The sequence below is a fragment of the Erpetoichthys calabaricus genome, chromosome 6, assembly GCF_900747795.2.
Source record: "Erpetoichthys calabaricus chromosome 6, fErpCal1.3, whole genome shotgun sequence".
NCBI lineage: Eukaryota > Metazoa > Chordata > Cladistia > Polypteriformes > Polypteridae > Erpetoichthys > Erpetoichthys calabaricus.
In genome coordinates, this window is record NC_041399.2 from 85,839,879 (window position 1) to 86,095,931 (window position 256,053).

Consider the following 256,053-nt stretch of genomic DNA (forward strand, 5'->3'; position numbering starts at 1 on the left):
CTGATGAGCCCAGAATGAGGGTGAAACACGTGTCGTGTACTCTTTGCATTTATTTGACAGTAAACTATTTCAACCATATATATATATATATATATATATATATATATATATATATATATATGTATGTATGTATGTATGTATGTATACAGTGGTGTGAAAAAGTATTTGCCCCCCTTCCTGATTTCTTATTCTTTTGCATGTTTGTCACACAAAATGTTTCTGATCATCAAACACATTTAACCATTAGTCAAATATAACACAAGTAAACACAAAATGCAGTTTTTAAATGATGGTTTTTATTATTTAGGGAGAAAAAAAAATCCAAACCTACATGGCCCTGTGTGAAAAAGTAATTGCCCCCTGAACCTAATAACTGGTTGGGCCAACCTTAGCAGCAATAACTGCAATCAAGTGTTTGCGATAACTTGCAATGAGTCTTTTACAGCGCTCTGGAGGAATTTTGGCCCACTCATCTTGCAAAATTGTTGTAATTCAGCTTTATTTGAGGGTTTTCTAGCATGAACCGCCTTTTTAAGGTCATGCCATAGCATCTCAATTGGATTCAGGTCAGGACTTTGACTAGGCCACTCCAAAGTCTTCATTTTGTTTTTCTTCAGCCATTCAGAGGTGGATTTGCTGGTGTGTTTTTGGGTCATTGTCCTGTTGCAGCACCCAAGATCGCTTCAGCTTGAGTTGACGAACAGATGGCCGGACATTCTCCTTCAGGATTTTTTGGTAGACAGTAGAATTCATGGTTCCATCTATCACAGCAAGCCTTCCAGGTCCTGAAGCAGCAAAACAACCCCAGACCATCACACTACCACCACCATATTTTACTGTTGGTATGATGTTCTTTTTCTGAAATGCTGTGTTCCTTTTACGCCAGATGTAACGGGACATTTGCCTTCCAAAAAGTTCAACTTTTGACTCATCAGTCCACAAGGTACTTTCCCAAAAGTCTTGGCAATGATTGAGATGTTTCTTAGCAAAATTGAGACGAGCCCTAATGTTCTTTTTGCTTAACAGTGGTTTGCGTCTTGGAAATCTGCCATGCAGGCCGTTTTTGCCCAGTCTCTTTCTTATGGTGGAGTCGTGAACACTGACCTTAATTAAGGCAAGTGAGGCCTGCAGTTCTTTAGACGTTGTCCTGGGGTCTTTTGTGACCTCTCGGATGAGTCGTCTCTCCGCTCTTGGGGTAATTTTGGTCGGCCGGCCACTCCTGGGAAGGTTCACCACTGTTCCATGTTTTTGCCATTTGTGGATAATGGCTCTCACTGTGGTTCGCTGGAGTCCCAAAGCTTTGAAATGGCTTTATAACCTTTACCACACTGATAGATCTCAATTACTTATGTTCTGATTTGTTCCTGAATTCTTTGGATCTTGGCATGATGTCTATCTTTTGAGGTGCTTTTGGTCTACTTCTCTGTGTCAGGCAGCTCCTATTTAAGTGATTTCTTGATTGAAACAGGTGTGTCAGTAATCAGGCCTGGGGGTGGCTACGGAAATTGAACTCAGGTGTGATACACCACAGTTAGGTTATTTTTTAACAAGGGGGCAATTACTTTTTCACACAGGGCCATGTAGGTTTGGATTTTTTTTCTCCCTAAATAATAAACACCATCATTTAAAAACTGCATTTTGTGTTTACTTGTGTTATATTTGACTAATGGTTAAATGTGTTTGATGATCAGAAACATTTTGTGTGACAAACATGCAAAAGAATAAGAAATCAGGAAGGGGGCAAATAGTTTTTCACACCACTGTATATACTGTATATATCTATATACTGTATATAAATATATATACAGGGGTGGGAAAAACTACAGTTTATAAGGAAAAAGACATTCAGGTGATACTTGCAGGCACACTTTAATAATAAAAAGAAGAAGACGAATAATACAAAAAATAATAGAATAATTAATAAATAAATAGTAATGCAAGAATAAGCTCTGTGTTTTGCACACTCACAGCTGTAAACCTACTTTTGCCCACCCCTATATACTGTATATAGTATTAGTAGAAGCTGCAATCTCTAACAAACATATTCCCAGGGAGTGTACGCCCCCTGTAGGATTCAGAGGTGCAGGACTGAATGGCATGGAGAGGGAAGGCTGCTCCCATTCCCAGCACTGCCATTTGTCTCCAATTTCCTTTGGTCCTATCTAAATTTTAAATTGTAGACTGTGTTCACTCTACCTTAAGATTGCAATATGAGTTATACACATACATACTGTAACATAATAAGTAAAATAAATGGAATTAAAACAGTGTTTCTTTTCTCAGCACTGCTTTTATTAAACAGTCCAGAAAGATCATTTATAGGTCTGAAATTGCAGATTATAGCTTGTTCTCAGTTAACAGCATGTCCTGGTGTCCACACATCCAAAAATAAAAAATAGAGAAAAATCAAAAAAATGTCCTCTTGTTAATGAAAGGTTCTCTCTGTAAAGTAGTCTTTGATTATCAGAAAAATGTACACTCTTGAGAGCATAAACATGATTCATGAGTTCCTATTCAGCTGTCCATTTATCTTTCTGTTCTTTTTCAGACCCATTTAATCCATCTTATGTCTGTGGGGAGCTGGCGCCTATTCTGACAGCAGCAGGTGCAAAGTGGGAACCAATTCTTAATGGATGGTCAGACCATTGCAGGGCCCATTCATAAGTCTATAAGTCATATCTGAGGTAGGAGTTGACATGGCTCAAGACATTCAAGCGGGAACTCTTCAAGTTCCTGATATTGCAACACCTGTGAACCCTTAATAAGCTTTAAAGGGCATTGTCTTTCAAACAGTTTTTTTATTCTAACTAGTCCCACACCTTCAATTTAAAGATCCTGTTCTGTCACGTTACCCATGATAAATCTAAAAGGTTTGCAAACATCTACAGTTTTGTCAAGCTATTTCTCTTCTAGCCTCTTGAGGGGAATAGGAAGTTTGTACCCGGCCTGCCCCCCAGTTTTCTTTGAATTGGATTTCAGTGACTGCAACTCCCTGTTGCCTTTCCAGATTTTCTTACTAGGGATCTGTTGCCCATAGTAGTCGTTGTCTTGCTACAATGGTTTATACAGGACTTGTTGTTTTTGCAGTGTGATGCAGGACTGTACCAACCCTGGCTGTTCCCTTGCCCATGGAGACCTCATGATAGTTGTCCTGTTGTTGACCATAAGGTGTCCATGTCTTTCAAAAGAGGAAGGACATTCACACAAACACAAGCAGGGCCTGCAAGTGTCACACCAAAGAACCCCCCACACAAACTATACTGGAGCAGGAGCCAGGAGTCATTGCTAAAAATATAAGCAAGCAAACAATTTTGAACCATTTCTTTAAACGTATATTTAATGTACTAACAGAGCTTAAGATTTTCTTTTGTTCTTTCCCACCAAAATGACTATTGCTGCTAAAAGAAAGTCACCAAAATAATTTAAAAGGGTTTGGTTAAACACAGAAATATGAAGACAGTGAATGGCATTCACTAGCTCAGATATTAAACTCAGACTGAGGACAATTCTGAACAATCCAACAACAATGCCTGGAATGCCTAGTCCGAAATTCTGATTTGTTCTCTTCATAGCATAATTACCAATGAGGCTGCAACACTCGACGTTACTGAAGACCGAACAGTGTAGCCATTTGTGAAGCCTGTTAGGGAATATCCAAGCATATGCTGTGCAAGTGAGGGACAGGCATCAAGCACATATGACATCTCATAAATTACCAGGTGGAAAATTCTGAGTCTTTGTGATGAAGTGATTTTGGTGTCCTGAGAACAATCTGGAACTGAGCAAATCCAAATAGTGGAGATGTCAGTGGACTTCAGAAGAGGTCCCCCAGTATTACCTCCACACTCCATGCTTAACAATAAGGTGACAGTTGTGGAAACCTTCCCCTATCTGCACTCTATAATCACCCGACAGTTGACATGGCAGACCAACATTGACTTCAAAATAAAAAAGACACATCAACAGATGTACTTCCAGTGACAGCTGAGGGAGTTCAATCTACCACAGGAGCTGCTGATTCAGTTCTACACAGCAATCATTGAGTCTGTTCTAAGCTCATCCATTACAGTGTGGTTTGGATCAGCACCCAAAGAAGACAAGAAGAGGCAACAGAGAATAGTCAGGTCTTCGGAAAGGATCATTGGAAGCAGCCTTCCCAGCGTACAGAACCTGAACTATTCCTGGGTCATGAAGTGGGCAAGGAAAATCATCACCGACCCCTCAATTCAGGCCACAACATTTTTGAACTTCTCTCATCTGCCAGGCATTCTAGACTAAACTGCGCCAGCACAAGTAGAGGTAACACTTAAGTTAGGTACTTCAGAAATTCATCTATTACTCGTTTACTCTTATGTTACAAGACCTTCACAAAGGCTTCTTTTCGACTTCATAACACTTATAAAACATCAACAGACAGGGTATTAATGCCTGTGTAGTGTGGCATATTGACATGATGGTAAAATTACTTCTTAATATGAAGGATCACTCCAAAGGTAAGTTATGTTAGAAGGTCACATTGCAGAGATGAATAAACACTTTACTGATGATTTGATCTTTGTAAATTATGATGTAAAATCACAAGTGCTACTTTAAAATTAATTCTTTAATAAGAACACAGGGACACAGATGGAAACTAAGTAAATTTCATACAAATGTTACAAACTTTTCACTGGTACAGAGAACAAATACACATTAAGTTAACAAGTAGGGGGGTAGAGAGCAGGATTTAAGGGTCCTTCAAAATTCAACTCGGAGGCAGGTCACATAACAGAGCACATTTACGCTCTCTTATTCACTCATACAGGGCTAATTAGAAGTCTCCAGTTAACGGAAATTACACAGTTTTATGATTTAGGAGAAGAATCCACTTATGTATGGGAAAACATGGCAAATCTACAGAGACAGTGACTGGACTGAGATTCAGAACAAGCCACTTGCTATCCACTGTGCCATCCAATATGCAGATAATGACTGTGATAATAATTGACACCAGACATCATAAAGGTTTGGGGCAGCCACCTGTATAATATCCCTGGCTGCAAAAGGTTTAGATAAGAACAGAGTTGTTCACAAGACTGAGTCCATAACAGAACTGATTAATTAGAGGCAAGAAGGCGGCCTTAAAGGCCCATAGAGGAAGTGACATCATCAAAGGAAGTGATGTCATTGGAACTGGGAGTGACGTCATCCGGGGCGTCGGAACCAACAGTGGCGTCATCGGGACCAGAAGTGGCATAATCCAAGGTGCTGGAATCTGGCAGAATTTCCCGGAAAGGGTCTGCAAGGAACTGAGAAAGACAGTCAGTGCACCCCACCGGCCCCTGATCTGATGTGGCATTACAATTACTCAAGCCCTTTAGCCACCTCCTACTTGCATGTGTGTCACATGACACTGATATTTTCTAAAATGCCATACTAACTGCATTCCCAAAAGTACATCAGAACTCTCCAAGGGTATTGTTTAAGAGAATAGAGGGTATTGTTTAAGAAAATGCCACCCCCATTAATCACTTCAAAGCATTCAGCTTTTTGGTATCCATTAAATGAATTCCTTGTCCCAGGCACTTAGTAGATTCTGATTTCATCTTGGCAACAGTTGATAATCCAGTCATTACATCACATAACATTCTCAAACCCTTTAAATACAGTTCAGGGACATTGGAGACCACAACTTATCCTGGCATCACTTAGCACAAGGCAGGAAATTTATAGACTTGCATAAATATATGTGAGTTCTTCCATTAAGTTTTCTTTTATAAATTCCGACCTTTGCATGGTAAGTTGAGTGCGCACATTCTGGGCATCTTTTTGCGCATACACAATTTTCCCACAAACGCTGGAAATTATAAAAAAAAACTTAATGGGAGGACTTGCATATTTTTATGGCAACTCTGTCCCATCTTACAAAATATTTTGGAGAAAATGAGAAATGACGACACCCTTGATCAAATTGGGAAATGCAGCCAGACCAGCTAAATGATGACTCAAATGTAATAATTTAAGTCAAGTCAAGTCAGTTTTATTAATAGAGCACATTTAAAACAACAGAATTCAACTCAAGTGCTGTGCAGTTTCCATAAATACACCAATACATTTACTATATATATATATATTTATTTATTATATATATATATATATATATATATATATATATATATATATATATATATATATATATATATATATATATATATATATATTGTGGCAGACGGCTGGGGGTGGCACCCAGCCGGAACGCCCAGGAAGACAGGAGGAGGGCTCTTGCCTCCTCCAGACCACGAGGGGGCGACCACCCTGGTTCCTTTGGGGACCACAGGTGCAGGGCTTGGAAGCCCAATCCTGTAGGCGCCCGTGGTCTCTGCCAGGGGGCGCCCCCATACCTGAAGGACCCGGAACCCCAACACTTCCGCCACACCAGGAAGTGCTGGGGGGAAGAAGACTGGGAACACCCGGAGGGCTTCCGGGAATACAGCCGGCACTTCCGCCACACAGGGGAGTGTCTAGGGAGTGTCGGGGATCACCTGGAGAGCAGGCAGAGACTGAGAGAGGCCTGGACTTTGGGGGAGTTTGGTGCTTGAGGCACTGGGTTGTGCACTTTATTGGACTGTAAATTATGCACAATAAACGTGTGGTGGACTTTAATATGGTGTCCGTCTGTCTGTGTCCGGGCAACTTATCACAGTGGCGTAGCCGGCAGGATGGTCTGCCTGGTTCAAGGCAGGAACCTGGATTCAAAATCTATTCTGTGAGCAGCCCGGCGCAGCAGCGGAACCACCACACGCGCCGCGGGAGTGGCGCATGCACAACACCGCGGGAGCGATTCTCCCCTGGGACCGCCAGCGGTCCACAGAAAGGCTCTGATCCCTGGGTGCGGAGGAGCACCAACGGGCGTGGCTGGAGTGCAGCAAACCCCGAGTGACGCGCTATCGGAAGCGGCGGCCAGGACGGTATCACCGAAAGGAAGGCACGAGTGCAGCAGATATGGCTGGATGACGGGACCCGGGAGGTGAGTGCCCTGCATAACGGCGGTCGGCCCTGCGGGGTCAGACTTCCTTCTTTTGTTGGCGGCAGGGTATACCCGGATCCGCGTTCGTGGCGGAGGCATGCCGGTCCCCCGGCTGTCGGCAGCACGGAGGCGGCAGTTGGGAGAGCCAGAGAGAAAATGGAGCTGCAACTCCAAGAGCCAGAATGGCGCCGCACCAGGGGTAGAAGAGCCAAAATGGCGGCGGACCGGGAGTCCCTCCCCGGGGCAGGCACGGGATTGGATGGTGTGTCCTGTGTGCCCGCCAATGACGATAGAGAGGCGGGACCAGGGAATGTCCATCTCGTGGCCTCAAGAGACCCGATTGGGCCGGAGGAAAAGGGCCCCAAAGAACAGCCAGCGGCTGTAGCTGACAAGGTAAGCACACTGCTGGCTGTCTGTTTGTCCATGTCTGCGGCTCTACGGGCGCTGGCAGTTGATCAGCGTTCCGTGGAGTCGCATCCACAGGTGCTATGTGCCCTACTTATCACAATATATATTATATATATATATATATATATATATACAGTATATATATACATACTGCCATACCCCTAGGAAAGGGTATAGTGTTTTATGTTATAATAAAATGTGTGTATATATATACACAAAGCACAGAGCTTATTCTTGCATTATTATTTATTTATTATTTATTTATTTATTAATTATTCTATTATTTTTTGTATTATTCATCTTCTTCTTATTATTATTAAAGTATGCTTGTAAGTATCACCTGAATGTCTTTTTCCTTATGAACTGTAGTTTTTCCCACCCCTGTATATATATTTATATACAGTACAGTATATAGATATATACAGTATATATATACATACATTCATACATATATACATATATTATATATAAATTTACACCAGACCAAATTGTGGTTTCTTCGAAATTAAACTTGTCGTAGCTTTAATTGTTGCAGGACCACAGATTCTCATAGCGTATGGTCCATTATTGTCTAAATCTACATTTTGAACATTGAATGATGCAAACCCAAAAATATTATTGTAGACTCAGATATTTTGTCTGGATTTGCCGATCTACAAGTCTCTGACTTAAAGTTTAAAGCCAAACAATATCTACATACTTCTGTTATATCATCTATGTCCATATATTCAATCTCTTTTTGCTGTTCCGTTATTTCACTGAGTAATAATTTCCGTTTGTTTGTGCTAATGCGATCTTTACTTTCTTTTTTTTGATACTTTTGAATTTTACTACTTTCATATTCTTTAACTTGCTCTGCATGTGTATCGCGCCGTTTTTTTTTAACCTTTTGATTTCCACTGCTTTCATAATCTCTGACCTGCTTTACATATGTATCGTGCCAACATTTTTGAATGACTTTATGAAGTCTTTTATTTCTGACCCCAATTGGACCTACAAGGTTTTCAGTTCCACTTGGTCCAGTCTGATTATTACTTTCCTTATTTTCTTATATTATTATTGTTCTTTTGTGCATTGTTTTTTGCCTTCTTTTCTCTCCAACGCTTTTGTGTCTCTTTTCGACACGCTGCTCTTTCTTCTTCGCTTAGTCGTTGACGTGCCATCTAGAATATATAACATTTTTAAGGGCTGGGAGCACATGAAGTGTGTCTGCCAAAAGCATTCCAACAACTTAGAGGTTAGATGTCCTGATCTTGTTTTAAATTGTTTGTAAGTAGGGCATGACATGCAAAAGTGACTGTCTCATGGGTCTTGCTTCCAAAGGTTGTAAAGTCTAGTCTCGCGGAACGTCAAAGTGTCTTTACGAGAAGATCACGTCTCAACCCAAGATTTTTTTATTATAATAGAGAGAGATATATACAAACTGTAAATAAATACAAGTTTAAAAAGCTAAGGCAAAAAGATAGGCTTTCAGGTGGGATTTAAAAATGATGAAAATTGGTGCTGACCTAATATAAAAAGGCAGACAATTCCAGAGCTTAGGAGCAGCAACTGCAAAAGCATGTTCCTTCTAAGCTTAAGTCTATAAATTCTTCAGATCAGAGGACCTCAGTGATTGTGAAGGAAAGTAAGGGTGTAAAAGGTCAGTAAGATAAAAGAGGGCTAAACCATTTAGGGACTTAAACGCAAACAGTAAAAGTTTAAACTCAATCCTGTGAAGCCAATGAAGAGAAAATAAGTCTGGTGTGATGTGATTCTGTTTTCGTGTGCCTGTTAGAAGCCTCGCAGCAGCGTTCTGGATGAGCTGAAGATGTGTAAAGGATGACTGATTAACTCCAAAGTATAATGAGTTGAAATAGTCAAGCTAAAAAGAGACAATTAGCGTTTCAAAATCATGTACCGACAGAAAGGGCTTGACCTTAACCAATACCCTGAGCTGATAGAAACAGGCTTTAACAATGGAGGTAAATTGTTTGTCAAATTTAATGGCATTTTCAAAAATCACTCCAGATTTTTTTGTGAAGGTTTTACAGTAGATTGTCAAAAGGGCCAAAATTAATTGCAGGTGCACATGTAAGATCAGAAGGTCCAAAACACACAATGACTGTTTTTTTCATTTAAACTAAGAAAATTTAGTAACATCCATATTTAAATGTCTTTCAGACATTCCAATAAAGGTTTAAGAGAATTTGTATTGATCTGTTTCAGTGGAAGATATACCTGTGTAGCATCTGCATAACAATGGAAAGAATTATGGTGTTTTTTTTAAAAACAGATCCTAAGGGTAGCATGTACAGTGAAAAAAGTATACACCCCAGAATAGATCCTTGAGATACCCCACAGGTGATAGGAGCCGAGGATGAGGAGAGATTGCCCAGGCTGACTGAAAAGCTTCTGCCTGTGAAGTATGACCTGAACCATTCCAAAGCAGTTCTTTGTATACCCACACACTGCTAAAGACAGGTGATAAGGATGTCATGGTCAACTGTATCAAATGCTACAGTCAGATCCAACAACAACAAGACAGCAGTATCCCCAGAGTCACTTATCATTTCATATCACTGAACCATTATTGTAAAGTGCATTGACATGAAAACTTATCAAACCTTAAAAGTGATTATTATGATGTACAGACTCTATTTTAGTTCCCTTTTAAGAGGGTCAATGCTGCATATTTGCACTTAAGGACTTTTTTGGTTAATTGTTAGTTAATAACAGCTACTTCTTGTCACTTCTTAAGGAACTGGCCAACAGGCCAGGAATATCTCAGCCAAGCTTCATTCTACCATGTCTGTTGTACTGAAAGCCAAAAGTCAATTTGCAGAAGTGTCTGGTTCTCCTAACATAATCAGAACAATTTACTGCACTCATATTGTAATAAGGGCATCCAGAGAGAATGATGCTGCTTTTGTTAACAGTAAGCGGTTCCATTCCATTAGCTATGTATGACCTGCACATGACCTGGTGGCCTGGGTCAATCCGTGATTACATATATTTTGAGGCAAAGCAGCTTTGACAGACGTGATGGTACTATATGTGGTTGGTAAGGTCACTGGCTGAACCCTCAATTTTCTATATGGCCTATACCAGGGGTGGGCAATGTCGGTCCTGGAGAGCCACAGTGGGTGCAGGTTTTCATTCCAACCCAATTGCTTAATTATAAACCAATCTTTTCCAGTCTCAGACCTTATTTAATTTTATGGCTTGTTAGTCTGCAATGTAAGGTTTTTATATCATAGATTTTTTCCTTTCCAAACATATGATCAAAATGATTTGAAGCCTGTCACATTTTCTATTAAGTATTTTAACAAATCAATCAGTGCATGATGAACATACAGAGACGTAAATCGAATCATGCTAGATGGTGAACTGCTGACTGCTTTGTCATTTACATCTTATTACTAAATAAGGAGCCATTAAACACAATGAATTTGTTTAAGATTGAAAAAAGCAATTAAGGGTGGGGAACCTTAAAGGCAAGTGAGACCACTAAAATGAAGCATCAAAATGTCACTTAAGCAATAAGTGCTTCATCAGCAGTAATTGACTTCTCATTAAGAAACTGGGTTGGAACAAAAACCTGCAGCCACTGTGGCTCTCCAGGACCAACATTGCCCACCCCTGGCCTATACTATTCATCGTAACAGCAATCATGTCATTACATGTACCATGTATTAGTTGCTAAATGTTCAGATGCTGGTGCCTTACGCCTTTCCTCGACCCCCAGAACACAGGGGAAAGGCACTATAATGCCACGCATGATCTTGAACCATTAGTTGCAGCCACATACTCTTAAATGCAGGTGAAGGGGTGTTGATGCATCAGACGGGAGGCTGCTTTACCAGCCAATGAAGTTCTGCAGCATCATGATTGCATATGTATGACGTTGAATAGCATAGTCCATGTCGTTCAGGGGCAACTGGGTGACAGACAACTCGGCAAAAAGACAACTGGGCAACAGACAACTTGGCAAAAAGACAACTCAGCGAAAGACAATTCGGCAGCAGACAATTCAGCAAAAAGACAACTTGGCAAAAGACAATTCGGCAAAAAGACAACTCGGCGACATCCTTTACCAGTTAGGTAATAGTTAGGTTCAAAGAGATGTTTTAATGATACTGTATTTAAATGACAACGTAGGGCACTGGAAAATCCACAGAATCACCTGCTTTATGAGAGTCCCCATACATTGAGAGTAAAGATATTCCTTAAGCCATACTCGCAGGTCACCTTTTGTATTCTAAATGATATTATCATATGATTACAATCAATACAGTTTATATAAAGGATTACCAATTTTGGTTGCAGAAGATAATGTAAGATAGAGTTTGTTCCATCTGCAGAATAAAGTTCGTTCGCTAATTATAGAAATTTATTTTCAACATTTTAAATCACGCTGTCATTTAAATTATAATTAAAAAATACTCTTTGAACCTAACTATTACCTAACTGGTAAAGGATGTCGACGAGTTGTATTTCGCCAAGTTGTTTCTTCACCAAAATGTCTTTCGCTGACTTGTCTTTTCACCGGGTTGTCTTTCGTCGAGTTGTCTTTTGCCGAATTGTCTTTTCTTCGAGTTGACTGTCGCCCAGTTGCCACCAAACCAGTCCATGTATGGTTCTGTCAGGGCGACAAGCAACTGGATGTCAAGACGCATTCACATATGCATATTTACACAGTGATTGTGATTTATGAGTGGTAAATATTATAGAAATGTGCCAGATTTTTTGGGGGGTATATGTATTTTTGTGGTTTTTTTTGATGTTAGCATATTTTCACACTTGAATCCAAGTTTTATAAATGAGACCCCTGGATATGTTACCATCTAATCAGAGGGTCACTAATACAAACAATCCCACTGACTAAGCAGACGATGTGGACTTGCCAGTTAACCAAACATTCGGATCACTTGGGGTGTAGCATGAAAACTGAAGTAACCAAACGAAGCCCATCTGAACACAGGGAGAATGTGTATACTCCATGTGGATAATGGCCAGATGTGGGATTTCAACTCTGGATGCTGGAACCATGAGGCAGCAGCTCTACACATGGCACTGGCCATAAATTCATTCAAAACTGCATATTTCTTTCATAATTTCATATGTATTTTCATAATCCAAATCGATAAACTGCACAGTATACAGTATGTAAACTAATGCATGGTATGTACTGTCACAATAACGAGACATACTCAGATAAAGGTTTGGGGCAGCCACCCATATAATGTGGTATCCTGGCTGCAAAGTCGTTTTTTTTATCAAATAAACAGCACTGATGTGCATACAACTGAGTCCAAAACAAGACTGAGGAAATAGGGAAAAGGGGCAGGCTTTTAAAGGGGAGGACAGGAAGTGAGGTCATAAAGATCAGGCCCATGTTCTTTAGCCATTGGTTCGAGCCCGGACGTGACATCACAGGGGCCGGAGCCGGTAAGGTCTCCTTCCATTGGCTCGGTCCCGGAAGTGACGTCAAGAGAGCCAGATGGAATCTCCCGGGAATGGTCAACAGGAAAGAGAGAAAAAGAGTCAGTGCACTCTGCCACCTCCCAGCATGTCTCAGAACTGCCGTCACTCAAGCCCTTTAGCTGCCTCCCATGCGCACGTGTGTGACAGTACATGATAAGGAATGGCATGGTGGCACACTGACCAGAGTTGTGGGTCCAAACCCATTGTCTGCCTCTGTCTGTCCAGAGTTTGCACTTCTTCTTTGTGTCTGTGTTGTTTTTTTCCCCGTCCTCTCATTTCCTCAAATATGTGTATGTCAGTATGGTTCTAAACTGGCTCTGGAATTATTGAGTGAAGTTTGGTGCTCTTCAGTGGGCTAGTGTACCACTAACAGCAAAAAATTTATTGTGTGTTTTTTTGGTGGTGTGTACAAATATTAAGGAATATTCCAAAAGACTGGAAGCAAGCTAATGCTGGACCATTATGTAAAATTACCCAAATGTTGTCCAGTTCAGTGGGTTTGCTCTGATTCAATCGTGAGCAAATAACATTTAAAGAAATTGATGTGCCTTCCAGCAGTAGCTGACACTCTCAGTGAATAAAGCAGGCTGTTTCAGTTTTGTTCACAGTGGCCTCTCGTGTAATGCTGGGGATTCAGGAATTAGCTAAGTGGCTCTGTAAGCTGAGGTCTTATTAATAGGCTCACTCTTCAAGTGATAATGTCTAATTACCCATCCTGACAGCTTTAGTAAAGGGCATGGTGGTCAGTGGTTAGCGTGGCTAGATGTCAAATTTCAGCCTGCCAGTTGTCTGCATTTAGTGCTGGTTTTGTCAGGTATTTCAGTATTCCTCCCCTAGATATGGAGTCAAGGTTAATGACAATAAGCTAGCATTGCTTATGAAATCGTGGATATGTGCATGAATAGGCCGATGCCAGTCCATCACAAACAATTCAAATAAATTTAGCAAACAGAGTCCTGACCCTGGGGGTCATATGTGAATACCCCCTTCCTTTTCTCTGGCTCCCATTTATGCATCTCTGAAGGCAAACCTTCTACCCTGTCTGACTGAGCTATCTCACTGTGTTATCCCCAGGGAATGTCCTTCATTACACACTTCTGGTTCTTTCCTGCAAAGAGTGCACAGCAGGTTCTTAGGAATCAGAATATTTCTAATACCCTTTCGGCACTTTGATCTTTGTGCTCAGCTCATTTCATTGACAAGGAAACAGATTGTGACAATACAACACTGTACAAAAGTCATAGGCACCTAAAATTTCTTACATAAATTTTGCCATCAGTGTTTAAATTTTAACTTCTGCATTAGTGTCTCAGTAGAAAACAGCACATTTCAGATTTCCATTCATTTTCCAACAAAATTAAAAATTACAGGGAATCTTCATTAGATATATTACACTGTGACCAGACATTTTGCGTATTTCAAAGGTCTGTCTGCCAAGTGGTGACCAATCCTCTCCTAGTAGATTAAGGAATTTGGTGTTTCATAATGATCTCTTACGCCCTTAGGCATCCTTCCAGCACCTATGCCCTGCATTGGCCAGCTATTGTCAGAGTTCCTGCTAAGCCTGTCCACCTCATGTTATGCCCAAGGTGGTACTCTGGTCCATGGACCTTTGCCACTGATGGCCTAGCCCTAGCAGGCTGCCCCCTATTTAGCTGTTCACCTTTACAGGTAGGTTTTTAGGAAGAGTCTAGACAGAGGCAAGAAAGTCATTCAGATTGATAACGAGCAAAACCCTTATGATCAAAGCATGCTGTTCAACATGAAAGAAACAAAAGCATATAAGAACGTGGAAGTATAGCAATTAAAAGTCAAAATTCTGGTGCCTGAGGAAAGAAGATGAATGCACAAGAGAAGTCACAGAAGTTAACTGACTGCTAAAGATTCTGTGAGTGACCAGACTACACAGAATACGGAATGACGACATACAAAATATACTGAAGCAGGAAGAAACATTAAACAATCGGTTTCAGAAATGATGACTCCAGGGGTTTGGACATGTTACCAAAATGAATGGAAGAAGGTTGCAACAAAGGGTTATGCACTACCACATCACAGGGAAAAGAACAAATGGAAGACAACAGAAACGCTGGAGGGATAACATTAGGGAGGACCTCAAAACACGCAACCTTAGTAATTAGACAGACAGTGCATCAGGCCACAGATAGAATGGAATGGAGACATTTTGTGAACTCATCATCAGCAACAAACTGATGGAAAAGAAAGAAAAAGAAAGAAGAAGAAAACAGAGAATATTCTGAATTCTATTAAAGTAGTAATATTTTAAGGAACAGACCACTTTTCAGGTAAAAGCATACTTAATTTGTAGGTATTTAGCCCAGTGCATGATCAAACAAAGTGTGGTTCGAGTGACAGAATTGGAACGAGTCCCAAAATACATTGAGATGCCAGCCAGGCCAACCCATTGAATGCTGGCTACAAAAAAGTGTAAATTAATAAACAGGCACACAATGGCACTGCAACACAAAAACATGGTCAATTGTCTCAAAGTTTGCCATTCTATGGCGACTCAAAGTAAGGGGTTAAGATTTGGGAGAAATCTGATCTCTTGGCTGCACTGTTCCAAAATGTGTTGCCACCTTCCAGGGTTGTGTGCTTTTATATTGTCTGAATTAGAAGGGGCGGGGCTTTTCTGGGCTTCAGTTAACCTCATTGGGTATCTTCTTTTGGGATAAAGGAGACAAGACCGTTAGCAACAATGCCATCTCTGATCCCGGAGTGGTGCTGCATACCTCAGGTAAGCCCAGAAGGTGATCCTCTGGCATGCATGTGTGACAAAAGACAACAACCAGGCGACCCTGATCAGTGACATAATAAGTTGATTGAATCAAACTGACTGACTGAAACAGGAATGGATGTAGAAATCAAACTGGTTCAAGGACGACTAAACTGAAAGGTGAGGGCGTGACAGCGGTGACAGTGTTCATATTATCAATTCAAGAATTAGGAGTGACAAGAGAGAAGGTGATCATTCTGTATCAGCAAGGTCTCTTCCAAGCAGATGCTTTGCAGCAGGTGGGAGTTTGCAGATATGATGTTCAAGCTCTCTAAAGAATTACAAGGAAATGGGCACAGCTGAGGATCAGAAACACAGTGGTCAGTCAGGGAAACTAAGAGCAGCAGATGAAAGATCCATCAAAAGGGAGGTCTCTTTGAAATCAGAAGAAGTCCAGTGTTGCTACCAGCTCTGAACACTGCAATCGGATCTCACTCCTCCAGTCTTGTCAGAAGTAGTGTTCATGGAAGAGTTGCTGACAAAAAGCCATTCCTCCAGAGTGGAGACAAAGCCAAGAGACTTAGCTACGCATAAAAACACAAGGACTGTGGTGCTGAACACTGGTGGCAAATGTTCTGGAATGATCAGTCAAAGTTCGAAATGAAATGTTTGGGTCAAACAGGAGGCAGTCTGTCTCTGGAAGAGGTGGAGAGCACTTCTTGGGTGAGTGTCTGCAGCTAGCAGTGACGCACAGCAGAGTATTCCTGCAGGTTTAGGACTGCATTTCTACAAAATGAGCTGATGGTCTTGTTATAATTAAAGGAACCATCAGTGCTAAGAAGTACTGTACAAGCAGATTTGCATCCTTTAAGCAATGCCATCAGGAGGGTGTCTGCTGGTCCAAACTTCAGTAACTCTTAAAGCAGAGCCAAAGACCTACAACAACAGCAGATGGCATGGTCTCAGTGGAGCCCTGATCTCAACACTGGGGAGCAATTTAGGGATTACCTGGACAGACAAGAAACTAAGAGAGCCAAAGTCTGCCGAGGGACTGGGAGATGTTTGGAACAAACTGCCAGATGACTTACTTACACAACTACATTACAGTGAACCTAAGAGAACTGATGCAGTTTAAAAGGCAACAAGTGTTCACAGTAAATATTGATTTGATTTAGCACTTTCAGTTTACTGGACTTTATAGTCATTTTGTTGATATTAGGAAACCTTTCATTTTATTGCTTTTGAAAGCAGAAACTGAAGTGTGTTTAAAATAGAACTGGTCTCAGGTCCCCTCTGAGGCGATGATTCCACCCTTTCTCAAAAATCAACATGGGAGTCTCACTCAGATCAGCCGGGCTGGCTTGTGGAGCTCTGAGGATACGCCATCATTATTTTAAGCCAAGAAAAAAGCAGAGAGCAGATGAAAACAGTCACCTACCTCTGCCCTCAATCCCATGCATTAAAATTATTTCCTTTGATTATGAGAAACACACGCCTTAGATGTGGAGATCAGCTTGAATGAGGAAATTAGATATTTTTAATGTTCCTTATGAAGCAATGCAAAAATAATTTCTATTAAAAGTAGCTCACTCTGTACATCCACACTCTTTCTCATGTGAAAACTGATTTCATTGGCTGTACAATTTAAAGGAATCCTGTAGTGACTGGGACAAAATTGAATATCAGCTTCTTGAGGTAGCACCCACCATCAGACTGATCTTGTGCATTTAATTATCTTTTAATTGATAAATTCAATTAAGCTTGAACAAGTTCTTTATTAATGACTGCTGTTAGCATCAATATCAACCCCTGCCATGATGAAATTTACAGCAGACAGCCCCCTGTTCTGTTTGATGCAACAACTTCAGCGCATGTAGCACATTAGCATTCCTGCTCCATTAGAAACAGATTTTTTAGGTCTGCAGTCATCAAACACTTGCTGATCCTAAGAAGTACACAACTCCGCGGTACTCCCTCTAGGGACTTTGTGATCAGCACAGCGGAAAACTCTTATCTACATTAAGTGGAACTAACTTATTACACACTATAAGAATGAGGGAAATGAGAATCAAAAGAAATGCTGAAGGGATTTCTCATAACACTTGAGATTATTACGTTATTATTAGGCACTTAAACAGCTGTCACGCATTATATCATACAGTATATCGTTCGTTTTGTCTTGTTTTAATTATCAATTCATTTTGAAGAGCTGTGCCCTTGTGATTGTAGCTCATGCCTGATGGGACTCTAGTCACCACTGGCATCCTTAACTGCACATCCACAGAGGGCCACTTCAAAGTCACAAATTTACCTATCATGCACTTCACATAGACTTGAGGAACAATGTGTAATAATTAACCTTTGATATGTTTTATCAGAGGAGAAAAGTACTGGTATGGAGATGTTTGTGAATTCAATAAAGTTTTAATTGTATTGTAACGGGATTGACAAATTGCTTCAGCCTGGGGAGGAGTCACCAACAGTACTGGCTGGCATTCCATCAAGCAAACGAGCGACTTCAGAGCCATCTGCAGGGGAAATTATAAAAACGGAAAGCCTGCCAAAGTCGCAAAAGACTCCCAACTAATGCAGCAATAAAGGTAGTAAGCTACGCAAAAGAAATATAAGAACAATTCAAGGTGCAAAGAGTGCGTTGGCACTCAGCGCTGTGAAGTACACATCGGTGTCTAAAGTGGGACAAATAAAAGACCTGCAGCCCAACTTAGCAAACCACCAAGGGACACACAGCCCCAAAATGGACTTGCTGAGCTCTTCTTACGAGTGTCTCATTGGAGAGATTCAGGATTTGGAATATCATTTCCAGCAGAGAGACTGCTACCTCTGCAGCTCCACCACTGTCTCTTCATCCCTAAGTTCCATTGGCCTGGGCACATGGCACATGGTTGCTGTCAGGGCTTTGGGCTCATGAAGCTGGGGAAAAGTGTGGCAGATCGAGTTGCTAATCACCCCAGGTGAGCATTCCGGAAAAATTGCACAGGGACAGGGCTGAGCTGAGATCTGGACTTGGAAAGCCATTTACAGCATCAGTTTACTAGAGGAAGACAGCCAAGTGAGACTTTGAAGAAGGGCTATTAAATGGCGCTTCCAAGTTACATCAGCCTGGCGAGGAGTCACCACTACTATGAGCTGGCATTCCATCATGCAAATGAGTGGCTTCAGAGGAAGCTTCAGGGGAGCCAATAAAAAAAGGCAATCCTGTCAAAGTCACATAAGAATTCCAACTAGCATGGCAACAGCAAGCAGTGCTTTCAAGGACTATGAGCTACATAAGAGAGCAATGTAAAGTGGAAAGAATCCATTGGCACTCAGTGCTGGCAACAACGCAGATCTGCAGTATTTATACACGTATTAAAATGTAAAAACTTACAAAATGGACTTTAATGAGTAATGAACAGCACAAACTGTACAGACTTACATACTGCTAGATTTTAGAGCATAGGTGTAATAACAAAGCTAATGTATGGCTTTGGGAAGGCCTGAGTACAACATGCATGGAGTTTGAATCACCTCCATATGTTCAAGTGATTTGTTCTTTTATTTCAAACACTTGTGGAGTGGTGGCAGTCCATTGTCAAAGTGCATACTGTGGACGATTTGCTTGATTTTGCACATTATTGCATATTTTGCTCTTTGCCCTCCTGCACCATAATCTTTCGTCTATGGTAAAAGTTTTAGATTCGTCAAAAATTCCAATTTCCAGTATTGATGGCTCTTGACATTTTAGGGTCCCCTGATACAGAAAACATTGATATCTCGATGATGGGTGTGTGTCTGTGTGTCACAGTTTCTTGAGGACAGTCTAGAGCTAAAATGGCTGGATGGAAAAATACCAAACTTGAAACTTAAGCCTGTTATGAGATGATGATGTGCTGATTAGTTTTTGAGCTAAATCGTGAGAGAGAAAGAGGCACTCTAGAGGAACCATCAAATACCGTAGTTCTGCAATTAATTATGAATTCTTTGCGTCAATTGCTATTATAATGACCTATTTTATGATCAGTAAATAATTACTGAAATAATATAGAACCAGTAATGGCGCACTAATACACTTGACTTGAGCATTCATAGTTTTCATCCTCTTTCTCTGTACGTATAGCATTTGTTTGCTCAGAGGTTGATGTGCTTGCTGCTTCCTGAGCAGCTCTTCTTTTCTATCCTCTAACGGCCTGCTTCTTCTCTTCTTTCGTCGGCATCTTTTCGTGTTACAATTGATTGAGTCAGTGTTTGTGTTGCAAGTACTTAGTACGTTTCCTTAACTCTTCACTTAAGTCTTCAATCTGCCTCAAGAATGATTTAAGATATGAAGAGGTAGGGGAAGTGATGGCAAAGGGATGAGAATGGTGCCTGTATGCATGCGCCACATGGCCGCCTGGCTGGCCACTGCTGAGAGTTGATTCTATCCATCCATCCATTTTCCAACCCGCTGAATCCAAACACAGGGTCACGGGGGTCTGCTGGAGCCAATCCCAGCCAACACAGGGCACAAGGCAGGAACCAATCCCGGGCTGGGCGCCAACCCACCGCAGGTTGATTCTATGATAAAATAAAATAAAAATAAAAAGAGGAATTACCTTGGAGGTCAATCATCTCCCCGAAAGCAGATAGTAGACGTCACGTAGTATATGTGTACCAAATTTCAGGTCAACAGGTCAAACGGTTTGCGAGCTACAGGTGATTAAAAATCCTCGACAGACAAACGAACAGCCATGGTAGCATATGATATACAGTATAAAGATAGTTCAGGTAACTTGGTTCCTAGGCCGCAAAGCCTACTGATGTTCATGTCTGAATTTTTTCACAGAAAATTTGACCTGATTATTTTGTGCATTATAGTCATACATAAATAAGCGCAACAGAGGAAATAGAAGATCACCCCTTGGCTTTTTTTCCTTTTTTAAAGTACAAGATAATCATAAATGGAATCTTAAGGTGGGCGGCACGGTGGCGCAGTGGGTAGCGCTGCTGCCTCGCAGTTGGGAGATCTGGGGACCTGGGTTCGCTTCCCGGGTCCTCCCTGTGTGGAGTTTGCATGTTCTCCCCATATCTGCGTGGGTTTCCTCCGGGCGCTCCGGTTTCCTCCCACAGTCCAAAGACATGCAGGTTAGGTGAATTGGTGATTCTAAATTGGCCCTAGTGTGTGCTTGGTGTGTGGGTGTGTTTGTGTGTGTCCTGCGGTGGGTTGGCACCCTGCCCGGGATTGGTTCCTGCCTTGTGCCCTGTGTTAGCTGGGATTGGCTCCAGCAGACCCCCGTGACCCTGTGTTTGGATTCAGCGGGTTGGAAAATGGATGGATGGATGGATGGAATCTTAAGGTGTGAAAATGATTATTACTCCCCTAGTGAACTAAATGTAGCTGGTTGAATACTTTGGTAAGAATTCATGTCTGCCTAATGTGACAGACTCCGTCCTTTGAGTGAGACTGTCGGTGCAATGGTTTTAATTTCGATGTATGTTGTATTCATGTCACAAGTCTCTGTCTATGTCTTTTAATGTTTCTTTGACATGCAGGTATTACATTTTCCATAATGGAAAGATGGAAAGCCATTGGAGATGCAGTATCTATTCACCCTGGCATTTTGGTTTACTGCATCAACTATAGGATAATGGGGGAATGCAATCCCTGCAAGGAGAGGTTTGTTCTGTCTGTCATGGCAGAAAGGAGTGGGCATTGTTGCAGATTACTCAAAGCCAGCAGAGTGCATGAAGCTGTTCCACGCCTTTACTGGAATAGTCAACAGCGATGGCAAATTAAGGCAGGTTGTACTCCTTAACTTAAAACTCTACAGAACAATGTGTAGAAATGCAGGTCATTCATTTATACAATTGATCTAAAACTGTAAAGCTGGCACACTTCCATTCAATCCTTTGAAATCTGAACAATGAATTGCAATAAATACTGAGCTATTGTATGCAGTGCCTATAAAATGTATTCACTCTGTTGGACGTTTTCATGTTTTATTGTTATGCAACATTGAATCACAGTGGATTTAATTGAATTTGACACTTCTCAAAAGTAAAAGACTCTTTAATGTCAAAGTGAAAATATTGTAGATCTCTGCAAAGTGGTTGAAATTAACTTAATTATATACAGAAACCATAAAATAATTGATCACATAAGTTTTCCCCCATGGTGATGGACAGGTTGACAAACGAGATTAGACAGGAGTCCCCGTGGACTATGATGTTTATTGATGACATTGTGATCTGTAGTGAGAGTAGGGAGCTGGTCAAGGAGACCTTGGACTGTGTGCAGAGAGGAGAGGAATGAAGGTCAGTAGGAACAAGACAGAATACATGTGTGTGAATGTGAGGGAGGTCAGTGGAATGGTGAGGATACAGGGAGCAGAATTGGCAAAGGTGGAGGAGTTTAAAGACTTGGGATCAGCAGTACAGAATAATGGGGATTGTGGAAGAGAGGTGAAAAAGAGAGTGCAGGCAGGGTGGAATGGGTGGAGAAGAGTTTCAGGAGTAATTTGTGACAGACGTGTATCAACAAGAGTGAAAGGGAAGGTCTACAGGACGGTAGTGAGACCAGCTATGTTATATGGGTTGGAGACGGTGGCACTGACCAAAAAGCAGGAGACAGAGCTGGAGGTGGCAGAGTTAAAGATGCTAAGATTTGCATTGGGTGTGACGAGGATGGATAGGATTAGAAATGAGTACATTAGAGGGTCAGCTCAAGTTGGACTGTTGGGAGACAAAGTCAGAGAGGCGAGATTGCTTTGGTTTGGACATGTGCAAAGGAGAGATGCTGAGTATATTGGGAGAAGGGTGCTAAGGATAGAGCTGCCAGGCAAGAGAAAAAGAGCAAGGCATAAGAGAAGGTTTATGGATGTGGTGAGAAAGGAGATGCAGGTGATGGGTGTGACAGAGCAAGATGTAGAGGACAGAAACATATGGAAGAAGATGATCCACTGTGGTAACCACCAACAGAAGCAGCCGAATGAATTAGAAGAAGAAGAAGAAGAAGAAGTCTGTTTCAAGTTCAGCCACAAATTCTGGACATTAACATTTTTGTTTTTAGGCCATTTGTGTGTAGCTTTAGCTTTATGTTTGTAGCCACTGTATTACCAGAAAAGAAATCTTCTCCCAAGCTGTAGGTTTCTTGAACACTGTGTCAGGATATCCCAATATTTTGCTGCCCTCATTTCACCCAATTCCCTCACAAGGTTGCTGGAGCCAGCTGCAGAGAAGCATCCCCATGACATGATACTTCACAGTGGGGTGGTGTGTCATTGATAATGTGCTGTGTTTGGTTTATGGCATTTAGCCTGATGGCCAAAAAGCTCAATTTTGGTGTCATTAAACCACAGAAGCTTCTTCCAGTGGATCTTAATGTCTCCCATCTGCTTTCCAGAAAACTCTAGCTGAGATGTTGTGTATTTTTTCCTCTTTTCCATTCTCCCATAAAGCTGTGACTGGTGAAGCCTCTGGGCAACAGCTATTGTCTGCACAGTCTCAGTCACTGTAACTTGTAACACCTTCAGAGTTCTCATAGGTCTCTTGGTGGCCTTTCTCACAAGTCATCTTCTTGCACGATCATTCAGTTTTTGCAGCTGGCTTTCACCAAGCAGATTTACACCTGTGCCATACTCTTTACAATTCTTTACTTTAACTGGACTCCTTGGGATATTCAGTGATTCAGATGTTTTCTTGTATCCAGCCTTTGACTTTTTATGGAGCTGCTTGAAGTGTTCTTTTGTCTTCGTTGTGTAGGTTAGGCCATGATGCTGACTCAACATAAGCTGGACCTTCCAGGTAAGGTGCATCAATACTACAATCAACTGTAACCACTCAACCACAGACAGGTGATCTAAATTGAACAAATATTTTTAGACTGGCAGAGAGCTATGACACAGTGTCATCTCATGCTGGTTCCAAGAAATGGCAAAGATTATCTTAAAAGTGTACAACAAATATCTCCAAATTGCACATTTTTACCAACCTTATTTTCAAGAAAAGTATTATCCTGACCTGATGCAGTAACCTTTTGCAACCAATTATTATAGGTTCATAAGTATTTGGAGAATGATACAATTTTCATAATTTTGACTTTGTGTGCTGCCACAATGGATTTGAAGTGAATCAATCATTAAGTGACTGAAGTGTAGATGTGCAGTTTTAATTTAAGGCATTTAACAAAAACGTTGTATAAAAATGGGGGGACCATGAGACTTCTAAAACCAATCAGCTGCTCCAGTGAGGATTTAGCAAAGGTAATGAGGACTTATGCTATTACTTAGTTTGGGTTTTACATTTGAAATTAATTTAGTCAACTCTGCAGAGGTCACTTTGACATTAAAGAGCCTTTTTCTGTTGATCAGAATCAAAAAAGTCAAAATAGGTCCACTGTGATTCAATAAAATGTGAAAACTTCTAAGGTACTGCATACTTTTTGTAGGCACTGTATGTTGGTTACATGTTGGAAGGTGGGGGATATAAATATATTCATTTGATTGTTGCTCATATCATACAATGAATATAAAATGCAAAATCAAAAGAATGTAAATAATAAAATGAAAACATATTTTGAATATGAAAATCATGGAAAAGCCAAACAATAAAAGCAGGTTTTGAAATTAGACTGACACCTCCTGAGAGTAGGAGAGTAGGGGGGCAGTACTAATCACTGGCTAATGATTCAGTAAGCCCACCGTAGTACCGCACTGCTGCATTTCTTCACATTCAAAGGAATCACGCAGCCGATGCTCTAACCTCCACAGATGTCACTGAAGCGAAGCAAAGTCTCCGTGATAAATGGCCCGGATTCCTTCACAGTACTATGATTGACTGACCAATAATCACAGGAAAGATCTGATTGAAGTTATTGCTGTTAAATGTGCTGCGCTCGGTTATTAAATCCCAGGGAGCAATCGCCTTTTCACACAGGGCACTGGGGATTGCCTACATTTCTTTAGGAAATCAATAAGTTTCAAAAATTTGTGTTTCTTATCTAATATTTATCTTAGGCTGACAATCTCACGTATTTACCGTGAACAAAAAAAAAAAATGCAATGATCAATAAAATCAGACAGGAAGCGGGTGCTTTTTCTGCAGATGTGCCTCCTGTCTATGGCTGCTTTAGTCCTGAGGAGTCCCAGGTTTGGTGCTTGTTGAACTTCTTGTCAAATCTAGTAGATCCAATTGGGATAAAATATTTACCACATACAGTGCATCCGGAAAGTATTCACAGCGCATCACTTTTTCCACATTTTGTTATGTTACAGCCTTATTCCAAAATCAGAATTAGAATTCTACACACAACACCCCATAATGACAACGTGAAAAATGTTTACTTCAGGTTTTTGCAAATTTATTAAAAATAAAAAAATTGAGAAATCACATGTACATAAGTATTCACAGCCTTTGCTCAATACTTTGTCAATGCACCTTTGGCAGCAATTACAGCCTCAAGTCTTTTTGAATATGATGGCACAAGCTTGGCACACCTATCCTTGGCCAGTTTCGCCCATTCCTCTTTGCAGCACCTCTCAAGCTCCATCAGGTTGGATGGGAAGCGTCGGTGCACAGCCATTTTAAGATCTCTCCAGAGATGTTCAATCGGATTCAAGTCTGGGCTCTGGCTGGGCCACTCAAGGACATTCACAGAGTTGTCCTGAAGCCACTCCTTTGATATCTTGGCTGTGTGCTTAGGGTCGTTGTCCTGCTGAAAGATGAACCGTCGCCCCAGTCTGAGGTCAAGAGCACTCTGGAGCAGGTTTTCATCCAGGATGCCTCTGTACATTGCTGCAGTCATCTTTCCCTTTATCCTGACTAGTCTCTCAGTTCCTGCCACTGAAAAACATCCCCACAGCATGATGCTGCCACCACCATGCTTCACTGTAGGGATGGTATTGGCCTGGTGATGAGCGGTGCCTGGTTTCCTCCAAACGTGACGCCTGGCATTCACACCAAAGACTTCAATCTTTGTCTCATCAGACCAGAGAATTTTCTTTCTCATAGTCTGAGAGTCCTTCAGGTGCCTTTTGGCAAACTCCAGACGGGCTGCCATGTGCCTTTTACTAAGGAGTGGCTTCCGTCCGGCCACTCTACCATACAGGCCTGATTGGTGGATTGCTGCAGAGATGGTTGTCCTTCTGGAAGGTTCTCCTCTCTCCACAGAGGACCTATGGAGCTCTGACAGAGTGACCATCGGGTTCTTGGTCACCTCCCTGACTAAGGCCCTTCTCCCCCGATCGCTCAGTTTAGATGGCCGGCCAGCTCTAGGAAGAGTCCTGGTGGTTTCGAACTTCTTCCATTTACGGATGATGGAGGCCACTGTGCTCATTGGCACCTTCAAAGCAGCAGAAATTTTTCTGTAACCTTCCCCAGATTTGTGCCTCGAGACAATCCTGTCTCGGAGGTCTACAGACAATTCCTTTGACTTCATGCTTGGTTTGTGCTTTGACGTGAACTGTCAACTCTGGGACCTTATATAGACAGGTGTGTGCCTTTCCAAATCATGTCCAATCAACTGAATTTACCACAGGTGGACTCCAATTAAGCTGCAGAAACATCTCAAGGTTGATCAGGGGAAACAGGATGCACCTGAGCTCAATTTTGAGCTTCATGGCAAAGGCTGTGAATACTTATGTACATGTGCTTTCTCAATTTTTTTATTTTTAATAAATTTGCAAAAACCTCAAGTAAACTTTTTTCACGTTGTCGTTATGGGGTGTTGTGTGTAGAATTCTGAGAAAAAAAATGAATTTAATCCATTTTGGAATAAGGCTGTAACTTAACAAAATGTGGAAAAAGTGATGCGCTGTGAATACTTTCCGGATGCACTGTACCCATAGCTACTGAAGATGATCAAACATTCCTTTCATAATTGTGAATTTATGACACCATAGGAAGATTTTCTTTCCCACAAACTCAACACTGTAATGAAGCGAGTGCTCTTTACTCCATAGCACAGCAGATGATTTTGTTTCAAAGCAGCTTCACTTTAAACACCTTGGATTTCTCAGTGTAAATATAGCTGTTTGCAGAGTAAACGATACGCTCTTTGTCCATTTCTGTGTTTTTGTTAATGCTGCCATCAAGGCAGTGAAGATCGACATACTGTAAATGGAGTAGAATTGCCATCTTAACACCTTTCACAATCCCAACAATCCATTTTGTGTGATCTTCCAAGTCTGTAATTTCCTCCTGGAGAGTTTTGATTTTCTCAGTAACGACTTGATTAGAAGTGTCTAATGCAATAGTTTTTTTTTTTTTTATTTGTGCGTACTTATGGTTGCCTGTTCACAGGACATGATTCAATAGAGTAGTCTATTTCTGAACTCATCTAGTTTGCCTAATAGAAGCCCTTTTCAGCTTTTTGTTTGCCTGCTTACTTCACATTCCACCTCCATCTTACTCATTACACCCTCTACCTCATCTTTCCAAGCTGTAATTTCACATCTGCAAAAATGTAATTTTAACACCCTGTCAGAATGCTTAAGTTCTCTCTTTTTTCGGTACGTACTCATTTATTCTTGAAAAGTTTTCATTGATGCTATCATTTTGAAAATGTACTGAACACGTAATCGTCTTATGTGGGGCGCAGAGACTTGACACTCGGTCAAATTCCTGTGAGAGTCAGCAATACTCTAAGGCAGGGGGTTCTCAGTCTCGGTCCTGGGGACCCCCTGTGGCTGCAGGCTTTTGTTCCAACCAACTTCTGCTTCTACTTGGATTGCAAGCCTAATGCTGTGATCTCTTATTACCGAGATTCTGTGTTTTAGAGTCAGTGTAAAAATGACAAAACTAAGTTTGGTAAAATCTTAATAAAATGTACTAAGCAGTTATATGGGAGATGTATTTTTTATTTTTTAACAATATTTTCAATATTTGTACTTTTCCATGTTTTCTGGTTATTTAATCCATTATTTACTAATTACTGGGACTGATGCTAAAGTAATTGCAGCCTTTCATCTTTCAGTGTTCTTTCATCCAGTGTCTTCTGTGATTCTTTTTAATTGTCATTATAAGGATACAATGAAAGAAACAAACTACACAGAAACAGGACAAAATAATAGAAAAAAATATTGAAAAAATAGAAATTCTTTTAAATATTTTAAACGTGTTAAAATCACACTACAGTGTTGCCTTGGTTTGTGAGCGTGATTCGTTCTGGAAACGTGCTTGTAATCCAAAGCACTCGTATATCAACGCAAATTTCCCCATAAGAAATACTGGAAACTCAGATGATTCGTTTCCACAACCCAAAACTATTCATATAAAAATGATTAATACAAAATATAAAGTAAAAATACATAAAACAAATTAACCTGCACTTTACCTTTGAAAAGAATCATGGCTGGTGTGAGGGAGACGAGAGAGAGGAGGAGGAGGGTTATTGTGTAGGACGACTTTCACTCTAACTAATAGAATTCCTGCTATCTGTTGGCTCACTGGAATCTTCTTCTTTTTTTGCGACTTTAACAAGGAACCTCTCCAATGACAGTTGCTTTTGCCTGAAAAAAAATGCTTTATGCACTGTAAGGTTTCTAAACTCTTTTGGGATTCCACCCAACGGGACGACACGCGGAAGAGCGTCCTGAAGCAACTGCAGTCTCCCAGCGCTGTAGCAGTTCACTGCAAAAGCGAATCCGAAAAGATCGCAGACATGCTATAAGCACCTGCCATTAATGGGTGATACAAGGAACATTATAAATTCAGGGCACATTATTACTTGGCCACTAACCTGGCCACGACTCTGCCTGACTGCTGTGTCTGTGTATAGGAGAGTGGCAGATCCCACTACAATAAATAACAGCGCTGTTCCTGTTTCAAGTTGAATAAAGCTGGTGTCGCTAAAGTACTGAGACTCAGCTTCGTGTTTTGGGGTGCAAGATGGGGACTCCCATGTTACAAGACACACACGTGGTCACAATGCTATAGTAAAAAGTATACGCTCGTATGGATGTTGACTATACGAGTGAGGTACGCTGACTGAGACCAAGAATGGGAGATGATTACCCACAATCCCGCAGCGAGAGAAAGAGAGAGAAGAACCATCAGCTCAGTTGTGGTCACGTGATGCTCAGCAGACAAAGCGTATGCATACTTCTCGTATTGCAAGACCTCACTCGTTCATCAAGTCAAAATGTATTAAAATTTCTTGCTCATTTTGCAAAACACTCACAGACCAAGTTACTCGCAATCCAAGGTTCCACTGTATTGTGCTTTCCTGAATGTAGAATAAGAGAAGAGAGGAAAGACCAGCTAATTAAATGAAATCAATTATTATCACTGATTGTGAATCTGGTTGGAACAAAAGTCTACAGCCACAGATGGTCCCCAGGACTGAGTCTGAGAGCCCCTGCTCTAAGTAAAAGTCAGAAGAATCATCTCATAACATTCCAGAGCAGGAATCGCCAAAACACTATGGCTAATGAAAGGGCCCTTCTTATCTAGGAAGTCTGAATTTCTCAAACCATCCCAGAAGAAGAATTTTCCCCAGGAGCACAGGCTCATAACTTATCATAACTTACCTATTGCCTTACGTGAGAGTTTTACTGGGTGGCAAGTAGCCCGGCATCAATTTACATGTTAAATAAATTACATGTAAAAGCTTAATACTACTTGGTGTGCATTCAGTGGTGTCACTAGGGGGGTAATGGGGGTGACACCATCAGAGGCACTAACAGCCACATGACTCTCTATAAAATGTTTAGGTAGTGCTTTCTGCTTAAAAAAACTAAGGGGAAACCTCATTCGGGGAAATAATCAAGTATCCATGGGCTGTAATCACCAAGGCCGTAACCCCACCTCTCCCACCACGTAACAATGTCACGATCAAGTGCCCGTTGGTAGAAATCATTATGGCGACCCTCCCTAACAGGAGAGGAAGGCAAACTTTGATAAAATGAAGGTGACAGAGAGAAGAAACGTCAATAATCCAAGCCAAGGGAATTGTTAGTGATGGTTCATCCTCTCTTTTGTCAAATTGAAAACACTAGCCAAAAATTTCAAAACTAGAAAAAGAGGACATGAATACTAATAGCAAAAACTAACACCAAAAACCTAAAGAGAATATCTATAGGCTATAATGACCATAATAGGCACAGCACTGAGCTTTTGGTGTCAGCGCCTTGCACTGTTGAGTGATGTTGCATTGAAACATCACGGTAACCACTGCTCAAAATGGCGGCGAGTATAAAAATCAAGATGGTATCAAAAAATGACACAAAACACCTGTAAACATCTGAAAATAACACACTAACTAGACAACCATGTCAGAATTGAGTTCCGCGACCCTTAAAAAATAATAATTGTGTATAAAGAAGGCCAGAAGAGGTTCACATAAATGTGTAAAAAAATTATAATGAGTACCAATCATAAAAAAAAGACAGGACAGGCGACAACGAACATGTTCCGATCCATTTAAAATGACAAGGCCAGCAAAATCTGACTGGTGCCTGCTTTGAAATCTGAACCTGAAAAAGGACACTTGGCAGAAATAAGAGGGGACATTCTCAAAAATGGTGAGGGCCACAAACGTGTGCTTAGAGGACAACCTCAGGGCTTATCCGATGGTATCCATGGGGTGGTGCTGTATCTGACAACCTCTCCCCTCCCTCCCTCCACACATCTGAAGATTGACGGCTGAAAGACATCTGCTGTCACTTCAGGTTTGCAACCTCCTCAATCCGCTCGCTCAGCCTCAGAAGCGGCTCCACTGCCATCTGGAGGCAGTCAACAGAAGACTCTTTGTCTAAAAAAGATGTTCTGTTGTGGTGCCCCCAACTCTTTAAGATCTTTCTGTGTGCTTTATTCCACAAAGGCCTAAGACAAATCAAAAATTAGATAAAGGAAATGCAAAGCCAAAGCAGTTACTGATTTTGATTATAAGTGTGTTATAATCACTTGACTTGTCGATTAGAAGCTGAACATCTTCCCTGGTGCCTCTTAAAGCTAAAAAGAGCAAAGGTGCATTTGCAGAGTCACTCGAGTCTTCTCTCTTCCAAAAGATTTACGTCTAAAACATAAGAAATACTGAAGTATGCATTTCCTTTAATTAATTACTGCTTTGTAGTCTCTGGGTTCGTTCAATCAAATCTGAAGAGCTTCTTTAACTTCTTGTTAGTTTTGCTCCACCGCCTATGAAATCCTTGGAGCGGCACACTTGACCCACTTTATCCGATTAAACCAATAAAACTACTGGTATACGGTAAGTATTTAATTTGTGCTTTCAATGCAACATACCTAGCTCTGAGCTAAATCATTTTTAAATCAACCTAAGCTGTTCTCTGAAGCTTTAAGAAAATGGAATCATGAAAATGAAAGTGAAATGTTCTTTTTCCTCTAATTTGTAGAACAAAAAGTTAAAGGCGTCACGAAGGAGCAAAGAATGTGCTTTCTTAGAGTGGCTTCTATAAACTGGAAGTCAACTTTGGTTTTTGTGCAGTCACAGCCATGATAGTTTAGAGTTTCAAGAGTTTGTTGAGTAATGCAGGGAAGTCACAAGCATGCTTCACAATCAGCGCTGTAAGTTTAGCATATTATTCGGTAGATTTCTTGTTTTCTGATCCTTTACCCATACCCAACCTCAATAATCATGCTGTTCCACCACAGCCAAATTGACAATGGAAGGACATTCAGATCTTGCACTCAACCTGACCTTTAGTGTTGAGTTAACCAGTGTTGAAGGCCAAGGAAAACAACACAACCCATCACCAGTGTTACGCTGGAGCTCAGTCCCAGGGCACTTTGTCTGGTGTAACATTTGCATCCAGTCTCTCCTATTTGTGTTTCTTGCTAGGCCTCTCTAATTACACAGCAGTCTTGAGATCAGACACGAAAAGGAAAAGAAAACTAGTTTGAGCTCCCCTTGTGTGCCAGTGTTTTTGATTCTTAGCCTTTGTCCTTTTTTGGATTCTGCTTTTTGCCAAATAATCATTTTATATGATATACCTCTGTACGCATGTTCGGGCCATTTTTGGTTCATGGTCTCAGAATAAGTAATGTTTTTCTTGTAGTAGTATTTGCCAGGACTCTTTTGAAGTTGATTCCACCATGACCTCAATACACTCTGAATGTCCTGCCTTATCTTGTGTTATGCTTGCCAACAGAAAGGCCAAACGTTTCAATAATAAAAGTGGCCAGGAGAAGAAATGTCAACAATACAACCCAAAAAGCTTGTTACAGAGAAACTGTCCTATCTCTTGACAATCCTAACCGTTAAACTGAAAATCAAAGTCATAGCCAGAAAAAGGGTCCTTAGCACTAATACTTTTAAACATCACTGACTTCAGCCTAGCTCAACTAATACAGAGGCTGCATGTTTCCATTTGAACAACAAAACAGCAAATAAAGAACACCTGGTATGATTTGATAACAGGATTTTATCTCAAAATAAAAATCCAAAGTATTTGGGCGTGACCCTGGAAAGAACCCTGAGCTGTAAACAGCATGCTACAAAACTCCAAGCTAGGAATAACATTCTTCAAACACTTTTGTGGAACATCATGGGTCTGTTGAGTCTCTACGCTGCTCACTTCTGCCCAAGGATTGCTCTATTCTGCTGCAGAATACGGCTCCCCAACAGAACCGATATAATGAAGGTGGACATAGAATTAAATTGCACCATGAGAATAATATCAGGAATGATCAGATCTACTCCCTCTTACTGGCTGCTCATATTAAGTTATATTTAGAGGAACTGATCATTCCTCACGAACTTGGCACTAGTTGTCTCTTGGCTGGACTATTGCAAATCTCTCCAGGAGGGACTTCCTTCACTTTCAATCAGACCTCTTCAGCTCCTCCACAATGCGGCTGCTCAACTGGTGCTCTCGGTTTCACTTCTACCACTCCTATCCTTTAATCTCTCCAATGGATTCCTGTTGCTTCAAGGATCCATTTCAAAACTCTTGGTTATGCTCTTCTGTATCTCCAATCCTTGATCTCCATTCATCCTCTCAAGAAGTCTCCAATCTGCTGCTGCCTGTCTGCTGACCATCCCTCCTCTTGTCAGACATGCCAAGACTGGACAATGCCCCTCTATCCTTGCTCCAAAGCGGTGAAATGATCTCTCTTTATCTATTCATTTGGCATCTAACTTACTTGTATTTAGGCATCAATCAATTAATCAATTTAAATTGATTAATGAATTTTAACGTGAAGAGATGCCGACAAAAGAAGAGAAGAAGCGGGCCGCTAGGGTGGAGAAAAGAAGAGCTGCTCAGAAAGTTCAGGAGCAAACGAATGCTAAACATAAAGAGTATGAGAAAGAGTATGAAAACTGTGTGCAGTGCGCCGTTACTGGTAAATAATAATATTCGTCCGCCCCACTTATGCAGAGAAAGCACATTTGTCAAGGAACTTTAGAAAAATCCCAAAAGATTTGCAACTTTCTATTCACTCTTCTTCTGATGATGTGAGTATTAACAGACTTTGGTCCAAGCTTCCAGTACTCATAAAAAGTAATAATTTGGATGAAAACAATTTAAACCTTATAAAATCTTGGAGAATAGAATGGGAAGCAATTGCAGCAGGCCATGCTCACATTTTACCATGTATAGAGTATCTAAAAAACCATCTGGTCTTGACCGGCCCTGAAGAATATTGTCTCACATCAACAGAATTAGAACCAATCATGTGTGGACTTGCTCAACAAATGGGGACAAAACTCATCCCCACAATGCAACTAGGCAGACAATCCACACAACATTAGAGGAATGCCATCTGAGAGCCTATCCTGGTCAATCTTGTGTGACTCACAGTGCAACTGAGTATATTAAAATGAAGGTGTTTGTTTGTCATATGAGTAATGTCATTTCTAGAACTTGTATGTGATTTGTATGCCATACGCTACATAAATAAATAATAAATTCCACTTGCTAATTAACCTACGCTTCATAACAGGTCATCTACCTGAGGCTAAGCATGTGCAGACTCAGCTAAAATTTGAATGGGAAACCAACTAGAAAAAGCTTGGATGGCTGCTGGAGGAGGTGCTGGTGAGACCCTGTGGTCTGTGTGTTGATTCCAATCCCCCAGTGTAGTGACGAGGACACTGTAATAATAGCACTGTCCTTTGGATGAGATGTAAAACAAGGGCCCTGACTCTCTGTGGTCAATAAAGATACCTGGGCATCCATCAAAAAAAAATTGGGGTTTATCCCAATGTCCTGGGCCTCATCCATTCTGGCCCCCTAATCATCCCGTCTGTTATTGGCTAACTGTCTCTCATCCCCTTCACCACCTCATACCTGATGTGTGCTCTTTGTACTTCCACAATAATGGCTGCTGTCACAAGTCTGCAAGGTGAGCTGTCAAAATTCATTGATGCCATGTTTAAGAAGAATGTCACTCAAAGGAATATTTAATAAATACATGAATGGTGACCTGCCCCAGTTATTTGTCAACTGTGACCAGAACAGGCCATGCAGCCAAATAAGCTCCACAATTCTATTCACTTTGATTCTCCAAAATAACATTAAGTCACGATGAGGAAGTTCCTACAGTCTCTTAATGACACTGCTTGATGATTTATTCCATGTGTCTCTGGTTCTTTGTGTGACAAAAAACGTTCTACATTTGTATGAAATTTACCCTTAACAAGTTTCCAACTATGTCCCCACATCTTTGTGGAAGAATCTATTTTAAAGTAACAGTCGACCCACAATACTAATTCCCTTCATAATTTTAAACACATTGACCATCTCATCTCTAAATCTCTGCTTGTTTAGAGGAATATTACGCATAAAAATGAAATTTTTTAATATGTTATTCATCCCATGTATGCTTAGTTGGCCAAAAAATAAAAAATAATCTCACATTTTCTTGCAAATTGGAAAGAAACTTATGACATAATAGCAAGCAATAGTGTGTACAGTGACAAATGATGTGGAAAACTTCCATGGGAAAAAGAAAACAAAATCTCATAAAACTCATGGTGCATAATCTGTCATTTGTCCAGTTGTATGCTCAAAACGTGCAAAACACATGCTTTATTGATATTATATTGTATACTTCCAGAATTATTTATTTATGCAAGTCATAAAAACGAAACTAGACCCTCATGGGGTTGAGTTTTTAAATTGAAGACACATCTCTCCTCTGCCTTCACTGGTCAACAGTCCTGTCTTCACTTCTAAAGTGACTCCCATGATGCTTTAGTTTTGTGTTTATGATGTTTACAGATTAATCTGGAAGTTACTATTTAACAGCATTTTAGCAAAACACCTGCATTTTGAGCAAAGGACTGGATAACCATCATGTATATTATATTATATTATATTATATTATATTATATTATATTATATTATATTATATTATATTATATTATATTATATTATATTATATTATATTGACATGTGGACCCACTGCGTCGAATCCTCTAAGACAAAGCCTTAAAAAAAACAAATAAAGAACTACGTAAGAATATTATTGTTAGGTAGAATGCGCAGGAGAGGCTCGGTGGTCTTTTGGCCAGTAGTCCCTGCTGATTTTATTTTTTTTCTCCAGCTTAACTCTTTTTCTGTCCACCCTGGTCAACTGACTTATCATTCGACTGTCATTAAGAACTTAAAAGAAACAATTCTATATTTAAGGGCTATACTTCTCTTACTTGTATATTTCTCTTACGCACATGTTCATTATTTGGATACTGTTTATGCATTATTATTCTTATCTAATTTTCTTTCTCTTTGCATTTAATTGCTTTTTTCACCTCTTGTAAAAGCACTTTAAACAACATGGTTTGTAAGAAGAAGTGCTGTAGAAATAAATGTTGCTGTTGGATTATGCAACAAGAAATTTTCTTGCCTTTTTTCTCATAGATGTTTCTCACATTGCTTTCCATTCTACAGCACTGGTCCTTATTGGCTTTTCTTATGTCTTAAAAGGTGTTTCTCACCATTAGGCATGAAAATATAAGATTAATTTTTTTTTTCTTGGAAATCACTACAAACTATTTGGAGTAAATAACATATAAAAATATTATTTTTGGGAGGAGTATTCCTTTAAACTGAAACTAGCTGTGCTACCCATTTAAATCTAAATAATCAATAGGCCTCAACTTAGCATTAGCATTTGCTGTACACCATGCACTGCATACACTATGTCTCTGTTATATGCCATTTGGTATGGGATTTGTAAAAGCAGTGTTAATGCGTGTGATGTGCCATCTGTTGGAATTGCAAATGAAATGGATTTTATTACTGTAAATGTGTGTGATGTGCAGAATGATAGAGACGTAGCAACTGAATGGACACACAGACATTATATAAATGCAAAAAAATATTATTATTATTATTTATCCTTTCACTAAGGTGGATAGTTCAGCTCCTTCAATCTTTCCTCATATGAGGCTCATACCTTTCATCCCCAGAATGAGTCTAAATACTCTCCTCTGGCCTTTTTTTCCCTGGATTACAATTGACAGACATGAATGCAGCCACTGCTTTCCTAACTGTTCTACTGCCGGGCTGCACTACTCCTGCAGATGCGGCCACTTCACCTGCACATGCCGCTGTGATGCACACATCCTTCATTCATAACATGCCCTTGCTTCTAGGCAATTGAAAAAATAACAAAAAAGAACTCTTAAAAAAGGAAAAAAATTTGTAAAAAGTACTACCAGCCTCTTAGAGGCAACCAAAAATAATGTTTTAGGAGCAAATGCAGCAGCCAACTCTCAGTATAGTCCACCAGCAAGGATGGCATCAGCGCGCAACACACACTCTGTATGTCCGCACGTGTGACAGTGCAATGTTAGTCTAGTCTTATATACTGAAAATATCAAAAGACGCCATCTACTGTACACCTACTATAACAGCAAAATTCACTAATTGGTCACAAACACATTATGGCAGATGTCATTGACATTTGGCAAGAACGAGAATGATTGTACTTGAAACAATTAACTTGGAATTTTGTTCTCATTGTGTCATTCAGTTATATCAAGATCTGCCGAGCTGCCAGGATCATTTGATGAGGTGAAAGCTTAATAAGAATTACTAAAACATTTTGTGTGCAGTGAGAATGGCGGTGGCACAGCTCCTAAGTATTTAATGCTTTTCTAGTGCTAATGATAAATCTTCAGAGAATCAGCAGAAAACCCCGGCCTTTGATATTAGCCATATCTGTCCAGGATTTATGAAATTATGCTTGTAATTAACTCCATTCACCTATTATTATTAGGGGTCTAGTTAACCAAAGGTAATGGCTTTTGGTTTGTCGGTTAGAAAGGAGATCATAACATGAAGGTGAGAAAAAAAAGGCAAAATAAAACTGGAAGACGAGTGATTCGGTCATCCAACCTGATAGCGACAGAGAAGAAACAAAGAGAACTGAACAGAGCAGGTACAGAAAATGGATAGATTTAAGTTCAGATCATTTTGCAAGCTTAAAAAAGATTGAGTGCTGTTTGTAAAATGAAATGGTTGTCCAATGCTGGAACAGGATCTCAGGATTTATTTGCTATCCTGTGCTCAGACTGGTTGTGTTATCACAGGCAAGATTGATAGCGCTGAAAATCCCATACATTTTAAACTAGGAAGTTACTTTCCCATAAACAGAGCCACATCGAAAATAAAAAAGGTCAGAAACAGAAGGTTTCAAGTGGCGAACAATTTATTTTTATCATTTTAATGCAGTCTAATGGGCCATAAGTGTGGCAGATGCTAGCGGTGGGGTTGGAGGCGCACATCATCTGGATGGTAAACTTGAAAGATATTTGAATGGCAAATAATTTATAGAGAGAGAGCAGCAGCAGAAGGAATGCACTATTGTATTTGATAACTAAAAATGTTAAAATGAAATCTGTTATATCTTGTTTTTCATCTATCAAATTTTAGAACTTCATGAGCAGTAGATTGATGTCTTAGATATGTGAAATTCTAAAATTAAGAGCCTGAATGTATGTTTTCACATCACCGTATATCATGAGGTCCACAGCAGAAGCAAAGCAAATGCTAACTAATCAGAAAAGTTGCATTGAAATAATGAACTTCATCTTTCCTAACATTAAAGGCCAATGGTTACAAATTCACTGCAATGATTTGCTCTTCAGGGCCATATAAAAACACTGATCTAGTAATCCAAGGATTAAACCTGATTCCACCCTGTTTAGTTCAAAAACATTATCCAACTCTGGGTGTAAGCGCCTCATTAAGATCACTGCCATCACCGATTTCACAGCCATGTTCTGTTTTACACAGGTTAACCAGCCCCCCCCCCCTCCAAATCTTTCTCCTCCACTCCCCATGTACCTAAGAATTCTTTGAGGTGAGACCTGTCCTTTACATATCAGCTTACACCATATCAGCCTCATCCCCTCCACATTTGCCTTGGTACACCTCACCCAGTTATCCTCCAGCTTTCATTCTACATAGCCTTAGCTTATTTCTCCTCAAAAATAATGCCATCATCTCCACACTATGTTTTTCTCACAACTGATCACTCATCTTCTCGTCTCTCCTTTACACCCCACACATCATTCTCATCTTAGTTCTTTCCAGTTCTGCTCCATGTTCTCCTTAGATCAGATGTGTCTCACTCTCCTAGAGCATACCGCTCCTCACACAGCTTTGGTAACTTCCAGAGAAAGTCCTTTAGAAGTCAGGATGGGGGAAATGTTCCTGAGTTTCTTCACATGACCTCTCACCCTGCTGCACCCACACCTCCATCTACACACAATGTACCACCTAAGTAGCAGAAATTCCCTTCTTTCTACAAAAGCTGATATGTAAATATATGCTTACAACATCAGCGTCCCATACCCCCTTCTCACACTACCCATAAACACTTGTCATCTGCTATGCCTCTTCATGCCACTACACCTTTAACGGCGATTGTGGCAAAATCACTTCAAGCCGCTTCCAACCTGAATGCAGCCGAGGTGGCATATGAATCCTGCCAATGCCGGTTGATGCGTATTCGATACGTACCAAGGATAGTATTGGAAGCACTGGTCACGCCATCTAGCAGTCATAGTGGAAATTACATCCACCTGATGGAAGCGAAGTGTTGGTGTGGCCGTGCACGTGGATTTTGGCTGCTAATTTTGAGAAATTGTTCAAATTTGAGGAAAGTTGTGCTAAGATAAAAATACGTACCAGCTTATTCTTTGCTTGTGTGCTCTGTTCAAATGAACAATCACCCCTTAATTTAGCATCTGCTTGACAGCAAAAACACAAATTTCATTTTTTATATAATTGTAAATAAATTTAGGCAACAAGGGGTTAATGGGTCCTCCTCCAACAACCCATTCATTGGACTGAATTTCTCCCATCACCTCTACTGTCCATGTCACATGGCTATGTAGCCACCACTTCCTCGCCTCCATGTTAGCAGCTATTACCTTGGTCTTTCCTACATTTACTTCGAGGCGTTTTCGCTTCCCATCTAGCTCTCCATTTCAGTAGTGTCTCCTTCAATTCCACTTCTTTTTTCGCCATCAATACAAGATCATTGTATATAAGAGCACCCATGGCTTCTCTGGTCACTTTCTCCATTACCATCATGAACAACAATGCAAATACATGCAAATGCAACAATGTCTCCTGTTCTAACCTTAGTTGATGCTCCTTCATGCATTGACATCATGGACACTAACCATTAGTCCTCATATAAATTTTCCTAATGCCCACCTCACCACCTCTTGTAGGACGCTGTCAGATAAATTCACCAGATCTTCAAATATATAATGTAGCTTCTTATCCTTTTCCCAATGCTCATCAGTAACAATGCCATTTATTTTATTACACAGTGTGAGAGACGCAAGGACACACTGCATAATAAAATACATAGAGTACATGTTAGCAAAGATAGGGTGAAAACAAATAATCAAGTCAGTGAAAATGAGAAAGAAATCATAAGCGGGATAAAATGATAGAGTGAAGACGCTATTAAAGTGAGAAATGGAATTTAGGGAACATAGTTAAAGGAGGAGTGAATTTCATAGGTGAGGAGCAGTGAGGACGACCAGTCATAGTCAATTAGAGCTCCCATGTCTTTCTATAATTAATTTCTTCACAATGACCTGAGAGCCATATTTAAGACGCCTGCTGCCAGAACTGACTTGCTGTGGCATTAGCTCACTTTAGCTGCTCTAGTGGTTTGGTTCCATTTTTGCTCCTCCCTTGGTGAGGTTTGTACCCTTTTCATTATTTAAGTTATTGTTTATTGCTGGGTTTGATCTACGCTTTGGTATTTTTGGATTTTGGGTTTCTTGCTTTGCTCTCTAGTGTTCAGTCACTTGCAAGGAGAAATGTGCTAGGTAAAGATTTCAGATTTCAAACCAGCAGAGAAAAACGTGGTCAAAAATGTAGCAAACTTCAAAAAGTGGGAGGTAAATCACACGGATGTTTGAGCCAAAGACTGAGACAAAAAAAAAAAAAAAGTCAGAAGTCTGAATACGGATTGTTGTTCAACAAATATACTAAACCAGTAACGGCACACTGCACGTTATACACTTAACTTGAGCATTCATAGTATTCATCCTGTTTCTCTGTACGTTTAGCATTCATTTGCTCAGAGGTTGATGCGCTTGCTGCTACCTGAACGGCTCTTCTTTTCTCCACCCTAGCGGCCCGCTGCTTCTCTTCTTTCGTCAGCATCTTTTCACGTTAAAACTGATTAAGTTAGTTTTTGTATTGCAATTACTTAGTATGTTTTCTTTAATTTTTCACTTAATCTGGCACTTAAGTCTTCAATCTGCCTCAAGAATGATTAGCGAAGGTGGTAGGGAATGAGAACGGCGCCCATACGCATGCACCGCACGGCCACCCTGCTGCGCGCTGTTGAGAGTTGAGTCTACAATAAAATAAAATAAAAATAAAAAGAGTAATAAAATCATCTCCCCGAAAGCGGCTAGTAGATGTCATTTAGTATATGTGTACCAAATTTCAAGTCAATAGGTGAAACAGTTTGCGAGCTACAGGGGATTTAAAATCCTGGACAGACAAACAAACAGCCACGGTATTATATTCTAGAAGAAGATAGCTTTGTAAGAGAATATTTAAAGTCTTTGACGTCAAACTGAATGCAACAATAGTACCAAAATATACTGATTTCTGAGCATAAGTTTTTGATATTATTGTTTAGATGTGCTAGGAAGCCATTCCCATTGTTTATCTTTAATTTAAATAAGAGCTGATAAAGTTAGTTTTCATTACCGTCTTGCTTTCTTCGCTCACATGACTATGACAGTCAGAGTCATTACGTTACCAGAACTGGGCTATGTGCCCATTTTTTCTTATCCCTCGGTGGAAAATAATGTTTTGTTACGCTCCCTGCATCCTCATTTGAGGACATAACGAATCTGAGTCACTGTGCCATGTAGGCTTTTCTTTCTCTAAAACTAAAAGCAATGTACTTAAAAAAGGAGACTCTTCTGCCATCTAGTGGTACGGTTAATTCAATCGGCTGTAATCTAACCAAGCAGAATGGCAACAATTTCAGCAACCGCCTTTTACGGATGGAGTGTAAACAAAAGTAGGCATGGTAAGAAACTGGATCAAGGTCCAATGTTGACATCTGTTTGCTTACAATCAGCAGCATTTGGAGTCTGGTATTTCTTTTAAGGATAGTCTCATGGCAGCACACCATCAGTATTTGTAAGAGGACAGTGGGATCACATTCAAATGAAATTCGTGCATTGAGGTGAAAATGTGGGTTTATTTTGAAGATTGCCTCACAATGTCAAGAGTGCATTTATCTTTATATTCTGCTATATTATCATTATTTACATTCTACTTTAATTCGATGTGCCAGCATATGTGATAAAATTAGTTTATATTGATTTCATTGTGTTTCCATGCGATTGTGGATGATAACTTGAATGTGTGTGTTGGCCCCATGATGGACTGGCACCATCCAGGGATTGTTCCTGCCTTGCACCCGATGCTTGCTGGGATTGACTCCAATTTCCCTGTGAGTCTGCTCTGGACAAACAGGTTAGGAGGATGGATGGATGGATGGATGGTGATGTTGAGGCCAGATATTATAATTCAACAGATGACTAGTCTCCACCAGGTTTACCAGATGAGCCAGGACTCCAAAGGGATGTCTAGAGGCATGATGAGTATTGAGTGTCCAGCGTCTTTATTCCACACTGGGTTCAGTTCCAAGGTAGAGATGCATTTTTGAATGATGTCATCAGTTTTCTTTGCATTGTACATGTATAACTCTCCATATTTTGATTATACTTTTGCATGAATAAAAACGTTTTTGTTCTGCTGGAAGGTTATGTGCACATATTGATTGTGGTTTTAAGTGAGGTCAGTATGTCTTTGCACTGCAAAGTTCCTACACTGAAAATGCTAGTGTTACGCACACTGGTTACCTTTTTGTGATTTGATTTGATGTAAATCTGAAGTGATTCCCTCTGTTCAGACATGGTGATAGGGTCTTGTACTGTGTTAGCCATTATGGATGCACTGAGAAGTCAAGCAAAATGACACCTTTTATTGGCTAACTGAACAGATTATAATATGGAAGCTTTGGAGGCAGCTAAGGTTCATTTGAATTACAAACTTGCCTGAAGAAGGGGACTGAGTTGCTTCCGAAGCTTGCCTATTGCAGTCTGTTCAGTTAGCCAATAGAAGGTGTCGTTTTGCTTGACTTCTCAATCTGTCCAGGCATGAAAACAATCCCAGAGTCTCCATTTGAGGACATTTGTTTCAACGACTGTTTCTTGTTTCAAGATAATGCTTAGTTTCCATAGTATTCATCCATCCATCCATTTTCCAACCCGCTGAATCCGAACACAGGGTCATGGGGGTCTGCTGGAGCCAATCCCAGCCAACACAGGGCACAAGGCAGGGTGCCAACCCACCGCAGGACACACACAAACACACCAAGCACACACTAAGGCAAATTTAGAATCGCCAATCCACCTAACCTGCATGTCTTTGGACTGTGGGAGGAAACCGGAGTACCTGGAGGAAACCCACGCAGACACAGGGAGAACATGCAAACTCCATGCTGGTAGAGACCCAGGAAGCGAACCCGGGTCTCCTAACTGCGAGGCAGCAGCGCTACCACTGTGCCACCGTGCCGCCCTCCATAGTATTCAGGTGCCATTATTTACAAAAAGCCAGGAGAAAGTAAAACTGCTCACTAAAACAAAGTTGGGGTCTCATGAGGTTAATAGTTAGGACTGCAATTTATTTTTATTTTAGACTCCCATATTTTGTGCTCAGCCCTTTGATTCCTGGTCTCCTCATTATGTTTTGCCTTCTCAATTTCTGACATTTGCTTGTGAAGCCCAGCGTTTATCATCTCCCAGTCATTTCACTCTCATAATAATCCTTGGATACCTCAGGGTGTCCATAACAGTTGGGTGGGAACATCCCTCACCACAGACATTATTACAGCAACGGAAGCACGTGGGGAAAAAAATGATGTTGTGAAAAATGCAGAATATTATGTTAAACAAAATTAATTTTCTGTCTAAATGAGAATAAGGAAATACTAATGTTTGTGGAGCCTCTCTGTTTAAAAACCCACATTCAGCACCTCATAAATTGGCAACATAGCAGATTTTTAAATTCTAGCTTATGAATTCTTTAATATTTTTGGTTGCATTTTCTAATGTAGTATTTATCAGTTGTCTTTTTGTCTTGATGTTATTATCTCTTGACTACTATCATTTTGAATTTTTGTAATGTTAAGCTTTTCTATTTCTATGTCTTGAATTATTCGTGTCTATTCCCTTCCTAATCAGTTCATCACACGTGTAGCTTGTGCGCCTGCTTCGGCACTCCAGTCGGCTGCAGGGTCGTCAGCTGGAAGCCACCATCCACTGATGTTCCACTTCCTTGCCCAGTACATCTCTCTTCTGGGGGAGTTGGGGGGTCAGTGGCACAATAGGGACGTCTCCCTACCACTCCCTGCAGCTACTCTTGAATGGGTGTTGACTCCCAAACTGCCCTTCCTTCATAACCACCAACCATTAGCTTGCTTCTTTCCTCTGCTAGCTCTCTAGCAGCCTTTTGTAATTTTGACCCAGTCATGCCAGCATTGCAAAGAAGTTGGGCACCTGCTGTGCTGACAAAACCCTTACATCTAGTTTAAGAATTAGTAAAGCAATTAATTAATTAATTGAAATAATGAACTAATGTTTTACAAAACGATGTTTTCATGTTTTTGCCTTTCTTGTTTAGAGTGACTGTATAACAGTTGAAGGTGGGCTGATGGGACAGTTGGGACGCCAGAAGAAATGGACTGGACTCAAGTGAACAAGGTGGTGTATAATTCTGAGCAGGAGTTCCTGTATTATGTGGGGGAAGATTGCAAACAGAAGCATCTTATAATCAATTCGGTATTTGAAGGATAACTTTGGTATTTTTTCAAGTCAAAGCAATTTTTTTTCATAACAATAATAAACATCAATTGGAAAAATTATGCTCTTTAGTGAAGCTTTAAATTAATTTAAAAAAATACTGTTCTTGTGGTTTAAAATAGGATCCACTGGGCATCACTCCTTAATGTCCAGAGGAGTTAAGAAGAAGTGTTAAACACCTTGCCACTCACCTTATATTTAAAACATATTATGATATTTATTAGTGCTCCAGGATTCTTCCAAGACTAATGTACCTTTACTTAATTAGACTTAGTGTCTCCTGTGCCATGCGACACATTGGGCAATGAGTGTTTTTCATCAGGTCTGGTCCTTAGCCAGGTGCTGAGAGATCTTTTTGAAAAGTTGCCCGCCAGGTCTTCAATGGGCACCCTTGCTTACGTTTACCATTCCTCGATTCCCAGTTGATCGCCGTCTTCGGGATTTGGTGAATGGGCAGATGTAACACATGGCCTGCTAGGCACATGAGGCAAACAGTGACAATGTCTTCCAGTTTCTGTAAACTGTTTTGCTGCAGCACTTCCTTGTTCGTGGTTCAGTTGTGGTAGGTGATACCTAAGATCCATCGTATGCACCGCTGATGGAAGGCATTGAGCTTCTGGTCTACACCCCCTGTCATTCTCCAAGTCTCGCTGGCGGTGTCTAGGACAACGATGCTGCTCTAAAAGCACAGTTTCACGGCCTTGTTGATTAATGTTGTTGCCCACATTTTGGGCATTCGTTGGAAGACTGTTGCCACCTTTCCAATTCTGCCCCTGACATTTCTGTCTGTGCCATCGACCCTCGCAATGATGATGTCCAAATAAGTGAATTCATTCACTTCACCGGTGGGTTCTTGCATGACACTTATGTGTAGCTACATACTCTGGTTGATCCCCACTAATGTACCAAGGATTCATTAAAAAAATCAAATTTCCAACCTGAAAAAATAAATGCACTGAACAACGGAATATGGAGTAACAGAGTAAAGCTATCAGGGTGAAGGCAGGGTGTCTGTGGTTCAGCTACTGAGATTTCTTTGTTGACCAAGTTCTTTGCAGTGTTATTTCTATAGAAATGACATGGTATTTTTTTTCCCAAGGACAATTTCAGTTTTTGAACAAATTGTGTTTCCTGTAAGAGTACAGCTTGAAAAGCATTAACAAAGCAACATGAACTGAGAAACACACAGTGGCTTTGAAAGTTTAATTTCCAGACACCTTTCACTTTGCCATTTGACTGCTAACACACAGGGACAGATGGGAATGCGGAGATTGTCCTTCTGTACTGAGGGTGGCTCTGCAGAGGACGCCACATACACAAGTGTAACATTACTGCTGGATATTTTGATTAATTTAGGAGTCACTGCAGCCAAGGCTATTCTACGCATAAGACCAGTTGTGATGGAAAATGAAAATATTTTTTGTAAATTATTATTTAATTTCAGTTAGTCTTTCAGCCACATTAATAGTTTCATTTACTTATAGTTTTTCATTTCAGTTTGGTTAAATATTTTATTTCAACTCATGAAAATATTTTTTATCAATAGTTCTTGACTTAGTTTTAGTTTTCATTAACAATTATAACCTTACACATTTACCTCAAAGGACTAAGAAGAACATTTATATAAAGCGTCACTGTGTGAGGGGCCTGGATTTTTGTTTGTTTTTGTCATTTCTGTTCTGTTTTGCAGTGGCCATGATTGGATTGGAATCATGGCTTGTATATTGTTGTGGCACAAGCCAAGATGCCCATACAATTTATGACAATATTTTAAAGAATTTAGCCCTTAAAAACACTAGGGAATGTCGGGAGAGGGACTTTTCAGTTAGTATCTCACAAAAGGAGTGGAACTCAGACATAAACAGAATACATTCAAGATCTAACATTCCATAACTCAAATAAACATCTTTCATCAATCAATATATCTAATTTAAATTTGTCTAAAAGATATGCAGGGCAAGATCAATGTTCTTTTTTATTGGTAAACAACAAGGAATGCCCCAATACTGTACCCTAGCTTATAAACCTTGTTTTACATGTTCAGTCTACTTCGCTCACCCCTGGGAACCTCAGCAATGGTAGGCTGCATGGTCCTGGGCCCACTGCTCACAGTCTGCACGCAGTGTTTCACCACTGAGAGGAATAACAAGGACATCTCCAATGTTTTTCCTGCAGGATCTGGGCTAGGCAGGAATAGTGCCTAACCCCTCAGGGATTACTAGAGTCAGTAAACTACAAGGTAGCTTCAGTGGGATTAAAACAAATTTTATTTCATCTAAAACTATGGTTATATGCAGAGTAGTCTTGCTAAAGCTGAGCGTATAATACACGGGTGTCGAACTTTGGCCCTGGAGGGCCACAGTGGCTGCAGGTTTTCATTATAACCATCTTCTTCAGTTTTTGCTGCTACAGTGGTACCTCTGGTCACAACCATAATTTGTTCCAAAACTCTAGTCGTGACCCGAATGTAATTTCTCCATAAGACTGTACGTATGTAAATACAATTAATCCATTCCAGACCATACAAACTGTATGTAAATATATATATATTTTTATGTACAAAAATAGTTAATTATACCATAGAATGCACAGTGTAATAGTAAACTAATGTAAAAACATTGAATAACACTGAGAAAACCTTGAACAACAGAGAAAACTAACATTGTAAGAGTTTGTGCTAGACCCTTACGAACCGCTCCCTGTAAACACTTTATGAGTTTTAAGCACAGGGAAAAAAAATTAAATGTCACTTCTCTTGCAAAACTTTTCAAACCATCCTCTAGGCTTTAAATTCCTCACCTTCGCCACTTGAAGGAGGATATTTTTTCAGCAAAAACTCCATGAATCTTCCCAGCTTTCTCGCATATGATCGGCTCGCTTACGCTATCCCCTGCAAGTTCAACCACACTAGCAACAGTTTTTCTATCTCTTCCAGCACTTGAGGCCTCTGCTTGGTTAACATTATAACTCCTTTTTGCAACATGAACTGCTTTGTTAGGCCCTGTATACGCAAACAAAAGAAAATGGGAAACGGAGAATGGCAAAAGATTGGCGCGTACGAACACGTGTAGGGAAACTGGATGCCGGTGTTTTTGTTCGCCACTAGAGTGTGTGGTCATGAGCAGATGCAAAATTTTGGCAAGCTTTTTGATTTGTACGTGTTCAGAAATGTTCGTGACCAGAGGTTCTATTGTAATTAACTTCTTTTGCCTTAGTTTAAATTAACTTGACTCAGGCCCCTCTGTTGTCTCTTTTTTTCTTAATTAGCAGCCAAACAATAATGAGACACAAAACAAGCTGCCACATGACCAGCTCACCAGTGCCCCTCACACAATATCTGAAAACAAGGAAATGTGAAGGTCTCAGTAAGGTTGATCTCTCAGGTCACCAAAACATTTTTGATGGTGGTCTTATAACAACAGAAAAATCAACAGTTGTGGAAATATCTGTTGTGGCAGAATGAGAGAAGCAACAACCCATGGAGTTAAATAACAGCAAAAATCAGCTTCTCATTAAGAGACTGGGTGGAGTGAAATTTTTGGTCGTTTCACATCTCATTTCTGTTTGGTTGTCATTGAATGAAGAAAGGAATACATTCAGAGCACTGAAACCTTAAAAACAAGGCTATTAAAATAAAGGGAAAAGAATTAAATTAGCAGTGAAAACTGGTCACTGATTAGGAAAGGGGGTTAGAATGAAAACCTACAGCCACTGCGGCCCTCCAGGCCCGGAGTTCAACACCCCTGGTATAGTATGTACTGTACTGTATATCTGGAGACAACCATGAGCGCATTTTGCTTAAAACGGCTCACAGAGTGTCGCATTTCTAATCCAATCAAACACCTCATGAAGGTGGCATTCAAAGTGGGGTCAGTGATTTTGAACTCCAAAGATCTGAGGTGCCTTCGCCAGCTTGATCCGGCAGAGAGCAAACTTCTGTTTTTGATGATCTGTCTACAGTCATAAAGTCTCCAAAAAAACCCTATTAGACATATAAATGTGTCTCATGTGTGCAGAGAGCACACTACACGATTTAAAAAATAAACATAATCTGATGCAAGGGAGAAATGATTCTGTAGCATCAGATTATAAATTGGAATTCGACAGCATCAATGGACGAATGGCAAATGTGAACGATATGCTGTCGCAGGTGCTGTGTGTGTTCTTTGTTCTTCAGTGTTACGACAGTAGTGTAGGAATATTGTAAGCCTGAAAGAATTTGTAGCTAAATTCATGAAAATATGAACTGCAAAATATGCATTTGAAGTAAACGATGTGTTACACCCCATCAAAAGGACTGCTGTTAAGAGAGCTGATGAGCCACACGAGATGCAGATTTCAGTACTCAAAACACCCAAATCAACAAATCTGTCTAACAGCACCAGAAAATACACAGATGAGGCTGCACAACATCCACCTTCTGACTGCACATCTTAACGAATAACTACAAAAATTAAACATTACTGTCTAATTGGAAATACAAACATGCCATGACAGAATAGCCACAGCATTTTAACACATTGTATTGCCATAGACCAAAATTCTTTTCTAAACTCTGCTTGCTGTGGTTGTGTCATGTAGTGATGGAATAATCAAAATGACAGAAAGACATCGTAGCAGATACAGGCATTTTTCAAATGTGTGGTGCCCAGTAGCTGCAATGGTCTACATGCACATGTCTGTCTGTCTCCACTGTCGCAGTGCTTATTATGAGGTGCAAATGAATTATTAAGCTTCAGCTACTTTGTGCTACTGAGCTCCTGAATGGATAAAAGCATTTTTAGCTTTTTATGTTCTCTCAACGACAGTATCTTTTGCTCTCTCGCTACATGGACTGTTTTAGGAAGAAGCCCTGTGAGACTGGCTTTCACAACACAGAGGATTTTGCCACTATTCACTACACACCTTTTAACAGGTTGTTCCCAGATGTGTATTCTCATTTGAGAATCACATCCGGCCCTGCAAGACTATTTGCAGTAAAACCAGGCATATCGAATACTAGGAGTTAAATTGAATGGAAACATACAACTTGAAAGATTCAGATCAATTTCACACAGCAAGTTTCATATCTGGTGGTCCACCTTGAGCAGTCACAGAGTTTTCAGTACTTTGTTAAAACCAGAAAAGATGTCCTTGGACATGGAGAGACCCTTTGTTCTTAATCCACCTACGGCGCTCCTTTAAAATGAAAGCCTTTGTGCAGTCTGTCTCTCTTGATACTTGTATCTGCTGGGGTGCATTTTCATTTTGTAGGTGGAAAGCTTATCAAATACCATTCCTTTCATACCCTAAAAGCATAATGCTTCCTTTTGTCTTCAACACTGTCTTTCTCATGACTCCAAAACATAGTATTCCTCTCAAATCTCCTACGCACTTTCTCTCTCACTCGTATCAAACATTGTGTCACTAAGAGCTCTCAGATCCTTTACTTTACATAGAGCCCCAAATTAGGTAATTCCACATGGAAAAGTATTGGCAAACAGCCTAAAAGTGGCATCAGCTGAAGTTGGATAACTGATAACGTGCCACTTGTCAGTGAGACCACTTTGATTATTACCACGTATCTAAACACATTAGCCTGTTAACTAAAAGGTCCCAAGCACTTATTTTTTAGATCTTCTTGTAAGAAAACACACACAAATAATCACACTGGTTATTTTATTTGAGCTTAAAGCTTATATGGTCTAATAGTCATGGCACTATATTAGTATTTGCTTTTAAATTCCCATATCTCCCATCGGCCTTCTTGACTGTTTATTAATATTCAAATATGCTCACTGTATGAACCTTGTGTCTGAAAAGGCACTTGTCTAACTGTTATACTCCTCTTCAAATACACACAACCAAAAACAATGCTGGCCTTCCCTTGTGAGCTCCACAGTCCTGTTTACGCAGTGTATTCACTTAAAGCTTCGTCTTATCTAAACAACCCAGTACTCATATATTGACAAATAACTCCGATTAAATATTTTAAATTTTATTACCAAATAATCTATAAAGCATTACTTTAATCCTGAAAAAGTAGGATCGACTTTCTTTGGCCATTGCAATCTGTAACTTTCAAATCTTAAGGAGCTTGTCATGATTTTTCCAATTCTCAAGGACAAGAGGAGGAGATAAAGGAGAATCCAGCAAGGACGATAAACACTTGGAGGCACATCTGAATATGATGGAGGAAGGCCAATTCCAGGCAGTAAGAACTAAAGCAAAGGTGATGGCAAACAAGCTAGTGCTGCCAAGTCACAAGTATTTGAGAAGTCATGGCACGCAAGAGAAAGAAGCTTAGTGTAACAATAAACAAGGAGTCATTCATTTGTCTGAGTATCAGCCTAGGTATGTGTGGAAGAAAAATTAGACTTAGGAATCACATAGTCATTTAGGGGTAATATTATGCTTTCCATGTTAAAATAAATCATCTCTCTTAGAGTTAATATATGCCAACAACCTGTTCAGGCATATCAGGAAACAAGATAAAGGTCAAGTGAACAACAAAGACAAGAATGTACCAGCAGAAGGTTGATGTAATACACCAAATGTATGATTAAGAGACCAGCAGATGTATTGTAAACAACTAGACTTGAAAGCTGGTACATACACAGGGATTTCAAGGGTGATGGCTAAACCTAAGAGGTATGAAAAGAACAAGAATATAATAAATAAGACTTTTATTTCAATAAGTCATTTGGGTGCAAGCCAATGAACCAATCAGAGTAAATGTACAGGTGGTGTGTATGCATTAATTCAGCACTGTTGTGTTGTCTATAAGCATGAGCTTCTGCTTTTATTCTGTAATCATTCTGTAACAGACTACTGTGATGAATGCTCCCTTTTCAGCATGGTGCTGCAAGGGTAAATAAATGACGCAGATGGACAAGCTTCCTCCTGCCTGATTACTGACTTAAAAGGGTTTTATCATACTTGTCCTGGTAGAGGGTAAGTTGATTTCTTTAATTAGGATGTTTGATTTGTACCACACCTGACAACTACTTCAGAAAGATTTACTTAATCTAGCAACCTGCCTAACCAGCCCAACTAGGGGTTGGTCCCAATCCCAGATAAATAGAGAGGGTTAGGGTCAGAAAGGACATCTGGTTGTGAAACTTAGCAAAACCTTAGTGATGGAATCAAGCCAATCAGTTTTGGAAAATGCTTGGACGTGCCCCATAGGCGATGAGCAGAGGCCTCGTCTAACTTCATTGAGAGGAGGTGAGTGAGGGCTGTCAGACCAAGAGCGGCCCCCAGCTAAAGAACTTAGTCCAGAAGAAGCAGAAGAAGAAGAAGTTAGGGGAGGGGAAGAAATAGAGTAAGTTAAAGGTAAGAGTTGGGGACATTGAATGTTCGAATAATGACAGGCAAAGGAAGAGACTTGGCAAATTTGATGGACAGGAGGAAAGTGGGAGTGCTGTGTGTGCAGTAAAGTAGATGCAATTGGAAACGAGGAGGTTTTAAGGTATGGTACAATGGAGCAAATGAGCAAGGGAGAAATGGTGTTAGTATAGTAGTGTCCATAAAACTAAAACATAGTCTTGTCAGTGTGAACAGGAGGAGTGATAGGGGGATGAACGTCAAGCTGAACCTTGGTGGGACTGTAGTTAATGTCATCTGTGCATATGCTCCTCAAGCGGGCTGTGAGGAAGAGGAGAAGAACGTTTTCTGAACACGAATAGATGAAGAGCATAGGGCAAGAGGGATTGTTTGTGGTGATCTATAGGGGCATGTGGGAAAGAGTAGAGAGATGATAGAGGGGGTATATGGAGGGTGGGGGTAGGGGAGAGGATAGTAGAGTTTGCCATGACATCTAATCTGGTATAGTTAACACATATTTTTGAAAAGAAAGTTAATCAACTTGTGACTTGCAGTACTGTAGAGGAGGAAGGAAAAGCCAAATACATTTTCTGATGTTTCGAAGACCACATTTAAAAGAGACTAGCCAACCCGCATAATCACGCCGCTTTTTTAATGATTTTTAAGCACAGGGAAAAAAATGAACATCTGAAAAATCCATAATTTAATAAACCACCAAGAAAAGTAACATTGCAACAATGCAGGCTACGAACCAACATACAATCGTCGTTCAGTATGCACTGTCTGCTCATGTGCCCGCCCCCAACGATTTTGTCTCTGCTACAGTCCACATGCACCTCTGAGCCACGTTGTCTTTTCATTGTTCTTTGCGGTTCCGGCCGGTTTTCTATATATAATCCACCAAGTCACCTGACCATGGTAGTAGCGAGGTGGGGGTGTGTACAAAGGGCAGGGACGTAATCAGTGCGAGCGTATGACCCGCACTTACTGGGAATTCCTCGTTCATGGTGAACAATTGCAAGCCCCGGTCTCCATCACGAATGGGGTTCAACGGATTAGCCACGCCTGTCGGCGCCGGTTAGACACACGTTGATCCATTCAGTGTAGCGCGCGTGCAGTACCGGACATCCAAGGGCATCACAGACCTGTTAATGCTCAATCTCACATGGCTGAAAGCCACTTGTCCCTCTAAGAAGTTGGACGCCAACCGCTTGGCGATCACATAACTATTTAGCAGTAGGGAATCTCATTCGTTTTCGGAATTAACCAGACAAATCGCTCCACCAACTAAGAACAGCTATGCACCACCACCCAGGGAATCGAGAAAGAGCTATCAATTTGTCAATCCTCTCCGTGTCCGGGCCGGGTGAGGTTTCCCGTGTTGAGTCAAATTAAGCAAAATTTGTGTGTGGTGAGTTGTTGCGTCCGGGCACTTGAGCAGGCACTGTGAATGCCTTGAGAGCGTGGGTGGATGCGTGCCGGGGAATAATTAGTATCTATATCTTCTTAGATATAGAAAGTGTATGATGCGGTGTTTGGTGAATTGTTGCAGTTTGTGAGTTAGCAGTTGTGATGGTTTTACACTCCAGTACATTGCGATGAACGCTGGTAACAGTAAGGCGGGCGGGTGGGCAGGCGTTCTCGTCCCATGCTCTTAGAGTTGGTGGGCGTGTCTCTATATCGGCTCGAGTTGTTGGGCGGTGCTCTGTCGTTTGTATCCTATGGTCGGACAACTTGGTGGATTATATATAGAAATGCTGCCGAAACCGAAAAGAATAATGAAAAGTCAACGTGGCTCAGTGGTGCATGTGTACTGTAGCAGAGACGAAAGCGAGTTGGTGAGTTGTTGCGTCCGGGCACATGAGCAGGCACTGTGAATGCCTTGAGAGCGTGGGTGGACGCGTGCTCAAGTTGGTGGGCTGGGCTTTGTGAGTTGACTGACATGACTATTTTTTGCTTATCCCATGGTTGTCTTCTGGCAGTGTGAATGCCTCGAGAGACAGGGTGTCCTTGTTTGGTGAGTTGTTGCAGTTTGTGAGTTAAAAGCTGTGATGGTTTTACACGTTTGGTGAGTTGTTGCAGTTTGTGAGTTAAAAGCTGCAATGGTTTTACACGCTGGTAATAGTCAGGCGGGCAGGCAGGCGTTCTTGTCCTATGGTCTTAGAGTTGGTGGGCGTGGCTCTGTGTTGTCGGCGGGCGTGGCTCTGTGAGTTGTTGGCGTATCCCATCGTCTTAGCGTTGGTGGACGGGTCTCTGTGAGTTGGCGGGCGTGGCTATATCGTGCGTATCCCATGGTTGTCTTGCCTGTTCTGTCGGCTTAGTGAATTATATATACAGATAGAGAATTGTAAGGTCATAAATGGGAAAAAGTGTGACAGTGCAGCATAAAGTGGTGGTGATGGACTGGGAGATCAGAATCAGCAGGGGAATAAAACCCAAGCAAGTGGCTCCAAAAATAAAGTGGTGGAGATTAAAAGAGGAAAGACTCAGGAACAGGTTTAGGGAGAAAGTTTTAAATGAAGTGCAGTCATTTGAGAGTGCGGAGGAATGGTGGGAGGAGAATAGCAAAGTTGTATTAAGAGTCAGTGCAGAAGTATTGGGTAAGTTGAGAGGAAGGAGACCACTTGGGGACAAACAGACATGGTGGTGAAACAGAGGTGCAGGATGTAATAAAGGCCAGGAAAGAGGCAAAGAAGACATGGTACCAATCAGGAAAGGAGGAAGATTGAGAAATGAACAGGAATGGAAACAAGGAGGCAAAGAGGGCAGTGGCAAGAGCCGAGGCCCACGCTTTGGAGAAGGTGTATGAAAATATGAAAAATAGCGTTTGGATTTTTTCAAACAATGTTTGGAAATAGTGTTTGCATTATTCTTAAATACTCATAATTTTAATTTCTCGTTTTTAATAACCTAACATTGCCTACCTGCTTCCAGCTCCATAGCAACACCATGGGAGTTCATGGGAGTGCACCTCTCCTTGTGGAGCTGGATGGCCTTTTTCTTTGTTCATGAAGTGTTTCTATACTTACTATACTTTCTATACTTAGTAAGTGTTACTATACTATCTCAAACAAGTCTGGTTACTGCTTTAAAATCCTCACCCACACCTTGTCTGCTGCTACTGTAAAATGAGATCAAGACAAGTTTGGTCTTACCTGGAGGTGCCTTTCTCTGCTTCTTACACTGGATCTCAACTATTCATCCATTTAATTCTGATTACACAGTTATTGGAGCAATGTCGATCCTAGCTGCATCAGCCACTAGACCCTCACCTGCAAGTCCACACTCCATCAAAGCTCCAGAGGCAATTTAAGGATATTGAGCACAAGAGGGAAAACTGGAAAAGGCAGAGAAACATCACCCAACATGATTAGAAGTTCTCAAACCTCGGTCTGGTCCTCACATCTCGCATCTAAGGCCTAAGGATCCATATGCAATGGGAACCAGCAATCCCTGCTAAATAACACACATTTAAATTCAAGACATGCCAAATGGGACATGACTATGTCTCTGCTTTTATAGAGCAGCCTTCATAAGCAACTGGCTTGTTCCATAAACCTCCCAACACAAAATGCAGCAACCAAAACAGAAATCCAATCAAAGCCACCCCTTCATTTTCACACTCATCTAATCCCATTGTAAAGTCCTGGGATGACAGTTCAGTAGTATCGGATGAAAACCAGGGATTAACCCAGGGTGGGATATTCTGAATCAGTAGTAACTGAATATGCAGGGGCGGCAACTACCAATGTACCCACACTGCAAGAATCTGCAGACTATGGTGGAAGTGTCTGGCTGGGATTTGAGTCCAGGATGCTGGCAAAGTGAGTCAGAAGCACTACGCACTGTTCCATCATGCCACCTCTCAGTCTAGACTACAGAAGATAAAACTAGGTGAATACCAAACATAACATGACAACAAAGAAAATCCACAAAGCAACATCTGGCTGGTCAGCTTCTTCCTAGGCAGTCTAATGGCACACTGACTCAAGTGTCCAGAAAAGTGGTCAAGACCATCTCAGGGCAGGTCTAGTGATACCTTCTTGTCTCATCTGCTATGAGGCCTTATAGGCCATAAGTCTAAGAAGCCACATAGCCAGCACTGGAAATGACAGCCAGGGGACTCATAGACTGGTCAACCATTAAAAATAAGGTCCTCAACTCACAAATGTGTTACCACTACTTAAAAAAAAAACTTAATTAAGGAGACAAGTAACATGATGGTACAGTGGTTAGCACTGCTGTCTCACACCTCTAGAGTTGTGGTTTCAAATTTTGGCCTTGGTATTTTCTTTTTGCAAGTTCCCCTCATGTCTGTGTGGGCTTTTCTCCAGATCTCCTGTTCCCTCCGTTACCCCAGTTGGGTGGGTGTACCCTGATATCAAATGGAGCCACATCCAAAGTTGCTTCCTACCTTATATCTAGTGCTGACAACATATACTCCTACTTCCCATGAACAGAGCAGTGGGGTTTAAAAATAAAACAAGACAAACTTGGTGGAGACATTTAAGAGATGCCAAAGAAACTGCAGTAAATATAACTTCTGCACACCTCGTATACATTTCAGGCTTTCTAGCTGTGTGGCTTACAGTCTGACATTCTCCAGTTCTTGAAGTCACATTCATGCATCAGACAGCAGTCTCCTAGCCAAGCTCGGTTCACGCTTCGTCCTGCTGCCTTCTGCCCTTTGCCTCCAAATCCAATCACTGTCACAGCAGGCCTTCACAGCATGTGCCCAGCTCCTTCCTCTGGCATAATCCTTAGTGTTACTGGTGCAGTCATGACCCTCACTAGCAGCCTTCTGGGGTATTGCATAGTGAAATGAACAGCTATGAAAACAAGGCGACAGGCCAGTTAAGTCACATTAGCAGTGGACAAGCCATCCCAGGGAATAAAGTCATAAGGTGATGTGTGTCCTGCACATTAATGTGCTCTTAATGCAATAAACATGTAAAAATGGCACAGTGGCACAAGGGTTAGCCCTCACAGCTCTAAGTGACTTGATACAAATTGTGTCCGAGTCGCTGTCTATCTCGAGTTGGCACCTATTTCCTGTGTCTTCATTCATTTTACTGCAGTACACCAGATTTCCTGCCATTTCCCAAACACATACATGTTATTGGCAATGCCACTTGGGTGTTCAAGTGGACTGGGGTGCTGTCTGGGGTTGGTTCCTGCCTTGCAACTGATGACAACTATAAGTGTACTCAGTAATGAATGAGGGGAACTTAAACACATACACTCGGGATCACTGATCAAATATCTGACTTCCTGCAGTCCTTTGAAGGGTAATGACCCAACAACAGACTAAAACATAATAAACATGTTTTAGACTAAAACGTTGCAAGCAAGTCCAAAGCAGCCATACAGGTCTTATCAGACATACGCTGCTCAAAATAATTAAGGGAACACATCACAGTCAAACACCAAGTCAGTTAAGATTCAGGGATATCAAACTGTCCTATCAGGAAGCATAAGGATTAATAAAATAACAGTGGGAGGTCGAGCTTTTAGTTACAGGGCCCCTAAACTGTGGAATGGTCTGCCTGCTACTATAAGAGATGCCCCTTCGGTCTCAGCTTTTAAATCCTGGCTGAAGACTCACTACTTCAGTTTAGCGTATCCTGACTAGAGCTGCTGATTAACTGTACAGACTGCATCTCTGTTGTTAGTCATTAGCACTAAAACATAAGTAACATGATAGTTATAATTTGTTACTAACCCTCACCTATTCTGTTTCTCTTCTCGGTACTCAAATGTGGCACTTGGTGCCATAGCCCACCTGCCAAGTTGTTTTGCCTGCCTAAGGTAAAGTCATCCCTGATGGAGGATCGCAGGAATTGTGGGAAAGAGAGGTCCTTTCATCGGATTGGCTGGCCCAACACTGTTTCAGCCGTGGAATGGCCAAATGGGGGAGGCAGCTTGATGGATGAGGTCTCCAGGACTCTAAACATATCCAAATCTTATCATGTGATATCATCTACTGTTAAATTCTGCTCCGTACTTCTAAAATTTTTATTATTATACTGTATTGAGGATTTGTTCTGTTCTGTGTATTGTATTGTATTGTATTGACCCCCTTCGTTTGACACCCACTGCACGCCCAGCCTCCCTGGAAAGGGATCTCTCTTTGAACTGCCTTTCCCAAGGTTTCTTCCATTTTTTCCCCACAAGGGTTTTTTTGGGAGTTTTTCCTTGTCTTCTTAAGAGAGTCAAGGCTGGGGGGCTGTCAAGAGGCAGGGCCTGTTAAAGCCCATTGCGGCACTTCTTGTGTGATTTTGGGCTATACAAAAATAAATTGTATTGTATTTGTATAAGTGATTGTGAATCAACTTCACCTGCTTTGACAACAGGTACAACTGGACAGGCAACAGAAAGACAACCTCCAAAATGGGTATGGTCTTATAGGCGGTGGCCACAGACAATTGCTCTTTCCTGATCCTTCCTGACTGGTTCTTCTCTAATTTTGTGTTTTGCTACTGTAGAAGTCGGATTTGGATAACATTCATGTAATAAAGTTGTGTTGACAAGACAAGAAACAACAGCTGCATTGCTTACTAGGTTTATGCTGAGTTTTTACTCTTCTGAGCTTACGCTTAAAAGCTGAGGTATAATGTGGTGTTTACTATAACAAGGAAGTTTGAATTTAGTGAGGAAAGGGCAGTTAAGTGTGTTTTATTATTTAGTATTGCAGTAACAGCAAGGCTTTAACAAATCAAAAAAAAATAAAGTTAAAAATGCTTCTCTTCTAGGGCGTGCTTGTTTTAACACCTAATGCTGCTTGGCTTGTCTGTGGCTGACAAGTCATGGTAAGAATGAGACAGGGAAATTGTAGTTGACTGAACTGTGCAGGATAAGCTCGAGACTGTGTGGGCGTACAGAAGTTTAAGAGGCCAGTGTACTTTAACACCTTAAAGATTCATGAACTTTTAAGGATAACGAAACTGACAAGTGTCCATCCGGCCAAGTGGACCAGGTTGACAGAGACCTTTTAAGGTATCTCTGTTCTGCCATGTCCTGTTAGCAACTAGGTGTAACCAACGGTATTAGAGCTTATGTTATGAGTAAGGACTAAAGATCTGATTTTGAAGTGTATAAAAGGATGTAGCACGAATACCTCTTGGTAACACTTTCATTTTACTTCTTTGCTGATTTGAGTGTTACCCTTGCAAGACTGATTGATGCTTCCTCCTGCCTGTACTTATTTTCCTCAATGTAAGGGGAGAACAGGACACCCAGCAGGGATGGCCTGTATAGTTTTCTTCCACACTAAGGTCCTTGTCACTACTAGTAGCATGAGGTGGTACCTACAGCCGATTCAGGTGGTCCATCTCCTCAGGATGGCACATCCATAACGTGTTGTCACAAGAAGGTTTGCTGTGTCTCCCAGAACAGTCTCAAGAGCACGGAGGAGATAGCAGGAGACAGGTCGATACACAAGGAGAGCTGGACAAGGCCGCAGAAGGGCATAAACAGGGATTGTTGTTTGGCTGGAACATTTTAGGGACGCGCACCTTTGGGAATATGGAGAAATATTTCAGAAAAAATTAAATATGCAAAAAATTTAAAGTACTGTGAATTTTTACAATAAATAAAGAAAAGGAGCATGAAATGCGAACGTAAATAAATGGGTTTTTTTTGCTTATTTACAGAAATAATTTTTAGTCCATAGTATTCCTCCAAATCCAACATGAAATACAGCTTGAATTTAAAGCTGTCACTTTCACTTGTCAAAGCTGAGAGGATGAGCTAATTATATTTTATTCAAAATTAGTGTATGGCATGCTGGGCTTTTCAGTGGAAAAATAAAGTGAATTGAAAGAAAACTGAACTAACAGAGTTGGTTACACCCTTACAGGATGGTTTCAAGGATGGCGCAAATAACACCACTGGGAAAGTGAAATACAGTCATGTGAAAAAGTAAGCACCCCCCTCCCTTCTTCAATTGTATGGTTTTATAGATCAAGACCACCTAATCTTTGTCAAGACCTAAAATTACATTAATGTGTTTATAGGTGACAAGAAATGTAATAGACCTTACTTTGTAATTATCTAGTTAAAAATACACTAATATGTAGAAGCCATATGTGAAAATGTAAACGTAGGCTAATCTGCAGTATCTTCTCCTCCTTTAGCAGCACTAACTTGGAAGTTATCAACTCATCTCTCTGTTATAAAAAAAATCCTGTAGAGAAACAGTATGGCTACGATACGTGATGTTCACGTTAAGATCACGGAAGACAAATAAAAGACCCGCGAGACTAAAGAGAATGGCCACAGAGCGTCTTGCTGGGACATACAACATGAGATTCTTGCAAGACACGCCCTACTTACAAGCAAGAAACAGCACGGCCAGCAAAAACATCAGTAGTGTAAAGGCACGCAGTGCACACAGATACAGGGGTCTCAGTGCATATAAAGGACAATAAGTTATAAATGTAACATCGACGACTAAAAGAGCGCATTAGCGCAAACAAAAGGAAATTAATCATCAGGACCAGGTGTACTTGAAAAAATAGCAGGACAAAGTGAGGTCAGAAATAAAAGGCAAAGAGCAGAAAAGAAAGTCTTTTCGCATTAGCATCATTCAATGCACAACACGTAGATTTACACAATAATGGACCACACGCTATGAGAATCTGTGGTCCCGCAACAGTTAAAGTAATGACAAGTTTAATTTCAAAGAAAACACAATTCGGTCAAGTGTATATTTATGATCACAGAGAAGAAATCATAACGCAAGCAGCAGAGACACAAAGTGGCAAAAAGGACAGCGGCTGTACAGGCTTTAAAATGATCGATGGGCAGTGCGACAGCAGCTGCCCCCCCCTTCACAACGCAAGCAGTGTTATATGCTCTGCAAGAAAGAGATTTAACCACACCCAGGGCCGGAAATAAAGGACAATTATTGTTTTTACAACGTCACGCGAGACAAGGCAGTGAGCCATCATTTAAAACAATTCCACAGACACCTAACCTAACAGTTGCTGGATTGTTTTTGGCAGACAAGCAACATGTGCTCCCAGCTCTTAAAACAACGACATGTGACAAGCAGAACAGGCAGCTCGCCAGCAGCATATCCTTAGCGTGCGTTCAGCCGTCCTCCCCTTCACAACGCGAGCAACGTTATACGTCTTGCGAAAAAGAGATGTAACCACGCACGGGGCCGAAAATAAAGGACAAGTATTGTTTTTACAAAAGCTTTTTAAAGTAAAAGTGAAAATAATGCATATGTAACAATTCCCATGAAAATAACAATCTCTTTAAGTTGTATATCTGGTAAACCAAACACGGGGATGGGCGAGCGAAGCAAGCAGGGGCCGGAGCCGGAGCCCCCTAGTATTATAAAAGTTTATGAGTCTCTTCCTTCATACTGGATCAGTTTAGCCCACTCCTCCTCTATATGGCACTGTGTCTGCTCACTGATGTTTGAGGGTACATCTCTTTCATAATGTCCCACCACTGCATCTCTTTGTTTTGGCTATTCGCAAATACTTTGGACCATTCACTTGTGGATGTGTTGTTGTGCCTAGGAATAATTCAGCTTGGCCAAGTTTCTCCTCTCTGACAGGCAACTTCATATTTTCTTATAGAATACCCTGGGTACAGATAATTTTATTAGTGTCAAAGTTCTATGGCAGCGAAATGACTCTCTTCACCATCACTCTACCACTACATTAGCCACTACAGACCACAGCTTAAAAAGCCGGACCCACATACGCTTAATAATTAGAGACCCATTTCAAATTTACCATTTCTATGTAAAATACTTGAAAACTTTGTTGGTACGTAACTTCTATCTCACCTTACACATCACAATTTATTTGAGAAATTGCAGTCTGGGTTTTGCACTGGTCATAGTACAGAAACGACATTAACGTGTGTTGTAAATGGCATTCTGATATCCTCTGATAAAAGAAATTACACAGTAATTATGGTGTTATATGTAAGTGCAGTGTTAAACATCCATCCATCCATCCATGTTCCAACCCGTTGAATCCGAACACAGGGTCACGGGGGTCTGCTGGAGCCAATCCCAGCCAACACAGGGCACAAGGCAGGGAACCAATCCTGGGCAGGGTGCCAACCCACCGCAGGACCAGTGTTAAACACCATTGGCCATTCTATTTTACTACACAAGCAGGAAAATTATGTTGGATTCACAAACACTGTGCTTGCTGGTTTAGTTCTTATTTATCAAATCAATTTCATGACATACAGAAATGTGCTCACAGTACTCCATCATTACACTCATAAGTTAAATATGGTGTCCCGCAGGCCTCAGTTCTGGGACATTTACTGTTTTCACTTTACATGCTTCCATTAGGAACTATCATTAGAAAGCATAACATTAATTTTCATCCGTATGCAGATGACAAATATATCTTTCTTTTAGACCAAATGTCAGTTCTCCAATGTTGTCCTTAATAAGAGTTAAAAGAGCAGATGGATGAAAACTATTTGTCTTTGAATACAGAAAAAACAGAACTGTTAACTATTGGAGGAATTCATTAGTTTTACTGAATCAGCGCATAATCTAGGTAGTATCTTTGACACTACCCATAGTTTAAAGCACATATTACAAAACTATTCAAAACAGGCATTTTCCATTGTAAAAATTTTGAAAAAATAAGATATTTTGTGAATTGGTAGGATACTGAGAAATTAATTCATACATTTGTTTAAATTAGGATTGAAAATTACAATGTGTTATTCAATGGCTGTTCAAATTGTTCTTTATGGAGCTTTCAGTTAATTGAACATGCTTCTGCAAGAACTATTACAAGAACCAGAAAATATGAACATACCAGTAACGGTGCAGTGAATACACTTGACTTGATCATTCATAATTTTCATACTGTTTCTCGGTACGTTTAGCATTCGTTTGCTCAGAGGTTGATGTGCCTGCTGCTTCCTGAGCTGCTCTTCTTTTCTCCACCCGTTCGGCCCGCTTCTTCTCTTCTATCGTTGGCATCTTTTTGCGTTAAAACTGATTAAGTCAGTGTTTGTGTTGCAATTACTTAGTACATTTTCCTTAATTTTTCACTTAAGTCTTCAATCTGCCTTAAGAATGATTTAAGATATGAAGAGGTACGGGAAGTGATGGTGAAGGTGGTAGGGATGAGAATGGTGCCCGTATGTATGCGCTGCTGAGAGTTGATTCTACAATAAAATAAAATAAAAATAAAAAGAGGAATTACCTTGGAGGTCAATCATCTCCCCGAAAGCGGATAGTAGACATCACATAGTATATGTTTACCAAATTTCAGGTCAATAGGCCAAACGGTTTGCGAGCTACAGGGGATTTAAAATCCTGGACAGACAAACGAACAGCCACGGTAGCGTATGATATACAAAGAAGATAACTCCTGTTATCAAATCCCTACAATGGCTCCCAGTTAAGCTTAGGGCTGATTTCGAAATTCTTTTAAATAGCCAAGGCCCTGCTTACTTATCTCAACTTAACATTAATTACAAACCAGAGTGCAAATTAAGATCTAAAGATGCCGACCTGTTTTTGATAATGAGGATTGATAAAATAACAGTGGGAGGTCGAGCTTTTAGTTACAGGGTCACAAACCTGTGCAATGGTCTGCCTGCTACTATAAGAGAAGCTCTTTCAGTCTCAGCTTTTAAATCCAGGCTGAAGACTCACTGCTTTAGTCTAGCATACCCTGACTAGAGCTGCTGTTTAGCTGGGAATACTACATTTCTGTTTGTTAGTCACTGGCACAGAAATAGAAGTAATGCATTATTTATAAACTGCTACCAATCCTTCCCCATTTTATTTCTCCTCATGGTATCCTGAAATGGCACTTGGTGCCACTGTTCTATGGCCATGTTGTTTTCCTGCTAATGAAAAAAGATAAAGGAGTATTGGAATCATCAAACTGAAGGGTTCTTTTGCCAGACTGGACAGCCCAGCACTGGCCCAGCTGTAGAAAGCCCAGGAGAGGGTAGGTGTCTAGTTGGCTGAGATCGCTAGGACTCTGACCATGTCTGACTTTGTCTTTCACTTTCTCTTTTACAATTTTAATCTCCTCTCTTGTCTACTGGCCACAGTTCTACTATTAATTAATCAAGTGACATTGCTGTTTTCCATTTATGTTAATCAGTTTCTGCTTTGCTTTTGGTGTGTTTTAACAAATCTGTCTTTGTTATGTGCTAGTTCTGTTTTTAGTGATTGGTATAATATTGCATTTTGCCTTGGGAGCTATCGTGGCACTCTACGTCTGCTCTTAGTTAGGAGCGCAGTGCAAGAACAAAGTATGTGGCACTGTCATGTTGTACTTCCTAGGTGGCAAGGACAGATTGGCCATCGAGCTCTGTGAAAGAGATCACTTGTATTCTGTTCCATGTGCTGTATTTACTCTATTTTTGACACCCACTGCACACCCAGCTTACCTGGAAGGGGGTCTCACTCTGTGAATTGCCTTTCCCAAGATTTCCTGCAAGGTTATTGGGATAGTTTTTGTTTTTTTTTTTTTTACTTGTCTTCTCATGGAGTCAAGGATGAGGGGGCTGTCAATTAAACAGGGCCTGTTAAAGCTTATTGAGGCATCATTTGTGTGATTTGAATCCATGCAAGAAATAAATTGTCATTGTTGCTATTGTAAAGTTAAGTAAAAATATTTAAACAAAAGCAGCTTGGCCCTAGGATTCATTTGGATGTCATTTAAGTGTTGCACCATAATTTATTTTTTGAATGTCCCCAGATAGTCATAGCATCTTAAACAATACTAGCAACAGAAAGATTTCCCGGTGGCCCAAGCAGCAGATGATGTTTAGACAGAAAGCCACACACCATCTGTGCAGACTGTGCCAGCGTCTCAAGTGTGAACCATGAAATGATGTCAGATCACGCAGTCCGTCACGATCGGTGCATTATGAGTAAAGCAAAGGATTTAAATGCTATCCTTTTGATGTCAGATCGTTCTGTTCCAGTAGTTTTGTGTACATATATTAATGAGTTTTTGGTCAGGCTTTAAGAAGTACAGACTGATGAGAAATTAAAATATCTTGCAATTATGTAGCTTTAGGTTAATTAATCCAAATCTCATTACTAGAAGACAATTAATTACTGATATTTGTCATGATAATATTGCTATTTTCCCAACAATTATTACTTCTTTCTATATAATGTGCTATTTTACAACTATTTATTATCATGAGCTAAAGTTAATTTTTAATTAAATATGAAAATGATCATACAGTATGTGCTTTACTGAATACCTTTATCATTTCTATAGCAGTTCCAGCTAAATTAACATGCAGGGGCACAGTTAACAAATATTTAAGATCGGTTGCCTGGCTAGCATATTGTTGCCCAGGTCTAAGTAGCTCAATTGGGGGGGGTCTGATTGTTTGGGGGTTAGGAAAACTTGACCAGAAACTACAAGGGAGAGTCATCTAGTACTCTTGAAATAAATAGTAGAAGGCATGGTATAAAGAGCAAGGGAACGTGTTGCCAGATTTGGGCCAAATGAATTTGACATTCCCTTAGGACACGTGTACAGTTGGTGCTTTTTTCATGTGCTTCATCATCAGGAGTTTAGATGTCCCCACATGCAGGTCTCATTTGTGCAGACAGCACATTGGAGGCAGATATATACACTATGTAATTTTAGTGGTTTACAAAAGTTTGGATGTCATTAAATCATCTCATATGAGAGACTGCTTGGCAAGACTATTGTGTGAAATTCACAGTAGGCAAGCATTTTGAAACTGAAGAATGATGCGATACTGGCCTGTATTTCTGTTTTTATAGTACACTAAATGTACTGCAGCAAAGCACGTGACAAGAATTTGACCAGTCTGTATCTTACGCTAGCAGACTACATTGCTTCTGCTATTCTGTTAAAAGTACAAACTTGGATATCTACCTCGAATTTGCTGCTGCTGGGTAATGTTCTTCAATGTTTTTTAAAAGACATGATCATAATGAACTGTGGAAATACATACTGTACTATGGATAGTCCTCTTTCTCATGCATTGACATTTCATTTCGCAGCCATGCTTGACAAGAAAAAGTGTGAACAGGGATCTGCTTCTTGATTGGTCAATGGGAACTGAAATGCCAAATCAACTTGCAAGACCTTTCACCTTGATGCTGCTGTTTGGAGTGAGTATGAAAGTATCTTGTGCCTTGTGAGTACAGATTATGATGATCTTTCTCACAGTTTTCTGGCAGATTGAAAAACCACTTTTGTGAAGACAGCATAGTGTACACTAACCCTTAAAAATCACAGACTCTTGCTCCAGTTATGATGCACTGAGAAAGCCAGAGGACATGCAGACATACAATTAGGTCCATAAATATTTCGACAGAGACAACTTTTTGCTAGTTTTGGTTCTGTACATTACCACAATGAATTTTAAATGAAACAACTCAGATGCAGTTGAAGTGAATCAGCTTTAATTCAGTGGGGTGAACAAAACGATTGCATAAAAATGTTAGGCAACTAAAGCATTTTTTTTAACACAATCCCTTCATTTCAGGGGCTCAAAAGTAATTGGACAATTGACTCAAAGGCTATTTCATGGGCAGGTGTGGGCAAGTCCGTCGTTATGTCATTATCAATTAAGCAGATAAAAGGCCTGGAGTTGATTTGAGGTGTGGTGCTCGCATGTGGAAGATTTTGCTGTGAACAGACAACATGCGGTCAAAGGAGCTCTCCATGCAGGTGAAAGAAGCCATCCTTAAGCTGCGAAAACAGAAAAAACCCATCCGAGAAATTGCTACAATATTACAAGTGGCAAAATCTACAGTTTGGTACATCCTGAGAAAGAAAGCAAGCACTAGTGAACTCAGCAACACAAAAAGACCTGGACGTCCACGGAAGACAACAGTGGTGGATGATCACAGAATCATTTCCATGGTGAAGAGAAACAGCCAACCAAGTGAACAACACTCTCCAGGGGGTAGGCGTATCGATATCCAAGTCTACCATAAAGAGATGACTGCATGAAAGTAAATACAGAGGGTGCACTGCAAGGTGCAAGCCACTTATGAGCCTCAAGAATAGAAAGGCTAGATTGGACTTTGCTAAAGAACATCTAAAAAAGCCAGCAGAGTTCTGGAAAAACATTCTTTGGACAGATGAAACCAAGATCAACCTCTACCAGAATGATGGCAAGAAAAAAGTATGGAGAAGGCGTGGAACAGCTCATTATCCAAAGCATACCACATCATCTGTAAAACACGGTGGAGGCAGTGTGATGGCTTGGGCATGCATGGCTGCCAGTGGCACTGGGACACTAGTGTGTATTGATGATGTGACATAGGACAGAAGCAGCCGAATGAATTCTGAGGTGTTCAGAGACATACTGTCTGCTCAAATCCAGCTAAATGCAGTCAAATTGATTGGGCGGTGTTTCATGATACAGATGGACAATGACCCAAAACATACAGCCAAAGCAACCCAGGAGTTTATTAAAGCAAAGAAGTGGAAAATTCTTGAATGGCCAAGTCAGTCACCTGGGGCCTCATGTATAAACGGTGCATTCGCACAGAAATGTTGCGTACGAACGTTTCCACACTCAAATCGCAATGTATAAAACCTAAACTTGGCGTAAAGCCACGCACACTTCCACGGTACCTCATACCTTGGAGTACGCAATTTCTCCGCTCGGGTTTGCAGACTGGCGGCCCCCAGCGTCAAAGCAGTGCTACTGTTCCTGTGTGGTCACCCTTTCTTTCTTAGATCCACATTCCTGACGCGGCTTTATAAATACACTGAAACTAACTGCATATTGTTTATTAGTGTAATGCATCTGATTGTAATTAACCTGCAGCAATATAATGGTCCAGGGAATAGCCATAGTATTCCAAATACCATAACTGCTTTAGCGTTGTAACTCTCACTGCATCTTCTTCTTCTTTCAGCTGCTCCCATTAGGTGTTGTCACAGCAGATCATCTTTTTCCATATTACTCTCACTGCACCACTCGGAGTATTTATATCACTGTATCTGAGTGGGGAATCACAGCAGCAGCTGATCGGAAAGAGAATTATCGGTATACAGCATGAAGCAGACGCTGACTCAGCCACGGCAAAACGCTTTAGAGACTTCCCAGTACGGACTTTGCAGTTTAGAAAAAGTTTCATCCCAAGAACTATAAACGCACTCAATCAGTCCATCAAGTGCTCCTTGTAGAACTGTTTACTTATAAGTACAATTACCCCACTGTAAACTTGCACTACAGTTATAATATTGCACAACCTGCGCCACTTTATAAAGCGTGTATTTACATATGATGACGGTATTCATTTTTAAGATGAAATGCAGCAAAATATGTTGATTATATTATACAGATAAAACTTTAACTTCATTTAAATAATCTGTATTGTTAATAATTAAACATGTGAGGACACGGTGCCGCAGCGCTAGCTAGTTCAGGGATTGTTCCTGCATTGCGTTGTATTCTTGCTGTTGCTGATGCGACACTGAAAGGATAGACGGATATAATAATTAAACATGTACTACGAAGATATTTCAATGTTCCTTAAAAGTTTTGAAGAATCGGCGTTCTAAGCTTACAAATGGCTTCACGTCTATTACATAGCTGATTGTGTGGCGATTGGGTATTTGGAGAAAGAAAAGTAAGGACAGGAATTGGAGGTTAGTACGTTTGAAAGAGACAGTACTTCTGTAATAAATTATTTCATCAAAGGTCTCACATGGCGCAGCAAGCCTCTTGCGTGAGACACGACCAATCACTGCGCCACCGTGTTCCCATGTTTAATAACATGCTTTCATTCCTATCATCATGAAAAAGATATCACATATACATCTCAGTATTTTAATTATTCAGAGAGCTGTAATATCACGAATGTAATGGATTATGTGTCCTGTCGGAAAAAGAAAGCCCGTTTAAGAAGCAGGTAGTGATTCACACACAGAGCACAAAGAAGATCAAATACAGAACAAAGCATTTAACGTCCTACTTCAGTTACAATGGGATTTGAGAAACTAGTAAAGTAAACGATTTTAAGATGAAGTTTATGATGTTCTACTTTAATGGCAAAATAAACTACGTGATTAAAGTGGAATTTTCGAGATTAAAGTTGACATTTCATGCTATTTTCCCCACTGTGTGCCTATTTTTTTTGTCTGTACCCTAATAAGCTTTCATATGACACTCAGACGGTGGGCTATGACTTGCCTTTTCACGGCGACTTTGATATGTGATTTCTTTTTTATTTCGGGCACTGTGCAACTTTGTGAACTTGACCTTTCAAGTTTTTCGATACTCTGTCACTCGATCAACTTTCTTTTGTTGATTATACCACTGTTTAAACCAACAAATAGTACATTTTTCCTTTGCCTCCACTTGGTATTTGCTGAAATTATTATATTTTCCCCCGTGCGTTTCCCATTGTCTTTTCTCAGAAAGCTATTTATATCGATTTGCATATTCAAAGAGGCATAATTCTGGGAGGAGTTGGAGCGGGACAGAAGGCGCGTGCACATGCGTTACTTTTCACACTGATCGGGATTTATGTAGTGGAAGAACGTGAAAGTTTGCGTACGTACAGATTCCTGCATCTGGATTTTTCTGTGTGTACGCACATTCCAGCTTTTGTGCTTACGCCATGTTATAGTGTGAGTTCTACGCATGGCGTTATACATGAGGCCCCTGATCTTAACCCAATTGAGCATGCATTTCACTTGTTGATGACTAAACTTCAGACAGAAAGGCCCACAAACAGCAACTGAAAGCCGCTGCAGTAAAAGCCTGGCAGAGCATTAAAAAGGAGGAAACCCAGAATCTGGTGATGTCCATGAGTTCAAGACTTCAGGCTGTCATTGCCAGCAAAGGGTTTTCAACCAAGTATTAGAAATGAACATTTTATTTCCAGTTATTTAATTTGTCCAATTACTTTTGAGCCCCTGAAATGAAGGGATTGTGTTATGCTTTAGTTGCCTCACATTTTTATGCAATCATTTTGTTCACCCCACTGAATTAAAGCTGAAAGTCTGCACTTCAACTGCATCTGAGTTGTTTCATTTAAATTCCTTGTGGTAATGCACAGAACCAAAATTAGAAAAAAGTTGTCTCTGTCCAAATATTTATGGAACTAACTGTAGCTAGGAAAACCACTGACAGAAAGTCATTGGCCACAAAAGCAATAAACAAAGAGGCAGGCAGAATCAAGAAATAATTATCATAAAAAAACAGATCAATTTCTAACTCAGCTTAAGACGTCATCAAAAAAGGTGAAAAACATCAAGCTAGTGGATGTAAAAGCAAGAGATCAACTCATAAATACAAAATGATAAACAGCCAGGGCTCTGTATAAATAATAAAACATAAATTGGGTTGAAAGTCCTTGTGTGTGACTGTGCTTCAAGCAACAAGCAGGTCAAACGCAAGGTATGATCAAGAGGTCTGGTTCAGTACCAGAAAGGAGCAGGTTAAGGCCATCAAACCTTAATCAGCTTCCTGCTTTTCTTTCTTTCTTCTGAAATTTTCTTACCAATTGTCATGACATGCAAGAAAAGTTGTAAATGTCCCCATGAATATTCACTTTCTATCATTCTTTACATGGATATAATGAGTTGATATGACATTCTATAAATGGCACACTTAACAAGCAGTGGACTTGAAATCTAAGGCCTTTCTAAGTATCCTCCTCTCGTCACTTAAACAAAGGCAAAACAAGAGTAAGAGAGGAGCCCAGAAGTCAGCGGCCCTAACAGGTCTTCTTGGTGCTTTTTCTGTAAATTCCAGATGGTGGAAACATGGAAGTTCTTTGAGGATAAGGTTAAACAGCTACTGTCCTTAAAATCCCTGAATTGGATGTTTTTATTCAAGAAAATACAATGCGATTTGTGATGTAAAGACATGAAATTGATTGAATCCTGGTCCAATGTGCACCTAGCATGTGTCTGAATCTTACAGTGGGTATGGAAAGTATTCAGACCCCCTTCAATTTTTCACTCTTTGTTATATTGCAGCCATTTGCTAAAATCATTTAAATTAATTTTTTCCTCATTAATGTACACACAGCACCCCATATTGACAGACCAAAAAAAAAGAATTTTTGAAATTGTTGCAGATTTATTAAAAAAGAAAAACTGAAATATCACATGGTCCTAAGTATTCAGACCCTTTGCTGTGACACTCATATATTTAACTCAGGTGCTTTCCATTTCTTCTGATCATCCTTGAGATCACCTTCATTTGAGTCCAGCTGTGTTTGATTATACTGATTGGACTTGATTAGGAAAGCCACACACCTGTCTATATAAGACCTTACAGCTCACAATGCATGTCAGAGCAAATGAGAATCATGAGGTCAAAGGAACTGCCTGAAGAGCTCAGAGACAGAATTGTGGCAAGGCACAGATCTGGCCAAGGTTACAAAAAAAATTTCTGCTGCACTTAAGGTTCCCAAGAGCATAGTGGCCTCCATAATCCTTAAATGGAAGACGTTTGGGACGACCAGAACCCTTCCTAGAGCTGGCCGTCCAGCCAAGCTGAGCTACCGGGGGAGAAGAGCCTTGGTGAGAGAGGTAAAGAAGAACCCAAAGATCACTTTGGCTGAGCTCCAGAGATGCAGTCAGGAGATGGGAGAAAGCTGTAGAAAGTCAACCATCACTGCAGCCCTCCACCAGTCAGGGCTTTATGGCAGAGTGGCCTGTCGGAAGCCTCTCCTCAGTGCAAGACACATGACAGCCCGCATGGAGTTTGCTAAAAGACACCTGAAGGACACTGAGATGGTGAGAAATAAGATTCTCTGGTCTGATGAGACCAAGGTAGAACTTTTTGGCCTTAATTCTAAGCGGTATGTTTGGAGACAACCAGGCACTGCTCATCACTTGTCCAATACAGTCCCCACAGTGAAGCATGGCGGTGGTAGCATCATGCTGTGGGGGTGTTTTTCAGCTGCAGGGACAGGACGACTGGTTGCAATCGAGGGAAAGATGAATGCGGCCAAGTACAGGGATATCCTGGACAAAAACCTTCTCCAGAGTGCTAAGGACCTCAGACTGGGCCGAAGGTTTACCTTCCAACAAGACAATGACCCTAAGCACACAGCTAAAATAACGAAGGAGTGGCTTCACAACAACTCTGTGACTGTTCTTGAATGGCCCAGCCAGAGCCCTGACTTAAACCCAATTGAGCATCTCTGGAAAGACCTAAAAATGGCTGTCCACCAACGTTTACCATCCAACCTGACAGAACTGGAGAGGATCTGCAAGGAGGAATGGCAGAGGATCCCCAAATCCAGGTGTGAAAAACTTGTTGCATCTTTCCCAAGAAGACTCATGGCTGTATTAGCTCTAAAGGGTGCTTCTACTAAATACTGAGCAAAGGGTCTGAATACTTAGGACCATGTGATATTTCAGTTTTTCTTTTTTAATAAATCTGCAACAATTTCAAAAATTCTTTTTTTTGTCTGTCAATATGGGGTGCTGTGTGTACATTAATGAGGAAAAAAATTAATTTAAATGATTTTAGCAAATGGCTGCAATATGACAAAGAGTGAAAAATTGAAGGGGGTCTGAATACTTTCCGTACCCACTGTATATCCTTCCGAGTTTATGCTTAAAAGCTGATGCTGTTATTTTATTATTCACTAGGATAAATGCATTTCTTGTTATTTTATATAACCCTTAAGAGAAAATGTTACAGAAAAATGATTATGCCATAAAATACAATATATTTTCGCTTAGTACTGTTTCCTGTTTTTGTACCCAGCTGATTTTAAAAAAAATTAGGCCATTGTTCTTTCTTTGGAAAATCAGATAACCCTGCAGAAAATCATGTTTCCTAAAATAAGAAAAAAAGAAAATAATACATTTAAAAAGTCACATACACCCTAAGCTAACAGGACTATCAGTCAAATTGTAATCATTTAAGGTATCAATGTTTGTCAAGTCCCGTTAGCAACCAATCATGTTAAAAGTTTTCTGATTATGTAATGAATTCCTTTTTGAGTAGTGACCTAATCAATGGATTGTATAAATATAGCGCATTTGACACTTTTTTTCTTAGCAAAAACACTGATATCATGGTGTTTGCCTCTTCGGAGATTTAGATAAAGATTAACGATTGGTGCTTTCTCCTCCTTGTGCTTTTATTGCTTAAATCAGGGCATTCTAGTGAAGGGGGGGGGGGGGTGTCTGTATTTAAAATTTTCTTCCACAGTGAAAGAATACAACACTTGATGAGCTGAGCTTACATTTTGTACTTAAACTCAGGCTGCATTTCTAATGATATTGCTGTCGTGAACTGACAAGTTAAAATTTTACAAAATTTGGGATAGGATCAATGTTTGTGTTTTGTCTCTGACAATTACTTTTTAAGGGCAACAAAGGTCTACCACTAGAACATGAGAAGATAAATAAATGTACTTATTTCCTAAACTTATTTACTAATGGAAAGACCATTCCATGTCACTTAAAACAACCCCACCAGAATCTTTACTGACCCTCCAGTGTTTTAGAGTTTACGGTACGAGACTTTGATTAGGTCAAAACACAATCATTTTTAAATAAGGTGACTCAAAGGATGAACACCCCACAGTTAACTAAACCTGATCTGGATTTTATTCTTTCCACATCCACTTTGCAGCCCTCACTCTTACTGTCCATCAGTCCACTTGTTTCATCTCGTACAATAACTGGCACCAACTGATTCTACAATAGTTTGAAAAACATTGTTATTATCAGCTTCAAAGCAAAATTATTATTTTAAGCCAACGATCTTCTGTTATTTTACACTATTCTCTATAGGCCTACTTAAAGGAATAATTTATATAAAAATGCTTTGTTAAACATTTATTTTATATGTTACTTAGCTCACGTAGTTTGATTTTTTTTTTCTCGGCTATTACTACAATCTCATGTTTAATGTATAATGGACAAAGTTTCTGAGAGAACAGGAGCCAATGCTGGGTAAAACCAAACAATATAAAAGGAACCCACATTTCAAGTCATGCAGTTGTATGCTTACAAAATGCAACACTCATGTAATTTTTGTGCAAAATATTGACATTTTTCAATACTGAAATAAAAAGTAAAATATTAAAAAAAAATTAAAAAAAAAAAAAAAAATCGCTGGCTATAAAAGTAGCCCTCAAACATTGAAGACCTACCCCTCCATCTAATTTCATAGGTCAAGGTCCCGTCTTTTTTCCCTCAGCCATTACAATAAACTACATGGGGTAAGTAAAATGTTAAAAAAATCATTTTTAGGTGGAACATTCCTTTAATGTAGCTTTGTTTTTTCAGGGGAGAGGTTCTTAAGTCAAAACATTGTGTGTACAAATTAAAAAAAAAATCAAATTTAATTTTACAAATTCATACAGTGTCATGATTAAATACAGGATACAGAAACTACTAACATATATCAAGACAGCCTAGCTCGGAGTCCAGACTAACCTATCCAGGATGTTTAGCACAAGACTTAGCCAAGATCTTGACTGAAGGTGGGGTCCAGTGTTCAAATGTAGCAGTCCAGTATGAAACAGGCATTTTAAAACCAGAAAGAGACACAAGAGAGTCAGAGTTGTTGTGCATTAAAATTGTATTTTGAAGAATAACAATATTTGTTCTAATCAACCAAGAATGAATAAATATACATATGAATTAATGTTATGAATTATTTGCCAAAAAGAGCAGCACTTTCAGAAGGAGTGTTTTCCTTTTTAAATTTATAATGGTCCAATACTGACACCTGCTGGAACCCATGTGCTAAGATCATCAACTGCCAGAACATTTTAAATCTGACATTTGTTGACATCTTTTTTCCCCCTCAAAGGATTTTTTAATGTATATATATTTATATACATAAGGGATCAAAGCCTTTATCTGATAACACTAAGAACTCTGCCTAAAGCAGAACTAATTATTATGTCCTTAGTAAGCAACACAGTGTAAAATAACGTATATTTAAATACTTCCATTGGATGACAAAATCGGATTTAAAAAACTATTCTTGGTGATAACAAATCCAAGGTTTGCATCAATGGAGGACAGCTTTATATACTGTACTAACAAGTGAAAATGCCAAAAGGTACTGCGTTTTAGACAAATATTTATAAATTACAACACCAGAACAATTGTTTCAATCATTTATGTTGAAAAGATCATTCAAAACCCATATAACAAGCTGTTGAGGACTAACATGAACTGCATCTCCAAACAATCTCATCAACTCCGAGACAGAAATCCCTTTTAGAACCTGACTTGTGGTCTGAAGTGCATCTGCTTGGTGGCATTGTTGCTCATGCCAGTTCTCAACATCCACTTTGATTTCATTCTTTGAACGTATTGCATATCTCTTTGTCTATAGTGTGATGCATCCTTACCTGAAGGGGGAAAAAGAAAAAAGTTTTGAGCACACAAATATATGTTACACAATTTTAAATAATCTGTTTCACTCATACCAGGCTGAACCTTCAAGTTCTTTGTACCATAACAGGACTGTGAACTGAGGAGGTCACAAAGGATGAGATCTTGTACAGCAAGTGATGCAATCGTATACTGTACACCAATGGAATTTACAAGCAACAAGGGTTATTCACACACCCGAATTCTGCATGTGCCAGGACACAGACTGAAAAACAAGAAGCCTTTTAACAAGTTGGTAACACTCGAGTTTAGGTACTGCAAAAATGCAACTGTTACTCAAATACTGCCATGTAACAAAGGCTTATTATGGTCTAAAAATTACAAAGTATTAGTAATGTGGTTATATGTTTCATTTAAGCCTCCTCTGATCATTTCAAAGTGAAGACAGTTTGGTGGGCTACCTGACAGAGATGACTAGCCATTTTCTTGAGGATTTATATATGACATTAAGACCAAAGGAAGCCTTTGCAGAGGTCGTGTAACATAACAGTATATGTGTAATGCATACATTTTTGCAGTGCTTAAACTAAAGTGTTAACGTGAAGTTTAAAGGAATACTACACCCAAAACAAATATATATATTTTTTTATATATATTACTTACTCCATGTAGATGGCAGAGAAAACATTTTCAATATCATGTTTTTGTGGAGAAAGGACATATTGTTTATGACCAAACAGGACCCTAAAGGGAGCAATCCTGGACAATGTCAAATGATGTAAAATTAAAAGCTTCATGGGAGTCACTTTTTTTGAACTGAAGATCTATGTCTTTCCCTTATTTGTTGATCAAGAGTCCCTTCTTCAGTACAAACAGCTAATCCTGTGAAGCTTTTAGTTTCCATTTTATGATTTGGTCTTTTTATTCCGGACGTAACTATTTAAAAATATTTTAGCAAAGAAAAAGGCATTTTGCAAGGTTTGAGCACAGGGCAAGATAAATGACAAAATGTGGATTACGTAACACAAGTAACATGGGGTTTGTTTTTCTTTTTTCCCCCCATGGACATGTTTCACATCATATGGAGTTGTTCAGTATTGGTCTTCGTGCTGGTGCCAGTTAACCAAAAAGGAAACAAAAATATCTCACTTTGACCAAATCACAGATTGGGAGGACTCAATTATTACTCATAAATTTTCAAATTTGCAGGGGGTCCTCCACCCCTACCCCTCGCGAATGTGAAAGAGGTGTCTTGAACAGTAAAATATTCAAGAATTTCCCAAGGGAAACAGGTATATGTTGGCCGAAGCAGAGAAGAAAGGAAAGGACTATGCCCAAAGAAATGACGAAGTTCCAGATCACATGACCATCGCACATCAGCATTTTCAAAAAGCATCGTTTTTCAAACACCCATTTCTGAGAGATCTAGAATTTTCAAATTTATACTTTTTTGCTGAAAACTCCATTTAAGTGTAGGCGGGAGGCCAATATGAATTAAAAAAAAAAGTAATAAAACAAAGCACAACAGGAGTTTAATTCATATTAGTGTGGACTAAGTTCAGGTACCACCAAACGCCTTTTTAGTTCCATCACTGCTCTGCATACGCTGCTCTAACCTACCTAACCCCTCTTTGAGATCTACAGAATGAAAAACCTTTCTAGAAGATAATGAGGCCATTCCCGCCATCTAGAGGCCATATTTTTAAGACCTGTTCAACAAGCACCAATGCAAAATTGGACCTGCTTTCTCCAGTTCTGTGTTGCAGGGGGCTGGAGCCTCTCTCAGGGGCATCAGACACAAAATAGGAACCAATTCCTGAACAGGTACATACTCATGCACACAAACGAAAAACTTGTACCGTGGCAATTACATTGTTACACATGTGTCCAGGATGTGGGAGAAACACTGAATTATCAGAAAACAATACACAGGGACACAGAACATTACATACATCATGTAAGACGACAAAAAATCTGGGTGTCGTGATCATCATGAAGGGTTAGCAACTACTGTAAAGTAGATTGTATGTGGCCAAGTAAAAGAAGAACATCGATGTTATAGAACACAGAAAGCAGTTTTTAAAAAGTGTTGTGTGCTACTTTTAAAGTGGCACACCACCTCTATCAAATGGAAACAAATACCTTAAAAATGGAATCACTAGTAGGAGAATATGTGACAGGTCAGCATACCATGACAGCCAAATAACAACAAATCTAAAGACGACTTTCACATAAAGGTTGTACCCGTCCCCGTCCACTTAATCATTTTGACTAATCAAGTCGGCACCCAAACAAGAGCCAAGATATACCAAATACTGTAAAAGGAATAATATATGAAGTATAAAATGATGAAGTCAGGAAAACTTTGCAAATATTCTGATTGAGAATGCTGCACCTTCAAATTAAGATGACAGGAATTTGAACAGGAAAAAAAAACACCATAAGCAAACAGATGAGAACAAATTGATTGATTTTCCACTCTTGAAATAGTTGGTTACTCACTTATTATGAGATAAAGAGCTTGTGCATACTTTATCACTGCTGTCCAATGATGGAATTTGTTGGTTTGTACCCTTAAACAGACAAAGCATTTTGGGAAGCAGAAGCCATTTAGTTTGATTTCTCATCCCACATGAAATGGAGTGCATTACTTACGGCACCAGCCACATGAATCACTTTTGTCATTATGTTAACATAAGTATCCATCTTTCATTTTACTAATATTGGAGTGTAAGTGAAGATACAGCACATACAGAGCTGTCTTCTTAATTAATTTATTAACACAGAAAAGTAAGTAAAGCAGATGGAGGTTATGAACTGCTGCACTGCTCTTGTCAACAAACATATGCATGTAGGCGAAATGAATGGCTTACTGAACACCAAGTCAGGTATTAATTGGCTTTAATCAAGTTTTGTTTAACCATTAAGCATTTTTCATTTGCTCACAGTACAGAACTGGACCATCTGTCAAGGCCACATGCTGTCTGGTTTGTATTCCTTTACAAGCTGATGTTACAATAGAAATTAAATGCATTTTGCGCACTAAAATGCGGGCAGCATGCTAGTGTGGTGGTTTTCCCCGACTACATCAAGGACCCAACATCCTAACTTTAAATTGCATTGCCAATCACTGTCCAAGCTGAGTTTGCGTGTTCTCATCATGTCTGCATGGGGTGTCCTCCCACATACCTCAAGATGTGTTGATTCGTGGTGACAAAACTGGCACTGTGCAAGTCTCATTATGGGTAAGATTCAGGTGCTTGACAGTAGAGTTTGAGGAAAACTTTCATTTGAAGTTCAAATTCTAGTCAGTGAGGGTTCACAACTTTAACAACTTTTTAAAAAAGTTCATTTCACAAATCTAAAGACCAATTAAATCAATCAATGACATTACATAAAAATCTTGATTGGTATACCTTTAAACAAAAAAGACACATATACAGCACATAAAGTAAGATCTAGCATACACAGAGGGGAAAAAGAGGAAAGAGGACTATTATTAAACTTTTAGTTTTATATTGCTTGATTAAAAATACAATTTTCCTTCATTTTCCAATTTGATGAATAAACTTACCATTGAGGATGCAAGCTAATTTTAAAGAAAGTCAATTTTCTCACAAATCCTCTGACAACTGTTTAAATCACTGTGACCAGTAATTTAACTTTGTCTGATTTAAAACTAACTATGAACGGTATGGAGGAGGAAAAAGAAAGAACAGTATCTTGTAAGCGATGCTAAGGAGATTTTTCAGGATTTACTGCTTATTCTAATCTCAAAAAGCCTCCCATCAATGCTACCCTTTTCATGTGTATTACTCAACAGGAGATGGACAGCACTGTCAGAATCAAGAGTTGTGTGCCTTGTAGCTCTCCATCAACCTTCACACGTCCTTCCTCACAGCTGCTATATAAAATGGGTCTGCAGCTTGAAAGAAATGTAAGACGAATTTTAACAGCGAACTTCTGTTATCATCCAAATCTGATTACACGGGTCAAAAACACACTACAGAGAATGGGGGAAAAAAAGGTTAAATATACATTACATACATCGATCAGCCACAACCTTAAAACTACTGACAGGCGATGAGAATAACATCGATTATCTTGTTATAAAGGCACCTGTCAAGGGGTGGGATATTATTAGGCAAGCTTAAGGATCTGTGCGACTTTGACAAGGGCTAAATTGTGATGGCTAGACAACTGGGTCAGTATGGTGTTCCCAGTATGCACTGGTAAGTACCTATCAAAAGTAGTCCAAGGAAGACAACCAGTGACAGGGTCATGGGTACCCAAGACTCACTGATGCATGTCTGAAATAAAGGCTAGCCTATCTGTTCCAATCCCACAGAAGAGCTACTGTAGCAAAAATTTGATGAAGAACTTAATGCTGGCCATAATAGAAAGTGCACTGAAGCTTGCAGCATATGGGCCTGCATAGTCACAGACTGGTCAAAGTGCCCATGCTGATCCATGTCCACTGCTGAAAGAGTCAATGGACACGTGTCAGAATTGGACCATGGAGCCATGGAAGAAGGTATCCTGGTCTGATGAAACACATTTTCTTTTAGATCATATAGAAAGCCAAGTGTGTGTACGTCATTTACCTGGGGAAGAGATGGCAGCAGGGTGCACTATGGGAATAAGGGAAGCTGGTAGAAGTAGTGTGATGATCTGGGCAATGTTCTGCTAGGAGCCCTTGGGGTGCTGTCATTCAGGTAGATGTTACTTTAACACATACTACGTACCTAAAGACTGGTGCTGACATGTATGTAACTTCATAGCAACAGTATTATCTGATGGCAGAGGCCTATGTCAGCATGGTAATGCGCCCTGCCACCTGCAAAAATTATTCAGGAATGGTTTAGGGAATATGACAAAGAGTTCAAGATTTTACCTTGGAATCTGAATTCAATTCAATCAAGCCTCTGTAGAATGTGTTGGAAAAAACAAGTTCAGCTCATGTAGGCCTCACCTTGCAACTTACAGGACTTGAAGGATATGTTGCTAACATCTTGATGCCAGATATCACAGGACACCTTCAGAGTTCTTGTGGAGTTCACACTTCGATGGGTCAGAGCTTTTTTGGTGGAATGAGGGGGGGACATATAAAATATTAGGCAGGTGGTTTAAATGTTGTGTCTGATCGCTGTGCACTGCACATATACAAAATGCCGGAAATGCTCAATTGCATTGCCCACCCCATTAATTCACCAAAATCACAAGGTACCGAACCCTGCCCTCACATTGGACATTAGGCACTAGTGTGCTGGTGGTTAGTGGTAAAAGAGAGGTGGCACAGGGCAGTGCCCATTTGAAAAAGAAAATGACAGCTCAAGTCACTGAAGCAAAAACATAAAACAGGCTTTTCCCGAATATGAAACATGAGTGTGAGATGGTAACCTCACATGATAATGCAGAGAAGCATAAAGAAAATTATAAACACTCTAACTGGGGTAAGGGAAAGCAAGCCACAATCATCCCACATAGTTTTTGTATTTTACACTTTTTTTAATCAAATTTATAAACTTAAATTATATACAATAAGTTAAATTATTTCCAAAAACCCCTACTCCACATAGCAAGTCATAAGCCATTTTTTATACATAAGCTTTTAGAAGGTTGTGCCCAGCTGACAAGATAGCCAGGCCCTGTACACAGCTGTCGGGGGAAAAAGAAGCCCACAACGTCCTGTACATGCCACTGTGGGAATGCAGAGGCTGGTATGGCTGTTATGTTCTAGATGGTTCAAAATAGTCTTGGATTATCTGTTTTTTATTTCTGAACCTGAACTATAATTAGATAAAGTAAGCAATAATATTAACCTTATATTTCATTTTTTTTTCTTAAAACAGCAGTGTAATTTTCTCACTTTATTAAGTTAAACTAAGCTACACTTCATCCTCACAATTCTGTGCTGAAATTCAAGCCCTGCCTGGTTTCCATGGAGTAAAATGAATTCCAGATATCCAGAAGTAACCCTGGGATATTCTTTAAAGCTGCTTCATAGCTGAGAGAAAGTTGAGAGCAGAGTTGGAAGGAGAGTGAGGAAAATCTCTACACTAACAGGAGGAAAAAAGGCCAGTCTCTAGGCAGCATAACGGAGAGGCAGAAAAGCAAAAGTATAATTATAATTAAATATAACATCAGGTCATGTCAACTTGTAGAAATTCTCAGATGACTCTGCACTTACGGGGTGTAATGATGGTGGGGGTGGTGGGTGATGGGTGGGGTTGAGAGAACTTTGTTTCTTAGTGGAATGAATTGTCTTCAACTTATCATTAGCAAAACCAAGGAACTGCTTATTGACTTTCACCACAACAAGGACCCTCTATGTCCAGTTATTAATCAGGGAGTAGAGTAGAGGTGATGCATTCCTACAAGTACTTGGGGGTCCACAACAATAACAGGCTGGACTGGTCTTGTAACACAGAGGAACTATACAAGAAAGGGCAGAGCAGGCTCTTTTTCTTAGGAGACTGCGTTTCTTCAATGTTGGAAGAGACATCCTGTACATGTAATACAGCTCTGTGATGGGCACTGCCACTTCAAGAGAGGTCCACTGAATCAGCAAGCTAATTAAAAGGGCAAACTCCGTTACAGGACACATTCTGGACCCCCTGGAGATAATAAAGGAGTCAGATAAAACAAAACCGAGTGCCATTTTGAACAATGATGAGCATCCTCTCTCTGACACACCATGGATTTTCAGACAATGAATTATTCAGCAGACGTGGGTGAAGAAACGCTGCGGGAGCTTCTTTATACCAGCAGCAATATGTCTGCCTAATGCCTCACTGTGACTATCAACTCAGATACTTTATTTTTTAATTTTTTCCTTTTCAGTCATTCTGGGGTGTGTTCAGACTATAGTGTATATGTACATTACCTATCTATTTATTTAAAAAGCTTTTGTAAAAAGCCGGATTTCCATCTGGGAACAACCGAACTTCTGTCTAACCAAGTGTTTATCTTATCACTGACTGATAATAATGCTTAAAGGCAAGTGCAAAAAGTGTTTGCAGGTGTGTGACATTGTGTAGTTCAGAGGGATGAGGGGTAAGAAGATGGAATAAAGTAGGTCTGAACATGTGATGGTAGCTGGTGCAAGTACATCAGAAACAACATCAGCCTTGCTGGGGTTTTCAGGCACAACACTATTATGTGAACATCAATAACAGGTTACTACCAAAACAGAAGCCAGCAGAGTTTATATGGTCAAAAACATTTATTTTGAAGAAAGAGTTCAGAAACACCTAAAACTATTTGTAAATATTAATAGAGGGCTCCCAGTCAGTCAACCTACACTCAAGCGGTAGTTATGCTGGGGGGGGGGGGGGGGGGGGGGGGGGGGGGGGGGAAATTATATATATCTCACAATGCACAATTTGTCACACCATGACAAAGGTAAAAAGAATAGAGGCTGATAATCCAAATGTGTTCCAATTTTTTAGCAAAAACAAGGAGGCACATTTGCAGTGGCTCCTGATGATCTAAAAAAATTTGAAGAAAAAAGACCAGGGGGTCAAAGTAAGGGTATGAAGTATGCATTCTTAAGTAGAAAAACATTTAAATACCAGATATCTGAACATTGCCTTCAGTCAGGTACCATATTTCAAGGCATGGAAATGGGCATTTCAGCCGAATTATGTTATTTGGCACAGCATTAGAAAAATCCTGGAATTATTCCAAATGATTGACAATGAATCCAGTTTAACGCAATAACATCCTCAGGTCAACTGAATCACTATTAGATACATAACAAAACAGACTCTTCCCAGAACCCCTGCTCAAGAAAAGTAATCTTGATTCCCCTGTACTTGACAACTTTAGACCTATTTCTAACCTGCCTTCCTTAAGTAAATTTCTAGAAAAAGCAGTTCCAGTTCTTAGATGACTTTGAATGACTATTTAAAAAATTATTCTTGATAGGTTTTAGAAAAGGAAAAAAAAAAAAAATAAAAAATAAAAAAATAATCAGGAGTGGGCTCCCCTAGACTTTCTCGTACACTCAGATATGGGGATGGATATTTGGGAAGTAAACCGCAAGACAATGATTATATTTTTATATAATGTACATTAAAGAATCATCAACAACAAATCAAATCAAATTCATAATATTTTGAACAATTATTATAAAAGTAAAGTTGAATAAATCGGATTCTGCAGCTGCATGAATAAAAGGTGTAGTACCACTTCTGGTTAGCAGAAATAGCCCAAAAGTTGATAGAAATCTATGTTTTGTACCCAATACTTGTATGCAAAATTTGGTTGACCGAAGTGAAAGCGTACTCAAGTCATCGTGTTTACAGACAGACACACACACACACACACACACACAGACATAATGTCAAAAATGGTATTTTCTGACTCTGGAAGGTCTAAAACGTCGAGATTCATCAAAATCTTGACATTAAATCTTTGGACTATTACAATTCTCTCTCTATACTTCATATACGAGAAAGCAAAAATCACAGTGCAGAACCTGCACTGGTTAAAGTAGTAAAAGACTTGTGGGTTAATGCAGATTGAGGCCACATATCTGTTCTTGTCCTGCTAGACCCTGCGCAGCATTTGACACCATAGACCACAGTATTCTTATAAATCATCTTAGTCAATGGGTAGGCCTCTTGACTTAAATTGGTTTCAATCTTATTTAATAGGTAGAAAATTCTTTGTTAATTGTGGTGATCCCCAATATTGTATATGGTGTACCGCAAGGATCTATGCAGAGCCTGCCATTATTTTTAATTTACATGCTCCCGTTAGGCTAGATTATATCAAAAACACAACGTGACCTACCACAGCTATGTAGACGACATGCAGCTCTACTTTTTCTATAGCACCTGATGACCCTGTTGCTCAGAGTTCTCTGATCCAAAGTTTGTTTTGTATTTCTTAATGGTATAGTAGTAATTTCCTCAAGCTAAATAAGGGAAAAACTAAAACCTAAGTCGCTGATAAAACTAGAAATAAATTTGATTGTTTAACATTACAAGTCAAGAATTTAGGTGTAATCATGGACTCTGACCTCAGCTTTAAATAGCATATTAACCATATTACCAGGACAACATTTTTCCATCTTAAGATCATTGTAAAAATTAGACCCTTATAACACTGCAAGATAATGAGAAATTAATTCACACTTTAGTGCTAAGTTGGCTAAATTACTGTAATGCACTCCCAACTAGACTGCCTAAGAAAACAGCTAATTCAGAATACAGCAGCAAGAATCCTAACTAGGAAATGAAAATCAGTGTTACTGTATCTATCTGTGTCCTTTAGAATTAATTTTAAAATACTACATACTGTAATCCTGTAATTATTGCTTTATTGAAGCTACTGTACATTTTAGTTCTACTCTTAAAAATATATGCACAAAATTATTGCACTCTTCAATGAATTTGCAATCATCATTTATCTTTACTTTTTTTTTCACGCTTCTTCTATGATGGTGTTTCGTGCCACCACCACCTGAAGAAAGCAGAGTAACTATCTGTTACATCCGAATGAAAACTGATCCCAACTTGATACAAACAAGACCCACTGTGTCGAACCCTCTAAAAAATACACAATAAGGAACTAGGTAGACTGTCCAGTGGGGGCCGAGTGGTCTTTCGGCCTTGGAACCTTCCCCTCTGTGGATTTTGTTTTTTTTTCTCTAGCCCAACTGGAGTTATTTTTTTCTGTCCTTATCATTGGACTCATCTTTAGAGACTTAAAAACTAATTTCTATATGCAAGAATTTTACATCTTTTTAATGATATATGTAAGTGTGCATTATTTATTTTGTGTTTTTTAATCATTTTTTAATCTAATATTAATTTTACTTTCTTTGCTTGTAACTTTTTCTTTAACATCTTATAAAAGCACTTTGAGCTGCATCCTTCGTAAGAAAATATTCTATAGAAATATGTTGTTGTCTATGGAAGAAAAAAAAAATATAAAACATACCACTGTCACTCCAGCCCAATGCTCTGTACTGCTGCAAAACTTTTCTCACTGCATTGCGATTACTGGAAATGACCAAAGCCCTTGAAATGCCAAAACGCTGCTTGTAGTATCTCATTAGAGATCGATGCCCAATCTTTGCTCCTGTAAATTAAAAATCAACATTAAAAACACAAGTTACTTGCAAAAGTAAGTAATAGCAACACATTATCCATAAATTGTCAATGGTATTCCAAAAAAAAGAACATCACATTACAAAGTTAATGCAAGATTGTTCAAATCAAAAATCATCTCTTTTTTCATGTTAGATGCCTCACTAGCAGCATGGAGTTAAATGTTTTTTTTGTTTATTTTGGCCTGGTATGAGCAACTGTGCTATGTGACAGTAAACATGCATCCCACCCATACTGAGTTTAGTTCTACCCTTGTGGTTGATACGTCTTCTATGTCAATTCAACAGATGAATCTATGGACTTTGAACTGACCAAGGGTCATGCTGCTTGTAGCATTTGCAGACCAGACAGCACATTTGTCAATGCAAACATCCACTGATGTAGACCTTTAAGAGAGTACAGTTAAGATATAACTGAACAGAAATTTCAGTAAATACATCTAGTTCTGAACCTTCCAATCAGCAATCTTCTCAACATGATAATACCAGAATCTAATAAAACCAAAAACTTAACCCAGTTGTACAACATTAAATGTATTAAATGTGAAAGCTGAGGAGGAATACCTGAGGGAAGTATTAATTCCATAGTTTCTTCATCATATTCTACGGCATTTCTATCGGAAACTTCATCATCATGCATTTCCACATCAGCATCTCCTTCCTTGTAATCAGGATAACTACTCCTGGGTATCACAAAAAAGACACATCTCAGTAATTATTCCTATTTTAAAAGTAAATGTGTATTTAAATAATTATAATACAGTTTGCTTTATATTTCAAGTAATAAGAAGAATAAGACTTCTAAAAGAACTCTGGCAATGTCATTGCAATAAAATAAAATAAAATGAAGTTACAAGAAATGTCTGCCAAGTATGGAAAGAGCTGGGAAATGCATTGTAGTTCTGTCTCCATGGAAAGTACTGCAATACATATGAAAAATCTTTATGGAGGATATTTTATTATATTTATATTGTATTTACTCTTGGGTGTAGGAGTGAGTCACAGGTTTCCACTCTCGGAGGTCTATCCTGTTTCTTTATGGGGTTACACATTACTGAACAATCCCCTAGACATGAAAGCTGATCAGTCTGACCATTGAAAGACTTAATCTCAGTGTGAGCTTCATTAACACTTCAGCAGACATCAAAGTGATGCTCTGTCCTCTCCATGTCCTGTTAGTCATATTTGGTATGATGTTGTTGCAGATGGTTCCTGTCTTGGACACATAGCATTACCAATTGCTTTGCATACCCCACAAAAGTTCACAGTTAATCCGGCCTAAGCAGTAACCACCACGTTATATGCCATAAAAATCAGTCAGCAAGGTTAGAGTTTAGAGTTAAGCATACATAAATGTTCTCTCCATCACTGCAAATAATTACTAAGGAAAGAAGAAAACAGAAACAAAGAGAGTCTTTGAAGAAAACAGAATGGCAGCAAACTTACCTACTGAGAAAAAATGATCACAATTCAGGGAAAACACAAAAACACACACACTAGTCTAGCACAATAAAATTATTTTGATTGATTTCCAGCAAAAGGTTGAGTGACTCACTTGGAATCCCAAAGCAAGTCAGAGGAGGATGATAGAAATTAACCCCTTGGGATTTACAGTCAAAAAGAAGCAAACCATTCAAGAGCAGTGCCACTCCACACATTTCTAAGTGATGAAACACGTCCTGATGATCCACTATGTGAGGTCCAGCAGAAGCAGAACAGGATTAAGAATCATAACTTATTTAATTATTCAAACAGTCCCATTTATAATGCTTTATTAAGTTTTGTAGACTGAAATGAGATAAATTCATGGCTTTTTCACTTTATGGGGGGCTTTGGAAATGTACCTTTTTAATAAATGTTTAAACAGTAGCAATGGCTCAGTGCTTCAAGTCACATTCCTGCTGAAAAAGTTAATTATTGGACAGATCAAAGTTCTTTACTGTTTTCTGATCCCTTCATTTCTTTTTCAGCCTGACTAAAACCCCCAATACATGAGGAAACATCCCCACTAAAATAATACTTTCACCACAAAATCTAAAGAAGGAATGCTATTCTTAGAAGTATACTCTGTGCAGGCAGTCACCATTAAGGCCTATAAATTATAATTTGAACTTTTTTTGCTGAACGGTTGGACAAACTCCAGTGTGTTCTTTTGTATGTATCAAAAAAAACTGTTGGCACATTTACATGCTGACACATCTCACCCACCAAATCCAAGAGCTCTTTCAATATGGACACTGACAGGTGATGAGGCTCGTCATTGGCATTAAATGTACTGGAACAGCCAGATTTACACCAGTTATGGTCTTCAAAGTGTACAACATCTACTATTGCTACTTTACATCAAATTTTAGCCAATGTCCAAGATTACAGACTTTTGTTCTTTTTTTTTCCCTTTTTAAATATTCCTTAGTGGGTAAAGATTTGTACAACTTTAGCAGAAGTGTACATAACAGTTATAGACTGCAAGACATCAAACCCTTGGACACTTAAGAGCTACAGAAGGAGAAGGTGCACAAAATATATTATTCAGAATTCAGATTATCCAAATCATACAATGTCAGTAGACTTAATAAATTATTTTAAAAAGGCATCATTTACAAAGAACAGATTTGCCAGACATTGCAGAAAACATTTATGTAAATGAATTGCCCACTAAAACACATTTTTACTAACTCAATCCTGGAGTGCAAATGTAACTGCTGGATTTTGCACTTACTTTTTTATTACTCAGTGGTAATGGCCATTTGTCACACTACCAGCTCCTTCCGTAAATGTGTTTAACCTGAACTATCCAGAATTAGGTGCCTTACAACTAAAATGGACCTAAACTGTATTTTACAAAAAGTATGGAATTAGACAACCTTAAATTAAGATTTTGTACTCTAGCAATAAAGAGGTGTAGGATATTGTTTTATGACCTCATGGTGCTTGAATATTGGAGAAATTCACAGCGGTGACATTGTTTTAAGTACTAACTGAAAATTCTCATTGCATGGAATAACTCAGTGGAAACCAGCTACAACTTATAGTTTGAAGACAGGTTTTAGGGTAAATAAAGTAACATGTATAAGCTGGCTATGTGTGTTTTCCTGTGCATATCTGTGTGCCCAGCAAAGGAATATATGGAAAAAGCTGTATAAGAAAATTGAATGCAATGAAAGTAAAAATGCTTGTAGAAGAGGAGGAGAGAGAGCGCAATAAAACACATTCACAATACATATATAACATACAAAGTGCATCAACAAAAACTGAAGATACACTTAAGGTGCTGCAGCAGGGTGAGAATACATGACAATGAGAGAGGAGTTACAAGGCTTCTACAATGAACCAAACTATCATTTTACTTACTTTATGTTAAATAAGGAGTAAATACAGTGTAAGATTACCTGATTTGGACACTGCTTTTAAGAAATATGGTAACTCAAGATTTATTGATAGATTCTTTTAAAACAAAATACCCTCATTATCAAGCCCTGTTTCCCAGTCTCTTCGTGCAAGGAATTCCACGTTTATACACAAATCCTTTAAGCATTTTAGGAATCACCCTGTTGTAATGGCATATATTCCATAACAAGTTGTATTGTGTAAAGCTGTTCTCTCGAAGTGGTTCTGAAACTTGGGAGATGTAGGCCTGTCTAACTTCATCTGTATCTGGACAGTAGGTTTCACAATAGTGGTAGTAATAATAGAAGTAAGAAACCAGAAGTATTAAATGAAGCCAAGAATGACAGATGAGTAAAGAAAAAATACCATATAAATAAAGCTAATCAGTGGCATCAATTTATAATATAGTAACACAAAAGATAGAAAACAAGGGTCCCCCCATGGTTTCTGACACCTGAACAAAACTCATAGAATCCGACTCACCTTCAACATAACACAAATACACAAAATAAACCTGGTGTACTATAATCTCTGACACAAACTGTTTGTACCCTTACAGAATGTCCGGCATGACCACGATAACACAGTCCAGAAGTTTCAAAAGTAGTTTTTACCCTAAAGAAAAATGTGTTATGAACAGAAAATGCGCTCTGATCGTCTGATAGTCAATTAAATTAAGAAGACTGAAACTCTTCATTTTTGCTCTAAATTCCACGAGTTATTATATTTTTTTTACTTTGTGTCATTTGCTAAACTATAATTCAGTCAATTCTCGTTATCTGCAGAAGGTTACGTTTCTGAAATGGGTTAAGTTTAGGCAGGACACTGGCTTGTGGAAAGGACTGTCGAGGGGAGACAGGGTCAGATGGATACATCAGACGGACCACTGCACTTGCCCCTCAAGGCTTGTTAATGATCCTTCCACTGTTTCACTTACTATACCCCCATTACAAACTAAAGCAAAAAAACAACACATATAACTTGTCACAAAACACTTAACAACAAAAGGTTTTACCTGAAATCATAAAAATCTGCAAATTCAAGAGCAGCATCTCCATCTGTGAATAGCTTGCAATGGCTCTTGTCTATCATGTGTGACTGCACGGCCTCTGTTGAGTAGAAGGACTTTCCCTTTTCATTGCACCAAAGACAAACATTTCCCACACCAACCTTTTCTCCTAGAAAGAAAGTTAGAAATACATTATTTCAAAAGGAATAGATGTTGCAACTAAAACTGTACCTTAATTTATTTTCTTAATCCACGCTTAGATAAAATTCCAGGACAACTCAGTGTACTTTCAAGCACTAACAAAGTCACTAAAAACAAAGCAGATCTGCCATTTAAAATTACAGTGGAACCTCGGTTTGTGAGTAACTTGGTATATGAGTGTTTTGCAAGACGAGCTAAAATTTTTAATAAATTTTGACTTGATAAACGAGCAAGGTCTTGCAGTACGAGTAGTATTTATACACTTTGTCTGCTGAATGTCATGTGATCACAACTGAGCTGATGGTTCTTCTCTCTCTCTCTCGCTGCAGGATTGTGGGCAATCGTCTCCTATTCTCCGTCAGAGTCGGCGCGCCTCACTCATATAGTCAACATCCGTACGAGTGTATACTGTTTACTACAGCATTGTGACTGTGTGTGCGCGTGTGTGCTGTGACGTGTGAGTCCCCATCTTGCACCCCAAAACACGAAGCTGAGTCTCCGTACTTTAGCAACACCAGCTTTATTCAGCTTGAAACAGCAACAGCGCAGTTATTTATTGTAGCGGGATCTGCCACTCTCCTATACACAGACACAGCAGTCAGGCAGGGTCGTGGCCAAGTAGTACTGCGCCCTGCGCATTTATAATGTTCCTTGTATCACCCATCGACGGCAGGCGCTTACAGCATGTCCGCGATCTTTTCAGATTTGCTTTTACGGCGAACTGCTACAGCGCTGGGAAACTGTGATTGCTTTGGGACACTCTTCCGCGTGTTGTCCTGTTGGGTGGAATCCCATAAGAGTTTAGAAACTCACTCACACCAGCCAGGATTCTTTTCAAAGGTAAAGTGCAGGTTAATTTGTTTTATGTATTTTTACTTTATATTTTGTATTAATCATTTTTATATGAATAGTTTTGGGTTGTGGAACGAATCATCTGAGTTTCCATTATTTCTTATGGGGAAATTCACTTTGATATACGAGTGCTTTGGACTGTGAACATGTTTCCAGAATGAATTATGCTCGCAAACCGAGGTTCCACTGTACAGTACCAGTCAGAAGTTTGGGACACACCCAGAAATGTTCATATTTTTCATAGAAATTGGCACCTTTTTTATGAAGATACCACTAAATTGACTTCAAAACACAGCCAAGACATTACTAGATTTGGTAATGGCCATTACTGCTTGAAATTAATGATTTGTAATTTAGTACTCACATATGGCTACAAAGCCCCATTTTCAGAAGCCATTCCTTCAGGGTCCTAATGGTCAACGCCTTTTGTCTTAATTAGTCATATAGAAATACAAATTGGTTTTACAGAGACCTTTGTAAATGTATTTGCACTGCTGAAAACTGTTATTTTTCTCAATTGGATTGCAAGGTACTGACACACCTAAAGTTCAGTTCTGGGTTCAAAAATCAGCAAAACTAAACTGCTTTCTCAATAAAGTCTTTTGCTTTCTGGCAGACTTAAGGCCTGCTAAAACAGACTGTCAAGAAATTGAAGATTTCAAACACAGACTGTCTTGAGAAAAGAGTATGAGAGCAAACAGGATTTAACTAGGATGGAAAAAGATGGGGAAGGCCCAGATGCACAAGAGGATAAGTACATCAGAGTCATAAGATCAAGAAAGTAATGCCTCACAGGTCCTCAAAATGGCTTCTTCCTTAAATACACGACAAACCCCTGAGTCATCTACAACAGTGAGCTGTAGTTATTAGTTTAGCAAGAGAAACTGTGCTCTAAAGTGAAGCATTTTTTTTTTTAAATTAAAAAATATATGTACCTGTGTTTGCATTATAAAACAGTGACCAAAGAGGTTGAATCCAAATGTAAAGCAAGTTTTTTTTTAAGTCGGGAATATTCAAGTATTGATTAATGTATTGTCCATCCACCCACCCATCCATCCATCCATCCTCTTCTGCTTGTTCAAGGTCGGGTCGCAGGGGCAGCAGCTTGAGCAGAGATACCCAGACTTCCCTCTCCCCGGCCACTTCTTCTAGCTCTTCCGGGGGAATCCCAAGGCGTTCCCAGGCCAGCCGAGAGACATAGTTCCTCCAGTGTGTCCTGAGTCTTCCCCGGGGCCTCCTCCCGGTTAGACGTGCCTGGAACACCTCACCAGGGAGGCGTCCAGGAGGCATCCTGATCAGATGCCCGAGCCACCTCATCTGACTCCTCTCGAAGCGGAGGAGCAGGGGCTCTACTCTGAGCACGTTCCTAGGCCAGCCGAGAGACATAGTCCCTCCAGCGTGTCCTGGGTCTTCCCTTGGGCCTGCTCCCGGTTAGACGCGCCCAGAACACCTCATCAGGGAAGTGTCCATTTGGCATCCTGATCAGATGCCCGAGCCACCTCATCTGACTCCTCTCGATGCGGAGGAGCAGCGGCTCTACTCTGAGCCCCTCCCAGATGACTGAGCTTCTCACCCTATCTTTAAGGGAAAGCCCAGATACCCTGCGGAGGAAACTCGTTTCAGCCGCTTGTATTCGCGATCTCGTTCTTTCGGTCACTACCCATAGCTCATGACCATAGGCGAAGGGAAGGAACATAGATTGACTGGTAAATTGAGAGCTTTGCCTTGCGGCTCAGCTCCTTTTTCACCATGACAGCCCGATGCAGAGCCCGCATCACTGTGGATGACGCACCGATCCGCCTGTCGATCTCACACTCCATTCTTCCCTCACTCATGAACAAGATCAGAACAGAATCGGTGACAAAGGGCAGCCCCTGGCAGACTCTAACTCTCACTGGAAACAGGTTCAACTTACTGCCGGCAATGCAGACCAAGCCCTGACACCGATTGTACAGGGGACCGAACAGCCCTTATCACGGGGTCCAGTACCCCATACTCTCGGAGTACCCCCGACAGGATTCCCCGAGGGACACGGTCGAATGCCTTTTCCAAGTCCACAAAACACATGTAGACTGGTTGGGCAAACTCCCATGCACTCTCCAGGACACTGCTAAGGGTGTAGAGCTGGTCCACTGTTCCGTAACCAGGACGAAAACCACACTGTTCCTCCTGAATCCGAGGTTTGACTATCCGATGGACCCTCCTCTCCAGGACCCCTGATTTGACTTTTCCAGGGAGGCTGAGGAGTGTGATCCCTCTGTAGTTGGAACACGCCCTCCAGTCCCCTTTCTTAAAGAGGGGGACCACCACACCGCTCTGCCAATCCAGAGGCACTGTCCCTGATGTCCATGCGATGTTGCAGAGGCGTGTCAGCCAAGACAGTCCTACAACATCCAGAGCCTTGAGGAACTCCGGGCGTATCTCATCCACCCCTGGGGCCCTGCCACCAAGGAGTTTTTTGACCACCTCGGTGACCTCAGACCCAGAGATGGGGGAGCCCACCTCCGAGTCCCCAGGCTCTGCTTCCTCATTGGAAGGCATGTTAGTGGGATTGAGGAGTTCTTCGAAGTACTCCCCCCACCGACCCACAACATCCCAAGTCGAGGTCAGCAGTGCACCATCCCCACCATATACAGTGTTGACATTGCACTGCTTCCCCCTCCTGAGATGCTGGATGGTGGACCAGAATCTCCTCGAAGTCGTCAGAAAGTCGTTCTCCATGGCCTCCCCAAACTCCTCCCACACCCGAGTTTTTGCCTCAGCAACCACCAAAGCCACATTCTGCTTGGCCTGCCGGTACCTAACAGCTGCCTCCAGAGTCCCACAGGAAAAAAGCATCCCGTAGGACTCCTTCTTCAGCTTGACGGCATCCCTCACCGCTGGTGTCCACCAACGGGTTCAGGGATTGCCGCCACAACAGGCACCGACCGCCTTACGGCCACAGCTCCGGTCAGCCGCCTCAACAATAGAGGCACGGAACATGGCCCATTCGGACTCAATGTCCCCCATCTCCCTCAGGATGTGGTCGAAGTTCTGCTGGAGGTGGGAGTTGAAGCTACTCCTAACAGGGGACTCTGCCACAATGTATTGTGGTTGCAAAAATTCTATAGAATTGCACATTTGTGTAATTTTTGGAGAAAACAAACACATTTGTGAGATTCTGCCATTTTAAAAGGAGTCCGGCAGTGCTCTTCACATCACTGCAAGTTTCTCTCTACAGCAACCTTTTTATTCCTAGGGCTGTGGTTTCATGCAGCTTGTGACTGCTGCAATTGTTTCAATTGTTTTATGTGTTTATGGTAAAGCTTTTCTTTTAACCCTAATGTCATGTATGCTCAGTACAATGAAGTTCCAAGTTGCAGGTCTCGTCAGAGTGTCAGTGACATGATACCAACAAAACATGCACACATAAAAACAAATTTCATACAACATAAAGATACACACCTGCTTATATATAATATGAACATGCAGCATTTATTATGACTGACTGTTAGATAACCTCATAACATGTGCACAGAGGCGGTCTCTGAAATTACTGGTGTAAGTCTGAATGGTCCTTGGTGGAGTGAGAAATGCGACTGTATGGAATGGCTGAGGTCTTTTAGAATTCCATTTGCTTATTCTAAGTTAGTGGGTTATATATGTGTTCTGTGTGGTTATGTTCCACCACCAGCAACCTCCAGGGCTATATGATCTTGAGCTAAGCAAGTGCCCTATACCAGAATGGGACTTCACTGCACACTAGATACTTGGTGATTTCTTAAAGGTTCACATCGGCATTTCAAAGCATCACCAATGTATAAAACCATTGCCTCTTTTGGGGGTGGAAAGATAAAGAGATGCTTATGGATTATTAATAATTATCTACTCTACCCATTAACAACAGAAAGCTTTTACACTCTTTAATGGTGCATGGGCATTTTAGCTCGGGAAACAGAAGTTAATTTTGTTGTCTTCTGGATTGCTACAACTCTGGTAGTCTTATTAAGACAATTCGAAGGTGGTCCACTCCAAGTTAATTTAAAATGGCTATAAATCATGATGCTTTATTGGCATGAAACTTTTAACATTAGATCCGCTTAATCATAAAATGGATCTTAATAAATGTCTAACAAAAGGAAACTAGAAGTTACTAATTACTTTTACTCACACAAACACAGAACCCTCAGTTGCTCTCTTTCTACAATTTTCTGAACAAGAAAAGAAACTCTGCATGCATTTTAGTAAAAAAAAAAAAAAAAAAAAAAAACTGTACTTCGTTGCGTTTCATCATGGTTTGGCTATAATGCATACTTTGCGTTTTCTTAATGAGTGTGAAAATGACATACAGCAAAAAAGCACATAACACTGAATATTGATTGGTACTGCAAGCTTTCAATGTACGATGTGCATGAAAGAGCACAATGGCACTGGCTTAAAACAATGTACAGCTCTGTTTTGATATCCAGTGTAAATTTATTATCTTGTGTAAACACTACAATTATATTCATATAACTGTTGACTGCAAACAGTTCTTGAAGTGGAACCATGTTACTTGAAGCACACTGTTTAGTCAGCATCTTATTCCTCTTCCCAATTTGTCATTATTTTTACATGACTGGGTGGGGACTCCTTCCTGGAGATCAGAGCACAAGTATATTAGTATAAGATATCAGAGGGTTGGGGATCCTCTTGAATCTCTTGAGTGGTGCAGATACCATCCCATGTCAAGCACTGTCCGTAAGACTAAACAAGTACCACCACTTTCCTTGACCGGCTCACTAAATAGGTTATGTAAAACATAACATCACAAAGAAAGGCTCCAGAAGCCCCACCACCCTGCCCAGGATAACAGACTGAAGAAAACGGACTGTAAATGAAAAATATTGTAGCTTCACTGACATGTTTCATTAGCCTGGGGAGCAGTCACACACATTATGAGCTCACATTCCATCACGCAAAGTATCGGCTTAAAGAGGCCCTTTATAAGAGTCAAACCTGCCAAAGTCACAACAGAATTCAAACACATGCGGCTACAGTGAATGATCTTTATAAGGATAGTGAGCTACATAAAAGAGTGATTTAAAGAGCGAGAAATCAGACTCGGAGTCTACAAGTACCACAGTGTCGCAATGCTACAAATATACTAGGGCTCTTCCCTATTTTAACAATGTGTTTACATAGATTGTTGTAGACATGAAACACACATGAAATGCATGTGTTCCAAATAATCTATTATTTCCCCTCTAAAACTCCAGCACTTCACTCCAAGATAATCAAGGCTTGAGCTGGGAGAGCTTTTTGCCCTTTCTACAGCAGTGGGGGTGATGGTATAGCAGGCTGCTTGCCGTTTGTGTTGATTGACACGTTTACAACACAAAAGACGCTGACGGAGAGGTGCGAAGGGATTTAAGGTGGGCCGGAATTACGAGCTTTTTTGTAGACTTTCGTAATTCTACTGTTAAATAATCAGACACAGCAAACATAATCTCATACTCACCAAGATATTTTAAGAGGCCTTGAAGGTCGACTAGATACTCCACATCAGGAATAAAGAAACTGTGGTCCTTAGTCATGTGGGCTAAGTTCTTCATGAAGGAACGAGAATGGTGAGTACAAAAGAGGCAATCAGTGATTGGTATTGCACCGGGTGGGGATTCTTGTTGTGGATTACACAACTTCTGCTCCTCTTCAAGCTCCTCATCTACATCTTCATCCATATCTTCCCACTCATCGGAGTCTGAAAAGCAAAAGTAAGATGTCTTTCTTTTAATAGGAAAAAACCTTTGAAGGAAACACAAAAGTATAATTAATTCTTGCTGCATGCAGCCATGTAAAGCGAGTACTATAAAAACGTTCATTTTCAGCAGGCATCCTCAAATTCCAAATGGACAGCAGAACTAGCACTATGTATCCACCATGAAGATGAGGAATGTTTCTTTGTCTACCAACACAATAAATGGCTACAAAGTTTCATGAAAAAATAATCTGCAGCTACAGACCTTTCTATGTACAGAAGGTTGAAACGTGTCCAAACAGAAAGCAAACTTACCCTCTTCACCATCTTCTAGGTCTTTTTCCTCTTCATTTAGTTTCTTCGATTGTTCCTCAAACCACAAAAGTCTTGGGGGCTTTTCAGGGCGCTTTTTGTCTTGTGAAGACTGACTCTTCCTAGACAATTCCACAGGTCCTTTCTTTTTAGGAGAGCCAGCTTGCTGGGCCTTGATAGCTTCCTGGATGGCTACATTCATGGCATCATGGTCAAGTACATTCTCATCTAATCCCTTCTCTAGATTCTTTTCATTAAGTCTTTCCACTTCCTTCTGTGCAGTCATGGATGCTTTTTTCTCAGCATCCTGATGCTTTCGGGATTTTAAGTGGTTTTCAAAAGCATTGGTTGTGGAGAACTTCTTGCCACACGTAAAACAGTGCTCCTCTGTTCCTTGACTCTGCTTTTCAACTGCAGCTTTCTGTGCCAATACTCTCTCTTTGAAGTTCTCAGAAGTAACAGGAGGCATATCTGCAACCTTTCGTTTCAAATTATACCTGTGCCAGTCTGTTTTGTAGTGGGCACGCTGAATTTCGGCATCTGAAAATGCCACTCGACAACTAATGCATGTATAAGTCGACATACCTGTTAAGAAGATGAGAGCTATTAGACAGCAACAACTGACAATTCTGTTTATTAACTAATTGAAGATATTGACAAGTAAATGCCAGAATTCTTAGAAAACATCCACTTTAACATTAAAACAATGAGGCAAAAATAAAAATCTGACAAAATGCTTGTGGTTAAAATCTTGTCTCTTGAAAGTGAAGACGAGAATATCATTTCTACTGCTTCCCAAGATGAAGGTGCAGCATTTTAAGAGGCAGATGCTGCATGACTATTCTTTAATAATTAAAGCTAAAACATAAATACCAGGACTGAGCACTATCTACATTTATTTAATGTTGTTTTTATATTTTTATGTATTCTGTTTACAAAGGATTGCAATACTTATTCTTTTAACTTTTAATGACATTTATAACATTTCATTTATAGATTCAAAACTTCTTTACATACTGAACTTTACTCTTACCTTTCATAAAAAATTGCACTACTTGAAGAATTTGTATTTAATAACTAAAATGTCTTTGTTCTTATCAATATAAAATTTTATGCATACATAATTTCAGTTCATTTAAATAAATGGTACTGAATATTAATACTTCTCTTAGTATCATATTGAAGTTTCAAATTTTGGTATTGTGGCAATCCTGTGGGAGCAACAAAGGATTTTCTACCAGATACACTTTTTCCTGTAGCTCTCCTATGTGGTGATGCCTCTTCTAAAGTCTGGATGTTTGTTAACTCATTCAAACACTGACAGCTCAACTAAACTACATAATCATGTCATGCCGTAATAGCAAATATGACATTCACTGCTCCACCTCAACTGTCCACATGCATTAACACTACTTTACATCACATTAGCTGGTTGGGATTTATTAAATGGCAAGTTTGGTTAATGTTTTATTTTTTCAGGGGATGAACACTCTCTACTGTAAACACACTACTCTGATTTTGTAGAGCGGCCTAACGATGTGTGTGTGTGTGTATATATATATACACGCACGTGCGCGCACACACACACACAAGGGGGCTCCATCTCCTGCTCGCTTCACTCTCCCACCCCCGGGTTTGGTTTACCGGATATACAATTTAAAGAGATTGTTATTTTCATGGGAATTGTTACATATGCATTATTTTCACTTTTGCTTTAAAACTTTTGTAAAAACAATACTTGTCCTTCATTTCCGGCCCCAGGCATGGTTAAATCGTTCTCGCAGGACATATAACGCTGCTCGTGTTGTGAAGGGTGCGACTGAATGCACGCTAAGGAGATGCCATCAGATCATCTGCTGTCTTTCTGCTGCTGCTGGCAAGCTGCGTGTTCTTTTTGCCGCGCTGCACGTCAATCATTTAAAAGCCCGTACAGCAGCTGTCCTTTTGCCACTTCACGTCTCTGATGCACGTGTTGTGAAGGGGTGGGTGTGGGGGGCTGAACGCATGCTAAGGAGAAGCGGTCGGATCATCTGCTGGCTTCCTGCTGCTGCTGCTGGCAAGCTGCGTGTTCTTCTTGTCGTTTGCCGTTGTTTTAAGAGCTGGGAACACATGATGTCCGTCTGCCAAAAGCATTCCAACTACTGCTTGGTTTAAATGTTGTCTCACTGCCTTGTCTTGCGGGATATCAAATTGTCCTCCGAGAAGATCACATCTTGTCTCCCTCCCAGGATTATTTTTTATGATAGATAGACAGATAGAATGGATCACAGGGGCACGTACAGCCACCCTAACCCAACACAGACGGGCAAACAAGTTCCAGTCCAGCACACACATTTATTTACAGCTGAGGAGTGTTTTTCCCTGCTACTCACAGCACAATACACAAAGCACACCAATGCCCAGTCCTTTTCTTTTCACCACCTCCACTCCTCTCCCAGCAAGCTTCGTTCACCTCCACCCGACTCTGGCTCCCTGAATGGAGTGAGGCAGCTCCTTTTACGATTGACCTGGGAGTGTTCCAGATGCCTCATTAATCAGACCTGGAATCACTCCCAAGTGTGGTAAGAGCCCAGTGAAGGGCTCTGCAGCTCCTCCTGGCAAACCCCCCCCCCCCCCCCGTTGGAACCCAACAGGGCTGTGCCAATCTCCAACTCCCAGCACACCCTGCAGGAATTCTTGGTGCCACAGCCAGCCAGCCAGGAGAGCTGCCCCCTAGTGTCTCAGGGAAGGTATTGCCTTGCCAATGCTTTCTCCCCTGGTCCTACCATACAATTGGTGTCCCAGCCCAGGCTGTGGCCGCCTGTCACAATATATATATTGAAGGTAGAGATCCACAAAGGGACAAAATGAATCACGTATTTCAAAATAGTTTCTTATTCCTAAGCTTTCGACAACCTGCCAGGTGTCATCAGAAGAAAATGACTAGACATTCAGGAATCAAAGGCAGTACATAGCAGGTAAAGGGTGGGGTTTGGAAGGTGTTGAATATCCAAATAATAAAAAACAATTAATGCTCTTCTTTTTAAGTCTACATATTCTGGGTTCAAGTCCAAGTGTTTTGTTAAATACCTGGAATCAACAGTATAGACTAATGGGGATTGAGGAAGAGAGGTGAAGAAGACAGTGCAGGCAGGGTGGAATGGATGGAGAAGAGTGTTAGGAGTGATTTGTGACAGACGGGTATCAGCAACAGTGAGGAACGTCTACAAGATGGTAGTTGAGACCAGCTTTGTTATATGGGTTGGAGACGGTGGCACTGACCAGAAAGCAGGAGACACAGCTGAAAGTGGCAGAGTTAAAGATACCAAAATTTTCATTGGGTGTGACAAGGACGGATAGAATTAAAAACGAGTACATCAGAGATTCAGCTCAAGTTGGACAGTTGGGAGACAAAGTCAAAGAGGCGAGATTGCGTTGGTTTGGATATGTGCAGAGAAGAGATGCTGGGTATATTGGGAGAAGGTTGCTAAGAGTCCTAAGAGAAGGTTTATGGATGTGGTGAGAGAAGACATGCAGGTGATGGGTGTGACAGAGCAAGATGTAGAGGATAGCAAGATATGGAACAAGATGATTCGCTGTGGCGACCCCTAACAGGAGAAGCCGAAAGAAGAAGAAAAAGTAGGATACAACAGATTTTCAGTGCTGAGGAAAGGCTTCTTTTCAAGTGCTGTTGGTGCTTTCATATGGAGTTACTCCTTTGGACCCTTATCAATATTTGAAGCTGTTACAGTACATTATCTTTTCCAAAATATGCATTGTAATCTGAATCGATAGTCTAAAATAGTTGTTTTCACAAGACCAGAAATACAATAAGCTGTCACACTTTGAGGAGCGAGTGTTCTCCACTGTCAACACTGATGCTGATTTTTATGAAACATTTACAGCATGTTTATAACATTAAGGTTAAGTAGTTATTTAGCAGTGATTTTAACACTTTAATCACACTGTAATATTCAACATCTTCTGTTGACTTTACAATCTGTGGAGCTTCCGCAAAATTAAGTTGTTCAGGTACAAGTGTTTATCAGTCTATGATTCTCAAACTTGCTGTACCCATAGAAAAACACATTTTGGATGGCTTTTGGGACAAAGTAAAACCACCAGTGTTAAATGAATGCTTAAAGCAGTAATAGCTATAATAGTCATATTATTAATCGTATATATGAAAACAATATTTCCATATAACACTTTTAAAGGCTACTAACACTGTCAACTCTACTGTGGCACAGTTTAGTCCTGCAAATGGTCACAAGGAGATAAAGCAGATCCTGACAGCATAGGGTACAGAGCAGGAATTGAACTTAGACAGGAGGCCAGTCCAAATCTTGGCATGCTCATGCAAACCCTCAGGTCCAGGCTGGAGTTGCCTGTCAATACAAGATGCACACTTTTGGAATGTGAGCACAAAGTGTCTCCTGTACAATGTATGCCACAATAACTTACTTCACAAAGGAAGTAAAAATGTCCTACCCTTTAAATGGACAAAATGTCTAGAAATAATAAAGCTAGAGTATTAGACCAATGTAATTAAGGATTATTTAGAGCCTGGTGCCTATACTTAACTAGTACCTGACTTTGGTGTTCTGTAATGTAAAAAGCTGAAATATGTCTGACAATCAGTTTAAAAAAAATGAAGAAAACCAGGTATTGTTTTCCCACTGTCGTGATTAGGACAGGTGGGTAGAGAATGGATGATTCAATGCACCATTGTCATGGATTTCAACATGCAAGACTAGGTTTGTACACAATTCACTAGAACACATTACTTTACCACCAGCGTAAAATTTTGTTACACTATGTCAATGGTTTATTCCCTTTCTTTTAGTTTGCTTCTAATACATTAATTACAAAAAAAAAGTCCTAACAACTTTTTAAAGTTATAGCTAATTTACTTGTTCATACCTATCATTAATCGACTGCTTACAAAGCAAAGAGATCCACGGAGGATGCTGTGGCCACAGCCCTTCATGCTGCCCTGACCCACCTGGAGCAGCAGGGGAGTTACGCCAGACTGCTCTTTGTAGACTTCAGCTCGGCGTTTAACACCATCCTCCCACAACGACTGGTGTCCAAACTGGCAGATCTGGGACTTCCATCACTCACCTGCAGTTGGATACTGGACTTCCTGTCGGGTCGCTCCCAGAGGGTCAGGCTGGGTCTCCACACATCCACTGCTCTCAGCCTCAACACCGGGACGCCGCAGGGTTGTGTGCTCAGCCCGCTCCTCTACACCCTCTACACATATGACTGTGTCCCCCACTCACCATAGCAACAAGATTATAAAGTTTGCGGATGACACGACGGTGGTCGGACTCATCTCGGGCAAGGAGGGTGAGCTAGCATACAGGGACGAGGTGGAGCGACTGTCAGAGTGGTGCACAGTCAATAACTTGCTCCTCAACAACAAAAAAACAAAGGAGCTTGTTATTGACTTTAGGAAAAACAAAACTGACATCCAGCCACTCACCATTGGCGGGGCATGTGTGGAGAGGGTCCCGGTGTTCAGGTTTCTGGGTATGGAGCTGGAGGATGACCTGACCTGGAGTGCCAACACCAAGGAGCTGCTAAAGAAGGCACAGCAGAGACTGTATTTTCTGAGAATTCTCAGAAAGAACCACCTCCCAAAAAATCTGCTCCTTGCTTTTTATCATTGTTCCATTGAGAGTGTGCTCACGTACGGACTGTGTGTGTGGTACGGCAGTTGCACTTCCTCAGAAAAGAAAGCGCTACACAGGGTCGTCAGGATAGCGGAGAGAACAATTGGTTGTACCCTCCCCACTCTGGAACAAATCTACACCTCCCGAAGCCGCAAAAAGCAATAGACATTTCGCAGGACTCATCACATCCCGGTCATTGCCTCTTCCAGCTTTTGCCATCGGGCAAGAGATACAGAGCTATGAAAACTAGGACAAACCGCCTTAAAAACAGCTTTTATCCGAAAGCAATCATGGCCCTGAACTCAAAATAAAACTGCTCTATATTATTCTTCCAATGTGCAATATATACCTTAGGTCAACAAGTGCAATTTGTATATTTATTACTATTCGGTTTGTTATTGTATTCTGTCTTTTTGTCATTTTAACCCTTATTCCTCACACTAAGTTGATTGCACCTTCAATTTCGTTGTTCCTTTGTAAAAGTGACAATGACAATAAAGATCTATCTATCTATCTTTACATTTTGTAAAGATGTGAGAGTAAAACCTTAGGCTGAGCTCAGGAATACAATCCATCCATTTTTCCACTTAGTTGTTCAACTGATGCCAAGGGTTTCCAAATCAGGGTGAATCCCCCCATTTTTGGGGAGTAATCTGGGCTAACTGGATTATGGGAGAGAATTCTTAACAATCTTGAAGATTATTAGAAATAGGATTTCATACCTTCCATATTTTTCCCACCCTCAATGAATCGATGAAATCCAAGTCAGCAATTAACAAACCCACTGAGCCTCGCACCTGTCATTGCTCCGCTCACTCATCTTGAAGCTCATATATAATTGGTTAGGGGTCGGACTAGTATGGGATTCGTGGCCATCTGACAGTAGCAATCCCAACCCATCCCATCCCATCCCAGTCTGTTCTCCTCTTGTGAAGTTTTCTATCTTTACTATCAAGTTTTAGAGTTCCCGCTAGTCACAAAACCCAACTGATGGCAGGTATTAGCGTGGAGAAATCTGTGAAGTTGTCATTGCAGCCTTGCAAGATTAGAACTGACTCTTCAGGGTACATCTCAGTGCAACAGTTACCACTTGTAATGGCAACTGTCAAAACATCAAACTACAGGCAGAGGTCCAATTGTCAACGGAGTACAAAATCAGAGTTTATGGGTACTGTCTATTATTTGAAGGATTACTTTTTGGTCTTCCAATTCTTTTTTGTGGATTGCAGATGAAAGTGATGGCAAAAGTAGGTTTACGGTTGTGAGTATGCGAGGTCAGCAATTTGAGTACTTACAAGATTAAACCCAAGTGCATTAGGCCATTGTGACATTCTTTTGAGTTAATAAAGCTATCATGTCTTTTTCCATAAGAACAACTGTTAACCTACTTTTGCCCACCCCTGTACATTTTAGGAAAACCACTTATCATGCGTCATTTTTTTAATATGAAACTGCCTGTTCGTATCACAACACTGCATTTACATGCCACTTCAATCCTTCTATCCATTTTCTATCCAGAGCAGGCTGGCAAGGTAGCTGGAGCCTATCTCAACAAGCACTTGGCACAAGACAGGAAGAAAGATGGAAATAATTTTTCAAGGGATTCATTCAAAATATTTTAGTACAACTATAGCCTGAGCTTAAGCAAAATTCACTTGTACAGAAGTTCTTGTGTTGTCTTGTTTTTCCTATTTACTTCCAAACAGCCTTTATTAAGCGAGTAAACTACTAAACAACACTGTAAAGATTTCGTTTTTCAGAATCAACATGGATGGATTCTGATTAATGTATCCCTGCTGCTGTCAACTCTAGCATCACTTAGCTCAAAGCGGAGTCCGATCCGTCATTACAGGGACCCCCCACAACAAATGCGCTGACCAAACCGTTGCAAAACGCCGGCTTGAGAAGAAATGAATGTTCTTAAAACACATAAAACGTGATCGGTTAGGAGGAGCCGAGTTGAAAGATTTCAGCAGTCCGTCAAAACCAACACACAGTCTGAGACGACCTGTTGTGGCCTCGTACTGGAGTAAAGCACGAACTCCTTTAAAAACGACTGAAAAATGCCGAATATATTCCAGTAATGACGGTTTAAAGTTTATTAGCACGGGACAAAGAAAAATAGACTCCTTTTTAAGGAAAACGCGACCCTACTGCCCATGACACACAACTTTAAGTTTAGCAGCTACCACTCTGTATAAAAGTAAACGTTCAGAATGAAGGTTACTATCCAACCTGGGAAAATCAAATATGCCGCAGAGCACATCGGAGTCAAACATCGAACACAACTGACGGTCGACTGCTGCATTTGTTTTATTCGACCTCAGCCTGTCCCCCCTACTGTGCTTTTCGCTAATTTTGCGCCTACTGATCACAAATTATCAGACTGAAGACATTAATTATAAAAGCATAGCACAGCACAAGAAAACCGTGAGGACTTCAACACGTGTGTCTGCACTCTACGGAAACAGAAAGTAGTTGGAAGTTTATTTGATACTCAACAAATAATGTTCTTATACATTGTTATGTGTGTCTATCAAGACAGAAACTATATACAATTCACTGTAAACCTACCAAAAGCACACAAACCCAACACGTAATCAACACACTAGGCCGGTTGTCAAACGCTTCCAGAATTCTGTTTCCCTACGTCATTCATCGAAGTTCACGGTAAACACTCACCCGAACACAGCGGAAACTGCGGCCCCTTTGTTTCTTAATGGAGAATGAAAATATTGCTTTGATTTCCTAAATTTTTCAAATGAACATTATTATTTACCGAGGTATTTTTGGAATCACGTTTCTTGAACAAAAAAAAGCAAGTCTGGGTGACCTTTGAACTTTTTTTTAATGCCGAGGAAAAGCAAAGCGGAACTCTACCGTGTGAGTGGGTACTCTGCCCCCTGCCGTTGCGGAGGAATATTCTTCACGGTTTATGTTGTCGGTCGAATTAGAAAGTAGTCGGCAGGTTTTTAAAGTTATTTGTGGCTAAAGTTTATAACTACATTTTTACTGGTAATGTGATAGTACTAATAGTTAAACTGTAAACATTTTGTTTTGTAGAATCTACTCTCTGCTTATGAAAGATTAGCTAAATTGTGCAACGTTTTCATGCAATGCTCATTTTTCTTCAAACCTATACGTAATGTAGTATACATCTATGTATCATTTCTTTCGTTTTCATTAAGAGAATACGACAATGATACTCGCATGTCAATACAACCAATTATAACGTGAATACTTTTAAAAAATTGCAATATGTACATCTGCTCCGCTAAGAACAATGATCGAGTTCTGTGTTAACAGTGGACGAGACACGCAGGTGGTGCAATGGCAGCAGGAGTTGCCATGTGTGACATATTGTTAAAAGGGATTATTATTATTATTATTTCATTTAACAAAAAAATCTACTTTGCACCGATAGCCTGCAATCGGGTTGCTGTTGTTGGGCGGCCAAGGAGCACACCCCCCTACTATTATAATAATAGAGATGAGGTGTTGCCGGCTCATAAAGTTCTTAGTAACACAACCACCTCAACAGCAGATTTTCCACGTTTTTGAAATTAAACATATTTTTCAATTCCCGTAATGCAAACGCAGAGCTCTTCTAAACTTTGCAAAAATTTAAATTTAAATTTGGAGATTTTTCTCACGAAAGGTGTACATCATCAGCTTTTAGGCCACAATTACAGTCCAGTCCAGAGCTTTCTGGTGGATATTTTCAACATCATTTCTGATGAAAATTTTGCAACTGGCAACGTTTTTATTATTTGTAACTGAATTTCGCCATTCTGATGACGGCGGTGCAGTTTGTAGTATAGACGGACATGCAGAGCTTACATTATTAGAATTGCCTGACTTGATTAAGGTTTACCATTTTTATTTGATTAGGTTAAGCTTTTATGAGTTAATTGATTTTCTGGCAGACAAACGGTTCGATCCAATCACTGAGTGATGTATTTGTATATTAGTTGTTTAGTTAAATATTTTTAAAAGATTACCGAGACATGACACAGCACTCACATCATGGCCATGCCTAATAGATTGGGAATATAAAACCAAACCGTAACCTAAAGGGAGGCTGTTTTTCCTTTACATTTGAGAATGACATAAGCTGCTGTGTGCCTCCAGAGAGGCTCTAATTAAGAATTGTGCTACCAGGAGTGAAAGAGCACCTGAAAAGTATGGTTCATTAGTTGGTGTTAGTTATACTTATGTTACATTGAATAAAATATCTTATGTAAGAGAAGGCATTGAATTTGCCTTCACTGCTATTCTGCCTGTGGTTTTTCTAGGTGAAGGTGTTATATAATACTACTGTATACGTTATCTGTCAAAGAGAGGTAATATAATATATTAGAAAGTATTTGATAACTCTTGCTCTTCGTGTACCCTCACTTTTCCTCTGATGCCTTTTTGTTGATATCCTCAACCTGCCTTGTCCAGTGCTTGACTGTGCAACCACAGGGAACTGAACCATGAATATATACTGTACACATATAGCCTTGTGAGCTAAAGGAGTGTTCCTGTTGTCCAGGCAGTTTCAGTTGTTCGGTTCCAGGATTGAAAGTACCAACACTGCCATACCTCAAAGACTCACTTAAACTTTGTATTGCTTTTATCTTACGAATGAACATCCTTGTTAATGGATTATTCACATTCTTAAGGCATTTTAATCCAATTCAGTGCCACAGTGGGGCTGATGCCTCTCCTAGCAACACTGGGCAAAAGACCGGGATCAGCTTGGAGAGGACCAGTCCATCACAGAGCCCATTCTCGCACACACCCACATGGGGGCTCAGTTTAGACTTGCCAGTTAACTTAACGTGCACATCTTTGGGTATGTGGGAAGAAACCCACAGAGACACGTGGAGAATTTATACAATGTACACAGATAACAACCAGGCATGATTTTCTAACCCAGGATACACAAGGCATTAGTACTAAACATTGCACCACCATGTCAGTAAATTTCATTCCTAAAAAGAGGCACAAGGCATTTTAACTTAAGTGAAAAACAACTCCACATACTGTACTACATTTAACTGAGAAACCAAATTGAGAATGCTAAAGCATCCACTTATAGAAAGCTTTCTTCTCAAACCACAAAATAATACGTAGACCTATGCTATGACCAAAAACTATCAAAATCATAAACAGGTTGTGGAAGAAAAATGAGACTTAGGGGTCACATAGTCTTGTTTTGGTATTCTTTCCATATTAAAATATAGCATTTGTCTTAGAAGTAGTAGCCTAAAAAGGTTAATAAATCTCAGAAGCTTGTTCAAGCATATCGAGAGGCCAGATAAAGGTCAAGTGAACAACAAAAAACAAGAAGATTCTAGGTGATGATTCAAGGAGTTGGCTGACTGTCATGTACCCGGTAAGTCTTGATAGATGTCACACACACAGGAACTAAAGATGTATTGAGAAGTATTATAAGGACCAAGAATGTAGCAGAAAGGAGACTTTTAATTTGGGGTATATAAGCTGGTTACTGCTCTCTAATAAAACACCTCATGTATTCTACCCAGTCAGAATAAGCATCAATTCAGCACTGTTATGTAAGTTAATTTATCTATAAATATACTGTAGCTCTCTGTCTTTACTTCGTGACACTTCCATCAAAGGCTGCACCAATGAAGTGTGTAATAAACAAATTAAGAGGGACCTAGAAAGGTATACCTTTGCAGCTGCTAAAGAACAATGTAAAACAGTATTTGACTTTACCAAAATGATGTAATTTACAGTAATACATGGTGAGGACAATCTGACAATTTTTTATGCAAACTTTATAATGTTCTACTATATTGTACTTAAGGAAGAGGAAAGTCTATTTTTTTAATTAATACTGTATATGCTATTTCTTTTTTGTTTACACTGTGTCTCCTCACTGTGTTTGTATTGGATGGAAATATTGTCAGGAAAACTGTGAAGCCTCAAATCCCTCTTCATGATGAGAAATAAACGACGCCATGGACAAGCTTCCTCCTGCCTAGTTCTTCGGGTTGAATATTAATAGATAAATACAGGGATGGTCAAAAGTTGGTTTACAGTTGTGATGACACAAAACACTTAAGAGTTTATTCTTGTATTATTATTTATTTATTAATTATTGTATTATTCATTTTTTATTATTTGTCATCTTATTTGTCTCCTTATTGTTATTAGCAAGTACACATTTACAAAAATGTGTAAAAAATGAAGGCCAGCAATTTGAGCATTTACGAGATTGTACCTAAGTGCACTGTGTCATTGTGACATTCTTTTAAGTTAATAAAGTTAATAAAGCTATTGAAATTATCATAACCAGCATGTCTTTTTCCATATGATCAATGGTAAACCTACTTTTGCCCACCCCTGTATAGTTAAGGTAATGATTTCTACCATAAGGTCTATAGAAGAGGTGCAGCTGAAGTACAATGCCACAAGACAATGCTTGAGGGATGCCTTTAAGTGTGACCCCAAGCGGGATTAAACAGTTCGGAGAAGGTTATGTTATGTTGGAGTTTCATTAATTCTAATTTATGGCCTTATTAGTATTAATAAACTGAATTTGGTTATTGTCAAAGTGACCAGTATTGTAGCCGGTTAAGGTCTGGGCATTTATTAATTAAAAAGGCAACTGAAGTGATATGTTTTGGGATTAGTGACATCTTTATGCCTTACAGGGTTCTTATCCTGTGTTTTTCTATTTACAAAGAAGCATTTAAGGCTAAAAGAAGTCTTGAAAGTTAAAATAATTGGCTACTACCTGTGCTTGCTCTGAAAAGAAGACTAACATTTACATTTTTACAACCCTTTTCAGTCAAAGAAACCAACTGAAATCCATTCAACTGCAGTATCATCTTTTTTCCCCTGGGACATTTGTCACATAATACAGTATGTGATTACATTTAACCAAAGTTCATTGTTTTTGGCAACGTAGATTAAAAATTAAGTTATTCTGAAGAGTTTTATTTTAAAGGCACTAATTATGAAGAACAAGGCATTGCAGAAAGGAACAGAGGTGGAACATGAAATCAGGCCTGTACTGAGTTACAAGCACTGGACTGAATGAATTGCAGGTTGACCACCAGGATTGATTGTGAATTCTTATGACAATGATTGGTGGGAGTCACAGTAAAAGCACTCGTGAAATTTGAGGGGGATAGAACTGATTGCCAGCTGACTCAATAATTCAGTAAATGCTATCTGATTTTAGTGATTCAGGGGTTATTGGCCATAAGATGAAATTTACAACTGGAGCTAAGAGTCACTTCACTTGAAGATGATGCCTAACAGGTTCTCCACTGTGCTAAAGTCAAAAAAGCTCTAGAGCTGGCTATATAGGTGGATGTCTGCTTTAGCCTTACACAGAACAACTCGGTCCCATATACTGTAAAATACAATACAATTTATTTTTATATAGCCCAAAAATCACACGAAGTGCCACAATGGGCTTTAACAGGCCATGCCTTTTGACAGCCTCCTAGCCTTGACTCTCTAAGAAGACAAGGAAAAAACTCCGAAAATAAAAACCCTTGTCTGGAAATAAATGGAAGAAACCTTGGGAAAGATAGGTCAAAGAGAGACCCCTTTCCAGGTATGTTGGGCATGCAGTGGGTGTCAAAAAATATCCCCGTATATCCTGTGTTTCAGATGTCTCTGGATTTAAAAGAGGTGGCCACACTCTGGAAACAGGTCAGGATTACTCCAGTAGTCAAAATATCCTGAATGACTTCCCAAGGCCCTGAGGCTTCGGGTTTTTATTCTGCAGAAGGTTCAAAACATATTAATTCTTCACAAGGGGCAAAATAAGGGTCTGTGTGTTTAAGAATATTTTAAAAAGTAATTCATTTCAAAACAAACAAACCATACTGCAAGATAAACCTTTGTTTAGAGGGCAATCACACTTAAGGGCTCTTTACCTGTCGACTCCAATGTGTGATCTGACAACTTAATATTTGAATTCGGGTTATATATGCTACCCTGAAAAAAAAAATGTTATTGATTCAGCTTTGTCCTTACTTTAGTTTTTTATGAACTTCATATAATACATATTGTCAGGCTTTGCAAACTATGCTGCAATTACAAGTTGCAAAGAAATGCTTTTAAGTTAAGTGTAGTATTTTCGAATATTTTAATCCTGTTTAACTGTCTTAATCTTCAAATTTTCTTCTTTCTAACAAATGTGATCAAAGACTTATGGCAAAAATAAACTCTGATTGTTCCTGCCTTGCACTGTATTCTTGCTGGGATGGCCTCCAGCTTCCCCCCAGCCCTGCTCAGATTAAAGCAGGTTTGCAAACTCTGAGCAGAGGCGGCCTTATGATGTGTGGGGCCTAGGGCTGACCAACTCCACATGGGGCCGGTTATGTCAAACGCTGTTACCAGTATGTGTGGACTGTATAAACTTGCCTGCAAATTTAATAACAATAATATTAACATACACCGGATTTTCTCATTACAGTATTCAGCTAAATTTTTGCAAGATTACACACGGACTTTATCAAACTATAACGACATAATCTATTAAAAAAGTGCAATTCATAATTCATGACAATACCACAACAGTGCGAAATGCAATGCGGTGTCATGTGGAAATTAGCAGGGCCTCTTCTAGAAAAGTACCCAAATTGCAAGTATACTCTGAGTCTCAATATGCAGGATGTCATAGTCATAGCTCACGTTGATGTCTTGTCAGCCGGTAATCATTAGCGATACATGTTTTTGTGCATTAATATTCAGACATGTTTATGGCCTACAAATAAAATGTGAGTTTCAGTGTTTCGACAGGAAGTGCGAAATTAACATAGAGGTAAATCTCTTACCGGTTTCCAGGTTCAGAGATGAAAATCCACTGTTCTTGCCTTTCGATTGGAAAAGTCGTCGATGACATCTTCTTAGTCTAATCTGCAATGTCTTTTTCTATAGATAGGAGAAGCCAACCCAGCAACCAATGGGCCTTACCTATTTTAGGAAGGGATTATACTGGCGACCCTTTTCGGGCAATGAAGGTGGACTATGGCATACATGTACGGAATTTGACCTTGAAGAGGGATTTTAAAAGGGTTCCTCTTAGAAGCATCTCAAATATATACAGTATATACTGGAGAATATAACTTGACAAATCCGAATGGGACATGTGGACCTTAAAAGCGGGGCCCCCTTAGGCTTGGGGCCTGGGGCGGTCACCCCACTTGCCACCCTCAAACGCCACTCTTGACCCTGAGTATGAAACCATGCTACTCTAAGGAAAAATACCCTCTTGCAATCCCAGCCAATTTCACACTCGTGTTCACTTGTAACTGATCTCATTGATTAGTGAGCTGTCTTTTTTATTCTCTTACCGTATGAAATTCTGAAATATCTGTCAAAACTTGAAATCCTTAGTTTCCTTTGCTATTTTATTTTTAATTTACCCTTTCCTCCAGAGTTTGCTCCCTTAATTGTATGAAAGGGGAGCAATTGCTTCAGTGCTGCAGTCCCATGTTTAATCAGTTATAGGAAATATTTTTTAATAAGCAGACAGGTAAAGTGATTTCTTCACTTTAGAATTTAATATTGTTTGAATCTGGGCCTGCACTGCTCATTGCTAATAATCAGTATTTGGATAGAATTATGGGAGCAAACTCCATAGAAAAGTGAGTTATAAAGAGCATCCACATTTAAATCTTTGATTATTAGCAGGGGTGCCAATGACTCTTTGAATTAAAAAAATAATGTGTTGAGTACCCACCTCGACAGCAAAGTGAAGCAATCAGAAATTGTCTTTTTTTATCTTCATTAACAAAACAAGTTTATGATCAACTTCTAATATACAGTACTGTGCAAAAGTTTTAGGCAGGTGTGAAAAAATGCTGTAAACAAAGAATGTTTTCAAAAATGGAAGTGTTAATCATTTATTTTCATCAATCAACAAAATGCAGTGAATGAACAAAAGACAAATCTAAATCAAATCAATATTTGGTGTGACCACCCTTTGCCTTCAAAACAGCATCAATTCTTCTAGGTACACTTGCACACAGTTTTTGAAGGAACTCGGCTGGTAGGTTGTTCCAAACATCTTGGAGAACTAACCACAGATCTTCTGTGGATGTAGGCTTCCTCACATGCTTCTGTCTCTTCATGTAATCCCAGACACACTCGATGATGTTGAGATCAGGGCTCTGTGGGGGCCATACCATCACTTCCAGGACTTCTTGTTCTTCTTTACGCTGAAGATAGTTCTTAATGACTTTGGCTGTATGTTTGGGGTTGTTGTCCTGCTGCAGAATAAATTTGGGGCCAATCATACGCCTCCCTGATGGTATTGCATGATGGATAAGTACCTGCCTGTATTTCTCAGCATTGACAACACCATTAATCCTGACCAAATCTCCAACTCCATTTGCAGAAATGCAGCCCCAAACGTTCAAGGAACCTCCACCATGCTTCACTGTTGCCTGCAGACACTCATTATTGTACCACTCTCCAGCCCTTCGACGAACAAACTGCCTTCTGCTACAGCCAAATATTTCAAATTTTGACTCATCAGTCCAGAGCACCTGCTGCCATTTTTCTGCACCCCAGTTCCTATGTTTATGTGCATACTTGAGTCGCTTGGCCTTGTTTCCACATTGGAGGTATGGCTTTTTGGCTGCAACTCTTCCATGAAGACCACTTCTGGCCAGACTTCTCCGGACAGTAGATGGGTGTACCTGGGTCCCACTGGTTTCTGCCAGTTCTGAGCTGATGGCACTGCTGGACATCTTCCGATTTCGAAGGGTAATAAGCTTGATGTGTCTTTCATCTGCTGCACTAAGTTTCCTTGGCCGACCACTGCGTCTACGATCCTCAACGTTGCCCATTTCTTTGTGCTTCTTCAAAAGAGCTTGAACAGCACATCTTGAAACCCCAGTCTGCTTTGAAATCTTTGTCTGGGAGAGACCTTGCTGATGCAGTAGAACTACCTTGTGTCTTGTTGCTGTGCTCAATCTTGCCATGACATGAAACTGTCTTCCACAACCTCACCTTGGTAGCAGAGTTTGGCTGTTCCTCACCCAGTTTTAAGCCTCCTACACAGCTGTTTCTGTTTCAGTTAATGGCTGTGTTTCAACCTACGTGTGACATTGATGATCATTAGCACCTGTTTGGTATAATTGGTTGATCAGACACCTGACTATAATCCTACAAAATCCCTGACCTTGTGCAAGTGTACCTATAAGAATTGATGCTGGTTTGAAGACAAAAGGTAGTAACACCAAATATTGATTTGATTTAGATTTTTCTTTTGTTTGCTCACTTTGCATTTTGTAAATTGATAACAATAAACAATCATTATATTTCTGAAAGCATTTTTTCACACCTGCCTAAGACTTTTGCACAGTACTGTAGGTTTATTCATATTTTGCATTATGATCCTCAAATAATCTAGTCTAGGTATGCAGAGTTCAGAAACCAGAGGCAGAATAATAAGGAAAGCCGGTAGACATTTGCAAACACCATTTTGTCCAATATTATACTGTAAGATGGTGCCTAGAGTGCGTGAGGCAATTTGTCTTTGCCAACTGAATAATTCCATTTTTGCATTTGAAAATACAAACACTGTATGTATAAAAAGGGTTCAATGATGTCTTGCTCTGAGCACCTTATGTTCTTCACATGATTCTGCCTATTCATTGTTGCTGACACGGAGAAGTAATTTCATCTCACAGAAATGACAGTGAAAGGATGAGGCACTCAGATTGTAAAATGTAATTGTCTGTCACCCCATCTAACCCTGTGTCTCAGTGAAGTGCTCATTTCAATGTCTCTCTCTCCATAGTGTATTGTCTAATGCTTTTTTTGCTTGATCCTTGCTCAAAATAAAAAGCAAGCATTTTTAAAAGAGAAGCCATAAAATACTTTTATTACCATTTGTCTTTTATAATGGGTTCTACACTGGCTTCTGGGTTTGCCTCCACAGATTACACTGGCAGATAATTATTATTAATTTATTCAGGTTACAGTTAGAGGGGTTAATGGGGTAGCTATCCTAGGATTTCCTTAATTTGGATTGAGTGGGTTTAAAGACATCAGACAGAGAGTTCAGACTCTAACATTAACAGATTAAAAAGGCTGTGTTGACTGTAATAGTAACTTCGCCATTTTGAAATTCTTTTCTTTTCTGGTCCCAGCACATCACTACATATGAAGTCATGAGCAGCTGGCTTCACGTCTGGCACAGCGCTCTTCATACATTGACAGAATGTTGAATCGTCTACGGTATGTATGGCTGAAACTGGATTAAGTAAGGTTTAAAAATGCTCTCTTACAACAGTGACCTTGACATGGTGGAGGAGTTTATGCGTCTTAATAATCCTTAAAGCTGTGTTGTCTGATAGACAGTCCCATGACAAACTGGTCTACAGGGAAGGGCCAGACAAGCAAAACTAAAAATAACAGCTTTCAAGGCACAAGTGAATAAAGCCTCACACAGAATAGGAACACTGAGACCTACCCATGGAGCCAGGCCTGGGAGTGGTCTTCATTGGCCAGTGCCGAGTGGTTCGGCCTGAATAATTGCAAGGCGAAGGATGAGGTGCAATACCAGTCGGGTAAACAGGCAAGAGTAGTGCAGCATTTACCAGCATTATATTCTATGTATCCATTTCCCCGCTCCTGTTCTGTCCATCATGTGTTTGAATTGAGTCAACAATACGGTATTAAAGGTCCCAGTCTCTCACTCCAGTTCTTCATCAGCTCTATGAGGTTAGTTCAGAACTATAAATAAGTGGAATACTTGACCAAACCATGTAGTAAAGGTAGCACTTTGGGGACCTTAAAATGTCAACCTGCTTTTATAATCTTTAGGTGAAGATGGAATGATGAGCTATGCTAGCCTGTATAACCCACACTCCTCAAAACATTTTTTTATATTTTACGACTGCTGGGGCGGAGTGGTGGCTCCGAGGCTAGGAATCTGCACTGGCAATCGGAAGGTTGCCGATTCGAATCCCGTAAATGTCAAAGTGACTCTACTTCATTGGGCCCTTGAGCAAGACCCTTAACCTGAAATTGCTCCATCCTGAGCATGACATTAATCTGCATCCAGCCCAGCATGTAGGCCCTTCAACCTGTAGGGAAAAATCTGGGGGTTGGTGGCAGAATTGGAACTCCAGCCACCATAAAAAACCTCACACTGGTTCCATTCCATCTGAACTAGTGTGGTGCTGAGGTTTCACGCGTTGCATGGCTGCACTCGGGGTCCTAATCTGGGATCCTGAGTTAGTTTGTCATGTGGTGAGTGCATGCTGCTAACCTCCATCTCTCTCTTACGATGCATCCCTCTTTCAAATTTCCCATTAATAAAGTAATTCATATGTTGTGATAAATGATTTTGTACATCTAAGGATAACTTTAAGTAGACAAAGCTAAATAAATCCCGGGGCTCGGGTGTCCTTCAGTGGTTTTCTTCCATTTAAGACCATTAAACTTTATCAGTCACACAAAAGCACTTGGTGTATGGTCCTGTCATTAAATGGCTGGTTCACTTTCCGTCACATCCCCCAGTTAATCCCACCTTGCTTAACTCAGGCATTTTCATTTAGTGTGTCTGCTACATACTCCAGCTTTCAACTTGAACAAAAAAATGGATGATTTGTAAGGTTAGATGTTTTAGGTAGGACTTAAGCTCTGTTAAATTATCTCGCTGGTAAGATTCAGGCTTTATTTCTCAGTAAATCCCGAGTTGTCACCACTAACAAACAGCTTATGACCCAAGCATATATTATATTATTAAGGTGTTTGTCAGGCTAAAAGAACATGATTAATATAATTGGCCTTTGAGTACATTATCTCAGCCATCTAAGCTAAAGTTTTATTATGAACATGGCAATCCTGCCAACACAACTGACTGCAGTAAACAGACGCACAGAGTAATGGTGCAAGAGAATCTAGGAAACTGAGTTGTGCCATAGCAACAGAGTCTTCGAGTTCTGCCCTTTGCTAGGATTTCCCTTAGTTGGTCTTCTGGTTTCATCTCCATTTCAATAGTAAACTGTTGCCTTGCAGATTTAAAGCCCTGTCCATCCAGTTTGGAAAAAGAGCTCCTGCTGTTTTTTAGCTCTTTCTGCGTCTCCCCTAGAAGATGCCCCTGTTTATAATCTGTTTAGAATCATGGGCTTGTTCTTGCTGCTGCAGGATGATTTTTGTTAGCTGTCACATCAACTCTCACAGTTGTTCCTGCTGTTTCTGGTCTTCTTGAATGCTTATCTCTATTTCCTGGAGCATAACGTTGACCTTTTCTCAATCCTCTTCCCTCCACTTGTAGTCCTCTCTGTGGTGTCTGTTCTGCTCCTTTTCCTTCTTTCGCTGGAATCAAACTTCCAGTCTTTCTAGCTTGCCTTTGCTTTTGATCCTCTGCTCACTGCCATCTGTTTGCTTCCTTGTCTAAGTCTCTGTTTATGGTCCTCCATCCAGTAGTACAATAGCATCACAAGTGATTTCTGATCATATTGTTTTTCTTCGCCTGAAGGTGAAAATAATTAGAGTAGGATGTCAGATCCATCACCGGTGGGCTCCTTTTTGTTACCCCCTTTGTTATTGCTTTTTTTCTCTGTGGTGCTCTTTATTTGCTCCATTTTGGTACCACAGCCCTAAACATAGAGTTTGCTTTCCTTTTCGAGAGTGGCAACAAAATAACATTTAAACGCAAACTTTATGATTTACAAAAATAGCAGTGTGTTCAGTAGGACCACTTTCTACCTGATTAAATGTGCATATTTACCTGGACCCTACAGAGGTTGCACAGGTAATCCAACTTCTTCAGGACGGCACATCGATATGTGCCATTGCCAGAAGGTTTGCTGTGTCTCCCAGCACAGTCTCATGGGCATGGAGGAGATTCCAGGAGACAGGCAGACAGGCAATTACTCTAGGAGAGCTGGACAGGGCCATAGAAGGTCTTTAACCCATCCGCAGGACCGGTATCTTTGGGCAAGGAGGAACAGGATGAGCACTGCCAGACCCATACAAAATAACCTCCAGCAGGCCACTGGTGTGAATGTCTCTCTGACCAAACAATCAGAAAAAGAGGGTGACCTGTGGGCCCGACGTCCTCTAGTGGGCCCTGTGCTCACTGCCTGGCACCGTGGAGCTCAATTGGCAATTGCCATAGAATACCAGAATTGGCAGGTCCACCACTGGCGCCCTGTGCTTTTCACAAATGAGAGCAGGTTGACCCCGAGTACATGTCACAGACGTGAAAGGGTCTGGAGAAGTCATGGAGAATGTTATGCTGCCTGTAACATTGTTCAACATGACTGGTTTGCTGGTGGGTCAGTGATGGTCTGGGGAGGCATATCCATGGAGGGACGCAAAGACCTCTACAGGCTAGACAATGGCACCTTGACTGCCATTAGGTATCGGGATGAAATCCTTGGACCCATTGTCAGAACCTATGCTGGTGCAGTGGGTCCTGGGTTCCTCCTGGTGCACGACAATGCCCGGCCTCATGTGGCAAGTGTACGCAGGCATTGATACCATTGATTGGCCCCCACGCTCGCCTGACCTAAATCAAATAGAACTATTCTAGGACATGATGTTTTGGTCCATCCGAAGCCGCCAGGGTGCACCTCAGTCTGTCCAGGAGCTCAGTGATGCCCTGGTCCAGATCTGGGAGATCCCCCAGGACACCATCCATCATCTTATTAGGAGCATGCCCCAACATTGTCAGACATGCATACAATCACATGGGGGCCATACAAACTACTGAGTATGATTTTGAGTTGCTGCAATGAAATTTCGGCAAACTGGACTAGCCTGCTGCATCATTGTTTCACTTTGATTTTTGGGGTGTCTTTGAATTCAGCCCTCTGTAGGTTGATAATTTTCATTTCCATCAAACAATGTGGCATCCTTTCGCTCCTAACACATTACCCAATCCATATCAGTATAGATATCCAGCAGGATTTTTTTTTTCCCATTGAGATCTGATGTGTTTTCAAAGTTCAACATTTCAAATGTTTATTTCCATACATACCTTAACATCAATACTGCTATTCAAGAAGTTCACATTCTGTCACCTCTTTTGTTGACAATTGACTTTACATTTAAAAAAGCAGAAGCAAATATAATTATGGCATCAGATGGAATGATGATTTATGACTCATGGACCTACATTTTGCAGATGATATCACCTTGCCAGCTGAATAACCAGAAATGACCAACAAAATAGAAGAACTGGTCAAGAAGTTTGAGTTAAAGGTAAATAGTAATAAAAGTAGAACAATGCTAACTGGAAACTTAGAATATAGGTATTAGCCATCTTTAACTAAAGACTGAGACTTTTAGAGCTCTCTATATTGATAAGGTATTTGCAATTAATAATCCATCCATCCATTATCCAACCCGCTACATCCTAAGACAGGGTCACGGGGGTCTGCTGGAACCAAACCCAGCCAACACAGGGCACAAGGCAGGAAACAAACCCTGGGCAGGGCACCAGCCCACCGCAGGGCGTTCACACACACACAAACTAGGGACAATTTAGAATCGCCAATGCACCTAAACTGCATGTCTTTGGATTGTGGTAGGAAACCAGAGTACCTGGAGGAAACCCACGCAGACACAGGGACAACATGCAAACTCCACGCCGGGAGGACCCGGGAAGTGAACACAGGTCTCCTAACTGTGAGGCAGCAGCGCTACCCACTGCGCCACCATATTTTGCCAGTGACATGCTTTCTCTTCCATGTAGAAATTACAAACTTTTTTAAAAGTAACCAACCCAACTTCCCTCTTCTTTCATGTATGTCTATCCCTGAGGTGATATTGACCAGTGTGGATGAAAGCAACTGCAAGTACATCTCAACATTTCAAGGGAACTTACTCCCTAGTAATCTTAGGGAACAATGAAAAGACATCCCATCCATCCATCCATCCATCCATTGTCCAACAGGCTGAATCCGAACACAGGGTCACGCCTGTTTAAATTTATAAAATACATTCATGTTCAATATGCACCAAGCCAATCACGATTCAAGAAAAAAATGTTCATCGTTCACATATATCTTGTCTACAATGATCTAAAATATCCCCAGTCCAAGATCATTGCTGCTTCATACTGATTTGCTCCTTTTCATTTTCCCATCCTTAATGGGAAAATTGGCAACTGGCATAATTGCAGGACAAATCAAGTGCATGGGGAGCAGTTTACAACAGTAGGGTGAACAGGACTGGGAAAGCACCTATTAGGATACTAGCTACTCTCCAAACTTGCGTGAATTGGGCCTCTCATTTTTGCTCTACTGCATATAGTCGCAAAGCCCACGAGTGTGTGAGGTTTTCAGTGGGAAAGTAAAAATGTGCTTACAAGTAAAATCTTGCAAATGCTTGAAGTCTAAGAAGTTAAAAGTGTGAATGTTGAGGATTGACCGAACTTGAAAAGTGAAGTTCAATACCAAATTCTAACCATTCATCCAACCCTTATTGAACCCACTTCAAGATGCAAAAACACTTGCATACAAAATTTAGTTAAAATGGCACGTATAAATAATAAACAGCAGGGGTACTCTGGTATAAGAACCCCACTTTGAAAATAACTTTGTGTTTATTGTATCCTGACACAGTAAACAAAGACACTGAATATGGGATTAGGTTTAAATAAGTGTTGGTTTCTTTCTTGCACCCCGTACTACTAGAAAACCCTGTTATTCCAAAAAACAGGTTCAGAAAATAATTTGGATGGCTGATCAATATAATAGGAGACCATAGTGAGGAAGCCATAAAGTTTAAACCTGATTTTGAATATTGTGTCCAGTTCTCATTATTGTACTATCAAGAAGATAGCACCTAACCAGGGCATTTGTGTGGCATAATTATTACAGCCAGGTTTCTGTTATTGCTATAATATCATAATTATGCTGTGCTATATACATACAACTTCAACTCACTTGTTTCTACCATTAAGATAAGCTTTTTTGATGTGTTATTTTACTTTTGCATTTATTTGGGTGGAAATCACATTACAATGCATTTTTGTTTTTAATACCACTGTTCGCCTCTTTATGTTCAGCTCTAAATTTGGCCAGTCCTAAACCCCCTGCCCACCCATTCCCAAATTTAAACAATCCTTGACTAACCCATTCACATATCTCCCCAACACATTGGTGTCCCCCTGGTTCAAATGTAACCCGTTGCGGTGGTACAGGTCCCATGTTACAAGCAATGGGGTTATGGCAATGCCCATTCCACCAACTCACAAAGTGGTAATGCCCACAGAAAAATAGCAACAAAATGGTGGTGTGCTGACACAGTAAATATAAATTACAGTTAAAATTACACACTAACAAGTCTAAAAATGCATAAAATAAATAAGGTCAATTGCAGGAAAGGTAAAAATTAATTAAGATGTTGTAACATTAAATAAAGGAGATGTAATTAATTTCCCAATAGATGTAATCAGAATAACTAATACTGGATGAAACATTAAAAAATCAAAGAGGATAAGACTTCAGATGTCAGATACATACAGTTTGGTGGACTGAAAAAGTGAGAAATCTTGAAAAGAATTTGAGGGGACATGTGTATATAGAATTAAGTATAAAGTACTTGTGCTATATCATAATTTACTGTCGGCAGAGTACAAAAGGAGTTCAGTTGAATAATGTGATAAGAAAACATACAAGAAGATCTACTAGCTCACAGAAATAGCTTGAAGTGATAGTTCTAGTTGACGTTTCTGGTCAGGTGTACACTTTACAATGAGATTCTTACTTGGATGTCTCCCAAACACTTGTGACAGCATTGTAAGACAATGAATACAACAATGTATATTAAATACAACATTAGATGATACAGTATCTAAGAAATAGACATCAGATATGCTGGATAGTGTTATGATCTGAAGATAAAAACTATCCATGAATTTACTGGTGCTAGGGCTGCTGGTCCTGTACTGTTTGCCAGAATGGAGGGGGGAGACAAGTGACTGTGCAGATTTGCCAAGGTCTTTTAATACTACTGTTAGCCATTCTAAAATACATGACCTAAACATATGTGCCAGACATTTTATATAGGTTTATATGGCCACTAGCTCCACTTACCTGTCAAAAACAGGTAGTAGAATACATTTAAAAACATTGAATGTTTGAATTCTCTTTCTCTAAGTGTACCTTCAGCATTCTTTGTACACATTTCCTTGGTATCCGCATGTATCTGAACTTCTCCTTCCTGGTGCTTCTTGTCTCAATCATGGTACCGTTTAGTGTGCTTCCAAGACTCTGTCGTTTCGAGGCACCTTGCTCGCCACCAGTACGTTTTTTAACCACCACCAATGGTAGACGGCGCCCACATTACCCGCTGTGAATACGTCATTTATATTCTTGAGAATACTTCCCGTCTTTTTGTGCTCTTTTTGTGCCTTGCTAGTATTTAGCAACCAAAAATCACTTGGTGTGTTATTCAGTTTGTTGTCAGTTAAGTGCTGCATTGTAACTCCTTCTATGTAAAAATAAAAAACAACTTGTCATAATGAGGAATTGAAGTATCATGTCATCATCAATACCAGTGAGCTACCACAGCCAAACTGACCAATTGGACCATAGCAGTACTGTGCTATGCATAGCTATGCATGTTCACAGTTTGTTAAGGGCAATTTGATGGCACAATTACACGACAAGGACTTTATGCCACCTACTGTATGGAAATTAATGGCAGCTCTGATGGATGGCATTTTTCAGCACAACAATGCACAGCTACTGAAGGCTGTCACATCCTGGCAAGTCTACATTAGATTAATGCTTTCCCTGTCCCTAACAGAATATGTCTGGACAGCATGCTTTACATCTTCCACTGCTTACTGTAACTGGTGGGGCAGTTGCTCAGTTCTCTGTTGGAAGTGCCACAGGACACAATTTGCATCTGCAAGACTTCATGTCATAAAGCATAGCTGCTTAGCACTGCCAACCCGGGGAACTTTTCATGACCCATACATGCACAATTTCTTTGCTCTGGTTTTGAAATCATTTCTTATTTATGCATCTAATTTTTTGTGCCCATTTTTATCTAAGCTGAATTTAATTTAATTTAATTTATTTATTTATAAAGCACTTTTAAAACAACCTCAAGGCTGACCAAAGTGCTGTACAAAGAAAAACAACACATAAACACATAAGAACTGAAGAGATTCTTAATAGAAAGTATAAAAAGTATAAAAATAGCCAACTTATTATACAGGGTTAAAAGCCAGAGAGTAAAAATGTGTTTTTAAATAGGATTTAACGGCAGCTAGCGAAGGAGCCTGCCTAACGTGCAAAGGCAAATCGTTCCAGAGTTTTGGGGCTGCAACTGAAAAAGCTCGATCACCTCGGAGTTTGCATCATGCCTTGGGAACGCATAAAAGCATCTGGTCTGCTGACCTAAGAGACCGAGACGGTACATAAGGGTGCAGCAGTTCCGACAAATAATGAGGGGCACAGCCATTAAAAGATTTAAAAACAAATACAAGGATCTTAAAATGGATTCGAAAACGAACTGGAAGCCAGTGGAGGGAAGCCAAAATCAGGGTAATATGCTCATGCTTTCTTGTGCCAGTTAAAAATCGAACAGCAGCGTTTTGCACCAGCTGTAGGCGAGCCATGGAGGCCTGGCTAATTCCAAAAAGAAGCGCATTGCAGTAATCTAGACGAGATGTTATAAAAGCATGTATACTGTTTCAAGGTTGCACTTAGACAAAACAGGCTTGATTTTTGACAGCCGACCTCAACTGGAAAAAGCAAGATTTTACCACTGTGTTCACATGGCTATCAAGTTTTAAAGTGGAATCCATTTTTACACCTAAATTTGTGATCATGGATTTCTCAAATTGAGCCACAGTGGAAAGGTCGATGCAGGGGGTCCCGCTGGTGCTATTGGGCCTAAATTGCATGACTTCTGTTTTGTTCTCATTCCTGAATTTGGTTCAGGAAACACATCATTTTGTGTATTTGTATATTTATGCGGCACATGAAGTCTGTGTAATCGGATGTGTGATGAATAAAAATGACCTGAACATAATTTTATGTAGTGCTGCTTAGATGGAAAGTTTCACATAGATTTTAAAGGAGTAGTCACAAAGTGAAGCCCAAACAGAACATTAAAATGAAAAGTAAAAGTGGATTTTAAGAATTGGAATTACCTTTATCAGATGCAACCACTTCAGGCTTATTTTTTGATGCAACATAATGAAAAACAGTTTAAAAATTCCATTCATCTATTCTCCAACACACACTAATAGACACCAGGGCCAACTCTGCTAGCAAGCTGAACAGAAGGCAGGATTCACTTAAGTTCATGTACATATTCACATTAAATGCAGAAGCTCCTCCATCACTTCATTTGCCGTTTCTGCTTTATTTAAGCTGGGGTCACAGGAGAGCAATTCCTGTACCTACGGCATGGAGAAGACAGCTGGAGCGTCCTATACACAGACTCCGCTACATCACCTCTACCTGCAAATGGCATTTAGTGTCTTGTATCAACCTCTCAATTAGACAAAAAGCAAAAATCATATGAAGGGAGAACATCAAAACTGCACGTTTTGACATCATACTTTGTTAGTAAATGGTACCCCTTTTTCAAACTATCAAAAATTACAATCAACATTCTTTGAGATTTATTATATGTTTTAATTAAATAACAGTATGTATATACAGGACATAAATAACAAAGAAATCAGTACCACAAACTCAAAAAAAACAAAGAAAATTATAATCTCTGAAAACTGTAGAAATTAATTTTACATAAAGTGCTAAAGAGACAATCATAATCCTGTACTGAGAAACAAAAAACACATCAAAAATTAAAACCCTCCTTCATGTTACATCTTCGCCACCTCTGTACACATTGTAATGGATTTAATTATTTGACTCCAGTTATTGATGTGGTTATTAATTATTTACATTAGGTACATTGAAATAAAGTCAATTGTAGCAACAATTTTTTAGTTGCCATCTCATTATCAACCCAATTAAATTTTCCAAAGTCTGATAAACTCGACTGGGGTTTTTGAGATGTTTGTTTCAATCTTGCACCAAACGTAAACACAACTGAACTGTTTTAGTTATAAAAAGAGTCTTGTTAATTTCTTCTTTTCAAATATAACATTTTCAGGATTTTAACACACAAAGATTTTTTTTGTAATGCACTTAACACAGTTCTTCTAAATTTAGTGTTAAGGACATGTTCATCAGAATTTGAATTTTGACTCGTTTCTTTAAATCGTTTTTTAAATAAACACAGAAACGGAAAGGAGTGTGGCACTGTGAAAGATGATCAAACTGGTTCGTCGGATTATTCGAACACACCTTAAATCAAAAAGACTGTCGATTTTATCCCAGTTTTAAATCGAGGGATACTTATTAGACGTAAATGTGTAACATGCACAACATGTACAAAATGTAAAGTGAAGTCTTTGGAAGCTTTAGTTTTAATAAACGTGCTTCAATCCTTATGTTTTTGAAAGATGATGAATTTATTCCCTAATGACAAACCATAAAGCAACAAATAGATTTAAACAAACTAATATATACTGTACAAAATAAAGGAAGAAATGTAATTTTGCCTTTGGGACATCTTCTGATTGACTTATAATTGTAAAATGTTATTCTATTTTTTCTCTTTCCAATTATTTTGAAAGTTGAATTTACATAATGATGTAATTTTAGTGACACAGCATGTATTCACCTGTGTTTATATCTTTTATTAGATTTTCTGGACCCACTCCTTTTTTGATTATTATACACTTATTCTAAACCCCAGCGACTTCTACTATCTTAAAGTTATATGACAAACAAGTTTAAAATAAAATTAAAGTGCTTGTTTCTGTACAATCACAATCCTGTCTTCTGCAGGGCTGACCCTGTTATTTCCTAATTTTAAAATGAACAGATGTTTTATGTTTATGTGGTTCATTTAAAACGTCTAAGCCTGCCATAAACTTAGACAATTAACCACATCTGACATAAGAAAATGCGATTGCCTTGTGGAAGCAGTCAACCCTGGCCCTTTGAAACCACGATAAAGCAGACAACAGATACGATAGAGTGATAGATGAATAAAACCCATGATGGTCACCTATTTATTTTTTATCAGACATTATTGATGAGTCTTACAATTTAGAAGAAACAAACATTGCTAATATGAGCTAAAATGTCCTATGAATTAAAGTTGTTTCAACACATTTTGGAGTGCTCATTTTTTTCCTATTTTTATATTCTAGATACTCTACCTATGAAAAAAACAGAGCTATAAATCAAAAAGAGCTGTATACAATACTGGTTTGATGCACATACTTAAGAGGACCCACATACCTCTAGTAGCAGTACAGCTAATGAGCTAGATCTGAATTTGGTTCCTTTACCTATGGAACTTCCAGCAGGTGTCCATTTTTTGCTTTGTTCTTCCTGACTTTTTGTTAGTCAAACCTGTAATGTTCAAATTGGTCGAAAGTGACATTTGTACAGATCTTATTCTCATAGCTTCAGCAACTGTTAGTGTTATCCCATTTCTGATATTCATCATCGGTTACAGTCCTAAATAAAATAAGCAATGTAAAAGTTTTAGAATGCTGCATATGATGAAGCTACAAAGGCAGAGCTTGATAACAGATGGTGCTTCAGAGTTTGCTCACCAGTGCACCCATGTCAATATATACTCTGGGGTCCATACAGTTATTATGTTAGACATGTTTTAAAATGTTTTACTGCTTTAAGAGGTATAACTTTTACAGTTTTCTTTATTCCAGTCAACAGTGAAGTACTTTATGAAGTAAACAGTGCAGCTATACAGCAAACCAGAGACGCTTACCACTTTTGTATGCCTGTTAAATACAGTTTGTGTTTCAGATTAAAGAAAAAAAATGAAATAGATTATAGGAACCAGTTAACTTAATTAAGACAAAAATGATCAATTAGACTGAAATGAAAACCTGAAACTCCTGCAGTCCTTAACGTGCGACCTTATATCTCTATCGATGGCATGATAACAGCAATCAAACTTTCTATCTCCGTAGCTGCTGATGTTGAGTTAGCAAATTTGTACAGTATATCAAAAATGAACCAAGAGACGTAATGTGAACTAGATGCGATTTATACCATAATGTTATTAATTAATTCTTTTTGAAAAATGAACATATTTGATTGTCAAAATACCACCCAAACCAGGGCAACTGAAATCCATCAGGTTTTAGATTAAATTTCTTATAACAAGGTTAAAGAATTATGATGGCTTTTAATTAAGTGCTTGCTAGATTAATAGTGTATGAATTCTTACTCCCTGAATTTTATTTTTTTCTGTTTTAGTTTTCATTACTCCTTTAAACGCAAGGCTGATGTTTTATTTTTAATCCTCACACAATTACATGTGCTGCTTTTGTGAAGTGTTCAAATTGAAGAATATGCACAGGCCCTTTACCAGAATCCTTAGCATTTCTACATTCAAATAAGCATCATGACGAATAAACAAACAAAAAACATATCACTTTTAATTAATAGTACTTTTTGTTTATATGTATCTACTTTTTAATATTATTTGCAGTCTCCATTTGATACCACCCTTCTCCTTTTGTCCCACACATGCTATTTACGGTAAGTTAGTGACCTCCAAGTAAACTGGAGAGAAAACCAGAGGATTTGGCCTTTTTGTTGTCCTCCTCATTCTTATTTTGTCCCTGAGTTAGTCCCATATCACTCTCAGCCTGCTCAAGCTCAGACTGGTCGAGCAATTCAAAGTCATCTGCATCTTCTGAATCAGAATCATCCCCAAACAAGTCACCTGGGTGAGGAAGACGGGAAGGCTGCTCAGACTGAAGACCCTGGAGCTGTTCATTTATAGCAGCAGTTACTGCAGTGACAATGACTTTCTCTGCCATGGTGCTCACTAGGTCAGCGGTGTGCCCGCCAGTAAGAGATAATGAAAACTGCTCTTTTATTGTACTTGACAACTGCTGCCTAGAATTCACTGGCTGGACAGGTGAAGCTGGAAGGCCTATGCTCAGTTCATCATCATCCCCATTTGTTCCTGCACCATTTTCCAGAGATGGGAATTCAGAAAGTCCACAAGTAAAAACTTCATCAGTATCACTTGGACGGTCAAGATCTGCATACCAAAAACAAATAAAAAAAGATATCGAGGATGCCGAATAAATTGTAAATTCTAACGAAACAAGAAAACAGTTTTATCCCAAAAACTCACCATCTGAGTTTTCGGTTTGTGGCGTATGTCCCTCTGAGAGGTTAAATGTTCCATTATCTGTCCAAGAAGGCTCTGATACTTCTGTGTCAGATACAGAGAGCTCCTTACCAGAATTCAGCGGGTTTAGCTACAAAAGAAAACCAAAGAAAAGAATGTGATAAATTATGATATACTGTAATTGCAATATCTATATATGTAGCCACCGAAGCGTAAGGCAAGATCAAGCACGGGTAAAACGTGTGTCGAAAGAAATTTCTCAGTCCAAAAGTTTGTTTTAAAATTATTTAGTGAAAGTTAAAGGCAAATAATCCACACAAGAATAAAAGAAAAAATAGTTACACACGTAGAATAAAAGGCAAAAAAAAGGAAAAATGTATCTTCTCTAAACTTAGCTTTTCTTGAGAAACTTAAGTTATTTCTGTACTTAAAAAAGTTCTTTACTTCTTCTTTCTATACTTGAAGGTTCTTAATTTCTTCTTCTGTACGCCTTAAGCGTACGGTACAGTATTAAAATAAGCACTGTTTTCTTAGAGTTATTTCACACACTCAAAAGGCCCATGGCCCTCAGGCACGGTCACGGTTTAAAACCGTATGCCTCTACACCTTACACATGGCAAGGCTGTCACTAACTGAAGAATAATGTTTACTCAAAACTGTTAGAAATGGCAAGAATATACCAATACAATTCTACTTATGGAGGTTTTAGGAACCTCCCATAGATTATGCATTATCATCTAGTGAAATATTTATGAGTCTTATATAACTAGGAAAATGGCTCTTACAATATATATAAAAGCCAAACACCACTGACTCACTCATCACGAAATCTCCCGAACCATGAAGACTTGGGACTTGAAATTTGGAATGTAGGTTACCCTTGGCCCATAGGTGCTCGCTAAGAAACGGTTTTAAAAATGTCGTGGTCCAAGTTTGAAATTTCTTATAATTTTTTAGACCTGTTTCTATGTCTGTCTGCTTTTCACGAGAGAACTACTTAACGGATTTAGATCGGGTTTTTTCCTATAATTTGCTTGAACATCCCATTGATTTTGTGACTTTCTCATCGCACTAAGTATCATAGTTCGCTTGCGGTACCAATTTATTAGTGCGAATTCGAGAGAGACTCATCGGGCTGTGGGGAGGGGGGGTGGGGTCCTCCTCACTCATGGGTCTGCTTCAGGGCGCAATCTTAACTCCGCTTAGTTAGCGAACAAGAGAACTACTTAATGGATTTAGATTTTTTTTTTTCTATAATTTGCTTGAACATTCCTGTTGATTTTGCGACTTCTCTCATTGCACTAAGAATCATAGTACGCTTGCAGGAGCACTATATTCGCGCTAATCCAAGACAAAGGCTGCGGGCCAAGGGGAGGGAGAAGAGTGACATCAGAAGTAGAGGACTGGACAGGGCCCTCCTCACTATCTTGTTTCACTAATACGCAGGCGAAGCCACAGGGCATGGCTAGTATTAAATAAAATAAACCTTTCCATGGGGGAGAGTTATTTTTAGAACTATTTTGGATTGCTCCATCTGGTAAAATTTTCAAATTTTTAGTCTTTCATACATATACTGTGGGTATGCATGCATAAGGAAAATCTTGTGATAAAGTCTCAATATCAAGTTTTAGTTTTCAATAGACATTTTAGGTTTTCCTCAACATGATTTGACAGCTTTTGGAGTGATGTCTATTTCTATGTGTATATCTGTGTCAATGATATAAAGCAGCAAATTGTTTTTAATTACATTACTGTACTTGAGTAGATTATGTAGGGAAGTGTATTTGTCATTTTAAAATGCAAATACCTTTATTCTTTAAACAGTACAGTATATTATTTAGTAATGATCCTACTTTGTTACATTTTAAGGAGTGTCATTACAAAGTACAATTGATTGGTTATGTTCAAATTCTGGAGTTCAAAGTGGCCATTAAAAATAAAACTGCATGCAATATATTTTAGGGGTGTACATAGAGACTACATTTTAATAAATGACATAATGGCCATGCACTTCCATGTGACTCCTTATGCGGATGCATCTTAGTATATCACAGCATAATGGCACATTGTATTGGCCAAGAACTGAGTATGTGCTGCAGAAGGTCCTGCCTTAAATTTAGCATGCAGTGACTTTACATTTCTGCTGCATGTAGAGACACCCGTGTGATAGAAGATTCAGAAAGAAATTTTCAATGTAGTGGTAGCAGCAGCACTCTTTATAAAAAAGGAGATGGTACTATATAGCCCTGGTCACATTTGAAGGAAAGTTGAGTTTCAAGGACCAAAGAAAAAACAGCTTTGTTATAAACAGTTATAAACTGTATCCCAAAATCTGTGGAGTTACCTGCAAAAATCTGATAACCAGTTACTGTTGTAACTGTAGCAGTGCTCAGCTATCCAAATGGATAAGTTAGGAAATGAGACTCCCATCATTTTGAAAAAGATGCTCCTCTTCAGCGTGTAACACATACGTAAGGTGCATTTCGCTTACAGTATGTTTCCTAAATGTACGTAGTGTATATTGGTAAGTTTGTAATATTGTGTAATTTTCTGTATAAGAATATGGGTGCATGCAAAGCTTTTGGCTTCACCATTTGAGCAAGACTACAGTAAAAAGCTCCATACTGAGAATTGCGAGAGTTCATAGCTCATGTCTTTTGTGCTCATGTGACTCCTAAGAATTGCATACGTAAACGGCTACATCCTGTTAGCAAAAAACAAAGCAAATAAACTCCTGTGGCGTTATATTGACAATGCAAATAACCATCAGATGACGCAGTGCTTTATTTGTCTAACCACATACCTCCTGGTAACACCTGAACTACCTGCTTATGCGTGATTTGTTTTTCTTTTGAAAACACCAAATATTTGGAGGAGGATGGGAAAATCACAAGAATTTTACTATAGCTTGTTCACCAGTGTTATGTTTTGTTATTTACAGATATTTAAATTTGTTTCTCTATGTTGCTGTGCAGAATGTACTTACCTATTGTAGGCATGAATAAAAAACCTTTTGTCATGTGGATGTCAGTACTATTTTTACTTCTTATGTCTGCCACTGCATTTTATTTGCAAAGGTTTTATTTTTTCTCTCCACCGACATCTTTGGTTTCTCAAATTACACTTAATAATGATATCTATATTTACTGTTTGTTTGCCATGCATTTGTTGTCTTCTTTTCATGTTTTTAATATTTTAAATGTTTGGGTTGCTTCAGTAATGTTCACTATTAGTGTAATAGGCTGAGGTGAGTATTACCAACACTAATCTAAATAATATAGCTGATTTATTATTTTTTTCAGATTTTAAATGTTATAGTGCATGTATAGTAATAAAATCTTGACTTGTTATCATACATTTAAGTCTAACGTCAGGGAGTGAGACTATGAGGCACTTTGCAGTTGGTGAAGCGCCCATTTTGCTAGACGTACACAATAAGTATTACAGTTTGAATCCAATGAGCCTGTTGTCCTTTTTAGAATTTGGTTTGAAAATAAAAGATGTCCTTATGTTGAAATGCATTAGAAAGCTGCAAACAAAGAGATGAGACTGGACTCTTCTGTTGTATTTGTTCTGAGAAGTACTCCAGTAAGGGGGACCATCACTTTTAATCACCAACTCAGTTTATAGAAATGCAGCATCAGACCTACAGAAAACCTCCAAAATGCTTCACGGTTGCCTAAAAACATTTATTCATGTATTGTCCTCTAACCCTACGGTGGACAAACTGTCTATTGTTACAGCCGAAAAGTTTAAATTTGGACTCATCAGTGTAAAACACCTGCTGTCATTTTTCTGCACACTAGCCCTTTGTGTTTTTGTGCATAGGTGGTAAGACTTCTCTGGACTGTAGACAGGTGTACCAGGACCCCAGTTGTTTGTGCCAGTTCTAAGCTCAGATAGCAGTGCAAGACATCTTCCAATTTCAAAGAAAGGTTAGCTTGATGCATTTCTGTTTGGTTTCCGTGGCCAACCACTGCATTTCTGGTCCTCAACCTTGGCCATTTATTTGTGTATCTGGAGAAGAGCTTGGACAGCACATCTTGAAACACCTGTCTGCTGTGAAATGTCTGGGAAATTTGGGAAAGACTTTAATGATGCAGGTTAACCGCCTTGTGTCTTGTCGCTAATGTTCATTTTTGCCAAGGCGTAAAATCTACAAGTTAAACTGCCGCATCTACTGCAACCTTAGCCTTTTAGTATGGTTGTTCCTTGCCCAGTTGATTCCCTTTACACAGCTGTTTCAGTTGATCGCTTTGGTTCAGCCTACACAATATGTCATTGATCATTGGCACCTGTTGGTTAGATTTGCTTAGACAAGCTCTGGGCTATACTGTATATGCCAACAAAGATGTCACTTTTTAACAGGAAAGTAATCTATTACTGTGTTAGTTTCTTTCTTTAAGGACAATCAAATATGTTATTGTATTGCTTCACTTTTTCAATGTTTGGAACTGCAAAATATGTCTCTTTGTATTAACACACTAATCCAGAAGACATAAAATAACTATTAAACAATAACTAATATAACTATTTTTGTGAACTATATATATATACATATAGATACACAGTATATACTGTACATAAATATATATGTTTATCCACACAGTGCCTAAAAAAATGTATTGTTAAAGAGCATTTAATCACAGTGGATTTAATTTTTTTTCTAAACTGATCAACAGGATAGGACTTTTTAATGTTAGAGTGGAAACAGATCTCTGCTGGTCTGGTCTACAATAACTCATGCACTGCTAGTCCGGCATTTAAATCTGTTCTTTGGTATATCTGGCCATGAATTCTCATCAACACCAGCTGTTTATGTAATGCCATCACAGCACAGTGCCGAAGACTGCATTGATAAGGATTCTGAGCTGAAGTTACTGATTACTAAACTCAGGATGGATATAAAAGGAATACTGTACACAGTAGAACAGATAAACTGAATCGGGATATGAAGGGCATAGTCCAGAATATGAACGATCAGGAGGTACATTTAAGCGATAATTGTAATGTTTGGTTTGGCTGAACCTGAACATATCATTCTTTTAACTTTATAACTACTATGTTTTTGAAGTCCTTATTTTTTGCAGGATTCATTGATTATGTCACAGTCCACACATTCCCCTCCACCTGCAGTACTGAAGAGAAAAACTCTTAGTCTCATACTCTGTTGTCAGTCATGTTTTCAGACTGGGAGCATTGTTTGCCGTTTTTGAAACATCTGGGTGTTTCCAAAACTGTACAGTTTTTTCATCATTATTTTTGGTATCCGGGTATAGCTAAGGATGATCAGGTGCAAGGTCGAGTTTGTTGCACCCCATTGAACCGTCATCTAGTGCGTCAGTTGATTTTGAAACTGATCTTCCTCCTTCTAAGGGTCACATAGTCATAGTAGTTAATCTGGATCAATTTTCCAAGTCTGCCCATTTCACCCCTTTGAAGACCTTGGCAATGGCTAAAGCATCGGTTGAGATTCATATTCAATATTATTTTCACCTCCACGGTCTTCCCAGGTCCATTCTGTCTGATCGAGAAACCCAGTTGATTTCTAGGTTTTCTGGCGGTTTTTGTAAAAAAGGTTTGAGACAGAGATAAAAATAACCTCTAGCAACCACCTGGAATGTAGTGGTCTAAGTGGAAGAGTGAATCAGGATTTAGAAACTGTTAATATATTATAATCAGATTGGGACAATATTTTGCTGCTGAGTGAATTCTCATGTCATGCACTGCTTAATTCTTCCCTAAAGATGTCACTGTTAGAATGCCAATTTGGTTTGAAGCTGCTGATTTTGAGTTGTTGCAAAACACCTTTGTCACTCCCTGTCCTGTCTGACTAAGAATGCAATTGCCACAGGCAAATACCATTTCTAAGTCCTATGAAGATAAGTGGCAATGTGCCCATCCAATATTTTGGGTGGGACAGAACGTATGGCTTGAAAGTAATAACATCCGGCTTAATCTTCCATCACGCAAGGGGGCCCTAAATTTATTGGACCATATACCAATTTGTGGAGGGTAACTCCTGTCACATAAAAGTTGGCCTTCCATTTACGGACACATTCTTCCTTCCATGTATCCCATCTTAAGCCTTGTCACATTTGTAGATTCTCTCCTCATCTATTTTTCCTCCCCCAGTTGTTGTCAAAGGTCATCAGGAGTCTGAGGTTCATAAAATTTTAGACTCTAGAAGATGTGGACTTAGATTTGAATATCTAGTGCACTGGTGTGGTTATGGGCCTAAAGAACATTCATGGGTGTCTGCTCCCAATAGTCAGACCTCTCGATTCCCTACTAAATTCCATCGCCGACTTCCTTTGAGGTCTGATGGCCGTACCCAGTGTGACTGCCTCAGGGAGGGGATTGTGTCATAGTATGCATTATTTTTGGAGGTACTTGTTATTTAAAACTAACTGTTGAAGCTTTTCTTATTATTTGTGACTTAGTTGAAGATGCTTTAAAGTTATTTTATTTAATCAAATTCTTTTTTATTGCAACGCGACAGACAGGTCACGTCGTGTTGTGATGTCACCCCACTTCCAATATAAATATGGCCGCAGCTCCATTCAAACTATCTTTCAGTGGATAAAACAAACAGATCTGTAGCATCAGTTAGTTTCTGTTTCCAGGTAGGTCAAGTGCTAGGTTTGTTTCGGTTTTGATCTCTTTATTGACCCTGAATTTGATTTTTGATTTATCCCAGTGCTTTGTTCACTCGCTATATTTTTGATCTCTGGTTTTGACCTTCTTTTTTTATTCTGGCACTGACTGTGACTCTGGCTTATGCTATCATATCTTGATCTTTTTCCATCTCACAATAATTCCCAGAGGAACTGTCTCATCATACCTTAAGGTCAATGCCACAGTTGCTTGTCTTATAAACATTTTACTGCTAGTTTGTCTTTGCAATTTTTTTTCTTCTTATTTACCCATTGGTGAGTTCTCCTTAAGTTCTTACTGCTTCTGATTTTTGAGGATGAACCTGCATTGCATGTAAAAAAATGCTTTTTATGCCAACTCGACCGCCTCCACACAAAAGTTTGTCCCACTTACATAATCTAACACTACAGTGATTAAGCTACATCAGGGAAAGCAAACTGTTCTGAACTGCACTGTGATGTGAATTTGATATAAATTATTATTTCAATACTGCATGATAGGTAACTTTTTGAATGTAATCTCTTTCATTGAAATTATTTGCCTAGTTAGATTAATAGTAGGCCTTGACTCTCACCTGACTTTGTCCAGACATACTGGATAAGTAAAGTAAATGGGCAGAATAACATGATATGGCTAGATACAGCCTTCCTTTCAAGTGAATTGGAAAATGAATTTCCAGCAACGACAGAAAAAACAGAAACTGTGCATGGTTTTATGTGTCTTTTAACATCAGTTTACTTTGATGACAGTCAGATCATTCTTTTTGTGTCTGGACTCTTGCCTGCTGTCAGCACAACTCCATGCCACCCGACAGAACTTTTCTCAAGACAAAAATATGAAAGGTCAAAAAGATGGGTGTCTCACCATGTACTGAAGCAGAGATCCTATTTCTTTATGAATATAACTGAGGACATTTACTTGTACATTGCAATAAATTAGTAGTACTTGAAAACAATTAAATGTGTATAAAGGTTAAGACAAATATTATCATCTTGGCAAACTGCTCATGTCCCAAATTATCAAGTTTTTAATATGTATCATTAAAAAGAAAAGAAACCTGCATGGAAGTGGTCAAAAAAATGCACAGCTACAAGCAGCAACAGACTAGCTTGGTCAAAGACGCTGTCTATCAGTAGTTCAGCCTGTCAAAAGGATTTTTACCCAAAGACCACACCTGGAAATGGACTGTGTTTCTGTTTTTTATGCTGCTACTTTGCAGTTTATTATTGTATGTAGAGACATTGTTGAAGAAAGCATTATTCTATAAACAGAGTATTAATTCTTGTACTTAAAAAAGCTGTCTTTATTTCCAACTAAATATAAGTTTAGCGGGTTTTCCTCACAATCTTTTAAAACACTAAGACATCAACCAAATTAACTGCTTAAAGTACACATAGAGCATTCTGAAAATCAACACATGTCAGTCTTGTTCCTGTGCACCCCAATGCACATCTTGATGTTTGCATTCTGTTTCTACCTGGCAGCCTGTTCTTGCCATTAATGACTTAATCACATGGCTTGATCATTTTCCCACTCTGTCACATTAAAAACTGCTATCAGTGCATATTGTACTTTTCTTGATGAAATTCTGAAAATGTTTTATGAACCAAAATTGATCAACACAGTAAGAACATGTTAATCTCCACAGAGAAGACATTCTTAACCCTTTAACCGCCAACTCCCTAAATATTCCCCATGCCAGGCGAAATCTGAACTATTTTCGGTTTTTTACTTTACATTTATTCAAGCAGTATTTACCTGCTGAAATACCTGCTGAAATGTTTCAAATAAATGGTCAATCAAAGGACGTAGCTTGAACAAGCGTTCACGGTTTGGATCTTTCTTATCTGGCTCAGATAACGGGCAGCAGTCCAGTTGACATGTTGGGGATACACCCACTCATCGCCATCATCCAGTGCATCGTCATTCACAGTATCATGCAGCGCACGTTGCTGATCATCATTGTCGATAAAATCTTCTTCAGAACTGCTACAATCATGATCAGAATTGTCCAAAATCGCCTGCAAAACCTCACTTGAAGTCAGTTTACGTTTCGCCATATTCACAGCATTCACTTCCAAATCACATCACGTGACCGGCCAATACAACCACAGAGTTGTCGAAATACAATGTAGTAATAATACCCACGCCAAACTGTCAGTTATACTACGCGCCAGGCATTCACATAACCATAGGCAAATGTGCCGGATAATTCCGGCAGTAAGGCATCAGCAATAACGCTACGATGCCGGATATATCCGGCAGAGGGCGGTTAAGAGGATGGAAAATGAAGCAGAGTCCAAGTGCTATAAAACAGTAATGTTACCTGCTGTCCTTGGGCCAAACCATCTAACTGGGATGCAAGTGAAATTAGCAGTAGTGACCGATCTCAAATTACAATATGGTCTGGAAAGAAAATAAACAGCCCCCTGGAGTTTTCAAAATGAAGCTTGAGAAATGCCAAGGCATAAAATTCACAAATAATCAGCAATATAAATAATACACCTGAGCTGGAAAAAAATAATAAAAAAATATTTTCAAAATTAAGAATTAAGATGAAAACAAACCATTGGACAATATGCAGATATATCTGCTTCACTGTTGTCATCGATGAAACCCGGATGTTGCTTTTCTGAAAGACAAGTAACAAAGAACACATTACATGTTTTATAAAAAAAAATCACAAATTAAATAATTCCTCAAGGAGACAAAGTCTAAATCCACTCAGCTTTTTTAATATTACAGATGAATTACCAAATACTCAGTCAACACACCTGGAAGTACTGTAGTAGTATAAAAACATGCCAACGCATAACATTACAACATTATAGTAAATAGAAGAGAAAATTAGTTCTGGTTACTTAAAACACTTTAAAATTCCCATTTATCTCTGAAATTACAGACTACTGTACTCTTTTCTGCCATTTTCTGGGAACATTTCAAGTTCATGAGCAATTAATTTACATCACAGTGCCCATTTCAAATAACATTTTTCTAAACAATATATACAATAATAAAAAACTGTATATAGTGTTGAAATAACACTTAAAGTGTCAATATAAGTTTATAGGGTCATTACTATCACATATAGAAAGCTGCCTGAAATTATTACTTGCATCTGCTAATCAACATGTTACCATTTCCTGGCACTATGCTAGAAATCTTCTCCTATAAATACACTTTTAATGGGCACCTTAATGCTATACAGTTAATTTAATATTGTGGTTGTTCCTGTAATTTTTTACCCTTCTTAATAAGTAATCTAATGCTATATGGAATGGAAAATATTTGCCTTTACCTAACACTGGTGCAAATTCATATTGTTTCTGAGATCTGTTTGCCTGTAGCTGATTAATTATTTTCAAAAGGCTCAACCGACAAAGGTTTAGGTGTGAATAACAAGGACTTTTCACATCAATGTTTCCTAGTCACAAAATTCACTGTTTCATAGGGATGTTTATAGATGGGGTCTGTCTCAAGCAGGGCCGACTGAAAGCACAGAAGCCGCCACAGCAATATGAAAAACTGACTTCTTAGCACTGAAAATAAAAAGTTATATCTGCTGTGAACTGTACATTCTCAAACCCACCTAATCAAATTCATAAGGGAGCTTATGTCCAAACTGGAGTTTATGTCAGCTTATGTCCAAACTGGAGTTTATGTCAGCTGTATTGCATGCAAGGCCAGAGATTTTGATAAACAAAACATTACACATTCCCAAAAATATCTATCAACTACCTATGTAGAGTAAGTGGAACAGAAACAAAGGTGGGAGGTCCACGCTTTTGCTAAGGCTTTGTTGTAAAAGTTTGAATTGTCACTACCATTACACATTACATAATGTCATAACATATTATTTTAACATGGCTTTCTTATAGCTTCATTTTAGTTTAATTCTGATACTCTGTATATGCATTTAATTATAAATATCATTCATGGTGGCTCCGAAATCCGTACTAACCCCTACTTTCTCTGCTGTTCTTTCTCCGGTTTTTATGTGGTGGCAATCTGTGCCACCACCACCTGATCAAAGCACTGTGATGTCCCTACATTGATGGACTAAAGGCCAGAAGTCCACATGACCGTCATCATCAAGTTCTTCCATGTGAACCATGAATACCATAATAATAATAAATAATAATTCTTTGCATTTATATAGCGCTTTTCTCACTACTCAAAGCGCTCAGCAATTTCAGGTTAAGGGCCTTGCTCAAGGGCCCAAGAGAGCAGAGTCCCTATTGGCATTTACGGGATTCAAACCAGCAACCTTCCAATTGCCAGTGCAGATCCCTAGCCTCATAGCCACCATGAGGACTGATTGAGGTCATTGATGTTAGGTAGAATGCCTAGAGGGGGCTGAGTGGTCTTGTGGCCTTTGAACCCCTGCAGATTTTTTTTTGTTTGTTTTTTCTGTCCTCCCTGGCCATCGGACCTTACTTTTATTCTATGTCAATTAGTATTGCCTAATTTTATTTTTAAAATTTTGTCTTTTTGCTCTTCATCCTGTAAAGCAATTTGAGCTACATCATTTGTAGGAAAATGTACTATATAAATAAATATTGCTATTGTTGTTAACATTAATGGGCTATTATTTAAAACATCAACAACAAGAGTTCCAAAAATCAGCGAGGATTTTTTCTTTAACCTCCTGAGGTAGTTCATCGTGTGGTGAGTGTGGCAACATGCTGTATCAGTACATACTCCCTCTCCTTGGTGTTAACCCTGACCGTGACTCTGGCTCAGAACTCTATGTTATTATGGTTAACGCCATAATAGATTTATAATAAGTTCTGCTTTACAATGTTAAGCACGAGCAACCCTCAGGATAGTATTCTGCTGCCATCTAGTGGACGAAAGATCATCAAGCTGCAAAAATGAATATTTCTAAATGTTCTGCCATTTTATGGTAATTCATCAATATTCATAAGCAGGACTAAATCTTCAGTTAAAAAAACAAAGGCAAACAAAAAGCTGTAAAGCCTGTTTTAGAACAAACTGAAACTGAACCATTGCTCAAATTAAGTGATGTTGATGACAATGTGAACTGATCATCAGACATCGACGTGGATAGTGAAACTGATGCATAGAGCATCGTACAAACAAACCTCCATGATATGCATGGTGACGCTTCACTGTAGTGCCAAAGTAGCAGCATGGCAAAACACTTGCAATCCAGTACAAGGACAAGCAAGATGGAAGCCCCCTATGTAACTGTCAATGTTTATGTCCGGAGAAATGTGGAAGTCACTAAACCTTGCAATGGTTGCCTACAATAACACAAGTGGCTTGTTGATCGTGTGGTTCAGGAACTTGACCCATTTTGGCTTGTTCTTCCAGGAGTAAATATAATAGTAAGGAGGCTAAAAACAAAAATCACACTAAACAAAAGATTCAGCTAATCAAAAGCTTCTGATTGACTGAAAACACAATCTGCTGCCAGTCCTCAAGTCCTCTGACTTAGGAGATGTAGTAGCTGTGGTATTAATAGTAGACATAATCACTGCTTGCCATTAAAAAAGACAGACATAAGATAGCAAATTGATATTAATATGGACATAGACGTATGACACATGATATTCATAATTCGAAATACAGCTGTGTCACGCATGTAGAACGCACAATAATCAGTATCTGGTGTGTATACCACACATGGAAATAACCATTTATAGAACTTTTAGCATGGACAGAAAGAGATGTTGATTGTGTGTTTGAATTGCAGCCTCTGTACAGTGGATATAAAAAGTCTACTCATGCCTGTGTGATAAAAAAAAATAAAACTAAGAGAAATCCTGTCAGAAATTATTCCACCTTTATTGCAAAATTGCTATCTGTAAAAAAACATGGTGAAAACAAATAGGAAACTGTTTAGTGAAAAAGAAAAAAAAATATCAAACACAAACCCGTTTGCACTAGTGTGCACACCTCCTAAACTAATACTTAGTTGAGGCACATTTTGATTTTATTACAGCACTCGATCTTTTTTGGTAAGAGTCTATCAGTTTGGCACATCTGGACTTGACAATTTTTGCCCACTCCTCCTTGCAAAAAAATTCCAGATCTGTCAAATTACAAGGGCATCTCCTGTGCACAGCCATCTTGAGGTCAACCCACAGATTTTCAAGTGGATTAAGGTCTGGGCGCCGGCTGGCGATTCTAGAACACTGATCCTCCTTTGATGAAGCCATTGCTTTGATGTATTGTATGCTTCAGGACACTGTTATGCTGAAAGCTGAAGTCCCTCTTCATCTTCAGCTTCCTAGCAGATACTTGAAGGGTTTCTGCTTAAATAGACTGATACATGGAGCTATTCATGATTCCTCTCACCTTGACTAAAGCCCCAGTTCCAGCTGAAGAAAAGGAGACCCAAAGCTTGATGCTGACTCCACCAATTTTCACGGTGGGTATGGTGTTCTTTTGATGATGTGTTGTGTTATTTTGTGCCAAACATACTTTTTGGAACTATGGTCAAACACTTCAGCGTTGGTACCATAGTACATTTTTCCACATGGTTGTGGGAGACTGGGTATACCTTTTTGCAAAGTCTGGGCTTAGATGTTTTCTGTTGTGAGAAAAGGCTTTCTTTTTGCTACCATACCCCACAACCCAAACATATGAAGAATATGACCGATTGTTGTCACATGCAAGGAACAACCAGTACCTGCCAAGAAATCCTGCAGCTCCTTTAATGTTGCTGTAGGGCTCTTGGTGGCCTCCCTGACCATTCTTCTCCTGGTCTTCTCATTAATCTTGGAGGGACATCCTGATCTTGGTAGAGTCACTGTTGAGCCATATTTACTCCATTTGTTGATGACTGTCTTCACCGTGGTCCATGGGATGTTTAATGCTTTGGATACTTTTTGTACCTCTGTCCTGATAGATACCTTTCAATGATGAGATCCCGTTAATGTTTTAAAAGCTTTTTACGGGCCATGGCTTTTGAAGTATGATGCATCCAAGAGGATATCAGAATAATCCAACAGGAACAGCCAAACTTTATCTGAGCTCAATCAGAACCACTTTAATTGATATCAAGTGTATACTAACTACTATTTGAGAGGAGACTTATTGTGCTTGGTTGATTCTGAATGCAGCCACATCCTTGATTATTAAACGGTATGCACACCAATGCAAACAGTTTTTTTCCTTTTTTCACTAAACAGTTTATGATTTGTTTTCACTTCAATTGTGTAGATTGCAATTTTGCAATAAACATGGAATAAATTCTGACAGGATTTGTCTTGGTTTCATTTTTATTACACAAAATCTGTGATTTTGGCAGGGGTGTGTAGACTTTTTATATCCACTATACATGCCCATAGTCCATCTGTGGTAAAGAAACTGGTTGGCTCTGAGTTGCCAGTCATCATCCAACAATATGCTCATTGGGGAACAAATCTTGTGACTGGATGGGTCAGGGAAGAAGTGACACATGGTGGTCATCCAGGAGCTGTACAACATTTCCTGTCACATGTGGTTGAGCATTGTCCTGTTGGAATATGGCACCAAGGAAACTCTGCAGACAGATTACCACCTCAGCCTCCATCACCTCTGTGATGTACTGTATAGCTGGCTGAACAAGGTACTGGCAATATGTCTGAGGCAGGAACTGCAGTGGAACCCAAGAGCACCCCATACCATAACACCTGGTGATGGGCCCATATGGCTCTGTAAAATACAGGACATCAGGAGCCTTTCACTGAAATGCCTGTATACACAGATCACTAAATTAAACTGGGGCTCACCTGAAAACACAATGTGATGAAAGTCATTCTGCCACTGTCGGTGTTTGTTCTTGGCACCAGTTGCAGTCATCCTTGGTAGAGAGGGTCAAGGGAATCTGAAGCAATGGACAGTGAGCAAGAAAGTCCTACTGCACCAACAGTGTTGAACAGTGTGTGCAGATGCCTGTTGGGCGCAAGATGTCTGTCTTCCTGTTCAGTTGCATGTTGGGAGCACCAGACCCCTCACTTGGGTGGGTCTGACCCCATTCCTTATACTGACACCACACTCTCATCCCTGTTCTCACATTACATCCAACAGAAGCACCAATATTTTTCTCACATTCTCAAAGTTCTCCCTCATTTTAAAATCCAATAATGAGGTGAATGGCCGTCTTCATCTTTGTTAAAGCATGTTTGGACCCTAAGAGTACCCTAACTGACAGCAGTTATGCAATGAGTTTTCCTTTGTAGGGGCCTTTTATACCAATTGTGGTAAAGTCCAGGGCATAACTCGCAAAAATCATTTAATTAGGTGCTGAATTTGTAATCATTTTCACAGTTTACCATGACCTATCAATCCTGCAAGTTTTGAAACATTATCAGACATTTTTTCCCATTGCTGCAATTTTAATGGCCAGAAGTGTACATTATTTGTCAAAACTCAAAGTTCATATCACATTCATAATAAATCTAACCCTACAGACTTTGCACATTTTCATTTACATACGTTTTGTGTGTATATGTATATTACATATTACAAACATATTAAGATCTGACAGAAAATAGAGAAACACATCTTTTCTCTGTATTAAAATAAAATTTTTGTGTGTCCCTTAGGAGTGCTGTGTTTGTGTAGTTAGCACTGTTACCTTTGAGCCACGAGACACTGGAATTTGCATATTCTCTGGGTATCTCTATGGGGTTTCATATAGATATTCCAATTTTCCTACTACAACTAAGAGATGTGTTTACTATGGTGATTGGTAAATCTAAACTGGCTCAGTGTGAGCCAACGTGTAAGTTTGTGTGCTATGGACTAACAGATCTTGAACCAATAAGGTGACTGTGAATACCACTATGCTACCATGCCATCCATTAGATAAACACAGTCAGTTTCCCTTTTAATAGCTAATACAAGTATTGCCATTGATGGTTTTAATCCTTGAGCAAATGTTCAGATGATGATTATGTATTGTTAATGTTGTACACATTTTCATGTGGCAAAAAAATCAGCTGTTAAGATACTATGTAAAAGATGCTTCATAAAGTAATTGTTCTAGAAATATGTTGTTCTAAAATAAATATAATTCTGACATGCTTTGGGTGCATTTGTGATGTAGAAGAAGAATGTTCTCCTCAGCACCATGTATTTTGTGTGTTTAGTAAATTAGAATTTTTATAATAACTATTTTTCTAACTTGCCAGTGAGAGACGCTTTGGCTTATGAACTAACAAAAATATGTTATTCCAGGGTTCAGGAGAAATAGTGTCCACATGAATAAAATCTAAGCTGTTTCTTGTTTTCCCTTTCTCAGAGTGAATGTTTCAGGGACAAGGTCACAAGGCTGCAGAAAGTACATGTAGTTTATGCAAAGGCGTCTCTCCTGTGCTTAGCTTTGAAAACACAGATAATGCTTAGCTCAACAGACATATTGTTTAACTTTACTGTTTTGATAAGGATGTTCTTTCTGTCTTATTAATCATGAGATGCTGAAGTATAAAAAAACCCCTCCTGGCTTTTGATCAGGGTTCAATTGAGCTTTGCGGCAATAAGTTATGCTCTTTTGAATCTCTACTTACTGTGACTCCGAATGAATAAAAAAGAGAATTGAGAAATATTATCTGCCTGCTTTTCAGTGTGCCTTTTTCGTCCACAGTGACAATAACAGGTGGTAAAGGCTGGTGGTGGTGTCGCCTAACATCTTCAGAGTACTGAGTGTGAATCTCGTGTATTGCTGTAGACTAACACTGCACAGCATCTAAGTCTGCAGATTAGCAATGTGGTGAACATTTGATGGTCAGCCACAAATCTGTCATGTCTGCTTCAGGAACAGTCTCCTTGCAGCAGGAGTTAAGAGGAGAACTCCTTGTGTTGGCTGCACAGAGATACACACCCCTGGTCAGTGTCAGTTCTGTTTTTTCTGAGAACTCCAGATTTTCTCCCACTTCCCAAAGACGTGTATGTTAAGTTGCCTGGTGCCTTTAAACGGAGCAACAGAAAAATACAAAAGAGTAAAACCAGAAGGCATTATTTTACAAACTGTATTTGTAGTTTGTTGAATAATTGTATTATGAATTTGCATATCATGTAATTAATGTGACTTTGATTACACAGAAAAATATTTAAGGTTTTTAAAATCTCACCTTGTGTTTTTGATGACTTCTGGAAAATACCAAAATCCAATTTCTGCATAATTGGTTCCATTTTACTATGTAAGGCTCGAGAAAATTCTTGAGAAGATATGATTGGCCATAAAAAGGCACAGAGCACTGTTAAAAAACACAAACACACACATAAAGGCAAAGAATAGGAAATGAATGATACTCTTTAACAGCCCATTATTGGTTTGGTTTTTAATGAAAATACATTTATCTGCTTGCCTGGGGCAGTAGTATTTATTATATTCAAAATATCTCTGGCTAAAGCTTCATTTTCATTACATCCTGACGTGTTGAGGGTGTTACCTCTTACTCTGTGTTCAGTGACGTCACTGACTTTTGCTCTAGAGTTCTGAAATTCTTTGTCCTATTTGTGCTGGGCTACCTTTTTCTCATAATCATAATAAGAATGACATGGCTTACTGTATGTAATGGTTACCCAATTTCTTGTGTGGTTACCAAACTGAGCTCAGTCATGAGAGATCCATTACCTGATCGCAAGACATCAATTTAAGAGATACCACTGATTAATTCAGCAGTCCTCCTGGTTTGAAGTTAATTTTCCTGTGAAATCTAAGAGAATTGTAATCTCTTTAACATGATTTAAGTGTTTCCCAGACAGTACAAAGGATATCTCAGAAGACACATTTGATTCCCCTAGGAAATACATTTGTGTAGGGATACATTTATTAAAACTTCATTTGGGTTTAGTCATCAAGTGCAGCTATTTGTTATGCCTGAAATTCCGAATTCTGAGATAAGTGGAATATGATCAGAAAAAGAAGATTTGCAAGATTTGACAGAGAAAAGCAAGTTGAACATGGGTGGAGATACTGCATCTCCAAGGGTCTTTCAATTTTGTGAACAAAAACACTACCAGAAATACTAAACATTTATCACTGTTTCAGCCTCAGCAAAAACTCGTTCACTTCCACGCAGCAATAAGTAGTGATAAAATACATTTACTTTAGTGTACAGTAGTGCACAGTAATACTTTAGTGTACTTTACACTTGTAGTGTACACTTACTATTGTACTTTAGTGTATCCATATCATAGTGTACAATACTGTATATGATCCAAAGAGGACAGTGAGCTACATTAAGCAATATTAGTTATACTAGTTATATGCTACTTCACATTCACATCAGGGACTTTTAAAAACACTGAAAAGATTGCTACTCACATGCAACATATGAAATGATGATGCCAGGAATGTAACGGCCAAGGACGGCACAAAATGTGCACAAGCTACAGACAAGTAGGCAAAACTGAAAGAGATGAATGAGAAAGCCAGTCAGAAAAAAGACAGCTACAAACATAAACATGCTACAACTAAGAACTTAACAACGACCGACGCCATTGAGAATGTAAACATGTTTTGAGCATAAATTGGAATGGTGCATTGTTTACAAGGCCCAGGTTCAAAGCCAGTGATGTCAATAAATTTAATCTTCTGCATTTTGCAATAGTTTTGAGGATAAAAATACTCATGGTTATAAAATAGTTTTAGGCAACCTGATATGTACAAAACACTCCAGAACACAAAAAACATACATAATTAGGCCAAAAATATACAGTAGTACATCCAAAAACTGTTAATGTTTACAAAGGTTTTGCACCACTTCATTCAATTGAGCCTAGAAGTCCCAACTTAGCATATCTTACCAAAAGTTACATATTTACAAAAAACTATGAACACCTACAATTTGATACAAATTAACTTAAATTAACGGCAGTCGTAAAAATGTATCATTTTTGGTCAAAATTATTTGTGATACACGGCCTGCCAACCATACATACATATTTGAGATAAGTGGCATTGGCTCCCTTTTCTGCACCAAGACCACTTCTGATTCACAGCATGAATAATTGCTATATTTTGTAACTATCTACTATCGGAACTCATTGGCTACAACAAATGAAAAATATATTTGTTGCAGTGTAGTGCTGTTAGAATGAAATAAGTCTATTAGGATTAGTTTAAACTTGGCAGACAAATGTGTAAAGAACTGTGTTGATAGCGATTTGTGATGTACAGAATTGATATTTGCATGAGATATTCTTAAAATGTTTTAATCTTAAGGAGGGATTTTCCAGTATTTGTTGTAGTGAGAAGGAGAAGCAGGAAATATCAGTATTGTATTTTTTTGCAGGGAAAGTTACACACAAACTCTATAAATCTAAACCATCGTAAACAAAAATATCTCCCGGAAGAAATGTTTGTGAATCAACAGCTTCTCTCAACCATGAACGGGAATACAACTTCAGCATTCCCCTTAGTGAACCTAGGAATGTTATTAAAAAGTTAACCAATGCAAAGATTTCTCATTTTGACTTGTCAACTCACATACTAATGACGCATTTTTGCGAGTGTGGACAGCACACTTTTATGATTCAGCAGCACAAGGATTTATATTCAGTAGTAGAATCTCTCAAAGACTCTCTAGAACTGCAAGGTGCCTATCGTCAAATAACATGGAACCTCCAAGATGAAATGGTCAAGTAGGTAAACATCCATCCATTATCCAACCCGCTATATCCTAACTACAGGGTCACGGGGGTCTGCTGGAGCCAATCCCAGCCAACACAGGGCGCAAGGCAGGAAACAAACCCCGGGCAGGGTGCCAGCCCACCACAGGGCACACACAAATACATACACTAGGGACAATTTCGGATCGCCAATGCACCTAACCTGCATGTCTTTGGACTGTCGGAGGAAACCCATGCAGAAACGGGGAGAACATGCAAACTCCACGCAGGGAGGACCCGGGAAGCGAACCCAGTCACCTTACTGCGAAGCAGCAGCGCTACCACTGCGCCACTGTGCCACCCGTAGGTAAACATTTACCACCAACTTCATTTTCTTATAAATGTGTAAACTGTTTTGATACAGATACTTTTGATGGGTTACAACTGTGTACTAAATTGATTATAAAAATAATCTTCACAATTTGGTATTTGTTCCTGTGAGAAGTCTGCATTTACTGTATATATGAATGCTGGGTACTGGGCAGGAGTCTGGCAAGATCATGCAGAATGACTATTCTCCTAAAAAAACAAATCAATGGTTCTGAAGGGTATATGGTACATTACTCAGTCTGTTTTGCAAAAAGTGGGGAAATGTTGCCCTCAGCTTTGAAGAGATGCAATGAACAGTTTGAATAAAGTTGTCCCAACCCCAGTAGACAGACACTCCTATCAAGAGGCAATGCCAGGAAGCTCTGGTGTGGTTAGGTCAATTTCTGTGGCTAAGGTGACTGCAATGGTTAGACAATTTCTGTCAGAAAACCGTAGTGGTGGGCCGAGCTCACTTAAAAAGCTGAAAGCACAGAAAACTATAAGTATTGTTATTGCTAATGTGCCCCTCTAGTACTGCACGAAAGGCGGAGACTAAGGGGATGGTCCCCGTTTTACAATAGTGTAATACTCGTGTCCCACACTTCTCAGACTTTCCTGTGTTGTTTTATTCTTTTATTTTGAAACTAGATGTAATTATTTCACTTCTTTTTTCTGGTTCGTGCCATACATCTTTGATCACAAAAGACAGCACAATTTTCCATTGTGTTTCAGTGGAATATAGTTTTGTAAGCTTTGCCTTAGCTAGCAAAGATGTCGTCTTGTCTTACAGGCTATTTAACATTTACGTCTACCAAACGAAGCGAGACCTAAAGACATGTGAGTGTAACCTTAGGGATCTTTGTAACTTTAAGGAACACACTGTCAGATTTTGGGCTGGATCACGTAGGATGTGTCATCAAATTGCTCCTTTTGCTTACCTTTTTTCTTAAAATGGAGTGAACATTGCTAACAAATTAGTTTTTAACATTTTTTACACCGAAAGCACACGATTTTTACTACTGTCAAAATCATTTTTTTTAGTTTGAGCATAATGTCACAAATCTTGAAGGTCTCTAACAAAATTCACTAAGTATCCTTTTCATTCATAAGAAAATGTACTACTCTACAGCAGATGTTTATTTGCACCCTAAACTTATTACCTTTTAAAATAAAAAGTCTAAATATGTTAACTGTAAAATTTTTAAAAGATTAATACCAGCAATTCCTTCTGTTCATTTACTTAATTTGTTGCATCACAGGGCACACTCATAAATATCCTTCTAATTTCCGATTTAGAATAAACCCTCTGCACCTTGTGTTTTGACTTTAGTACTCACCTGAGAACTCACATGAGCCCAGTGTACGGCTAATTGAACCATTCTGAAATATTTTCCCTCCAGAAAAACAACTAAATCTTATCAGTTATGTTATGTCCACACTGACAGTAGCAAAACATAATTTGCACTATAGCATATGACTCCATTAACAAGTTGTGCAAATATTTTTTTTAATCCCGAAAGGATAAAATCTCTTATTTGACATTAACAAAGTAAATCAAATAGTATTAATGAAGAAAGGACAAGCATGTATTTGTAAAAGACTTCTTACCTTGCCTGGATTTTGGTGTTTAAATGAAGACATTTCTTGGAAAAATAAACTGCAGCTTTTCCAGAACTCAGAAAGGATGTGCATTTCTCCTGGTCTGCTCTCTTGTTTGGTATCAATAACTTCCCAGCTAGAAGGAAGAAAGAGGTCTTAGTTATTGACATGCCATGTGTATCCATCCACTAGCCTAGTGTTTCTCAACGTTTCTGGTGTCACAACCCACTTTTTCTCATTTAAGTGTCTTCATGACACACCATTCCTCCTTGGTGCTTCAAGCATGATCTACTGGGGGTCTGGGGGGTGTATTGAGATAATCGAGCATGACCCACTAGCATCAGCCCATGACACAAAAGTGGGTCACAACCCAATGGTTGAGAAACACTTCTTTGGCCTGCTTTGGAATTCAAATTTAGCAAAAAGAAAGGAGATGGGCAAGTTAATGACCCCCAATGTGTATAGTACAGGTAGAATCGTGACGTTAAACAAGGTCTCCTTCTTCTGGAATCATTAGGCAATTTAAGATGCTGTAGATAACCAGATCAACATTATTCCTGAAATATAATCCTGTGTCTTGTCTTTTTTTATGCATACCACTTTTTGTTTATACTTTTTCACTCAACAGCATTGTAAATACTATGCAGGTGGAGTGGTGGCTCAGAGGCTAAGGATCTGTGGCAGTATACAGAAGGTTGCTGGTTCAAATCCCCATTACTGCCAGAAGAGATCCTACTCTGCTGGGCCCTTAACCTGCAATTGCACCAGGGGCGCTGTACAATGGCTGACCCTCTACTCTGACCCCAATGGATATGTGAAAACTAACAAATTCCTAATAAAAAAATTGTATAAGGTGCGATAAACAGAAACAAATAAATAAATAAATTAGATGTCTGCAATGTTAGAATTTCATGGCAGCTTGAAATGTAATTTTTAAAGAATGTTAACAAATATTCACTTTTGCTCATAAACCTTTGTACTTTTGGATCTGAATCTTTGCACCACGTGCAAATAACCAAGTGAGCTACAAAAAACAAAAAAATGCTCATTTAATGTCTGTTTTAACAAAATCTGTTCACACAAAAATAACCAAACACGCATTTTCTACATTGCCCTAATTTAGGTCAGGCTCAGAATTTAAACTTCCATCCATTCATCCACCTTAAAAGGATAAGTGTCTGTGTGGCCATCTGGTTGCTATGGCTCTGTCATTCCAACTGATGGCGCATTACAAGTATTTGTAGTATTAATATGCATTGCATTTGTCATCCCAATTGATGCTGCATCACAAACATTACCACTGCTTTTACAAATCTTATGCCAAATACCATATAATTGAGTATGTATTGTTTTAGGCATTCCAACAGATGGCTCACCACAAACATTTCTAGTAATAAGAAACATTACTACAAATGTTTGTGATGTGTCATCTGTTGAAATGACACATTTTATTGCTACATGTATTACAAAATATATTCCAATTGATTATGCACTGCAAACATTAACACTGAATACACTTAGGTCTATATTTATTACTAATGTTTCAATCCATCTTACATGGGTAGCTCAGCTAGTCCTTTTATATTGTGATGTGGTTAAATTCCACTGCTGACTTACATGTGTTTGAAAATAAGCACTGATAATTCAAGCATAAATGTATCTTATCTCATAACATACATTTCAAACTACTGTTCAATAAGAAGAACCATAGAAAGTTCATGGCAGCAGCACATGCTGTTTGTAAAAAGGAGCACACTTGGTAAACTCTCCATGTCCCCTATAGGATCATTTTAAGATGGGAGCTGTGAAGACTGTGCCTAGTTTTGCATAAAAAAAATAATAATTAAATTATATAAAAGTTCTCCAAGTACTGTATATCCTTTCTTTGTTATGTCTGTATTACCATAGGTAGCCAACGTAAACCCTTTCCTTCATTTGATTAATTTCATTTTTCATTGCCTGCCATCATGTTACCTTACAAACACCTTTGTTTTCGAAGTTCCACCAAATTTAGTTTTTTTATTTTATAAAGGATTTATAATGCATAATTCCATTGATTGGCTCAAGAAGCAGAATTAGATTCGTTAAAAAAAAGGATCAGCACAATATTGAAACAAAAACAAGGATCAGTACTTAAACATTATGTAGAGAGTGCAATGTCTTACACCAGAAATGAGTACTGAACACGGACAATAAACACACAGTACAGAAGTGAAAAGCGCTTACAGAATATGGACATGTACAGCAATAGATACTAAGTCTACTAAAGAAATAAAATATTTTTTCACAGCAAATACAAGTTTTGAGGACAACTGGTTTTCCATATAGAAATCCACTCCCTCCTACTGCGGTCATTCTGTAGAGAGAATACTGCTTAACACTAGGTGGCAGTGGCACGTGGCACTTTTGTAGGTCTGTGTTTTGGTTAAATGCAAGAAATCCATGATGTACTCTATGGTTTATTAACCTTATCACTGCTTTGCATTATGTGCACTTGATTAAGATATATTCTCAATCATCTATTCAACTGATATTTATAAATAAGACAGTTCTAGACATTGTTCAAAATATGAAGAATCGCATTTTTTATTGATATACAGTATGTATTTTTTATACAAAAGCTAGTTTTACATCAATATATACATATCTGTTACACATAATATTTTTCTCATACATCTTAAATATGTGCATCATGGGTTAATTATTGATTCCTTTTTCTTAGGAGACCGTGTTTCTTTAAAGTAGTGGCATCCTTTACAGTAACTCTGTGATAGGCAGTGCACTTTTCTGTGCTGTGGTGTGCTGGGCCTGTTACATCACCAGACAACAAACTGATTAACAAGGTAGGCTCAGTTATGGGATACAGTATATCCTCAACCCGCTGGAGGTAGTAGCAGAGGAGGGAATGAATAATACAGTAATAGTAATAATAATAATACATTTTATTTATATTTATCTCCTTTCCATGCTCAAAAAGAGAAAACCGAGTGCCATTATGAACAATGCTCCACATCCTATTTATGACACACTAATAATAATAATACATTTTATTTATATTTATCTCCTTTCCATGCTCAAAAAGAGAAAACCGAGTGCCATTATGAACAATGCTCCACATCCTATTTATGACACACTAACATTGAGTACTTTCAGCCAATGAATTATAACAACAGAAGTGGGTCAAAAAATGATTCTGGGGCTCCTGCATACCTATGGCAATATGCTTTTATAATGCCTCACTGTTGCTGCTCTCTTCTTATTAGCCAAGTCAGAAGTTTCTTATTTTTGTAATGATATTTCAATGATATTTTAATTTCCTCTTGGGACAAATAAAGCATATTCAGTACTTAGTTACTTGTCTGTTTTGACCTGTTTGCTTACTTTTACCTAATTTTGATTGCTTGGTTCCTTTCCTCCTTAATATATACATACATACATCCTTACTTATTTATACATGTATTTGTGTAAGTGCTTGTTATGTATCTGTCTGTCTATTCTAACTTTAGCTGCACTGGGTGTGTGTGAGTACAGAAAAAAAAACTTGCGAAAAGAAATAATATCATGAAAAACAATATATACAATGTCCCAGTGCTTGAAGTGGAACCAAATTCCTGGTGGTGCTCTGTTACTTTTATATGACATACTAGTCAACCTTTGGGGGGTTGTAGTCAGAGGTTAGGGGTCAGAGTTCCACAATACACTAGCATTCAATTAAGGGTTGGTCCCCATGAAACTCTGGCCGTACCAATAAAAAACGTTCAATCCATTACCAGGGGCTCCATGTGGAACATACTGGTAAACTAAGTAGAAATTGAAAGAGGTGCCAATGTCCGCTATGTTCTGTTCATGGGGAACTCTTTTATTGAGCAGAGTTCACTTGCAGAGAATATGCAAACTCCACCCAATCAATTCCTGCTCTAGTATTGAAATTAGCAATCTGCAGCTGTAAAGCATCACCACAGTATTAAAGCACAAACAGAAAAAAAATGCAATTTTTTTCTTGGCAACTAAATCAACAAAATAAAAAACTTATTAACTAAAATATACAAGAAGTGTGAAAGGAAAGCTAGGTCATGTCATTGGACTATATAAGTGTAAAGAAGCCCATCTGAGATATATTAGCAGACCATCCCGACAGCAGCTGTCATTGTAATGTCTAGTCTAAAATAGACCTGATTTTCACCTCTTTGATAGGTCAGCAGGCTCTGCCATTTCTTCCACATATTCAGGACTGCTGCAATTTGAATGTGCTGTGTTTGAAAGTCCCACTAGTTAACATGTTTTTAATGCATGTGGAAATCTTCCACATATTTTACATGCAAGAGACAATCGTTTTGAGGCACAGAAGGTAGAAGATATAATTCATTCTCTCAATAGCTTCTTAATGGCTGAAATAATCATACTAAAAATGAAAAGAATATTTATTCCAACCAAAACAAGTTGGAAAAAGATAAGAAAAATTCCATTTTCTGTCTCCTCAAATAATTACTAGACACAGACCTAAAATATACTTTGCAAGGTATCACAGAGTGAGCAGAGAACAGTGTAGTTTTTGAGACATTGAAAGTGTGAAATTATTATCTAAAACTCCATTTTCCCATGAAGGAATATCCCTGATTTATGCAGCTACGATCTAAATGTATGCACATATTATCTAAGTCTGCTATCTTACATTTAGTTAAAAATGTTTTGCATGTCACGGCAGAGGAACTAGGGTACACTATCTGTGTGAGAACAATAGCTTTTAGTCTTGTGATCAAGAAGTGGATGGGCAAGCTGCATCAGTCATTTGTGTCTTCAACTAGATCACTTTCTTTTAGAAATTCACTAAAAAGACCCAATTTTCACATCATAGTACTATTTATACCTTTACAACAACATACAGTATAGTGTAAATAAATATGATATGCTCTTTAACACATAGTGGAAAAGGTCTGCAAATGTGAATACTGACTTTGCCTCATGTACTATATAATAACACAATACGGTCTCTGTGTCCAGTCCCTCAGAGCTATCTGATTGGTCAGTTTAGCTTTGGTGATGTGATGAAAGAGGAAGTGAGTGATTGAAAGATTCACCTTCAAAAATGGAAAGTACAAAACCAGACAGGCGGCGAGAAAGGCACCTCAAAAATAATGCAGAGTCTCAGAAGTGCTTAAGAGAGGGACTGCTGGTGAAGAGACGTTCACACAAACACAAATACAGAGGAAAGGCAATGAAAGTAGTACATTTTTTAAAATTATTACGTTACTGTCTGTAACGTGTCTAGTAATATGTAATGAGTTTGAACAATGCATTTTAAAGTCTACTATATAATAAAATACTAACGTCTCTGTGTCTGTCCGGTCCCTCAGAGTAATCTGATTGGTCAGTTTGGCTTTGGTGATGTGATTAAAAGAGGAAGTGCAAGTGTAAGACCCATGAGGAAGAGTACAGACATGGGAGGCACACACAGAGTTGCTTGCAAAGACAGGAAGTGTAAAAGTGGGCAGAAGTCGAGCAAGGCGCCTCAAAATAACAGAGTCTGAGGATCAGGCTTTACGGGAACATGCTGGAGGGGGGGAGTGCTGGTCAAGAGAGATACAGATACACAAGGATACAGAGGAAAGGTATGCATAGGGCAAAAGATATGAAATATTTTGAAAAATGTATTATTATTCTTCAACAGATCATGTGGCTATTAATATATAATGATGCAATAATATTCAGTAACTGAATTAATATTTGCCTTAATAACCATAAATTATACATAATCATAGGTTGAATCCTGAAATTGCATCACCAGGAAGATATTATCCATTTCCACTGAATTTGGTACAAATGCTAACACTGATATGCAAAATAAACTATTAATTACCAAAGGCTCTGAGGACAAGATTTGAAAAGTTTACTGCTAAATCTGTCAGTAGTATGTCTACTGATAGATAACTAGATAAGGTAAAGAGCTAATCACAGCACACACATAATTCTGAATGCTCCAATACAGAATATAAACCTCATCTTGACTGAAAGGCAAAAAATAATTGGTACAGATGATTTTTCATGGCAAATCAAATTACAGACACAGATGCACAGAAATCTATGTTACTAAGTCTAACAGATTAGACAAGATTCTGGGTCAATTCACTATCTCTATCATTTACAGAATTAATCACCTTTTTGAAGAAACCCTTCAATCACATGTCAATTAAAGAGTTTAACTGCAGAGTGAGGACATTTGGGGATCCTACTATTTTGTACAATATTGAGAAGGTTAGCAAGCAAATAAAATAAGGATACATAAACCAAAGTAAAAGTTATGGGACTGACTAGTTTGTGGGAACCAAAATGTCTGTATTCAGTAGAGAGAAACCAACTACTACTGAAAAGTTAAGAGTGGACATGAAGCGCTATACTTTTATGTACAGAGATTAGAGGCTGAATATTGCACTTCAGAAAAGTTAACAAGATGGAGGGAAAGTAATCTTGACAACACATACAAATAAAAGGATAAGTGTCTGTGTATCTGTCTGGTTGCTATTTCTCTGTCATTCTAACAGAAGGTGCATCACAAACATCTGTATTAATAAAATGCTTCGCATTTGTCATTGCAGCAGATGGCGCACCATAAACATTAACATTTCTTTTTATGAATTCCATACCATATAGCATATAACAGACATATGCATTGCATTTATCATTCCAACAGATGGCACATCATAAACATTTGGAGTAATGTATTTTATTACTACAAATGTTTGTGATGCAACGTCTGTTAGAAAGGCAAATACAATGCATTTTATTACTACATGCATATTGAAGAAAAAATATATGCATAAGAAAGCAAGCATATAAGTAAAGTATGTGTTCCTCAGACATGACATCACATGGACATCAGGGACAGTGCCTCTGGATTGGCAGACCGGGGTGGTGGTCCCCCTCTTTAAGAAGGGGGACCGGAGGGTGTGTTCTAACTACAGACGGATCACACTCCTCAGCCTCCCTGGAAAAGTCTATTCGGGGGTTCTGGAGAGGAGGGTCCGTCGGATAGTCGAACCTCAGATTCAGGAGGAACAGTGTGGTTTTCGTCCTGGTCGCGGGACAGTGGACCAGCTCTACACCCTTAGCAGGGTCCTGGAGGGTGCATGGGAGTTCGCCCAACCAGTCTACATGTGTTTTGTAGACTTGGAAAAGGCGTTCGACCGTGTCCCTTGGGGAATCCTGTGGGCGGTGCTCCGAGAGAATGGGGTACCAGACCCCCTGAAAAGAGCTGTTCAGTCCCTGTACGATCAGTGTCAGAGCCTGGTCCGCATTGCTGGCAGTAAGTCGAACCTGTTTCCAGTGAGAGTTGGACTCCGCCAGGGCTGCCCTTTGTCACCGATTCTGTTCATAATTTTTATGGACAGAATTTCTAGGCACAGCCAGGGTGTTGAGGGGGTCCGGCTTGGTGGACTCAGGATTGGGTCACTGCTTCTTGCAGATGATGTTGTCCTGTTTGCTTCATCAGGCCGTTATCTTCAGCTCTCTCTGGATCGGTTCGCAGCTGAATGTGAAGTGGCTGGGATGGGAATCAGCACCTCCAAATCTGAGACCATGGTCCTCAGCCGGAAAAGGGTGGAGTGCCCTCTCAGGGTTGGGAGCGAGATCCTGCCCCAAGTGGAGGAGTTCAAGTATCTCGGGGTCTTGTTCACGAATGAGGGAAGAATGGAGCGTGAGATCGACAGGCGGATCGGTGCGGCGTCCGCAGTGATGAGGGCTTTGCGTCGGTCTGTCGTGGTGAAAATGGAGCTGAGCCGTAAGGCAAAGCTCTCAATTTAACAGTCGATCTATGTTCCTACCCTCACCTATGGTCATGAGCTATGGGTAGTGACCGAAAGAACGAGATCGCGAATACAAGTGGCTGAAATGAGTTTTCTCCGCAGGGTGTCTGGGCTCTCCCTTAAAGATAGGGTGAGAAGCTCAGTCATCCAGGAGGGGCTCAGAGTAGAGCCGCTGCTCCTCCGCATCGAGAGGAGTCAGATGAGGTGGCTTGGGCATCTGATCAGGATGCCTCCTGGACGCCTCCCTGGTGAGGTGTTCCGGACACGTCTAACCGGGAGGAGGCCCCGAGGAAGATCCAGGACACATTGGAGGGACTATGTCTCTCGGCTGGCCTGGGAACACCTCGGTATTCTCCCGGAAGAGCTAGAAGAAGTGGCCAGGGAGAGGGAAGTCTGGGCATCTCTGCTCAAGCTGCTGCCCCCGCGACCCGACCTTGGATAAGCGGAAGAGGATGGAGATGGATGGATGGAGACATGAGGAAGAAATTAAAAATGTCTCCTGTTTAAGTTTATATTGACATGGAAATAGGGTCCATATTTTTTCTTACACTATGCAAAATTTTTGAGTCACAAAAGTGTAGAATCAGTGAACAATGCAAAATGGACAGCTAGAGTTGTACAAGAAATAATGCCTGATAATTCAGTATGACTATGTAAAAAGTAATTCTAGTTTTTAACTTAGAACAGCACTTTGTTCCTGGGATACAGGATTTGTTTGCAAATTTGTAATTGGGCAAAAGTTCACAAAACAGGATATATAACGAGATTTCATTAAATAAGTAGTATGTGACTAAATAATCATATGGTTCTCTTTACTTACAATATCTTAACTTCTGGAATTTTTTTTCCAGCTGTTCAGTATTTGAAAGAACTGTTAAAGAACTTCACACAACATTTTCCTTACATAGCTGTTTTCCTTGAAGACATCCTTTAGGCAGAACAAAATGTTCAGTAGTATTTTTAGACACTAGCAGCAGTACTCTAGAGATCAGTGACCACTATCTAAGACAGGAATGCACATTCAGGATAAATTTCCTAGATGACAAAATCAACAACAGGATTGCATCAAATCAAAACAGAAGAAATGTGCCTCCACCATATGAACAAACTAAAAGAACACCCAGAACTTTTGAACAATTACAACTTTTTTTTGGCCTAAGCTTCTGTTTGAGCTCCAGTGCTACATGGGATTGGCACATAGTGGCAATGAGGGTAAGAACAGAAAAAACCCTTGGCACAGTCGAAACAAATCAGAAAGTTGGCAGATTTATTAAATTCTGCAAGGGATCTTAATTCATTTAGCTATGAACAATATAACATTATTTCCACAGACTGTGTGATGGAAGTGAAAGAACCCCATGTTTTATATCTTGTTCTTCAACTCCAGCATAAGGAAATTAGTGTTGACTGGCAAAGGTGAGACTACCAGGAACTGAGTGAGTGCAGAAATTCCACAAGTACCTTCTTGGAAGAAACTGTATAATGTTAATAGAACACAAATATTTATTTTCACTCTTTTAATACAACAAATAAAGTACTAGTAATATCTTCATGAATTTAGAGGTGTGTTGTGGTGATTGAAATGTACAAAATGAACACAAAGTCAGAAAATACACTGAAAAATATTGTGGGAATGCTCGTCACTTTAGTACTGAACTACTGTTGTAAAAATGCTTTAGGAATGCACTTCATTCTAGTATTGCACTCTTGTCATTAACACCAACTACTGTGAGGAAAGAGCTAAGCTACTTTGCTGGCAAACTCTTGTAACATACAAAATTTGCACAAATGTTCAAGTAAAAAATGGATAGTGGGTGCTATTCAGATGGCACACAGTGATAAGACAAATCTGATTTAAAGAGCCCACTGTAACTTTGTGTGCAGACTGCAGTCCAAGAGTAATTATGCGTAATTCAGGTCAGGCAAGATTTTTTTAAATAATGACTAGTACAGACACCCACATCAAGTAGGCCATTCCTTTCAATGACTCTTATCAAGGCTGTAGCCGCCGAAGTATAAGGCAAGATCAAGCACGAGTAAAACGCATGCCGAAAGAGATCTCTCAGTCCAAAAGTTCATTTTAAAAATATTTAGTGAAAATTAAAAGCAAATAATCCACACAAGAATAAAGAGAAAAGCTGTTACACACAAAGAATAAAAGACAAAAAAGGGAAAAATGTATCTTCTCTAAACTTAGCCTTTCTTGAGAAACATTAGTTATTTCTGTACTTAAAAGTTCTTCACTTCTGTATGCCTTAAGCATACGGCTCTGCACTTAGATAAGTGCGTTTTCTTACGAATTACTTCACATACTCAAAAGGCCCGTAGGCCGGGTTTAAAACCATGTGCCCTCTACACTTACACATGGCAAGGCTGGTCCTTAACTGAGAATAATGTTTAGTCAGAGCAGATAGAAATAGTTAGGATATACCAATTCTAATCAACTTATGGGGGTTATAGGAACCTCTCATAGATTATGCATTGTCATTCAGTAAAATACTTATGAATTTTATATAACTAGGAAATGGGTATTAGCATTATTCCCCATATGAGCTACCAACAGAAGTAGAGAGTCAAAAAATTGAAGTAATCCACATAATTATGACTGCACTTAATAATTGTAGCTGTATAATAATGTAACTACATTCATATGCATCAACAGGATATGCACCTTACTCAGAGATCTGACAAACACTTACATAACACATATAGTAGTAGTGCACATTTAGGCTGTGGTGAGACCCCAATAATTTGAAGGGCTTACTTGGTCAGTTAGCCATTTTAGTAGGTACGGGTTTGAATTTAGGATAGTAGAAAGTCACTATTACCAGAAGATTGGTGTTTTCTCGGTGTGTCCGTTTATAAAGCCACCATCACAGTGTGCTCTGAGCGCTTATATTTGCAGTAAAAGGCAAAGAAAAAAGAGTTATACAGAAGGATACTGTTTACACCATTTCTAAGGACTGTTAAGCAGACTGTGTAGAGCTGAAATGGGAGAAGGGAAAGCTGCCTCTTCTTACAGTAAGGAAAATTAGCACAGTGATGTGTTGATTAATCATAATGTGTTTTATTGTCATTTGTCCTCTTTACAGTTTACATTATTTTAGTGAAAGTTTAGTTTTTTTAAACATATGAAAATGGTCTTCTATTGTTACAGACAAATGAGTTAATTCATACACCATTACATATGTACACGTAATATTTTTGGTGGTATTCATGTTTCAGTTTCTGAACTGAACACCCACCCATGTGTGCTTTTCTCGAATAAGACCTCCAGTACTATGAAATGCCAACACCAGTTTTCATATGTAACATTACTAGAGCTTGTTCCTATCTCTAATTGTGAGATGTTGAACTCCTTTGTAATTTTTTCACCTATCTCCTAAATCACAGTCTGGCTCTAATCCTTCCTTGGTCATCCTTCACCAAGCTTCTGCTAACTACAACAAATTCAAAACGAAGTGCTCAGATGAAAGTCCGTGATCACATTTCAGCTTAGCTGGCTCAACTACACTGGCTTTCAGTCAAACACAGAATCATCCATAAAACTCTCCTATTAACTTACATGACTGTCAACACCCTAGCATACCTGTCTGCACTGCTTACCCTGTATAAACTTGTGAGACAACTAAAATCTTTCAATGTCTTCATGCTGCCTACAGTTTTCAACAAAACTCAACCTAAATGTTCTTTCAGTTATGTGATTCTATAGGACTTTCTACCAACTGTATGTGTGTCCATAAGGCTCCACCAACATATTCATTCATTTATATTTTGAACCCACTTGTTCCATTATAACCAGTCTCAGGGGGCTACAGCTTAATCCGGAAGCATCAGACACAAGGTAAGGACAATTCCTGGAAAGGGTACCAGTTAATTGGAAGACTCGGCCAAAGAGAGAACCGCACTCATTCATATTATGCCAGCTTTAGAGTGATCTGTTATTTCTCCATCCCACCAGCTGCTGTTTTAGCTTACTCTGCCATTATAGCTGCTTTACTCTTCTTGTTCTACAACAAAAGTGTGTTATTGTTGTCATGGCATATGCACCATCTAACCCATGCATCTTTTGGAAACCCCATGCAAAGATGAGTATAACATGAATTATTAATACAGGCCAGACCTAGGCCAAATCTTGAAACTAGTACTGTAGAGCCGTGAGGTAGCAGTGCTATCATGTCAATGTCAATTTATTTATAGAGCACATTTAAAACAACATCAATAGTGCTGTAGCCAAATTGCTTTATATTAAAACATACAATAAACATAAATAAAATAAAGAGAAATAAAATACAATAAAACACAATACAGCCAGCAGTAAACTGAAACAAATAAATGACAAAGAGGAGGGAACCATGAAGCATCACAGTAGGTCACGGAAAGCTCGAGAATAGGAATGCGTCTTCAATCTAGTTTGAAACTGTTCAGCTGAAGCTGACTCCTTAATGTAATTAGGTAAAGAATTCCACAGACGAGGTGCAGCAGCTGCAGAAGCCCTGTCCCCCTTTAGTTTTACACTTAGTACGAGGGACCACAAGAGACAACTGAATGGTAGATCTAAGCTGTCTGGATGGCTGGTGTAAAACACACAATTCCAATAAATGGACAGGAGTATAGTCATTTAAAAACCAGCAGCAAAATATTAAAATCAATTCTGAAACTAACAGGCAGTCAGTGTAAAGAAGCTAAAAGTGGAGATACAAAATCAAACTTTCTTGCCCCAACCAAAAAACGAGCAGCAGCATTCTAAACCAACTGCAACCTGCATATCAATGATTTGCTAATCCCATAATATGACGAATTACAGTACTCTAGCCGAGTAAAGATAAAAGCATGAGTAACTTTCCCAAGATCCCTAGGAGATAAAAAAGCTTAACCTTCTGAAAGATGAAGCTAGAAATAGCAACTCTTGACCACACAATTAATCTGTTTCCCAAAAGAGAGGTTAGTGTCAAAAATAACCCCAAGATTCCAACCTTGAGGTTTGCAAAAATCAATGAAAGAGCCAAGAAGTTAAAAACCAATTTGAGCTTTGGCTGTAGGACCAGCTATCAGCACTTCAGTTTTATTAAGATTAAAATGGAGAAAATTGTCAGAGACCTAGGATCTTAGTTCTACAAGACAATTGAGGAGGGGGATTCACTGCAGTGTTGCACTCAGGAATATAAACCTGTCTGTCATCAGCGTAACAGTGAAAAGAAATATTAAACTTCCAAAAAATAGCTCCTATAGGATGAACATATATAGAAAATAAAATAGGACTAAAAATGGATCTCTTTCGAACACCACATTTAACAGAAGCAGTAGACGTAAAAGAGGAATTGAAAGTCACTGAAAAGTGTCTACCAGTAAGATATGACCTGGACCAGTTAACAGCAGCCCCTTTAAGCCCCACCAGAAAGGTCTAGGAGAACAAGGACTGCTGCTCCACTTGAGTCAGTAATAAGAGAGATTTCATTAAATACTTTTAGGAGGGATCTCTCAACACCATGATAACAACTAAAGACAGACTGGTACATCTCAAATAAATTATTGGAGTTAAGATGGTCACCCAATTGATTATAGATAATTCTTTCTAATATTTTGGCCAAAAACAGCAACTGGGAAATCGGGCAAAAATTAGCCAACACTCCAGAATCTAACTCTTCCTTTTTAAGACAAGGTCACACTGCAGCTTGTTTAAAAAATGAGGGCCCAACCACCTCACTGATAGAACCATTTACAATAACCAACAATACTGGACCCATGACATGAAAAGCTTCCAGTAAGAGGCATGATGGAACAACATCAAGTGGAGTAGTAAGTCTAAGTTTGTCAATGGTACTTTTTAGTTGTGAAAGTGAAACAACATCAAATGAATTCAAAACAATGCTATGATTAACGATAGGCAATACATAACCAGTTGGAACATTGTCAGAGTGGATTGTATCGATTTTACTGAAAAAGAATGAAAGAAACTGCTCAGAAGAATGAACAGTACTATTTAATCCTGTCTTTGAATGGGATAAATACCTGCATTAATTGCGTTAAATAAGACCCTAGGGTTCTTAAAATAAGAGGATAACAAATCAGAGAAGTAATTATGTTTATATTTCTTAACTGCCTCTTGGGAATTATACAGAGAAATCGTAAAGATCTGCTTGGATATAGTTAGCCAGTCTGTCTTCCACAGCCGTTCAGCAATCCTACAGGTGTGGCGCAGCTGCCTTGTGGTGTCATTAAGGTCTTCGCTTTTTGCAACCTTTAGAGTTTACAAAATTGGTGTAATTCAAAAAACAAAAATCTGTTCAGCATCAATTCTGTGGGCAAAAACACTTGTTAATGAAACACCTTTGAGGAAAACTGACAGACTTGTTCAAGCTAACAGAAACTCCACAAATATACCTGTTAACAGCTCTTCATGGCAATGGTGTGCAGAAGGAAGCCAGAAGCAGATAGGAGACATGCTACAATGCTACAATGGGCATGTAATTACCAAAACTGGCTAAGTGAAAATTCAAAACATGCTACCTATTCAGGCAAAACTAAATTTCTGTTGTGTCATGGAGATGGTAGGATTAGCATTTAGCTTAAACAGCACAAATACATGGGTCCACCTTACCTTGTGTCAACAGCACAGCCTGTTTGTGGTAGCAGAATGGTGTGGGCAATGTGTGTTCACCAGCTTAATACCAGCTGAGCATCACTTGAATGCCACAGCATATCTAAGCATTCGTAATAAGCATGTGCATCTCTTCCAGGATGATGATGTGCTGTGCGACAAAGCATGCATGATATCAAGTTGGTTCAGTGTAGTGTCATAGATTTTATATTTTATTTTATTTTTTGCTCACACAAACAAAAATGAACTTAATCTCTAAGGACAGTTAACAAATTGTATCACTTTAAAACAAATATTTTGCTCAAATGGACAGGATAAATGTAACACTTAAGAAGGCAGGACATCAAAGCATCACGTTTTCCTGAATTGTACCAGTCTCAATTACAGTAACATCTCTTTAAACGGAGCCGAAAATCCAAGAGATGCCTCAAGCTGTATTAATTATTTTATCACGTGTGAAGAGATGGGCACCTAAGACTAACTTGATTTATAGCTTGGGAAAGGAAGACATGGCGATGCTTCAAGCTGTATCCGATTACTTTACAACGTGACAATGGATGGGCAACTGGGACTAAGAATTGCCAAATTGGTTTACAGCCTGGGAAAGTAAGACATGCCATGTGGAATTTTATGATAAATATGCCTCATCTGGAGAGTGACGTCAGAAGAGGGCGACAGCGACATCAAGAGTAGAAGACAGAGAGATGTCAGGAGAGGGAACTAGCAATGTGTGACCATTTTCATCTTATCGTCAGCTAAAGCATTCCATGAATATTGCTTGCTAAATCAACGCTTCCCTGGGACATTCATCTTCGACATCTTTAACATTTTGTAAGCTTTTTCTAAAGACTATAAATATATTCAAACTTTGATATCCACGTTTTCTACTCTACCGGTATTATTGCTCTTTAAAAAATACCACGCCTTTTAACTTTCTTACTTTGTCTTCATATCTAGAGTGATTGAAGTAATCAGGTAAATTTTTAGAGCACCTGGAGCATCAGGGAAGTGTCATATGATCTAAGCTGCCAGGTTTATCGGGCTGAGAATGAAGAACTCTGTCCAATAATGAGCAGTGCGCTAAAGTAAGGCATTCATTGGTTGATAAATGGTGTATAGCCAAGGATGTTGAGCATTTGTGTGTTCGAATATATTCTTGGAGACCAAAAGTAATATTTAGGTCTGGAATATATCTAAGACATCGTATGTTGTTCGTGCCTATGATAAGAAAGTTTCTTGGAGTACTAGGGAAAGCAGACTGTGTATGTGTTATTCATATGGTACTTGTGTGGTTTGAAGTTCTAGGGAATAATGTACATGTATATATGTCAATTATATGGTACTTTTGTCGGTAGGGTCTGTGCGTATGCGTATATCTATATATGTTTGTGTTAATCTTAAGGTGCGACAGTAGATCAACCTGGTAACAAACCAGATGAGTATACTTATCCATGTAAAAAATAGGTAAAGGTTGAGTAGAGGGAAATATCATAATACAGTTCAGCAAAACTGGCTGTGGCCTCAGTTCAATTGCCTGCAAGTTCTCAGATCTCAATCCATTAATGCAATTCTGAGAAAGAGTGTAACGACAGACTCATAGGCAACATGACCAAATAATCTGCAGAAATTGTGTCACACCACTGCATCATTATTTCATTCTGAACTAATGCCTCTAAGATTTAAGGTTGACATCAGGTAAAAGGTCATACATGGTTCTAGCTAGGTATACCTAATAAAGTGGCAGCAAAATGTATATTTCTTTATCTTTATGTTACTTGCACAGATGTAATGGCCTTGCCATTGTTCTTGTCAATGCTGATTTGTGTTAAGCGTCTGTCTCTCTATTATAATAAAAAAATCTTGGGACAAGATGTGACTTTTTGAGAGACATTTTGGAATTAAGTCCCGCAACACGGAGACTTTTAACATGAGATTCTTTCAAGTCACGCCATACTTACAACCTTTGGAAGCAAGTCCTGTGACACGGTGACTTTGGCCATTAGATTCTTTCAAGTCACGCTCTACTTACAACCATTTTCAAATAAGACTACAGTCATCTAACCTCTTAGTCATGTGAATGCTTTTGGCTGACACACTTCCTGCGCTCTCAGCTCTTATAAATTTTATCAAGACAATAACTGTATACGTTCTAGACACGTCAACGACTAAGCGAAGAAGAAAGAGCAGGGACAAACATTCGAAAAAATCTGGTAATTCATTAGAGATAATAATTCTTTGCATTTATATAGCGCTTTTCTCACTACTCAAAGCGCTCAGCAATTGCAGGTTAAGGGTCTTGCTGAAGGGCCCAACAGAGCAGAGTCCCTTTTGGCATTTACAGGATTCGAACCAGCAACCTTCCGATTGCTAGTGCAGATCCCCAGCCTCAGAGCCACCACTCCGTCATAGAGATATATAGAGATATAGAAACTAAATTCACTCATAGGCAGTTATACGTTGCATTGTCATGATGTAAGTCCAAACAATAAAAATTCAATGCGATCTTGAAGAACAGTTAATTCCAAATATTGTTTTTACTGAAGTTTTAAAGTAAAAGTGAAAATAATGCATATGTAACAATTCCCATGAAAATAACAATTTCTTTAAATTGTATATTCATTTAAGAAAACCCCGTGGTGGGCAAGTGAAGCGAGCAGGGGGCAGAGCCCCCTAGTAATTAAGATGTAATTGCATCTTGCCTGAAGAAGGGGCCTGAGTTGCCTCGAAAGCTGGCATATTGTAATCTTTTTAGTTAGCCAATAAAAGATGTCATTTTGCTTGACTTCTCACTGCATTTATAATGGACACAGAAAATGGATAAAGGTGCAGAGAGAGACAGTGACATTATAGTGTGTGAACGTTTTAAAGTCAGAAAGCTTTGCTATTAAGCCAAAAATTATTACAAAGAAAGTGATGTTTTGGTTCCTAATGTTACTGTGTGATACTGTCCAAATACAGAAGATAAATTCTTTTTGGTTCAGCCAAAGTTTAATTTTGCCTTCCCTGGATACTACATTATTAATAAGCCTCCTAAGCATGCTCAAACTAAGTATTTGGCTATACTCCATCAAACAAAAATACTTCTACCACTTGGATGCCCTTTGCTACAGAAAGTATGAACATAAAAAATACCCTGGTGAATCCCTCGTCAGCAAGAGATAACCTTCCCTGCCCATACATGAAGACTTGCTTCTCTTTTTATTTCACATACTGGCCATCTTTTGTTGTATCAAAATTACCGACACTGAAGACTCAACATTATAATCTGTATGGAACCCAGAATAGAGAATGTATATGAGCAGAAGAATGTGACTTTTGCAAAGAATAAGAAAGAAAATAATATTTAAGTTGGTAGTGAATATCTTAACAATGATTTTGTAAAGTACTCATTTTATTCACACTTGCGTCTCACTCCTTTAAAACAAAAATTTTACATAACAAAGTGTGTATGTTTATATATAGAGTTCTATGCAGAAGATTGGACACCTATGGACAAATTACATACTATAATAACATATTGATAACATTTCAAGTAAGGAACAGAAAAAAAATGGAAAAAAATTCTCAAATATTTTTAGTTATGTACAATTAAGATTTACTTGATGAATTAAAAAAATAAAAAAGAATAAATGGGGCATCTTTAAATGTTTGGGCACCCTACTAAGTTAGTACTTAGTAACACCCCCTTCCGTCAAAAATCATAGCTTACAAATGTTTTTTTGTAGTCAGCTATGAGTTTTTTTAAATCGTTCTGGAAATTTTTCTCCATTGTTATGGATGTGAGTAATTCTTGCTGTCTTGTATACACAGCATATTTAAGTTCTACACATAAGTTTTCAATGATGACTGAGAGAGCCATTTCAAAAAACTTTTGCTTTTTGTTTCTGGAGATACTTCACCAGGGCGGCACGGTGGCGCAGTGGGTAGCGCTGCTGCCTCGCAGTTGGGAGACCTGGGGACCCAGGTTCGCTTCCCGGGCCCTCCCTGCGTGGAGTTTGCATGTTCTCCCCGTGTCTGCGTGGGTTTCCTCCGGGCGCTCCGGTTTCCTCCCACAGTCCAAAGACATGCAGATTAGGTGGATTGGCGATTCTAAATTGGCCCTAGTGTGTGCTTGGTGTGTGGGTGTGTTTGTGTGTGTCCTGCGGTGGGTTGGCACCCTGCCCGGGATTGGTTCCTGCCTTGTGCCCTGTGTTGGCTGGGATTGGCTCCGGTAGACCCCCGTGACCCTGTGTTCGGATTCAGCGGGTTGGAAAATGGATGGATGGATGGAGATACTTCACCACAGATCTTGAAGTGTGCTTTGAATCGTCTTGTTGTAGAAGCCATCCTTTTCTTGTCTTCAGTTTAATGACTGACTGTCTGACATTCTCCTTGAAGATTTTTTAATCTTTAGATGAATCCATTCTTCCCAATAATCACACAATGTTTCCTGTGCCAGTAGCTGATACACAACCCCAAAGCATAATTGATCCACCCTTCTACTTAACAGATAGCAAGATGTTCTTTTCTTCAAATTCTGGCCCTTTTTTCTCCAAACAAACCTTTTGAGGCTGTGGCCAAACAGGTGAAATAAAATTTCCAAATTGTCTCTGGTCTTGTGCTGATGTAGTTTTGCATACTCAAGAATGTTGCTTTAGTTGAGATGAGCTCACAGGTAAGGTTTCCTTCTGATGGTTCTTCCAGGAAGGTGGTGTCCATGTAAGTAGCACTGCAGTGTACAGCTGTGCACCGTCAGTCCTTTCTCAGCTCAGATTGCCTGTAGGTTGCGTATAGTCATATGGGGATTTTGCTTTGCCTTCCTGCACAGTGCACTTCCAGATGTTGACTTGACCCCAATAGTTCCCCTTATCTCCCATTTCTTAATGGCATTTCGGAATGAAGACATTGCTAGCTGGAAATGCTCTGATATCTTTTTGTAGTCTTCACCTTCTTTATACGCATCAGTTAGTTTAACTTTTAGAACCAAAGTCAGTTGCTTAGAAGAGCAAATGGTTGTTGAGTGTTGAACAATGTTTGAAGACTCAAGAGAATCTATCTATATATATAATTCACTAAACCGCAGACAAGTAGCCACCCATGGAAAGCACGCCGGAAGGGACGTGGATTCACTAAACCGCCGACAAGTAAGACGCCAATGGCGCACTCAGGAAGGAGCCACGCCCACCAACTCTTAGCCCATTGGATACGACGAAAACTCGCAGAGCCATGCCCACCAACTCGGACGCGACTACTCGGAAAACATGCCGTCATTTCTGTTTGTCTTTGCCATGGTCCACTTGCAGCTCTGAGCCACATTGACTTTTCATTAGTCAACCTCAGTGGAACCTTGGTTCACACACTGGCAGTGTCACAGAGAGACAGAGGCACACACACAGGCAGCGCGAGAGAGAGACAGAGGCACACACAGGCAGCCCGAAAGAGAGAGCCACGCACACACACAGGCAGCGCCAGAGAGAGACAGAGGCACACACAGGCAGCCCGAGAGAGTGAGCCGCGCACACACACAGGCAGCGCCAGAGAGAGACAGAGGCATACACACAGGCAGCGCGAGAGAGAGAGCCGCGCACACACAAAGGCAGCGCCACAGAGAGACAGAGGCACACACACAGGCAGCATGAGAGACAGCCGCGCAATCCTTTAAAACTGAGGTTAAAACACAATGAATGAAGCAGTCTTTAAAAACCAATAAGCCCTGTGCCTCTTTTTCATTAGCGTCTCACCTGCTTCACCGATGCAGGCCCTGCAACAGTCGAGATACTCTCTCACCAGCTGACCTTCTCTGTGCCTGACTCCACTACTATCAGTCGCCTGATTAAAAATGGCCTTTTGAAGGGGAGCTATGGACCCGCTATACCACAGGAACACATTGCCTTCGAGCCTGCTTGCGCTCACTCTAACGTACCGGCTTTCTCTCTCTCCTCACTCGCTCGCACACCGCACAGGGGAGAAATGCCTGCAGCACGACTCCACCCGGAAACCGTTTCAGCCACAGTTCCACGCCCCTCGCTACGCTGTGAGTGTGATGATTATTTATTTACAAATGGCCTTTTGAAGGGGAGCTGTGGACCCGCTATACCACAGGATTACCTGTGACATTGCCTTCACATTGTTTTCCTTTTATTTATGATCCCGTCGAGCAGATCAGACACCCAGGCAAACAACACTGAATAATCAATAGCTGCAACCACTTTGCCCGCCCCAACTCCTCACCTGAGTCAGTTTCGTCTGTGTTCAGCAGTGTTTCCCAAACTCGGTCCTGGTGAACCCCTGTGGATGCAGGGTTTTGTACCAACCAGATTCCTAATCATTAATGCCGGTGAAACTCATCCGGGATAAGTCGGTTTTTCAAACGCAGCCGTGTAGCAGATTAGTCTAGCAGACTAGCTGGATGTAATAATCCGAAATGAATGCGCACCCTCGCGCTGAGTGAAAAGCCAATGTATATTGAGTCTAAAAAACATGATCAGCAAGTCTTTGATAGGCTGCAACAAAATGATGAAAGAACGGGCGCATTTTTTTCACACAAGCTGGGTGGGTGGGTGTTAGTTAGTTAATTAGTTACTCGAAGGATTTCAAGATTTAATATGCACAAGCGGTAACACTGTAAAAGCAGTCCAAACCAGAAAAGACAGCTGGCAAAAAGTGGCCGACAAATTAAATGCGTGTACATTGTACTTACTGAAAGCAGCGTTACGGATTTTGCAAATGTTCATTTTTTTCCCTCTGCTTAAAAAACATTAAAAAAGCGGCATGATTGTACACACACCCCAAGCCCCCCACCCCCGTCGGTACTACCATGGTCAGGTGACTTGGTGGATTATATATAGAAAAGCAGCCAAAACCGCAAACAACAATGAAAAGTCTACGTGACTCACACGTGCATGTGGACTGTGCAAAGAGGAAAACGACTCAGGTGACGAGTTGGGGGTGGGCACATGAAATGTTACTTTTCTTGGTGATTTATTACATTACCGATTTTTCAAATGTTAATTTTCTCCCTGTGCTTAAAAATCATTAAAAAAGCAGCCTGATTATGCGGCGTACCTGGCTAGTTTCTTAGGTTTTGAAACTGTCATCAGCTAACATTTCCTAACAATTCTTGACTAGACTACTTGTAAGTTGTTGCTCTCTCAAGATCTCTGCAATTTCCACTATGCTATTCACATTCTTTATTTAAGATATTTGTGCTCAAGACTCAATCAAAAATAACTGGTGGTGCTTTAGAAATGACATCGACAAGCAGCATTTTAAGAACACTGCAGCTGACCATGCTTTAAGAATGATTATACAAAGCCATGTGACTTCTACCATAAGATCGCCAACAGGATGACACATTTCTTTGACAGATTGGCCTATGGATGATATCTCTGAGAAATACAGTAATTGTAACTGTCCTGTAGACACATTCAGGTGACAGGCACCTTATCAGAGCAAGCAGTTTCAGCTATACAGTAATTGACTTTATACTTTTGATTAAACTTTAATAGAAAAAGGGAAGGAAACAAAAGAAGAGAAAGAGAGAAAACCTTAAACAGCTTTTAAACAATAAGAAACCCTGTGGAAAATGTCTAAATTGTCAATAGCTAAACACACAGAAAAAAATCCACAATAAAAGTCAAAGTAATAAGGAAAACAATTGTGTCTTAGTTCCTTAGTTATTCTTTGCCCTTTCACAAGGACAAAACACTTCAAGCTCACACTGTTAACCTCCTCTTGTTCAAACAGAAAAAAAAACCTTAAAGCATATAGTGGAATGTTTTTAATATAGTTAGAGGGGCAGGCATGTCTGATCAACTAGTAAATAAATAAAACAGAACCTCTAACTAAAGTACACGACTATTTCATATTTCACGAAGAATAATGCAGCATATACAGTACAAGCAAAGGTGTGCATAAATAACTCTCAACAGACTTACCCTCAATGAAAATTTATATTACTTTAAAAAACTGTAGAGTGAATACATAAAAGTAAACTGATCAGAGCCAAAATACCACATAAAAAGACAACATGAGTAAATGATTTATAGACTTCTCTGTGTTCTCACCAATAGCTAATTTAAAGTCAAAGGCCTCATTAAAGTATAAAGATCACTTATTATGCACCTTAGTAGGACGCTTCAAAATAGCATATTACATCTGTGGAAATACTGAAACACCAGCTGATAGCCCATGATAGCAAGCACGTGATTGAGGGGCAGCTAACATACTTGATCCAGATCTGTAAAACAAATTCTAAATGTCACAAAACAGCCACTGAATTAGATGTTTGAAAGACATGGAAAAACACTAAAGTGGAAAGGACAGAAAAAAAGTTGTCAGTCAGTAGTCAGTGCTTACAGTCAAACACATAAATTTCTAAACTTGGACAGCCTTACAGGAGCAGCAAGCCTGATTTGTGCATAAGCTGGCAACTAGTATCTCAGTCCTACATTAGTCACTCTGACTGTCTGGGTCCGCTCCATACTCCCAGAGCCTCTTCAACCCAAAACCGTCGATAGTCATGTACCAAGATTAGACGGGCAAATGAAAACACATAGATTGAGCAAGGGGATGATGCAAAAAGTGTCAGTGCCGTAATTAGAACCAAACTAAAAGTGAGTATAGTGCATCGCATACAACTCTGAAATAGATAATCCAATAAAACCAAAATGACCAGTGGAGGTTAAAATATCTAACTAATTAAACCATTAAAATGAGGTCAAAATCACAAGCAGGAAGGAATTCTAAAAAAGTAGACACAGGCAAATGATGCATCCTTTTTAAAACCGCCATCTCCTGTGCTAACCTCGATGAGATCCTGCAGGCACAACCAACCCTTTCACTGGCCTTGTGAGGGAGCCCTCCTGGAGCATTCAGTCAGTCAGCAGGAGTGACCCTCAGTCCTCTCTTGAGCAGCGGCCACATGGTTCTTTCCTGGCTGCCTATCTCCACTCTCTTGCACTGGCTGTACTCCCGATCCTGCCTTCTTTCTCCTGTCTCTGTTTTAACCTCCGTCTCTTTCTTTTTCATTTTCCTTCTGTCCACTCTGCCATGCAGGCTCCTGTTATAAGGTCTGATTGGTTTTCCTGCTCTAAGACTCTGATTCACTCACATTTGCACGTGTATGTTGATCAGCCAAGCATCTCAATCAACCCTGGAGTGAGGCACACTCACGTACACCTGCACCCAATTGGAGTCTGTACTTCCCAGGTCCCGATTATTTATTTAAAAACTGCACTGTGCTACAGACCTCTCATCGCAGACACTGTGATGCAGTGACTACACACACACTGTATGCAAGTAACACACAGTACATTGTCAAAAGGCATTTATCCCCACATAAAAGCCACTGCACTCTGCCAGTTATGCTCAGCAGTGAAAGATACCAGGCAGTTGAGCACGTCTGTTCTCATCACTAGCACTGCCAGTAAACTGCGTCAACACTCCACTGTGTGCTGTTATGACGGGGTAGCTAGTGGTGCCTTTGTGCCTGAGACATTTTCCCACTTGAAGGAGATGGTGAGCAGCTCAAATTCTTTGACGTCAGTCTGTTAATATCCCCAGCTATACTCTTCAATAAGAGGAACATAAATTTCCCCCATCCAATGAATGCAAGTCAATGTTTCTGGGAAAGAACATTGCCCTCTGACTTGCCAACAAAACTAATTCAAACTAAGTTGAGAAATGTTTCAGTGCACCCTGGAGATCACAATCACATGAGACTTAACAGGACAAAAATCCAATTCTCAGGTCTTTGCGCCATGACTAAACTTCAGTATCCTGTACGTGCAGTTGTGCACAATCATGAATAGAAGCAAACAAAGCAGACTCTTGCAGATTTCCCATAGGAAATTATTGGGTGCCTGAAAATAAGCTTTCTTGGGTTTCACAAAACACAACATGAAATATCCATACAAGAATAAGAGTTGGTCCACCGTTTCCATATCATGATTTTTGGAGTTGTTTTGCATTATTATTTATTTTTATTATTACTTTTCACTTAACATGACAACATTTTGCTTTCTCGTGATCACAACTATTTTGGTTACCTTTTGTTGTAAACTTTGTCTTATTAATATTCTAAGTGAACTCTGATATTTCTCATTTGTGCTGAAAACAGCCTGAGCCACATTCCACAAGTCACTGACTGGTTTCCCAAACACCTTTCAGACTACAATCGCTACGATTTCACCAAAGTCTTATTACACACGTGCCTTCGCTTCAGCCACTGGCATGGCAGGCTACCTTCTTAAACAGCTGGTACCACACAGTCAAATCCAGAGACTCTGGTGTTGTAAATGAATGGAAATAATCAAAAACCTAAGCTACAATACTATGATTAAGTGCACAATCCTGAACTTTTGACTTCATCTAATGCAAATAGCTGTTAGTGTAATGATGAACTGTAAAACATATGTTATCCATAGGCCGTGGTGAAGAAATGCATGCTGAAGTTGAACAGACAGAAAACTTTATATATGAACAGAATAGTACCGACAATTAAAACTGTTACACAACTAGAACATACCCAATACTAAATGTTAGCTTGAAATAAAGGAGAATATGCAGAAAATGTTTATGAACACACACAGACCAAACAAGACAAATGGAAATCTAAAGACAGCAGTACGAATCATAAAGGAAATTCACTAAAATCAGAAAAACTGAAGCATCAAGCAAAATAACTGTGTCAAATAAGATGCACTGGCTCCAAGAATGAATCAGGTTCAGTTCTGGAAACAGCACCATGGAAAGTTTACTCCATTTAGAGTACTGCCTGAAAAACTCCCAGCTTTGAGCAGATCTGTGTTTGTGACGCTCCAGTATGCCTGGGAGTCCAGAAAATATGGGATTCTCAGAATTTTAATCATAATTTGAAGATAATATTGTTTGTTACAATAATCCAGGGGTTGGCAATGTTTGTCATGGAGAGCCGCAGTGGCTGAAGGTTTTTGTTCCAACCCAGTTTCTTAATGAGAAGTCAATTACTGCTGATGAAGCACTTATTGCTTAAGTGACATTTTGATGCTTCATTTTAGCGGTCTCACTTTTTAAGGTTCCCCACCCTCAATTGCTTATTTCAATCTTAAACAGCTGCATTCACTGTTTTAATGGCTCCTTATTAGCAATAAAATGTAAATGACAAAGCAGTCATCAGTTCACCATCTAGCTTGCTTCGATTTACATCTCTGTGTGTTCATCATGCACTGATAGATTTTTTAAAACACTTAATAGAAAATGTGACAGGCTTCAAATCATTTTGATGATATCATTGGAAAGGAAAAAATCTACAATATAAGAGCCTTACATTGCAGACTAACAAGCCATAAAATTAAATAAGGTCTGAGATTGGAAAGGATTGGTTTATAATTAAGCAATTGGATTGGAACGAAAACCTGTAGCCACTGCGGCTCTCCAGGACCGACATTACTCACCCCTGCCAGTGATTTATAAGGTTATTCTTCCCTTTTGCAAGAAATCTCTACAAACAAAGAAAATTCTCAACATTTCTCTTGGCAAAACTCAAGAAATACTTTCTCAAAGACTGCTACAGCATAATAGTGAATACAAAAAAGCAAGATATGTGTAATAAATAAAAACGAAAAGCAAGTATTGTAACATAATATTATTAATATGAAAGAATCAGTGGTGTAAAGTAATGAAATACTGTATATTTACTTTCATTACTGCACTTGAGTAGATTATGGATGGAATTATACTTTTTAAATATAATTATTATATAACACTTTACTTTTTAAAAAATGTATTATATATTAACAATTTGTTACTTTTTCCACATGGATTGTGGAAAAATGAATGACCAAATAAAATAAGATAGCATGGAAATGTTTTTGGGGTTGCAGGTCATGATCTTGCAGTGCAAAAAGTTTTAGTATATACCACAAAGCCCATGCAATTCTGCCAGCTGTGTTAAGTGGGTGTATCTTAGTATACTGTGGTATAACATGCCAATGTACTGGTCAAGAACTTAGTGTGTGCTGTAAAAGCTCACCCTTTAGATCTACTGTGCAGTGATGATATATTTCTTGAGACACCTGCACAACGCAGGACACAGCGGAAAGCTCTCAGTACAGTGGCAGCAATATCGGCACTCTTTACAAAGTGGAGACTGCACATCCCTAAGCAAACTTAACAGCGCCTTTCAGTCTTGTGGCCATTAAACAAATAAGCGGTGGTGTAAGTGGTGTAAACTCTACTTCCCATACAAGAACACTTACTCAAACCTACTGCAAAAATACATGGAAGTTAATGGTACTTAAAGACACTACTGTAAAATTCTCACAGCCACAAATTGTGACCTAAGCAGTGGCCAGTTTTCCAAAAGGGTAAGCTATAATAATATTTTAACAGTAATATTTCTTTTCAGTAAATAATGTTTTAGTGAGGTGTATTTACCATGCAGTTCATTTCCTAAATGTGTATACATTTTATTAATGAACACTGGTACATGTATATAAGTTTACCATATATAACAGTAATTTTCTATATTAAGAATATAGGCACTTGCAACGTTTCTCACCTTAGCTTTTAAGCAATGCATTCATATCTCTGACAGCAGCAAAAAGCTTCCCACTGAGAATTGTGATGATGAGCGCACACTGCCTGCCTGCCTGCCCTTGGTGCTAATGTAGCTTTTAAAAACTGGTAACACATCAGACTGCTGGCAGCAGCTGCGCCCTCTTCCAGGAGTGAATTTATATTCACACATAACCAGCAGCTGACACAGTGCTGTATTTAACTACGCACAAATTTCAAGTGACAAAATTGAAAAACTATACAGTATCTGTATGACAAAATTGAAAAACTATACAGTATCTGTACACTATGAGTAGTTCAACAATGATCAACAAACCTTTTTGTATGAAACAAATTAATGCTCCAACTGTGTACATATATATAAACATATTTTTTATGAATATGAGTGCAAAGCTTATTAAATACTAGGACCACAGTGACATATTAAATATGAGTTGAACTTCACTGATGCCTACAACAGAACAAATTGATTCTCACTATCTTCAAGGTGAACTATTTATTAGTAGTGACACACTTCATTAACTATAGGTAGTGATACTACTGCCACAGCTGCCAAACATACATAACAGAGAAAGCATTAGAGATGCATCATGTTTATCTGAAGAGTAATCAGAGTTAAGATATTCAAGGTGACAGCATTAATATAACAGCTCTGACTCATGCATGGGCGGCACGGTGGCGCAGTGGGTAGCGCTGCTGCCTCGCAGTTGAGAGATCTGGGGACCTGGGTTCGATTCCAGGGTCCTACCTGCGTGGAGTTTGCATGTTCTCCCCGTGTCTGCGTGGGTTTCCTCCGGGCGCTCCGGTTTCCTCCCACATTCCAAAGACATGCCGGTTAGGTGGATTGGCGATTCTAAATTGGCCCTAGTGTGTGCTTGGTGTGTGGGTGTGTTTGTGTGTGTGTCCTGCGGTGGGTTGGCACCCTGCCCAGGATTGGTCCCTGCCTTGTGCCCTGTGTTGGCTGGGATTGGCTCCAGCAGACCCCCGTGACCCTGTGTTCGGATTCAGCGGGTTGGAAAATGGATGGATGGATGACTCATGCATGACAAACATGACAAATTCACATTTTGTTTCTTTGTAAGTAAATCTACTTCTAAACTACAGTGTTCACAAAATACGTATACTGTAGCAGTTATTCAAAGCATACTATTTTTTCATTGTCCATACTTGATGATGATGCCAATTCTAACTTCATCCTTCATTTGTAACCCACAGAGGTTAGAATGTGTTGCACAAATTGCCCAGAGCAAAATTACTGTAGTGTAGGACAGACAAGCAGAGAACTGCACTTACTTTTAACAGAAGTTAAATTGTGCATAGTAATCCTGGGGAAAAAAAGTAATGGCTAAAAGAAACCCACACATAACTAAAAAAAAGGGAAAAAAAGAGTTAGCCAGTGGCTCAGAATAAATTCTCTCTGAACAATAAGAGCTGGGAAAGAGCTTAGTGATACTGGCCTTTATGAGCCGGCAGGGCAATGCCTGTAATGTGTGGCACCATTGACAGACTGCCAATGGGCGTTATAAGCTTATAAGCATGCAGGGGCAGTTGAATCCAAGTGGGTCAATGGAGCAAATGGTAGAAACATCAAGTGAGTTCTCTATCTTGAGGGAGTTCGGTAGCATCTCAAGAAGAGGTACTGAAGAACAAGTTATACAATAGTACATACATTTCTCCAAAATCAATGTATCGCCTTGTACGACATACAGTAAGTGACTTAAAATCAATTTCTAAACAGTATAAATCTGGTTTCTTCCAGTACTGATTATTAAAACCAGGTATACATTTTAAAATAAGTAGCATATATCTTATCTAGACAGGGTAACTAAAGTAGTTAAAGGAAAGGTTGGGTTATAACTAGACACAATATCAGCACCAGGTTCACATAAGCAAGAACAGGGTGACCCAGTGGGGCAATAAAGATAAAGAGGCTGTATCCTCCTCGTATGACTTTTGTCTACTTTGTGGTATAATATTTATCATAAATAGTAATAGTAATAGTAATAATAATATATTCATTTTACTTCACCTTCCATATTATAAGAAGCAGATTCAGTCCACAACTTTTCTTATGACATTCTACTAATGGTATGGGAGTATGGAGTAGGGATAAAGAAACTCCACATGATGCACATTTTTGGTACAAACGCACGCAACAGCTGTTAGGGAACCAAAGAAAGAAACAACAAATGCGGTCTATTGGGTACACCTGCATGACTCACTGCTATGAATACGCTGTATTACACTTAGCACACACATATCAGAAAACTGAAGGCAGAATTCTTCTGCATTTCTAACTGCTCCCAGAAACTCTTTCAGGGCATATACCTGTGCAAATCACAGTAATCACTTCATATTTCTTACCACTAATTTTATAAAACTTACTAGAAAACAAAATTGAGTACCTTAATCCTGAACCAGTGTCATCCTCTTCTGACATTTTCACAAGATTTGGTCAAAGAACTCAGCTAAAAATAGAGTTGGATGCTTATCAGTGTTATCCTCCTTTGTTTTAAAGTCTTTGCTGGTGTTTGGCTTTCAGACCTGTTCTTTCACTCCAAGTTGATATGTTACAACAGAGACGTTCAGCTCTTCAGCTCTTCTTGAATGAAGTCTGGAGTCTGATATTTACGTTGGCTGCTTCTATAAATAAAATCAGTCACACAGAATTCCAACTGCTCAACTTGAGCTAGGAAAGAACACGTGCATTTGGAAAATATTCTTTGTGTGTATCTGACAGTGGAGATACTTTCTCCCCTTTAAATTTCTCAATCGACAATTCATATGTGAAAGTAACTTGCAGTATCTATGTTTGCATAGACAGGCTAATGTAGTACTGCCCTGATCCCTCCCATGTTGATTCAGCAGTATGAAATCGCAAAAGAAAACACAAGCTTCCGTGACAACATTTTTTTGAAAGGTCAGAACCAAAACTAACTATATTGTTAAAGGTTAACTATTCAGGTAAATGAATATTTGTTGTACATTCAGGAGAAAATAAATATTAGTGTTCCTTATGAGATGTTATGAGATGTCATGTCATGTAAATATGGCAGTTTTTAACTCCTAAAGAGCAATTTAAGATGCCATCCTTCTTCACTTGCTATTTTCAAGGAAGTTTATGACATCAACCCTTGAATTTTTAAAATTCTACAGATAAAATTCTTCTCAATATCTACTCAACAGTTTGAGTTAAAATATTTTATATGATTGCATCTTTGAAATGCACATTTCACTTAAAAGTTTAACAGTGGCCTGCCTTAATTATACACTTAATTATAATGCCAGATTGATGAAGAAGGTGCGATAAAGTGGCACAGGACAGGAGAACTAACCCTTTACTGGCAGTTAGCCTGGTCACTTTCATGACATTATGAGAAATCAATAGCAGTCAGAGACATGTAAACCTATGATCTTTAAAAAGAGGCCATGGAGAACTGATTAATGAATACATTACATCTGAGACGTCTGGGCACTGTCTGGTACTTTTAATCAATTTTCTATCTGGTGTGGCAAGCGGCTGGGGGTGGCATCCAGCCGGGGTGCCTGGAAGGACCAGAGGAAGGATTACGCCTCCTCCAGACCACGAGGGGGTGACTGTCCTGGTGGCTTTGGGGACCACAGGAACAGAGCTTAGAAGCTCAACCCTATAGGGGCCCGTGGTCACTGCCAGGGGGCGCCCCAATGCCTGAGGAGCCTTGGCCCTCAGCACTTCCGCCACACCCAGAAGTGCTGGGGGAAAGGAGACCAGGGACACCCGGAGTGCTTCTGGGTGCGCAGCCAGTACTTCCGCCACACTTGGGAGTGCCAGCAGAAGCTAATCGGGAGGCACCTGGAGCACATCCGGGTGTGTATAAAAGGGGCTGCCTCCCTCCATTCGATGGCTGGAGTCGGGATGAAGCGAGACAGAGCTCAGGAGGAGAGGACTGGAGATGGACCAGAGAAAGAGAGGCATTGTGAGGCCTGGACTTTGGGGAAGTTTTGGGGTTGTGTGTGCACCTTGTAAATAGTGATTGTGAATAAACGTGTGTTGGGTGATTTAAAACCATGTCTGCCTGTCTGTGTCCAGGACAGTTACCACACTGGGTTTAAGTCCACCAGGAAGCACATGCACACATAGCTTATAACAAAAAAGAAGAAGAATTTCCCTGAGCAAGTACTTATAGAAAATAAGCTTCTCACCATCTCATAAAGTCTCACTGTATCTTTACACAATAGAAAGTGCATAAATACATTTCCACGGCACAACATTGCTTTAAATAACAGGACAGCATCTTACAGCAAATCAAGAACAAGTGGTGAGATTCTGCTAGTCTCCATGCATTGTTACACATCTGCCAAACAAAGAGGTGTTCCACTTAACTTTTTAGTAAAGATGTGTCTTTTGTTGTTGTCGGCACTGGAAAGCCCTAATGTTCACAGTGTGTCATTTTAAAATAGAATGGCACAATTATCTTTTTTTCAAAATTTCTGTCTTACTTCAAAATGTTACTATTTACTTGAAATAATCTTAATAAAAGTAAGTTGTTAAGGCTTTGCACTTCAAACCCTGAGGTTTTGGGTTCAAATGCTGCCACTGACACAGTGTGACCCGATGCAAGTCACTTCACCTGCTTGTGCTCCAACTGGAAAAACCAAAAACTGTATCACCAATTGTATCATAAACGTTGTAAGACACCTTGGATAAAGGTGTCACCCAAATAAATAAATGTAATATTCTGTACATCATATATACAGTATCTCATAGCGTGTGGATTGTAAGTCTTAACCTATACCAGTTTTGGGCACAATTAATCTTTATTATGGCTGAGTAAAAAGAAGCATTGTTAATAAAAAGTAAAATTAATTTTAAGCCCCATAGCCAGGCTCCACTTAAAACCCTACTAGATATGACCCACAATTGAATGCAGCAAGTTTTGGATTGCAAGCCAAAGCTTGAAAAAACAAGGGTTTGTATCATGTTCATACTGTTGTGATTCACAAAGATGTTGTCACATTGTGCTATCTTGCTATCCATAATATTCAAAGGAACGGGTGAACAAGTACACTTAGTTTTAATATCCCAAGTTCTGTTAATAATTAATAGTAATATTACACAGAATTTGAAAATATTAAGCTACCCATACATGTAGTCAGAGGGAATAGTTATTTAATGAAACACGGAAAAGTATTGTTTGTCATTTTGTAATGGAAAGGTCACAAACAACTTTACAAAGGCCATTAACCCAAAGCAATTTAAGTAATAAAATTAATCCAACATAATGTAGTACCACTGTGAGATCTGTATTTGTATACTTGGTATTAAGTTGTAACTAGTGTGTCTTTGCCACTTTGGATGTCAAAAGGCAGCAAAGATTTAGAGGACATCCACTTGGAAAACCTACGGTTTTTATCTCTTGCTGTTTGTAGATGTTGTTGTCCTATTGGCCTCATCCGATTGTGACAGTGGAAGAGTTCAATTATCTTGGGATCTTACTCTCAAGTTAAATTAGACCTAACTGCAAGACTATCCAATGAAAATGTATGGCAATTTGTAAACATTGCATTGGACTGTGGTAGTAAAGTGGGGGTTAAGTCAAAGGATGATGGTGTCAATTTACTAATCAGTCCCCATCATCATCAATGGTCACATGCTCTAGGCAGGGACCTAAAGATTGAGAGTGCAAGTACAAGAGGTTGGAATGAGATTACAGGACAGGATTGCTGGCTCACTGTCTGTGACTGGTTGAGGAGCTTGGGAATACAGGCGAATGTCTGAGTAAAACTGGTGCTTATTTATAGTGAGAAGAACCAGTTCAGGTGGTTTGCTCATGGTATGGACCTCTGGGAAAAGACAGTGGGGTAGACACAGGACATGCTGGCGTGATTATATTACTTGATAGCCCAGAGAGTGTAGGTATTTCTAATAAAGATTAAGAGATGCTAATGGGGATAACACTTTTTACCACAATCCTCGCCAGGAAAAGGGGAAGAAAATGGAGACAATAATTTAGAGCTCCCTTTGAATGTTGATTGGTACGGCTACAATGTTTTTTGATAGTTTACTGTTGTAATAGACATATAATCAACTTTATGTATACCGTATATATATATATATATATTCATTGCATTCGTAGTCTGTGTTACAATCTGATTGTATGGGTGGTTACCTACCAGGTAACGCTTGTGGTTGGTCAGCAAGTCAGCTAACATCCACCACGGTGCCCTCATTTCAGTTGCGAGAAGCAGATCATAGAATGGTTGAAATAGTTTACTGTCAAATAATGCAAAGAGTACGCGACACGTGTTTCGCCCTAATTCTGGGCTCATCAGGCGTACACACTCACTGCACCCCCCTCTCGGGGAATTGAACCTCGTAAAAGTGCCAGAGAGTTGGCCGAGTCATGGCTATCAAATGAAAATGCCATCAACAGACACTTGGACATAAATCCAGCATATGCTAACTTAAGAAGAACATGTACATAATAAATAAACTATACAAACCCCCCCCCCTTGATCATACTGACTTAGTCCCCCCCCCCCCCCCCACTTAATGTGTTGCTATATATTGCCTTTGATTCTTGTAAGTCTAAGCGTTATCCGCTGATGAAGACCCCTGGCCGGGGTTGAAAGCTCAGGAATAAAAACTACTTTATGATACGTGATTCATTTTTTCTCCCTTTGTGGATCTCCAGCAGCAAATATGCAAACCGTATCACAGACCTTCTCTTCCATATATATATATATATATATACTGTATATATATATATATATATATATATATATATATATATATATATATATATATATATATATATATACATACACATATTATGGTCCACCAGGGGGCATACTGCTCCCTCAACCCCGATACAGACAGGCTAAGACACAAGTTCAATACAGCACACACATTTATTCCTCAGTGGAGGAGTGTTTTTCCTTCGCTCCCTACTACACAGCATAGTACAAAGCACCAATATAAAAATAAACACAGTCCTTTCTTCTCTCTCTTCCATGCCTCCATTCCTCCTCGCAAGCTTTGTCCTCCACCAACCAACTCTGGCTCTCCAGTTGGTGGTAAGGCGGCTCCTTTTATAGCACACCCGGAGAGCTCCAGGTGTTTCTCAACCTTATTCTAGGCTGCACTTCCGGGTGTGGCAGAAGAGGTTCCTCCAAGGACCCAGCAGCACCTGCAGCACCCCATGGTGGTACCCACGGAGCCCAACAGGGCTTTTCCAAACTACCAGTCCCAACATGCCCTACGGGGATCCGTGGTGCTGTAGAAACCCGATGGGCTACCCTCTAGTGTACTGGGGGAGATAATGTCCTGAATACAGTCTCTCCCTCGGTCCCTCCACCCAGCCAGTATCCCGGCCAGGTAATGCTCCTGGCCATCCATCACTACATTTATATATATACATATATATATATATATACACATATATATACATATATATATATACTGTACACACACATCACAGCTATTGATCCTGCTTAAATAACATTTTAGCAAGTCCACTGCTTAATACTAAATTAAACAGTTGGTCTTTGTTGACTTAAAAACTTTTGAATTTCGCAACTTAAAAGAAAACATTTATACATAGTAGGCATTAAAATAATTCCAGATTTTAGACGGCTGAGAACAGTAACACCTGAAAAAATGACCTTGACAATAAGTCACTTACTTTTTTCTAATGTGAGAAGAAGCATGAGAAATTAGTCTGTGAAACAGAAGGTAGATCACTCAGGTAATAATATCAATTGAAAAATGCAGGAGAAAAAGAGAAGAACAACAAAAGTAAAAGTAATTTCCAGATGGCATATTATTTAAGCATTCTAATTCACAATAATTACCAGTAAGAATAATTTTCCAATTTATGGACTATAAGATTTATCTATCTATGTCACATTTATCAGGCTTACAATACAAAGTGAAAATGATGAGGCACTGAAAGAAAAAACAAAACAGCATTTTGCTGGTACTTGAACATTATTGAACATTAGCAACCGTGCACAGTTTGCTGAGTTTCTGTGAACAGGCATCTTTTATAGTAAATTTCATGGGACACCACTTTTCACTGTTTTACTGATTCCAGAAATTCCTATTATTTTGAGCATTACTTTTCTGTCACAACAAGCAAGTGTTTGCTGCAGTAGGAAGCACTGTACACATACAGAGTTTTGACCCAGTTAGAGTCCTAGGTATGGTGCAGTGTCTGTGCTGTTTGCATGCTCTCTCAGTGTTCATAGCAGATGTCTGTTGTTAGGCTGATGCAGCACAAAGGGCTGATGAACACCCAACTTCAGTCCCTGCCAGGATGGGGTTACTCATTATTACAAAAACAGGTAAAGATGAATAATAAATTAATAATACATGGAATAGTGGAGAATGTAAATTCCTTTATTCAAAAAGTTGCCATATTTTTTAAGCTCTTTAAATACCAAAATCAAAAGGAGAGAGATTAGTTAAGAATATTACAGAAAAGCAACCCTGCTTACTACATGGGAGATAAAATAATAGATTACCTTTCTTTACAAGCTAAGGAGGACTCAGAATTTTGAAATTTGTACTTAAAATGGGGACAATTAAAATGTGAAAAGTAAAAAATGAAAGCTTCTTCCAACGTGTTGTGCAACAGAAAAACAAACTCTGCAATATCTGCATGGTGATATCCACTAAGAGTTTCCAACCAACCAGTAGCCGTCTCCAAAGAAACACACCCACCACCCGCCCCTCTGCTCCTTCCTGCATTTTGTGCTCATGCAGACTGTTAGCAACTTCTCAGAAAGCTCTGATTGGCCACAGCTGAAGGTTAGCAAAATGTAACCGGAGTCAAATGTACGTAAACAATCAGGGAAGCTCTGCAGTTGCATAAAGATGGCAACATTCCAGCAAGTATTCTCTTACACTTGAGCAAAACAGCAGTAAACAAGAGCTTTGCATGTGCTGCTAACCTCAGTTTTTAAGGTAGGGCACATAATATTGGTTAAGTGGTACAGAAACAGCAGATAGGGCCTATAAAATACACAACCGCAAACCCTTGCTTTTTTCACATTTTGATACATTATAATATCAATTGTTGATTAAAATACCATTTCCACAATGTCACAGTGAAAACAATTATAAATGATCATTCTATTATTTCTGCATGAAATGAATAAGTTAACAAATAAAATCCCATTTGTTGAGTCAATTTGTAATAGAGGCAACTATGGGGTACATGAAGAAAAAATTACCTTTTAATTGTCTAGCCAGCCTTTCAGGATAAGCTAACCATCTTGGATACCTCATACTCATACCTCTTTTTCTATGCTAAAATGCTTGAGATCCTCAAATCCAAACGGTGACAGTTGGTAAGTAGCTCATATTACCTACTGCCACATATATTTTCAATTTAGTATAACTTTTTGTGTTAGTACTACAACTAAAATAGAATGATTCTGCCACCATCAAGCTTCATGGTAGGGATGTTGCTCTCAGAATGATGGATGCTAAACATAGTGCTTAAAACTGAGAGCAAAAGGTCAATGACAGGAGAGTAGAATTTCTTTACATTTTCCTTAATTCTCTTGATGGCTTCCTAACCATTGCATTTCCTGCTTGGGTGTCAGGCATGTCTATTCTAAGCAGATTCACAGTTGTACCATTTTTTAATTCATTTCTTAATAATATTTTCTGAAAGAGAATTTCTGAGGATCATAATAAGTTTGCATTTAGCTTTTTATTTACACTGACCAACAGGAAAAGAAAATCCCACACCAAGCAATAACACAAATAAAAAAAAGTCCAAGTGAGGTGAGAACTTTTTATACTCTCTGTACCTTTTGAGTAGTCTTGCAGGCATGAGGAAGGAGTACTTCATCAGGAACAGTGGGAGGTGCACCAGAATCTTAGGGCAAGATGGACTCTACATTGTACTTAGCTTTTATTTTAAAACGAAAATGGTAACTTTATTTGAATGTTAGGGGAATGTTTGGGTAAGAACTGTGGGAGGGCACCAAGCTATAAGATGACCTTCTCTAAAAAAGTATAACCCCTACAGGATAATAGTAACCAAAATAAGAACAATTAATATAAAAAAACATTATAAATAGCAACAAATAATAGTAATAAAAAAGCTATTACTTCCCTGTTAAAAACAAATGTATGAAAATTGCATACAGTAAGCTGCAAGAATATGCTAGACAGTCAAAACTGAAAGAAAATAAAAACAGGATTTTACCAAAGAGGCATAACTTTTACTTCACCCTGACACTGCTTGTGCCAGGTAAAAGAATCACACAATCTTTACTCAGCCACATAGGCACCATCTATGGAGAGTATAGGGGCACTATTTTATGTTCACAGTTCACACTCGCCATTAACCTAACTACAGATGAGCGAGCGTAAATTTAGGGAGATGGCAACTTCAAGTGGAAATCAGAACTCAAATAAAATTTGATTATTTCTTCAAAGAAACACCCCTTCATAAATCGTTCACTTGAAGAAAAAAAGAAGATACAAGAGCTTGGACCGGACCAACTTGACTTAAGAATTCAGCAGCAGGCAAGTGATCGATGACAAGCTTACACACACACTGACTTTTTCCCACACAGGTCTACCTGGAGAATCTGGCATAAAAGCAGCTCCGCAACCGCCACATTAGAGCACTTCAGACATGTCTCCTGGCTGCTAGAGTCCATCTGCCTTGGGTGTGTGGTCACCAGTGAGCCTCACAAGGCTGGTGGATAGTGGGCATATGAGTTACCTCTGAGGCAGAGATGGGCAGGCAAAGCTGCTTGGAGATGCTGCCAAAGTGCTCACTAAGTGCTGAGTTTGTGAACATTGATCATAGTGCTGCTTTTTTACTTTATATACAGTATACAGTGTATCTTATACATGTGCTCAACTGCCTGACTCGGCAGTTAAGCACATGTATGAGATACACTGTATACTGTATATGTTTGTGGTTAGTAAAATAGTGGGGTGCCTTGGGATGATTTTTGTTGCACAAAGTGTGCTACTACAGGAAAAAAAGGTTGGGAAATGAGACTAAATTGTTTGGCAGGCTTATTGAAGTGACTCAGCTTAAACAGAAAGTAACTGAGAAATTTTCAGACCTGAAGGAAAGTACGGCAACATTTATGTTCAAGGAAATACAGGTATCTTGATCATAAAGGCAGTATAAGATTTAGGTTGGACTTGTTCTGTGGGTTGTAGTACAAGACAGGTTGGGGGATGAGTTATGTTTTAAGATGACGTCTGTGGATCTTATAATGTGAATTTTTGTGCCCAGGTGAGGTAAGCCTGCTAAACTTGTATTGGACTGGGCAGATTGGCAACAAGTGTAGAATACAATTCGATTGGGAATAACTCTGTGGGTGTGGTAAATGATAAACTGGGATACAAGACTTAAAAAAACAGAAGACTACTGATTGTATAATGTGGATTTATGAATACAGTGGAAATGGCCAAGGACTGAGAACAAGATTTGGATTGGACTTATGCTATTAATGTGTTATAGGACAGAAGGAAGTCCATGTTATTGGGAGATTATGGAGGTGGCAGTGCGGACATTATGGTGTGGGTTTTGGCAGAATAGGAAGCTGGGCAACTTGACAGAAGGTTTCGCAATTTAGAGACAGGTGTAGTATAAAATTTGGGTGGCAGGTGCACTTGTTCCTTTCCACATCTATAGGGCAAGTTACTGGAAGAATAAGGGCACTGAGGATGTCACGGACTGAAGTTTTGGAGCACAGTAGAAATGGGAAAGCTGGCATCAGATTGGGCAGCATGGTGAAAAGGGTATAATACATCTTAGGCTAGATTTGTCCAATGGGTCTGGTACTGGACAGGCCAAGATGTGCATTGACTCTATGATGAGGACCATAAGAGCATGTGAAATGACAAGATAGATAGATAGAACCCTATATAATAAATAGATATGAAAGGCACTATATAATAGATAGATGTAAAAGGCACTATGTAATAGATAAGTGCTGCTTCAGTTTGTCCCCCCAAAAATTGAGCCCCTGCACAAATTATTTTCACCAGCCACTACTACTGATTAGCCTAATATATCCATCCATCCATTATCCAACCCGCTATATTCTAACTACAGGGTCACAGGGTAGCATAATATAAGCACATAAATTGAAGGAAATTGAAGCATGAAGATTACCTTTAAATATCTATCCCTGATTCCTGTTTACTGTATCCTTATCAACAAATGCAAAGAACAAAATATCACCATCTAATCAACGTATGTTACCAGATGGCTTTTCCAGTGAGACACAAACTACGGAGAACTTTTGTTTGCATGCCAGGCCCTGTTTTAATGCAAGTTTCAATTGAAGTTCTTTTCAAAAATTTGTATAGTTTGAACTAAATCGGCCTTCAGCAATGCTTTCAAATGCTGGAGCTGCCCTCTTGCTGTCGTGTTGATTGTTTAATTTTATTTTTATGCGTCAGCTTCCTATGATACATGAGATGGAGGATTATTATTATTATTGTTATTGCTGAAATTTTTGAATTATTACCTGTGTTGTAGCGTGTATATTTTTGCTCCCCTCAATGTCAAGTCAGGTCAAGATTTTTGTCAATATTTAGGATAAGTTTGTCCCTACAATCAGTAATTACAATCAGTAATTTTAACATTTGGAATTTAAAAGATAGGCGTGTGTGTGTGTGCGCACATAATTTTTAATAAGACTTTATAGGAGACTCGCTCTGAGATGGACTGCTGTCTCCTGAAGCCTGAGCTCCTGTCTGGTATGGCTGAGACAGTCGGACTCTGAGTTAGACAAAGCTAGTACAGTAAATACAAGGATCGATATACAGAAAAATCTCTAAATACACAGCTGAAAACTTGTCTTAGTGCTTGTTGACATTATTAGTATTATTCAAATTGAAAACACTATTCAGAAATTGTATACAAAATTATACTGGCATGGATCACTGGATTTGAGTTTGCTAATCCATTTGAAATCTTCAGCTGGGGGTTGTATTATTTTTAACCTACTTTAAAGCACAAGTGCCAGCACACTTGGTATTGTTTAATCATGTGGCAAAAGCTAAAGCCAACTATGTGGCTCTGCCAACAGCTCATCACAGCTGAACCAGTACATCATACATGTCTACAAAAAACAAGCCTGCAAAAACATTCATCTAAATATTTCTCAAGCACTGATCATTTGAGTGAAAGCTCTTGTTTACTTCTACAGCTCTGTTAACACACTGGAACAACAAATTATGATGCTACAGATCCAATGCTCAAAACTACAGCCTTTTTCAATATTTCTCAATATAAAACAGACTTTCTCTGATGATGCACAGATGACAAAGGTTTGTAACAGGCAGAAAAAAAGGGTATTGGGCCTTAACAATGGTCTCATTTAAGAGAAACCCAAGTTGGCAACTGGGTAGATGTCTGTAATGTTTACTGTGAACAAACGTGCCACTAGTGGGCAGTAAGTATTACAGCTGAAAATGGCACCCACTACAACATTTTCAGAGGTCAGAAATACCAAACATTATTTTAGATTTTTGTATAACAACATATACAGTATATATAACTGGCTGACTCACTCATTCACCAACAAAAACCAAAAACACCATTTCCCCATTTAGTTAGAAAGCTGAAATTTGATAGGGTGTTAGATCTAGGTCAGCATGTATGCACTAAGAAAGGACATTTCCATATACAGTATCAGGGGTAAATCTCACCCCACAACAGAAAAACTAAACTTCCCAAAAATCTAAAAAATGGCTTGAAAGATCTGATAGAAACTTGGTGATATTATAGAAAAAAGAAAATTAAAAGACAAGGTTTTTTTATATTTTTGTTGATATTTATTAATACTATGCTAACATCCTTACTCTACAGTGTGACTGAAGAGGGATGGTGTCCAGGATGGGAAAAAGAGACATGATCATATTGGGAAATGGAAAAAGAAAGTTTTTCAAAACTCAAGGAAGGTGCAAAGTTCAGTGGTTGGCACGCTCTATTTTTTGCTGTTCACTACCAGCACTCTTAGATGTACTGTATATTAGCTCTCATCTTAGATAGATAGATAGATAGATAGATAGATAGATAGATAGATAGATAGATAGATAGATAGATAGATAGATAGATAGATAGATAGATAGATAGATACTTTATTAATCCCAATGGGAAATTCACATTCTCCAGCAGCAGCATACTGATACAATAAATAATATTAAATTAAAGAATGATAATAATGCAGGTGAAAAACAGACAATAACTTTGTATAATGTTAAATGTTAAAATGCTTGAAAGTGGGCTAAGCCATTCACTAAGCATCTGTTCTTAATCATAAATATAGTAGGTTCAGATTATTACCATATTTGAAAAGTAGACTAAAAATGTTTGCTACTTTATTTTTGGACATCCAGAAGCACTCAGATAGGTGTAAGCCATACTGTTGAAATCTGACATTATTACAATATAAATATAATATTGGTTTGAAAATGACCTGTAAAGGATAAGTATTTGATAGATGTGAAAAGATATAGTAAAGTTTAAATGACCCAGATATGTGGATCTTGGTGGCTACAAGGAGCATACCAGATTTGAAAACCTTTATTAACCTTTAATGAATGTTTAATATTAAATCAGTATATTCTTCAAGTTAAATCATAGTGGACTGAAAGTGTTAGCTGACCCAAATGAAAATTGGCATAAGTTCGTTTGAAAAATGAGGATGTACACTGCAATGTTGTTACGATGATCGTGTTGAAGGAGATTTAACATTAAGAGTACATAATGTGAGTTTTGGCTGTCACTTCATTGCCAAAAGAGATTTGACTTTTTCTATGCATTCCCTATGGTTTATCTTTAAGTCACTCCTGAAGCAAAAAAGATTATCTCTACTTGAAATGCAGAGTTTGCCCTGCTATTTTATTTTGAAGTAACACCAACTTAAAGTGGGATTTTTGAATAAAATAACTAATGCTGCTTTAAAGAGCTCCTCCTATAATCTCCTCAATTTCAGAACAAGCAGTCTCAATCATCATGCTGCCCTGAATGTGGGTCTTTGTATACTGTAGTTATCCATTGCAAGCACAGTACGATAAACACAGAGAGAAGCTGAAACAATTAAAGAATAGTTCACTGCAATTTTCAAATTTCAGGGTCACTTTCTTATATTAGTCACCATCTATGCGCAAAAGGAACCTTGGCTTGTTTGGTTGAGTCTTGTTATAAAATATTCATTGACTTGTACTGTATGTGATACTTGAAGTGTTTATAATGAAATAAATTGTTCTGTTATTGTATGTTCCACCTAAAATGCTAAACTATGCAGAAAGCACCACCACCTTCACATCCTTCAGCAAAATACCCAAAATGACAATTTAAGTAGCTTGCTCTTTGTAACTAATTTTTTAAACTTTACTTGGCACCATTTTGACCTTAATACATTTTGTAAAGTAACATTTTCACAGTTTGTGAGTGTTATGTTTTTCCTTTAAAGAACTAACCACACAACCTTAGATAATCATACTCCTTGTAATAAACTGCTAATCTCAATAGAGCTGTGTAGCAAACATTGTGGTATTGGATATAAATAAATAGGAAACTCACACATTTCTGGTCATAACCTTGATTTGGCTGTTATTTTTAAAAAGTGGTTCATGATGCTAACTCTTTGCATCACCTTGTTTTTACTCAGTGATATGATATTTCCAGATAGAATATTCAGATATTGAATATTGATTAGTATTTTACAATGCTAATAATTGTGCTTTCATTTGGAATTATTTTTTTATTTTCAAGGTATTAAACAGACAGATGGACAAACACTCATAACACTCCAAAAGTCGTCTAAATATATCATTCAATTTAAAGTCAAAATTTTTAAGCCATCAATGCTTTGCAAATGTACTTTATATGTATGTATGTGTATTTATATGCATGTATATGCATATATATATAAAAATCTTTAAGAGTCGGTCTAGATGGACTGGCATCCCGACTGGATTTGGATATGAGATCCTACCTGACCAGAAGACCATAATAGATAGAGTCCATGATTGGAGGTGCAGCCCAGCTAGGATGGTTCACAGTTTTATATCCCAGTCAAGATAATCAACTAAAGGATGAATTATTTGATACCCAGCACAAAAAGGTGGCAGTGTTCTCTTGGCTGGAGTCCAGTTTGGAAACTTGGCAGGGTTGGGAGTTGTAGTGCAGAAGGGCAACCCTGTCTGAGTCCTTAGGTGCCACAAGGAGTGCTGTAAAAATAGGAACTCGCTATTTTGTGGAATTTTCATATGACCTGAAAGTATACCCGGGAGGCGTTACTGAGGCACAGGAAGTGCTCCAGGGTCCAAGGTAAAAGAGAGCTGTCTCACTCCATAGAAAAGTCAGAGTCGGGAGTAAGGTAGACACTCTCAGGGGAGATGTAAAGAGAGACTGAGGTGCTTTATTGATTATTTGTGTGGTGCTGGACTGATTTGATACTGTAGCAAGTTGTTTAAGTAATCTTGAAATCGAGTGCAGCTGAGTTGTATATGGTGTTTGAGCTCAGGAGTGCCACCTCATGGTCACTATATCTACTGAGGTATATATTGGAGAAGTTAAACTTAATATGAACTTTACATATTTTTAAAATTATCTGGAAATAGACATCCTAATTATTTACTTCCTGTTATTGATAAAGTTAAGAACACTTTAATCAAGAAAAAAATTAAAAATTAAGAGGCACTGTTGTGCTACCTAATAATGCACTGGAGTACCAGGATAGAATTACAAACCGTTCACTATCTATTTCGAGTCCCTGCATTGTCCTTCCACATCCCAAAGACATGCACATTAACTCAGTTGATGACTTCCCATATAAGTGAGTGTGCTCAGTCCAGTGTTCTTTCCTATTTCCTTACACCTGGTGCTAATAAGGCAGGCCCCGGTCCCCACAATCCTGAACTGAGTCCCAGATGGATTTATACATTTTTCTTAGATTAAGCTTGCTGCTCTAATTTTGCAACCACCAGGATCTGGCCTTAATATTTTCCTAGAGTCAGTAGTGGTTACAGTAGTGCCTTCAAGTTTTTTCACTGATTTGCAAATATTTTAGTATTTTTTTTACTTATATTTTCTTGATATATTTCAAACTACTAGAATCATTAATAGTTGCAAAATGTACCCCTGGATCCAATGTCTGTTGTTAAAAAGCTTACAATTTACTGTCTCAACATTATATTTATCATCATTGATATTCTCCCTTCTTCTGGAATTGTACAATCTAATTTAAAACTGCCTCAGATAAATCCATTTTAAATAAACCCTGATCCCTGATCATGACTCTTTATTGAACTATAGGGCTTTATTCCAAATCCCTAATTTATGTCAGAAGCCCTTTACTCTGCTGAGGCGGAATGAATACACCTATGCATTCAAATGATCTACTTGAACCATCTCAATCTGTTTTTTGGACTGCACTGGAGTTATTTGCTTACTGCTGCTGATATTTTGTTCACCAGAGGTACTGCTCTAGAAGGGTTTTGTTTTTTCACCTGATATACAGCATTTACAATCTCATATGTACCCATTTATCAATAATGCAAGGCCTGATTCTAGGAGAATCATTGTTCAGTATCTATATATTTTCTTTATGACAGACTATTTATTCAAATGGTTTTCAGGATCATTGTTATGATAACGATACCAAAAACATAAATTATACCCCTTTTTTCTTCTTATTGTTCTTAACTCTTGTTTGCTTGATAATAAGCTCTGTCTAACTTCACTTTTCTACTTTAAACAGTAACACAAATGAGAGAGTGGCACTGAAAATTAACTACCAATTGACAGCCTTGAACAGTCTAACAATAATGGATAATGATTTACCTGTCCAGGACTCTAAAGTATTCAAGCTGGAGGTCACATTTGATTTTGTTTGCCATTTAGACCATGTGGTGAATATGTTATTATTTCACTTGCAAAACAGCACTCGTTTCTCATAATATTTATTAATGAATAAACCAAATATGTAATCTGTACATTTTGTTAAAAAATGTTAGATTTTTATAATGTCCTATTATATTAGCTTCCTAAAAGCGCAGAATGCTTAAATTCTGCCACTATAATTTATGGTTCAAATTGCTCTAAAAAAGCTAAACTGCCTAATTGTTCTTTTAATGTACACTAAATGACTCAGAATCAAAGCATCTCACTGTTCTGATGTTCTCTGCTTGTACAGTATGTTGCCATATGCCACTATTTTTTTGTCAGAAGCTCTTTACTATTTTTCCTGAATGACAGAGCTTTTATTCTACAGTTTCTATTGTAATATTCTTCTTCAGTCTTTATGAGGATAAATCATTAGCCAAATGTAAAAACAAGCTATTCACCATGAGTTCTTTTAACTTTATTTCTGTCTTTACAATCTATAGTATATATTTTTTTACTCATTCTGTGTTCTGCCCTTAAGTTAGGTAAAGTTACACTACTCCTCATTTTTATCACTTAAAAACCTTAACACTGGTGCCTCCTAGTGTAGCATTAGTGCAATTCAAAAAAACAACTGCTACAGCCTTCCTTAATAAAACAAATCTTTGGTGAAACTTTACAAACTTGCATTCAAGTGTTCATCCGTCACAAATTATCATCATTTATAGCATCCCGGCATGTATGATATGAATCAAAGTTGTTTAACTTAAATTCCAAATGTTGAAACAACATTTTGCAGTACATTCCACTATCTGCCTACATGTCTTTTGAAATATGTATTTAACCCTATGTTATTCATTAAATATTACACTTTTAAATGGCTTGAGTCCTTGCTGGCTGTTAATACTATTTTACTAAACTGAGTTGTGCTAAGGGGTATACAACTAATCTAATAATCTAATCTGAGTGCATTCTGCATAGGGCGATTAATTTTATACTGTACCATATCTTAGTCTTTCTCAATGCTAAGTATGTGTTGTTGTTTCCAGGTAAATAAAAGGTGATTTTAAAGAAAACTTTAGACAGTATTCAATTGAATCTATCTTCAGCCTGCTTGCTGACAATAGTAGTATGTTATCATAGGAACTAGTTAAACACACACACACATGGTAATAATAAAATGCAAAAGGAAAACAAGATAAAGATAAGGAACTGATAATACTTCAATATGTTTTATAAATAGTTACTTCTTACACTTCCTGTAGAAGTTATAATGTATTTTACTACTTGTGGTGGCTCATATTAAGTAAGCAGAATATGGGCTTGTGGGGAGTATGGAAGTTAAAAATTAAATAATTGTTTTATTAAAAAGTAATGCATGAAAAATACAGACACTGAATAATAAAAAAAATTACATTACTCCTTGCTTGTCTATGTGCTTCATTGTCATGTCTTCTTATTGTTTTTCGTTCTTTGTCGCTTAAGTGCCTTTTGCGATGTGCTTGATACTGAGCAGATGTCATTGCTCTTCTTCTTCGTCTTCATCTACTTCTTCTTTTTCTTTCTGCCATTATGGTGGTTAGTATTTTGTTTTGCAATCACTTTGCAATAAACACATGACTACAGGACACTTTGCAGTCCTTCATGCAAGTCTAATAATGTTTCAGGTTCAGTAATCAATAAATACAATAAATTCAAAAACAGGATGTTGTTTCTCTAAGCATGTTGTTTTTACAAGTTACTGTAAAGTTAGAAGCCTTTTCAGTTAGAGAGAGGTTGTGTGACATAACAAAAGGCTACGTATAAACCACAGTAAACTATCCAGAAGTTGTTTATACAGGTAAGAACTCACACTTGATTATGAACTCTGAACACGTATCTGATGATCTTCTCGATTGTGGGCATGCACTTCACTTCTGTTGCTGCTTTTCTTCTTCTTTTTCTTCCTATCATGGTATTCTTCATCAAATAATCAACCTTTGTGATTTGCTTGATGCTCAGGAGATGTTGCTGCTCTTCTTTTTCTTCCCGCCAAGTCTCTTTCCTTTGCGATCCCTCTGCCACAATTAGCACACAACCACAGGTCTTTACCAAGGTTTCTGCTTCCACAGATTTTTTTGAACTTCCAGAACGTGTCATAAGCTTTCAATTAAGACCAGGAGTAATCGCGTGACAGATGGACAGACCTTGGTATTTTATATACATACAAGGTGAGACACAAAAATAACCGGACTGGGCTTGGGGCTTTCCTGGAAAACCTTCTGGAGGTTGGCCGAACGTGAATCATAGAACTATATCCCCTCCTTCACGCCCTCCCAAACCGCCGACCGGCTAGGTATATCCTGTGAATAGCTCAGTCAGTATTTGCACAACAATCGCTACACGAGTTGCCGCTATAATGTCGGGTGAAAAAATTGAACAGCGACTCAACATCAAATTTCTTGTGAAATTGCATAAAATGGCCACAGAAACTTATGAAATGATATAATCAGCGTACGGTGATAACAGTTTGTCTAACACACAAGTTTTTGAATGGCACAAATGTTTCAAGGAAGGATAAGACAATGTGGAAGACGTTTAACACCCAGGTCGATAGGGGGGTGGCTGCTTCACCAAGACAATGCTCCTGTGCACAATTCTTTTTCTGTAAAGCAGTTTTTGACTGACAAAAACATTCCTGTCCTCGATCATTCTCCCTGTTCGCCCGATTTAGCTCCCTGTGATTTTTACTTGTTCCCAAAAATCAAAAGTGACCTGAAGGGAACATATTTTTCTTCAATGGATGAAGTGAAGACAGAAACAGCAAGCCTGTTAAAGAGCCTCAAGCAGGAAGACTTCCAGCACTGTTTCAATCAATGGAAGATACGTATAGAGCGGTGTAGAGATCAGCAAGGGGAGTATAGAGAAGATGACAATGTTTAGAATGCTGTAATTCATCAATAATTTTTTGTTTTTACCAATCCAGTAATTTTTCTGTTTCACCTTGTAGATACTCCATCCAAAAATTATTTTTAAAAATATGTTATAAACCTCATGTAGTTTGCAAGACTGCCAAGGAAAAATGTAATCTAATGTTTTCATGTAAAGTGTAGAGAAAAAAGTTTATGATATAATAGAAGCCAATAGTGACCAATGCTATATAATGTCTAATGATGGAAAAAACATCCTTGGAAAAAAGAAAAAACCTCATGTTACTCATGTCGCATAAACCACATGCCTGTTATCCAGTCATGTGCTCAAAACATGCAAAATGCATGCTTTTTTGCTAAAATATTGTTAACTTTATTCTTTCCGAATAATTACCTTTTACTATAAACAAGAAACTGAAGACTCATGGGAATGAGTTTTTAAATTGAAGACCCAGTTCGATAGTCAGTAGTCCTGTCTTCAATTTAAAAACCTCAAAGATGATGTGCACTAATTATTCCAGAAGTATATATTTAACATTATTTCAGGTATTCTTAGCATATAGCTGAATCACTGGCATGTGGATTATGCAACATGAGTAAAGTGAGATTTCTTTTTTCCATGGACACTTTTCACACCATTTGGCCTTTGAACAGCATTGGTCACTACTGACTTCTATTAAATCATAAACTTTTTTCTCTCTATTGTGAACGAAAACAAGAGGTTAAATGTTTTCTTTGCCACCACTATAAATTCCATGGGGTATGTAACATATGAAAAAAATCTGACTTTTGGGTGTAGCATTTCTTTAAGTTGGTCAATAGCACACAAAGAAAAATGAATATGAAAATAAACTTACAAAAGATACAAATGAGAAATGGCGTAAATATCAGTGAGGATGAGTTTGCATGTACCAACTTTTTTTAAATTTATGTTGACATGCCTACAACAACACAACAACAACATTTATTTATATAGCACATTTTCATACAAAAAGTAGCTCAAAGTGCTTTACATAATGAAGAAAAGAAGAATAAAAGACAAATAAGAAATTAAAATAAGACAACCTTAGTTAACATAAAAAGGAGTAAGGTCCGATGGCCAGGGTGGACAGAAAAAACAAAAAAAAACTCCAGAAGGCTGGAGAAAAAAATAAAATCTGTAGGGGTTCCAGGCCACGAGACCGCCCAGTCCCCTTTGGGCATTCTACCTAACATAAATGAAATAGTCCTCTTTGTAGTTAGGGTTCTCACGGAGTCACTTGATGCTGATGCCTAAAGCTTTTGCATGAAAAAACAAACAGGATTCATTTCTGGATGCACACTTTGATCTCACCAGGGCACACGTCAACTTCTATTTCGTAAGTCTTAAAGCACATCAGTCACAGGTTATTTTTAGTTGGATTTAGTAACGTTACATGTAGAAGAAAACAGACTTAAGGCATGATATTTATAACAAAAGGGGTTCAATATTTAAAGTCTACAATAAATCCAATTTGATACTTCACCAAGTTTGTGTTGATAATTTTTGAAACACACTATGAAAAGATCAATATGGTTAAGTCTTAAAGGATTTACTTTTAAGGGCCTAGAATGATGAGAGCTCAGAAAACAGCATTTATACGAGTCAACCATTTTTGGTAAACTTATTAATACTGTTGTGATTATTCTAAAGCAGAAAGACCTAAACTGAAAAACTATCTTTACACTCACCAATACTTAAAATGAATTCAGTAATTTAACAAAAATTAAATAAATTAACCAAATACAAAAGTTCAATAACAAAAAATAGAAACTTCAAATAAAGCTAAACAAGAAGAAAAAAAACTGAAACAAAGACAAAATGAATGATATGGAACAGAAACAAGTATTAACATCTAAGCCAATTATCCATAGTATCCAAAAATCACTGATCCTAAGTACCAAATAATGACTTAAGAGCCAGTAACTTCAAAAGCCAAAATGTTCAAAAGACCACAAACCTTAGTCAAAAGAGAGAAGCAGGAGCTGAAGAACAAAGACTAAAATGCAGACTAATGTCAGAGCAAAGCGTCTGTGTCAGCTGGTGTCTTAAACAAGCCTCTCAGGAAACTGTAGCTGTAATGATCACAGCACCTGAGAGCTGCAATTAAAAAAATTACAAAGAAAATTACAATAATGCGTAAGGGTGTGGGGAAAATAATAAACACAGTTAAATAAAATGTAAAGAAGACAAAGGTAAGGAGTAGGAGAAACGATAAATGCAAAAAAAAGAATGTCAAAAAATGCAAGATACACCTAACAGATATAATTGTCATTCCAGATTTTAGACATCAATTTAGGGAAAGCTAAAGACAGCAACAGCCTAGAAGGAACACAACTTTGGCATAAGCACAGAAACATAGAAATACCAGCTGAGCCATAGAACCAAAAGTCATAGGCTACACATAACAAGCCAGCACTGAAATATTGGCTCGCACCAAACGTTTAACCAAAGTATACACAAGAAAAAATTCAATCAGACAGCAAATGCAGCCCTTTGCGCACATGACCTTTTAATATATTACTAAGTAAAGACTGTATTTAAAATTAAACATACTGGCCTTTGTACTATTTTAAGAATATATTTCACACTGAATACATTGTGCATTTCTCTCTGTAGTTTTTTTTTCTGTCTACACATCCTGGTTATGAAAGTTTTGCACTTAGTAGAATCATATTTTCTGCACTGCTTCATGAACGCTTTATTATATGTGCATGAACTTTCATAACTGTGTTGTCTTCTACAAGTGGCAGAATACATCTTGAAGCCTGTGGGATGCTATTACAAATATATAAACATTTCTGCCAAAATATGAAAAAAGAAAAAAAAACTTTCATTAATGTTTAAAACTTTAAAGATTACGTGAACAGAGGAATTTAACAGTACAACTGAAAGTAATGATGCCAATTACCATATGTGCAGATACCAAATTTGTGATCTCTTACGAGCCACTAAATGTAACATAAATTACCAGTTAACCATCCAAAGAATCTACCAGAACTTCACATGCATCAGGATGACCCAGTAATAGCATTTGCACATTCAAGCCCAAGTAAGGGTGTGGGGACCTTAAACGTTGAACAAAATGTACGCAATCACAGACTTCTTATCATCTAATCATCTAAAAGAAAATCATAAAGATGCATCTGGGACATAAATACCACTATGAAGCCTAAAAAACTGCTGAGGGAAACTCAAAGGAGTATAGATCTGAAGATGTTTGCTGCTGAACTGTTAATGTTTTCACTGAAGCAATTCCATGCATTCACCAACTCACTATTGCTTGTCTGCCAAGTAAGAGAATGGCTTCTTTACTATAGAAAAACACAACATAGTCTCATCTGCTGGCACCCTGCCCGGGGTTTGTTCCTGCCTTGCACCCTGTGCTGGCTGGGGTTGGCTCCAGCAGACCCCCGTGACCCTGTGTTCGGATTCAGCAGGTTGGAAAATGGATGGATGGATGGATGGACTCATCTGGTGGAAACCAGTCTAATAATGTTCTCCTCACTATGGATAGAGAGTAGCTCCATTATTTCAGGATGTGTCCAGTTTCTTGACACATTTCAAATGGTTAACCCTAGAAAACAAACTTCTGCCAGAAATCAAGCCAGATGTAAACTTTGATTCAACATCACCTAAGTTCCTTTTCATTAGTTCCCTTGATGCGCTAGAAATTCAGTGTACTGTACATGTGGCCCACAGCAATACTTTGTGTGCCCAACCCACCAAATTTTAAATTTGTTCACATATAAACAGAAACAGAAAACTCCTGTGAATTCATCCAGACTAAGATGTAATCAGTGCAGAACCTGAACATTTTGTACGTTCACAGGGGACCCCACCCACACTCTGACTACAAGTGTTTAGTTTACTGGCAAAACCTGAAGCTCTGTGTCTGCATCAAACAAAATACCAGTATTCCATTGATGTCAAGGTCCTGCCTTGAGTGGGGCTTAAATAACTACATTCATAGTTTTATGTGTATTTGTTTTACTGGCCATTTCCCATGACTTTTTTTTACTATTATTTTATTTTTTAAAAGCAAAACATCACAATGGCATACTGCTCAATAAAGCAGATAACAATAACATAACAGATCATTTACTTCAAAACCAATCCAAAGAAAACAAACGAAAAACAGAAATACAAAGGAAAAAAAACTAAACAAAACTACAAACCCCACCAAAGGTAAAAAGAAGAGACACAACCCTATCTAACTTTTTAAATATAATAGAACAATTAATAGCATAAGACGGTTAATTACATGCCAAGCATGCTTGTTATTCTAAAATTATATTAATGAATTCTTGCCATGTTTGAAAAACATTTTAGACACTGTCTCTAGGACAGAATTTGATATTTTCTAATGTGAGATAATGTAGAATGTCACATACCCTCTGAATTATAAAAGGCTGGCTAGGATGATAAGTCTGCATGAAAGTAGTGTGGTATAGGATATTAGAATCAATTTATTTCTATGTAGTTCAATCACATCCAAGAGTACACTAAATATAACTGTTAATACATTAGGAGTGACTGTGACGTTAAGACTATTTGAGAAGCATGTAAAGATGTTTGTCCAAAATTATGTTAATTTAGTGTATTCTCAAAACACATACAGCCTAGTGATACTGCAGCTAATTGGAAACGTTTTCCACATATCTATGCACATTTTTCTCCTGGTACTATACTTTTTCTCCCACATTCCCAAAAGTGTCGAGGTTAGGTTTAATTGCCGATTCTGAAGTGACACTTTGTGAGTTTGGGTGTGTTAATGGACTGGCACCTTGTCCAAGGCAGTTTCCTACATTGTGGATCAGTGCTTCCTTGATAGGCTCTGCCCCCCCCCCCCCATGATCCAGAATTGCATTAAGGTGGCTTGGAAATGTCCAGTTATTTTTATTAGGGTTTTACTTAGATATTCTGGAATTCAAGGGTATATGGAGCTGTGAAACAAAATACTAGTGACTGAATGTTAATATGTGCATGCATTCTTTTTAAATCTTTTTGCAAGTCTTTTCAATGCTGAGGTATTATCTAGAAATAATGATGTGGTTTATGATAATGATAGCAACACATTGCATTCATTAAACCAGAAACTAACCTTAAAAGGTGAAACCTCAGTCATTGTAAAAGAGGATAATAAATGCATTTTACAAAAAATTACCATAATGGCCAAAAACAAGCAGATTCAGACTTCGTAGTTTACCTGCATTCTCGACTAACGTAGCCTGTTCTACAGGATGGTCTTACCTTTTGCTGAGACTTTGCCACAGCTGGGCACCTGAGGAAATATAAAAGAAGTGTCATCATCATTTTTCTAAGGTTGCAGCCCTTTCAGTTCAGTTATTAGAAGAATCTCCTGTGAATGTTCAGTATTCAAAGCTACTACACTTGGAGCTCTGGACAGATATTTTCCCACAAGCGGACTTCAAGCACTGCTTACAATTATATTAACTGCTGATTTGTGTCTAGTCCATTACAAATGTATTCTAGTGAATCCTTCCTGTTAAAAAGTCCCCAATTACACAAAGCATTACTTAGATTCAAGAACTTTATGGTACATCTACAGGAGTGACCTACGGCTAAAGTCCTTGTAGTTACCTTTTAAATGGTAGACCTAAAAGAAGAATATAGTAACTGTAGAGGACAATATGCATGGAACAGCTAAAGATTCTCTACAATGTTTTTCATGTAACTACTCAATATTTCAGTACCCTTCATTTAATGCAAACCCAAGCAATCTACTGCACATAATCAGAAAATAGGCTTTTTGTCTGTTCAGCAAATTCATGAGCCAACTTTTTGACCAAATAAATGGTCAATGAAAGGTGAAAAACTTTGAGAAGGCATTGTCTGGTGAGTGTTCAAAGCAAAGTATTGCAGAGGTTATGCAGTACAGATAGAATTACATGCTAGACGGAGACTGAATTGGTGGCTGTGGATTATAATGCATCAAGCAAGGCCTCGGCCATGGCAGCTTTATACACATGGAATGTCACATATGCAGAACCACAACCTCACCACTGGTCCTCTGGAATCATTAGCTGATTTTTGCAGAAGAGCATTACAAACAGCATTTCTTAATATTGAAATAGATCCTGACATTTGTAAGTATTTCAGTTTTTCAAATATTTGTAAAATATTTCTATGTGGACAACGTTCTCATAAGCTTATTTTAAACACATAAACATAATCCTAGTTGAACTTTACTTCCTTTTACACCATTAACGTACAAGGAATAAGCGTGGAGTTTGCATGTTCTCTCTGTGTCTTGCTGGGTTTCCTCCGGGTGCTCCGGTTTCCTCCCACAGTCCAAAGACATGCAGGTTAGGTGCACTGGCAATTCTAAATTGTCCCTGGTGTGTGCTTGGTGTGTGTGCCCTGCGATGGGCTGGCGCCCTGCCCAGGGTTTGTTTCCTGCCCTGCACCCTGTGTTGACTGGGATTGGCTCCAGAAGACCCCCGTGATCCTGTGTTAGGATATAGCGGGTTGGATAATGGATGGATGGATATTGATCTCCTTTCTTTAAGTTTATAGCGGCACAGTCAATGAAATGTTATTATTTGGACAGAGTTTCAACAGCTTCATCAAATGTAAACTTTATTCATAACTCTGGAAAAAACAATTAGACATCAAGGATTATTTAGATTTTTGACATTACAAGTTTAACTAAACTAAATGTTTATATACACTATGCCTAATTTTAAAGTAAAATGTCAGTGATCTGTAATTTGAAGATCATATGCTCAAGCCAGTCTATTACTGCTACTAAGAAACAAAAAACTCGATTAAACCATTTTATGGTAAATATAATATTTTTAATTCTTCATAATGTAATTCAGGGTTTGGGAGGGCAAGGCAGACATCAACTTTGGACAGGGCACCCCTTCATATTTGGGCTATCACTATTACCTTCTATTATGTCATAAACTTCTTTCTTTCCATTCTGCATGAAAACACAAGATTAAAAATGTGTCATAGACTGCACCATAAAATGCGAGGGGTAATTATGAATGAATGAATGAATTAATTAATTAATTTGGGTCATTTTTGGGTATTACGGTAGAATAATTTATGACATCAAATTTACTATTGTAAACAGTTTAGCGCTAGAGGAGTCTCCATGCAAGCCATGTAGTATAGGATACCATAATGGATATTCCATTGCTTAATGTGACTAATCTGGTGTTACTCCATCGACTGCGGTCAGTGTCAGAGGAGTGGAAGTGATTTTAGATCAAAACTATCTGAGAGAGATATGCACATATTTTAGCCCCAAATTCTTTGAGTGTAGAATATTCCCAAAACATGAAAAAGTGAGGTAGACACTTGATCACCATTCTGATCTTGTCACAGGTACATCGGAGACATTAAATAATGTGTACTATTTGTGCATAATGTGTATTTTTATCAGAATTATGGCATGCTTTTTACAGATCGAAGATGAATGAATTTTATGGATGAATGAGTTCCATTTCTTATCTAAAATTCTAACTGAAACATTCTCTTATTATACAGCTGGTTTCTGTTTTCTCATTACAGTACTATGGGTTGATTTGTGTATGTCTGCTGGCAGTAGATAGCCTTTTGCAGATGTCTGTTTGTTACTGCGATGACGGCAGTCCACTGACTTTCAGTCAAGTTAGCTAAGGGAATACTAAACAATATTAATATTTTTAATGAACTACTGTGAATTCACTAAAATTATAATAATATTTTCTAGTGAAGAACATGGAATTTTAATGAGGGTAGTTAAAACATTATGTTAACATGACATATAAAAATCCCATGGTTTTGATGTGTATTATGGTGCTATTCTAAGTGGAAACACTGACATAAAGCCTAACTGTTGGCTTACAGAGCAAGAGAATTGTCTTACAGAATGTGTAAACCATATGCAGGAATACACTAGGAACCTAAACACAAGTTTAGAGATAGAGTTCATAGCACCTGTGTTAAATGGTTATGCATTATGAAGCATAGCCCTACACAGCAAAAACGGCTACAAAGACCCAAAAATAACTGCAAGATGTTACACCTGTTCTCAACTTGCCAAAGTCTCCACACGCTAACATGTAGACAGTGATGGCCTTCAAACAGTGTAATTTTAATATTTCAACAATATTAAGAACACAAAAAGCATGTTGATAAGAACCAGCCATTTGGTCCAACACAGCATATCATTTTTCGGTTCATCAGTCTTTACAAAACCTCATCAAAGTTGTACACCAATATTATTAATATAAGCAACAAGAATGCTGTACTTTTTAGCACTGGGACTTATTTCATAGCCAGAGCATAATGACCTCCATTTTGCACTGTTTTAAATAAATTCTCAAATAAAAAAGCAGACAATCCTGAAATTTTGTTAATAATTTAGACACAGGTATTTTTATGTTGAAGTAAGCACAATAAGTGTATTGTTGCCACTCCACTTCCAGTTACTAATCACTCCTTTTATTTTTGTTTGCTCTTGCCAGTATCTTGCAGAGGCACCCCGTGCCACTGCCAACTGACAACATTTGCTCTGGAACATAAGTGACATTTAATTCTTTTGATGGATTTAGATTTCTAGTGGACCAGGTATTCCCTTTTATCACTTCTGCTGAAACAAGACAACACTAAGTATGTGGCGCTACTTCTTCCTACTACTGTCCAAAGACATGCAAGTTAGGTGAACTGGCAATAATAAATTGCCCCTAATGTGTGTTTGGAGTGTGAGTGATGATTCACTCTGTGATGGTCTTGTGCTCTGTGCTAGCTAGGATAGACTCCAGCCCCCCGTGACCATGGTCTGGATTAAGAGAGTTAGAAAATGACATGACACTAGATATCCATACTTTTTTAAGCCAAGAGACCCACCTTCCAAAAATGTTGTAACACACAGTCAGGTCACCTCCACTAATAGATGTGCAATGCTGTGAAGCTGGGCATGATCTTGGATTTTAGTTTCTACTAACAGTAGCCTCATAGCACGATTCTGGATAACTGCAGATCTACAGTATTATTTAAAGCAAATGTTTAAGTATAGCAGAATACTGAAGCACAAGTGATCGGACAGCATGTGATAGATGTAGGCTGGGGTACTCAATTTATTTTCTTGACATACTGTACCACCTCCAGGAATTGAAATGCTTTGTGGCACCATTTTTTAGTCTTAAATTATTAAGTACTGATCTCTTACAGGTGGAGTGGTGGCTCTGAGGTTAGGGATCTGCACTGGCAATCGGAAGGTTGCCGGTTCGAATCCCGTAAATACCAATAGGGACTCTGCTCTGTTGGGCCCTTCAGCAAGGTCCTTAACCTGCAATTGCTCAGCGCTTTGGGTAGTGAGAAAAGCGCTATATAAATGCAAAGAATTATTATTATTATTACTAAAAGCTATATTTTTTACCTTGCCTCCCTAATAATTGCATTTGGACATTATTCACAAGGGATTATTGATAGTTTTTTGTGTGGGTCTCTGTTTTGTCATTTTCCATGTGTATGCCAAATTTTTTTAATGAATTGTTTTTGATATAAAAAGGAGTGTGATTTCATAGGGAATAAAAAAAGCCTTCAATATTAACATTTACAAAAAGTATATAGTTACATATGAATCCAGATCAAAAGTAGGGGAAAAGTTCATTCACAAGTTACATACAACGTATGGTCAAAAGACAGAGGACAACAGCTCACAAATGGTTGCAAGCCAATGTAAAGGCTGATTCTGCTTTATAATGTGCCCATCTCTCTTTCCAGGTTCAGCCTTTTTCTGTATTTATTTTTTTTAAGGAAGGACAAAGGTTACTGGACATTGGTGACTCTGTCTGAAACAGAAGCTTTCCACTGCTGATTAATATTAATAACAACTAGGGGGCTTTGCCCCCTGCTCGCTATGCTCGCCAACCCCCCTGGCCTGTGTTACGCTCTAGCTTCTTTGTGGTTCTGCTGCTCACATATGGGGATATGGATGTACAATTTAAACAGATTTTTATTTTCATGGGAATTGTTACATATGCATCAACTGCTTGTGACTGAATTTCATTTCTTTCTCTCTATTAAATAAAATTACTTTTTCGAATGTCTAATGTTGTCCGCAGAAGATGTACTACATTACCTTCCTTGGATACATCCTTTTTTCTACAGTAATTCGTGCATTGTAAGACCGGACATTGTTAACGGTTGTAGATATTCTTTGGGATATTGTAAGCTGTTGTTTTCATCTACTGCACAATCACCACCAACTGTTTCAGCATAGTCTATTGATATGCATTTAACCAATTTGCCGTGTAACCGATCGACATTTTTGGCGTTAATTCGTTAGATTTCCTCTTTTCTCTGTGCTAGGATTGTGCATGTACTCATTTTTTACGTTGATAACCCTTTGTGACTAAATTCTTCAATATGATTTGGACATAATATGTCTTCTTTAATTGGGAACTTAAAGTGAAGAAAACGTTGTGTAAGAGCTGAGAGCGCAGGAAGTGTGTCTGACAAAAGCATTCACACAAATGAGAGTTAAGGTATTGTTTGAAAATGTTTGAGAGGAGAGCGTGACATGAAAAAATGTCAAGGCAAAAGTCTCGTACCACAGGACTTTTAAAAATCTCTCTTCCAAAAAGTTTTGTCTCTAAAAAGTCTTGTCATGTAGAACGATTTTTTTATATAGTAGGGAGATAAAATTGAATGTTAAATGCAGCTGTTTTATTTTTGATAATTGTTAATATCCTCATCTTCCTCATTATATATTCTTCTGCATTAATCTGCCAGTTTCTAAGGCAGTACTGTATTTAATAATACAGCAAACAGACAGAGGGTGAATGGCACTCTACAAACTGCTTGTGTTGAGGTGCTACAATATACTCTTTGGTAGAAAACATTTGGGCTTGGCTTGTCATTGCTGAGCAGTCTTTATTTCTAGTGGTGAGGTGGGGAGTGAGAGGGAGCCCAACAGGCATGAATTTTCAAGGGCAGTGAACACGGAATAGAAGAATGGTGAGACTGAAGTGGAGACTTGCTACATGGAGCACTGTGAGATGGAGCTGAAGACTCAGGTTTGGCTACTGTGTAACTAACAGTCCTTTTTAAGAACTCCTTCCCCTTCCATGTTCCTCCTTTTTTGTGTTTCCTCACGTATCACTGGACAGCAGCTTGTGTACTATACTGCCTGAGTACTGTACCACTGGTCTAGAGCTATACTGATACAGGACTACTTTCAGTTATGTTTATTTATTTAAGTTAATAAACAATAACTTTCAGTTATTGTTTATTATTGTGTTTAAATTGACTATGTGAGGCAATTTAAACACAATCTTCAAATTTGAGATATATTTGTTAATTTTTTTTAGAATGTCAACCTTGCCAGGAGTATTGTGGCTCCCCCAAATGGTTGCAGCCCCTAGTATGAAAAACAATGCCCTAGAATGTCTATATAAAGAGAGAAAAAGAAGTAAGTCTCCATTTTTCTCAATATAGGGCAACATTAAGATTTTTTTCCGAGTGTGCTCCTGAGTAGCTAGTGTGAACTTTTTAACTTTATAAGATAATTTTTCTCTGACATTAAATACTGTTTCACAGTGTAGTGTAAAATGTGCACATTGAAATACAATAATATTACTATGAACAGGTGAAACAACACAATGCACAACTCTCTCTGGTAACAGTAACATGTATTGTTGTGTTATATGTAGTTACTGTAATTTGAATTCAAATAAGACATGCCAGTTAGGTGGGTTAGCGACACTAAATAGGCCCTAATGGGTGTGTGGTGTTTGTCAGAGTGTGTGTGAGTATGTTCCCCTGCGATGGAACTGGCACCCTGTCCAGGGATTGTTATTCCTGCCTTGCACCCTACCTTTGCTGGGATAGGCTCCAGCCTCTCATGACCCTGCTCAGGATTAAGCAGGCTTAAAAAATGGTATAACATTTTTAACACAAGAAGGAAGGCAGTACTTGTTTCTTACCTCTAGCTCTGAAAAGTGCAAATTCCTTCACAATTTGCACCATCACTAAGGCAAGAAATGCCAATGTAATCAAGTAATACACCCTCCAGGAAGACAGTGCCACAAACCTGCAAGAATTAAATAGAAAAAGATGTCATTACTTCTAAATTGCAGACTAACCCATACTTTTCAAACATTCACGCCTCTCCCAAGTCTCACAGACATGCAGATTCGAGCGATTAGTGACTCTAAAGTAGCCAGGAATGCGTAAGCATGGGTGTGTGATTAAGCACTGTGTGTACGTCAGGGAACTGGCAATCTACCCAGGTTTATTTCCTGCTGTGGGACTCATACGGCCAGGGTGGGCTTCAGCTCCCACAGCTCTAAACAGTTTCAGTTTAGAAAAGGAGTCAGTTAATAAAATGCTGTGTCCCTGTCACTATATGCTTCATTTATCCTGTAGTATAAAGCTTTTACTGGAGACAAAGAAAGAGACGAAGACTGGATCAGTATGGCAGTTCAAACTGTCATAGCCTCTTGTTAGTCATACAGGCAGGTTTTTTTTTTTTAACTGAATCGGCACAAGAACATCCTGTTAGATCTGTTTTAAAATAGTAACCCAAATGAAAACAGCAGCTTTTACATTATTATTCAGTATCATGTTACTTCCCCAGTCTCATGTGTTTTCTTGTTACCTACATTCTGGAACAGGAAGTTAAAAAAACAGTTAACTAACAAAGGAAGTAATCATTTCTTCTTATTCTCTCAGCAAGCCAGATGGCTCAAATGTACCTTTTCTTAGTGCTGTATAGTCTTACGTTCTTGGCCTTGACTTCTACAGTATTTCACTTTTTGCTACCTCTTCACATTCTACACATTCTGTCACCCAAGTTGTGCATACATCACCCATATTAAAAATGGTGCCTTGATAAAATTGAGAACAGACTGTTAGTTCAGTGCTTGTTGAGAATGACTCACCTATTATTATTTTAAGTGTTTTCTACAATTACTGTTTTTTAGGTAAGGATCACAGCAAGTCACTTCAAATTGCAGCAGTTATAATCAAACAACAGAACCAATTGTGACCGGGAGGCCGTCTTTGGCAGTGCTGTTAGTAATTATTTGTTGAATATAAAAAATATGAAATTACATTAACATGTTAGTGTCACTCACAAAGGGCTGTGAGCGCCACAAAAGGCTGTACATAAACCTAAATAACCAACATTCCACATATATACCAATTAACTCAATTATGGATGTCAATCACAATTACTAGAAAAGAAGTCAGAGTACAAAGTTAGCAAAGAGCATAGGAAATGGAAATAACATTATTTGTGCCAAAATTAAATGCAGTCCAACATGATAAGTATGTTGAAATGCAATGCATATGCAAGTAGGCTAATTAATTTTGGCCTGGTTTTATTCAGCCATAAATAAAAACATCAATCAAATGATTGTTTGCTTTTCACTACAGCATGCAATGTTTGTGTCACTTTAAAATGCAATACAAAAGCGCATTCCATTATAATTCATGTCCATAGATTGTGTTATAACTAAAAGCAAAGTATTGCATTTTCTTAGCAACTACTTCATGTGCATTGCATTTCAAATTGAGACCATGTTTTAATCATGTAATCCAGGGGTGTCGAACTCCAGGCTTAGGGGGCCGTAGTGGCTACAGGTTTTCATTCTAACTCTTTTCCTAATCAGTGACCAGTTTTATGCTAATTAACTCCTTTCCCCTTCATTTTAATTGCCCTGTTTTTAAGGATTCAGTCCTCTGAATTTATTCCTTTCTTCATTAAATGACAGCCAAACAGAAATGAGATGTGAAACGAGCCAACAGATGACCAGCTAAAGTGGGATTTCAAACTCCAATCAATTTCACTCCAACCAGTTTCTTAATGAGAAGCCGATTCTTGCTGTTAATTAAAGCCGTTATTTAACTCCATGGCTTGTTGCTGCTCTCATTCTGCCACAGCAGACATTTCCAAAACTGTTTTCTGTTTTTTATAAGAACACCGTCAAAAATGTTTTGGTGACCTGAGAGATCAACCTTACTGAGACCATCACTTTTCTTTATTTTCAGATATTGTGTGAGGGGCACAGGTGAGCTGGTCATGTGGCGACTTGTTTTATGTCTCATTATTGTTTGGCTGCTAATTAAGAAAAAAGAGACAACTAAGGGGTCTGAGTCAAGTTAATTAAAACTAAGGCAAAAGAAGTTAATTAGCAGCAAAAACTGAAGAAGATGGTTAGAATGAAAACCTGCAGCCACTGTGGCCCTCCAGGACCGGAGTTCGACACCCATGGTGTAATCAAATGACCATTCAGCATCAAAATTTGGGGCTGACTAGTACCTGGTACTCAATGATGGCCTGTCACCCTAGTGCCATTTTAAAATGTGCACCAAAATGCTGTGTCACAAAAACCCCATTAATGCAAACACACTGGACTTTGCTTTTAGCGAATACTCTCTGAAATGTTACACAGCCTTACCAGGCTCCACGGGTTGTGCTGGTTATGACACTAAACGTTATTACAGAATAAAATGTAATCAAAACAATAAACCTGACATGACTAATTACAAAATGTACAGCAAGTATTTCACAGAAAACAGGGAAGCTAAAACTTCTTGAGAAAACATTTTCATGCTAAGAAGAGTAGGAGTCAGGTTAATAAATACTTCATTTTGAACATGCCCATTCCAGACTTAAGGAATGCATATCTCACATTTCAGCTTAATAGCACTGGGTCCATTAGTTACACTGTAAAGGATTCCATATCTACTGAAAGCATTTGCTGGGCCTGGTCCATGACGCCTGCATTGCTCGATTTATCCAAGTATTTTAACATCTGTAGTCTAAATATGGCCTATGCTGTTATTGCTAACTGACCACTCTTGTGTCTGACTGTAAATATGGACAATTTTGTATTTAGTGGTCTGTTCAGTGTTTGCAGACATCTAAAAAAGCTGAACAGCCCTATAAAAAGAGGGTGTGTTTATTTGTGAACAAAACATACAAATATATTGAAATATTAAAAATGTTTCCAACAGGAGAGACATATAATAAAATAGTACATCACTTTAAACATTAAAATATGAAACAAATTCACCATGACAAAGATGTGATAATGTGAAGGCTTTTTCTTTAGTCTGCAAAATTAATTTACATATAAACAGGCAGTTGCACAGGCAACAGATTCAGGACTCGGAACTACAATGTACTTGACAGTTTACACAAACACCCTGAAACAAAGAAGTGGTTTGGGCTTCTTAAGGGAGATAATATTTTACCATTTCAAACATTAAGATTTTAGCAAAGGTTGGGTACTATAACTTAGATTAGATAAACTTTAGTAATCCCAATGGTAAATTCAGATGCATACCGCAGCAGAAACATAAAAAAACAAGGATACGGACTCACAGAACAGACAATACAACCAATGAATTGATAAATAAATACATAAAAATAAATGAAGGTATATTGTGCAGATATTTCAAAATTAATTTAACGAGTACATCAGGAAGAAGCATTGAATTGCCTGATAGCAGTGGGCAGAAAAGACCCCCAGACGCACTTCTTGGCAGAATGAGTCTGTGGCAAAAGTGCTCCAAGAGAATGTGCCTCCTGAAGGGAATGGAGGGGATTTTTCATGATGGCATCCGATTTTGCCACCATCCTCATTTCCACAGCAGCTTCCAGCGTTTCCAGGGTTCTCCTTGCGATGGTGCAGGCTTTCATTGTACATTTGTTCAGGCATTGTGGTTCTTTTGTCCCTTAGGTGGCTTCACCAGTAAACTGCAGTATAGAACAACACACTGTCTACTACAGACTGATATTTCTAGCATACTTGCTGTACACATCAAACGACCCAAGTCTCCTTAGGAAGTACAGTCTGCTCTGGCCCTTCTTGAACAGCTCCACTGTGTTCTCAGACCAGCCCAGTGGGTTTTTCATTTGAACCCCCAGGTGCTTGTAGCTTTGAACCACTTCCACATCCTCCCCATGAATGGTGACTGGTTTCAGAGGCTCCTTGGCAAACAAGAAGTCGATCACCAGCCCTGTTGTCTTGCTGATACAAGTGGTTCTCCCTGCACACAAGAAGAAGTCCTCCACAACCTTCCTGTACTCTGACTCATCTCCATTATTAATGCAGCCTATGATGGACGAGTCATGTGAAAATTTCTATAGATATCTTGCACTGGTATTGTAAGGGAAGTCTATTGTGTAGAGTGTAAACTGGAAGGGACACAGGACAGTTCCCTGAGGTGTTCCATCATTACACTCCAACATTTCTGAAACACAGTACCTGAGCCTCACAACCTTCTGTCTGTTGGTCACGTAGTCCATGATAAGATTGTGGGGTTATCAAGAATCAAAGTTTTAAGCTTTTTCCTCAGTTCATGAGGCAGAATGGTGCTTAAGGCACTTGAAAAATCAAAGAACATTATCCTGACTGTGATGCCGGCTTTGTCCAAATGGGAGTAGACTCTGTGGAGCATGTAGGTCAGAGCTTCCTCAACACGTTTATATGTCTGATAGAGAAACTGCAGAGGATCCAGATGTTCTGAAACCAGGGATCATAACTGTTACATGATCAGCCTCTTAAAGGTCTTCATGATGTATGAAGTAAGAGCTACTGGTCTGAAGTCATTGGGATCACTGGAATGCCCGTTCTTTGGTACTGGGACCACACAGGAAGTCTGGGGAACCTTCTGCAAATTCATGTAAGTGGAACAGAGATGCTTAAGGATCCAACAGAGCTGGATGGCACATGTTTTCAGCACCCAGGGGTTGCCTGCTCTCTCCTCAACTGATCAGCGAAGAGACACAGTCCAGGAAGTGGATTAGGGCTGATGTCATTGTAGGGGAAGGTCATATAGGGTGCAGATGAAACCTCTCAACTTACACACAGAGGCTAGCAGTGTTGGGGGATGGCTGTACTGACAAGAATTAGTCAAACCTGTTGAAGAACTGGTTCAGTTCATTAGCTCTGTGCTTGATCTCTTCCTCTGCATGCTTAACAGCCTGCTGGTAGCCAGTGATAGTCCTCATTCTGTTCCACACTTCCTTCATGTTATTTTGTTGTAACTTGTGCTCAGGTTTGTCCCTGTAATGGGCTTTCCCATTACTGCGCTGCTTCTTCAGTTCTGACTGCACCTGCTTGATTTCTTTCTTATGTCCAGACCTGAAAACTCTCTTTATCATATTCAGAAGGGCTTTCAAGTCTTTTGTGATCCACGGCTTGTTGTTGGGACAACAGCACACTGTTTTTGTTGGGACTGTGTTATCCACACAAAACTTGATCTAGCCTGTGATAGTGTGACAGAGTCTCTCTATGCCCATGCCATGTGACTGACAAAGTATATCCCACACAGTGTTTTCAAAGGCATCCTTCAGATCCTCCTCAGCCTCCATTGTCCATTACTGCATGGTTCTGGTGGTTGGCTGGCAGCCACTAGACAATGGGCTTATATGTAGGTATCAGGTGTATCTAATTACGGTCTGATCAGCCTAAAAGTGGTAAAGCAACACAGCTATATGCCTCCTTAACATTGCCATTTAACAGGTCCTGTTTTCTCATGTTGTGGAGTCCACAAACTGTTAAGAATTGGTGAGGGTGGAGGAAAGTGAAACACGGCTAAAGACTCCAGAAATTGTAATGAAAGCAGGATGATGTAAACTGGCATGTGAAAACTCTCTCAGCATATTATAATAAGGATACAAGCCCACCACAAGCAGCTCAAAATTCAGGTTGCATACTTGTGCTTTAGTTATCATTTTTTTGGGGTTGCGCCATTTTTCTTTCATAAACATGGCAAGCCCACCTTTCTTCTTCTTGTCACTTTCGCACCTGCTTCTGTCCATCCTCACAATTTTAAATCCATCCGATGCAACAGTGGAGACTGATGTTTCATCTCTAAGCCACAACTCGGTGCAGCACACCGGACTGCTGAGTTTGTTCACCTTTTGGCTCCTGATCAACATTGACAGCTCATCCATTTATTTCGCCAGCGATCTTACATTACCCATCCATATTACTAACCGAGAATGCTAAACCGGATGATGGACGCAGGCACATCCGGCAATGGGCCGTAGCTGCAAAAAGACGTACTGCGCAGGCGCAAAAAGAGTCCGCGAGAGTCGGCTGAGGAGCCGAGAAAGGCGGACGAAAGAGGCGGATGAGGGGAAGCGAGAGGCGGACAAGACCACAGAAAAAAGGAGTGAGCACAGGAAAAATGGAGAAATGAGGAAACGCAGGCAAAGCACGAAACACATTGCACACGAAACTAGACCCAAAAAAAAAAAGGAGGCTTGCGCACAACGGCAAGGCACTAACCCCCCCCCCCCACAGGCACCGGACGGGACACACACAAAGAGGGGGATTCAACAAGACACAGGAACACAAAAAGAAAGAAGACGCTCGCGCAACAACAATCCTCACCCCCCCCCCCCCACATCCATAAGAAGTGACACCCAAAGCCACATATTCTAAAGTGAACGTCAACACCTTCACACTAGACAGCATAGGTGTCAGCATAGGTGGATCTCCTTACAATAAAGCACTATTAACCGTTCAACTGCAGAAAAGGAAACATATTAACAGTGACTGCGACCCTCCTTATTACTTATCCATATTTCGGATGCTGAGAAAGAAACAAGTCATGAATACACGGTCACGGGTACAAAACGAAAAGGAAAGGATAACAGGAACAAACACACGAACACGAAAGAAACGACAAAATAGACGGCTATGCAGCATAGGTGGATCTCATTACAATAAGGCACTATTAACCGTTCAACCGCAGAAAAGGCTCCATATTAACAGTGAGTGCAATACTCCTTATTACTTATCCATATTTCTAAAAGAAAAAATGTCTCGACTCCAAAAACGCAAAGCTCAACTAAAGCTTCTAACTAACGATGTACCTAAAAGTAAAAACTTTATGAACTGCGTTAGATCCTACAATAGTTCATTTGCTTTTAGTAAATATCACGCCACCAAAAGGCAATTGCCCATACTGCTTTCCCATATGTGCACAAATACTGCATCGCATTGGAACAGTGCACCCTGAAACAAATCAACAACGCAAATATGCACAAATCTACATCCTAGATCCACATGACGCAAACTATCAATCAAAGTGCTGCATCGCAACAGGCACGGATTCAAAACGAAACACCTCCCGTCTCAGACATACGTTAACGGCAAGGAAGGCTACAACGGGCGTCTCACACAGCACAGGCAAATCGATTACAGCTCCAAAACAACACGTCCCAAATACTACACATGCAACAACGCGTCTCTCAAACGGCACAAGCAAAACATACACCGGGAAAATTCATTCCGATTAATGAATGTCATTTGCAATCATTGTCATTCAGTTCACTTCCCTGAAGAAACAACTGGCAATACAAGTTATACATTTACACGTTGTTGTCAAAAGGGTCAAATTAGACTGCCTTCTTTACATTCATATACTGAATATCTACAGAAGATTCTAACTGACGATGTACCTGAAAGTGAAATCTTTATCAACTGCATTAGATCCTACAAATCGGTATCCACTATGAACATTAACGGTGGCACTGCACGTGACATCCGTCTTCAAAAAATGTTGTTTATTGATGAATGTACAATGGCATGAAGTCACTTACTCAACACCATTCATAAACTTCTACAAACGTTTATGAATAATAATATTCGATTTGGAGGAAAGGTACTTTTATTAGGAGGAGATTTTAAACAGTGATTAGCTATTCTTCCAGATGCCATGCACTCAGCTATTGTTCAGTGCACCTTAAAATACGCAGACAATTGGCATTGCTTTCAAAAGATACAGTTAATAAAAAAGATACGATGTCCAGAACCAGATCATAACAATTGCTTATTACAACTGAGAGATGGTACACTCACCAATACAGATGGACTTCAGCCACATATTATTACAATTCCTCAAGCCTTTATCTGCGACGACTTAGTTACAGAGAGATTTGGAACAGCAATCTCATTAGACCAAATGCCCCTTTTAACACAACGCACTATATTATGTCCAAAAAATATTAATGTGGAAAACATAAATACCCAAGTCATTCCATTACTTCCTGGAGAGACACAACTCTTTCTAAGCTCTGACAAACTTGACTCTGATCACAACAATAACCATCTTCATTGATCTTACAAGTTCTGAGCTGGAATTACCTTTTACACTTAAACGGCGTGTACAAAGAAATTTTCCAATAAACCTTTACACTGTGCCACACACTTTATTGTTTGCTTTCTATTTGCATCATCTACACCGTCACACTATTCTATATCTCATTCATACATCACGCTCTTTGTCATTCCCAACACCAGGGGTTGGCGAGCGAAGCGAGCAGGGGGCAGAGCCCCCTAGTGATAACAGAAGGCAGGTAGGTCTGTACTGTCTTCTCTTGTGGTGGGAGAAAGCTCCTGCTTTCTTTCCACGGTGTCTATGCAGTAACTGTGCTGGCAACCCTGCAATTACACCTGGCACTTTGGGAGACAAAGGGTGCAGGTCCAACAGCTGCTGTCTTGTGTAAGTAAGTGTGATATTTTCAGTTTTCCATGTTATCCAACATGGCAGCACTGGAAGTATTGTATAATGTATAAAGTGTAGAAAAGTGACACTGTGGGGTAATGTTACCACCTTACAGTTCTTGGACTTTCTTCCTCACTGGAGCATCCACAGTACAGATATTACTGGGTTTTCCAAACACATTGAGACAAACACAGTAAGCTGACTGTCAGCTCTGTACTGGCCTTTTGTGGCTAAGTGTAGTTGCATGTACAACAATGTCCTCAAATAGTTCAGCTGGTGCTTATTATGCATCATAACCCTGAATGGAGTAAAAACCTAGGTTGTATAATGCCGATCCCTTGGTACATCCAACAGGAATGTGGCAAATACAGTCATTCATTACAGCCTCCTCAAGACAGAACATGACCACTATGGTCACATGGACTGCTAACACAAAAATCACACAAGTGAAAAGTGTGTTTTAATTTGAAATGCGTTAGAAAATGGTGTCAGAATTTTCAAGTCAGACTGAATGATTAATAAAAATAATAAGTTTAATTTATTAATATAAAAAAAAACAAGCCTTTTAACTTCACATATAAAGTAATAATTAAGCAATAATTACTCCATGTCCAATCAGCTGCAATGAGGTCTGCTCAACCTTCCTTTCATTCTTCCCTGGCTCTTTCTCTTGTCAGTTGGCTTGTGCTCAGCCTTTTCTCTAGCAAGTACAACATAATAAATGGGATCTTGCCTACTTGGGAGCTCAACTCTTTTTATCTGTTTGTTGTTTTACAAGATATATCTTAAAATGAATTTAAATGTAGCTCAAAAGCAGTAATGCAACCCACTGCAACACAAAATCAATTTAATGTGATTTTCAAGTAACTCCTGTGCTTCCTTTTCTACTTTTTGTGAAAATCTTAATATAGTACCTTGGAACCTTGGGGAAATTGCTTCGCTTCACAACCATAATTCATTCCAAAACTCTGGTCGTAAACCGATTTGGTCGTGAACCGAAGCAATTTCCCCTATAGGATTGTATGTAAATACAATTAATCTGTTCCAGACCATACAAACTGTATGTAAAGATATATATTTTTTAAGTTTTTAAGCACAAATATAGTTAATTAAACCATAGAATGCACAGCGTAATAGTAAACTAAATGTAAAAACATTGAATAACATTGAGAAAACCTTGAACCACCGAGAAAACTAACATTGCAACAGTTCGCGCTATACAGTAGCCTTATGACTCGATCGCTGTAAACTTTTTTTTTTTTTTTGAGTTTTAAGCACAGGGTAAAAAAGGAACATTTGAACAAATCCGAACTTTATTTAAAAGCCAACCATAAGCAACCAATAAAGTAACATTGCAGGAGTTCACGCTAATAGCATTACAACCCGATCGCTGTAAACACTTTTTTTAAATGAGTTTTAAGCACAGGGGGAAAAAAGGAATATTTGAACAAATCCGAATTTATTTAAAAGCCAACCATAAGCAACCAAGAAAGTAACATTGTAGGAGTTTACGCTAATAGCCTTACAACCCGATCGCTGTGTAAACTTTTTTTTAATGAGTTTTAAGCACAGAGAAAAAAATGAAAAAAGAGAAAACATTGCAACAATTCACGCTACAAACCGAAAAATCAACATTTGAAAAATCCGTAATACAAAAACTAACCATAAACCACCAAGAAAACTAACCTTGCATGAGTGGAGTTCTGGCATGAAGCGAGGAGGAACTGGGTGGAGAACAATCCAGTCTCGTTGCAGTTGAAGACTTGTTGCGGGATGTAGCCTTCGTCCTCCACTAATTTTGTGAAATTTTTCACGAATTCTTTCACAGCTTCAGCATCGGAACTAGCAGCCTCTCCATGCCTTAGCACACTATGAATGCCACTTCTCTTGTGAAACTTTTCAAACCATCCTCTACTGGCTTTAAATTCCTCACTTTCACCAGTCATAGAAGGATAGTTTTGCAGCAAATTGCCATGAATCTTCCTGGCTTTCTCGCATAACATCGCCTCACTTACGCTATCCCCTGCAAGTTGCTTCTCGTTCAGCCACACTAGCAACAGTTTCTTCACCTCTTCCAGCACTTGAGGCCTCTGCCTGGTTAACGCTGTAACTCCTTTTGCAACATCAGCTGCTTTAATAGATTCTTTCTGCTTTAGAATAGTCAAAATCGTAGATTTTGACTTCTTGTACTCGGCGGCAAGATCAGTAACACGAACGCCACGCTCATACTTTTCAATAATTTCTTTCTTTACTTTGATTTCAATTTTCTGCAAAACTTTGTTCTTGCCACTCTTCACTTGCTTAGAAGCCATGGTTAACTGCAAAAGCACACGAAATACTGTAGAGCACAAAGAGTTAACAGGTAAAACACACACGTCTGACTGAGAACAATGAACAGGGAGAGGCTGAACACGTGCTTAAATACAGTAATCGGCACGTACAATTTGGAAGGGAAATGAAACAGAGCACAAAGAGTTCACAGTGAAAGCAAGCACGCACGTGCAAGCACGCACGTCTGACCAAGAACAATGCAACATTTGCAGAAATCATCGGCGCGCACAAACCGAAAGGGAAACTGGCTTGTTTGTATACCAAGTGTGTGGTCGTGAACTGAGGCAAAAGTTTGGTGAACTTTTTGGTCGTAAACTGATTTGTACGTGTACCGAGACGTTCGTGAACTGAGGTTCCACTGTACTTAGCTCTTTTGCTGTTCAAAACATATGTAATGGTCTGTATCAATTAAATAATGTAAAACAGTTAACATCAATTGGCCAAATTTTTCAGTATCTGTACGAGAGTGGAAAAAGAAGTTATGTGGTTTAGCTTGCTAATGACAAAGACGCCTGTCACGTTGGTGTAATGGCGTATGATGCTAACTCCATTATGTGTATAGACCAATTCTGCATTAAAGGGCATGGAGCAGTCACCAAAAGCATGAATTTAAAGGATTTACTACTGTAAAGATGACGTACATGTGGTTGAAGAAGCATAAAATACATTTCAATATAAGCAATATGATATTCTGTACTGGATTTCAAGGATGATGACTGCCCCATTTATAAACATGTCACCAAGAAAACTGTTACAAATACATAAAGGCAATGTATTGTCACAGCACCAGAGACCTACTATGGAAATAATAAGTGAACAACAGCATCTATTAGTATAATAATTCTATTAGATTCATTACAACATTTAGAACATTAAAACAACTTAGAACAGAAGAGGCCATTCAGCCCAAGAAGCCCATCAGTCCTATACCAACCTAATTTTAATGACATCATATTGGACTTTAAAGGTCCCTAAAGTCCTCAACTACCTACCACAGTATTTTTGTAATGTATATCATATGTCTATGGTTCTTTGTGTGAAGAAAAACTTTGTAATGTTTTTGTAAAATCAACCCTTAAAACATTTCATTTATGTCTCTGTGTCCTTCCTAAAGAATTTATTGAAAAGTAATAGCTGGGACCCACTGTACTAATTCATCCATCCATCCATCCATTTTCCAACCCGCTGAATCCAAACACAGGGTCACGGGGGTCTGCTGGAGCCAATCCCAGCCAACACAGGGCACAAGGCAGGAACCAATCCCGGGCAGGGTGCCAACCCACCGCAGGAACTGTACTAATTTCTTTCATAATTTTAAATACTTCAGTCTTGTCACCCATGTGGCATAATTCATATATTAAGTACTTAGTCGTATGCTCAGAACCTCCCAAACCTCAATCCTATTTTTTTAACAATATTTAAGCAAACATGCATATGTGTCAGGGACATTGTGAGCACACATCTGGGTATCTGACATAAGGACTCACTCCCACGATCCATGTCAGTTTTGAGTTGCCCATCTTTTACATCTTAACAATGTAAATGAAAAGCCAAAGCACTCAGTCAATACCCACAGACCCACAAACGCCACAGAGGCAGTACTGGAGTATGGGATTAAGATCCACACTACAGGTGCTACACTGCTGAATCTATGTAGTTGTGGACCCATGAGGCTGCAGCAATATCTACTGCACCAGTGATGACACCTTTCAGTCCTCTTTTGACAGTTAGGATTCTCAAGAACCTGGGTCAGCTTTATACTGTCACCAATAGTTTTTTTCCCATAACATAACAGAAAATAACATAACCTTCTCAAATCCACTTAACCTATTCAGTAGTCTATCCTGATAAGAAACAAGGTGCCAGTCCATTGCAGGGCCGACTCTCACACACAGCCACACGCAGACTCACACATGGCCAGTGGGAAAACACCAGTTAACCTAAACTGCACATCTTTGGGGTGGAGGAAGAAAATCTGTGTAGAGACGGGCAACAAATACTGCACAAAACAAGCGGTTGGTTGAGTTACAGCCACGGATGCACGATGATTAATGAATAAGCTAAACACACTTAGCAGGCAGACAAGTGTCATGTTAGGGTCAAGGTGCTCCCACATTCACACTCAATAGGCTAATTTAGCAGTTTTTCAACAAAACCATTTTTTGATTAACTTCATAAGTCTGCACAAGTGTTCATCAGCTGTTTGTCTGATGACCATGAACAGCGTGCTAAATAAAAATGGTGAGGGCCAACATAGCCTCCCACTAAGCCTAGCAGATGCCTTTCCTACAGGGAGAATGCTATTAAAAGAGTCAATGGCACTTATGAACTAAAATAGGCACAACACACTTCAGCTCTCAACACGATGGATCCATGATGTCTTTTACTTCAGATGCCTGAAGATAGCTTGCGTTACTCCACTAACTTCTACAAGTGCATAGTTGAGGCCATCCACACTGTCTGCATCACATCCCGGTACAGCACCTGCTCAGCTCAAGAATGTAAAGCCCTGCACCAGGAGGTGAAGGCAGCACAAAATGTTAACAACGTAAAGCAACCATTTAGTCGTGACATATACAGGGAGATTCACTAGAAAGAGGCCCTGAATATTCTGTAATAACTCTCTCTAGGACGAAGCAATCTGAAAGAAACAATGTGCAATGTGCTCCTCAGTATATGGAGCTTTGAACAAGCCGGGATGCCCCTGCGTCAGAGTGATGAGGTAGGCGCCAGACAGCCGTCGCAAGGTTTAACCTCCGTTTGCAACTTCTGGGTACATACTGCCCGTACCCCTTCAATCAGTCAATCGACTTCTCAACAGGATGGTGGTGTACAGTATTGAGCAGTGTGTCTTCATGGTAAAAACTTATTGGGTCACCAATTCGTTTAAGCAATGTCAGAATCAACTGGATGATCATGAGGTTACTTCCAGCAAGATGGAGCAACATGTCACACGTCAGCAAGGAGCATGGCAGAAATTGAGTCCTTCTTCGGCAACAGGGTAATTTCAAAGGGGCTTTGACCACCACGGTCACCAGATCTGACACCACCGGAGTTCTTCCTTTAGGGTATGCTCAAAGGATAAGTCTATCGGAACAAGCCTCACACTGTGGAACATTTGAAGGAAAACATTCAACATGAAATTGCTGATATTCCCCCCGAGATGCTTGCCGATACGTTCAAGAACATTGCATGCCGCGTTGAAATGTGTCTGGCAGAAAACGGAAACCACTTCCAACATCGCATGTAATGCAATCAATTACATATACGTCAAGGTATATAGCGTATTTTTTTGGTTCAAATTGCTTCATCCTAACGGGAGTTACAACAGAATATTTGGGGCCTCTTTCAAGTGAATCTCCCTGTACAATACCTGCTGCCTCAGAAAGGCAAACAGATACTTAAAGACCATGGCTATCATGCATGGCCACAGTTAGTTAGGGGAGGACAGAGTAGAGTGTGGTGTACTTGGAGTCCAGTTATGTGGTAGAGAGATGATGCTCTAATTGTGTTTGGCTCTTTAAAAAGAGGTTTCCTTATATAGCCATTTTTGAAACTCTGAGTCTAAATGGGTCTCTCAGTATTGAGCAGTTTGGCTAATAGGTGTGTGCAGGCCGACTGTCTTTTATTTCTTCTTTTTTGTGAAATGTATTAGGGTATCAAATAATGTGGTTCTCTGCGGTGGGTTGGCACCCTGCCCAGGATTGGTTCCTGCCTTGTGCCCTGTGTTGGCTGGGATTGGCTCCAGCAGACCCCCGTGACCCTGTGTTCGGATTCAGCGGGTTGGAAAATGGATGGATGGATAATGTGGTTCTTCATATATTTAAGTGTATTTTTGATTATCATTATTTTTGCATGTCTTCTTTTCACTTTTTTTAACATAATGGACTATTCTTGCTTTAGACCTCCTAGATGCAATTTTTGTAGTTTTGGGACTGTGACCTCAATAAACCTTTGTATTACTTTTATATGCCTGATTGGTGCCTCTGCTTTCTTCGGGTACCCCTGATCAGTTCAGATTCGAACTATTAGTAGGGTGAAGAGGTAACTCTGTGTTCTGTGACAAACACAGTAAATAATGGAACCCTAATACTGTTTCCAGAATAACTGAATCATTTGTTTTTTATAGAGATAGATAGATAGATAGATAGATAGATAGATAGATAGATAGATAGATAGATAGATAGATAGATAGATACAGTGGTGTGAAAAACTATTTGCCCCCTTCCTGGTTTCTTATTCTTTTGCATGTTTGTCACACAAAATGTTTCTGATCATCAAACACATTTAACCATTAGTCAAATATAACACAAGTAAACACAAAATGCAGTTTGTAAATGGTGGTTTTTATTATTTAGGGAGAAAAAAAAATCCAAACCTACATGGCCCTGTGTGAAAAAGTAATTGCCCCCTGAACCTAATAACTGGTTGGGCCACCCTTAGCAGCAATAACTGCAATCACGCGTTTGCGATAACTTGCAATGAGTCTTTTACAGCGCTCTGGAGGAATTTTGGCCCACTCATCTTTGCAAAATTGTTGTAATTCAGCTTTATTTGAGGGTTTTCTAGCATGAACCGCCTTTTTAAGGTCATGCCATAGCATCTCAATTGGATTCAGGTCAGGACTTTGACTAGGCCACTCCAAAGTCTTCATTTTGTTTTTCTACAGCCATTCAGAGGTGGATTTGCTGGTGTGTTTTGGGTCATTGTCCTGTTGCAGCACCCAAGATCGCTTCAGCTTGAGTTGACGAACAGATGGCCGGACATTCTCCTTCAGGATTTTTTGGTAGACAGTAGAATTCATGGTTCCATCTATCACAGCAAGCCTTCCAGGTCCTGAAGCAGCAAAACAACCCCAGACCATCACACTACCACCACCATATTTTACTGTTGGTATGATGTTCTTTTTCTAAAATGCTGTGTTCCTTTTACGCCAGATGTAACGGGACATTTGCCTTCCAAAAAGTTCAACTTTTGTCTCATCAGTCCACAAGGTATTTTCCCAAAAGTCTTGGCAATCATTGAGATGTTTCTTAGCAAAATTGAGACGAGCCCTAATGTTCTTTTTGCTTAACAGTGGTTTGCGTCTTGGAAATCTGCCATGCAGGCCATTTTTGCCCAGTCTCTTTCTTATGGTGGAGTCGTGAACACTGACCTTAATTGAGGCAAGTGAGGCCTGCAGTTCTTTAGATGTTGTCCTGAGGTCTTTTGTGACCTCTCGGATGAGTCGTCTCTGCGCTCTTGGGGTAATTTTGGTCGGCCGGCCACTCCTGGGAAGGTTCACCACTGTTCCATGTTTTTGCCATTTGTGGATAATGGCTCTCACTGTGGTTCGCTGGAGTCCCAAAGCTTTAGAAATGGCTTTATAACCTTTACCAGACTGATAGATCTCAATTACTTCTGTTCTCATTTGTTCCTGAATTTCTTTGGATCTTGGCATGATGTCTAGCTTTTGAGGTGCTTTTGGTCTACTTCTCTGTGTCAGGCAGCTCCTATTTAAGTGATTTCTTGATTGAAACAGGTGTGGCAGTAATCAGGCCTGGGGGTGGCTACGGAAATTGAACTCAGGTGTGATACACCACAGTTAGGTTATTTTTTAACAAGGGGGCAATTACTTTTTCACACAGGGCCATGTAGGTTTGGATTTTTTTTCTCCCTAAATAATAAACACCATCATTTAAAAACTGCATTTTGTGTTTACTTGTGTTATATTTGACTAATGGTTAAATGTGTTTGATGATCAGAAACATTTTGTGTGACAAACGTGCAAAAGAATAAGAAATCAGGAAGGGGGCAAATAGTTTTTCACACCACTGTAGATAGATAGAAGGCTATACACACACACTACAGTCTGACACAAAAGGATGACTAAAAACAAACAAAACGTCCAAATTAACAGTCCCAGTCCCAGTGACACATCATGCAGATGTATTGCTGTTGGTATAAAAGACTCCCAGCATAGTTTCTTAACACACTGCTGCTCAGTGATTTGTTGGCTGAAAGTCCTCAGTGTTAGTATGTCACAGGCAGGATGCACAAAATTGTTCATAACGGCATTCAGTTTGTTTTAATTCTCTCCTTAGTAGCCAAATGAAAATTAAACTATCAAATAAAGGACGTGACCAATCTGAAAATGATTACACAAGTTGGCCAAATCATTATTTTAATAGTCTTAAAGATACCAAATTTTTTTTATGTAATTGATAATATTTAATTGCGTTCTGTGAAGCGTGAGAATGTTGGGCATGTTTCATGGATGTTAGGTTGGCTGCTATTACAGGGCAGTATTTGAGTGTGACACCTAGTGATTAACCTAGTTTCTGTTCACCTCAGAATGGGGGCAAGCCACCTGGAGGACTGATGTGGTCACTTACTCCTCCCAAGACACTCACCACTCCACCTTTTCCGCTTATGGTCCACCATAAGTACCACCGTCAACAGCAAGATGGCATCAGTTACAACCAGACCTTGAATGAGAGCGCTACTCTAACAAGGGCTATCCAAACCTTGGCACAGTGACGTGCCCACCATTTATTTTCTTTCCTATCTTAAAAATCCGTTCAACAAGAAAGAGTATTAAAGGGGGTTACCCACTGGTATCCCAACTCTTTATTTGTCTTCCATGGTGTCTTTAACAGTCAAGATTTTGTTTTGAATGTTTTGGAATCATTTCAGTTTTTTTTGTGCAGCACCTCCTGACTCTCTGGTACAAGAAAATCCACATGTATGATGTACAGTCCAACTTGTCTTGATGTCTAGTTATGCATGATATCAAACTGTTTAGGATTCCCCCCATATTTTTGGCTGTCTTGTCCATTTTGGATCGTATTGTGTGCAGGAAATTACACCCTTATGATAAAGAGTAAACCAGTAGGTGTCTTCAGCAAAAATGATCAGAAGGACTTGAAGTTGTGTTTGCAACATCAACCACCCCCAGGGGTTCACCATATAATGGGATATGAGGGGTCAAAGTTACTCCTTTTCACAAAACATCAATACTATAGGCATATGGAGTGGTAACATTTTAGTTCTGGTACTGCACAATGCATCTAGGGCTCATTTACTCTTATGTAACAAGACCTTAATAAAGGAATTGTTTGGTCTTTGCAACAATTATAAAACATCAGCAGACAGGTAGTTCATCTCTGTGCAGTGTGGCATATTGACATGATAGTAAAATGACTTGTTAATATGAAGGATTGATAGGTGTACTAAATATGGAATATCAAGAGAAATGTGTCTCAGTTAAGCCACCTCAGACCACTCCAAAGTGAAGATCTGCTAGAAGTGTTATGAAGACCCAAAAAAGTGTTTGTTAAGGGTCTTGTTACATAATAGTAAAAGAATAATAGATGCATTTCTGCAGTACTTAAACTAAAGTCAGGCAGTCATTCTCCAACCTGCTATATCCTAACACAAGGTCACGGGGTCTGCTGGAGCCAAACCCAGGAACAAACCCCAGGCAGGGCACCAGCCCACCGCAGGGCACACACACACACACCAAGGACAACTAGGATCACCAATGCTCCTAACCTGAATGTCTTTGGACTGTGGGAGGAAACCGGAGCACCCGGAGGAAACCCACGCAGACACGGGGAGAACATGCAAACTCCACGCAGGGAGGACCCAGGAAGCGAACCCGGGTCTCCTTACTGCGAGGCATCAGCGCTACCATGCCGCCCTTACTAAAGTGCTACCCAAATAAGTATTTCTGATATTTGATTCTTTACCAGTGGTCTTAGCCCTCCAAGAACCAGTCCCAGAAGGTTAAAAATGACAAAGTTCAAACATATGCCTGTGGAGTATCGTTTTAGACAATTTCTGATAAGGTCAGTGATTTAATTATATCTTGTTATTTTTTACTTTTGATTTGTTATCAGGGATCTAGCACTCTATGGAGTTCAGAAGGTGAAAATGGCAAATTTCTATTAGAATCGAGAAAATTTTGACTTTAAACATTCAAATATTACACAACTATTCATGTTTATGATACGCTTTTATCTCGTGAAGTAAATCATAACACATATAAAGGACACCCCCGGATTAGGGCGATTTATACTAATCCTGACTTTCTGTTATAATTGTACACTTGGATGACACCTCACTCTAGGACACAGATTTTATTTTTTAATCACTGGCACGTTAAATGACATCCTACGGGTCACTCTGTGAATCTCAGGCAGGCACTGAACTTTCGGCCTGCTGTTTGAAGTCCGGTGCCTTGGACACTCCGCCTAATAAACTGCTTAACGACGTCATCACATGCAAATCAGCTTCTCTCACAGAATCAGGTGCCCAGCAGCCATCTAAACCTCACTGACTCTTTGGAATCCTCAGCGCACTGCCTGGTGTTTTCGTCGCTTTGACGTCTAATTCTGTGGCGCTTTTGAAGCATCTCTGCATAGCACCAGACTGATAAAAGTCCAGGGTGGGGGCACGTGAGGCGTGGGGGGGCGGCTCGCCAAGTCCTGTACGCACCGACAGGGTTGCTTTGCGCAGTGGCGGGCCAGTGGGGGCCACTGGTGCAACTCCCATCCGAGCGCTTCGAGAGCCGCCCTTTAAAACGATAACCTCAAGCAGACGTGCCTTCAGAAGCGCCGTTACGTGCAAGATTATTTGTAATGTTATCTGCCCACCGACATGCCCAGGTCTCGCAGGTCTCACCAGAAGATCGCGTTGCTGCAGGTGAAGAGCAGTACACCGCGCGCCAGTCTCCTCCACGACAGCCCGGCCGTCCCAGACCACTGGGCTCTTTTGCTTTCCTCTTCCTCCTCGTCGTCGGCACTCCCGTCACAGCCGCGCTCAGCCTGCTTGCCGTCCGGCGCTCCGTTCCCAGCGCTTGCCATGGTCACGACGGTACTGTCGCTCGTTCGTGTCCCGCCGCCCACCTGTCTAGTGGCGCTGCGGCTGCCTGTTATTGTTATTGGTGCGCTGACGTCACCCCGGAGACTACCAAGGTTGTTGGACTAGGGTGACGTCATTGTTTAGCAGCAAAGCAGAGTAGCAACTGCGGGTAGGCAAGAAGGAAGATGGGCGCAGGGCACGCGACGGGTGACGCCCGCTGACAGCCTGTGCGGTTTATTGATTTTAGATATTATTCTCAGGACTTTGAAAATGTTTTTCGGGCAATTATTGCCACGAGTGCAGAGAAGCCCTTAGGCTACTTGTATTTGCTAATTAATATGCAATACGGCGTTATATCAATAAAAATATTTAAAGTAGAGCTGTGAAACCTAACGGGATTTTTGTGCCCCCTTTTGAATTAACATCAGGAATTATCAAGAACAACTGTTTTGCTCTAATTAGGGTTTCTAAATACAGTATATAAAAAGCAATACTTGCCTTTAGCAAATGGTCCAAAGTCTCCATAAATGTCTCAGAAATCAGGAAAGGGTCAAAAACGTTGCAGTCTCCAGTATCAGGTGCAAAGCAGTGGAACGATGTGACAGAAACCGAGGGGACTAAAGAGCAGCTGTGACCTGGAAATGAAATTACTGAAGGTGTGGCAAAAAAGCTGGGGGCAAATCCAAGTAAAGAAAACAGAAGATAATGGCAGGTAAGATAAAGTCTTAACACTAAGTGGTCCACAAACCGTCTTTTAACATCCTCTAACCCAGGGGTGGGCAGATTCAGTCCTGGAGGGCCGCAGTGGCTGCAGGTTTTTGCTCCAACGCAATTGCTTAATAAGAAGCCCTTATTGCTCAAGTAACACTTCAGCTTCACTTTAGTTGTCTCACTCGTTAAGATTTTGAACCTTTACTGCTTATTTTAGTCTTAAGCAGCTGTATTCTTGGTTTTTAATTGCTCCTAATTAGCAATACCATGCAAATGACAACAGAGACCAGCGTTTCTCCATTTAGCTTGTTTTCATTTACACCTGTGTGTATTTATCATGCACTATTTGGTTTAATTAAATACTTGGAAGGAAAGTGAAGAGAAAAAAGTGAAGCACTGAGAATTACTCATCTGTTTTAGACTTCCAATCATTTGGATGATATCCTTAGAAAGGAAAATAAATCTAGGATATGAGAATGACCTGACGTGGCAGAGTTAATTAAATAATTGGCAAGGATTGGTTTTTAATTAAGCAACTGGGTTGGAACAAAAACCTGCAACCACTGCGGCCCTCCAGGACTGAATCTGCCCACCCCTGCTCTAACCTAAGGAAGAGAGCAAGAGACAGGATCAGGGACATGCCAATGAAAATGTCAGAAGTACCAATCGTCAAATCCCAACACACACAAAAACAAATTAAAGATACCACAAAGGTCCTTTGAATATCTCCTAAAGGAAAAATCAAATTATGTGACTTTTTGTCATGGTGTATGTCAGGTTCGTCGACTGTCACGCTTGTCCGTTTTTTCTTACAGTCGATAGCGTGCTACTTGATGGAGCCAGCGCTATATGAAGGATTAATAGCTGCAGTGAGTTCAGAGGCAATCTCAACCCTTTAATTTGCTATTTCCTTTCCGGTTTAGTACATAAAACACAAGTGCCAGACAGACAAGATTCTCTTTTGTTTGTGAGGTTCAAAACGTGTTCCCTGTTCCTCGTCACTGCATTCTATACACTGTACTTCCACATTAATTGATTGTCAGCTATTGTGAACACAGAACCCACCCCATATGAGTAAAGACAAAAGCAAACCTGTTTGAGTTTAGCGGAGCGAGTTGCAGAATAGTTGGTCTGAGTTGTTGGGTATGTGACGTTACATGACAGACTTCACAGGAGCACGCAGACAACTGCCTCCGACTCTTAGATTATGAAAATTGTTGGAAAAGTTGCGTAATGTGATGTAGGCTTACCTAAACTGTAAAGTTTACTTATCTTCTGTGAGACAATGCAATACACTGATATGGTTTATACTGATCCACCTTCTTAAATAGGCAGAATTGTAATTTTAATTGCATAAATTTGTCATTTTTGCCCATTTATCTACATTCAACATCCAATAATGACAAATGCTTCTAGAAAGGTGGACAGATTTATTAAAGACCAAAAGCTGAAATCACTAGTTCATATAAGTATTCAGAACCTTAATTCAGTACTTTGTAGAAGTACCATTGACAGCAATTAAGTCTCTATATCTATCGATATGGTAGGATTGATGCAGTATTAGATAGGTGATGAGCAGTGCCTGGTCTTTGCCAGGCAGAGGCTTGAAGTTCTCATCAGTGCAGAATCCATTAATTGCTGTTTGGCAAACTCCAAGTGTCTAGCCACTTAACCATAAACACCTGATTGATGGAGTGTAGCAGAGGACTTCTAAAGCTCAGCTAGAGTGACAATTCAGTTCTTCTTTTATGACAGATGACTTGAAGGACAAGCAGGAATTGGCAACACCCATGGATAAACAAAGGTAGGTCCTATGATAGTGTTGAGGTGGCATCACTTTCATAATAAAAATATTTTACGATGGTCAAATACAAACAGTACAGAAAACCCAGATTACTACAGGCAGGAAGTAGCCTTAGATGCAGTGTAAGTCACACCACATGTCCGTATCTATATAATAAAATGCTAATGTGTGTGTGCACGGCCTCTCTGAGTAATCTGACTGGTTAGTTTCAGTATGGTTGCTCAGTCAAATGTGATCAAGACAGAAAGTGCCGGGTCAAGGAGGCTGAATAGTACACAAGGATATGTAGGAAAGGCATAGGAGGAATACTGAGAGTTTTCTTCAGGCATGGCAGGTATTTTCAAGAATACGAATATTGTTCTCACAGTGGGTGGTAGAGGCCCAACTACAATTGGTTGTGGTCAAAAAGCAAACAGAAGGTGAGCAACGCACCTTGAAATGACAGGTTGTGAGAAGCAGACTTTACAGGAATGTGATCTCAAGAAGGAGCGCTGGCCGAGACTGATTTGAGACACATGAGGATACTGAAGAAAGTAGTTGGATGAACACTGAGGGTACACGTAAGGCAAAAGATATTAGATATTTTTAAATTTATTCTATTATCTGTCTTTGACAGGTATCATGGCTAGTCATGTAATAGTTCATAAAGCATGTTATAAAACAGATAGAGGAATGCCTAGTATGCTGTGTTACAGATCAGTCCCTTTCCATAGTAAATACAGTATTTGGCCACCAGTCAACATAGTGGTGCAGCATTAAGCATGGCTGCCTTACATATCCGGTGTCTTGGGGTTGACTCCTGTGCCTGCTTGCTATCTAAGTGGAGTTTGTATGCTGGGCACTAATGAGATGGGACATGAATAGACCCTGTTATGGACGTGGGCATTGGCCAGGCTCTTTGAAGCTAAAGTTTGTTTGAAATCTGAACGTTTTGTTCTCTACTGGGATTGCACAATTCAACACCTTGATTCTCCTCACGTTCAAAAAGCTTCATTACCGAATTGTTACTAGTAGTTTGGAATTCTTATTTTCTCTGTAGGAAGTGCAAAGCAACTTAAGGAGGGGCACACAGGCATTCATCCATTTCTTTGATGGCTTGTCCTGGTGAGGACTGCAGGGTGGAGCAGATTTGTTTTCCACGCAGAGATTTCAGTTGCACAATGTACTTCTGGATATGGCCTCTGATCGCTCTAACTATGGGGCCTCTGCGCTCATTATTTTGGTGTGGGATCATCTTCTTATATTCACTGCGTTTATATACCTGAAGTTATTTGTGTAAGCCAGGGGTCTGCATAGGTTGTCCAGGAGGCTCATGGTAGCTACAGGTTTTTGTTCCATTAGAAAACCAGTCCTCAACCAATAACAGGTCTTAATTCCTTTTGTGGTTTCTTTGTGTTTTCCTTCTGCCAGGTCAGGTCATTCTTATATCATTGCAAGCCATTCTAATGATTTGTAACCTGAAGTCAAGGGGTAATTCTGAGTCCTTCACTACTTCTTCTTCGGTTTCCTTCCAAATATTTTATTATACAAGATGGTTCACGATGGATACACACAGGTGTAAAAAGAGGTGGAGATGGAGAACTGCTGCTTCTTTTGTTGTTTACATCTTATTGCTAATAAGGACCAATTCAAAGCAGTAAAAGCAGCAGATTAAGATTAAAAATAAGCACTTAAGACAGGGAATCTTAATAAGCAACACAACTAAATGAAGCTGAAAATTGTTGCTTGAGCAATAAGTGCTTCATCAGCAATAAGTGATTTCTTACTAAGAAAGTGGGTTGAAAGAAAAATGTACAGCCACTGTGGCCCTCCAGGGCCAACTTTACAGACCCCCGGTCTAAACCCTCGACTGGAAGGTGACTTTTTTTAGTATCCTAATTGCTGTCATGATCAGGTAATTCCTCCTGGCCTTGGAATGGTACATCAGCAGATGGAAAACAATTCCATTAATGTGCCCAAAGGCACTGCCTTCATTATGAAGAGGTTTACAAGTGAAGGGGTAGAAGGTCTGCCAGCTAAACATTTGACTCTGCCACTTGTAAATCCTCCTTTCTGCTTATAAGATTTTTTTGGTTTGTTTTCTTCTCCTCTGTTGTCAGCTCCCTTACCTTACTTTGCATTGTTAGGTGTGGAAGAAATAATATAAATGAAATATTATTACCCAAGACAATTTAATAAAGCTAGTAATCAGGTAGGAGGAAGCTTGTCCTTTGCATCTTTAATTTCTCGATATAAATAGAAAGCACCTGTCACAGCAGTCTGCCAAGTGGTGGACCCTGAGCAGAGGTGTCACAGAGCAAAGACAGACACATACATTTATAGACAATTGAATTTGCACATCAGTGCTGAAATGAATGCTCACACAACTTTTACTTTGATTGGTTCATTAGCACACACACCCAAATACGTTCCTAAAGTAAAAGTTTCATTTCACTACATTCTTGTCTTTCCAATACTTCCAAATTCAACTGTTATTCTTTAACAGAATAAGTTTCTGAGTATTTGACAGTCAGCCACTTTTGAAACCATCACTCAGGACCTTTTTGTTCTTTGTTGTTCACAACATGCCTGTGAGCGTCTCAGAAAGGAGATCACAAAAGGATGAAGAGCTGAGACCAGCAAGGAAATGCATAATGTGCAGGGACCTCATGTATAAATGGTGCGTACGCACAAAAATGTTGCGTAAGAACGTTTCCACATTCAAATCGCAATGTATAAAACCTAAACTTGGTGTAAAGCCACGCACATTTCCATGGTAGCTCATACCCTGTCGTACGCAAGTTCTCTGCTTGGTTTTGCAGACTGGTGGCACCCAGCGTCAAAGCAGTGCTACTGTTCCTGTGTGGTTACCCTTTCTTTTTTAGATCCACAACCCTGACGTGGCTTTATAAATACACTGAAATTAACCGCATATTGTATATTAGTTTATGGCATCTGATTGTAATTAATCTGTAACAATATAATGGTCCACAGAATGGTCAAACTATTCAAAATACCATAACTGCTTTAGCGTTGTTACTCTCCCTGCACCTTCTTCTTCTTCTTTCAGCTGCTCCCGTTAGGTGTTGCCACAGCGGATTATCTTTTTCCATATTACTCTCACTGCACCACTCGGAGTATTTATATCACTGTATCTGAGTGTATCTGTACAGCAGCTGATCAGAAAGAGAATTATCGGTATACAGCCTCAGCCATGCTGTCTATTGAACTGCTCTCATATGACGAATGCATCAGAGCCTTTCCTGTACGGACCTCGCGGTTCAGAAACAGTTTCATCCCAAGAACTGTAAGCGCACTCAATCAGTCCATCAAGTGCTCCTTGTAGAACTGTCTGTATTTATAAGAACAATTTATAAGTACAATGTGAACTCAATCTCAAATAAGATCGACGAACTGGCTGCGCTGGTGAAAAATGTCAGAACCTACAGAGAATGCAGTTTGTTGTGTTTTTGCGAAACGTGGTTAACTAACACCATCCCAGATGCTAACGTGGAGCTACCCGGGTTTAGCACAGTTAGAGTGGACAGAGACGCAAGTACCTGCAGGAAGCACAAAGGAGGAGGACTCGCTCTCTATGTTAATACACGGTGGTGTAACTCTGGACATGTTAACATCAAAATCTCCACTTGCTGCAGGGACATCGAACTGTTGGCCGTAGGTTTGCGTCCCTACTATTTGCCCAGAGAGTTTGGACATGTCATTGTTGTTATTGTATACATTCCTCCTCGGGCAGACGTGGAGACAGCGAGTGACATCATCCATTCTGCTGTTGCTAAGTTACAAACGCAGCACCCTGAGGCGCTTGTGCTAATTACTGGAGACTTTAACCATGTGTCGTTGGACAAAACATTACCTGCCTTCTCCCAGTATGTGGACTGTAACACCCGGGGAAATAAGGCTATTGATTTACTGTATGCAAACGTTAAAGACGCATACAGCGCCACCCCGCTGCCTGCGCTTGGGAAAGCAGATCATAACCTGGTTCTGCTTCAGCCTCACTATAAACCAAAAGTGAGAGTCCTACCTGCAACCACACGATCATTCAGGAAGTGGACCCCGGAGGCTGAGAATACTCTGAGAGAATGTTTTGGAACTACAGACTGGGATATCCTGCAGGGATCACATTGTGAGAACATTGAGGAGGTTGTTGACTGCACTACTGACTACATCAACTTCTGTATGGACATTGTACGCTGCTATGCTAACAACAAGCCATGGATTACAAGTGACATCAAGGGCCTTTTGAACCAGAAGAAAAGGGCTTTTAAAGATGGTGATCAGCATGAGCTCAAGCGCGTGCAGAAGGAACTCCGAGTCCAGCTCAGGGCGGCGAAGGAGCAGTACAAGAGAATGCTGGAGCAGAAGTTGCAGAATAACAGCATGAAGGAAGTGTGGGATGGGATGAAGATCATCACTGGCTGCAGCTCGAAGCGGGGTACCACCATCGAGAGAGACGTGAAGAGAGCAAACCAAATGAACATCTTCTTTAACAGGTTTGACCACCCTAACCCACTCTCACTCTCACCTCGGAGTACTGCACCCTCTACACATCCTTCTGCTGATACCAGAATAGGAGAGACATCCCCACCCATAATTACAACAGCGCAGGTGAGCAGAGAGCTGAGGAGACTTCATGCCAGCAAAGCAGCGGGTCCAGATGGAGTATCGCCACGACTGCTGAAGGTCTGTGCATCGGAGCTGGGGGGTCCTCTACAGCGCATCTTCAACCTGAGCCTGGAACAGGGGAGAGTCCCGAGGCTTTGGAAAACATCTTGCATCACCCCAGTCCCAAAGGTATCGCATCCTAGTGAGCTGAATGACTTTCGGCCTGTTGCTCTGACATCACATGTGATGAAGACCATGGAGAGGCTGCTGCTTCACCACCTTAGGCCACAGGTTCAACACGCACTTGACCCTCTGCAGTTTGCATATCAGGAGAAGGTGGGAGCGGAGGATGCCATCATCTATATGCTACACCGATCCCTCTCCCACTTAGACAGAGGCAGTGGTGCTGTAAGAATTATGTTTCTAGACTTCTCTAGCGCCTTCAACACAATCCAACCTCTGCTACTTAGGGACAAGCTGACAGAGATGGGAGTAGATTCATACCTAGTGGCATGGATCGTGGACTATCTTAAAGACAGACCTCCGTATGTGCGTCTTGGGAACTGCACGTCTGACATTGTGGTCAGCAACACAGGAGCACCACAAGGGACTGTACTTTCTCCGGTCCTGTTCAGCCTATATACATCGGACTTCCAATACAACTCGGAGTCCTGCCATGTGCAAAAGTTTGCTGATGACACTGCTATCGTGGGCTGCATCAGGAGTGGGCAGGAGGAGGAGTATAGGGACCTAATCAAAGACTTTGTTAAATGGTGCAAGTCAAACCACCTACAACTGAACACCAGCAAAACCACAGAGCTGGTGGTGGATTTTAGGAGGCCCAGACCTCTCATGGACCCAGTGATCATCAGAGGTGACTGTGTGCAGATGGTGCAGACCTATAAATATCTGGGAGTGCAGCTGGATGATAAATTAGACTGGACTGCCAATACTGATGCTCTGTGTAAGAAAGGACAGAGCCGGTTATACTACCTTAGAAGGCTGGCGTCCTTCAACATCTGCAATAAGATGCTGCAGATGTTCTATCAGACAGTTGTGGCGAGCGCCCTCTTCTACGCAGTGGTGTGCTGGGGAGGCAGCATTAAGAAGAAAGACGCCTCACGCCTGGACAAACTGGTGAGGAAGGCTCGCTCTATTGTTGGCATGGAGCTGGACAGTTTAACATCTGTGGCAGAGCGAAGGGCGCTCAGCAGGCTCCTATCAATTATGGAGAATCCACTGCATCCACTAAATATTATCATCTCCAGACAGATGAGCAGCTTCAGCGACAGACTGCTGTCACTGTCCTGCTCCACTGACAGATTGAGGAGATCGTTCCTCCCCCAAACTATGCGACTCTTCAATTCCACCCGGGGGGGTAAACGTTAACATTTAACATTATACAAAGTTATTGTCTGTTTTTCACCTGCATTATTATTATTATCAATCTTTAATTTAATATTATTTATTGTATCAGTATACTGCTGCTGGATAATGTGAATTTCCCATTGGGATTAATAAAGTATCTATCTATCTATCTATCTATCTATCTATCTATCTATCTATCTATCTATCTATCTATCTATCTATCTATCTATCTATCTATCTATCTATCTATCTATCTATCTATCTAATTACCGCACTGTAAACTTGCGATACAATTATAATATTGCACAACCTGAACCACTTTATAAAGCGCGTATTTACATATGATGACAATATCATTTTTAAGATGGAATGCAGCAAAATATGTTTATTATGTTATACAGATTTAACTTTACCTACACGGTGCCACAGCACTAGCGAGCCGCTGGCGCTCTGTTCACGGATTGTTCCTGCCTCGCGCTGTATTCTTGCTGGTGCTGACGCAACACTGGAAAGATAGATGGATAGAATAATTAAACATGTACTGCGAAGATATTTCAATGTTCCTTAAAAGTTTTGAAGAATCTGCATTTTAAGCTTACAGATGGCTTCACATCTATTACAGAGCTGATTGTGTGGCAATTGGGTATTTGGAGAAAGAAAAGTAAAGACAGGAATTGAAGGTTAGTACGTTTGAAAGAGACAGTACTTCTGGGATAAATTATATCATTGATGGTCGCGTATGGTGCAGCAAGCATCTTGCGTGAGACATGAACAATCACTGCGCCACCGTGTTCCCATGTTTAATAACATGCTTTAACTCCTATCATCATGAAAATTTTATATCATATATACATCTCAGTATTTTAATTATTCAGAGAGCTGTAATATTACGAACGTAATGGATTCTGTGTCCTGTCAGTGAAAGAGAAAGCCCGGAAGCACGTAGTGATTTCACACACTTAGAGAACATAGAAGATCAAATACAAAACAAAGCGTTTAACGTGCTACTTTAGTTACGATGGGATTTGAGAAACTAGTAAATTAAATGATTTTAAGATGAAGTTTATGATGTTCAACTTTAATGACAAAATAAACTACGTGATTAAAGTGGAAATGTTGAGATTGAAGTTGACATTTCGTGCTTTTTCCCCACTGTGTGCCTTTTTTTTCACTGTACCCTAATAAGCTTTCACATGCACTCAGATGGTGGGCTACGACTCGCCTTTTCACGGCGACTTTGATATCTGACAACTTCTTTTTTATTTTGGGCACTGTGCGACTTTGTGAACGTGAGCTTTCGAGTTTCTCCGACACGCTATGTCACTCGATCAACTTCCTTTTGTTGTTTATACCACTGCTTAAACCAACAAATAGTATGTTTTTCTTTACCTCCACTTGGTATTCGCTGAAATTCTTCTATTTTCCCTGTTGCCTTTTCCATTGCCTTTTCACAGAACGCTGATCTTAAGGGCTATTTATATTGATTTGCATATTCAAAGAGGTGTAATTCTGGGAGGAGTTGGGGCGGGACAGCAGGCGTGTGCACAAGCATTACTTTTCACGCTGACCGGGATTTATGGAGCAGAAGAACGTGGAAGATGGCTTTCGCATAGATCTATGCATCTGGGTTTTTTTGGGTGTAAGCAAATTTTCGCTTTTGTGCTTACGCCATGTTTTAGTGCAAATTCTATGCACAGCGTTATGCATGAGGCCCCAGGACATTAATGTTGCTAAGATGCACGTATGAGTTGCAAATGTGCTGTACTTCTCCAAAATTGTGGATAGTGACATTAGTCAAGTAAGCACAAATTTTCTTAAATCACTTTCTGAATGCTTCCTTAAAGAATTTCTGGTAACATGTTAGTTTAGTTACTGCAAAAATGGATCTATCACTCATTTACTCTTATGTAACAAGACTTTCTTTTGGTCTTCATAACTTGTGTAAAACATCAGTGGGCAGGTTAGTCATCTCTGTGCAGTGTGGAATTTTGACATGACAATAAAATTACTGGTTAATGTGAAGGATTCACAAGTTTACTAAATATGTAATATCAAGATTAAAATGTGTCAGTTAAGCCACCTCAGTCCACTCCAAAGTGAAGAGGTGTTAGCAATGTGGGTCACATTGCAGAGATGAATAAATTGCTCACAGTAAGTGTCATTAAGACTGAAAGAAGCGTTTAGATGAGAGTAAATGAGAATAAATAAACGATTGCAGTACCTAAAGTGTTACCAGAAATTCTTTATGGAAGCATTCACAAAGTGATTTTTAGAAATTTCTGTTTACTTGGCTAACATCACAACCCACAACTACCTAAAGTGTTGCTCGGTTTCTGGCTTACAACTTTCTGGCTTTGTTACTTGTGACTTTGGTATGGTTTTACGTATCAAGCTTTGGTTCAATCATATCATTTGATTTCCTGGCTTTTAGGCCAAGATGCTCCTGAATCGATGAGAAACTCTGGTCTTATAAGGATAATGCAAATTATGTAGTGCTTTTGAGGAAACAACACAGAAGATCCATCTGATGATCTTCACAGTCATTCCAAGTGCACCTTATGGAGTGAAGCAGGACTGGATGTCAGACTCACAGCTAAGTGCAGTCACCTTGTCCTGTATGTTGTTCCGGTGTCTTCTTACATTTTCTTGAACATTACACTTCCAAAAAAAGATCTTGAAAGAATTGGAAACACTCAAGAAAGATGGAAAGGCCATTCCTTTGACTGTAAAACTTGAAGTGATGAAGGCCAGGTAAACCGTGAAGGGAAGCTTTTTATGACAGATGCTGTTATTAAACAGATTGTATAGAAATGATTAAAATGTTTTATTCATTTTGTAAGAGCTGTTTGTTAGTTAATTAGTTTATGTTAAATTGATACAATTACTGTCTTAGTTATGTTGAAATGCTTGCCTATATTAATGGATAGGCAGTGGAAGGTTCTATTATAAACCCTACAAGCTAAATTCTTCTTCTTTCGGCTGCTCCCATTAGGGGTCGTCACAGCGGATCATCTTCTTCCATATCTTTCAGTCCTCTGCATCTTTTATGTTACCCATCACCTGCATGTCCTCTCTCACCACATCCATAAACCTCCTCTTAGGCCTTTCTCTTTTCTTCTTCTCTGGCAGCTCTATCCTTAGCATCCTTCTCCCAATATACTCAGCATCTCTCCTCTGCACATGTCCAAACCAACACAATCTCGCCTCTCTGACTTTGTCTCCCAACAGTCCAACCTGAGCTGGCCCTCTAATGTACTCATTTCTAATCCTATCCTTCCTCGTCACAACCGGTGCAAATCTTAGCATCTTTAACTCTGCCACCTCCAGCTCTGTCTCCTGTTTTCTGGTCGGACAGAGAAGACCAACAATACAAACCCTACAAGCTAAATTGAAATGGAATATTCTAATTATTTCTTGTCCTGCTGACTACAGACTAGTTCGGTTTATAATCTGCATTACACTTGGTAAGGCATGGAGGGCAGTTTCAAACCATGCTGAAGGTATTCAACATACTGAGGTACTAAGGTGAAGCCTATGTAAGTTTGCCACAGAAAAGTAACAATTTTTAAGTGTAGAAAGTAAGAGAAAGCTAAGATTTTAATGAAACTGAGAACATTAGAACACTCTAGATGAGAACAGGCCATTCAGCCCAACAAAGCTCACCAAAATTTCTTGCCCTTTATTCTATGTGTGTAAAAACTTTTTTCGAATTTTTTGCAATTTGTTCCTTTTTAATTTTTCCTAAACCTTTTAAAAAAAACTTTATTGGCCTGAAAAATTTGGATCCTACCTTGTCAACTCTGTAGCTGCTTGATTTTGGGGATCCAGAAAAGATGTGGCTTCACATTTAAATTAATGGTAATTATGTGTTTGTGTTACAAAAATTCACCTAATGTAAGGGTTGTCAGGAATGGATTAAAGTGGACGAAGGCTAAAGTCATCAACGACTTGCAAAAATTCAAATTCAAATGGTAGTTTTAGTTTATAACTGACCTGGCAGATTCTAGATGGCTGCACGGTGGCACAGTGGGTAGCGCTGCTGCCTCGCAGTTAGGAGACTCCAGTTCGCTTCCTGGGTTCTCCCTGTGTCTGCGTGGGTTTCTTCCCACAGTCCAAACACATGCAGGTTAGGTGCATTGGCGATACTAAATTGTCCCTGGTGTGTGTCCTGCAGTGGGCTGGTACCCTGCCTGGGGTTTGTTTCCTGCCTTACACCCTATGTTGGCTGGGATTGGCTCCAGCAGACCCCCGTGACCCTGTAGTTAAGATATAGCAGGTTGGATAATGGATGGATGGATGGATTCTAGATGACAAAATGCTAAAAAATAGAACGGTAAGTTGAGAAGTAATTGAGGCATCAGAGTGGTGGCACATTTTAGCAGATATTATGCACTGTTTAAATAAACTCATTTAAAAAGTATAACTGATTCATTTATTTCAATCAAAATGAGGATACTTCACATTGCTCTCATACCTATCATGCGTGAGGACTGTGAATGATCACCTAAGCACACTCTCCAATCTGGACAGGCACTTGCATGAACACACAAAAATGAGAGGCTCACATTTCCACTTGTGTTGTGATGAAGGATTACTGAGAGGGTCTGCCAGCACTGCATTCTGAACACAAGAGTGGCATATGGTGTGATCTAATGACTGAGCCATTGCAATTTAAAACTATTAGGTTGCCAGTAACTCCACTAGCATCACCTACATGTTCTCCAACTTTAATACATGCCATTCTCAAACCAATACTTCACCCATTTAGTTTGTAGTGGTAACAGAAAATTAATTTTAATATCAACTTTTCAAGCAGAAGGAGAGAAAGAAATGTGATGATATAATTAAACACAATAGATGCCAATGATGTACAATGGCAAACAATGTGAAAAACATCCATGGGAAAAAAAAAGAATGGTCACACTACTCGTGTCACATAATACATGTGTCTGTTATCCAGTCATATACTCAAAATGTGCAAAATATATATTTTTCTCTTAACAATGTTAATAGTTACTTCCAGAAAAATTGGTGAACAACATTAATAGGAAAGGCACACTCCCATAATACAGTTTTTTTGAACTGAAGACAGGACTCCTGACCAGTGAATGAGAGGGAGAAGCAGAACTTCAATTCAAAAACACATTGGCCACCATTGGGTTCTAGTAGATCATCAACTTTTTTTCTTGTTTTGCATATAAACAAGCAATTACAATTTTTATTCTGTCATCACTATAAACTGCATGAAGCAAATAACATATAAAAAATATAACTTCTGGGTGAAGTATTCCTTTAAACCAATTAAAGGTCATTGAGGGCAGCGGCCTATCTGTGACACCCCATTGTAGTAGCTAAATTGTCACCAGACTACACACTGGGTGTCTTGTACTTCGGTACCGACGGGGATCAGACTCGAGAGATGTCAGACATGGAGACACAGACACAAAAAGTTGATATTTCCAAACACAATAGTGGGTTTAATTTACATTGATTTGCTTAGCAGAAGCTTTTATCCAAAGTGATAAACTATCGAGTAACATTAGGCCATGGCCTGTTTGTTCAGTAAGAGTAATAGAACAGGTAACAAAAATTGATTGCCACAAGTGAAAAGATGTAATAACTCATACATATATAATAAATAAAGCAATTAGATTTTAAATAGCCAAGAATACAAAATATCAGTGTAAAGCTTTTTTGTTTTCCTTTTCTTTTCAATTAGATAGATATTCACAAAAGAGATGGGTCTTCAATTGCTTCTTGAATACATTGAGGGAGTCAGCATGAGTTCCCTTGCCGATGTTCAGCTTCACAAAGCACGGTCCTCGAAGCCTGTCCATCTCAGGCGGTTTAAGGTGTGCTGTCCTGGAAGAAAATGCTGGCATTTGCATTTGTAAGGAAGGTTGTGTAAGAGAAGGGGATCCCATATTTTAAGTAAAGAAGTTTACTTATCGAAGTGAAGGCTGCAGGAGTGCTTGAGCTCAGCATAATTGCTGGCCACCCGTGGGGCTCACACGCACTGCCGGCAGTAAGAAGTTGCTCAGCAGTGTCGCGGCTCGCTCTGTGAACGCATCAGCGTCTGCCTTGATAGGTGAGTGGCGCAGATGGGGGTGACGGATTGGCTGGATAGTCTTGCTGGTTATATTTAAGGAGTTCATCAGTGGACCTAAATGCGAGGTAGGGATAAGCACTGCTGAGCTATAGGAGGAGCAGTTGTTTTTGATTCTTGACGAGTTTGTAAATATTTTTTTTTGTACGTGTACATCACCGAGTGATAGTTTTGGTGGAGATATTTACACATATTTGGGCTTTAGGATATTTTTTTTGTACAGGGATTGATATACTCAAACTTGCTTTTTCTTGTAAATATTTAATTTTTCTCTTTTGAGGAGCATCCTAAGCCGAGTTCAGAGAAGGGACACTGACTACTTCTGGTGTGTGTTTCCTATTTTTTTTTCTTTTTGTTTTGATGAAACTAAAGTTTTGGTCTGTGTCATCTATCAGATGTCCAGAGTGTAGGCTGGGGGCCACTTTTGAAGGAGAAAAATTTGAACCCTGGTGTGGTGTGTACCCAGCAAGAGATGAAGGTGCGGAGTGTAAAGGTTGAACTAACAGTAGCACTTCCTGGATTAATGCTGAATCTTTTGTCCCGCTAAACATTTACTAATGAATGAACATGAAAAATGATAACCTTGCATGAGAAACAAGATTATATTGTTAACTGAGCTTGAGCAATAAACAAATGTTTGGATAAGTTTAGTAAAGAACATTTAAATTGGCTGTAGCAAGTAAGTATGTTTTAATGATTTAGAATGACGCCAAACCAAGCAGCTTGAAAATAGTTTAAAGTAGCAAAACTGTTTTAACATCTTGGTAAAAGCAAAAGCAGCTTCAAAATATGTAAGAAATAAGTACGTTTTTTTGTTTCTTTAGTGCACTTGTAGTGACACTTGAGGGTTGAGCTTCCTGCTGACAGGGAATCCGTGGTTAACTAACTGATGGGCCAGGTAGGAGTCTTAAGTCACGTATACATGGGTCAGTGGAGCTGATGGACTGCCAGTAAGCTCAGTGGACTTGGTCACTCACGACCATACTGGCTTATTCCATTTTGCAACATCCTTTTAGCATCCAAACGTAACCAATCATGGTAAAGTTCTTTGCTGATAAAGTGTATATAAGAACACAGTATTAGTGCCTCATTGCAAGCTGCCAGCTTGGGGTGTGCATTTCTGAGAAATGTCGCCTCTTGTATGCGAGAATTAAAAGAGAAAAATAAAGAAGACTGGTTGACATTTCCTTCAGTCTGTGTTTATTACCTCCAAATTATATGAAGAGAGATCACCACTTGATGGGAATTTCTTCCACACTTTCCCACTACAAGGGACATCACAGATTCCTGGCAGCTTTAGACACAAGGCAAGAATCGACAGGATGCCAGTCCATCACAGCGACCTGCACAAATCTCAACACTGGACATGTCAGGCGAGTTCAACTTCTCACACTACATTAGGCAGGATGCTTTGTACCCATCAGCGCATTTTGTTCTTAACCTCTTATGCACCAAGGGGTTTTTTGGTACTACAGTGCCTAAATTACAAATCCAAAAATCAATGGCTAGTATTCTGCTTATGTAATATGGGAGCTGCAAATGGCTGAACGGTAGTGAGTGCAACACTCCAATTTTTTAAAAGAAAGTATTTATATTTTACAATATTAATTAAATACAACACAAAAACAATTTTGCACTTCAGGGTTTCTCTATGTAACTATAAATAAGTACTAGGATGACTCAGGCGCCGCTGCGAGTGGCAGCCTTTCCAGCAGCTCCGTGTATGACTTTACCTTTCTACCTTTTTCTCTATACTGTACCTGCATTTTTATCACTATTTAATATTGTTTTTTTATCAATATGCTGCTGCTGGAGTATGTGAATTTTCCCTTGGGATTAATAAAAGTATTATATCTATCTATCTATCTATCGTGGGCGGCACGGTGGCACAGTGGTAGCGCTGCTGCCTCGCAGTAAGGAGACCCGGGTTCGCTTCCCGGGTCCTCCCTGCGTGGAGTTTGCATGTTCTCCCCGTGTCTGCGTGGGTTTCCTCCGGGCGGTCCGGTTTCCTCCCACAGTCCAAAGACATGCAGGTTAGGTCGATTGGCGATTCTAAATTGGCCCTAGTGTGTGCTTGGTGTGTGGGTGTTTGTGTGTGTGTCCTGCGGTGGGTTGGCGCCCTGCCCGGGATTGGTTCCCTGCCTTGCGCCCTGTGTTGGCTGGGATTGGCTCCAGCAGACGCCCGTGACCCTGCGTTCGGATTCAGCGGGTTGGAAAATGGATGATCTATCTATCTTCCTAATAAAGTACATGTGCAATGTTACTCCTTGTTCAGGAAAAGATCCCAGTCATCCCATGGGAGAAAGACTTTCTGAGACTAAGGTTATGAAACCGTTTCTAGACAAAGGCAAACCGTAACAGTTGTGCGGAGCTTCCAACTGCAGCTAAAGTAACTTCAGTACACATGTACTTCGTAAGCATGCCCATGACGATCAAACACAGGAAGCTCTGATATTTACTTGTGACTTTATGCTGTGGGAAGATAAGTAAATGAATCAAGGTAAATACCATTCAATTTGGCTTTTATATAAGTAACATATACATGAATTTTATATAAAGACCATCAAAAACATCATCACAAATAGGACTTTGCACGATATGTTGGCGAGCTCTGCAAGACCTGCTTTTTTCTTTGAAGGACAGGAGTGGAGCAGACTGACTGGCAGGATGACGGCCGATATGTTGCTGTATCCAAACGGTGCCATCTTCGCCTTTATGCCTGGTGCAGCTGCATGGTTCTTATATGTGAGTGGACGCTTCTTGCGAGGAGGGCATCTGTTCTCTTTCTCCAATGTAGAACCCTCATCCTCATTGGAGTTCACCTCTGCTATAGCGTGTCTTTATGTGAAAACAGCAGTTTCAGATCGGGGCGAGCTGAGAAAATAAAACTGATAAAAAAAAACAAAAAACGCTAACCTTTACAATTACCATAAATTTACACCAGCTGTTACAGACTCAAATCAAATATGTTTTTATTCGAAGAATAAGAGCAGCTCACTACTCAAAATGGAGGCGTCCGGGATTGAACCAGCGAACATCTTGATTACAAGTCCGTAGTTCTTACCGATACACCACCAAAGCGGTTGTATTAGGTGCGTGTCAATGTCGCAACCTAATGCAAGTTCTTTTTCTGCAGTTATATTCTTGAATAAAAGCGCACTTGTTTTGTTATATATACTTGTATGTTTTGTGAAATCATTTATTTGATATTAGGATGTCAGACTTCACACATTATACACTTCATGTCTACATTTTGTCAATTGTTACTAAAACATGAAAAACGTTTCTGTTTTAACAATGTGATTACATTAATTGTTGTAGACATGGAACACACATGAAATGTATGTATTCCAAATGACACTTTTGCAATGGGCAGATTCGAACCGTCACGGCGTCCCAAATTAAAAGGAGGAAGCGGCTTGGGGAAGCATGGAGGGGAGTATTGTGGCAGGTGGCCGGGTGTGGTCCGCAGCCGCCTCCCTACAATCAAGGCTGGAGTCGGGTGAGGAGGTGGAGGAGCCGCCTCCCTACAATCAAGGCTGGAGTCGGGTGAGGAGGTGGAGGAGCCGCCTCCCTACAATCAAGGCTGGAGTCGGGTGAGGAGGTGGAGGAGGTCAGAGAGGAGGCGGCAAGGAGAGGCCCTGAGTGTGTTGTGTGAAGGAAAGAGAGACGGCCAGTGAAGGAGCCAGGACTTTGGGAGACGGTGGGGGTTTGTTAGTGTGGTGCACTTAAGACTTGTAAATACTTTGTAAATAAACGTGTGGTGATGGATTTAAATGTGTCCGCCTGCCTGTGTCCGGGACGCTTATTTCACACAGTATTGACAGTGGCGGGCTCCGGAGGCTCCCAAACAGGAGTGGGAGCTTGGAGCTGACCGCACCATTACAGGGAGGACTGATGATACTATGAACAGGGGATGAAGGATTTGGGCCTGTCCTTGACAAGATGGTAAGTTAATTAACCTGTCCTAGTAAACCAATATTATACAATATATTCTATGGTAGTACTCAGAATAGGATGTGCATTATCTACAGTATATAAAAAAACAATTTTATTTCAGTTTTTAGAAGTACTTTAGAAGGAGCATCATGTATGTAGAGAAATGATAAACTTAAAAAAAAAAATAACACTGCAAACAATTCCAGGAATTAAAACCTTGTTTAGATTCCAAGCTAAAATTTTGGTTATGCTCAAAGACATAAACTGCATACACACACATATATAAAATATCAGATTTATAAAACCATACATATTCCATGTGCCCCACCAACTTCTGTTATAAATCTCAGATCAAGTTAATCCTATTAATCCTATGAGCTTGTGCACATGTTGTTATTGACTCGCTGTCACTGCCTGTCACAAATTTATAAACCATATCACTGACTGACCTCTTTAGTGCAAAGCATAGAAGAACAGAGGGAAAAAGTCAGAAAACAAAACTTAAGTGAATGTAACCTTGAGGTATTACTAACTGAAGTGGAGTCACAAAGTAAAGAAAAAAACAAGAGTCACAGAAGCTGGTGCCCAGACTGCTGCCAGTACACAGCGTGCATTGACACAGGATGTATGAGCAGAACTGCAAGATATTAATATTCTTATTGAACTTGTAAAGAAATAAAAAATTTTTGCCAAGTAAATATCAGTGATGCAGTGTACACAAGTCTCTTTACATTCGACGTACAACATCCACAAATCTGAATTGCCTTTGTGTTGATGCCTTAATCAGGTGGCAGAAGCAGTCCATGTTTGTCCACTCTGTTGTATAGTACTGCAAAACCCATGACAATGCAGCAAAACCGTTCAACGTGTCCAAACACTGCCATCTACCTTTTATTGAAGTAATGGTTCATTCTATTATTATTACTTATTCAGCAGACACATTAATCAAAGGCCATTTACAAAGCAAGATATAATATTTTTCTATATATATATATATATATATATATATATATATATATATATATATATATATATCTGTTCTATCACTGATAGTGTGAGGGAGTGCCTTTCATTACATCTTTTCTCTTGTGGTGTACCCACTGTCACTAGAAAGAAAAGAATATACAAGTTCTTTGTAATGTACCAAACTTAACAGCAAACCTATCAGTTAGGCTTACTTACGAAGAAGAATTTTTGTGGTGTACTACTATTCATTGAAAAATTACAAATATTTCATTTTAATATTTATCAAATAATCTTTGCCTTAGATTTTTTTCATGTGACTCAGACATGCATCCTGCACGGTACCAAATAGGTGTGTTGCATTCAGCATAAATAGTGTGAGCCATCAAAATGCTTCAAGACACTTTTGTATTGCTGTTCTTCTGTCTGTTTTACCTAAGAGTGGTTTGTGTTTATTTAGGTAAAAGAGAGATGATATAAAACATAAGACATTAGAAAAGTCAGAACTGGAATACCAGTCCATTAAGGAACAGACAAACGAGAATCCAGAGACTGTGCATGTGACTTTCAGTCAACTCACACAGGGACATATATCAATGTGGTGTGGAAGCCTGGTACAGAACAAAGGTCACAACTTGACAAATTACAATGCTACAATGCATACAATTGTGCCGTCTTTCCCATCGAAAACAACATAAAAACAACACACACTATAAATCAGTATTTAATGGCTGTTAAGTACACATTTTGAATTCTTACAAATACAGCTGTTACATGTTTTTGGACTGCATTAACTGCTCTAGACTGATGCTAACACTTTTCATTTCTTATCAGTCTAGTCGATATTAACAGGTAACGAAAATGTACACCCCTCTATTTTATAAAACATTGCACTTAAAATAAAGTTCACAATAAAATTTTTTTAAAATATGGATTACAAATTATCAATACATATAATACAAAAAAGGCACATCTTTGAAATAGATAGATAGATAGATAGATAGTACGAATGCTGTTAATGTTTTCCTGAAGGAAGGCTGCCAGCAGCGTTCCAATAATTAGGTGACATGAAAAGAAAGAGAAAGACATCAGGAGGACACTGAACACGTATCTGGCAGCCTAAGAGAACATGAAAAAAATGTAGGAAAAAAAAAAATTCACAAACACCCAAGTTTCTAACAAGGAACATTACGCCTGGAGAAAACAGAACACCTGCCAGGCAAATGCCTTAAGAACACAACACACACCACACTCACTTACGTCATTCCACTTAAAAGCCATTCCTTGGTACAAGTGCTGATATTTAGAAGTTCTACGCTGTCTCATGGCACTGAGTCAGTGCATTCTGAGGGTAGCTTTAAGGCACTTTGTACTACCACATTGGCAGCATCTAGCTTAACTACACATTTGGTACTCTAATGAAAAGAGTAAAGCTTTCAAAGTTTAGATAAGATTAATTGTCTTCCATTAGAAGCGTACAAAGATTAGTCGCTTATAGTTGCTTATGATCCACCTTCTGATCCACCTTTCAACAAATGTTATGTTGCAGGCAAAATCCAAGAACAGCAAGAATCCTTAAAAGCCTGCATTCACCTGCTGCTACATTGGCTTCCATGACTGCTGATGGACCGTGACGTGCTGTAGCGTTTCTTCACAATCATGCTGATATAGGCTTTCATTAGTTTAGCAATGTCCACCACCTAGAAACAAAGTAAAACATGACTTAAATATTAGTATCAAATGGTTAAAAAATTGTAAATTCCACTGCAAGTGCCACACTATACTCTATGTTATATGTAAAAATCAGATATAAGGGAAAACTCTCAAATCAATACAGCAAGATGAGGAATGGCTACGGGACTTAGAACTTAGTGTGGGTGTCAGGATACATTATAAATGTTACAATTTCTTTACAATATGTAGCAAGGTAAAGTAGCCTCCTAAAGCACTATGTTTATTTACCCCAGAAAAAACATGTCAAAATATTTTCAACAAGAAAAAAAAATGTTATTACATGTAACAGAAACATGTAAACCAATCATCATAATACAGTAAAAAAGGTATTTTTTAACAGACTTAACACTGTAAAGCAGATCATTACTCATCAGCCTGAATATGACTTGAGCTTAACCATAAATACTTAGAATTCTGAGCCTTAGTCATACTCAGAGTCAACACTAGGGAGTCTCTCTCTCTCTCTCTTATGAAAAGTGTCTGCAAGGAACAGAAAACATTTGAATGAAGAGACATAAAATATATTGTGAGCAGAAGCTTCTGCACAGTTGTAGTCAGAAAATTAAGCAATTTACATCTCATAATGCTTAAAGCAAGGCAGATAATAGCTAGGCAAATGCAATTTCCCATTATGATGGAAAGAATGATAAGACTAATTCACTGGGGCATAATCAGTGGGAACATTTTTTGATAGGGACAGGCCAACCAGCAGCTGCTCCATGATGAACAGTGGGTAAGATAATGCCTGCATCAGAATTGGAGGAGAGGGCCATAAGATGACAGTGCATGGATGCAGTATAAGGAAATTACTCTGCATCATTTTAGTGCCAATGTCAGTCTAAAGAAAGAAAACAAACACAGTACATCTTGGTGTGAATTAGGTCAGCTGCCACAAGCAGTTAAGTGTAATCACGGGCCGTTTGAATAGTGCGATAACTACGTAAACTGCATGTTAAAGCTACAAAAGTCACCACCCAGTCAAGCTCTTATCCAATATTCTAAGACCAATTTTTCTACCATTTCTTATGTTTCAGTTAGTTATATGTACATTTTTTTCTGCATTTCAAGATGTGACCTATAGGTTTGGCAAATATTATGAAAAATTCTAAAAAGTGTTCAGGATGGAAAACCATTAAAAAATTCTAAAGAACAGAGTAAAGATCACTCAAAATACAGATAAAACCAAATTATTCAACACTTGAATAAAGACATTGAAATAGGTAAAAGATCTGTGGAGATATGAACACAATTTACATGGTATATAAATAACTTCAAATTAAAAAAACTTCTAGTTGGAGGGGATGTCACACTTGGCGACTGTGATTGCTCATCTCAATGCTAGAGCACGTTATAAAACACAATTAGAAATCAAACTCTGTGATGGCTTTCCAGCACATTTCCAAAGCTCAAAGAGCTGCCTGATAGGACACGTGTGTATGTCCTTGTTTTTCTGTGAATGCTTTCTGTCATGCATTACTTAGCGAATATAACTGTGTTTTAACATTGTGCTGCAAATTTCAATTTGCCATTATTAGCAGTATAGTAATTTGGGAGGGGTGGTGGATGGGATGCTGGACCAATTTGAGGTATTTTGGTTAGGTGAACACATACCCAGTTTTCATCTGATATGTAAAGATTTTATCAGATTGGTCAAAGGCATACAAGCAAGGTCTGTACTTTTATACAGGGTGTGGTTAAAGCAACTTTTTAGGTGTATCCCATATTTAGCAAGACAGAGGCCAAGAAGCAATTTCCCATTAAGTCAATACACACAATACATTTTAAAGTAAAGAAATAAAGTCATTTTTTTGGGGAAGTCTAATCTGTCCTGGAATAACCGGTGTGCCCCTGAGACATTTAGTGCCCTGTGTGTGATAGGTTGTTGTCATGTGCTTTTTATCCTCAGAATCTGTGAAGCAGAGTACTAGAAATAATGCGTTCAAAAAATGGATGGAAACATGCCTAATATGTTATCAGACAGATGCATGTATTTGCAAGAATTATATAATGTAAAACACTCAATTCTGGAGAGGTACAAAATTGACACAATCCCTGAAGTCTTACATTGTACGTGCTAATCAGCATATAACATATTGTCACTTTCTGGCACCAGTATTAGTGACTGTAATTACCATACCCTGAAATGTCAAGACTTTTTTCTCTGAAATAACTACCTTACCTCTCGTTATCAACGGTTTAAGGTACTTACAGGTTACCACTAGTGTGTAAAGATCAAACAACCTGTGCAGGTGCTGAACTAAATGCATTAGGCATTTTTCATTAAAGAGTATGCTAATTCACAAGGGTCAATGCAACAACCTGCATCTTGAGTCAGTACTGCATTTTCTGCAAACAGATTCACTCATTCCTCATATCTATACATTTTGTAAGACTTCACTAATTAACAAGATAGTTTTTGTATTATTTTCAAAATATCGAATTTTACTCATATCTCCACAGTTTTTTTTTTTTTGTAAGACTTGATGATGAACTTTTTTTGTAAGAACTTGTGATGAACAAGTTAACTGCTTTTGCATTTCATTTTCTATTTGCTGTGCAAGGTCCAGTTGTGTTTGACAGGATGGCAGGAGTATATGGAAACAGCCTTTTACTTCAGTTTTCAAACCTGGACTTAGATAATCATTTATTTCAACAGCAGAGTTCAGACCCACATCACTGTGATATACTTTTAAAATATGTAGCTCACTGTTTGGAAGGTACTGATCCTACATTTTTGATTGGAATCCATTACCTCCTACATACAAGAAAATCTTTATGAACGTAATACTTCTAATATTTATTGCATGTTTTTTTTTTGCTGTGTATTTCTGTCTTGCACTAACATTTGTTGTTTGTCATCTATACATTTTTGTCTAATTTTCCTAAGATAAATACATTCTCAGTGTCTGTGTTCTAAAAAATGTAACATCCGACCCCTGTGAAACTCTCTATATAAACTTACAGTGCCCCAGATTTTTGGCTAAACATAAACACAATTGAAGTCCATGTAATTTTAAAAGACACCTTCTTAGAGTATCTACTTGACAAATCTACAAGGCAGAGTAAAACGTTATTCCAATAAAAAATATGTAAATTAATATTTACATCAAAATAAATAATACCAAAACTGCAATGTTAAACTTCTATTATATGTGTCAGTTGAAGTATTCCAGGGTATTAGATTGGCAGGTTAATTTCAAAATGTACACTTGTATACCTTTTTTCATCTGTATTGAAAAAAAATGTAAGTCCCATCTTTTATTCCTTGATTATGTACCACAAATAAAATTAAACAGTTATATGTTTGCTTAGTTTAAATTAAGCTTGAAATACAGTATATGATCATAAGATGACCTTTTATGTCAGTTTTCTAAAAAGGAGGACAACTTTTAATCAGTCTTTAACATTATTAATAACTAGACAAAAGAGCCCGTTTCGACAACGTAAGATGAAACGGGTATGAGTTTGTGTCAGCAGTGAATGAAGAACAAATGATAAGTAACGAAGAAGTTGTTTTGTAATGATTGTAGTCCGCTTTACTCATTACTGTACAGGCTTGTACTGTTAGTTGATGAATTTTCCAGGCCTATAGTATAATATTGAATGATAAATGTTCCAGTACAATATGGAATAGTAATAAGTATAAGCACTACAAACCTGATATAGGTGTATTGAATGAATGCGTAATTGAATCAGAATGCGTAATTAGGCCCCGAGCTGTAGTTGAAATCGCCTTTCAGGCCTCTAGAGCTTTAATCGAAGTCGCCTTTCTCTTTCAATTTTTGCGGCCGTAAATCCGCCGCCTACCATGATGTTGGGGTTGGATGTCGGTCTCGTAAGGTTTTTTGGGCAGCTGCGCAGAAGGCGACTGTGCATTCGGCTTCGGACGTGCGCAGAAGGCGACTGCGCATTCGGCTATGGACGGACGTGAGTGAGTGAGAAGGCAGGTGAATTATGTATTAAGATGTGACTATGCACACACTACTTTCCAAATAATGAATATGATATAACATATTTCACATATTACAAAAAGTGATGTGCTATATCTGTGGCTTTAGATTAGTTTAGTATGTCGTCCCCCCCCCCAATTGAGCCCATGCTTACCTTAGCCAATTTACTGAAACCACTTCAGTATTATTATTAAATATTAGCCAAGAATTAAAAAAATGTGATTTTTTAATAGGCAGTTTAAAAAAAAACATTTCATATATGCAGCTTTCAAAATTAGATAAAACGTAATCAAAGAATATTCGTTTTCATACCTGGCTTGTTTCGAAGAGTAGCTCCCGTTCATCCACCACAATCTTGTACATATTACACATTGGAGCACCAAAGGATAGAATATGTTCGTAATGATAAACCTCTAAAGGCCTGGGTTCTCCTCTCTTGTAAACGGAAACGGCTTCAGCACTAACACCTAACCACAGCTCTTGAGGGAATTTCCCATCCCTGGACTGAAAGAGTTAAGGAGAGGAAGAAAAAAAAACTTTTAACTATTCAGACAGTGATTTAAATGTCATAAATTATGAATATATCAAGAAAGGCTAACTCCTTATTATATGTAGTTTGGAACAGAATGTGTTTATTTATAGTTCCACTACAATCTACACAATTAATCAGGGAAGAAATAAAATTTGCCACACTGCACAATCACATTAGATAAATACATTATTTGAACTGGTGTTTTCTGTACCCAAGAAATATTAATACAACTTTTGATGCTGAAGGCTAAATACAGGTGATAATTAAGTACCACAAAGAACCCTTATAGCCACTATAATACTTAATGAGTACTGTATATACTCGCGTTTAAGTCTGGGCTTGATTTTACCATATAATTTCCGGTATTTTATAATGTCGGACGTATAAGTTGAATGCTGCAAAACTCACCCTATTGGTCCAAGAGATTATGATATGCTAACGCCCACCTAAGAGAGTAACCATGGAGCACACTGCCTTTTTTTCTATGTATTGTGCCTACGTGACCACATGGTAATACCCGAAATATTCTGAAGCGACGTTTGCAATGTTTCGTTTTTTGTATCTCACACCCTTATACACCTTTATCTACAATGGAGCGTTCGAGCAGAAGAAAATATAAAGCTGGTTTTAAATTAAAAGTCATTGAAGTGGAGAAAAATTGTTAACTGTGCAGCTACAACAAAATTTGATGTGTCTGAGAATCTGGTGCGAGACTGGAGGAAGCAGGAAAATGTAAAAATTTTTTTTTTTTTTTTTAAATTTAAGTGTCAAATTTTTGAACGGCCGTATAAGTCAGGGTCTGATTTTATGATTTATTTTTTCAGATTTCAAGACCCGACTTATATGCGAATATATACATGGTACTCAAACTAAAACAGATGTGATGTTGACACTTGCAATACAAATTTGCAACCTAAATTTATTTTTAAACTTTTTTTTTTTGCATTTAATAGTTGATGTGTTGCATGTTGATTACCACATGCAAGTAACAATTTACAAAATTCTGCACTTGTAATAATAATGAAGCTATAAACCTATATAGAATATATACATTACATACTAATTAAAGCAAAACAAACTGTAGCATTATTGTAGTCTTTTAAAGGGATTGACTCTCATATCAACTGCAGAAAGCAATTCAGCCCTTTCCAGGAAAAGATATTCACCCAAATTTTGTAAATAAGTATAGACTTCTTTCTTTTTCATGCATTCTTTTGCTCAAAACTGAAAATGCAGTCTTTCTTGACAACATATGAATGTAAGAACCTCTTGCTAAAATATTCATAGTTTGTTTCCATTGGGTGCATGCACATATACGCACACACTAGTGCTTTTATTGTATAACAGTCCACTTCATTACAATCCATACAGAGCCCTTTTTTTCTCATCCTCTATACCAGCCACAATATAAGAACTTTTATTTTGTGTGCCCCTCTCTCTCCCTCACAAACACATATCCACACACACAAGAAACACTAGCACATACAGTAAAATGATTCTAATAAAATGTAGATAGCATTTGGAAACACTATGCTGAGTTTTTATTATTTATTCTTGATATTTGTATTAATGTGTCAAGTATAATGATGAGTCAAAGTTAAATTAATGTGAAACTTAATTTCACATCCAGCTAATTTGTTGAGTCAACAAAGGAAGCAAGGTGTTCAGTTCATGTCTGGGAGTGTTTTCATGTACTAACTAGCCAACCCGCGGCGTAGCATACGCTGCATAATTATTTATTGATGTGTGAACACTTCCTGAAAGACACAGTTGTCCAAATGGTGTGGGTTTGAGGATACGACTGTGAGTGAATGAAAAGATGGAACTCTGGAGAGAGCAACATACAATTGCCCGTGACTGAAAACTGGTTTTGGCAGATACAGGCATATCTTTTTGAAAGTTTGGCCCGGTGCCTTATTAACTGTCATTGCGAAGGCCAATCTAACAGGAAATTGTCTGCGTGTAAAAGTAAAAGACAAATTTGAACCTGTTGGGGTCAGGGATATTCAATTTCTGCCTCGCCGCCATAAACTCCGGAAGTATTCATGTAGTCAGCGTATTGTTGAGCAGACTGTATGACTATGCTTCCGTGACTAAGAACAACGCTCTGTCATGCGTACCCAATGTGCACTGCCTGCTCATGCCTCGAGAGCGAGGGTGGACGCATGAGGAGGGTTAGAGTTGGTGGACGGGGCTCTGTCGTGCGTATCCCATGACACGCGAGGAGGGTTAGAGTTGGCAGGCGGGGCTCTGTCGTGCGTATCCCATGGTCTTAGAGTTGGTGGGCGGGGCTCTGTGAGTTGGCAGGCGTGGCTGTCGTGCGTATCCCATGATCTCTTGTCTTGCATGCCATGGTCGGCTGCTTAGTGAATTGTTGGTGGGCGGGGCTCTGTGAGTTGGTGGGCGTGGCTCTGTCTTCCGTGCGTCTTGCTTCCTGCATCATTGCAAAGGCCAATCTAACAGGAAATTGTCTGCGTGTAAAAGTAAAAGGCAAATTTGAATCTGATGGGGTCAGGGATGTGTTTGGAAAATGAACAGTCAACGTGGCTCACAGGTGCATGTGGACTGTACACAGATGAAAGCAACTCAGGTGGAGTTGGGGGCGGGCACATGAGCAGGCAGTGCGCATGCCTTGAGAGCGAGGGTGGACGTGGGAGAAAGTGACTCAGGATGTGTTTGGTGAGGAGTTGGGGGCGGGCACATGAGCAGGCAGTGCGCATGTGGAAGTAGTATTCAGCCTCAACAGTATTTTAAAAATGGAATGTGCAGTTCGTTCACC

General features: G+C 39.2%; 3 protein-coding genes across 6 annotated transcripts in view; all 3 read right to left on the reverse strand.

Moving 5' to 3' along the window:
- Positions 1-73,885: 73,885 nt before the first annotated feature.
- On the reverse strand, positions 73,886-104,662 carry znf622 (zinc finger protein 622). Of its 3 annotated transcripts, none has more exons than XM_028803806.2 (7): positions 104,568-104,662; positions 96,135-96,716; positions 95,583-95,822; positions 89,057-89,219; positions 85,219-85,337; positions 84,486-84,626; positions 73,886-74,551 (listed from the first exon to the last, which is right to left on the reverse strand). In XM_028803806.2, exons 2-7 carry the CDS (start codon positions 96,712-96,714, stop codon positions 74,418-74,420), a joined length of 1,377 nt encoding a protein of 458 aa, XP_028659639.1. In that variant the 5' UTR covers positions 96,715-96,716; positions 104,568-104,662; the 3' UTR covers positions 73,886-74,417. The 3 variants fall into 3 exon arrangements, with proteins under 3 accessions (XP_028659639.1, XP_028659635.1, XP_028659637.1); XM_028803802.2 differs by having other exon boundaries at positions 104,471-104,636; XM_028803804.2 differs by lacking the exon at positions 104,568-104,662 and adding an exon at positions 104,363-104,452.
- Positions 104,663-124,991: 20,329 nt separating this feature from the next.
- On the reverse strand, positions 124,992-227,668 carry retreg1 (reticulophagy regulator 1). Its single transcript, XM_028803809.2, has 9 exons — positions 227,383-227,668; positions 207,840-207,946; positions 201,145-201,175; positions 148,166-148,292; positions 144,903-144,987; positions 143,704-143,829; positions 136,186-136,250; positions 126,965-127,091; positions 124,992-126,868 (listed from the first exon to the last, which is right to left on the reverse strand). The coding sequence occupies exons 1-9, from the start codon at positions 227,562-227,564 to the stop codon at positions 126,363-126,365; spliced, it is 1,356 nt and encodes a 451-aa protein (XP_028659642.1). The 5' UTR covers positions 227,565-227,668; the 3' UTR covers positions 124,992-126,362.
- A 20,098-nt stretch (positions 227,669-247,766) lies between these two features.
- The window catches only part of myo10 (myosin X), a 442,319-nt gene continuing 434,032 nt past the window's right edge, over positions 247,767-256,053 (reverse strand). For both annotated transcript variants that reach the window (XM_051928931.1, XM_051928929.1), the window contains 2 exons: positions 253,055-253,246; positions 247,767-248,758 (listed from right to left, as the gene is read on the reverse strand). In XM_051928931.1, coding sequence (XP_051784891.1) covers positions 248,648-248,758; positions 253,055-253,246 — 303 coding nt within the window. In that variant the 3' untranslated portion in view covers positions 247,767-248,647. The remainder of the gene's footprint in view (positions 248,759-253,054; positions 253,247-256,053) is intronic.

Excerpts from the sequence above, each read along its gene's own strand:
- retreg1 (XM_028803809.2), bottom strand. The coding sequence starts at position 227,564 with ATGGCAAGCGCTGGGAACGGAGCGCCGGACGGCAAGCAGGCTGAGCGC. Across the intron at positions 148,293-201,144 it reads TGGCAAAGTCTCAGCAAAAG|CTGGGAAGTTATTGATACCA; the intron begins GTAAGACCATCC and ends TCTTCCTTCTAG. Across the intron at positions 126,869-126,964 it reads ACAAACCGAAAACTCAGATG|ATCTTGACCGTCCAAGTGAT; the intron begins GTGAGTTTTTGG and ends TTTGGTATGCAG.
- znf622 (XM_028803806.2), bottom strand. The coding sequence starts at position 96,714 with ATGTCGACTTATACATGCATTAGTTGTCGAGTGGCATTTTCAGATGCC. Across the intron at positions 95,823-96,134 it reads CCTAGAAGATGGTGAAGAGG|ACTCCGATGAGTGGGAAGAT; the intron begins GTAAGTTTGCTT and ends TTTGCTTTTCAG. Across the intron at positions 85,338-89,056 it reads GCAGATTTTTATGATTTCAG|GAGTAGTTATCCTGATTACA; the intron begins GTAAAACCTTTT and ends TGTGATACCCAG.